Source organism: Pan paniscus, chromosome 10, assembly GCF_029289425.2.
Source record: "Pan paniscus chromosome 10, NHGRI_mPanPan1-v2.0_pri, whole genome shotgun sequence".
Classification (NCBI taxonomy): domain Eukaryota; kingdom Metazoa; phylum Chordata; class Mammalia; order Primates; family Hominidae; genus Pan; species Pan paniscus.
The window spans coordinates 112,822,295-113,083,032 of record NC_073259.2 but is presented as its reverse complement, the minus strand read 5'-3'; the positions used below and the strand labels follow the sequence as shown (position 1 = coordinate 113,083,032).

The window sequence follows — 260,738 nt, the reverse complement described above, 5'->3', positions numbered from 1 at the left end:
TGAGGCGATTGTGTCATGTGACTATCATAGTTTACTTACACAAACTTAGATGGTATAGCCTATGACATGCCTAGGCTGTATGATACAGCCTATTGCTCCCAGGCTACAAACCTGTACAGCATGTTACTCTACTGAATACTGTAGGCAACTGTAACACAACAGCAAATATTTGTATATCTAAAAATATCTAAATATAGAAAAGGTATGGTAAAAATATAGCATTATAATCTTATGGGACCACTGTTGTATATGTGGTACATCGTTGACCAAAACATCATTACACAGTGCATGACTGCACTTTCCTTCCCAAAAGTCTACAGACTTTCCGCATGCCTCACTGCTTAGGCTCACATCACGTGCCCATTCCTAAACCAGTAACTGGCAAGAGTTTTCCATGAACAGATGGTGAGGAGTCAAATACAAAGATTCCAACATTAAAACTTTTGGGAAAAGTCTACAAATCATACATATCCTGTATTTTTGCTTCAGGATTTTGACCCAGGATTGTGAACTGATGTTTAAGCTGAATTATTCTGTTGACATAAAGAGAAGGAAACAACAGTCAGTTTAATGAACATTTATTATATATTCCAACTGAGTGAAAGGCACTATGCTAGGCAGTGAGAGAAATACAAATGAAAATAAGACTCAACCTCTTTTCTTACATTTCTTTTTTTTTTTTTTTTTTTTTTTGAGACAGTCTGTCTCTCTGTCACCCAGGCTGGAGTGCAGTGGCATGATCTTGGCTCACTCCAACCTCCACCTCCTGGGTTCAAGCGATTCTCCTGCCTCAGCCTCCCAAGTAGCTGGGATTACAGATATGCACCACCGCATCTGGCTCATTTTTATATTTTTAATAGAGACAGGGTTTCTCCATGCTGGCCAGGCTTGTCTGGATTCCTGACCTCAGGTGATCCACCCACCTTGGCCTCCCAAAGTGCTGGGATTACAGGTGTGAGCCACCATGACTGGCCTTTTCTTACATTTCTTATCACGGTCATGGATACAGGCAGAGTAACACAAACTATCCTGCTAGGCAGTTTTTAAAAATAAGTACCATATTTGATACGCAATTAAAATGTTATTGGAACAGATGGGAGATTTATTCAGAATGAGATTTTTTGCTTCAAAAGCCATTACACCTAATTTTCGGATCTGTAACTGTCACAGAGCCATAGAAAGACGGTACGCCACAAGTTTGAAGAGAACATTTCATTCATTTTAGGAGTGCAACTGCTCTCCAAATGCCAAACTGCCATCAACTCACACCTAAGCATCAGGGTAAGCAAAGAGTTGGACAACCAAAGCACAACAGTGATGCACTTTCCACACACTGCAGGGCAAACTGCTTACAAACAAAACAACTTTTATATAAGGCCATAACATACTGATATGTTTTGGCTGTGTCCCCACCCAAATCTCATCTTGAATTGTAGCTCCCATAATTCTCACGTGTTGTAGGAGGGACCTGGTGGGAGGTAACTGAATCATCGGGGCGGGTCTTTCCTATGCTGTTCTCATGTGAATAAGTCTCACCAGGTCTGATGGTTTTATAAAGGGGAGCTCCCCTACACAAGCTCTCTTGCCTGCTGCCATGTAAGACATGACTTTCTACCCCTTTGCCCTCTACCACGATTGTGAGGTCTCCTCAGCCATGTGGAACTGTGAGTCCATTAAACCTCCTTTCCTTTATAAATTACCCAGTCTCGGGTATGTCTTTATTAGCAGTGTGAGAACAGACTAATATGCATACATACAATAAAGTCCTCAAAAGTTACATTTACAGCTCCATTAGCCTTTACATATGTATGAGTGGTGGTAACTCTTAAAGACTAGTAGCTAACACAGAAAGGGCTCAGTAAGTACCAGCTATTGTTGCATCTGCCAATTTGACAGGTGAAGAATGCAATCCTGATTTCATTTGCATTTCTCTGATAAATGGAGTTGACCCTTTTTCTGTGAATTACTTCTTTATTTCCTATAGTCTTTTCACTACTGAGATATCCGTCATTTTTTTCTAAAATGTAAAAGCCCATGATATATTAATGACACTCTGTCATGTTTCAGATATTTTCCCCAGTATTTCCCTTATCTTTTGAATTTATTTGCAACACACTAGTTTTTAATATTTATGGGGATGAATTTTCCACTCTTTTCCTTTGTAATTTTAGGCTTTGATGTTATGCTTTAAAAAAAAAAAAAAAAAAACCTTTCTTGACTATTTTACTAAATATAAACCTGCATTTTGGTATGGAACTCTTATAATTTCTTTTTTTACATTTAAATCCTTAATCCATATATAATTTATCTTCGCATATGATATGAGGCTAGAGAATCTAATCTTGTTTGAAATAGCTGGTTCTGACATTATTTATGAATAATTCATCCATTTTACCAGATTATACAAGTAGTCTTATCCATGGGGGATACATTCCAAGACCCCCCAGAGGATGCCTGAAACATTTGATAGAACAGAACCCTATACACACTGTTTTCAATCTGAGAATCCAGATGGCTACTAAGTGACTAAAGGGTGGGTAACGTATACAGCGTGAATAAGCAGGACAAAAGGACAATTCACATCCCAGGCGAGACGAAGTGGGACAGCCTAAGATTTCATCACATTATTCAGCAACTTAAAACTTATGTATTATTTCTGGAATGTTCCATTTAATATTTTTATATTGTGATTGACTATGGGTAGCTGAAACCGTGGAAAGCAAAACTGACAATAACAACTGTACCTGAAATTACATCTTCATATTCTCCTGCCTGGAACCGTCTATGATAGCTTAGTCTCCTGTATACCTTCATGCATCCATTTAATCCATTTATTATCATTATTCCATGCCTACTGTGCACCACACACTATGCTAAGTAGTGAAACAGACAAATGCAACTGTTCACACAAGGTAGCATAGCATCCAGTGGAAGAAAATCTTTAAATAAGTACCTATGCCAATAACTCATCACGGCTGTGTACAGTTCTGGTGTACTCTTTCCAGCTGAAAAAATCTTGTTTCAGATCTGCTCATTTCTTTACACATTTAGCGAGTGAGTCACAGTCAAGGAGAGCTGGTTCCAATTTCCAATAAGAAAGATCAGAAAGGACCTGGATAATTATCTTCACAGCAATCACAAGAAGACTCAGGCCAATGTGAAGAATTGGAAAGAACAGAATTCAAAGAAAACCCGAAAACATTAGCAGACAAAGTTCCATCAGCTCTGCACACTCACAGATAGTCCTTAAATTCTCAGGCCTCTTTTCTGAGCAAAAGTCAGGCTTATGGCAGATGAGATCCCAAATAAATTTAATAAAACCAAGAATAGGGCAGAAAGGCAACTCCAGCCTGAGGTCATTTTGACCTTTGGAAGGGTAAACCAGCTGTCGCCTTTCTTTGTACTATGCCCTCCAAATTTTGCTGTGATGTCCCTATTTTCTACATTTGATAGGTTTCAGGCTGTGGGCAACTGTGTGGAACAGTTTTAATAGCTGAGATAAGAAGTTTTGCTTTACAAAAAAAAAAAAATCAACTAAAAACTAATCTTTCCAACCAGTAAATTCTGCATGCATTGTATGACTGCACTGTCACCAACAGTGATTACACTACAAGCATCAGTTTTCCAACTCAAACTAGAAAGGAATTTTTAAAATAAAAATAGGTATGTTTGAGAATAGCTAAATACAGGTGACACTTGAACAACACAGATTTGAACTGTGTGGGTCCACTTATACATGGATTATTTTCAATAAATATATTTTTAACATTTTTGGAGATTTGTGACAATTTGAAAAAATTCACAGATGAACTGCATGGCTTAAAAAAAATTAAAAAGTTAGGTACGTCAAAAATGCATTAAATATATGTAGATACCAGTCTATCTCATCATTTCTACCATAAAAAATATATAAATCTATTATAAAAAGTTAGAATTTATCAGCACTTACCCACACAAACACTTATAGATGGTACCTAGTACCATTTGCAGTTGAAAGAAATAAAAACAAATGCAAAGACACAGTATTAAATCATAACTGCATAAAATTAACTCTAGTACTGTAATAACTTTGTGGTCACCTCCTGTTGCTATTGCGATGAGCTCGTGTTGCAAGTATCTACTCACGATACCATGTGACACTAATCATCTCTGTGTGAACAGTTCCTCTCTGCAGTAAATTGCCTATCACAGTAAAAAGTGATCTCTCGGTTGGCTGGCAAGATGGCCAAATAGGAACAACTCCCAGCACTTACCCACACAAACACTTATAGATGGTACCTAGTACCATTTGCAGTTGAAAGAAATAAAAACAAATGCAAAGACACAGTATTAAATCATAACTGCATAAAATTAACTCTAGTACTGTAATAACTTTGTGGTCACCTCCTGTTGCTATTGCGATGAGCTCGTGTTGCAAGTATCTACTCACGATACCATGTGACACTAATCATCTCTGTGTGAACAGTTCCTCTCTGCAGTAAATTGCCTATCACAGTAAAAAGTGATCTCTCGGCTGGCTGGCAAGATGGCCAAATAGGAACAACTCCGGTCTGCAGCTCCCAGCGAGATCAACGCAGAAGGCAAGCGATTTCTGCATTTCCAACTGAGGTACCCAACTCACCTCATTGGGACTGGTTAGACAGTGGGTACAGGCCATGGACGGGGAGCAGAAGCAGGGTGGGGTGTTGCCTCACCTGGGAAGCACAAAGCGTTAGGGAACTCCCTCCCCTAGCCCAGGGAAGCCAAGGGAAGCCGGGGAACTCCCTCCCCTAGCCAAGGGAAGCCATGAGGTACTGTGCCGTGAGGAACGGTGCACTCCGGCCCAGATACTATGCTTTTCCCACAGTCTTCACAACCCACAGACCAGGAGATTCCCTCGGGTGCCTACACCACCAGGGCCCTGGGTTTCAAGCTCAAAGCTGGGTGGCCGTTTGGGCAAACACCGAGCTAGCTGCAGGAGTTTTTCTTCATACCCCAGTGGTGCCTGGAACACCAGCGAGACAGAACCGTTCACTCCCCTGGAAAGGGGGCTGAAGATAGAAAGCCAAGTGGTCTAGCTTAGCAGATCCCACCCCCACAGAGCCCAGCAAGCTAAGATCCACTGGCTTGAAATTCTCACTGCCAGCACAGCAGTCTGAAGTCAACGTGGGACACTTGAGCTTGGTGGGAAAAGGGGTGTCCACCATGACTGAGGCTTGAGTAGGCGGTTTTCTCCTCACAGTGTAAACAAAGCCACAGGGAAATTCAAATTGGGCGGAGCCCACCACAGTGCGGCAAAGCAGCTGTGGCTAGACTGCCTCTCTAGATTCCTCTCTGGCAGGGCATCTCTGAAAGAAAGGCAGCAGTCCCAGTCAAGGGGATTATAGATAAAAGTCCTATCTCCCTGGGACAGAACACCTGGGGGATCGGGTGGCTGTGGGCGCAGCTTCAGCAGACTTAAACATTCCTGCCTGCCAGCTCTGAAGAGAGCAGTAGATCTCCCAGCACAGTGCTCAAGCTCTGCTAAGGGACAGACTGCCTCCTCAAGTGGGTCCTTGACCCCTATGCCTACTGACTGGGAGACACCTCCCAGCAGAGGTTGACAGAAACCTCACACAGGAGATCTCCAGCTGGCATCTAGCGGGTGCCCCTCTGGGAGGAAGCTTCCAGAGGAAGGAACAGGCAGCAATTTTTGCTGTTCTGCAGCCTCTGCTGGTGATACCCAGGTAAACAGGGTCTGGAGTGGACCTCCAGCAAACTCCAGCAGACCTGCAGCAGAGGGGCCTGTTAGAGAAGGAAACCTAACAGAAAGGAATAGCATCTACATCAACAAAAAGGACGTCCACACAGAAACCCCACCCAAAGGTCACCAACATAAAAGAGCAAAGGTAGGTAAATCCAGGAAGATGAGGAAAACCCAGCGCAAAAAGGCTGAAAATTCCAAAAACCAGAACACCTCTTCTCCTCCAAAGGATCACAACTCCTCACCAGCAAGGAAACAAAACTAGACGGAGAATAAGTTTGACGAATTGACAGAAGTAGGCTTCAGAAGGCAGATAATAACAAATTCCTCCGAGCTAAAGGAGCACGTTCTAACCCAATGCAAGGAAGCTAAGAACCTTGAAAAAAGATTAGAGAAATTGCTAACTAGAATAACCAGTTGAGAGAAGAACATAAATGACCTGATGGAGCTGAAAAACACAGCCTGAGAACTTCGTGAAGCATACACAAGTATCAATGGCCTAATCGATCAAGTGGGAGAAAGGATATCAGAGACTGAAGATCAACTTAATGAAATAAAGTGTGAAGACAGATTAGAGAAAACAGAATGAAAAGGAACAAAGCCTCCAAGAAATATGAGACTATGTGAAAAGACCTAGCCTACGTTTGATTGGTGTACCTGAAAGTGACAGGGAGAATGGAACCAAGTTGGAAAACACTCTTCAGGATATTATCCAGGAGAACTTCCCCAACCTAGCAAGACAGGCCAACATTCAAATTCAGGAAATATAGAGAACACCATGAAGATATTCCTCGAGAAGAGCAACCCCAAGACACATAATCATCAGATTCACCAAGGTTGAAATGAAGGAAAAAATGTTAAGGGCAGCCAGAGAGAAAAGTTGAATTACCCAAAAAGGGAAGCCCATCAGACTAACAGTGGATCTCTCTGAAGAAACCCTACAAGCCAGAAGAGAGGGGGGGCCAATATTCAACATCCTTAAAAAGAAGAATTTTCAACCCAGAATTTCATATCCAGCCAAACTAAGCTTCATAAGCAAACAAGAAATAAAATCCTTTACAGACAAGCAAATGCTGAGAGATTTTGTCACCACCAGGCCTGCCTTACAAGAGCTCCTGAAGGCAGCACTAAATATGGAAAGGAAAAACTGGCACTAGCCACTGCAAAAACATACCAAATTGTAAGGACCATCAACACTATGAAGAAACTGCATCAATTAATGGGAAAAATAACCATCATAATGACAGGATCAAATTCGCACATAACAATATTAACCTTAAATGTAAATGGACTAAATGCCCCAATTAAAAGATACAGGATAAAAAGTCAAGACCCATCAGTCAAACTGGATAAAGAGTCAAGACCCATCAGTGTGCTGTATTCAGGAGACCCATCTCATGTGCAAAGACACACATAGGCTCAAAATAAAGGGATGGAGGAATATTTACCAAGCAAATGGAAAGCAAAAAAAAAGCAGGGGTTGCAATCCTGGTCTCCGATAAAACAGACTTTAAACCAACAAAGATCAGAAAAGACAAAGAAGGGCATTACATAATGGTAAAGGGATCAACCCAACAAGAAGAACTAACTATCCTAAATATATATGCACCCAATACAGGAGCACACGGATTCACAAAGCAAGTTCTTAGAGACCTACAAAGAGACTTAGACTCCCACACAATAATAGTGGGAGACTTTAACACCCCACTGTCAGTATTAGATAGATCAACAAGACAGAAAATTAACAAGGCTATTCAGGACTTGAACTCAGCTCTGGACCAAGTGGGCCTAATAGACATCTACAGAACTCTCCACTCCAAATCAACAGAATATACATTCTTCTCAGCACCACTTATTCTAAAATTGACCACATAATTGAAGTAAAACACTCCTCAGCTAAATGCAAAAGAACGGAAATCATAACAAATGGTCTCTCAGACCACAGTGCAATCAAATTAAAACTCAGGATTAAGAAACTCACTAAAAAATGCACAACTATATGGAAACTGAACAACCTGCTCCTGAATGACTACTGGGTAAATAACGAAGTTTAGGCAGAAATAAATAAATTATTTGAAACCAATGAGTACAAAGACACAACATACCAGAATCTCTGGGACACAGCTAAAGCAGTGTTTAGAGGGAAATTTATAGCACTAAATGCCCACAGGAGAAAGCGGGAAAGATCTAAAATCGATACTCTAACATCACAATTAAAAGAACCAGAGAAGCAAGAGCAAGCAAATTCAAAAGCTAGCAGAAGACAAGAAATAACTAAGATCAGAGCAGAACTGAAGGAGATAGAGACACGAAAAACCCTTCAAAAAATCCATGAATCCAGGAGCTGGTTTTTTGAGAAGATTAACAAAATAGATAGACCACAAGCCCAATTAATAAAGAAGAAAAGAGAGAAGAATCAAACAGACACAATAAAAAACGATAAAGGGGATATCACCACTGATCCCACAGAAATACAAACCACCATCAGAGAATACTATAAACAACTCTATACAAATAACTATAAACACCTCTAGAAAATCTAGAAGAAATGGATAAATTCCTGGACACATACACTCTCCCAAGATTAAACCAGGAAAACATCGAATCCCTGAATAGACCAATAACAAGTTCTGAAATTGAGGCAGTAACTAATAGACTACTAACCAAAAAAAGCCCAGGACCTGAAGGATTCACAGCTGAATTCTACCAGAGATACAAAAAGGAGCTGGTACCATTCCTTGTGAAACTATTCCCAACAATAGAAAAAGAGGGACTCCTCCCTAATTCATTTTATGACACCAGCATCATCGTGATACCAAAACCTGGCAAAGACACAACAAAAAAAGAAAATGTCAAGCCAATATCCCTGATGAACATCAATGCAAAAATCCTCAATAAAATGCCGGCAAACTGAATCCAGCAGCACATCAAAAAGCTTATCCACCACAATCAAGTCAGCTTCATCCCTGGGATGCAAGGCTGGTTCAACATACACAAATCAATAAACATAATCCATCACATAAACAGAACCAATGACAAAAAGCACATGATTATTTCAATAGATGCAGAAAAGGCCTTTGATAAAATTCAACACCCCTTCATGCTAAAAACTCTCAATAAACTAGGTACTGATGGAACATATTTCAAAACAATAGGAGCTATTTATGACAAACCCACAGCCAATATCATACTGAACGGGCAAAAGCTGGAAGCATTCCCTTTGAAAACCAGCACAAAACAAGGATGCCCTCTCTCACCACTCCTATTCAACATAGTATTGGAAGTTCTGGTCAGGGCAAGCAGGCAAGAGAAAGAAATAAAGGGTATAAAAATAGGAAGAGAGGAAGTCAAATTGTCCCTGTTTGCAGATGACACGATATTTAGAAAACCCCATCATCTTAGCCCAAAAACTCCTTAAGCTGATAAGCAACTTCAGCAAAAGTCAAAGGATACAAAATCAATGTGCAAAAATCACAAGCATTCCTACATACCAATAACAGAGAGCCAAATCATGAGTGAACTACCATTCACAATTGCTACAAAGATAATAAAATACCTAGGAATCCAACTTACTAGGGATGTGAAGGACCTCTTCAAGGAGAACTTGCTCAAAGAAATCAGAGAGGACACAAACAAATGGAAAAACATTCCATGCTCATGGATAGGAAGAATCAATATTGTGAAAATGGCCATACTGCCTAAAGTAATTTATAGATTCAATGCTATCCCCATCAAGCTACCATTGACTTTCTTCACAGAATTAGAAAAAACTACTTTAAATTTCATATGAAACCCAAAAAGAGCCCATATAGCCAAGACAATCCTAAGCAAAAAGAACAAAACTGGAGGAATCACACTACCTGACTTCAAACTATACTACAAGGCTATAGTAACCAAAACAGCACAGTACTGGCACCAAAACAGATATACAGGCCAACAGAACAGAACAGAGGCCTCAGAAATAATACCACACATCTACAACCATCTGATCTTTGAAAAACTTGACAAAAACAAGCAATGGAGAAAAGATTCCCTATTTAATAAATGGTGTTGGGTAAACTGGCTAGCCATATGCAGAAAACTGAAACTGGACCCCTTTCTTACACCTTATACAAAAGTTAACTCACGATGGATTAAAGACTTAAATGTAAGATCTAAAACCATAAAAACCCTAGAAGAAAACCTAGGCAATACCATTTAGGACACAGACATTGGCAGAGACTTCATGACTAAACACCAAAAGCAATGTCAACAAAAGCTAAAATAGACAAATGGGATCTAATTAAACTAAAGAGCTTCTGCACAGCAAAAGAAACTATCATCAGAGTGAACCAGCAACCTATAGAATGGGAGAAAATTTTTGCAATGTATCCATCTGACAAAGAGCTAATATCCATAATCTACAAAGAACTTAAACAAATTTACGAGAAAAAAACAACCCCATCAAAAAGTGGGCGAAGGATACGAACAGACACTTCTCAAAAGAAGACATTTATGCGGCCAACAAACATGAAAAAAAGCTCAACATCACTGGTCATTAGAGAAATGCAAATCAAAACCACAATGAGTTACCAGTTAGAATGGCGATCATTAAAAAGTCAGGAAACAACAGATGCTGGAGGGGATGTGGAGAAACAGGAACACTTTTACACTGTTGGTGGGAGTGTAAATTAGTTCAACCATTGTGGAAGACAGTGTGGCGATTCCTCAAGGATCTAGAACTAGAAATACCATTTAACCCAGCAATCCCATTACTGGGTATATATCCAAAGGATTATAAATCATTCTACTATAAAAACACATGTATGTTTACTGCAGCACTGCTCACAATAGCAAAGACTTGGAACCAACCCAAATGCCCATCAGTGATAGACTAGATAAAGAAAATGTGGCATATGTACACCATGGAATACTATGTAGCCATAAAAAAGGATGAGTTCATGTCCTTTGCAGGGACAGGGATGAAGCAGGAAACCATCATTCTCAGCAAACTAACACAGGAACAGAAAACCAAACACCACATGTTCTCACTCCTAAGTGGGAGTTGAACAATGAGAACACATGGACACAGGGAGGGGAACATCACACACTGGGGCCTGTTGGGGGGTGGGGGCCTAGGGGAGGGATAGTATTAGGAGGAATACCTAATGTAGACGACAAGTTGATGGCAGCAGCAAACCGTCATGGAACGTGTATATCTACGTAACAAACCTGCAAGTGATCTCTTATGGTTATCACATGTTCTTCGTCTTTAGTGCAATATTGTAAACCTTGAATAACACCATAGGTAGGAACCATATAAAGTGCTACTAGTGATGTTGGAATTTCTTCCAAGAAGCAGAGAAAAGTTATGACATTACAAGAAAAATATGAATTGCTTGATGTGTACCATAGACTGAGGTCTGCATCTGTAGTTGCCCACCATTTCAAGATAAATGAATCCAGCATCAGGACCATTGTTAAAAAAGAAAAGGAAATTTGTGAAGCCATTGCTGCAGCTACACTAGCGGGCACAAAAATCTTTTTGTGAAATACATTTTTATTTCCTATTGAAAATGCAGCTTTTATGTGGGTACAGGATTGCTATCAAAAAGGCTACAGACTCTCATATGATTTGAAAAACAGGGAAGTTATTAAATGACAACATAGAGCAAAGGGAAAGTGAAGGGTCTAAAGCTGGATAATTCAATGCCAGCATAAGATGCTTTGATAATTTTAGAGGTTTGACTTAAAAAAAAAAAAAAAAGTCAAGATAATAGAAGAAACAGCTTCTGCTGACCAAGAGGCACCAGCCAAGTTCCCAGGTGCCAATAAAAAAATCATGGAGAAGAAAGGATATCTTCTCAAACAGGTTTTAAATACAAACAGAAGTACCCTCATCTGGAAAAAAAAAAATGCCACAAACGAAATAATCTGCACACCAAACCCCTATGACACACAAAATACCTATATAACAAACCTGCACACAAGTACCCTTGAACCTAAAAGTTAAAAAAAAAAAAAAGAGCCACAAAAGACATCAATTAGTAAGAGAAGTGAGCATGATTTAAGGCAGGAAGGGATAGGCAACTCTACTGTTTTGTGCAAATGCAATTAGATTTATGATCAGGACTGCCCTTATCTATAAGGCTGCTAACCCCTGAGCCTGGAAGGGAAAAGATAAATACCAGTTGCCAGTCTTCTGGTTTACAACAAAAAGGCTTGGACAAGACCCCTTTGTCTGGATTGGTTCCATCAATGCTTTGTCTCTAAGGTCAAGAAGTATCTTGCAAATAAGGAACTGTCTTTTATAGTTCTTTTGTTATTAGACAATGCCCAGGTCACCCAGAAACCCATGAGTTCAACATTGAAGGTATCAAAGTGGTCTGCTTTCCCCCAAACAGAAGGCTTCTAATTCAGCCTCTAGGGTCAAGGGATCATGAGGACCTTTAAGGCTCATTATACATGATACTCTATGGAAAAAATTTTCAAAGCTATGCAAGAGAACACTGATAGAACATCATGAAATTCTAGAATGATTACACCACTGAAGACAATATCATTGTTATAGAAAAAGCTGTGAAAGCCATCAAGCCTGAAACAATAAATTTGTGCTGAAAAAAACTGTGTCCAGATATCATGCATTAATTCATAAGATTTACAACAGAGCCAATCAAGGAAATCATGAAAGAGATTGTGAATGTGGCAGGTGGAGTGAAGGGTTTCAAGACAGGGATCTTGGAGAAATTCAAAAGCTAACAGACGTCACACCAGAGGAATTAACAGAAGACAGCTTGATGGAGATGAATGCTTCTGAGCCACAGTGCCAGACGATGAGGAAGATGGAGAAGCATCAGTATCAGAAAACACACTGACATTAGACAATCTGGCAGAAGGGTTCTGATCATTCAAGGTTGCTTTTGACTTCTTTTATAACATGGACCTTTCTATGATACACACACTAAAACTAAAGCAAATGGTAGAAGATTGGTACTGTATAGACACATTTTTAGAGAAACTGAGCCAGGAGAATAGGGTCTGGAGGCAGGGAACCTAAGGCCAATTCGCACTGACTTCCTAGACTGAATCAAAAGGAAAACCCCAACTTTCCACGCCCAAGTAACAAAAGGATCAGAGGCTCTCCCTTTGCAGCTCCTCTGCTTCTGTGTCACAGATGAAAAATGGCAAGTACTTCTGGTCCCCTCCTGCAACCAATCAGACTGGTCACAAGCCTAGTCTTTGCGCAGGGTTACAACTTTGTAACTTCACTTCACCTTCCACAACCAATCAGATGTTTGCATAGGGTGTAACTCTGTAACTTCACTTCAGCCTCTGATTGGTCACCCAGCAACTAATCAGACTGGCTGCAGACCCCTACCTCATTTAAATAGGGTGTAAACCAAGTAACCAATGGGAAACCTCTAGAAGGTATTTAAGCCCCAGAAAATTCTCTAACCAGCACTCTTGAGCCACTTGCTTGAGCCTGCTCCCACTCTGTGAAGTGTACTTTCATTTCAACAAATCTGTGCTTTTGTTGCTTCATTGATTTGCACGTTTTATCCAATTCTTTGTCAAACAACTCAGAGTCAAGACCCTCCACTGGTAACAAAATGAGTAAGTAAGAAAGTCAGACAGAAATTACAATGTATTTCCATAAAGTTACAATGAGTGTGCCTTCTTCTTCTCTACCTCTTCCACCTGTGCCAACCCCCTGCTTCCTCCTCCTCAACCTACTCAACCGGAAGACAATGAAGATGAAGTCCTTAATGATGATCCACTTCCATTTAAAGAACAGTAAGTATATATTTCTCTTCCTGATTTCCTTAGTGATATTTTCTTTTCCGTAGCTTACTTTATTGTAAAAATACAATATATAATACATATAACATATACAATATGTGTTAATCAACTATTTATGTTATCACTAAGGCTTCTAGTCACTAAGGCTGGCTCTGTCACCCAGCCTCCAGTGAGCTCAGCTCACTGCAACCTCCACCTCCTGGGTTCAAGTGATTCTTCTGTCTCAGCCTCCCAAGTAGCTGGAACTACAGGCACGTGCCACCACGCCCAGCTAATTTTTATATTTTTAGTAGAGACGGGGATTCACCATGTTGGCCAGGCAGGTCTCAAACTCCTGACCTTGTGATCTGCCCACCTTGGCCTCCCAAAGTGCTGGGATTACAGGTGTGAGCCACCACATCTGGCCTTTATTTTTACTTTAAAATAAAATTGATGTTTCTGAAATCCATGCTGAAGAAAAAAGATGCTAACAAATTCACTCATCACCATGCACAAAATTAAGCTTTCTAAACTCTACCTTAGAAGAGAATAAAGATCATTCTACCCTGGGAAGACATCCAAATGCTATATATCCCAACTCTTTAAAAACTAGCTCTGGTTTCTCTGAGAAACAAAATACATCCAATATTACATATGTGAAATTAAATAAGCAGGAGGCCATTAGCCTGAGACTCCCTTGGTACTTGTAGTTCCTATATAACAAACTGCAATCTACCTCAGTAATAAACAAACCAAAACCTAACTTAGCAGAATACTTTTGTAACGAATAGCTAGGTTTAAGCCAGACAGAAACAGCTGAGCTTCAGCCAATCATAGGCAGTCAAGTTATCAAACCATGCACAAATAGGGCAAATGCCTAGCTGTAACCAATCGAGTTATTTCTGTAGTTTACTTCCAAGTTCAATTTATACTTATAAAAGCATACTCTCTGTGCCACAGAGTGGAACACTCTGAACCTTTCAGTTTTGAGTGCTAATTCATAAAATTGTTCTTTGCTCAAACAAACTGTTAAATTTAATTTGTCTAGAGGTTTTAACAATTAAGTTTTTGGTGTCAGAAGTGGCGTCCAAAGGCGACTTCCAACAACCGCCCAGGAGCACCCTAGTGACCAAATGAATGTATTTGCTGGGTCTATTGTAACCATTCCTCTCTCACAGCAACTGGAGGTTGTGCGTGATTTCCCTTTCAGATTAAAGCTACACAGATTTGTGTTTTGAGCTCTCCAAATTTACTTGAACAATTCTTTTACCAAACAGGGTCCAGAGACTGCGTCCAGTAGAAGGCCTATGATAAGTCACAAGAAGACGGGGAATCATGAGTTCATCTGGATCCATGGAGTCTAGAACTTCTCCATCTGGAACTATAGCCAATTTCGTGTATAAGAACTACAGACTCAGGGCATGTTGCTTTTCTAGAAAAATGAAACTTACAAAAAAAAAAAAAATTTAGAATTCCAGTGGCCCACAGTGGGAAAGTTTTAACCTACATAAACTTGTTCACTTGCAAGGCACATTACAAAAGAAAGAATCCAAAATGCTTCATAAGCAATGAGATGCATTTTTTAAATTGGTACATACAGGTAGTAAAAGATTCCTTACAGAAGGCAAATGAAAAGCTTAAGTAGCTTAAGGATGATACAAAAAAAGACTGTATCTTGACTGATTCAAACCTGTTTTGTTCTTTCTCTTTACCCATCCTTACCTCAATACTCTGAGTCTAATAACCTTTTTGCTCAACTACTCTTTCATTCTAAAGATAATGAGAAAAGGCAAGTTAGACAAATGCCTTACAAAATGGGATTCTCTGATCAGCCAGGCCTGCCTGCCATAACCACCTTTACTCCATGGTCAAAAATTAAGCTTCCAGACACGGTAAAAGACTTCCCTAGCCCAGGGAAAACACTCAAAAATGTACTGAAGATTTTAGAATTTGCACAGGAGCTTACAAGCCAGGACTCTCTGACCAATTTATTCATATGATACTGGGACATGGCAAAGCTTGAAAATGTATGACAAGAGAATGGGAAAAACTTAATCAGGATATTAAAGACTCCCCCAAAACCTCATCAAGAGTAGGGCCAATGAGACCTAGAAAAATTGTTGAAAACCTTTAAAATTCAATTCCTAAGATTTTGCTACAAAAAATTGATTGGTCCATCATACAGTCTCATAGACAAAAAATAGAATGAACCAGTTTCAGATTACAGGGTCCATTCAGAAAGACTATTTGTAAAACATTCCAGGTTCCAATACACCAAGGGATACTTCTGGCAGTGCCTGAAACAGGATTAACTGCTCTATTTGTAAATGGAGCTCATCCTGAACTTAGTAACCTGAATAAAAAACACAAACCAGGATGGGAGGTTATAGATATGATTGAATTGGTGGCCCTAGCCCAACATTTTGAGAGAATAGAGTAAGTAAAAGACTAAAGGTTGAAAAGCTCATGTCTCTCTAATTACAATAACCACAAAGACCAAGACCAAAGGGACTTCCTCTCCCTTATTTTAAGCTAAAACCAAGAGATCTTAGACCAAGAAATTATTTGCCCTAAGGTGTCTCCCTTCACTGCAAACAACTAGGATGCTGGAAAAGAGATTTTGCACTCTTATTTCAGTATACCGGTAAGCCTCCTTCCTTGGGGCCATACTGTTTCCCCACTAGAATGAGTCCACAAGGTCTTAACTCTAGAGATAATAATCAACATTGATGAGCATCCAAGGAATTCTCCAGAAAACTGCTTCCCATAATACCTTTAAATAAACATGGATAAACAGCAACTCAAAGTACTATTAAAAAAAGAAAAGAAATAAACATGGAAAAACAAAAGTTAAAACAAATGAAAAATCTTATACAATTCTGGTGGATACTAGAGCCACTTTCATCTACTATAAACTCTACCTTAATAAGCTAATACATCCCTCAGAGTAAAAACGTTTACTCTGTGGAAACATTATTTCTGTGGTAGGGTTTCAAATCAAGTTGAAAAGGTTCCCATACTGGAAGCCATCCAACTGACACTGGTGTCATTTACAGAAAATCACACTTTTTAATTATGTGATACTGCCCCAGTAAATCTGCTGGGGCAAGACTTGCTCTCCAAGGCAAAAGGGCATATAAAATTCTCTTTCAGAGGGACAAATAATCTTAGAGTTTCCTGACTCTCCTGAACCAGAACTGTTATGCTCTCTAAAGGCAGAAATTGAAAAAATATTGGTGGGATGACTATTCTAAAATTGCTAAAATGGCTTATAACCAATGTTTGGTTTATCAAGCTCATAATCCTGGAAAGATAATCAAAATTTTAGGTGGTACATTTCTACTGCCTCCTGGACCATTTGAATGTTTACAGATGGATTTCATCAATTGCCACCCTTAATGGGATAACAATATGTTCTTATAAAAGTCTTTGTGTTCTCTAGTCGGATAGAAGCTTTATCATGTAGGAAGGCCAATGCTATGACAATAACTAAGTTATTAGAAAGTATGTTTCCTTCTGGGGCTTCCCTGGAGGAATTTCCAGCAATAGAAGAACCTGTTTCACTGGACAAGTTATAAAACAGCTAAAACAGTTAATCGAACACAATGGTATTACCATCATCCCTAACACCCTTAATCTTCTGGAAAGCTCAAAAGAACAAATGAAACTTTAAACTGAAATTGGTAAAGTTAACTGAATTGATTGAATTGCCTCGTCCAAAGGTATTACCATTGGCCTTATGGGCAATTAGATCCACCCCAACAGAAAATACAAAATAAATTAGTTTCTTATGAAATAGTTACTGAAAAACCTATGCCCCTAATAATTAAACCTCATATATCTCCTGCTCCTATAAACTGACATGACTAAATACTGCAAGGCCTTAATGTATTATGCCAAAGTATATTTTCACCAGGTTAAAAAAAAAAGCCTTTCACGATCTATCAATGGAGGACAACCAAGCATTTCACAATCTGGAACATGGAGATTGGGTCTTCTGAAAACAACATCAGTGATACACTGCCCTCAAACCCCTATGGAAGGGACCATACCAAATTCTTACCATCTGCACTGCAGCAAAAGTTCAGACCCTCAAGACTTTTGCTGCAGTATGGGTGGTAAGAATTTGATCATGGATCAAGAGTTCTCTTCTCTGTCATCATGATAACTATGTCCCTTTTCTTTTTCCCTTATTTCCTATTGTCTTAATCTTTCCTTTTCCTTACAGGAAAATCCATAGGACCATAATTTGCAATGGCTTTAGGTAAGGCTCATGCTCTAGCAGAAAAAACAGAGCAACTGTTTGGGTTTGTGGGCTAATGGGTAAAAACCAGGAAACAACTCCACTAATGCCAACACCTCTCTGAGTTCCCAAAGAGAATTACCCTGAAACCCCAAAGGAAGAGAAAGCAATCCTTGATGTTCTAAATGTCACTGCTATTTGCTTGCCTACACTCACTGAAAGGAATATCCCAACCTTTCCAATTAATAACCTAACCACTATCAAATATAGAACATCAAACCAAGTGATGCCTACAAAAGGTATATTATGCTTCCAGGTATCACATACTCAAGACTTGGGGACTATCTATGTGGGCACCAGTGATTATTTGTATAATGTCATTGGATTAAATATAGTAAGGTGCTTTTCCACTAAATGTGGTTATACACATTATGCTATAAAGGGAACAGGTTGGAGGCAAGATGATCAGCTAGATGCAGCCAGAAGGAACATCTGCCACCAAGAGACTGGGGTATCAGGAAGACTGGTGCACTCCTAGCAGATCTTCACAGGGAGGGCACTGAGAGTGGATGAAGGGAAGACACAGATGCTGGGCTGAAGAGGGAGGAAGCGGGGAACCCTGCAAGGGGCTACCACACACTAAGACTCGTTCCTGGCCCCCGACTCCTGGAAAAGGGGTGAGTTGAGCAGGCAAGCAGCAACTGACTCTCACCACAGGCCTCTGGAATCTGGCAGGAGACCCCAGGACCCCCACGGACCCTTGAGCTTGCAGGGAGAGCTGCCTAGAGAAGAGAAGTGGTAGGGGCAGAATTCTAGCTGGTGCAGAGCCCAGAGGCTTTGGTGCAGGAGCATCTGTAGTGGATCATGGCCAGCGATGCCCATCACCCATGACTCACCTTGCTCCCCTAAGAGACTTCAACCCTAGAGGAACTATCAGACTTGAAAAATGCAGGGCAGTCTTGCCTATGAGACCTGGCCGATCGGAACTAAGCACTCCTCAGTTTCCTGGCCTCTCCCTGGGCCTCAGTCTGGCTGTCCCTGCTTGCAGTGCAGCCATAGATGCCCAGGTGGGGTGCGTCCTGGGGGCCTACACTATAGCACCTGAGTTGGCAGATTGTGCCTGAATGGCAGAGAACTCCAGTACTACCCCCACCCACAACAGACCGTGCACCAGACCACCTGATCCCACTCTCTCCTCCCACTGCAGACTCCCCCATGGCACCTTGCCTGCAGGCGCTGGCATGCAGCCAACCCCCGAATCACTTTGCCAGCACCTGTGTACACAGACCTCGCCTCCAATTTCCTGCCAGTGTGTGGGTACATGTGCACCTGGCCATGCCACTACTGCTGGCTTGAGCACACTGCACCCGACCACCATGCTGCCACTGCCACTGGAGTATCTGCAGGTACGAAGACCACCAGTACCCCACTCCGACACCAACACTGCCACCAGCTGCAAAACTAGGCACAGTGACCAGTGGACCTGCCCTGCGCCCTGTGCAGCCACTGCAGCCAGCATAAACGTGCGCACATTTGGCCCAGTCCCGCAGCCACCAGTACCCTGCCCTGTGTCAACACTGCCAGTGGTGTGAAACTATGCATGGAGACCAGCAGCCCGCCCCCCTACCCTGAGTGGCCACTGCTACCCATGTAAGCACACGCGCAGAGGGCACACAAAATCTAGCAGCAGCCACAGCGCCCCACCCCCATGCTAACACCACAGCCACTACAAATGCCTGCACAAAAACAGCACCCTTGCAACTGCCAGCACCCCTCTGAAGCTGATGAGTGTGCACCGCACCCCACTGCTATTGCTGGCATGTGCATATGAGGACAGATCCCACTGCCACTGCCATACAAAGCACTTTGGCTGGCACCACCCATTGAAGTGTTCTGACCAGTGGTCCAGAAATATCTTGGCCTCTCTAGCACAGCAGGGTACCTAACCTCCAGTGGCCAGAGAACAAAGCCAGGGGCCTGATATCAGCCCCCCAGAATTACAGCATACAGTCCAGGAATCCTGAGTTGAGCCTTGGCCCCTGAAACCCTTCTAGAAATGAAGCCAGTTGACTAAACCCACTTTATACCACAATTAAACACAAAGTAGGATAAAAGAAAAAAAATCATCCAAAGGATAGCAACTTCAGCGACATGAGCCCACAAAGATAAAAAAGAATCAGTGCAAAAACTGACAAAAGCACTAGAGTATCTTCTTACCTCCAAAAAACTACACTAGTTCCCCAGCAATGGTTCTTAACCAGGCTGAAATGGCAGAAATAAAATTCAGAATATAGACAGGATGAAGATCATCAACATACAGGATAAAGTCAAACCCAATCCGTGGAATCTAAGGATTACAATAAAATGATACAGAAGCTGATAAACAAAACGGCCATTATAAGAGAGAACTTAACTGATCCGACAGAGCTGAAAAACACACTACAAGAATTGCATAATGCAATCACAAGTATTAACAGCAGAACTGACCAAGCTGAGGAAAGAATCTCAGAGCTTGAAGATGGCTCTCTGAAACATCTTTTTCTTTATTGGAGAAAAAAAACAATAAAGAAGAATGGACAAAACTTCCGAGAAATATGGGATTATGAAAAGAGACCCAATCTATGACTCATTGATGTGACTGAAAGGGAGAGAAACCAAGCAACTTTGAAAACATATTTCAGGATATCACTGATGAAAACTTCCCCAACCTTGCTAGAGAGGCCAACATTCAAATTCAGGAAATGCGGAAAACCTTTGTGAAATACTACACAAGCAGACCAACCTAAAACATACAGTCATCAGATCCTCCAAGGTGGAAATGAAAGAAAAAATGCTAAAAGCAGTGAGAGAGAAGGGGCAAGTCACCTACAAAGGGAACCCCATCAGGCTAACAGCAGAACTGTCAGCAGAAACTCTACAAGCCAGAAGAGATCGGGGGCCTATATTCAGCATTCTTTATTTATTTGTATTATTATACTTTAAGTTTTAGGGTACATGCGCACAATGTGCTGGTTAGTTACATATGTATACATGTGCCATGCTGGTGTGCTCACCCTCAGCATTCTTAAAGAAAATAATTTTCAACCAAGAATTCATATCTGACTAAACTAAGCTTCATAAGCAAAGGAGAAATAAGATCCTTTTCAGACAGGCAAATACTAAGGGAATTTGTTAACATCAGATCTGCCTTACAGGAGTTTTGGAAGGGAGTGCTAACTATATAAAGGAAAGACTGGGTTACCAGCCGCTACAAAGACACACTTAAGTAGGTAGATTAGTAACACTATAAAGCAACCACACAGACAAGTCTGCGTAGTAACCAGCTAACAATATGATGACAGGATCAAATGCACACATATCAATACTAACCTTGAATGTAAATGGGCCAAATGCCCCAATCAAAAGAAACAGTGTGGCAACTTGGATAAAGAAGCAAAATCCAATGGTATGCTATCTTCAAGAGACCCACCTCACATGCAGTGACACTCAGAAGCTCAAAGTAAAGGGATGGAGAAAACTCTACCAAGCAAACAGAAAGAAAAAGGCAGGGGTTGCTATTTTAATTTCAGACAAAACATACTTTTACAAAAATAAAAAAAGACAAAGAAGGGCATTACATAATGATAAAGGGCTTAATTCAATAAGACCTAACTATCCTAAACATACATGCACCCAACAGAGAAGCACCCAGATTCATAAAGCAAGCATTCAGAGACCTACAAAGAGAGTTAGATAATAGTGGGAGACTTCCCCACTGACAGTATTAGGCAGATCATCAAGGCAGAAAGCTAACACAGATGATCAGGACCTAAGCAACCAACACAGGAACAGAAAAATACCACATGTTCTCACTTATTAGTGGAAGCTAAACGTTGAATACACATGGATGCAAAGAAGGGAACCAGACATTAGGGCCCACTTGAGGATGGAGGGTGGGAGGAGGGTGCAGATTTAAAACTACCTATTGGGCACTATGCTTATCACCAGGTGATGAAATAATCTGTACACCAAACCCCCACAATACCCAATTTGTCTATATAACAAACCTCCACATGTACCTCTGAACCTAAAAGTTAAAAAAAAAAAAAGAAAATAATAAAATGTAACACATCTTTTTAAAAGGAGGGGAACTATAAAAAAGTAAGTTTCCTCCTGGACCTTGTTCAGGAGCTATGCAGATGTACCAGTGGATGAACTGAACTGACTGATGCTCAAATACCACTAGGTAGCCCTCTTTTCCAGCCTCAGAGGGTCTGCCTGTATTGGTCTACAGAAAATATGCTTACTCCATTTTGCTCCCCACTGGTTAGGATCTTGCTATTTGGCATGGTTCAATCCTGCCTTCCAAATAGCTTCCCCAAAAGTCCCCATAAATACCTCCTATTATCAGAGTCTAAAATGGTCAGCAATCGAAATTTGCACCAACCTTGGAATAGATGAAGAAAATAAAGATAAGCTAGTTTCCAGCTGGGCACGGTGGCTCATGCCTGTAATCCCAACACTTTGGCAGGTCAAGGAGGGTGGAACACGAGGTCAGGAGATTGAGACCATCCTGGCTAACACGGTGAAATCCCGTCTCTACTAAAAATACAAAAAAAAAAAAAAAAATTAGCCGGGCATGGTGGTGGGCGCCTGTACTCCCAGCTACTCAGGAGGCTGAGGCAGGAGAATGGCGTGAACCTGGGAGGCAGAGCTTGTAGTGAGCTGAGATCGCGCCACTGCACTCCAGCCTGAGCAACAGAGCAAGACTCCATCTCGAAAAAAAAAAAGATATGCTAGTTTCCACTGAGGAAAGATTACAGTGGGGCTCCTGGGGACTCACTCTTTGTAGTGGTTGGGTGCTAGTCATATGGAATTTAAAACTAATGCACAGATAGGGAAAAATCTTATTTTATGACCAACCAGACCTCCTGGGGTAGGAGCCACCCTCTGAAAGCATTTAACAAAAGCACTTAATGGGATATCATGCAGCCTTAGATCTCCTCTTTGCTCATGTTGGGGGTTATGTATGGTGCTAAACAAAACTGAATGTTGTACCTATTTTTCCAGATTTTGCTACTACAGAAAATTCAATACAATTTGTAGCTGACACTATTGTTTCTTTGGACACTGCCACCATATGCATGAAAGAAATGTCTCAAGGGAACAGAACACATGATGTTTGCAGGAGGAGCTAACGGTTAGTTTGCAGGCATCCCAAACAGTGGACGACATGCTGGGCTTAGGTCTCCTCTTTGCCTTATTTAGGCAAACACCTAGCTGTAACCCATCAAGTTATTCCTGTACTCTACACACCAAAACCTAACTCAGGAGTGTATTTTTATAACAAATAGCCAAGTCTGGCCAATCACAAACAGCCAAGCCTCAGCCCATCGGACAAGGCAGCCTTAGATCTCCTTAGATCAGACCATACCTATGGGACATTAGGCAGCCTTAGGTCTCCTCTTTGCCTTATTTAGGCAAACACCTAGCTGTAACCCATCAAGTTATTCCTGTACTCTACTTCTGTGTTCAGCTGATAAAAGCACACTTTCCTTGCTGTAGAGCGGAGGTCTCTGAACCCCTTTCAGTTTACAATGCTACCTAACTCATTAATCATTCTTTGCCCAAAGAAACTCTGTCAAATTTAACTTGTCTAAAGTTTTTAACATATAAAAGCACCATAGGTGCCTGAAAAGCAAAAGAACCCGTGAAACACATTCTTTTTCACAGAATTTGCAGACATATGTCACCTGTTTCTTTTCAGATAATTTATTTGACTATTTCTTTTTTTTACTTGCTGGACTGTCCAAAACTTCAATCTTGCCTTTTCCACCTTCAGAATTGGGAAGCTTAATGTTATCTATGGTGACTTCAGATGGGATGCTGTCATCTTCGTCTTCTGATTCTGAACTGTTCTCTGAACTGTCTTGTGAACTCTCTTCTGAACTGTCCACTTCTTTTGAATCCGACTGATTCATCTCAAACAAAGCCACATCCTGCAAAAAGTAGTGGACAGGAAATCTATTTCAGAGCAGTTCCTTAAAAAGTCGTAATAAAACAATATTGGGAATAACCAACATTCAGCAAACATTGAAACATAAAGGATAAGAATTTGGTTTTTTTTGGAGACAGAGTCTTGCTCTGCTGCCCAGACTGGAGTGCAGTGGTGTGATCTCAGCTCACTGCCACCTCCGCCTCCTGGGCTCAAGCAATTCTTGTGCCTCTCAGCCTCCTGAGTAGCTGGGACTACAGGTGTGCCCCATCACATCCAGCTAATTTTTGTATTTTCAGTAGAGATGGGGTTTCACCCTGTTGGCCAGGCTGGTCTTGAACTCCTGACCTCAAATGATCCACCCACCTTGCCCTCCCAAAGCGCTGCAATTACAGGCATGAGACAGCACACCAGGCCACAAGGATAAGAAATGTTTTTAAAACAACATGGCTCTTTTATATTTTTAGTTACCAGGGTCTGTCATAATGATGATTTAAATTTACTCTAAGTGTCTAAAATATCTGCTACAGCCCAATTCTATATACCCTAAACACATTCAACAACATTCTTTCAGCAAATACTAACATGAGTTAGGCACTACACTAGGTACTAGAGACTCAATAACAATAAAAAAATCAAAACAAACCCCTCGCTTTGGTGAAATTTACATTTTCAGGCAGAGACCAGTAAATTACAACCTGCAGGCCAAATCCTGCCCACCGCCTACTTTTGTTCAGCTCACAAAGTAGGAATGTTTTTTCTATTTTTAAGTGGTTGGGGGAAAAAAATTAAAATACTGCTATTCACGAAAGGTGAAAATTATATGAAATTCTCATTTCAGCACCCATACACAGTGACGCACTGCTCTAATTGAGCCAATAAGCGATCACTCGGGGCCTTCTGTTGGAACTGTTGAGAGAGAAATCTGAGTGAGTTGCTGACTCTAAGGCTGAAGCTGCTGATAAACCAGAAACCTACCACAGCTGGGGGAAGAGCATGCTCTAGATTAGGTCAACACTAGGAAAGCAGAACCAAGAGACAGAGCGGCTGACCACTGAGGACACTGAGCACCTGGATCCAGGTGCACCTGAAATCACCAATCCTGGAGTTTTTTTTCCCCAATAAAATGTTTTCCCCTTGCTTATTCATGTATGTATTGTCAGTGGCTGCTTTCACACTATGACAGCAGAGTTCACCAGTCACAACAGAGACAGTAAGGCCCACAGAACCTAATGTATTTACTATCTGGCCTCTTACAGAAACATTTGTTGACTCTTGTTCCAGAGGCGAAAGAAAGGCAATAAACAAATACATATAAAGCATAATGTAGGGTTGTGAAAATATGGAAAAATAAAGCAGGATAAAATAATAATACAGCTATCAGGGAAGGCCTCCTGAGCAGGTGATGACTGAAAAGAAACAGAGGGAGTAGAAATGGAGAAATCTAGGGAAAAGCATTCTACCTGAGAAAACCGCAGGGGAGAAGACCGGCTGCAGTGAGACTGGTGCTGGAGGGCAGTAAATGAGGACTGTGTAGGAGATAAGGTCAGACAGAGCAGCAGTGCCCAACCTCTTTGGTACCAGGGACCAGTTTTGTGGAAGAAAATTCTTCCACGGACCTTGGCAGGGATGTTTTGGGGATGAAACTGTTCCACCTCAGATCATCGGGCATTAGAATCTCATAAGGAGCGCACAACAACCTAGATCCCTTACATGCACAGTTCATAATAGGGTTCACGCTCCTGTTGGAATCTAATGCCACTGCTGATCTGACAGGAGGCAGAACTCAGGTGGTAATGCGCTCTCACCCACCGCTCACCTCCTGCTGTGCGACCTGCTTCCTAACAGGCCACAGACCAGTACCAGTCCACAGCCTGGGGGTTGGGAACCTCTGAGATAGAGAACTGCAGGCAGGATCATATGGACCCTTTGAAGGACTTAGTTTATTTGAAACGTGATGGGAAGCCCCCAGGTCCCAAACTGTGTGAACAACGGACCCCAGGGAAGGCACAGTGAACGCAGGAAAACCTGCTAAGAAATTGCTGCAATACTCCAAAGGAGAGGCCATAATTACCTGGGCCAACAAAGGTCCAAAGGAACTGCAGAGGTTGTACAAAGTGGTTGGATTTGGGATCTATTCTGGAGGGAGAGCTGAATAGAATGGCTAATGAATTAGATATTATTAACAATTGTCTCAGCTTGGTCCAGACACAGATATTATAAACGGAATTCCACTGCAGAAACAAGATATGAGTATAAACTGAGAGAACATTTTTGCACATAGCTTATGTAATCAATTGCTCTCTTCCACACATCATTTATTTTTGCATACTCAATAAATCAGGCTATGATTACCTCTTTTGGGGCTTGGACAGAAAAAAACCCAGTTAGGACATCGAGTAAATTAATGCTTCAGAATAACAAATGTAGCATTTGACTTAGAAAAAAAAACCTTCCTGTGACATCATATGACTAAAATGACTAAATCATAAAATGACTATGTACCTATACAACATTGGAAACATGAGCTAACACCAGGAAAATGAAAACTTGAAAATAAAATGGAAAAGTTCTCTTCTTCTTAGGTGACAGGCAGACCAGTAATTTCACCATATGAAAACAAAGCATAGTTACCATTTGTATAACTTTACTATGAGGCCCATCAATGTTTTCAATATTGAAACGACCAGGTGGTGCAGCTGCCATTTCTTTTCTTAGCTTTTCATTTGCCCGTGCCATCTGTGGGAGAAATGTCTGTACCTGGTCCAATACTGTGGAAAGTAAATATAGCATATCAACATTTATGCTAGTAAATTCTGAAACCCAGGATTTCCTATAAACACTTCTGAATTGAGTATTAATAATAACAACCATAATTACATATCTTTTAGTTCCCTTCATTTAAAAACCCTCCATCCTCTTCTGAATAAAACAGTAGGACTACACAATCCAGCAATTAATTGTTTCACAAATGTTTTATGTTTCTCATATATCCCCAGGACTGTAAACTCCTAGAAGGCTGGCATTCAACAAATAGTAACTAAATAGGGAGGCAGTGTGACTTAACAGTTAAGAGCACCAGGTTCTGAGGCTTTAGGGTACGAATGACTAGGTATGTACAGAATCCTAGTTCTACCTCTATCTGAATTACCTTGGGCCAGTTAATTAAGTAGTGGTTATTTCTGCCTACCCAACATATGTTCCCTTTCTTCTGATAATATAACCCTGGCTTTCCTTTTAAGCTTGTGTCACTCTTAGTCACTCTTGCCTCTCACCCCATACATGCCTACATCCTCCATATCCTTGGCCACTGTACCGTGCTTTAGTGGCATCACAGTGACACGCTGCTCTAGTCGGGCCAATAATAGATCACTCAGGACCTTTTGTTGGAACTGTTGAGAGAGAAATCTTTCTGAGTGAATGACTGAGTTGGCTGAATATAAGGCTGAAGCTGCTGATAAACTGGCAACTCTCCACACCTGGGGGAAGAGTACGCTCTAGATTAGGCCAATACCCAGGAAAGCAGAACTAAGAGACAGAGTGGCTGACCTCTGAGGACACTGAGCACCTGGATCCAGATGCACCTGAAATCTACTGTGCCTGGAGTATTTTTCCCCCAATAAAAAGAGCCAACATAATTTCTTCTTTTGCTTAAGGCAATCTGAGCTGGATTTTAGTCATTTGCAACCAAGAATCCTAATTAATACATTTAATTCTACCTCTTGAAACCTCAGTGTACTAATCCATAAAAGAGGAGTGATAACTGTCAGTCACTGTGCCAAATACAGAGCAGTCAACAAACAAGGATATTTATTTTCTCTCTCAAAAGAGGCCCAGCACATAACCATGCATATAACAGACTCTCAAAACTTATGTAACTGCTATGGCTACATAACAGATGACTAAAATGTCCAGCGTATGGAAGAAGAAAAGAAAATAGTGGCCAAGGTCAAGTAGACGACCTCTATTTGTAAAATAAGGTGCTGGAGGGACTCCCTAAGAGCATGCACACAAATAAAGCCCGACATAATAGTGAATGTTAGCTCTCATTCCCCTTCAGATTACAGAAAGAGAAATTACTAATACAAATAAAGGTATTTCTCTGTCCTCAGATTTAAATATATTGCTACAGACAGAAAATCTGGTACTGCTTTTGTTTCCAACTAATGAATCAAGTAGAGCAAAACAAGTACCAAAATGTGCGGCCTGAACCGTGATCCTCAGAAGCCAAATAATTCCGTGGTACTCTAGGAGAGTATATGCTGAACCCTGAGGCTAGTCCAGTCGTACTTCTTCTAAATTAAATAATACTCAACACACAACACCATAATATTCAAAATGTCCAACATCTAATAAAAAATTAGCAAACATGCAAATAAACAGGAAAACATAATCCATAAAGAGTAGGGAAAAAAAGATTCAGAAATGATGCAGACGACAGAATCAGCAATAAGAATGTTAAAACAGCTCTTATAAATATACTTTGTATGTTCAAGGAAGAAAAGAAAAGCACAAACACAAGGAAAGAAAAAAAGATGTAAACAGTCTCAAACTTCTAGAGATGGAAACTGTATCTACCTTGAAAAAATACATTTGATAGAATTAACAGATTAGACAATATAGAAGAATAGTGAACTCAACGAAATCAGCGATAGAAGCTATCCAAATTGAAACACACAAAACATAAGACCCAAACAAACAATCAATGAGCTGTGAGACAACCTCAACTGGCAAAATTAGGTGTCATTGGAGTCCCTTCAGGAGAGGCGAGACAGGAGCAAGCAACAACAACATCCCTAAAAATTTCCCAAATTTGATAAAAATTATAAACCCATAGATCCAGTAAGTTCAACAAACCCAAGCTCAAGACTCACAAAGAAAACTACAAAGGGCACATCACCATAAAATCGGTAAAAACCAGTAATGAAGGGAATCTTAAAGGCAGCCAGAGAAGAAAAGAAACACCATATTCATGACACAAAATGACAGTAGACACTGGCGTCAGAAACAATGCCACTGAAAAGAAAGTGTAGTGATGTCTTTAAAGTACTGGAGAAAACAGAAAAAGCAAAAAACCACACTGTCAACCTAGAATTCTAAATCCATTAAAGCATCTTCCAAAAACCGAAAGCAAAATACTTTCTCAGACACACAAAGGCTGGTAAGTCTATCTCCAGCAGAGCTGCACTATCAAGAATGATGTTTACAATAAGAAACCTGATTTTTTAAATGTGTTTAAGATTTGAATAGGCACTTCACCAAAGACATACAAATAGTGACACATGAAAAGATGCTCAACATTATTAGCCATTAGAAACAAATTAAGATCACAACGCGATACCACTATATCCACACTAGAACAGCTAAAATTAAAAAGGCCATACCACATTTTGGTTAGGATGTGCAGCAACTAAACTCTCATACCTTGCTGGTGGAAATGCAAAATGGCAATTTCTTCTTCGTTAAAAAAAAAAAAAAAAAATTACACCTTCTATATACCCGCAATTCCACTCCTAGGTATGTAATCCCTCAAAACAAAAACCTATGTCCACAAAAACTGGTTTTTGGATGGGCAGCCACCATATGGTCATTTCAGCTATTGTAGATTTACTGCTACAGTAATGATGCTACAGTTAAATTCTCCTTTCAGAGTACTCATGATTTCTTAGTTTATTGATGTGATACCTTCATTACCTTCATGCTTATTTACATTGTTTTTATTGAATTTTTGCCTTTTTTTAATATTAAGAGTGAATTACATAGAGGGCATTCGTGTAATAAAGTCTGAGTGTGGGACATACTTATGAATGTGCAGTACAGCAATACTACAGAATAATAAAGAGAACTGGCCATTATGCTGTATTCTAAGTAATATTTATCATTTAAATAATTGTGTCCAATTCAATGGGATGTGGTTGTGGTTTTCCATCCATATATATTAAGTTTGAGGCTCAGTAACCTCTAAATAAATTTGCCATGGAGATTAACAATTGTTTTTGACTTCCCAAAATTCATCCCACAAGCAATTTTTCACGAAAAAGTTACCCTCTTAAAGTAGAGAAATAATGTAAGAAGTTCCATTCTGTGTACTGACTTTATCATGTAAATCCCAAGTAGGACTTGTTCCACTGGACTATCTGTGGTTTGATACCTGACAATGAAGGCAGAGACCGTCCCACAGCTTAATCAGACAAAACTCCGCATTAGAGAGGGTGAGAGAGGGGAAGAGGTACTTACAGGGACTCCTCTCTATCCGAACTGTTTGAAGAGTGGAGGTCTTTCTGGACTTAGGTTGGGAGTTGATGAGCAACCTGTCCCATATACCTGAAAATACAGACACACAAACACCCTTAATTTACTACAGCATAAAAAAACAAAGGCCCATCAGTAAGCCTCTCACATGACCAGTCTTAAGACTTGACTGTCCACACTCCCCCCAAATTTTTTTTTTAAAGGAGAACTCCAAGCTCCATTACAACATTTTAATTCTTTATGTACAGCCAGCCACCTCTCCTTTCTTACGCCTGTCTCATTCACCTCTATCACCAATGGCAGGTAATAAATGCACACCAATCTGCACTTTTCTGGATCAGAAATTCATTAGCAGACAAACGTGGGTCTGCAATGACAGAACGGAGGAAACAGTACAGAGCATAACAATGGTTAAGTGAAGCCAGAAATGGTTACTAGTTGTGTAACACTGGGCAACTTACATGATCTTCAAGCACTTGTTTCTTCATTAGTAAAACATGCTTGCCTGGTATTTCCCCTTCCCTGAAGACGTTCAACCCAAGGAAAGCAGCCTTTTGGGGATTTTGTCACCCACTCTACCTTTCCAGCCTCATTTCTCACTACTCAAATCATCCCAACTCTCTATCCCATCAGAGTTCCAAGAGGGGAACATACAAAACTCAAGGCTTTGCACACCCTATTTCTAATACCCGGAAAATCCCTTAACTCTCTGGTTAAAAAACAAATCCTGTTCACCTGCAAAGCAGAGCCGCAACAAACATCCATTGAATGCCTACTACTTAAGGCCTACTGGATTCGTGATCAGAGCACAGAGTCTGGAGCCAGTCTACTTGAATTCAAGTCCCAGTTTTGCTACTTTCTAGCCACATGATCTCCAGAAGGTAAATTACCTGTATGATAAATCATGTCTCAGGTTCCTCAACTATAGAACAGAGATAACAGATTTTCTGCAAAGGGTTGTTGTGAGGATTAGATGAGTTAGTTCCTGGGGCATACATAGTAAGGACTACATAAGCTTTGGTTATCATTATTATACTTCCTTCGGAATCTCTGGGTTCTCACAAAACCTTTTCTTCAAGCTAGTATTTACTGACAACATGCCCAAGCCTTTTTACGCATTCTCCTCCTCACAAAAATTCTACAGGCATTACTACTATCACCATTTTCCAAATGCAAAAACTGAGGCTTAGGGAATCAAAATAACTCTAAGTCCCACCAGTTAATTACTAGTGGAGCTGGGATTCGAACTCATGCTTTTAAATTCTACCTATAGTGTCTGAAATGCTGTGTGGATTTCCTGGATGCATGTCTCCCTCTACAAGACAGAAGCACTAAGGGGTGGTCTGTGTGGGTGTGAAAGAGGTAGGGACTGTTAGCATAATATTACTCCGCTTCCCCCTATCAGCCAACTGCTCCGACCCAGGCAGCCAAACCAAAAGCCCTCCCTTCCCCAAAAGAATTCGAGAGCGTCCCAGCTTCCAGGGCAGGGCAGATGCCTGGCAGCGGCGCCTGGCAGGGTGGGCGCTCACTACCTTGCAGAATATAAGAACCACTAGCTGGGGAAACCATTCCGGGCCCGCAGCCGGGTGCCCGCCCCAAAGCCCCCACCCCTGCCGCGGGCAGGGCACGCCGGAGCCCCGCAGCAGTCCCCGGGGCTCCCCTCGAGGGTACGGAGCCCGGGCAGGGAGCCACCGGCCGGCTCCCAGACTGCACCGGCCGCGCCTCCTCTGCCGCACGTGTGCGGCCCATGCCGCCGTCACCCGTCCGTCACCTCCGCGGCCGTCGCTTCCCGCCGTCAGCAGCTCCTTGGACACTGGGACTCCTGAGGAATCCCGGGTGGGCGACGAACGACTCGGGCTAGCCTGGGGCTTGCCATGGACCTCCATGCTTCCCTCAAGCCTGCACTCTCAGGCCCGGATGCAGGAAAAAGGCTCGGGTAAGGGGGCGGGGAGAGGGCCGCGATTGGAGGAAACTGCGGTGGGCGGAGTAAGGAGCGGAGAGAGAGGCGGGGCGAGCGTGGTGCAGCCTGGAGGCTGCGCGGGAGCAGGGGCCATACCTACTCCTGGAAAAAAGAAAGGTTCAGACACTGTCATAGGAAAAAAGAGCGGGCAAGGCTCGATTTCGCCAAATTCGGGCATAAAGAGCATAACATTAGGCTTCCCTCCTCTTTATCCTTTTTTTATTAAATTTGTTTTTTTAATTGGTGAAAAAACACGTAACAAAATCTACCATCTTAACCATTTTTAATTGTACAATTCAGTGGTGGCAGACCTCTAGATCATTTTCATCTTGCAAAACTGAAACCTTATACCCATTTACCCCTACTCCAGTCCCTTGGTAACCACCATTCTACTTTCTTCTTTGTTTCTTTTTGAAACAGCCTTGCTCTGTCGCCCAGGCTGGTGCCTCAACCTCCCAAGTAGCTAAGATTACAGGTGCACACTACCACGCCCGGCTAATTTTTGTATTTTTGTATAGAGACGGGTTTTCACCATGTTGGCCGGGCTGATCTTGACTTCCTGACCTCGGGAGATCCACCCACCTTGGCCTCCCAAAGTGCTGGGATTACAGGCGTGAGCCATCATGCCCAGCTACCATCGTTCTACTTTCTGTTACTATGAGCTTGACTACTTCAGATACATTATGTAGGTGGAATCATACAGTACTTGCCTTTTTGTTACTAATTTCACTTAAAATAATACCCTCAAGGTTTAGACATGTTGTAGCACATAACAGGATTCTCTTCTTTTTTAAGCCTGAATAATATGCCATTGTATGTATATACCACATTTTCTTACCATTGATCTCTCAACAGGCGTGCTGGTTGCTTCCACCTCGTGGTCATTGTGAACGCTGCTGCAATGAACATGGTTGTACAAATATCTCTTAGAGACCCTGCTTTTCAATGCTTTGGGATACATACCCAGACGTGGGATTACTGGATAATAGGGTAATTCTACTTTTTAGCTTTTTGTGAAGCCTCCGTATAGTTTTTCATAGTGGCTGCACCATTTTACATTCCCACAGTGCACAAGAGTTCCAATTTCTCCACATCCTTGTCAATATTTCCTTTTTCTGTTTGGTTGCTTCTTTCTTTTTGACAGTGAGCGTCCCAGTGAGTGTGAAGTGATATCTTGAAGTTTTGGTTTGCATTTCTCTAATGATTTAGTGATGCTGAACATCTTTTCATGGGCTTGTTGGCCATTTATATATCTTCTTTGGAGAAATGACTATTCAACCCCTTTACCCATTTTTTAATCTGGTTATTTGTGTTTTTGTTGTTGAGTTGTAGGAGTTATTTATATATTCTGGATATTAACCCTTTATCGGATATATGATTTACAAATATTTTCTCCCATTCTGTAGGTTGCCTTTTCACTCTATTGCTTCCTTTCCTGTTTGTTCTTTTAACAGTCTTTATTGACCACCTGCAGTATGCCCAGACCGCTCTTATATAGGATTCAAAGCAGAAGCAGCAGAAACCTTGGACCAATCTTTTCTGCTTATTTCTGACAGTGCAGAGGCTCCAGAATCAGCCTGGAGTGGATTAAATCCAGTGTCATATTATTCATTTAGTAGCTGTGACTTTGGGCAGATCACTCCCTGAGCGTCTGTCCTTCTCTGCAGAATCAGGATAATAATACTTCATGGGGATGTTATAAGGAATAAAAGAGGAAAAGGAGTAAAATGTATGTAATGGCACTGGTGATACAGAATGATTGGGCTCCCAGCTAAACCCCACTCTAAAGCATGGAACTGTGGCCCTAAGTGACAATAGCTGACCCCATTTTTCGCCCAAATGTTGCCTTTTTAGCCTGCCATTCCCATATCCTGTGCCCATAAAAGGACCAGCTGACAGAGCAATATGAATGGCTAAGTGTTGGGGATACAAGAAGAGACTACAGATAGCTGCGGCCAACTTCAGATGGTGCGACTTCAGGGAAAGATCACCTTCTTCCCCCACCATCCCCTTTCCTATTCCCCATTCCACTGAGAGCCACATCCATTACCCAATAAAATCCTCCACATATACTACCCTTCAGTCTGTTCATGTGACCTGATTCTTTCTGGACAGCAGACAAGAACCCATGAGGGCAGGGGCTGGGACATTGCTCCAGAGCCCACACACAGCCTGCTCTCACCAGAGAGGAGTGACCGGTGAGTTCCAGCATTCGTATTTTCGCTCTGGGTCCTGCACTCACTTGCACGCTCCCTCTTGTGAGGAGTGGCAAGCAGCAGGCTAAGTGAAATGAGCCATTCCAGTTCCTGCCCATGAAGGGGGTCAAGGTCGAGGGAATAATACCATCTCACTGGTAGCAGCATTATTATGTTCATCATAATAAATTAACACTATATTATACGAAGTTACAAAAGCTAGGCCACAAAGAATTATGACAGAAATAACAGTAGGCACTGAGGAAGAAAACACTGATTAATGGGCCTGGTGCGGTGGCTCATTCCTGGAATCCCAGCACTTTGGGAGGCTGAGGTGGGCGGATCACGAGGTCAGGAGATCAAGACCATACTGGCTAACAGGGTGAAACCCCCTCTCTACTAAAAATACAAAAAATTAGCCGGGCGCGGTGGTGGGCGTCTGTAGTCCCAGCTACTCGGGAGGCTGAGGTAGGGGAATGGCATGAACCCAGGAGGTGGAGCTTGCAGTGAGCCGAGATCACACCACTGCAGTCCAGCCTGGGCAACAGAGCGAGACTCCATCTCAGAAAAAAAAAAAAAAAAACAGATTAATGCATTTTAAAAGTTATTTCACTATCTTCCTACTTCCAGTTAAAACCTATTAAATCTAGAGATCCTTTGCATTCCCAGCACTGAGCTTGTAATATGTACACAGTTAATGATTAATCTGCGTTTGATGAATGAAAGAACAAAAAGAAGATGAACAAATGTATAATTGTGAATTAACTGTTTGATTGATTGACCACCTCAACAAACCTGGATTCTAGACACTGGAAATTTCCTCAAATCACTTTTGTGAATGGTTGGTTGAGATCTGAAGTACCCCACAGGTGCAGCGCCATACAAAATGAGTGGGGCATTTGTATTAGCCTGTTTTTGCATTGCTATAAGGAAATAGCCAAGACTGGGAAATGTATAAATAAAAGTGGTTTAATTGGCTCACCATTCTGCAGATTGTACAGGAAACATGATGCTAGCATCTGCTAAGCTTCTTGGTGGGGGCTTCAGGAAACCAACAGTCATGGTAGAAGGCAAAGGGGGAGCAGGCACATCACATGGCCAGAGCAGGAGCAAGGAAGACTGAGCAAGGTGGCCAGGCGTGGTGGCTCACACCTGTAATCCCAGCACTTTGGGAGGCCAAGGTGGGTGGATCACCTGAGTTCAGGAGTTCGAGACCAGCCTGGCCAACATGGTGAAACCCCGTCTCTATGAAAAACACAAAAATTAGCCAGGCATGGTGGCAGGTGCCTGTAATCCCAGCTACTTGGGAGGCTGAAGCAGGAGGATCACTTGAGTCAGGGATGAAGAGGTTGCAGTGAGCCAAGATCATGCCACTGCACTCCAGGCTGGGCAACACAGTGAGACTTCATCTTAAAAAAAAAAAAAAAAAAAAGAGAGAGAGAGTGAGCAAGTTGCCACACTCAGTATCATGAGGACGGTACGAAACCATTCATGAGAAATCCACCCCCATAACTCAATCACCTCTTAGCAGGCCCCACCTCTAATACTGGGGATTACATTTCAACATAATATTTGGGCAGGGACACACATCCAAACTATGTCAACACTGCTAGTTTGTAAGAATAGCTTAGAAATGAAGACATTCAGATCTTTCCAAGATAGTGTAGAAAATGCACTGGCAGAATTTAGTCTCCCTTCCAGAAAATTATGTTGTTAACCAAAAGAGCAGTTTTGTAAAATATGAAGGTAAATATAAAACATAGTTTCTCTACTTCTAATCTCTTTAAAAGATAATTGAGTGTTTTAAGCAAAAAAATATGTATCGTGGGGTTTATAACAAATATAGAAGCAAAAAGTATGGCAAGAATAGCACAGAAAATGGAGGTGGTAAATGGAAATAAATGTTGTAAGGATCTTATATTTTATGTGAAGTGTTTTTAGTAGGGTTTGAAAATAGATGGTGATAAGTTAAAATTTTATATTGTAAATAGTAGAGCAACTACAAAAAAATTAAAAAGACAGATATCTAATCAGCCAATAGTGAAGATAAAATGGAGCCATAGGCCGGGCGCAGTGGCTCACGCCTGTATACTAGCACTTTGGGAGGCCGAGGTGGGCAGATTATCTGAGCTCAGGAATTCGAGACCAGCCTGGGCAACATGGTGAAACCCTGTTTCTACTAAAAACATAAAAAATTAGCTGGGCCTGGTGGCATGCACCTGTAGTCCCAGCTACTTGGGAGGCTGAGGCAGGAGAATTGCTTGAACCTGGGAGGTGGAGGTTGCAGTGAGCCGAGATCATGCCACTGTACTCCAGCCTGGGCAGCAGAGTGAGACTCCGTTTCCAAAAAAAAAAAATGGTGCCATAAAATACATTCAATTAATCCAAAAGAAAGCAACATAAAAAATAAAGAGGAACAAAGAACATTTGGGACAAATAGAAAACAACGTCATAGTACAGGTAAGCTATACTCATTTCAGTAATGACATTAGATGTAAATTGGTGTCTTCCTCCATTTGGGCTGCTATAACAAAATGCCATAAACTGGGTAGCTTATAAATAAAAGAAATGTATTTCTCACAGTTCTAGAGGCTGGAAAGTGCAAGACCAAAGTACTAGGAGATTTGGTTTCTGGTGAGGGCTCACACTCTGATTCATAGAGGGCCCCTTCTTGCTGCATTCTCACATGGTAGAAGGGACAAGGCAGCTTTATAAGGGCATCATCTCATTCATAAGGGTTCTACCTTCATGACCTAATCACCTCCTAAAGGTCCCACCTCTTACATCATCATCTTGGTGGTTAGGATTTTAACATATGAACTTTGAGAGGACACAAATATTCAGACCATAGCAATTGTTCTAAGACGTAAAGGCAAAAAAATTGACAGACTAGATAAAACAAAATCCAACTGTAGGCTCTCTGCAAGAAATTTGCTTTAACTGGAAAGATACGGTTAGGTTAAAAGTGAAGTGATTAAAAAAGATTAACTATGCAAATACTAAACAAAAATAAAGCTGAAGTAGCTATGTTGCTATCAGATAAAATAGATTTCAAAACAATATTACCAAGGATAAAAAGGGACTTTTCATAATCATAAAGAGATACATTTGTCATGATGATATAACAATAATTGTGTTTGCACCTAATAACAGAGCTTTATAAAATAAGAAGCAAAAACTAATAGAACTAAAAGGAGAAACAGACAAATATTATATTACTTTTGGAGATTTCAACACTCTCCTCTCAGAAATTGGTATAGAACAAGTAGACATAAAACCAATAAGTATAAAGAAGACTTACTATCAACCAACGTAACCTAATTGACATACAGGCCCTGCAACAGCAGAATATACATTGTTTGAACTGTTCACAGCAATCAATGACATAGATCATATGCAAGGCCATAAAACAAGTCAAAAAACATGAAAATAACTGAAATAATACAGAGTTAACTGATCTCAACTAAACTAAGCTAGAAATCAATAACAAAAAGATATTTTGACAACCTCCAAATATCTGGAAATTAAACAATTCAGTTCTAAAATACTCATGAGTCAAATAAAAAATACAAGGGAAGTTATAAAATATTTTGAGCAAAATTAAAACGAAAACACAAAATATCAAAGTTTGTGTGATAAAGCAAAAGCAGTGCAACGAGGAAAATTTATAACATTAAATGCTTATATTTAAAAAGAAAGTCTCAAAAATTTATCTAAGCTTCAGCATTCGCTAGAAAGGAGCAAATTAAATTCAAAGCAAGTAGAAGGAAGAGAATAATAAAGAGTAGAGTAAAATAAGAAATAAACACAATAGAAAAATGTATATAAAAAAACCTGACTATTTGGAAAAAATCTGTAAATTGATAAACTTGTATCCAGACTAATCAGGAAAAAAAAAGAGAGGGCACAAATTATCAGTAAAAAAAAAATGAAAGAGGGAATATTATTACAAATTTAGCACACATCAAAAGGATAAGAGAATATTCTGAAAAATTTTAGCAATAAGATTTTTAATTTAGATGACATGTATAAATTCTATGCAAGACACAAACTGCCACAACTCATTCAAGAAATATAGGTAACCTGAATAGCCCCATATCTTCTATTAAAAAGTTCATATTTGAAAATCTTCTCATAAAGAAAACATCAGCCACAACACTGATATGTTAAAGGAAACTTTTAGGAAAGAAATAATAGAGGTTCTACATAAACTCATCCAGAGAATAAAAGAAATGATTACACTTCTCAGCTCATTTTATGAGGTGAGCTTGATATTAAAATCAGACAAAGACATTACGGGAAAACTATAGACCAATATTCCTTATCATAGATGCAAAAATTCTTAACAAAATTGTAGTAAGTAAATTTCTTTATGTATAAAAAAGATAATATATTGTTACCAAGTATAATTATCCAAGAAATGGAAGGTTGTTTTAACTTTAGAAAATCTATCAGTATGATTTATCCTAATAGCAGACTGAGGCGAAAAAAACTATTTCACCATCTCAGTAGAAGCAAAAAAATCTTTTGACAAAATTCAATACCTATTCATGATAAAAAGCTCTCGGCAAACTAGTAGTAGAGGAGAATTTCCATAACCCAGTAAAGGACATCTATGAGAAATCAACAGTTAACATCATAAATATTTTTCCTCTAATTTTGAGAACAAGGCAAAGAGGTTCACTCTCACCACTTCTACTTAGCAATTAACTAGAGGTCTTTACTGCTGCGATAAGGCAAGAAAAAGAATAAAAGGCATAAAGATTGGAAAGAAGGGATTATAGCTGTTTTTATTCACAAATGAGATGATCATCTATATAGAAAATCCTAAGTTTTATCAGTTTTATTGATTTTTTCCAAAGATCCAGCTACAAAAAATATTAGAATTAATAGATAAATAAGGGAAGGTAGCATGATATGAAGTCAATATGCAAAATCAACCATTTTTCTATATGCTAACAACAAGCAATGGGAAATTAAAATAACTTTATTCACAATATAAACACAAAATATACAGGGATGGAATTATGAAAATATGTGAAAGATGATTACAGTGAAAACTATAAGAGCTTCGTTAAAGAAATTAAAGAACAGCTAAATAGAGAAGTATACCATGTTAATAGGTCAGAAAACTCATTACTGTTATGATGTCAATTCTCCTCAAATGAATACATAGGCCCAATGCAGTCTAGTCAAAATCTCAGCAAGCTGTTTTGTAAAAATTGAGAAACTGGATTTAAAATTTATATGAAAACGAAAAGAACTTTCATTTATATGAAAATGAAAAGGGAAAACATTTCTGAAAGAGAAGAATAAAGTTTTAGGACATAACACTGTCTGGTTTGAGAACATATTATAAAGATAACGAGTCAAAACAGAGTGGTATTGGTGTAAAGACAGACTATTAGATTAGTGGAACAGCATAGAAATCCAAGAAATAGGTCCACACATATATAGTTAATTGATTTTCGACATAGGTATCAAGGTAATATAATTGGGAAAAGGTACTCTTTTTAATAAATGGTCTTGGAATAATTGGATCCATATGCAAAATAATGAATCTTGATTCTTACCTCACACCACAAATGTAATTTGAATCTAAATGAATCAGAAAGGCAAACTTGACCTAAAAGTATAAAACTTCTAGAAAAAAAGAGAAAATACTTGTAACCTTCATTTAGGCAGAGCTTTCTTAGATAAAACATGCTATTATCCTTTCAAAATTCATAGGTTGAAATCCAAGGTGATGGTACTAAGAGATGGGGCCTTTAGAGGTGATTAGGTCATGAGGACAGAGCTCTCATGGATGAGATTATTGTCCTTATAAAAGAAGCCCCAGAGAGCAATCTTGCCCCTTCCACCAAGTGAGGATACAGCAAGAAGGGGCCATCTATGAACCTGAGAGCAAGCTCTTCCTCACCAGACACCAAATCTCCCAGTATCTTGATCTTGAACTTCCCAGCTTCCAGAAACGTTAAGAAACAAATTTCTATTTTTTGGTCATCGGCAAAGTCTGAGTCCTGTCCTCTCGCCTGCCTCCCCAGACACCATGAGCTTCACCACTCGCTCCACCTTCTCCACCAACTACCGGTCCCTGGGCTCTGTCCAGACGCCCAGCTATGGCGCCTGGCCGGTCAGCAGTGTGGCCAGCGTCTATGCAGGCAGCAGGGGCTCTCGTTCCCGGATCTCTGTGTCCTGCTTCACCAGCTTCCGGGTTGCATGGGGTCCGGGGACCTGGCCGGGGGATGGCTGGGGGTCTGGCAGGAATGGGAGGCATCCAGAACGAGAAGGAGACCATGCAAAGCCTGAACGACTGCCTGGCCTCCTACCTGGACAGAGTGAGGAGCCCGGAGACCAAGAACCAGAAGCTGGAGAGCAAAATCTGGGAGCACCTGGGGAAGAAGGGACCCCATGTCAGAGACTGGAGCCATTACTTCAAGATCATCGATGACCTGAGGGCTCAGATCTTTGCAAACACTGTGGACAATGCCTGCATCGTTCTGCAGATCGACAATGTCTGTCTTGCTGCTGATGACTTTAGGGTCAAGTATGAGACAGAGCTGGCCATGGCCCATGACATCCATGGGCTCCGCAAGGTCATTGTTGACACCAATGTCACTCGGCTGCAGCTGGAGACAGAGATTGAGGCTCTCAAGGAGGAGCTGCTCTTCATAAAGAAGAACCACAAAGAGGAAGTAAAAGGCCTACAAGCCCAGATTGCCAGCTCTGGGTTGACCATGGAGGTAGATGCCCTTAAATCTCAGTACCTCGCCAAGATCATGGCAGACATCTGGGCCCAATATGACGAGCTGGCTCGGAAGAACCAAGACGAGCTGGACAAATACTGGTCTCAGAAGAATGAGGAAATCGCCAAAGTGGTCACCACGCAGTCCGCCGAGGTTGGAGCTGCTGAGATGACGCTCACAGAGCTGAGATGTACAGTCCAGTCCTTGGAGGTTGACCTGGACTCCATGAGAAATCTGAAGGCCAGCTTGGAGGACCGCCTGAGGGAGGTGGAGGCCCGCCACGCCCTGCAGATGGAGCAGCTCAACGGGATCCTGTTGCACCTGGAGTCAGAGCTGGCACAGACCCTGGTAGAGGGACAGTGCCAGGCCCAGGAGTAGGAGGCCCTGCTGAACATCAAGGTCAAGTTGGAGGCTGAGATCGCCACCTACCGCCGCCTGCTGGAAGATGGCGAGGAGTTCAATCTTGGTGATGCCCTGGACAGCAGCAACTCCATGCAAACCATCCAAAAGACCACCACCGCCGGATAGTGGGTGGCAAAGTGCTGTCTGAGACAAAGGACACCAAAGTTCTGAGGCATTAATCCAGCAGAAGCAGGGTACCCTTTGGGGAGCAGGAGGAAAATAAAAAGTTCCGAGGTCAAAAAAAGATGAAATTTCTATTTTTTATAGTCCATCCAGTTTATGTAATTTGTTACAGCAGCCTGAATGGAATAAGACAAGACGTAAAAGTTATAATCATACAAGAAAAATGAATAAATTTTCTCCAACAAAATTAAAATCTTTTGCTCTTGAAAGATGCTACTCTAAGTGAAAAGGTAAGCCAAGACAGGGAGAATATATTTCCAAAACCTACATCTAATGAAATACAGGCATGCACTGCACAGTAACATTTCAGTCAACAGTGGACCATATATTCAAAGGTGTTTTCATATGATTATAACACCATTTTTTACTGTACCTTCTGTATGGTTAGATATGTTTAGATACACAAATACCATTGTGTTACAGTTGCCTGCAGTATTCAGTACAGTAACATGCTGCACATGCTCCTAGGTTTGTAGCCTAGGAGCAATAGGCTACACGGTATAGCCTAGGTGTGTAGTAGGCTATAGCATCTAGGTTTATGCAAGTATGCTCTACGATGTTCACATGATAAAATCAACTAATGGCACAGTTCTCAGAATGTATCCACATTGTTAAATGATGCATGACTGTACTTGTATCTGAAAAATATAAACACTATTACAATTCAATATTAAGAAGGCAAATGATCCAATAAAAGGGGGCAAAAAAGCTCAATAGATACTTCATCAAAGAAGGGATACAAATGTAAAACAAATAGAAAGAGGTGTAACATCATTGGTCATTATAAAAATGCAAATTAAAGCTACAGTGAAAAAACACTACTATTTCTATTAGAATGGCTAAAACTAAAAAGATTAGAAATACCTTGTTGGTTAGGATGTGGGGCAATTCAGTGGTTTTCAGCTGTGAGTCATTTTGCCCCAAAGGACATTTGATAATTCCTGGAGACATTGTTGAGCATCACAATCAGCAGGGAGCTACTGGCATCTAATGCATAGAGGTCAGGGAGCTATACATTCTACAAAGCAAAGGACAGCTTCCAGAACAAAGAATTATCTGGGTCAAAATGTCAATAGTGCAAAGGTTAAGAAACCTTGAATAAACATACGTGTGCACGTGTCTTTATAGCAGCATGATTTATAATCCTTTGGGTATATACCCAGTAATGGGATGGCTAGGTCAAATGGTATTTCTAGTTCTAGATTCCTGAGGAATCACCACACTGTCTTCCACAATGAAAACACTTGGACACAGGAAGGGGAACATCACACACCGGGGCCTGTTGTGGGGTGGGGGGAGGGGGGAGGGATAGCATTAGGGGATATACCTAATGTAAATGATGAGTTAATGGGTGCAGCACACCAACATGGCACATGTATACATATGTAACAAACCTGCACGTTGTGCACATGTACCCTAGAACTTAAAGTATTATATATATATATAAAGAAACCTTGAAACAACTGGGAACTCTCATACATTGTGGGAGGGAAAATGAAATAGTATAACCATGTGGGAAAATAGGTTAGCAGTTTCTTATAAATGTACGTGTACCCTATGACACAGAAATTCCATTGCTAGGTATTTGTCATATGGCAGACAGTCTCCAGCATAGCCTCCAGGGATCCCATCTCCTGGTATTTATGTCCTTATGTCATCTCCTCCTCTTGAGTATGGACTAAATATAGTGAATTGCTCCTAATGAATAAAATATAGTAAAAGTAATGGGGTGTTACATCTGAAATTAGACTACAAAGAGACTGTGACTTCTGTTTTTCTGCTTTCTGTCACTCTGAGAGAAGCCAACTGACGTGTTGTGAGTTACCCTGTATGAGTTCCACATGGCAAGGAACTGAGATTGGCCTCCAGTCAATACCCAAGGCGGAACTGAGACTTTCAGTTCAATGCCCACAAGGAACTGAATCCTGTCAGTTCCTTGTATGAGTTTCTTGCGTAAGAGAGCTTGGAGGCAGGTCCTTACCTGGCAAAGCCATTTTTCTTTTTCTTTTTTTTTTTTTCTCTTGAGACAGAGTCTCACTCTGTCATCCAGGCGGAGTGCAGTGGCATGATTTCGGCTCACTGCAACCTCCTGCCTCCCAGGCTCAAGCGATCCTCCCAGCTCAGCCTCCCCAGTAGTTGGGACTACAGGCACATGCCAACTATGCCTGGCTAATTTTTTAATTTTTTGTAGAAGTGGAGTCTCACATTGCTGCCCAGGCTGGTCTCAAACTCCTGGGCTCAAGCGATCCTCCTGCCTCTGCCTCCCAAAGTGCTGGGACTACAGGTGTGAGCCACCATGCCAAACCTGGTTGAGCCTTTTGATGAAACTACAGTTCTACCAACAGCTTAACTGCAACCTCTTGAAAGACCTTGAACCAGAGTCACCCAGTTACGGTGGTGAGCATTTTACAGCAGAACTGAGGCTAAACAATGGGAATAAGTTTGAAAGAATAGTGTTTAATTGGCCGGGCACGGTGGCTCATGCCTGTAATCCCAGCACTTTGGGAGGGCAAGGCGGGTGGATCACCTGAGGTCAGGAGTTCAAGACCAGCCTGGCCAAAATGGTGAAACCCCATCTCTACTAAAAATATAAAAACTAGCCAGGTGTGGTGGTGGGTGCCTGTAATTCCAGATACTTGGGAGGCTGAGGCAGGAGAATTGCTGGAACCCAGGAGACGGAGCTTGCAGTGAGCCGACACGGTGCCACTGCTCAGTGACAGAGTGAGACTCCATCTCAAAAAAAAAAAGTATTTAATTTTTGTAGGTATTGATACTGTAGATATAATATAAAAATCAAAAATGGGGAGAAGGCTGAAACTATCTGAGAAGAAAAAATATTGCTTTTAAAAAATGAAATAAAAAGTATGTTACATTAGGTGTTCGGGACAAGGGGAGACAGAAAAGAGGAGGTTACTAGCTAATTTTAATACCATTGATAGTAGGAAGATAAAGGACAATATCAAAATAAGAGTAGTCTGAATAGTATCATATAAAGTTATTAGAACAAAATACAAATCTTCCTAAATACTAAAATAAACAGAAGCAGAAAAAGGAGAGCAAATAAAACAGACTTCATAGGAAAGACTTCATATGATTTATAAAGACAAAACTGAGATGAAGCATATCGATTGTATTACTACATGCAAATAGGCTTAACTCATTTATAAGAGAAAAAGAATTTTCAGATTGGATAAGTAGTCGAAATTCAATTCTATGCTGGATAGAAATGACTTACCTAGGCTGGGCACGGTGACTCACACCTGTAATCCCAGCACTTTTGGAAGGCAAGGTGGGCGGATCACCTGAGGTCAGGAGCTCAAGACCAGCCTGGCCAACATGGTGAAACCCCATCTCTACTAAAAATACAAGAAAAAAAAATTGCTGGGCATGGTGGTGTGTGTCAATAATCCCCAGCTACCTAGGAGGCTGAGGCAGTAGAATTGCTTGAATCCGGGAGGCAGAAGTTTCAGTGAGCCCAGATCGCACCATTATACTCCAGTCTGGGCGACAAGAGCAAAACTCTCATCTAAAATAAAAGATAAAATAGTAAAAATAAGAGGATGATTACATATAAACCAGGCATATGCAAGTAAAAACAAAGTGGAGTACAATTTTGTTATTAGACAAGCAAAAATTCAAAAAGAGACAAAAAGACACATTATGACGCTAAATGACACGATCTAAACAAGAAAACCATCATTCATATTCGTGTGCCTAATAACACAGCAACAACCATTAAAAAGCGAAAGTAAAAGGAATAAAAAGAGACATAAGCAAAAACTCTAATAATTGGAAGTTTAATACCATTTCTCAGAAAAGAATAGACCCAGTTAGACAAAAAAATTAGTATGGATTTAGAGGAGCTAAATAAAATCATTGATAAAGTAGATCTAGTAAATATATATTGAACACTGAACCCTGATAATAGAGATTAAACTTTCTTCTGAAGTCACATGGAGTATTCACAAAATTGAAATATCATAGGCCACAAAGAAAATCTCAATGAATTCCAAAAATACAAATGATATAAGTTATATTCTGTGACCACAATTAAATATAATTTTAAAATAGTGACATTTTTAATAAAAGTCTCTTCTACCTAAAACTGTAAAAACATATTTCTAAGCAATCTTCGAATCGAAAAGAAATAGTAAAAAAAAACTGCAAAAAAAGCTAATTTTACTATTATTATTTTTGAGACAGGGTCTCATTCTGTCTCCAGGGCTGGGGTGCAGTGGCATGATCTTGGCACAATGCTAATAAGAATCTCATCGGGTATTTTTTCCCTTTGAGTGAGAAAATGGATTATAAAGTTTGTATAAAAAGATAAGACAATAGCCATAAGACAGGCTCTGAACAAGAAGAGCAATGCAGGGGGAAGGGAGCTGCTTCTGGTACAGGAAAATGATATGAAAAAAAGATAAACTGTTAAACATTTTAAGATTTTAAAAAGAATATAAATATAAGAAATTCGTTGGTTGATTTGCATGTATGTTACAGTCATTATTATGGGCAAGCTCTAATCATATGAAACTGAACCTGGACCTTATTGCTGATTGGCTGTTACAATGAATTGAATCATCTTAATTTTTAGTAGTATTATTGGTATGGTTATTTAAAAACTGCTATATAGATATTCTTAGATAAAGCGAATAAGTAATTATACTAATATTTGGATCTCAGATTTTGTTTTGGGTTTTGTTTGCTTTTTGAGATGGGGTCTCACTCTGTTGCCCAGGCTGAAGTGCAGTGGCACGATCTTAGCTCACTGCAACCTCCACTTCCCCAACTCAAGCAATCCTCCCAAGTAGCTGGGATTACAGGCGTGTGCCACCACTCCTAATATTTTTTGTATTTTTGGTAGAGACAGGGTTTCACCATGTTGCCCAGGCTGGTCTTGAACTCCTGAGCTCAAGCAATCCATTTGCCTAGGCCTCCCAAAGTGCTGGCATTACAGACATGAGCCACCGCTCCTTGCCAGATCTCAGATTTTTTGTACAAGAAAAAAAAAAATCAGTAACCGACCCACTCCTGTAATCTTAAATTTGAACTGGCAATATGTGTATAAATTCCTGAGTTTCGTTTCGAAAAAAAAATTGAAACTTTTTTCAGGAAATTGAGGGAAATGAGGTAAAATAAGATTGGCATTTAAAAGTTAAAATGTCAAAGTAACAAACTTGAGTCATAGGCCCAAACTAGCTGAGACAAGGGAAGTGGAATTTTCTGAATCAGGTCCCACTCCTGCAGCTGGCCGGAGGACGGAACCAATCCCACCCAGAAGGCAGAGCTGTAGCTTTAGGGGAGGATGCAAGGAAATCAGGGAGGCACCCACAGGTCTACTACAGACAATAATATTTGCAATGTGTAATTCTGGGGATAATTTTGAGGTTTTTCTAAAAGGTCATTTTTCATCTTTCAGCTTCAGTGGGGGACACAAAGATTCAGATTTATAGCAGGGGAGAACAATTTCCTACAATTCATTGTTTTTTGATTAACAGTATTTGTTCCATTTTAATCAATTTTGTTATTTTTATTCCCGTGTAGTTCTTCTCCAGGATCTTGTTCTAGCAAAACAAAGTATATCGGGCTAGGTCACTAGCATTTCCTCAAAACTATTTAGGAGACATAGGAATAATTAGGCCGATGTCTATGCATTCTGATGATTTGTTTTATGACAGGTGTACAATCTGATAGAAACTATCAGAAGAGAGACTACATAGAAGAATTAATAATGGGAGAGGACTGCAAGGAAACTTTCTTTTTTACATCAGTAAATTGTGTACAGTTTGTACTGTTCCTTTTTCCTCATCCTACACTACCTGTTTTTTATCTATTTCATGTTAAGAACATTTTGCAAGTTTACATATTCTGATTACAAACCGTTACAGGGCCCCTAGTTGCTCTCTGGGACAGAGAGGTCTCAATTATTTCAAAATGAATACTTTCATATAGTCACAACAGCTGTCTTTCCCTTTGAAGCTGCCCAAACACACCACCTACACACTGCCTATCAGTTCCTGATTTATTTAGCCAAGAATACGGGGAATATGGGAAAAAGGGGTGGCTACAGAGAACAGGAACAGAAAGGGCATATCTTTGTAGGGCTTTTACCTCTTCGCATTGGCTTTTACCTTTGTAGGGCTTTTACCTCTCTGCCCTGCCAAAGTAGCTTGCTATGTGCCTGTCCCACTTTTTTTTTTTTAATTTTTTTTTTTTAGAGATGGAGTCTTGCTCTGTTGCTCAGGCTGGTGCAGTGACACGATGATAGCTCACAGTAACCTCAAACTTCTCAGTAGCTGGCACTACAGGTACCCTATTTTGTACCTTTTTATTCTGATATAATTTCAAATTTACAAACAAGTTGCAACAGTAGTATAACTCCTGTATACCTTTTACATAGATTAAAACATGGGTACATTGTGCTCCATTTTTTTTTTTGCTTTATCACATCTCGTTCTTTCTATCTCTTTCTTCCTACTCCCAAACTTAAAAAAAAAAAAATTCAAGGGCAAGTTGTAGACTGTATGCCTATTTATCCCTAAATACTTCAGTGTATAAATTCTAAGTACAACAATATTCTCATATACCTAGAGAACAACGATCAAAAGCAGAACATTTAACATAGAGTACTACTATGGAATCTAGTGTGTGTTTCCAAATTTCAATTGTCTCAATAACGTCATGTACAGCTTCATTTTTTTTCCAAGTACAGGATCCAACATAAGATCGTGCATTGCACCCAGTCTTCTCTCATCAATCTGTGACAGTGCCTCAGTCATTTTTGTCTTTTGGGGCTTTGACATTTTTTAAGAGGATAGGCTACAGAATTTTTAGAATGTCCCTCAGTTTAGGTCTGTCTGCTGTTTCCTCAGGATTAGATTCAGATTATACTTTTTTGCCAAGAACACCACAGAAGTGATACTGGGTCTTTCTCACTGTATCATACCAGGAGGCCCATGATGTAGATTTGTCTCATTACTGGTGATGTTAACTTTAATCACATGGGTAGGGGTGATTACTATTAATCACCCCTGAACTTGAAGGGTGACCCTTACTGTTGATGTTAACTTTAATCACATGGGAAAGGGTGATTGTTACAAATCACCCTTGAAAATAGTAAGGAATGGCCGGGCGCGGTGGCTCACACCTGTAATCCCAGCACTTTCGGAGGCCGGGGTGGGTGGATCATGAGGTCAGGAGTTCGAGACCAGCCTGACCAACGTGGTGAAACCCCGCCTCTACTAAAAATACAAAAAAAAATTAGCTGGGTGTGGCGGCGCGCGCCTGTAATCCCAGGTACTCAGAAGGGCTGAGGCAGGAGAACTGCTTCAACCCGGGAGGTGGAGGTTGCAGTGAGCCGAGATCGCACCACTGCACTCCAGCCTGGGCGACAGAGCAAGACTCCATCTCAAAAAAAAAAAAAAAAAAAAAAAGAAAGAAAGTAGTAATACTTTCCTCTTTGTAATTAACAAGTATTTGTGGGGATATATGTCAACATCCTGTCCCTTACCAAACTTTCACTCCTGAATTTTTCTGTCTACTAATGATTTTCTAATGCTTTTATTTGTTCTTTATGTATTAGTTGATATTCTACTGTGAGGCAGAGCTTTCTGTTCTCCCATTTATTTATTTATTTATATCAGTTTTGACACATGTATCTTTAACGAGTTTTAGTCCATTACTATTACATTTGATATAACAGTAATTTTATTATACTTGATACTAAAATTGTCCAAGTAGAACTTGTTCACTATGCAAATATCTCCTTTTTATATATGTCCATCATTCTTTCTTTTTGTTTTTCTTTTTTGAGACGGAGTCTTGCTCTCTCACCCAGGCTGGAGTGCAGTGGCACAATCTTGGCTCACTGCAACCTCCGCCTCCCGGGTTCAAGTGATTCTCCTGACTCAGCCTCCTGGGTAGCTGGGATTACAGGCACACCACCACCTCGCCCAGCTAATTTTTGTATTTTTAGCAGAGCTGGGGTTTCTCTATGTTGGCCAGACTGGTCTTGAATTCCTGACCTCAAGTGATCCGCCCTCCTCGGCCTCCCAAAGTGCTGGGATTACAGGCCTGAGCCACTGCACCTGGCCAATGTCCATCATTCTTTAAGCACTTCCTTAATTTCTGGTGCAATCCATTATTTCAAGCTCCTTTTGTACTTTTATATTATACTCCAGCCCTGGAACTAGCCTTTTCCCCAAGAAACACTGGTTCCTTTTCAAGTGGAGAATGGTATGTAGAAAGATACATCTGGAAGCGAAATGTGCACCTGCTACCAATATGTCCTAGCTTTTAGGTCCTCTTATTGCAGAGGGCAAGGAGGCAGACAGATACACACATGCACACACACACACACTCATCTCCTCATAGATCTATATTTCTATATCTATTTATGCATATTTTAAAACTTAAATGATGAGAAACCTGCAGTGGTATGCCAGTTTGAATCAGCTCATAGGGCTGATTACTAAAGATTTGTAATTTTGTGAGCTGGTTTTGAAATCAGCTATGGGGCTATTTACAACATAGCAATTAGCAAATGCTACAAATCAAGGTGTGTGTATGTGTGTGTGTTCTTTTTTCCTTTTCCCCCAGAGAGCCAGTTTAGCAGCACGCCACTGGAAACCTTACTTTCATTCCACGTACTCAGAAACTAGTTTCAGACCTGCTCACACGTAGCACTATGAAAAGCAAATCTAGAGATCAAGATTTGTTTACAGTTCTCTTTTTTACAGGTATAATTTACATACAGTGAATTGCACAAATCTTACATGTAAAATTTGATGAGTTTTGATAAATCCATGTGCACATTTAACCCACATGCCTCTAAAGATACAGAAAATTTCCAATACCCAGAAAGTTCCCTCATGTGCCTTTCTAGTCAATTTCCTCCCACCTAAAGGCAATCACCTTTCTTTTTCTTCTCTTTCTCCTTCCCCTTGCCCCTCCCCACTCCCTTCTCCTGGTCTCTTTTTTCTCTTCTTCTTTCCTCTTTCTTCTTCTTCTTCTTTTTCTTTTTTTTAAACCACAGCTGAGTTTTGCTTTCTGTAAAAACTTAATGAAATCACACAGTGTGGTTGGCATAATAATGCTCCCTACAATCCCCAAATAAGTACCTGTCCTGATTCCTGGAACCTGTTAGGTTACAGGGCAAGAAGGAATTAAGGTTACAGATGAAATTAAGTTTGATAACGGCTTTAAAATAAAGATTCCTGTATTATCTGGGTGGGTCCAATATAATCACAAGGGCCCTTAAAAGTGGAAGAGGGAGGCAGGAAAAGAGAGGCAGAGAAAGATGTGAGGATGGAAGCAGGCTCAGAAATGCTACTAGGCTGGTGCAAAAGTAATTGCGGCTTTTGCCTTTGAAAGTAATGGCATAAACCGCCATTACTTTTGCACCAACCTAATACATTGCTGTCTTTGAAGAGGTATAAAAGGGGCCACAAGCCAAGGAATGTGAGTGGCCTCTAGAAGCTGGAATAAAGCTCTCCCTTAGAACCTCTACAAGGAATGCAGCCCTGCTGACACCTTGATTCTAGTGCAATGAGACATGTATTAGAACTTCTACCCTACCAAGCTGTAAGATAACAAATTCGTGTTCCTTTAAGCTACTAAGTTTGTGATAATTTGGTACAGAAGCCTAGTATTTTTTTTTCTACCAGGGCCTTCTCTCTTTCAGAATAATGTTAGTGAGATTCACAGTTTTGTTAAGCATATCCCTAATTTGTTTCATTTTATTACTGAGTAGTATTGCATTGGATGAATACACCCAAGTTAGTTTTTTCATTCTCCTGTTGATGAGCTTTTGAATTCTTTCCAGTTTTGTACTACTATGATAAAGCTGCTATCGGCAGTCTTATGCAAGTCTTCTTGTGGATAGATGAGCCTCCATTTAACGGAATGGTAACAGATAATTGAGTTTCCATAGTCCTTAAACCAAACAGTGTAGGGAAGGGCACACCCTCATCCCCCAGAAGAGCAGTCAATGCCTATATGTTCCTGAAAAATATCTTAGCCTTCAACATCCCAGTGTTGTGGAAATCCTGTCTCCTGGCAAAAACCTAACAAAATCAGATTAAGAAAGCCAAGATACTGTAATATACAATTAAGATTTTAAAATAAATTAATAATTCTGCTAGAACCAGAATAGAAAATCAAAATGCCAGTAGCAGCACCACTAATAGTAAAGAGAGATAAATTTAAATGTATCCATTCATTGATTGCAGGGGGAAAGTTATTGAGCATTCACTTAGGGCTAACAACATCATGCTAGCCGAGATATAAAGAAGCTGTTGATAACCTAGTAGAGAAATGGACAGATAAGCAAACCTTTATGATTTGGTATTTTTAAGAGCTGATCATATTATTCAATGGCTGTTATGGAAACAAAGAGGACTGAGACCCTTAAATCCACCTGGTGGGTGTGGATCCGGGAAGATTTCTGGGAGAATAGAATGTCCTAGTTAAAGAGAACAGCAAGTCTAAAGTCTGGAGGCAGGAACTCGTGGGCATGGTTGAGGAACAACAGGGACCCAGTGAGCATTCAAGGACAGTGGACTTCTGCCTTCTCAGAGATACATTGTAAAGACAGCAGAAATAGAAATCCCTTGAAGCACTGTTGACAGCTGTTTTGAAACCTCATTTCTTGTCTTCTTAGTTTAAAAGAATTTAAACAGGAGACACATGGCATAGAGTAATTTCTTGCAAAAGAAAAAGAATATTTTGAAAGTTACATGCAGAATAGACAGCACATCCCGAGAGAGAGAATTCAGGGTGGGCTGCTTGTAGGGGTGGGGCAGCGTTGATTATTGCTGGAGAAACTCCCAGTCTTACATGGCTATTCATAAGGAGGTTGGAAGAAGTGTTACTAGTAAGCATGTTCTGGGTGGTCTTCTGGGTGCACATGCACAGTAGCTGTTCATGCTTGTTCATATGTCGCATGTCTCATTAGCATCTTAAATCTCCACCCAGGGGTTTTTTACTATTATACTGAGCAAAGGGTCAGTTTGAGGACAGGTAAAATCAAAATGTGCATGCTCTTTAGAAGGCAAAGTCCCTACTGAAGATAGCTTTGCTTGAATGAACTCAATTCCAATGCGAATACTGAGGCTTACTGTGTTGGCTGTACGGTCACCATGGTTGCTGCGTTCTGAGAACATGGTCGTTTCCTTGACTACCTATCCTGCCTCAGCATTACCATGTACTTGTGGAGAAAAACTCTCAGCAGGGACCAATCAATAAGGTGCTCTGAGAGAGTACAAACATTGCACTGAAATCCTTTCAATTACTAAAAATTGCCCCTCTTTTTTTCTGTACAAGCAGTTCCCTCTTCCTGGAATACTCTTTCCTTCTTTTCTTATCCCTAGTCCTAAAATTTCTCTTAGCACGTGTCTTAGTTTGTTTTAAGTTGCTGTAACAGATTATCACAGACTGGGTAATTTATAACAAACAGAAATTTATTTGGCTCACAGTTCTGGAGGCTGGAAAGTCTGAGATTGAGGGGCTGTATCTGGCGATGGCCTTCCTGGTGCTTCATAAAATGGCAGAAGGCATCGCAAAGGGGTGTGTGTGTGTATGTGTGTGTGCGCGTGTGTGCGTGTGCACACATATGTGTGTGTGAAAGAGAGAGAGCAAGCATGCATGTAAGAGAAGGCGGAACTCAGTTTTATAACAAACCCACTCTCGTGATAATGAGCCCACTCCCAAGATAACAACATTAATCTTTTCAGGAGGGCAGAACTCTCATGACCTAATCATCTCTTAATCACCCACTTCTCAACACTGTCGTATCAGGAATTGATCTGCCAACACATGAGCTTTGGGGGACACATTCAAACCGCAGCAGCATGACTATTGATTCTTTAGCTTTTAGTCTAATATTACATCCTCTTAGAAGTCTTCCCTGATGTTTTTCTGCCCCTACCCCCAAACTTGGAAAGATGCTTCTGCTTTGTGTAACTATAGCCCCTCAGACTTTCCCTACCATAACTGTAGATTATTATATTGCTTATCTAATTGTCTGGCTTCCCCGATAGGCAATGCAACTGTAAACTCTGGAGTACTATTCTCATTTTACAGACGTGGAATCTGTGGCACATTGTAGGGTGAAGCCTCCATTCCGCATCTATAAAACAGGAATGAAAATAGTACCTATCTTAGAGAGTTGTCGTGAGTACTGAAGGAGTTCATAGAGACAAGGCAGTTAGAACAGTAAACCCCACTACGTGATCTCATACCTGCCTCAAGACTTTATTCTCACAGTCGTTTCCACTGCAGCAAATGGGAATTCCATTCTTCTAGCTGCTTGAGCCAAAAACCTTGGAGGCATCTTTAACTCCTCTCTTCCTCTTAAACTCTACATTTAATCCATTAGGCAATCCTGTATTTCAGCTCTACTCTCAAACAAATGTATCAGAGTCCAGTGCTTTTCCTCTGTGCCCACCTTGGGCTGGGCTACCATCCCTCTCATCCGGATTATCACAAAAGCCTCCTCAGGGGTCTTTCTGCTTCCGCCCTGGCTTCCGCACTTGGCTCTCCACAGTGATCCCACTGAAATCTAAGTCACAGGGGGCCACTTCCACTGAGATCCTTTCAGTGGCCCTCACCTTGCTCAGAGTCAAAGCCAATGGCCTGCAAGCCCTGCCCCTAGCCACTTCTCTGACTGCATCTGCAAATCTAATTTTTTCTTTTTTTTCCCCGGAGCCTCACTCTGTTGCCCAGGCTGGAGAGCAGTGGTGCAATCTTGGCTCACTGCAACTTCCACCTCCCGGGCTCAAGTGATTCTCATGCCTCCTGAGTAACTGGGACTACAGGCATGCACCACCAGGCTCGGCTAATTTTTGTATTTTTGGTAGAGACGGGGTTTCACCATGTTGGCCAGGCTGGTCTCGAATTCCTGACCTCAAGGGATCCGCCCACCTCAGCCTCCTAATGTGTTGGGATTACTGGCGTGAGCCACAGCACCTGGCCTGCAAATTTAATTTTGCTTCATCTCAACCACTTGATTACTTCACTACAGACACAGGAGACTCCTTGCTGTCTCCTGAACACAACATACACACTCCTGTCTTAGGACCTTTGTGCTTGCTGTACTTTCCCCAGGTATTATTACTGTTCCCTCACTCCTTTTTGTTCAAGCCATCAAAGTCTCCCTGGATTAGTTTATATAAAACAGTCCCCGCTCCTCTCCACACCTTCCCCACCCCGCCCCCAAACTCTCTAACTCTTTAACTCTATTTCTTTTCATAGTAGTTATCACCATATACCTAGATATATATATTTGCTTATTTGTTTATTAGTTGTTTATTTTCTTTCCCCATTTGAACATGAACTCTGTAAGGCAGGCATTCCTTTATGTTGTTCAATACTGTATTCCCAGAGCATAGGACAAAATGTGGCATTTAGCTAAGTGCTCAAAAAATATTTATAAATGAATGAATGATGATTTATATTTGGCACAAAAGAGGCCCACAATAGCTACCTGTTGAATGAATGAACAAATGAGTATTGCAGAGATTCCCAGGAAGGGCACTGATAATGGGGGTAGGGGCAGAAACTAGCACATGTGTCTGGAACATTGGCTGCATGGGCTGCATGTCCCCTGAATGATGGTTTTTCTCTAGTTCTTTTTCTTTGTGGGCATTTATATGGTTTGTGGGACCACTTTTAAGTAGGCCACATGGTGGTTCTTGAGCCTCAGTGATCACCAGAAATATCCATAGAGATTCTTATTTAATGGGTCTGAGGTAGGTCTTGGGAATTTGAGTAACTTTGAGCAAGGATTTAACCCTCAGTTTCCTCGTATGTAAAATGGGATTATAACATCATTTTATAGAGTGTCAACATTAAAGAAAATCATCTGTGCGAAGTGTCTCACACATAGTAAATATTAGATTCCCTTTGCTTCTGCTCAGGTTTTTGTTTTTGTTTTTGAGATGGAGTCTTGCTCTGATGCCCAGGCTGGAGTGCAGTGGCGCAATCTTGGCTCACTGCAACCTCCGCCTCCCAGGTTCAAGCGATTCTCATACCTCAGCCTCCTGAGTAGCCGAGACTACAGGTTCACGCCACCACACCTGGCTAATTTTTGTATTTTTAGTAGAGATAGGGTTTCACCATGTTGGCCAGGCTGATCTCCAACTCCTGACCTCGAGTGATCCACCTGACTCAGCTTCCCAAAGTGCTCGATTACAGGCATGAGCCACCACACCTGGCCTGCTCAGGTTTTCTCTGAAGTTTAGAGGTTAAATTCTTATGAACAGTTCATATTATGTGCTCTCCTAAAATTTAGTTTTGATTCCCCTCAATCCAGATCTCTACTTTGAGTTGCAGTTTTTCAAACATAGAGTCAGTATCTTCATTTGAATGTCTCATAGAGGTATCAAACTCAACATATCTAAAGCGACTCAAAATTGTCCCCTTCTGATCTCCTCCTCCACATTTCCCAAATCAGGAAATGGCATAAACTCAAATTAGAAACTTGGGAGTCGTTTTCTGACACTTTTTCGCCTTTACCTTCCATGCATTTGATCAAATCCTTACAGTTCTAACCCTGACCTATATCTTCAATCCACCATCATCTCCTAATCTCCATTGCCTGCAAACTGGTTGTCACACATCTTCTGTTGCACCCTTCTTATTAATTCTCCACTCTGCAGCCGGAATAATCTTTTTTTTTTTTTTAAGAGACAATGTCTCACACTCTGCTGCCCAAGCTGGAATGCAGAGGCACGATCATAGCTCACTGCAGCCTCGAGCTCCTGGGCTCAGTCAGGTGCGTGCCACCAAGCCTGGCTAATTTTATTTTATTTTTGTAGAGATGGGGGTCTTGCAATGTTGCCCAGGCTGGTCTCAAACTCCTGGCCTCTAGTGATCCTCCCACCTCAGCCTCCCAACGTGCTGGGATTACAGGTGTGAGCCACTGCATCCAGGATCATCTTTTACAAATGCAATTTTTCATGTCCAGATAGGACCTTTTCAACTCTTCATTGGCTTCTTTTGTCTTTAGGATTAAATCCAAAGTCCTTAACCTGACCCTCAAGGGCCCGCCCACCTCTCCCTCCCAGGTAGCTCTCTCAGTCTAAGCACAGTGGCCTTTTCCCAAAGCCTTCACAGACAGAGCCTCTTCCTACCAAAGGGCCTTCAAACCTGCAGTTTCCACAGCTAAATGCACTGCCCACCCCACCCCCTTCTCTATGTTGCCTGCCCTAACTCCTCCTTATTCTTCAAGGCTGAGATTAAATGTCACTTCCTCCAGGAGATCTTTCTTACCCCCTAGCACAGACACGCTCCTTTGTTATACACTCTCATAACTCTCAGGCTTTTTTCCAGCAATCACAACAGCATCACCACACAGCCTCAAGTCCAAGCCACTTGCTTCACATTTGAAGTTGCCAGCTGTCAGACGGGAGATGAAGTAGAAATGGGATTGTTGTTGTCTGCACCCATTAGGACCCAGTTTTTTACAAGGGGGCATTTCCTCGCCCGATTCCAGTGTGAGTTATTTTCAGGGCTGAAATTTGATTTAAATTTGGATTCCAACTTGAAGCTTAACATATCTCCAAAGTACACACTACTTTGCGGTACTGAATGAAGAATGTAAGTAGAAGGTTGCCTGCCACATGCCATGTAATGCTCTGAAGGACGGTAGAAACCACCAGCTCTCTCAGAAAAAAATGGTGGAAGAATTTTCAAAACCAAGAGAGGCTGGATTCTGTATATGCTTTGTGTAGAAATCTTGAAAGACTACACACTCAGGGGAGGAACACATATTGGGTGGAACTTCTGCCAAACTTTCAAGAGCAGCTACTTTCTAATGATCTGTAATTCAAAAAACAACCAGAACAAAAACCAGCTGGAAATGCAGTCAAAACACTGCTTTTCCATATTCCTTGCAATTATACTTTCATTTTTAGGTAGTGAGGAACACCAGGATGAGTCATTATAAAAAGCATGACTGCAGATGGCCAAGAGTGATACCGAAGCACCCTTCACCCTGAAGGTTAAGGTTAAAGCTCAAAGTCTGATCGCAAAGCATAAGGAAAAAAAAAAAAAAAAAAAAAAAAAAGAACCTGGATAAATGTATGCTGGTGTCCTTCAGCACCAGAAAAGCTGCTACTAAATCACTGGTGTGGCTTGGAATTGGTAGAAGCTTTGATTTGAGGAAAAGAGTATCATTAGCTGTGTAATTTTGAGTTGTTGTTTTAGAGACAAGGTCTCATTTTGTGGCCCAGACTGGGGTGCAGTGATGCGATCATAGCCCGCTGCAGCCTTGAACTCCTGGGCTCAGGCGATCCTCCCACCTCAGTCTCCTAGCTACTCCAGGTCTCGCTGTTTTTGCCCAGGCTGGTCTCAAATTCCTGGCCTCAAGCGATCCTCTCGCCTGGTCCTCCCGAAGTGTTGAGGTTACAGGCATGAGCCACCAATCCTGGCATTATGGCATTAGCTGTGTAATTTTTAAAATAACTGTCTTCGGACCAACACCTTTCTTTTGTTCACTGGAGTATCCCTGGGGTGTGTCTCATTCCCTGAATCATACACAGTAGATGCTCAATAGTTTTGTAGATAAAATAAATGAGCTCTCGGATTTACATGCAGACTTTGGATCAGTTTGATCTAGATTTAAAAGCAAGTGTGGGGAAACTTGAAAAGCCTGGCACCCCAGCCAACTCTTCAGCGCCCCATGCGCTTGGCGCCTACACCTGCCTGGCACGGGGAGGGTGCTATGGGGCTGCCCTAAACCTCACCCCCTCCGGCGGTGGTTCCTGCCCGTCTCGGCTCCTGCACCGCCCACACTATGCGCTGCTGGGCCGAAAGACACGTGGTTCGGTTTTAACTCCAGTCTGCAAGAAACATGACCTCAGCCAAAAAGAGGCCGCTGGTCTGAGAAGATAAATCATGAGTCATGGATTCGGGGGTTCGGACCTTGGAGCAGGCGGTGAAGTGGGCGTGCGTGGGCTGGTGGGGAAGAGGGATGCCGAAGGAGGCCACAGCCCTTCTCTCCTGGGCAGGCTCCCCAGAAAACTGCCCCTTTGCCGTCGTCCAGCGCCCCCGTTCCCGACAGCTGTCTGCCAGGGCGCGGCCGGGGTCCGGGCGGGGCGGTGCTGTCGCTCCGGGTCGCCGCCCCGCGGGCCACATCACCAACGCCCGGGCTTCCCCAGCGGCGGCGCGGCTGCGCTTGCGCGGGGCTGCCGCGCGGGGGTGGGGCGGCGGCGAGTCAGGGGGCCGCGGGCGCCGACGGCCGGGCTGTCAGCTCGGGGCCGCCGCCGCGCGAGGAGGCGCGGGAGCAGGAAGGAGCTGTGGGCTGGGAGCCGCTGTCCTCCCCGCCACCGCCGGTGCCGGGCACCAGGTGAATGCCCCTTCCATCCCCCGCCCCGGGTGTCTCGGTCTGGTCTGAGGAGACGGGGACCCTTCTCACACCGGCCGCTGCCGCCGCCGCGCTCCGGAACAGGTGACCATGGAGGGGAAGTCTCGGCTTCGGCCGCGGCGCCGCGTTCGGGCGCATCAGGTGCGGGAGGGAGGTGGGGCCGAGAGGCCTGGGCTCGGGACCCGGCGGCGGGGGCGCGGGGAGCAGTGGGAGCGGTCCCGCCCGAGCAGCCGTGCCCCCTGCGGACGCCTCTCCGGGCCGCCGGGCAGCGCCCGAGCCCAGGCCCCCGCGCCTGCCCCACCTCGGGCTGAGGGAAGCTGTTCCGCGGCCACCGCGGACAAGCGGTCCCGGGCGCCCAAGGCAGGGACAGGCGGCGGGTGGTGGATGAGTGATGGCTGAAGGTGAGCTGGGATGGAGATGCTGCGAGGCTGGCTCGGGCACACCCCAGATGCCTTGTTCAGGGCTCCGCGAGTGCCCCGTCACCCTTTTCTTTCATTCTTCTCTTTATATACACGGAGCATATCTCAAATTTAAAAGTCCAAATGCTCATTTATAGAGAGAGATGACACATACCTATGTGTTACCGATATACATTGATGTGTATATTACGTATATATGTCATCTTTTTTTGTAGTGACAATTTTTAAATTGAGATATACATCACATGCCATAAAACTCATTCTTCTAAAGTGTGGCTTTTAATATATTCACAGAGTTTTCCAAATATGACCACTATCCAGATCATCATCCCCAAAAGAAACCCCGTCTCTCTTAGTAATCACTCCTCATTTCCCCTTGACCCCACCCCACTAGCCACCACTAATCTACTTTCTGTTTATATGGGTTTGCCTGTTGTGGAAATCTCATATAAATGGAAGCGTACAATATGTGGCTTTTTGTGTCTGGCGTCTTTCACATACCGTAATGTTTTCAAGTTTCACTCATGTAGTACGTATCAGTACTTTACTTTTTATAGCATATTAATATTGTTGTATCAGTGTACCACATTTGTTTTTTCATCAGTTGATGTACATTTGGGTTGTTTCCAGTTTTTGGCCATTGTGTGTAATGCTGCTATGCACATTTGTTTACACGTTTTTGTGGACATGTGTTTTCAGTGCTCTTGGGTATATACCTAGGAGGGCAATTGCTCCGTGTTTCACTTTTTGAGGAACTGCCAAGCAAAGCAGCTGTACCATTTTACTTTCCCACTAAGCAGTGTATGAGGGTTCCGATTTCTTCACATCTTCCCCAAGGCTTGTTACTTTTTTACTGGTTATTTTTTATGATAGCCATCGTAGTGAGTGTGGGATGGTATCTCTTTGTGGTTTTGATTTGCATTTCTCTAATGATTGGGGATGCTGAGCATCTTTTCATGTGCTTATTGGCCATTCATATATTTTCTTTGGAGAAAATGTTCATATCTTTTACCCATATTTTAATTGGGTTGCTTGGCTTTTTATTTTTATTTATTTATTTATTTATTTATTTGGAGACTGACTCTCAGTCTGTCACCCAGGCTGGAGTGCAGTGGCACAATCTTGGCTCACTGCAACCTCCACCTCTGGGGTTCAAGCGATTCTCCTGCCTCAGCCTCCCAAGTAGCTGGGACTACAGGCACACACCACTATGCCCGGCTAATTTTTGTATTTTTAGTAGAGACGTGGTTTCACCATGTTGGCCAGGTTGGTCTCCAACTCCTGAATTCAAGTGATCTGCCCACCTCGGCTTCCCAAAGTGCTGGGATTACAGGCATAAGCCACCATGGCCAGTCTGGGTTGCTTAGCTTTTTATTGAGTTTTATTGTTCATTTATGGAAAAAAATTTCTGTTAATAGGTTTGGATACTGGCACTGACTTGAAAAAATCCAACCAATCTGATACCGAAAAACTTAATGCTTATTCTCGGGTAAAGGTTGAATAAGTGCCACTTCATTCTTTAAGAATACCCTACCTGTTCATTCTGGACATCTTACTGACCTCTTTACATTTACTGCCCTGGTATTTTGAGCAAAGCTACAGAAGGCATATTCCTGACTGGAGTCAAGAGAGACCACCCTTAATTGGTATTTTCATATATTCTATGCTCAATTTGAAAATCCCAGTTATCGCTTTAATTACAAATAATTTATATTAGTGGCCAGCTGAACAAACTAACAATAAATGGCAAGCACAAATCACTCAAAAATTTATGTTTAACTTCTCAGTAAAGTGGAGAATCTTGTTTTCTTAAGTTTGTGCAGTGTAGTTTTTATTACAATTATGTTCATGTGTGGGTGGTAAATAAATATTTTTGATGGCACTAAAGTTAAGAGCCACTTACAGCTAAATGAATGCTGCTGTGCTTATTTCATGGTTAATTTCTGAGCACACACAAATTCAGCATCAGGTCTTTCATGGCCAAAAAAAAAAAAACACCTAAAAAGACCTGATGTTACCTCCCAGGAATTCAAACTCAATTTTCCACTGATCTAATATGATTGTTGTTAGAGAAAAAGATTATTCGATGATACTTGTTAAAGTGTGGTAAAAAAAAGTCTATTCAGGACCACTGTGATAGGTAAAGGGACCATGGAATGGGATTTTGCAGTTTGGGAGGAAGACTAGGCTCAATTCTGAATACGGCGTGGGCAAATGGGAATTTATAGCCAAGGAGCAGTGTCATGGTCAGTGGACAGAAAAGTACTGAGAGGAAACACCGGGGGTAGTGGATATTCAGACCAAACCAACCTAACAGGATTCTTGCTGAAGACAGGCCAGAGTGATCAGACACCACCTGGGGGACAGTGGAAGCTGAGGAACCTAATCAGGTTATGAGGGTAATCAGGTAGCGAGGGTAATCAGAAAGCGAGGGCCAGCTGGGTGCAGTGGTTCATGCTTGTAATCCCAGCACTTTGGGAGGCTGAGGCGGGCAGATCACCTGAGGTTGGGAGTTCGAGACCAGACTGGCCAACATGGTGAAACCCTGTCTCTCCTAAAAATACAAAAATTAGCCTGGTGTGGTGGCGGGCACCTGTAATCCCAGCTTCTCAGAAGGCTGAGGCAGGAGAATTGCTTGAACCCAGGAGGTGGTGGAAGTTGCAGTGAACCGAGATCACGCCACTGCACAGAGCAAAACTTCGTCTTAACTCAAAAAAAAAAAAAAAAAAAAAAAAAAAGCAAGGGCCAAGAGTCAGGGGCTGTTGCTAAACTGACTTGGAGAGGTTCTTTGATAAAACTGCATTTTACAAGGAAGTGCACAAATGGGCCTAGAAGGTTCAGGGGCCTGAGTAAAATTTCGTCAAGAAAAGAATCTTTCTCATTGTTTGAAAGTACACTTCCCAATTTCCAAAACTTTATAGAAAATACAAGTAAAGGTTTCCAAATGGAAATAATAGATAAGCAACTGATAAAAAGCATGTGAAGCATAGCCTAACTCTGCTCTTCAACCTATACATTACAAAATGATGGATATATGAATTAACCCTTTTATGCCACTGCCTTTATTTAGAAGAATGAGGCTGGTAATTTCGGGTTTATAACCCAAAATGTGTTTTTACTTTGTTTTAACTAATGAAATTATTATGAAACGTATTGAAAATATAAACTATCCAACCTAATATTGATTGTTACCAACTTACCCAATGGATATACAAATATCCTGCAGCTACAGATGTTTTCTCTGCCCGCTGGAGTTTTTAGTGGCGCTTATTGGGAAGGACTGAAAGTAGAGGGCAGTGACAATTGGGAATCGCTATGGAGATATCCCTGAGAAGTGATGGTCACAGCTGACCTGTCTCCTTTATGGTAGATGAGGGTAGGGACACTTTTTCTTCTCTCTGAACGTACTGTAGTTAGATTTATTTAGCTTAAAAATAACAAATGCAGAAATATTTAGATGGAAATGACTAGAACTGTCAGTTATTCTATTTTAATGTGAATGGATTTAATCAGATTGCTTTCTTCTTGGTTAGCTACACTAAGGAAGTGGGAGTTTTGACTTGAGGAGGGATAGTAGATGTAAGTATTATGAGATCGTGGAACATTTTGGAATATTGGGCAAAGTTTGCCCTACTTCTAAAAGTGAGGATGTTAAAAAATGGAAAGCTTTAGATAGCATGAGGGAACTGAAAGATGAGAAAAGAAAAGCAAGAATGAAACAATTTGGAAGGAAAGGTTGTAGGATATAAACACAGATTCGACTTATTTAGACATTTTTGCCCAAGAAAAATGTCTAAATAGGAAAAGTGGAAACCTTTTCCTTCATTTGATCCCTCTTTCCTTTTGCCCCACCTTGCTGCTCCATGCTAACTGTTCTCCTAGGACCCAGAAATCAGACTGGGATTACTGTTGTTCATGTTGAAGCTTTCAAGTGTGCTAGTTACACCCCTTCTCTCTCCATATTCTAGTCAAATTGAGATCAGACTCAAGCCAGATAAGGATTTAAATACTATTAAAATAATAGTGTAATTTTCATTTCTGGTAAAGCTGGATTGGAGAACTGAGCTTAGACCCATGCTTACTGTTCTTTCTTAATTTACCTACCCAGATGAAACTGTTGCACCAGGAAATGGAAGGGAAAGTCCTGTCCTAAGGAGCTTATCTTATAGCAGTTAGAATGGAAAGGAAAACTTTCTCTCCTTGAGGGCACAGCAAGTCCAAGAAAGCCAGTGAGAGCTCACGGGTGGAGCCTGTCTGAACAGTTGACCTTTATACCTATCCTAGCAATTAGATAAGTCACTTTCCTGTGGGAGGAATTAGTGATGGGGGTGGAGAGAAAGAAAAGTGTTCCTTTAATCTTGTTTTCTCCTACTTAGAGGAGTGAAAGTTCTGTTGTCATTGCAGAGAGAAGTAAACAGCCATCCTCTCATAGTTAAGTATGTTATGGGAAATAAATAGTGTTTTGTAGGCTAGCCTAGGAACGAATTCACCATTTATAAAAATGAACTGACTGTATATTTTCCTTGGAGATAACTAAATCTCTTAGACACTTTTGAGTGATTATTTTATTGTGTAGTTAAATATATAGATTATTCAAGTCTATTTCCTTGTTTTACCAGTACTGGTTAAATATTTATGGAATGTCTAATACGTGACAGGCACTGGGCTAGGCTTTGGGATTCAGTGGTGAACAAGAATGGGTCCTTGCTCTAAGAGTTACAACCTAGAAAAACAATTAGTACAAGTACCATTACGATAAAGCGTAATAAGCATTGGTTAAGTGTAGAGTGCTTTGGAACCACAGAAGAAGGGGAACTTATCTATGAGGGCCAGGGACATGATGTTTAAGAGCTGAGATCTTAAGCTGAATAGGAAGTAGCTAGGTAAAAGGGAAGAGTGAGGTTGAGCAAAAGTGTGCAAAAAGAACATGTGGAAAGGCCAAGAGGTGTGAGAATGTGGTACACTAAAGTGACATTTTTTTTCTGTAACTGCAGGCACCTACTAGTAGATTGTGAAAGCAAATTAGTGAGTTGTAATCCACATGTTTTTTAAAAGGAATACAATAGAAAATAAGGGTGTGCCACTCATAGATACTTACTGGATTGTAGGGGTAAGTAGGGGTGTTTATGCAGGATTTAGTTAACCTTATTAAAGAAGTTGGATTTATCTTAGAGGAAATGACAAATCATTGAAAAGTTCTAATCGGGGCCTGATTAGAGGTCTTTAGAAAAAGGTCTCTTTGGGTACCTGGTCTTTCTTAACTCGGATGTAAACTTCAAATTCATTGGCCCAGCATTACAGGTATTCCAAAACCTGGTTCCAATCTATTTCTTGTAAAAAATCTTCCCACTATTTTTGTTATTGGAATTTCCCAGTTCATAAAGATTCATTCGCCTAAGTACCTTTGCACCAAGACCAAAAGGTCTGTGAGAACAGATTTCACTTCTGTCCTTTAACATTGAGTCTCTGGCAACTAGTATAGTGCCTGGCTCACAATAGAGACTAAGCAAACCTTCGTTGATAGAGTCTAAATACCTTTAATATTAGGAACATTATGCAGTAGTAGACATGACGTTGCTGTTTCTAGTAATGTCTGCTTTGGGACAAAGAAAAAGTTTTCATTCAAATTTTTTTTCTCAGTTGAAATCATGTTAATGATAGAACTGCATACATTTATTAAAAAGATAATTTAACAGAGGGCATTCTTACATTGAAACAGTAGTAGAGATAATAAAAAGAACAATAAACATTGTGGTTTTGATGTTTTCCCAGGGAGTACAGGGCAGTGACACAGATTGCTCACAGGAGCAGCCAATCCAGAAATCATTTCTGTTTTGTTTGAACTTAGAGGCATTCTCTGAGCATTCACCCAAAGGCAGTGTTAGAAAAATGGCTAAGGACAAAAGGAATAAATTATTAGGTTGGTGCAAAAGTAAGTGCAGTTTTTGCAATTAAAAGTAATGACAAAAACTGCAATTACTTTTGCACCAACCTAAATGGATGAAAATATATCAATCATATGAGCTTAATGAAGAATCAACAGAAAATAGATTTTGTTCTTACAAATGAAAATAGAACATCCATATACCCTAAAGAATTTACAAATAAGAATTTAATGATGTCAGTTTGTTGCCAGAGCATGATTCTACTGTCACAGTATTATGACTTCACAGAATTAAATTGTGAAACCCAACCATAAAGGAAAAATTCTTTCAGTGTTTGGTTCTGATCAGTGGTAAAAGAAGTTACGAACAGTTCATAAAAGGTAAGGAGATTTCAGTTCTGATTCAAATTTATCTTACTAAATTTTTGATTTGTGAAAAATTTTGCTCGTTAGTTTTTAAGTTAGGGTTTATGTATCTTAAACTGGAATGCCAAAATCAAATTTTGCTAATATGAGATGGCTTTTAAAAAGCACTCAGAGAATTTTATCTTTTTATATTCCACAGAGTCTTAATTTAAGTAGTACATTGTAGAACTAAATGGAAACTGTTAATTTGTATAAGTTTATCCTAAGGAAATAACTCTAAATATGGGAAAGTATTAGGCACAGAGATATTCATTTTCATTGCAATGTAATTTAGCCAAATAATGTCCTGCTATAGGGAAATTATTTACTAAAATATGGGAATCCATTTGAAAAAGTTTAACCATTAAAAATACTTTTTTAGAGCAATAGTTTCTTCCTGTTAATTACTTTTTAAATTAAAAAGTAAAAAGTACTCAAACAAAAGTTCAAATAATATAAAAATATGTAGAATCAAAAAAAGTGAAAATGATATTTCAACCTTGCTTTCTATTACTGCTTACCCCTCCCCCAGCCACCTCAATCTAGGCATACCCAGTTCCTTAGAGGTAAATGCTTTGAGCACTTTGGTATTAGCCTTGCAGATCTTTTTCTAATCCAGTGGTTTTTAAACTGTGAGGAGGAGTTTCAGGGTCTTCTCAAGTTGGGTAATATGGGGACCCAGTGGGTGGAAACCAGGGTGCTTCAATGGGTACTGCTTTGCTTTTACAAAACTGTTTTATATATTGGGATTTCACATAGGGTTTAATTTAAATAAAGGGTTCCTCTGCATTAAAAATAAAGGCTTAGCCAGCCACAGTTCCTGTAGTCCCAGCTATCTCAGGAGAATGAGGTGGGAGGGTGGCTTGAGTTCAGGAGTTCGTGACCAGCCTGGGAAAAGTAGTGAGACTGTGTTAGTCCGTTCTCACAGTGCTATAAAGAAATACCCAAGACTGGCTGATTTATAAAGGAAAGAGGTTTAATTGACTCACAGTTCCACATGAGGAGGCCTCAGGAAACTTACAGTCATGGCGGAAGGCGAAGGGGAAGCAAAGACCTTCTTCACATGGCAACAGGAGAGAGAGAAGTGTGAGGAGTGAAGGCAGAACAGTCCCTTATAAAACCATCAGATCTCATGAGAACTCACTCAAAATCATGAGAACAGCGTGGGGGAATCCAACCCCATGATCCAACCACCTCCCACCAGCTCTCTTCCTAGACACGTGGAGATTATGGGGATTACAATTCAAGATCAGATTTGGGTGGGGACACAACCAGAGCATATCAGAGACCCTGTCTCAAAATTAAAATAAATGAATAAATGGAAGTTATTTATTCTTCCTCATTTAGAACTGTCCTCATTTAGAAAACAAAGTCCTAAGCCCCATAGTCAGGCATTCGATGTCTTCCCCAAGTTTCTCATTTTGCTGCTTGGTCATATTGAATAGTCTACTCATACCTTCCCATTTTCCCATCAGTTTTCTGCCTGATTACCATTCACCTTGTTGAAAGGCACTTTTCCTTCTCTCCCCTCCCCACCTCCCCTCAATTTCTCTAAATCTTACCTGTTCTTAAAGGTTCAGTGCACTGGCCAGGCACAGTAGCTCACACCTGTAATCCCAGTACTTTGGGAGGCTGAGGCAGGCGGATCACCTGAGGTCGGGAGTTTGAGGCCAGCCTGACCAACATGGAGAAACCTCATCCTTACTAAAAATACAATATTAGCCGGGCGTGGTGGCACATGCCTGTAATCCCAGCTACTCAGGAGGCTGAGGCAGGAGAATTGCTTGAACCCAGGAGGCAGAGGTTGTGGTGAGCTGAGATCGTGCCATTGCACTCCAGCCTGGGCAACAAGAGCGAAAGTCCATCTAAAAAAAGAAAAAGTTTAGCTCACCATCATTTTGTTCATTCCTCCTTTCAACTTGTAGTTGGTGAACACTTACATTTTGTCTAATACTGTGTGGATAATTTGCAGAATTTGGTAGCAAAAGCTACAAAATTAAAGGATGATCTTTATGTAAATCTGTATGTAAATCTTTGTGTAAAGGATGATCTTAATGTAAATAAGTGAAATAATGTGTTATAAAGTAAGAGCATTCTGGGAGCAGGTACTAAAGTTATAAGTGTTCCCTTATTTCTTCCACACTGTTTTTTATATTGGTACTTATAAACAAGGCAATTTATGATATGATTACTTTTCTGGATCTTCAGAAAATATTTGTTCATTTATTTTACTTATTTATTTATTTATTTGAGACGGAGTTTCGCTTTTGTTACCCAGGCTGGAGTGCAATGGTGTGATCTCGGCTCACCGCAACCTCTGCCTCCTGGGTTCAAGCGATTCTCCTGCCTCAGCCTCCCAAGTAGCTGGGATTACAGGCATGCACCACCACCATGCCCCACTAATTTTGTATTTTTAGTAGAGATGGGGTTTTTCCATGTTGACCAGGCTGGTCTCGAACTCCTGACCTCAGGTGATCCACCTACCTCGGCCTCCCAAAGTGCTGATTACAGGCATGAGCCACCACGCCCAGCCATATTTGTTCATTTATTGATTGAGTAACAGAAGATAGTGCAGAGATAGTTCACCTATGGATCAGAGGTGAAACCTGTGAAGGAGCTGTTTCCATTCTTGAGCAATAAACTGTGTTCAAAAAAAACTTGAATCCAGTTTACTGGGTTCTAGTGTTTGGCATGAAAGGAGCTGAGAGGGAACACTGATGATACACCTTGGTTCTATCATCCTTGTGCCCATGGCTGTGTACACTGGCGCCAGAGGATTATAACACAGAGAAATGTCTACAGGGGCTTCCTTATCATTAACTGGTTAGTCAGAAAGTCATGAACTCAAGTCCTGTGTCTTTATCTTACTAACGTTGTAACTTTGGGCATATTATTTAACCTCTCTGAGATGCAGTTTTCTAAACTGTAAAGGATGAACATACTTATCTTCTAGGTTTTTTTTACAAAAGATAAAATGAGGTCAGTATATATAAGAGAAAGCAATTCTTTTTGCTTTAAATAGTATTGTTGTAGATAGAATGGGTGATCTCCTTTCCTTTAGGTTTAAGTTTTTATATATTTTTTAGGACTTACTGATTAGAGTTTAGTTCTTTGGAGCAGTGCTTTTTAAGTCTGAGAGTGGCATTTTTATAAGCTATTCATATTCCTGGTAAGTATAAATGATGTAGGAAGCAAATTAGGCCAAAGGACAACTTCCTGGGGAAATAAACATTTTTTTCATCATTATCCAGTGTATCTACTGGGACTTAGTGAAAGGCTACTGTTATAAATATGACAAAGAAAGCAAAATTTTTAGGGATCCCTAGCTCCGAAAAGCTCAGCTGCTACATTATATCTACTACATTCGCCTGTTAGGGTTAGATAAGAAACAATAAAGAATTTCCATAATAACAATTTTAATTATTTCCGAGAAAAGTCAGCAAACTCTTTTGTCACATTTCTAGATTAGTGGAGTTTCAAAATGACCCCAGGCAAACTCATGGTGGATTCTAATGCTTTCATGAGTTCTGGTTGAGTAGACTTAGTTCATTAGCCCAGGATAACCCTTATTGTATGATTTAAGATAATCTGGTTTATTTGTAAATTATAAAAATGTTATTTAGATGTCCTTTGTAAATTAAAATATATATGAGATATGATATTTAAATTAAAAAACAGTATTAGGGCTAGTTCCTTATCCAACTTTCATTGTCTTTTTTTCCTTTTAAAACATTGTGGTTCCCTGAAGACTTGTACTTTTTGGTATATATATGTACCGTTTAGTATGTATTTATACTGGTCAGTGCATACATATATATATGTAAAATATGTATGTAATTTAAAAAATATACTGGCAATTTAATTTAATGAAAAATAGGATAAGTTATATAAAATATGAATATTAAAATCCAGTTGATTTTTTAAATAGAAAATTAGAACAAAATAGTGCATCTGAAAATTAAAAGCCAATGGCCAGGCATGGTGGCTCACGCCTGGAATCCCAGCACTTTGGGAGGCTGAGGTGGGTGGACCTGAGGTCAGGAGATCCAGACCAGCCTGGCCAACATGGTGAAACTTCGTCTCTACTAAAAATACAAAAATTAGCCGAGCATGGTGGTGCGCACCTGTAGTCCCAGCTACTCAGGAGGCTGAGGCAGAAGAATTGCTTGAACCCAGGAGGTGGAGGTTGCAGTGAACCGAGATAGCACCACCGCACTCCAGCCTCGGTGACAGAATGAAACTCTGTCTCAAAAAAAAAAAAAAAGACAAAAATAAAAGCCAGAAATTCAGTACAGCAACGTACAACATTTTTGTGATTGTATGACATAGTATATTTCATTGGTAAGAGGAGAAAGAGGTGGGAAGTTAGATTTTGAGCCTTTTTAAAAAATGTGTAATAATAGTGATGAATAATGATAATATTAGCTAACATTTATTGAAGTTTGTTCTAAGCACTTTATATGTATTAAGTCATTTAATCCTCACCATAAACCAGTGAAGGAGATGTATTTACATGAGAAAACTGAGGTATAGAGGCATAGGTCCCACAGTTAGTGAAAGTCAGGATGTAAGCCAGTTTGACTCTGAAGCCCTAGCTCTTAACTGCTCTCATTATCATTAGTGTGTTGACACTTCTTGACAGTTAATTTTTGGAAGCAGATTATCTCTCTTAATTGAAGTATGAAGATTTGACAAATAAGTCACTTGAAATTCCCCCGTAAAAATCACTCAATACAAGTCATCTTTCATTGAATGAAAGCATTGCAAACATCTCAGTAAAATTTGTACAGTTTCAAACATAGCATAAAGTACTTGCCGTAAAGATTCCATGTGAATAATACAACTTTAAATAAGCAGTTAGTATTCTCCTTTTAAAATGTGCCTGGGCCAGATGTGGTGGCCCATACCTGTAAACTCAACACTTTGGGAGCCCAAGGTGGGAAGATAGCTTGTGGCCAGGAATTCAAGACCAGTCTGAGCAATGTAGTGAGACTGTCTCCACAAAAAATTTTTAAAAATTAGTTTGGTATGGTGGCATGCACCTGTAGTTCCAGCTACTAGGGAGGCTGAGGTGGGAAGATTGCTTGAGCCCAGGAGTTCAAGGAAAAAGTGAGCCAGGATCACACCCTGCACTCCATCCTGTTCCTCCTGGGCAATAGAGTGAGACAATGTCTCTACAAAAAAAAAAAAAAAAAGAAAGAAAAAGAAAGTGCCTGATTGAAATTTGTAAACCCAGTTATGGGATTTTGATTGTGTATGGATTTTATAACTTGAATTTAAAACTCCTATGCTACTTCTTAGAATAAAAAATCTATTCCTTTCTCAATCCCTGGGAACAATGCTTAATATGCAGTCGAAGCATGTTTGAGCACTAGAAAGGGTCGCCAAAAAAGATAAAAAAATTTTAATGTTTTATCATTTTTTAAAAACAATGAAGTAGAATTCATGGGGGAAAATCATACCTTTTTTGACTCTTATACTTGTTTTGTTTGGCATTATTTTCATTTTGAATTATATGTGATGGATTGAAGGGGAGATACACCATGGACTTGGTGTATCACCTTGCTTCACCTTGGAGGTTGATGGTTCATTTGTAGTTATTTATTCACAAGTATGTAACCCATATAAGATATAAGTGAATTATGGCTATGAAAAAATGGAGTACAGCAGAATTCTGAATTGTCTTAAAGTATTTAGGATGTATTAATAGAATGAAGGCTGTTGCCTTTTACTTAAAGATAACTGTAGAATATTGATTGAGACAATTTTTTGGATATGTTATGAAATGGAAAAAGCAGGATGCAAAGCAGTATGTCCAATATGAGCCTATTTTTGTCTTAAACATATATTTGGAAAAAATATAGTAAATTTATATATACCAATATGTCATCAATGACTATCTCTGGATGGTGGATTTTCAGGATAAACAGTTTTTGTGTATCTTTTGTGGTTTCTTTTTCTTTTCTTTTTTTTGAGGCGGAGTCTCGCTCTGTCACCCATGCTAGAGTGCAGTGGTGCGATCTTGGCTCACTGCAAGCTCCACCTCCTGCTTTCACGCCATTCTCCTGACTCAGCCTCCTGAGTAGCTGGGACTACAGGCGCCCGCCACCACGCCCGGCTAATTTTTTGTATTTTTAGTAGAGACGGGGTTTCACCGCGTTAGCCAGGATGGTCTCAATCTCCTGACCTTGTGATCTCCCCCCCTTGGCCTCCCAAAGTGCTGGGATTACAGGTGTGAGCTACCATGCCCGGCCTTCTTTTCTTTTCTTACTTTTTATTTTTATTATTTTTTGTGTGTGTGATGGAGTCTTGCTCTGTTGCCCAGGCTGGAGTGCAGTGGTGTGATCTCGGCTCACTGCAACCTCGCCTCCTGGGTTCAAACGATTCTCCTGCCTCAGCCTCCCGAGTAGCTGGGATTACAGGTGTGCGCCACCACGCCTGCCTAATTTTTGTATTTTTATTAGAGACAGGGTTTCACCATGTTGGCCAGGCTGGTCTCGAACTCCTGACCTCACGTGATATGCCCACTTTGGCCTCCCAAAGTGCTAGGATAATAGGCATCAGCCACTGTGATGCCTGACCTTTTTTTTTTTTTTTTTTTTACATTGAATACATATTACTCTTATGAAAAAAAATTAAAACAATAGAAGAGAACTCTATGCCAGTGGATATTAGAAACACACTTTTAACTAATCTGGGAAAGAAGGGTAGTTGGGAATTTTTATGAGCAAAGATCACTATATGACAGCTAAATTGGCTTTTGGGGTGGTTTTGAGAATAGTTTTAGCCTAAATTTCAAGCTGGGCTTAGAACCCTCCAGAAAAAAGTTCTTCTGAAAACAGACAAACTCACAAACTGGTATTTGAATAAAATAGTGCTCAGCCCTGACCAAAGGGTAGAAGAGAAACTTGATTGCAGGAGTAAAGAACTCAGAGTTAGGTCATTGTTTCAACTTGATGCCAAGATAATTGAGTAACATGATACTGTGTACCTGTGATTTACGTAATCTCAATGTAGTTTCTTGTGATTAGTTGGTGCACTTGAACTGATTTACGGAAAGTGCAGTTTGAAGAAGGTAGAAGCTTGGCCTCATCCCTTGGGTGGTGCCATTATGAAGGTGTCCCAGTAAGGGAAGGTGATGTTAGGCCACCACCTGAGGAAGACCTTGGTGTGGAGGCTGTCCTGCATTGCCCACTTCATAATCTAATGGGAGGTAATGTGCTTCAGTGCCACCAGTTCATGGCAGAATGCTACTTCTCTCTGGGGATAGGGGAAAGAGAAGGGCTTGTGGATGAGTCCTCCAAATAAGTATTTAAGATGTGATAGCCATGAAAATTATGAGATATTCGTGGTCTAAAATTGTAGAATAAAAATGATAACCTTACAGATGGCAAGTAATTTTTTTCCTTTTCCTTTTTTTCCTTTTTTTTTGTAGTTGCAAGATTTAATAGAGCGAAAACAGAGCTCCCATACAAAGGGAGGGGACCCAAAAAGGGTAGCCGTTGCCGCCTCGAATGCCTGGGTTTATATCCCGATCATTGTCCCTCTTGCTGTGCTCTCAGGCGATAGATGATTGGCTATTTCTTTGCCTACTATTTTTGCCTAATTAGCATTTTAGTGAGCTCTCTTTACTACCTGATTGTTTGGGTGCGAGCTAAGTTGCAAGCCCCGTGTTTAAAGGTGGATGCGGTCACCTTCCCAGCTAGGCTTAGGGATTCTTAGTTGGCCTAGGAAATCCAGCTAGTCCTGTCTCTCAGTCCCCCCTCTCAGCAGGAAAATCCAAGTGCTGTTGGAGAGGTTGGCCGATGACCGCTCTAACTGCTTCCTACTGAATTGGGGCGTAATAGGGGTTGTGCAGTTGGGATTTCCTCAGGAGAGGTGCCTTTGATGTCATTAACATCGGAGCATGGGCTAGCAGGCCGGTCCAGGGGTCCGCGGTAGATCTTAGTCATGGACTGCATCTGGAGCTCCATTTGAAGAACCATTTGTAGCTTTACAGCTTCGATTCTGGAGGAAACAAACTTAACAAGGAGGTTAAAGATACATGGTCGAAAGAGGAGGAGCAATATTATAGCTGCTAGAGGTCCTAAGAAGGGGAGACTCCAGGGCATCCATTGGCTGAGGAGGCCCCAGGGTCCGGTGTTTTGAAGCTCCTCTGCTCTACGTTGTATTTGATCTTGAATTTCTTTAACTTTCTCGGTGATGATTCCAGATTGTTTAGTTTTCTTAAAAAGATAATTTTGTTTTTCTTCTAAGTGTTGATACATTGGCTCCCTTTCTTCCTTTCTCTTCTCTTAAAAAGAAGGTTTTTGCTTTTTTTCCTTTTAAACTTTAACCCATTGGCATCTTTTCTGCACCTTAAAATTCTGGAAGCTTTTAACTTTCAGTTTAATTATACAAAGTCAAGTGTGTATTTTAATTTGGTCCTTGAGTGGGTTTTGCATTTTAAAAATTGAACTGTGAGAGTATAAAAATGTGTTAAGGATAAAGTATGGAAGTATACTTTTGTATGAATCCTGAATAACAATTTCTACTCATTTGAAATGCTAATGAACTGCAGTTACTTAGTTTCTAAATTTAGCTATTTCAGATTTATAAGTGCCAGGGAACTCACTATTTCGTGTAGGTATTTTTTATAAGCTGACTCTGTGTAACAAGATAGAGTACGTAAGAATAAAACATAAATAATACAACTTACAGAGTACCAGAGAAAATAAAACTAGGAGTATAACATTAGATGAGTAAATCAATTACAAAATTTGAGTTTCAGACGTAGCTGTAAGTTTCCTCACTGCTAAAGTAAAAAAAGCTGGCTCAATTTTTATTGAAGAAAAGCAAAAATACTATTTTTAGGTAGCAAGACCTTCTATAGCTGTAATTTCTAAATAAACGTTCCTGTGACTGTATAGGGGAGGAGGTGCTGAGTGATGAGGAGGTAAAGTTCTCTGAAATCATTTGCAGGAAATTAATGAATTTAACATGGTTTTTTTTTTTTTTTTTGGACAAGATCTCACTCTATGGCCCAGGCTGGAGTGCAGTGATATGATCATGGCTTACTACAGCTTCGACTTCTCAGGCTCAGGTGATCCTCCCACCTCAGTCTCCAGAGTAGCTGAGAATACAGGCATGAGATACCATGCCTGGCTAATTTTTGTATTTTTGTAGAGTCGGGTTTCTGCCATGTTGCTGAGGCTGGTCTCAAACTCCCTGGCTCAAGCGATCCACCTGCCTCGGCCTCCCAAAGTTCTAGGATTATAGGTGTGAGTCACTGTGCCCAGCCACATGTCAATTGTAAGAGAGAGTCATTAAGTGTTTGGTGGTTTTTTTAAAATAAGATACATGTAAGAAATGTTTAAGACAGAGTAGGGGGAATAAATATACCTCTATTTTTTTGTTGTTTAAAAGCACTTTCTCAACTTCAAAATAGAGTTCTCTAATTCACCTTGTTTGCCATCCATCTACTGGTTGACTTGTCTCAAACAGCAACACTAATACTTTTGGTAATTGTTTGAATGAACAAAAACTGTTTATTCATTGCTGTCAGTTTAATCATAATTCCAAACTAAATGACTGAATTATTTTTCACTTTTTAAAATTTAATTTTACTTTAAGTTCTGGGAGACATGTGCAGAATGTGCAAGTTTGTTACATAGGTATACGTGTGCCATTGTGATTTGCTGCACCCATCAACCCATCATCTAGGTTTTAAGCCCCACATGCATTAGCTATTTGATATTTTTCACTTTTCAGTTGCCTGGTTTGATAGGAGCTAGATATAATCTAACTGATAGAATGAACTGTACTCTGTTTATGCAATCCACTTAGTTCTTTGGACACATAGCATATTTATTCTGTCAACATTTTCTCAGTTAAGAGTTGGTTTAACTGGATTGTGTTTGAGTTGATTCATTGGCTTGCTTTTGATATATCCTTCTTCCAAATAAAAATTCCTTTAAAAAATTTATATTAATTTTTTTTGGGAGGTGAGAGTTGAGGGTTGTGATTCTGAGAACAAAATCCGTGGCTCTGGGTCTGGTTTTATTTGAAAAATTATTTGCGATGTATTGAGGATTTATTATATAGAGGATTTATTCAATGGATCCATTATTACTTCTGTAGGCTTAAACAAATGCTTTACAAATGTTTAGTCATGTAGAAACTTTAGGATTGATAAATGTTATGACATTATTCTTTTCTGTCAGTGGGCAACCCTAGAAATGAGCAGTTGTTTTATGGAATCAGCTAGCTCTGGGGTATCAGTAGCAAAATTGTGTCTGTGATGTCTCAAGCTCTCAAGCTTTTGTGTTTGTGCAGATAATTCAGGAATACCCATTTTATAGCAATTTGGTGTTACCGACATGACAGTTGATTGTCCTTTCACCTCTCTTCCATGTTCCCCAACTTGTTAAGAAAGTTTGATTTCACTCTCTGTTCCCTAAATGAAACCTATGTGAGTTCTTGAATTCAGTTTCAGTGGAAAGTTTCTAGGTTAAGCCAAAAAGTCAAGATTTTTCTTCGGAGCTAACTTTTTTTTTTTTTTTTTTTGAGACAGAGTCTTGCTCTGTCACTCAGAGGCAGGTGGATCACCTGAGGTCGGGATCACCATGATCTCGGCTCACTGCAACCTCTGCCTCCCGGTTTCAAGTAATTCTCCTGCCTCAGCCTCCTGAGTAGGTGGGACTACAGGCGTCTGCCACCACACCCAGCTAATTTTTTGTATTTTTAGTAGAGATGGGGTTTCACCCTATTGGCCAGGCTGGTCTCAAACTCCTGACCTCAGGTGATCCACCTGCCTTGGCCCTCCAAAGTGCTGGGATTATAGGTGTGAACTACCATGCCCAGCCAGGAGCTAACTTTATGTATTTTAGCCAAAAAAAAAAAAAAAAAAAAAAAAAGGAGATAAAAGGGAGATACTTTCAGATACTTTCATTCCATTTTAGAGGTGAGCCTTTTTTTTTTTAGCTTATATTTTATTTTTTATATTTTTATTTTTGTTTTTTATTATACTTTAAGTTTTAGGGTACATGTGCACAACGTGCAGGTTAGTTCCATATGTATACATGTGCCATGTTGGTGTGCTGCACCCATTAACTCGTCATTTAACAGTAGGTATATCTCCTAATGCTATCCCTCCCCCCTCCCCCCAGGTGAGCCTTTTTAAAAAAATAAAAATAAAAATAATAAGGCTGGGCTCGGTGGCTCACTTCTGTAATCCTAGCACTTTGGGAAGCTGAGGCAGGTGGATCACCTGGGGTCGGGAGTTCAAGACCAGCCTAACCCACATGGAGAAACCCCATCTCTACTAAAAATACAAAATTAGCCAGGGTGGTGGTGCATGCTTGTAATCCCAGCTACTCGGGAGGCTGAGGCAGGAGAATCGCTTGAACCTGGGAGGCAGAGGTTGCGGTGAGCCGAGATCACGCCGTTGCACTCCAGCCTGGGCAAAAAGAGTGAAACTCCGTCTCAAAAAATAATAATAATAATAATAGGAAACAGAAACGTAGAGGAGGTATACTTAAAGAAAAAATTAAAAGAACAATGTACCCTTGCAGAGTGGCAAAAGTAAGAATATATAATAACCATGAAATAAGTCTATTTCTAGGTGTGTCTGTATGTGTGTATGTGTGTCTGATAGTACTGTGGATCTTAGTATGTTTATATAAATATACATACCTGCTCAACAAGTTCTGGGATATTCAACTAAATGAAATAATTACTGGTAATAGATTGCATTAAAACTTTTTCTTTTATTGTTGTGGGAAGAAAACAAAATGTTAAACTCTGATTTAATACCATCCTTAGTAATTAGGAATGATCTGTGTCTCCTGACTTTCAGCTCTACTGGATTTCCTAAGCATTGTTATTTAACTTTTGCAATGGAACAGAATGCCTCTTTCAGTACGATAGGCAGAGTTTCTCCAATATTCTGGTTTGGTAAATCCACATACATACAATATACTTTGTTTTCTTTATTTTAAAAAATAAGCAATTTTATGGTTGGGCATGGTGGCTCGTGCCTGTAATACCAGCACTTTGGGAGGCATAGGCAGGAGGAAGTGATCACTTGAGGCCAGGAGTTTGAGACCAGCCTGGGGAACATAGCAAGACCCTGTCTGTACAAACTATTTAAAAATTAGCTGGGTGTGGTGTCCTGCACCTATAGTCCTAGCTATTCCGGAGGCTAAGGTGCAAGGATCACTTGAGTCCAGGAGTTTGAGGCTTTGGTGAGCTATGATTGCAACACTGCACTCTAGCCTGAGTGACAGAACAAGACCCTTTTTTATTTTTGTAAGTAAAGTTGAATTCATAAGGAGTGTCTGGTCTTATTTTCCTTTAAGTCAATGATTCCCTGACATGACTCCATAAACCAGTGGTAAACTATGACAAAGGTCTCACAGGAAACATGAAATGAACTTTTCCATAAATCTAAATGTGTTCAGTGAAAAGGACTGCCCTTTAGTCTGAGATTTTGTCCTTTCTACATTTTTGGTGTTAAAATGTATACTTATTTTTTAGGAAAAGATTGTTTTTAACTTTGTAAAATTTTGGGAGGAAATTTTGGTTTTTGAGATTCAAATGTTTGGAAGCCAGTGTTTTAAAACTCCTTGTCCATAGACTGCAATCTTTAAGTGCTCAGTATATCAGAGAGACTCTCCTAAACTAAAATGGATAGGAATCTGTGGGTCAGATTACTTTTTAAAACATATACTTTTTAAGTTAGCTTTTGTTAGGTCATGCTGTGATAATAAACAATTCCAAACTCTCAGTGGCTTTCTGGGACAAAGCTTTATTTCTTTCTCCTGTTATGTGTACCCTGTTGATTGCTGTGGGGTGGCTGTGGTTGCTGTATCTCTCCATCTGTCGTTGTCTTGGGACCCAGTCTGAAGAAGCAGCAACTGCCTAGGACATGCCATTCTCATGACAGAGGGAGCAAAGAGACATAGCCGAATTGTTTTTGTTTGTAAGTGTTGCTGCTGCTCTTATTCTGATGTCCAAAGGGAGTCCCATGGCCAAACCTGATGCTAATGGAGATGAGGAAGTAGAATTCTCCTACAGTCCTTGCAAATAACATGGCAACAGGTAGAGACAAGAATCCTCCTGTAGGAGGGGACCAATAACGGGGAGTAATAATAACATCCATCACAGTATTAATCACATCGAAGCAGTCTTGTATATGCACAATTTGAAGAACAATAATAAACACTAGGTATCCACCACCAAGCTTAAAAAATATAACCAATACCTTTGGAACCTCCTGGGTGCTTTTGTATCACTTCACCAAATGTAAGCACTCTTGAAATGTGTGTTTGTCATATCCTTATTCTTATATTCCATTGTATAGATATGCCACAATTTATCCTTTCTCATGGATTAATTCCATTTTTTTTTTTTTTTGCTAGTATGGATAATGCTACCAAGAACATTCTTTCATGTGTCTTCCGGTGTACAGTGTGAATTTCTTTAGGGCAGGGATTTAAGGATGGAAATGCTGGACTGTGGGGCACATGCCTCTCAGTTTTGGTAGATAATGCCAAATTGTTTTCCAAAGTGCTTTTGGCAGTTTATACTTGCACAAGTAGGGCTGTATGCATTACCACTGCTTACATCCTTGTTCACACTTGAAAGCCTGGTAATATCAAATGATTCCTTTTTGAATGTATTGGGAGGTGCTTCTCAAAGTAACGCAAATCCTTTGGGATACCATTTAAAGTACGGATTTTGATTCAGGAGGTTGAGTTGGGATGGGAGCTGACTGAGGTCCTGCATTTCTTAGTCTCCCAGTTGATGCCATGCCACTGGACCCAAGACCACACTTTGATAACAAGAATCTAAGGCACTAAATACAGTCATGCATCACTTAACGAAGGGCTTAATGATGGGGATAAATTCTGAGAAATGTGTTGTTAGATGCATTTCATCATTGCGTATCATAGAGTATGCTAACACAAACCTAGATGGTAGAGCCTACCACACGCCAAGGCTGTGTGGTATGGCCTATTGCTCCTAGGCTACAGTACAGTAACGTATTATACAGGTTTGTATAGCACATTACTCTACTGAATATTATAGGCAGTTGTTACACAATGGTAAGTATTTGTGTATCTAAAAATAGAAAACGTATAGTAAAAACACAGTATAAAAAATAAAAAATGATACACCTGTATAGGGCATTTACCATGAATGGAGTTTTCAGTACTGGAAGTTGCTCTGGGTAAGTCAGTAAGTGAGTGGTGAGTGAATGTGAAGGGCTAGGACATTACTGTGCACTACTGTAGACTTTATAAACACACTTAGGCTACACAAAATGTACAAAAATATTTTTCTTTGTTAAACTATAGCTTACTGCAACTTTTAATTTTTCATTGTTTCAATTTTAATTTAAAAAATTGTTTAGAGGCAGGGTCTTGCTCTGTCATCCACTGGGGTGCAGTGCACAATCATAGCTTACTGTAATCTTGAGCTCCTGGACTCAAGGAAAACTCCTGCCTTGGCCTCCCAAAGTGTTGGGATTACAGGCATAAGCCACTGCACCCAGCCTGTAACATTTTTACTTTATAAACTTTAAATATTAAAAATATTGACTTTTGTAATAATACTTAGCTTAAAACACACACATTGTACAGCTGCACAAAATATTTTCCTTCTTTGTTTCCTTATTCTATATATTTTTTCAATTTTTGTTTTTTTCTTTTACTTTTAAAAACCTTTTTATTAAAATCTAAGACACACACTGATATAGTTTGGCTCTGTGTCCCTACCCAAATCTCATCTTGTCGCTCCCGTAATTCCCACATGTTGTGGGAGGAACCCAGTGGGAGGTGACTGAATTATGGGGGCAGGTGTTTCTTGTGCTGTTCTCATGATAGTGAATGGGTCTCATGAGATCTGATGGTTTTAAAAAATGGGAGTTGCCTTGCACAAGCTCTCTCTTTGCTTGCCACCATCTACGTAAGATGTGACTTCCTCCTCCTTGCCTTCTGCCATGATTGTGAGGCCTCCCCAGCCACATGAGTCCAACTAAACCTCTTTCTTTTGTAGATTGCCCAGTCTTGGGTATGTCTTTATCAGTAACATGAAAATGGACTAATACACACACACATTAGCATAGGCCTCCATAGGGTCAAGATCATCACTATCACTGTCTTCCACCTTCACATCTTGCCCCACTGCAAGGTTTTCTGGGCCAGTAGCACATAAAGGAGCAGGTATACATGCTAAAATAATATAAAAAGTATAGTATAGTAAATTCATAAACCAGTAACAAAATCATTATTTATTATCATTGGCAAATATTATGTACTACATATATGTAACTGTATGTGTTATACTTTTATGTGACTGGCAGCACAGTAGGTGTATTTATACCAGCATCACCACAAACATGTGGCTAATGCCTCATGCTATGACATTTTTACAGCTATGATGTCACTAGGCAACAGGAATTTTTTTTTTTTTTTTAAGACAGTCTCGCTCTGTTGCCCAGGCTGGAGTGCAGTGGTGTAACCTTGGCTCACTGCAACCTCTGCCTCCTGGGTTCAACCAATTCTCGTGGTTCAGCCTCCCGAGTAGCTGAGATTACAGGTGTGTGCCTTCATGCCCAGCTAATTTTTGTATTTTTACTAGAGACAGGGTTTCGCCGTGTTGGCCAGGCTGGTCTCAAACTCCTGGCCTCAAGTGATCCACCTAGCACGGCCTCGTAAAGTGCTGGAATTACAGGCGTGAGCTCTCTGCACCTGGGCTGGCAATAGGAATTTTTGAGCTCCATTGTAATCTTATGGGACCACCATCATATATGTGGTCCATCCTTGACCACAATGTTGTTAGGCAGTACGTGACTGTAGTCAGAGTGGCCTTTGTGTTGTTTGCCTGTAGCACCTAAAGAGTCTTTGGAACAAAACCAGTAAATAACAACATTTGTTACATCCAATTTAATCCAGGATTTTTGAGTCATGCTTGATATTTTTATTGACAGTACATGAACAATTTCAATAATTCTTAAATTTTATTTATTTTTAATAAATAATAGCTATATATGATATGTAATGTGATATTTTGATCTATGTATACATTATAGAAAATATTCAATCAAGATAACTAACATATACATCACCTCACTGACTTTTTTTTTGTGGTGAGAATATTGAAAATCTATTTTTTTTTTGGCATTTTGAAACATAGAATACATTATTAACTGTGGTCAACATACAGTGCAATAGATCACCAAAACTTACTCTTCCAGGCCGGGCGTGGTGGCTCATGCCTATGATCCCAGCACTTTGGGAGGCTGAGGAGGGCAGATCACCTGAGGTCAGGAGTTTGAGACCAGCCTGGCTAACATGGTGAAACCCCATTTCTACTAAAAATACAAAAAATTAGCCGGGCGTGGTGGCATGCCCCTCTAATCCCAGCTACTTGGGAAGCTGAGGCAGGAGAATTGCTTGAACCTGGGAGGCGGAGGTTGCAGTGGGCCAAGATCGTACCATTGCACTGCAGCTTGGGCAACAAGAACGAAACTCTATCTCAAAACAAACAAACAAACAAACAAAAACTTTCTTTCCCAGTCTAACTGAAACTTTATACCTTTTGAGCAACAACTTTCCTTTCCCCATTCCTCTTCCTCCCCACCGCCCATTGTAACCACCTGTCTACTCTCTGTTTCTAAGAGATCAACTTTTTCAGATTCCACATAAGTACAATATTTTTCTTTCTGTGCCTAGCTTATTTCAATTAGCGTAATGTCATCCGGTTCCGTCCATGTTGTCAAGAATTACAGAATTTTCTTACTTTTTAAAGCGGAATAGTATTCCATTGTAGTTTATAAACCACATTGTATTTATCGATTCATCTGTTGATGAACACCTAGATTACTTCCATATCTTGGATATTGTGAACAATACTGAAATGAACATGGGAGTGCAGATAGAATCCCAAGCTGTGATTTTAACCACTCTACTTTCTGTACCTGTTGTAGATGCTCTTTTTTTTTTTCTCTAAACCTCTGTCTTGTACAAATATTGGCCATTAAGGAATAAAGTAGTGGATCTTTTCTTCTAAGCATTTTGTTGCTTTATAGTTTACAAAGAGAGTCCAGAATTTAAACCTAAGCCATCTAAGCTTCTGAATAGCTTATACTGAAGTAAGAATCCTAGGAGTTTTAAAGACACTGGTTCTTCCCAGCTATGCTACTATTAGATTAGTATAACTTATTAAAGTAGCTAGAGATAAATATCCCAATGGCACTCTTTAAGCACAGTAAAGCCAGTGGAAACTGCCCAATTTTATTTCTTATTTTTTTAATTTACTTGTTTTTCCATTCATTGATGGATTGATGGATAACAAATATAGAACAAATGATTTAAATTTTGTGGTATATATGCACAATGCCCATTTTAAATCGACCATAAAACTTAAACAATTTTTTTTTTAGTAGCTTTATGAGTACAAGTAGTTTTGGCCTACATGGATGAATTGTATAGTGGTGAAGTCTGGGATAGCGCACCCATCACCCAAGTAGTGTGCATTGTACCTAATAGGTGGTTTTTGTCCTTTACCCTCCTCCCACCCTCCCCCTTTCTGAGTCTCCAGTGTCCATTATACCACTCTGTATGCCTTTGCATACCCATAGCTTAGCTCCCACTTAAAACTAAGAACATGCAGTAGTTGGTTTTCCATTCCTGAGTTACGTCACTTAGAATAATGGCCTCTAGCTCCATCCAAGTTGCTGCAAAAGACATTATTTTGTTCTTTTTTATGGCTGAGCAGTATTTCATGGTGTATATATATGGGGGTGTGTGTGTGTGTGTGTGTGTGTATTTATTTTCTTTATCCTCTAATTCATTGATGGGCACTTAGTTTGGTTCCATATCTTTGCAATTGTGAGTTGTGCTGTAATAAACAGATAAACATACCCGTGCGGGTGTCTTTTTGATGTGATTACTTCTTTTCCTTTGGGTAGATACTCAGTAGTGGGATTGCTGAATCGAATGGTAGATCCACTTTTAGTTCTTTAAGAAATCTCCATACTATTTTCCATAGAGGCTGTACAAATTTACATTCCCACCAGCAGTATATAAACATTCTCTTTTCACCACATCCATGATAACATCTATTGTTTATTGACATTTTAATAATGGGAGTTTTGGCTGGGGTTAGGTGGTATTTCATTGTGGTTTTAATTTGCATTTCCCTGATGATTAGTGATTTTGAGCACTTTTTAATATGTTTGCTGGCCATTTGTATGTCTTCTTTTGAGAAGTGTCTATTCATGTCATTTGCCTACTTTCTGATGGGATCATTTGTTTTTTTCTTGCTGATTTGACTTCCTTGTAGAACCTGGATATTAGTCCTTTGTGGGCTGCATAATTTGCAAATGTTTTCTCCCATTCTGTAGGTTATGTTTACTCTGATGATTGTTTTTTTGGCTCTGCAGAAGCTTTTTCATTCAATTATGTCTCATTTATTTATTTATTTTTATTGCATTTGCTTTTAGGGGTCTTGGCCATAAATTCTTTGCCTACACCAATGTCCAGAAGAGTTTTTTTCCTAGGTTTTCTTCTAGAATTTTTATGGCTTTAGGTATTAGATTTAAGTCTTTAATCCATTTGGAGTTAATTTGTGTATAGGGTGAGAGATAGGGATCCAGTTTCATTCTTCTACATGTGGCTGTCTAATTTTCTCAGCGCTGTTTATTGAATAGAATGTCCTTTTCCCAATTTATGTTTTTATGTGCTTCTTGAATATCAGTTGGTTGTATTTGGCTTTATTTTTGGGTTCTTTATTCTCTTCCTTTGGTCTATATATCTACTTTTATACCAGTATCATGCTGTTTTGGTTACTATATCTTTTTTTTTTTTTTTTTTTTGAGACAAAGTCTCACTGCGTCACCCAGGCTGGAGTGCAGTGAGGCAAACACAAATCACTGCAGCCTTGACCTCCCAGGCTCCAGTGCTTCTCCCACCTCAGCCTCCCGAGTAGCTGGGACTACAGGTGCACGCCATCATGCCCAGCTAATTTTTGCATTTTTTGTAGAGACAAGGTTTCGCCATGTTGCCCAAGCTGGTTCCAACTCCTGGGCTCAAGTAGTTCTCCTGACTCGGCCTCCCAAAATGCTGTGATTGCAGGCATGAGCCACTGCACCCTGCCTACTATATCCTTATAGTATAGTTTGAAGATAGGTAATGTGATGCCTCCAGATTTGTTCTTTTTGCTTAGGATTGCTCACAAAGCTATTTTGATTGTAATTCATTATTCAGCGAGAAGAGTTTATAATAGGTGATTTATTTAGTTAAAGGAAGAAAGTTTAAGGAATCATTAAGGAGATAATAGACCTTGTCAATAAGCAAGCATTGAAATAACTGATAATTATTCATTAACCAGATAAAAAGAAGGATAAAATTTTAAAAAGCCCACATTTTCCTCAATGCATGATGGTGATATGTGGTCTGTGGCATATACTTGTATCAAGGTCATTCCTGGCACTTTCAAACTATATTATTTAAAAACACACACACACAAAAACAAAAACAGCTGTTAGGACAGAAACACCACTCAGAGTAGCTTAAGCAATGAAGAAGATTTATTGGCCTATAGTTGGGAAGAACAGGAATGGAGTGGGTTTTAACTAAATGGTATAGAGATTCTAATTATGTTGTCAGGACTCTCTTACCGCCTAGCTCTGATTCCCTCTTTCTGTAGATCCTCTTCTCATGTAGATGGCTTTCTTCCAAGTGGTGGTGATGATGGTGGTGGTAGAAGGAGCTTTGTAAGGAGGAAGACATAGTGACAGAAAGTTTCAGAATTAAGTCATTCCAAAGGAAAGTGAGAACTTTCTTCCCCCAAAGGCCTTCCCCTCTGAAATAGCCCTGTAAGTCATTTATTCTTTGTTTAATCAACTGTTTCCTCCATAGCCTTTATCACAAATTATCTCTTTTATTTATGTGCTTACCTGATTATTGTTTTTCCTTCCAATTACAAGGTAAAATCCATCAGAGCAGTAACTGTGCCTATTTGTTTCATTACTGTAGCCCCAGCATCTTGTAGGCACTCAGGAAATAGTAAGCAGCAAATATATAAAATTCCAGGAAGGGACTCAGATCCTCCTTGAGCCATTTGTCATTATTGTGGTCTGCAGGGTAGGGTACTGTGATTGATGTACCTACTAGAATCTCATGGAATAGGGAAATGGATTTACCATAGGTAATGGAGATACCATTAGCTAAAGGAATTGGGAAAAGATGCTGAGCAAACAACAACAAAAAATATCTGTCTAGCATATATGTTTTTTGTCCTTTAAGCACAGTTTCATATTTTACCCAACTGCCTAGTCTGATGTGTAAGGTTATGCAGATTCTGCACTGCATGAAGGTGCTTGCTGAGGGGACAGAGCGTGGGCTAAAATCCAGCCCAGAGCTCCATTTACAGGGCTTCCTTTTTCCAGGAGGCACTCTGTTTTTAATTTTGTACACATTTGGATGGTCTCTGTGTATGGTATCCCTGGTTGAGTATCCATCTCTGCATCTAAACTTCTGGATAGCTTATACCGAAGTAAGAATACTAGGAGCAAAAGTATGACCTGGATGTGTCTGTGCATCTGGATCCCACTGGCCAGTTCAGTGTTGACTATGTGCTTAGCCACGTTCTGCACATATTCTGCGAGATGACTGATCTTGGGAAATTCTGAGATGACTGGTCTTGGGAAATTCCCCCTTGTTTTCTTTCTCTCCTCTCTATTTTTCTACCTAGTTTTGCTATTTGGTCAGGTTTTCAAAGCACAGATTTTGAGCTTTCTGAACTTTAGAATGGCTGAATGGTGACACTGTCATCTCTCTTTCTTGTTTACCTACATTTCTCTGCATTTCCATTTTGATCATCCTGGTAATTCTGCATCAGGAAGGAAGTTTCCTGTCACTGGTCCTCCTATGGAATAGACCTGTCTTATAGCTCAATCTCTTTGGGGTTTGTTTTGCATTTTATTTGATTAAAGATCTATTGGGGCAGTGAAATACTCACTACTTTTTAAAAAGGTAGATGAGTTGAAGGAACAGACACTCACTCAATCTAACTCATGTGAGGCTGAAGGGAATCTCCTAAGTTCCAGATGTATAGCTCAGCCTTTCATTACCTGGAAGGCTCTTTGCCCTTTTCTCTCTTTCTGGGACTACATCGTTTTATCTCTGCTTCACTCTGGCCATTGGTTTCATTAATCTGATTTTCTTTAAACACCAACTTTCTGTCTATACTGGCCAGCCTATAAGTGGCAAAAATGGGAACTAGTGCTTAATCTACTCATTGGAGTCTCAGTGCAAGTCCACAGGAAGTCTGCACCATAATCATCACATGGAAAAGTTAAAAATAAAAAAGATTTATGGGCCTCAAACACAGACATTCTGAGTCAGTAGGTCTGGTGTCCTGGAATCTGTATTTTAAAAATGTTCCTCAGAAGGAATTCCCAGATCCCAGACCCCTCTGTAATCACAAGAGAGAGGAAAGGAAAGTGAGTGAGTGATGGAATTGATGAACCAGGCCCTAACACCCACTTACGTCCTACATAGCCCCTTCTCTTTCTCCCTTTGCCATTCCTTGCTATTGATCTTCCTATCCAGAGAGGAGATGGATATTCTAAGACATTGGAAACAAATACTGAGGAATATAGTAGTTTTCATTAAAAGCAGCAATAGTAGCAGCAACAATTCTCAGTCTAGCTTGGCAGGAACGCAGTCCAGTTAGGTTTTGGGGCCACCCATCCCTTATCAAATCAGTGCCATTTTTTTGGTCTTAGATGCTCTTGGAAGTATAAGACAGGCCTAGGTGTTTCTGAGAAACACCTGATAGCTTGGAAAGCCTTGCCAGCTATGGCAGCAATTGTCAGGTTTTCTTCCTGGTCAGGTGGTGGGTGACCTTGCAGCTTCAGTGCCCATCACTCTTTGATGTGCCACAGTTATGTGTTTGAGTCTCTTAGTTCAAAGTCTTCAAAGAGACTCTAGTCACTGAGTGGCCAGCCAGTCAGGGGTCTACCCTGGGATTATGGGCCAGAGCAGACTGAGAACTATGAATGGACAGAGCAGGGCATAAATAAGTGCGTTACAAGCTTTCTTCTGGCTGGTTTGCAAATGGAGGTTTAAGTGAATATTTGTAATTTCTTTTTAGTTTTGTTATTCCTAAATGAAAGAAGGTTTATATTCCTAAATCAATTATAATGAGTTTTTATATCTCAGAACTACAAATATGACTCCAGCCTCATTTTATCTGTGAAATAAATGCCCTATATAGTATTCAGGATACCTACCAAGTGTTTTTATAGTAAACATCATCCTTGTCTCTTCATATCTTAATAATAAAATGTATATTATATTAAGTTGTAAATAAAGTAATATGGTTTATTATTTAATGTTTAAAGTATAATGCCATATATCTTTTGTTGTGTACTGACAGATGCAAAGGGTATAGCAATTTGATTCTGAGTCCTTGCAATAGTAATAAAAGCCATTACTTTATTTAAAACATTTGTCCACTGTGGGATTTCAGAGGCAGTTGAAGACCTTACGTGGATATTGATCACATAAAGTATGGAAAGATAAGAAATACTTTTAACCAAGATTGAGCACAAAAATAGCTCTGTATTATATTTCTGTACACAAAGCAGTTGTGTGGCACAAAACAGTTATGTTTTAAGCCCACAAAGTATAGTATCAGTACCGTAGGGTTGGTTTAAGAACATGTGTTTTTAATACCTTTATAAGAATTGAAGTATCTATCTTGATACTGAAACTATCTTGTTTCTCTGATTTTTAAAAATTATTTTATTTTTCCAGATCCAGTCCTTCTGTGGAACTTCTGAACATCTTTTATTAGTGGAAATATTTTCTACACAATGAAGTCAACAACTTAATTTAAACCAGTGTTTGTGCGGTTCTGATTCATCTGCTGTGGCTCCCGAAGCTTGAGATCTAAGGAGTACAGGGTCTTTTGTGATGACAATATGACTAATAGTAAAGGAAGATCTATTACCGATAAAACAAGTGGTGGTCCAAGTAGTGGAGGAGGTTTTGTAGATTGGACTTTACGTTTAAACACAATTCAATCCGACAAGTTTTTAAATTTACTCTTGAGTATGGTTCCAGTGATTTACCAGAAAAACCAAGAAGACAGGCACAAAAAAGCAAACGGCATTTGGCAAGATGGATTATCAACTGCAGTACAGACTTTTAGTAATAGATCTGAGCAACACATGGAGTATCACAGTTTCTCAGAGCAGTCTTTTCATGCCAATAATGGGCACGCATCATCAAGCTGCAGCCAAAAGTATGATGACTATGCCAATTATAATTACTGTGATGGAAGGGAGACTTCAGAAACCACTGCCATGTTACAAGATGAAGATATATCTAGTGATGGTGATGAAGATGCTATTGTAGAAGTGACCCCAAAATTACCAAAGGAATCCAGTGGCATCATGGCATTGCAAATACTTGTGCCCTTTTTGCTAGCTGGTTTTGGAACAGTTTCAGCTGGCATGGTACTGGATATAGTACAGGTGGGTTTTCATCTTTGTTTAACTTTACTGTCTTTTTTTGTTATTCCATTTCTGTTTAAAATGCTTTATGTAGGTTACTACTCTCAAACATTCACTTTAGATTTAATTTATCCCTTGGTAAAATGAACAGATGCTGACTCTGGGAGAGAATCTATTTCTAGGTGGGAGTTTTTCTTTTTTCCCCTTTAGAAATTCTGAAAGAATAGTTATTCTGACTGTAAAGTAACTCTTCTCTACAGACCTCGGAAGAGCTTGGTTAAAAGAAAATCTTCCCAAAATGTTATATTTAAATACTTTCTTACTTTTAAAATAAAAATTAATATATACTCATTAAAATGACTTCAAACATTAGAGGGTATTAAATAAAACATGAAGTTTCTCCTATTCCTTATCTCCGAATCAAAACTCTCCTCCTCTCCAGAGATTACCATTGTGAAGTGTTCGTTGTATACACTTGCAGCCTTTTTTCTCTGCTTACACATATACATATGAGAGTTTTTCCAAAAATAAAAATAAAATGTTGCATATATTTTTCTGCAACTTATTTTCATTGCTTAATAATACATCTCTCCAAATTGGTATACAAAGATTTTCTGCATTTTAAACTGAGTGCATGATATTCCATTGTATGTATATACCAAAATTTACTTACTCATTCTTCCTTATTGGTGCTGTAATAACTATCCTTATAAGAATATATATTCATATAGTAATGTTTTCATAGGATAGATTTAAAAACAGCATTGTTGGATATTAGGGTATGAATTAATATCTATGTTTAAAATTTTGTAGATACTGTCAAGTCGCATTCCAAAAAATTTGTATCAATTTATACTCCTACTGTCAAAATAGAAGTACTTTTATTTTTTCATGTCCCTATCAACATTGGGTATTTATTTTATTTTATTTTTTTTTGAGACAGGGTCTCGCTCTGTGGCCTAGCTCACTACACCCTCAACCTCCTGGGCTCAAGTAACCCTCCCACCTCAGCCTCTTGAGTAGCTGGTACTACAGGCCCACTACACCTCACTAATTAAAAAAAATTTTTTTTTAGAGACGTGGTCTTGCTGTGTTGCCCAGGCAGGTCTCAAACTCCTGGGCTCAAGCAATCCTCCCACCTTGGCCTTTCCAAAGTGCTAGGGATTACAGGTGTGTACCACTGTGCCCAGCCAACATTGGGTCTTCTTGATCTTTTTCATATTTGCCAAATGGCAGGAAAATGTTATCATGTTTTAATTAACATTATTATTAATGTTTAGCATATTGTCATGTGTTTATTGGCCATTCTTTTTCTGTGAATTATTTTTTGTATCTTTTATTTATTTTTAAAATTTATGTGCTACTTATTGATTTGTAGGTATTCTCTTTTTTTTTTTATTTTTTTTAAGGCGTAGTCTAGCTTTGTCACCCAGGCTGGAGTGCAGTGGCGTGATCTTGGCTCACTGCAACCTCCACCTCCCAAGTTCAAGTGATTCTCCTGCCTCAGCCTCCTGAGTAGCTGGGACCACAGGCTCACGCTACCATGCCTGGCTAATTTTTGTATTTTTAGTAGAGATGTTGGTTAGGCTGGTCTCGATCTCCTGACCTCAAGTGATCCGCCTGCCTCTGCCTCCCAAAGTGCTGGGATTACAGGCATGACCCACCATGTCTAGCCGATTTGTAGGTGTTCTTAATGCCTTGTGGTTACCAAATACCTATTATATAATTATCTTTCTAAAGTAATAAGTTGCCAAAATGTGACATTTTGTTCTGTCAGTTTTTGTTTATCAGTCATAGAAAGGTTGCCTCTGGGAAAGTATTAGATATATTATCCTATAATGTGCTCTTATCTTTCATTGTTTGTTCCCTAAAGGAACCTCAGGTTATTTGTGACTCTAAGATGCTATTCAAGAGGTAACATTTTTATCTAAATGGAAAATGTACATAAATAGAAACATTTTTCCACCATCAGTTGGAGAAAGGATATGAGAGGAACTATATTGCAGTACATTAAAGTTTTAAATAGATAATAATACCAAAGAGAGAGCAAACCTACATCCACTTGAAATATAATTGTTTTAGGTTCTTATAGTAGTATCACAGCTGCGACAATAAATAGGCTGGTTTTGGTTGGGATTTTTTCTTGAGATACCAATTATTCTGAAGAAACACTCAGTATTTAACTATAGAATGGTAACATCTATAGGACTAAGGTGTTAGAGTACAGCTTAGCAGAATGTTTATATAGCTCATTATGTATCTGGAGTAATGTTGACTTACTTCCTGATACTGAGAGAACGGCACACATATAATTGGAAAAAGTTCCTTTTATGATTTTATGAACTTTTACAGTGCTAGCCCTAAGGACTTTATAATGTTAAACTTTAGTGTTAAACATTGTAGAAACGTAATATAAAATTTTTTTTTCTTTTTTTGAGATGGAGTCTTGCTCTTTCACCCAGGCCGGACTGCAGTGGCGCTATCTCGGCTCACTGCAAACTCCGCCTCCCGGGTTCATGCCGTTCTCCTGCCTCAGCCTCCCAAGTAGCTGGGACTACAGGCGCCCGCCACCGCGCCCGGCTAATTTTTTGTATTTTTAGTAGAGATGGGGTTTCACCATGTTAGCCAGGATGGTCTCGATTTCCTGACCTCGTGATCCGCCTGTCTCGGCCTCCCAAAGTGCTGGGATTATAGGCGTGAGCCACCGCGCCTGGCCGATATAAATATTTTTAAAGACTTTATTTGAATGTGCTCTTTTAAACTTTTTAATTGAAATGTAATACATCTAGAGTATACAAAATAAAAAACAGAGACTCTGGATTTTCGTAATATAAACAACCATGTAACTATCAACCAGCTCAAGAAATATAATTTTGCCAGTACTGCTTCTTTAGTCCTCCTTGTGCCTTCTTCCAATTGCTGCCCTTTTTGTCCCCATCACCAAAGGTAATCACTAATCTGATTTTCTGGTAAGCACCTCTTTGCTTGTCTTTATAAGTGTGTATCCCTAAACAACATAGTTTGGTTTTACTTGACTCTTTTTAAACTATATAATGGAAGTATAGAACATGGTTTTTTTTGTGCGTGTGTGGCTTTTTTTCCCTCAACATTATATAAATTTCATGAAACTGTAGTTTATTTCCATTGCTGGATAGTAATCCATTATATGAATATACTGTACCACAATTTATCTATTCTGCTATGAATGGACATTGGGAGGAATGGTGCTTCCAGACTCTTTTTTTTTTGAGACAGTTTCACTCTTGTTGCCCTGGCTGGAGTGCAATGATGCAGTCTCACCTCACTGCAACCTCCAACTCCCAGGTTCAAGCGATTCTCCTGCCTCAGCCTCCCGAGTAGCTGGGATTACAGGCATGTGCCACCACACCTGGCTAATTTTGTATTTTTAGTAGAGATGGGGTTTCTCCATGTGGGTCAGGCTGGTCTTGAACTCCCGACCTCAGGTGATCCGCCTGGCTCAGCCTCCCAAAGTGCTGGGATTACAGGCGTGAGCCACCACACCAGGCTGCTTCCAGACTTTTGATGCACATATGCATGAATTTCTTTTGGGTATATATGTAGAGATGGAATTTCCAGGTCTTAGGATATGGAGATACTCAAATTTAGTAGATGTCATATGATTTTCCACATTGGTTGCACCAATTTACAGTCTAATTAGCAGAGTACAAGAGATCTCAATACTCTATATTCTTATTTCTACTTGGAATCAGTAGTCTTTTTATTTTTAGAAATTCTGGCACATGTGGAGTGGTACCTCATTGTCGTTTTAATGGAGATTTCTGTGATAACTAATGATGTATATTTGGATATTACTGGTAAAGCTTTCGTTGTCCATCTTTCTATTTGTTTTTCTTATAGATTTATGGGAGCTGTTATTTGTTTTTCTTATAGATTTATAGGAGTTATATTTTGGATATGAGCCATTTAGTGCTACATATTTAAAACATCTTTTCTCTCCTCTGTGGCAGAAGTTCTTAATTTTGAAATAGTTCTTTTCCTCCTGCTTTTTCATAGTTTGTGCTTTATGTCTCTCGTCTAAGAAATCTTTCCATACCCTGTGGTAATTAAGATATTCTATTACATTACTTTGTTGAAGCTTTGCTGTTTTGCTCTTACATTTAGATCATTCCCTCCCTGGAATGGATTTTTGTGTAGAGTACGAAATGGGGCTTATGTTTGGTTACTGGTTTCTTGAGGTTTTCTATTTCTTCATGGTTCAATAGTTGTATGTGTCCAGAATTTATCCTTGTTGCATGTTTTCCAATTTGTTCGTGCATAGTTGTTCATAATAGTCTTTGATGATTCTTTGTATTTTTGTGGTCTCAGTTGTTATGAATCCTTTTTCATTTCTAATTTTACTTATTTGGGACTTCTCTCTTTTTTTCATAGTCTAGCTAAAAGTTTGTTGATTTTATCTTTTCAAAAAATAACTTTTTGTTTCATTGATCTGTATTTTTTTAGTCTGAATTTCATTATTTCTGCTCTGATCTTTATTTAATTTCTTTTCTTCTACTAATTTGGGGTTTGAATTGTTCTTGCTTTTCTAGTTCTTTGGGGTGCATAGTTAAGTTGTTTATTTGAAGTCTTTCTATTTTTTTTTTTTTTTTGAGATGGAGTCTCACTCTGTTGCCCAGGCTGGAGTGCAGTGGCACGATCACGGCTCACTTCAAGCTCCGCCTCCTGGATTCACACCATTCTCCTGCCTCAGCCTCCTGAGTAGCTGGGACTACAGGCGCCCGCCACCCCGCCTGGCTAATTTTTTGTGCTTTTAGTAGAGACGAAGTTTCACCGTGTTAGCCAGGATGGTCTCGACCTCCTGACCTCGTGATCCGCACGCCTCGGCCTCCCAAAGTGCTGGGATTACAGGCATGAGCCACCACGCCCGGCCTCTATTTTTTGACATAGTATTTATTGTTATAAACTTTCCTCTTAATACTGCTATTGCTGTATTCCATAGATTTTGACATGTTGTATTTTCATTTTCATTTGTTTCAAGAAAATTTTAAATTTTAAATTTCCTTCTTAATTTCTTCATTTCATTGGTCACTCAGGAGCATGTGGTTTAATTTCTATGTGTTTGTGTAGTTTCTGAGGTTCATCTTCTTATTGATTCTAGTCTTATTCCATTGTGCTCTGCAGAGAGACTTGATCTGATATCTACTTTTTTGAATTTGTGGATAATATTTTGTGGCTTAAGATATAATCTATTCTGGTAGAATGTTCTGCGTGCTGATGAAAAGAATGTATCTTCTGTAGCAGTTGGGTGAAATGTTCTCTAAATATCAGTTAGGTCTGTTTGGTCTAATGTGTGGTTTAACTCCAGTGTTTCTTTGTTGATTTTCTGTCTGACTGATCTGTTCATTATTGAGAGTGGAGTGTTGAAGTCCCCTACTATTACTGTATTGTAGTCTATCTCTCTCTCTTTAGATTTATAAATGTTTGCTTTATATACTTAGAAGCTCTGGTGTTGGGTGGATATATATATATATATATATAATTGTTATGTCTTCTTGCTGAATTGACCCCTTTATCATTATATAGTGGTCTCTTTTTCTCTTTTACTGTCTTTGATTTGTAGTCTATTCTATCTAGCATAAATATAGCTATTCTTTGCTCTTTTCTTGGTTTCTAGTTGCATGGAATATATTTTTCTACTGCTTCACCTCCAGTCTAGGTGTGTCTTTATAGATGCAGTGGGTTTCTTGTAGGCAGAAACCTGGGTCTTGTTTCTTTACCCATGTAGCCACTCTATGCCTTTTCATTGGAGAATTGAGTAATTTACATTCAGTATTATTATTGATAAGTAAGGACTTACAATTGACATTTTGTTGCTTATTTTCTGCCTATTTTGTAACTCTTCTTTTCTTACTGTCTTCCTCTGTGATTCGTTTGTGATTTTTCTCTAGTTGCATGTTTCAATTTGCTGCTTTTTATTTTTAGTGAATAAGTTATAGATTTTTACACTGTGGTTACCATAAGGCTTAACAAAAAAATCTTATAATGTTATTTTAAAGAGATGACAACTTATCTTAGATCACAAAGAAAATAATAGAAACAAAGAAAAAACTAAGAAACTCTACACTTTAACTCCACCCCCTCCATTTTTGACCTTTGGTTATTCCAATTTTCACATTTTTATATTGCCTATCTCTTAATGGGTTGCTGTAGCTATTATTGTTTTTGATAGATTTGTGTTTTAGGCTTCATACTAGAGTTATGAGCGGATTGCACACCCTAATTACAGTATTAGAGTATTCTTGGTTTTGCTGTGCACTTAGTTTTACCAGTGGATTTTTTATCTTCAACTGTTTTCTTTTTGCACATTAGTGTGTTTTTCTTTCAGGTCAAAGAACTCCCTTTAGTATTTCTTATAAGACAAAACTAGAGGTGCTGAATTCTCCCAGCTTTTGTTTGTCTGGGATAGCTTTGCTGGTTATAGTATTCTTGGATGGTAGCTTTTTTTTTTTCTTCTTTTCAAATTTCTTTCAGCATTTTGAAAATGTTATTTCACCCCCTTCTGGCCTGTATGGTTTCTGCTGAAAAGTCTGTTGCCAGATGACCTGGAGCTCCTTTACATGTTATTTCTTCTTTTTCTCTTGCTGCTTTTAGGATTCTCTCTCTTTGACTTTTGAGATTTTATTATTATATGCCTTGGGGTAGTCTTATTTGGGTCAGATCTGGTGTTCTCTGACCTTATTGTATCTGGATATTTATAGCTTTCTCAAGTTTTGGAAAGTTTTCAGTTTTTATTTCTTTGAATAAGCTTTCTATCCCTTGCTCTTGCTCAACTCCCTCTTGAATATGAATAATTATTAGATTTCGTCTTTCAAGGTAGTTTTTTATAGCTTGTAGACAATCTTTGTTCCTTTTTTTCCTTCTTGTTTTTTTAAGAGACAGGGTTTCTTTCTCCCAGACTGGAGCCCAGCTTCAAATTCCTGGGCTGAAGTGATCCTCCCACCTCAGTTCCTAAGTAGTTGGGACCACAGGCATGTGACACCATACCCAGCTAATTTATTATTATTATTATTATTTTATTTTATTTTATTTTTTGAGACAGAGTCTCGCTCTGTCACCCAGGCTGGAGTGCAGTGGCATGATCTCAGCTCACTGCAAGCTCTGCTTCCCGGGTTCGTGCCATTCTCCTACCTCAGCCTCCCTAGTAGCTGGGACTACAAGTGCCCGCCACCACACCCAGCTAATTTTTTGTATTTTTAGTAGAGATGGGGTTTCACTGTGTTAGCCAGGATGGTCTCAATCTCCTGACCTTGTGATCCGCCTGCCTCGGCCTCCCAAAGTGCTGGGATTACAGGTGTGAGCCACCGTACCCAGCCCATATCCAGCTAATTTAAAAAAAATTTTGTCGAGACGGGGTCTTGCTTTGTTGCGCAGGCTGTTTTTCTTTTTCTTTTTTTCTTCTCTGTGTATTTTCAAATAGCTCACCGACTCTTTCTTCTGCTTGATCCATTCTGTTGAGAGCTTTCAATGAATTTATCAGTTCAGCAAATGTATTTCTCAGTTTTACGATTTGTTTTCTTTTATTTTTATTATTTCAATCTCTTTGTTAAATTTCTCTGATAAATTTCTGCATTACTTTTCTTTGTCATCTTGAATGTTTAACAGAATTCCCTTTTAAATTCCAGGAAGACTTTTTGTAGATAGAAATAAGATTATTCTAAAATTCATATCCAAACGGAAAGAAAATAGGATAGCTGTAACAATTTTGAGACAGGAAAAATTTCAAGAATTATTATATGGTTTAATAATCCAGACTGCATGATATTAGAGGATGGATAGACACAGAGATCAATGCCACAGAATGGACAACCTGGAGAGAGAGACCCACACAAATACATCCAACTAATTTTTGACAGAGGTGCCAAAGCAATTCAGTGGAGGAAAAAATAGCCTTCTCAGCAAATGGTGTTGGAGCAATTCAACATCCATAGGCAAACAAATAAATTTGACCCGAGTCTCGTGCTTTATAGAAAAATTAACTCAATATGGACCACACACTTAAATATGAAATGTAAATGATAAAACCTTTAGGGAAAAAACAGGAGAAAATCTCAGGATTTCAGACTAAGCAGAGTTCTTACACTTGACACCAAAAACATGATCCATAAAAAGAAAAATTAATAAATTGGATTTCATAAAAGAAACAGTTTACTCTGAACAATGCTAAAAGGATGAAAAGACAAGCTACAGAGTGGGAAAAAATATTTTCAAACCACCTATCTGACAAAGGATTAGTATATATAAGAACTCTTAAATCTCAACAGTTAAAAAAAAATTAGAAAATTGGCAGAAGACCCAGAGCAGTTCACTGAAGAACATATACAGATGGCAGATAAACACATGAAAAGAAGTTCAACATCATTAGCCATTAGAGAAATGCAAATGAAAACCACAATGAACTATCACTGCACACCTATCAGAATGGCTAAAATAAAACATAGTGACAACACTGGATGGAGTTAGCATGTAGAGAAAGGATATCATGCATTGCTGTTGGGAATATAAAATGGTACAGCTGCTGTGGAAACACTTTTGCAGTTCTGTAAAAAAACAAACCCTAAATATTAACTACCATGTGACATAGCAGCTGCATTCCTGGGCATTTATCCCCAGAGAATGCAGACTTATGTTCATACAAATCCTCTACAAGAATGGTTATGGTAGCATTATCCATGGTGGCTAAGAACTGGATACAACCGAAGTGTCCTTCAACAGTTGAGTTAAACTTTGGTAAATTCATATGATGGAATACTACTACCCAGCAACAAAAAGAAATAAACTATTGACACATGCAACAACCTAGATGAATCTCCAGAGAATTATGCTGAGTGAAAAGCTAATCTTAAAATATTATAGATTGTATTACTTCATTCATACAAAATTCTCTGATTGATAAAATTATAGAAGTGGAGAACAGATTAGTGGTTGCCAGTGGTTAAGGAGGTATTAGTAGTGGAGAGAAATGGCTCTAAAAGAGAATTAGGAGAGCTCCTTGTGGTGATGGAAATGTTCTATATCTTGACTGTATCAATGCCAATATCTTGGTTGTGATATTGTACTGTAGTTTTTGCAAGATACCATTGGGGAAAAATGGGGTAAGGGTTACATGAGATCTCTCTGTATTAGTTTTTTATAACTGCATGTGAATCTACAATTACTTCAAAATAAAAAGTTTAATTTAAAAAAAGTAATATGTGTACCTGGTTAAGCATATTTAAGCAGTATGAAAGAATAAGTGATGGAGAAAAAAGTCTGTCCTCTGCTGTATGCACCCTTAGCCCGGGCCCTTCCTTAGAAATGACTGTTTTTAGTTTTTTTTTTTTTTTTTGTATCTCCTTCAACAGACATGAAATGAATGTATTTGCATTAATATATATATTTTCTAAAAAACAAAAACTAAGTAACACTCTATAATGTTGCTCTTCACTTTGATCTTCTTAATGTGTCTTAGAGCTCTTTCACTGTAGGTACACACAGATTTACCAAATTCTTCTCAGACAGATAATGCACTAATATAAGGATGTATCATAATTAATCTGCCGAGTTACCTTATGAAGGGGATTTTAATTGCCTCAAATCTTTGGCTGTTATGAACAATGATGAAGAGTCATTATATGGGTGTGTTTTTGAACTCATATGCAAGTTTGTTTATAGGTCAGATTCCTAGAAGTAGAATTCTGAGTCAAAATTTTGGTCGTTTTACATTTGATAGGTATTACCAGATTCCACCAAAGAAGTTAAACCTTTACGTTTTCACAAGCAGTGCAAAAGAGTGCCTATGTCCTTATACTCTTAGCAAAAGTGTATTTTCCAACTTTTTGATCTTTACCAATCTCATCAGTGAAAACTTTTCACCTTTTCATTTGTATTTCTATAATTATGATTGAAGTTGGTCATTTTGTCATATGTTTAAAAGTGAATAGGTTTATTTTCTTTTTATATATGTATATTTTATATATATATATTTTATTTTATTTTATTATTATACTTTAAGTTTTAGGGTACATGTACACAATGTGCAGGTTAGTTACATATGTATACATGTGCCATGCTGGTGTGCTGCACCCATTAACTCGTCATTTAGCATTAGGTATATCTCCTAATGCTACCCCTCCCCCCTCCCCCCACCCCACAACAGTCCCCAGAGTGTGATGTTCCCCTTCCTGTGTCCATGTGTTCTCATTGTTCAATTCCCACCTATGAGTGAGAACATGCAGTGTTTGGTTTTTTGTCCTTGTGATATTTACTAAGAATGATTTCCAATTTCATCCATGTCCCTACAAAGGACATGAACTCATCATTTTTTATGGCTGCATAGTATTCCATGGTGTATATGTGCCACATTTTCTTAATCCAGTCTATCATTGTTGAATATTTGGGTTGGTTCCAAGTCTTTGCTATTGTGAATAGTGCCGCAATAAACATACATGTGCATTTGTCTTTATAGCAGCATGATTTATAATCCTTTGGGTATATACCCAGTAATGGGATGGCTGGGTCAAATGGTATTTCTAGTTCTAGATCCCTGAGGAATCGCCACACTGTCTTCCACAATGGTTGAACTAGTTTACAGTCCCACCAACAGTGTAAAAGTGTTCCTATTTCTCCACATCCTCTCCAGCACCTGTTGTTTCCTGACTTTTTAATGATTGCCATTCTAACTGGTGTGAGATGGTATCTCATTGTGGTTTTGATTTGCATTTCTCTGATGGCCAGTGATGGTGAGCATTTTTTCATGTGTTTTTTGACTGCATAAATGTCTTCTTTTGAGAAGTGTCTGTTCATATCCTTCGCCCACTTGTTGATGGGGTTGTTTGTTTTTTTCTTGTAAATTTGTTTGAGTTCATTGTAGATTCTGGATATTAGCCCTTTGTCAGATGAGTAGGTTGTGAAAATTTTCTCCCATTTTGTAGGTTGCCTGTTCACTCTGATGGTCGTTTCTTTTGCTGTGCAGAAGCTCTTTAGTTTAATTAGATCCCATTTGTCAATTTTGGCTTTTGTTGCCATTGCTTTTGGTGTTTTAGACATGAAGTCCTTGCCCATGCCTATGTCCTGAATGGTAATGCCTAGATTTTCTTCTAGGGTTTTTATGGTTTTAGGTCTAACATTTAAGTCTTTAATCCATCTTGAATTAATTTTTGTATAAGGTGTAAGGAAGGGATCCAGTTTTAGCTTTCTACATATGGCTAGCCAGTTTTCCCAGCACCATTTATTAAATAGGGAATTCTTTCCCCATTGCTTGTTTTTCTCAGGTTTGTCAAAGATCAGATAGTTGTAGATATGCGGCGTTATTTCTGAGGGCTCTGTTCTGTTCCATTGATCTATATCTCTGTTTTGGTACCAGTACCATGCTGTTTTGGTTACTGTAGCCTTGTAGTATAGTTTGAAGTCAGGTAGCGTGATGCCTCCAACTTTGTTCTTTTGGCTTAGGATTGACTTGGCAATGCAGGCTCTTTTTTGGTTCCATATGAACTTTAAAGTAGTTTTTTCCAATTCTGTGAAGAAAGTCATTGGTAGCTTGATGGGGATGGCATTGAATCTATAAATTACCTTGGCTAAAATGGATTCACAGCCAAATTCTACCAGAGGTACAAGGAGGAGCTGGTACCATTCCTTCTGAAACTATTCCAATCAATAGAAAAAGAGGGAATCCTCCCTAACTCATTTTCTGAGGCCAGCATCATCCTGATACCAAAGCCTGGCAGAGACACAACCAAAAAAGAGAATTTTAGACCAATATCTTTGATGAACATTGATGCAAAAATCCTCAATAAAATACTGGCAAACCGAATCCAGCAGCACATCAAAAAGCTTACCCACCATGATCAAGTGGGCTTCATCCCTGGGATGCAAGGCTGATTCAATATACGCAAATCAATAAATGTAATCCAGCATATAAACAGAACCAAAGACAAAAACCACATGATTATCTCAATAGATGCAGAAAAGGCCTTTGACAAAATTCAACAACCCCTTATGCTAAAAACTCTCAATAAGTTAGGTATTGATGGGACATATCTCAAAATAATAAGAGCTATCTATGACAAACCCACAGCCAATATCATACTGAATGGGCAAAAATTGGAAGCATTCCCTTTGAAAAGTGTCACAAGACAGGGATGCCCTCTCTCACCACTCCTATTCAACATAGTGTTGGAAGTTCTGGCCAGGGCAATCAGGCAGGAGAAGGAAATAGAGGGTATTCAATTAGGAAAAGAGGAAGTCAAATTGTCCCTGTTTGCAGATGACATGATTGTATATCTAGAAAACCCCATTATATCAGCCCAAAATCTCCTTAAGCTGATAAGCAACTTCAGCAAAGTCCCAGGATACAAAATCAATGTACAAAAATCACAAGCATTCTTATACACCAATAACAGACAAACAGAGAGCCAAATCATGAGTGAACTCCCATTCACAATTGCTTCAAAGAGAATAAAATACCTAGGAATCTAACTTATAAGGGATGTGAAGGACCTCTTCAAGGAGAACTACAAACCACTGCTCAATGAAATAAAAAGAGGATACAAACAAATGGAAGAACATTCATTCCATGCTCATGGGTAGGAAGAATCAATATCATGAAAATGGCCATACTGCCCAAGGTTTATTTTCAAACTAAGTTTAAATGACAATAAAAATTTTTTCCATATATAAGGATTTGGAGTATGTGTTTTTTTAACTGCATAACCTTCTTTTACCAATTAAAAAATGTTCTCTGTCATTTTAAAGTTAGGAGTCTTTAGATGTGTTCTTCAACTTATTATTTTGAATTTTCATTTTTGTTTATTCTTGTGGATTTAAACAGATTTTTAGGTTTTGAGTGTATTATTTATGTAAGTAATCTGACATTATGTTTGACTTGTAGATGTATACCTCAGTTTCTGCACTGATGCATGTGCAAAGTTAGGTATGACAAGAAGTCATACTTTACGGCAGGTTCATAGCTCCAGAGCACATACTGGATCATGGTAAAATTTGTAAGTAAGTGAACATTATTTTTGGCACTAGCTGCTTCAGCATTCCCTCTCTGGACATATTCTGCATTATGTCCTCTTGACAGGAAAATTAACTGATAATGCATCCTGGTCTTACAGCTAATAAACACTCAGTTAATTACTACGTGGAGGCACAGTCCTGAGCAGAATCTTCTGAGGTGGTACAAGTATGTCCATATTTTAGATGCAGAAAGTAAAGCATAATTTTGCCCAAATCACACAGTAAGTAGTAGAGTCAGAATTTCAGTGAAGGTGATCTGACTCTAGAGCCCTTGCTGTTGACCCCTGTGCATACTACTTCATACTCTTCTCATAGTTCCCAGTTGTGTGTCAAGACACTCCAGGGTTACTGTGGGATATTTTAAGTTTTTGAGGGAAACACAATGATGTCTCCTGGATGCACTGTAGACTACTAGCTCAAGGTGGCTTAACATTTCAACATTAGATCACACTCCATTTCTTTGGATGGTATGTCTTTTGCAGAACTGGGTTTTCAGTAGTGCTGTGATAAAAAGCAAGAGTCACACAAAAATCAATATAAAACAGGAAATGAAGGTGATAGTTTACAATTCCAACATTTGAGAAGTTATGCAGTGCCAAACAGGTACTTATACCCCATTAGTAAATAATTATGGTTGTAAAAAATGACATTAAATACTATTTTTTCTTTCAATTTACCTGTATAAGTTCTTCAAATGGTTACTAAAGTGTTAGGAAATAAATACTTACTAGGTTGTTTGGACCTAACTACTTAATACATAGGATTGTTAGGTATTCTTTTTGTCCTAAGGATGCTATGAAAATATTTCTCAGATACTAAGCGTGCCATGAACTGAGAAAGTTTGGGAACTTCTGCAAGCACATCAGGTTGTGTTAACTTTTTTTTTTCTTTTTTTTGAGATAGAGTCTCGCCCTGTCACCCAGGCTGGAGTGCAATGGCGCAATCTCAGCTCACTGCAACTTCTGCCTCCTGGGTTCAGGCGATTCTCCTGCCTCGGCCTCCTAAGGAGCTGGGACTACAGGCACTTGCCACTATGCCAGCTAATTTTTGCAGAGATGGGGTTTCACCATGTTGGCCAGGCTGGTCTCGAGCTCCTGACCTCAAGTGATCCATCTGCCTCGGCCTTCCAGAGTGCTGGGATTACAGGCGTGAGCTGCTGCCCAACCTGGTGTTAACTTTTGAATGATGAGGTACATAAATTTGGAAAGGAGAGCTTTATATTTCATACAGGGTTGCAGCCTGCAAGGTGGCCATTCTGACAGTCTGGGAAGCATCGCCTCTAGCCAGAAGCCAGAAACAGACACTTCAAAGGTGGGGAAAAAGGAAATAGGAATTTATGCTGGGTGGGGTGTCCAAATGTACGTATTTAATATGCTATAAGAGGAGTCATGAGTATTTGTGAAAAGAGAAACGTGCATGTGCAGTGGAACTTCATATCCCTTCATGAGTCCCATGTAGACTGGCCAGAACCACTCTGTGATCCCTGGTCTCTTATCAGGAAGGAATCCTGGTCAGTTGTTTTGCTGAAACTACAGAAGAGGGTGGGAGCAGTCAAGATCAGCAGTGGAGTCTTTTGAAAAGGTTGATTTCTGTTTAGCCCTTAGGGAAGAAAGCCTAATGGCAGTTAACAAGGGAAAAGGGGTATAATGGGGTGTGGTTGATCTCCCATGCTGTCCTGGCCGAGAACTCAGTTTTCAAGGTCACGCTGTCCTCTTGGCCGTAAGAGTGTTCTTTCAGTTGGTTTTGGGGCATTTGGATTTTTATTTCTCACTAGTATGGAAAAAATAATGTAGAATTTTTTGGCACAAGATAGGAGATCAATAATTCATAGCTCTTATTGTTGTCACACCAATGCTGAGGTGTTAAGTATTTCATAGTAATTCTCCCATAAGTATTTCATTTGAGTTGAATGTGGAAAGAATAACCAAAGGGAGTAACCTATAGGCGTGCATTCCAACAGGTCTAAAGCATGATGGCATGTGATGCTTTCATGTTGCAACAACCAACACAGAAGACTTCTGTGACCAAATGTGTGGGGGTTTTACCCTACACACCAAGCAAGCAGTCAGTTCTGCAGCAGACACTGGCTGATGCAGAATTAGTGTTCTCCAATTCAATTCTGACATTATCCAGAGGTAGCATCAGATCCCACAGGTTGAGGGCTCAGTCCAAAAGACTGTCCTCCGCTTGAGATACCAGATGCAAGTCCTGGCCTCCAGAATTTCTGACCAACTGGCTTTAAGCTGGGGTTCCCGTGATCTCCTCTTTGGGCTTGATTGGTCTGCTGAAGCTGCTCACAGAACTCAGGCAAACACTTAACTCTACCTGTTTCTCATTAAGGTTATTACAAAGAATACAGATGAAGAAATATGTAGGGCGAGGTATGGGGGCAGAGAGGCACGGAGCTTTCACGCCCTCCCTGTGTGCTCCCTCATCCAGGAACTTCCAAATGTTCAGCTGTGTGGAAACTCTCCAAACCAAGTCCTTTTGGACTTTTATGAAGCTTCATTATGTAGGCATGATTATTAAACCCCTGGTCATCGGTGGTCAACTTAACCTTCAGTCCCTCCATCCTCCCCAAAGGTGTTTGTGTGGGTGGGGGTAGTTTGAAAGTCCCAGTCCTCTAATAATGCCTTGGTCTTTCTGGTGACCAGCCCCTATCCTGAAGCTACCTGGGGCTGCCAGCTGTCATCAATCAGCATACACAAAGACATCACTTTGTGTATCACTAAATTCTAACGATTTTAGATGTATGCCAGGAAACAGGGTTGAAGACCAAATATATGCTTCGCAGTATCACAGCAAGTGTCATAAAATGATGACCTAGGTAAAAGGTATTCTGAAGTATATCCGGGATCTGATGAAAATCATACCTATCTCTTAGGTTTGTTGTGAAGATTAAGTGAGTGAGTCTAAAGAACAGTGCCTGGAACATAACGATCAGTGAATGTTAGATATTATTAATATTTGTTATTATTATTATCTGTTATTCATCATTATCATCATTGCTACCAATGTCTTTGAAAGACACATATTTCATTAGCACATCAGAATTGTTAGCCCATCATAAAACATGGACAAAATTGTTTGCTGGTTAGTTTTTAAGACTAATAATCTGGGGTGCCATTGAACCCCCCCACCCAGTGCTTTCTTAGGCCCATCCTTAATTGGCTTGAACCCAAGTAGAGGGATTTCCCTTGTGAACACTTTGAACCAGGATTTTACAGAAGACTGATCTGATAAATATTTTCTGAGGTCTCTTTAGGCCCCCCAGTTCTACATCTGTTTGGAACAGCCTAGGGAAAGTTTGGGAACAAATCAAAATTTTCCTTCATTTATCTGATAGATATAAGTTTTACTTTTCTCATCTGTCTTGGTATTCATGACAACATGTATATTTTTGATACTTTTTGATATAAAGTTAATATGCCTAGCTCATAAAATATCTTACTGGGATAATCACCTCTTAATAGCACTTGTAAAATGTCACTTTGTGTTATTAAGATATTTGTATCTTTAATATATTTATATATATCTTTAATATCTGTTATTTTAATATCTGTTATTTTCATTATCATGTGTAAACCAAAATCATCCAAGACAGGCCTCAATTTAGAAGTTTATTTTGCCAAAGTTACGGATCATGACCTGTGATACAGCCTCAGGAGGTATGGAGAACATGTGCCCAATATGGTTGGGTTGTAGCTTGATTTTGTACATTTTTTAGGGGACAGAAGTTACAGGCAGACATCGATCAATACATGTAAGTTATACATTGGTTTGGTTCAGAAATGTGGGACAACTTAAAGTGGGGGCTTCCAAGTCATAGGTGGATTCAAAGATTTTCTGATTGGCAATTGGTTTAAAGAATTAAATTATTTGAAGACCTGGAATCAATAGAAAGGAATATGTGGGTTAAGATAAGGGGTGTGGAGACCAAGGTTCTTACTATGCAGATGAAGCCTCCAGGTAGCAGGCTTCAGAGAGAATAGATGGTAAATGTTTCTTATCAGACTTAAAAAGTTGCCAGACTCTTAGTTAATCTCTCCTGGATCAGGAAAAGACCTGGAAAGGGAAAAGGTTTTGCTACAGAATGTAGATTTTCTCCACAAGAGACAGCTTTGCAGGGCCATTAAAAAATATGTCAAAGAAATATATTTTGGGGTAAAATACTTCAGTTTCATTCAGGGTCTGCTGTCATGTGATGCTATACTAAAGACTGTTTGGAATTTGGTATCTCATTGCTACAAAGAGTCTATTTTGTCAGTCTTAAGATCTCTGTTTTAATGTTAATGTTGGTCAGTTATGCCTGAATTTTAAAGGGAAGAGGGTATAATGAGGCATGTCTGACCCGCCCCCTTCCCATTATGGCCTAAGCTAGATTTTTGGTTTACTTTGGAATGCCCTTGGCTGAGAAGGGGGTCTATTCCATTGGTTGGGGACATTAGAAGTTTATTTTTCATTTATACATGGTATTTCTCCAAAGACTAGATAGGGTGGATATTATTTTCATTTAATGGATGAAGAAATTGAGATCAGAAAGATACATGACTCATCCAGGATCATGAAGCCAAGTTATGACAGATCCATGGCTAGAAGCGCAAACCTTATTTCCAGTTTAGTGCTGTTTTTATGAACCTCTCTGCCTCACACCTTAAAATGGGGATTAAAATATGGGATTACTTAGAACTCCTGGGGTCGACTCTAGGTCCCATCTTTTGATCTTGGGGAAATAATTTAATCTCTCTGAGTCTTTATTCCTTCATTTGTGAAATTAGGTAGTAATAGCACTAATTTTCCAGTGGGTTTGTTTTAATTAGTATTGGAAGCAAGATTCAAATCAATTGTCTGATTCCAGAATCTGTGCTCTTAACCACTAGCCAGTCTAACGATTGTCATCATAAAGGGATAAAGTAAAACCTTTAGGAATATAAGGGTTGTGTAACAAGTAGATGTAGAATGGGTTGTAGCAACATATCAGCTGACCCCCAGCTCTAACAGCATCTTTTAAAGTGACTCAGAGCTTCAGAGCTCAGGAGAATGGAGTTAAGCTAAGTGCTCGCTGATTACATGAACTGTGTGGTTATTCAAAATGTAGATGCCAAGTTGGGAAAAAGGCTGAGATTTTTAGAAATGTCTTTGTTCTAAAGTATTTTTTAAAGAGTGCCAGAACATTTTATTTTATTTTTTTCTTACAGCACTGGGAGGTGTTCAGAAAAGTTACAGAAGTTTTCATTTTAGTCCCTGCACTTCTTGGTCTCAAAGGGAACTTGGAAATGACATTGGCATCCAGATTATCCACTGCAGTAAGTTTTTTCCTACCTCAAATTATGTGTATTACCTATCCTGTTTCTCTCTGTTAAGGGGAACTTGTATCAGGAAAATATTTCTTTCTCTGATATGCTTCTGCACTTCAGGGCTGTGCCAAGTAGTTATGCCTGATATCATATTCTGAAATATTGTCTCATCTGATAATTATAGGCCCTCTTTTATCCCAGGAAGTATTTACTTGCCTCCTTTGATGCCAGGACATTCTGGCATTTATCATCAATGCTTAAGGCATGGGGTAAATCAGATATTGAGATTCTTTGTGGTTCGATGGTTGGTTGATTGGTATTTAAACTTTCTGTAATTGTAGAAGTAATACATTCTTATTATAAAAACTACAGAAAAGGGAACAATATAAAAAAGAAAATCTAAAGCTACCCCTAATTATCCACTTAGATATAACCTCTACTAATATTTTGGTACAGATCCTTCTATACCTGCATATCTATACTTATATATAGTTAGGTATATCATAATGTAAATGCATACTGTGTATTCTAAAAAAGAACTAGAATTCTATATATTCTCATTTATAATCTGTGATCTCCATTTAAAAATACATCATGATCATCTTTCCATATCAGTAAATGTAGATCTGTGTCGTTATTGAATATGTACTTTTCTGTTGTATAGCTCTACTACAGTTTACTTCATCATCTATTATTGGATGTTTAAACTCCTTCTAACATTCTTCTATTATGAACAATGTTGTGATGAATATTCTTGTACATACATTTTTCCATTCTTATTTTTTTAGGGCCTGTTCTAGGATTGTAATTACTATTCAGAAAAAAGAAATCTGTACTTTTAAGTCTTTAGCTACATATTGCAAAATTGTCATTCGAAAAGCATAAACATTTTAAAAAATACTGCCAGTAGCAGAGTTCTGAGTTATTTTCAGAAGCTCAAAAGGATATTGTTATCTTATTATAATATGATTTTGGGGTTTGCCATTGTGGAACCAAGTTATGGTTAAAACCATGTAGCTAGTGAGGTTCACTTCAATGAGCTATCTGCCTATGAAATGCTAGCCAAAACTTAACTAAGTCACCAGATGATATTACTAACTGAAATTCCTTTAGTATATAAAGTTTTTTTCCTTTAAAGAAGATAGAGCAAGATAGAGTTGATCCATCTATCAATTAGGAAAAAATTTATGTATCTAAAGGTAATCAAGAAATGGGAACTGAACAACTGTGCTGTTGATGGGAGGACTCTCCACCCTCTGTCCCACTTCTCCTCTCCCCCTTTTCCACCCAGGCAACTGCCAGTTTCCTAAAGTTTCTTGAGTAAAGCAGATGCTTGGAAAGAAAATGCATAAAATAATGTTTTATTAACATTACTAGTTTGCTTAATTTTTTATTTTTTTTGAGACGGAATCTTGTTATTGCCCAGACTGGAGTACAGTGGCGTGATCTCAGCTCACTGCAGCCTCTGCCTCCTGGGTTCAAGCAATTCTCCTGCCTCAGCCTCCCAAGTAGCTGGGATCACAGTCATGCACCACCATGCCCAGTTAATTTTTGTAGTTTTAGTAGAGACGGGGTTTCACCATGTTGGCCAGGCTGGTCTCGAACTCCTGACCTCAGGTGATCCGCCTGCCTCTGCCACCCAAAGTGCTGGGATTACAGGCGTGAGCCACTGTGCCTGGCCTGGTTTGCTTAATTAAGGGAAAATGGCTCATGTACCCTACAGAGCTTTGTAAGTTCCTTCCTTATATAGTATATAAAAGGTCATATAGCTATATCTGCAGAGGACAATAATGAAATATCTGGTATTAGTGAGCTCTTATTATATGCCAGGTCCTTTGCTAACTGCTTTCCAGTGATATCTTATACCAACCCTATGGAATAAGCACTATTATCCTGCTTTGCAGAGTAGGAATTGAGGCTTAGAGCAGTTGAGTAACTTTCCTGAGGACACACAGCTCTACATATAGTGGAATAAGTCACATTCCAGAATGTTCCTTTTACCTGCACAGGGTAACTCTGTCAGAATTTATAAAACCAATAAATAACAGCAGTAACAAAAACCTAATAGCTTCCCCATGTACTTTGTAAGAATGATCTGCTAAGGTCTTGGTCTTAGCACCAATACTTTTGGTACTTAATATTTAAAATATTTAAATGTTATTTCAAACATTATTATTTACAGATATAATGCTTTTCCATGTAGTTAGTTGGTAAACTATAGATGATGTTTGGGGGTATCAGTCAGCCACTTAGGTAGAGCCAAACTCATAGAGTAGAATTACTTTAGTAAATTCACTTTAGTCTATAGTATGTAGCCATTGTAATTATTGAACATTAAAAGGACTGAAAAAATAATAGGAGCTCCTTGGGCTGAAGCAGAAAAGTATACAATGAATCTCGAATATCTTGTGGTGCCAGAAAGTAAAGAAGTGCTAAAAATGAAAAAAAAAAAAAAAAAAAGATGGGGACATGACAAAAGGATAACGAGTGATATACTGGCCAGATCTTGGAAAATTGGAGCGATACAATAGATAATGACAGTTACAGATTATATATAACCCATGGAAAAAAATAAGAATCCATTAGTCTATACATGAATAACAAGGCAGGCAAGGTCTCTGCTGTGATGGAATTTGCATAAATTTGGATATCAGTAAGGGAAGTAAAGAAAATCAAACAGGATAATGTGATGATGGATGATTCCTGAGGGCTATTTTATACAACGTGGTCAGGAAAGACTTCTCTGAGGAGGTATATGTAAGCTGGAACCTGAGTAGTAAAGGTGAGTCAGCCATATCGGAATCTGAGGAAAAATCAATCCAGGTTACTATTGTATTTAATAAATGTAACAATGTCAAATATTTATAAGCATTCTAGCCAGCTGGGCTTTTAACATGCTTTTTAAGCATGTTAAATGCGTTCATCGTTAAAAGCATTTTAAATGCTTTTTAAGCATTTAACAGCTAGGCTTGGGGTAGCAATACAAATGGAGACCTATATAACATATGTCTACATAGTTTAAAATTATACAACAAACTTACACACTTAAATATTTTCTCTTTCTGTGTACCTTGACAAATATATCCTTAGGAATACCTGGAAGTCCAAGATCAGATTTAGAATTTTTGGACTTCTTGGGTTCTGTTTTGGAACATGGTGTAGAGAGAGCCACTGAGCCACCCCCTGGTCTGAGGCCTGCCCCAATTCCCTTCCCACCTTTGGCAATAGGTACTGCATTTTGAAAGACCTCACACATACACCAGGCCCCATGTCCAAGCTCCATCTACACCTCCAACAAACACCCACCCCTTGGCGCTCCTGGGGTTCATTGGCACCTAATGGTGGCATGGTCTGCCTTCAGGAACACTAACTTGAGATACCTTGGTCTCAGGTATCTGGAGCATATAGTCTAAGATTTATATTTGTTCCTGTATCCCAGTATTTCCTTATATAATGGTGACATTTGGTGTCAGCTGAATGTTGATTTCAACACTTGACCATTTGGCATACAGCTGCAATGTGTGTCAAGTATATCTCTAGCTTTTATCTTTAAGAAGAAAAAACAAAAAAACTTTTATGTAGTCTTGAGAGGTGACAGCGTGCTGGCAGTCCTCAGAGCCCTCGTTTGCTCTCGGCACCTCCCCTGCCTGGGCTCCCAGTTTGGTGGCATTTGAGGATCCCTTCAGTCCCCCCACTGCACTGTGGGAGCCCCTTTCTGGGCTGGCCAAGGCCGGAGCCCACTCCCTCAGCTTGCAGGGAGGTGTGGAGGGAGAGGCAGGAGCGGGAACTGGGGCTGTGTGCGGCGCTTGCGGGCCAGCTGGAGTTCCGGGTGGGCGTGGGCTTGGTGGGCCCCGCACTCGGAGCAGCCAGCTAGCCCTGCTGGCCCCGGGCAATGGGGGACTTAGCACCCGGGCCAGTGGCTGCGGAGGGTGTACTGAGTCCCCCAGCAATGCTGGCCCACTGGCGCTGCGCTCGATTTCTCGCCGGGCCTTAGCTGCCTTCCCACGGGGCAGGGCTCAGGACCTGCAGCCTGCCATGCCTGAGCCTCCCACCCACTCCATGGGCTCCTGTGCGGCCCGAGCCTCCCCGATGAGCGCCACCCCCTGCTCCACAGCGCCCAGTCCCACCGACCATCCAAGGGCTGAGGAATGCGAGCACAGGGTGCAGGACTGGCAGGCAGCTCCACCTGCAGCCCCGGTGCGGGATCCACTAGGTGAAGCCAGCTGGGCTCCTGAGTCTGGTGGGGACGTGGAGAGTCTTTATATCTAGCTCAGGGATTGTAAATACACCAATCAGCACCCTGTGTTTAGCTCAAGGTTTGTGAGTGCACCAATCGACACTCCGTATCTAGCTGCTCTGGTGAGGACGTGGAGAACCTTTATGTCTAGCTGAAGGATTGTAAATACACCAATTGGCACTCTGTATCTAGCTCAAGGTTTGTAAACACACCAATCAGCACCCTGTGTTTAGCTCAAGGTTTGTGAGTGCACCAATCGACACTCTGTATCTAGCTGCTCTGGTGGGGCCTTGGAGAACCTGTGTGTGGAAACTCTGTATCTAACTAATCTGATGGGGACGTGGAGAACCTTTGTTTCTAGCTCAGGGATTGTAAACGCACCAATCAGCGCCCTGACAAAACAGGCCACTCGGCTCTACCAATCAGCAGGTTGTGGGTGGGGCCAGATAAGAGAATAAAAGCAGGCTGCCCGAGCCAGCATTGGCAACCCGCTTGGGTCCCCTTCCACAGTGTGGAAGCTTTGTTCTTTTGCTCTTTGCAATAAATCTTGCTACTGCTCACTCTTTGGGTCCACGCTGCTTTTATGAGCTGTAACTCACCGCAAAGATCTGCAGCTTCACTCCTGAGCCCAGCGAGCCCACGAGCCCACCAGGAGGAACGAACAACTCCAGACGCGCTGCCTTAAGAGCTGTTAACACTCATCGCGAAGGTCTGCAGCTTCACTCCTGAGCCAGCGAGACCACGAACCCACCAGAAGGAAGAAACTCCGAACACATCTGAACATCAGAAGGGACAGACTCCAGACGCGCCACTTTAAGAGCTGTAACACTCACCGCGAGGGTCCGCGGCTTCATTCTTGAAGTCGGTGAGACCAAGAACCCACCAATTCCGGACACAGTCTTACTGAGATTTTGAGAATTAGTGAAATTATATGCATGTGTTTCATCTTTTCCTACTTGTATTATGTTATAAGAACTGGTGAATTACCTAGGTAGATAGAACTCAATCCGAGAGGCTTTTTGGCGGGAGAAGAGAATGAAGAGGCCTTGAGAAACAAAAGTGGCAACATTTGAAGAAGAAAGTTATTTGAATGGGAGTTAAAAGGTGGCTTTAGTTTCATTTGTTGGAAAATGAACTTTGCTCTGATAAACATAGTTAAGCATACAAGAATTTAAGCAACTTGATAACTTTGGCAGGAAAAGTGAAGTTTTGGTTAGCTTACCTCAAAGAAAATATTTCAAAAGTATTGTTCTTGAGCATTATCCAGAATAATAATAGATTTAAAACACCAGTCTGTTTTGAAATAGGCCATGCTGTAGGGAATCTTGTTAAAAAACAAAATGCTGCAAATGATATTTGCTGTTTAATTTGATCACATACTACCATTAAACCTGAATGAAGGTGAATTTAATCTTTTTTTAACCTTCGTTAATTTGTTGTGGTGTCTATATTTTACACTAGGTATTTTTCTCAAATGTCTGGTTATATGTATGTGTCCATATTTAAGAGAAGGAGTCTCAAGAGCTGATTAGAAGCTCAGCACAGGGGAGAAGCTTACCATCTGTGGTCTCTACTCTGCTGCAGGGTGATCTAACTTAGTCTTTCTTTAGAGAGGTAGGGGTAGAGCTGCCAGCTTCCATTGGTTGAGAGCTGTGCTACTGATAAGAAGATAGTTCAGTCAAGGAAATAAGAAAACATTATAAGGAAATAAGAAAACGTAAATAAGAAGTGTTGAGGCCATTTGTGATAGGAATGCCCCAGGCAATGCAAAGGGCCAGAGGCAGGACTGTTGTTGGTATGTTAGATCAGTAGTTCTCAAAGTGTGCTCTTCTGATCAGCAGCATCAGCAACTTGTTAGAAATACAAATTCTCAGCCCCACTCCAAAACTACTAAATTAGAAACTCCAGTGGTGTGGCTCAGCAATCTAAATTTTAACACACTCTCCAGATGATTCTGATACACATTGAAGTTTGAAAACCACTGTGTTAGATAAAGAGCATGGAGGCCAATAGGGCTGGGACCAAGTGAGTGAGGGGGGACAATTTTAGGGGATGAGCCAGAGGCCAGATTATATACGGATTTGCCTAGTTTGTGAGATAAGAAACCAATGGAAGGTTTTAAACAGAGGAGTTAATGTGATCTGATAGATATTTTTTAACAGATTATTTTGACTACTGCATTGAGATATGGGTATAGGGGGCTAAGGATTGAAGCAGGGAGTCTGTTGCAATAATAGCTTAGAGATGATATTCAAGATGGTAACAGGGAATGTAGTGAGAGGTGGTTGGAGTCCAGAATTAATTTTCAGAGAGAATCAACAGAATTGATTGATGGATTAACTGAAATTAAACACTAGGAGCCATCACTAAAAATTCTTTCTGGATCTGAGAGGAGTAAAAGCAAACAAATTAGTAGATGGGAAAGTAGCAACTTGTAGTGCCAAGTTATGATAACATGGTATATTCTTCTAGTTTACGGCATTTTTATTGCTTAGAGAACTAGATCTCAAGTTTGCTGGGTAGAAAACTATAGTTCTTACAGAATGCTAGAGAAGTTTTGGGTTTATTTCAGTTCTGATACTCTACGGGCTGTTAAGAAACTCTAAGTTAATGACTTCTTGATGGCAAAATCTGAAAGCCTCATCTTCTCTGGACTCTTCACTGATTATTTTCTAGTTGAAAACTTTATAGCCCTTGGCTTTGAGACCCCACTGTCTTCTCATTCTCCCATGTCTTTCACTGCTGCTTGTTAGTCTATGTCTTTTGTTTTTCTTTGCTCATCCTCTAAATTTGAGGTTTTCTTGAAATTTTAGTACCTTGTTCAACATGTTCTTCCTCAGTAATTTCGTGTAGTCCAGCACTGCTTGCACATTGCTGTTCTCAGATCTGTACCTCCAGACTCTTTCCTGACTTTGAGAGCTGAATTTTCAATTGCCTTTTGGATACCACTCAATACATTCTAAACTAAACTCATTAGTTTCTCTTATTTCCAGCTATACTCTTTTTTCTGTATTTCCTATCAGTTTATTAACATTACCAATCACCTTGTCCCTCTTCACTCTCTATCCAGTTACTGTCCAGTCTATCAGTTCTGCCTATGAAATTCCTCTTTCTTTTTCCTTATGCCCCACCTGTCACCACCTTGATTTATTTGCCTGTTGTTTATAATTGGGACTACTGAAGCAGATTTCTAACTGTACTCAATGGTTCCAGGGAGAAGGGTGAATTAGTATGGTTTTCTTTTTAACTTAAAGCAGTCACTATTTGAAAGCTGTTTTTTTTCATTTATGTGCAAAAACAATAATGCTTTTAAACATTTTACATTTTTTATGTAGTATTTGTTTTCACTTGTAAAATTAGGAGAAAAATAATTATAGCTATAGAAGGCCAATCAATGGTTACTTTAATCTTTTTGCTCCATTCAAGGGTCCTTTCTCATTTTTATGATTATCTGAGGGAGAATCAGGATAAATGAGCATATAAGATTATAAGGAAGACCTTTGATAAGTATAAAGATAAAGAACTTAAAACATAAGGTATCATAAGATACAGTCTACTCATTCAATCTGTGGAAGGTCATTTGTTTTTAAAGCTTGTTATTCTATAAACCTAAAGACCAAACGTTCACGGATAAAAAGATATTTCAATAAAATAGGTTTCCAGACTGGGGAATGTGGTGAAATCTCATCCCTACAAAAAATAAAAAAATTAGCTGGGCTTCGTGGCACACACCTGCGGTCTTAGCTACTTGGGAGGCTGAGGCAGGAGGATTGCTTGAGCCTGGGAGGAGGCGGTTGCAGTGAACTGAGATGGGGCCACTGCACTCCAGCCTGGGCAACAGAGTGAGACTGACCCTGTCTTTAAATAAATAAATAAATAAATAAATAAATAAATAAATAAATAAAAATAGGTTTCCTATTTTTACAAGGGAATTAAAAAATGATGTATCCAAATCAACTTTATCTTGTCATCTTACTTGAGTCAAAACTTGTTTCTAAAGGTATGATGATTAACTTGAATAATTTTTTTCCTGGATTTTAATCTTTTCAATAGTATATATGAAATTATAGTAGATATTATAGATATGTAATAGTAGTGTATAATTGGAAAATGAATCAAGTACAGTGATTCTATAAATTGTTGAGTTTTTCTATTGTTTGAGGTCTAAAATTTTCTGCTTTTTAATGTTAGGTATAAAGGAGTCAAAAATTATGTTCACTGCCCTAAAAACAGTATTCGAAAAAAAAAAAGTTTGTAAGACTATTTCCCAGGAGCAAATCACCTAGCATGATTTGATTAGTACTTTTCTACTGTAGGCAAAACTGATTTCTATTGCCTCAAACCTCTTCTCAGAGAACACTTGATTGACTATCTAAATTATTTAGCAACACTCTACCTTTCTCATTCATTAATTGCAAAAATATTTTTGAGCCCTTACTCTATGCCAAGCACTGCTGTGTGTGCCAGAAGATCAGTAACGAACAAAACAGAAAATGTTTCTGCCTTTGCTGAGCTTACATTTCAGTGGAGGGATGTGAAGAAGTTGGCAAAATGTCTTCCCCTAGTAACTTTAAGTTAGATTTCCAATTCAGATTCTAAAAGTTCTAAAATAAAGTCAAATTAAAACCTAGATAATGATATTAATAACTATGGCACAATTTAGATATAATTACAATCTCAGTATTATTTCCTAAATTTGGCATAATTCTCCATGTTCTTGTTATACACCTGATTGCTAGATACAAATGGAACTGCATATTCCTGTTAGTTCCTCACTTTAAAGTGTCTTTCTTAAGTTATAAACATCAGTCCTTAGCCATAGCTTTGTGGAGTAGAACTACTTATGTATAATCGAAAACTGTTATAGTCAACTAGGTTTTTAATCAATTAGGCAATTAGGTTTTCCTCCCCATTTCTGCAGCTTTATTGACATACAACAAACTGCAATTTCAAAGTCTACAATTTGCTGAGTTTAGATATATAATATATACCTGTAAAAACTACCATCATAATCAAGAAAACGAACATATATATCATCTCTGTACATTCAGACAGCTATTTGTGTGTGTGTTTTTGTGTACAATGTTTTGTTATAAAATATTTCAAGCACATGAAAATATGTGACAGTGTTTCTAATTCTAATTAATGGCAGAATGAAATGGTTGGATGAAGCCTCCAGAGATTAACAATTATAAAATCTGGAAAACTATTTGAAGGCAATGAATAGTGATCAGAAGCAGGTAGAAAGTAGGGTTTACCTTTAAAAGACCATACTACAATGAGTAAGAATTGCAAAGTTTGTGATGTTTTCGCCTGAGGGAATTCCCCTATCCCTGGATCTCATGTGGCAGAAAACTGATAGTCTTATTAGCTCAAAGCAGAGTTCAGAGCTGGCAGAGTGGCTGAGAATTAAGGGAGGAGATTCTAGAAGTACAGAAAAGGGGAGATCCAAAATCTAAGTATAAGATCTGGTGAAATCTGTGACCAAGTACTAAAGTGCATTTACATAGGAATAACCTAAATGAGTCTGGTAACAACAACAACAGCCACAACAACAACAACAAAAACAACAAAAAAGTAGGCAGAAATGTGAGAGGGGCCTACACTTGAAAAGCAAATACACTGGTTAAGATTTCTGTGTTTGTTGACTGAGTGTCTTCTGTGACCTATGCATAGCTATAGTGGCAGAAAGTTGAAGTTTTAGTGGCTTGGATTATCAGATGACAGAGTTGGGAGCTGATAGAGCATATGGAAACTTATAAAGAAATCTCATACGCAAGAGAATTGCACAGAGAGTGAGCCCTGAAATCTGAGCATAAATTGTGCTCAAATCTTTGGTTGTGTAGTTTGTTTAAACTGCACAGGTACAGAAGAGACCTTCAAAGGGCTATACTAAAAGGCATTTGTTGGTAGCTGCAAGAACCAAGCAGAGAGATGAGGTGCTTCACTCTATGGGAGAGACAAAAGCCTAGTTTGAGTCTAGTCAAGTTAACTGCCTATTAGAATGAAAGCTCAGTTATCATCACAAGAGCATAACAGTATCCAGAGTCACTACAACATGTTATCTACACTGTCTGGTTTTTAACCCAAAATCACTAGATGTGGAAAGAAACTGAAAAGTGTGATTGATATTCAAGAAATGTATGATTAATATTCAGTTAATAAAAAATGATTCTAATTGGGCCCAGATATTAGATTGAATAAAGTCTTTAAAGCCACTAGTATGAATATGTTCAAAGAACTAAAGGAAAACATGTTCAAATAAAGACAAATATGTTTTAATGAGTGATCAGATAGGGAGCCTTAAAAGAGAACTAGTAACTATAAAAAAAAGAATTAAATGGAAGTTCTCGAGTGAAGAGTACCATTTTGCATTCCCACCATCAGGTCAACTAATCTAGTAACAGTAGGCCTAGCAAAGGCCTTTACACCAGCAATGAATGAGAGTTCCTGTTGCTCTACATTGTTACCAGCATTTGGTATTGTCAGTGTTCTGGCTTTTGGCTATTTTAATAGGTGTGTAGTGCTATCTTGTCTTAATTTGCATTTCTCTGATATATGATGTGGAGCATCTTTTCAAATGCTTATTTGCCATTTGTATGTCTTCTTTGGTGAGGTGTCTGTTAACGTCTTTGACCCACTTTTTAAGTTGGATTGTTTGTTATTGTTGAGTTTTAAGAGTTCTTTGAGTATTTTGGATAGCAGCCCTTTATTAGATATTTCTTTTGCAAATATCTGTTTTTAGATAAAATGATTATACTGGCACTACATGTTCAGTGGTAAAAATTTGAAAAAAATCACTAAAGGACAAAGTAAAAATGAAAAATTATCCATACACCTAACACTTGGAAGTAACAATGGCAACTTTCTGGTTTTTAAAAAAATGTACATATAGTTTTTTTTTTTTTTTTGCACATATAGTTAATACATGTTTTTTAAAATAATGCATCAATGGAGACTTTCAGTACCTTTGTTTCAAGTATTTATTCATTAAACTTTTTTTCTAGTATTAATTGTAGTGGCTATATTTATAAATCTATAATTTCAAGGTCATCCAAGACCACTTTTATATTTAGCTCCAATAAATCCTAAGTCTTGCTTATAACTAATATGTCTCAGTGTCAGATAAGTAACGTCTGTTTATGCAGAAGAAGGCTTTTGGGATTATAAAAACTAGAGATGGCAGATTCCACCTAAAGGCATTCAGATTCAAAAATTTTAAAACCACTGTGTTGGCCAAACATAACACATCTTCAGGCTCTGGCCACCTCAGCTCTACTCTTTCCTAAAAAATTAGTTGATGTCTCTGCAAAAATATTGGCCTATTTTTCTAATACTTTAAGATATACATAATTTAAATAAAACTGGGTTACACAGAAGTCTTTACTAGATCATGCCCTATTATATTTTATCACCTTCTAAGCTCTTGGTTTGTCTAGCTGGGCACCATCAGGTCAGCTAATCTAATAAAAGTAGGTCTAGCAAAGGCCTTTACACAGAACACTCATACTTCTCCCTCTCCACTTTAGAAAAAACTTAGATGGCTCATATTAACCCTAAACCACTGGACAGTAGGATGGGTCAGCACAACTGTTGATGTAGTTTTTACAAGATGGAGGCAACAAAACCAATTTTCTGTGTCCTGCCATACCTCTATCCACATGCCAATGCAAGCCTATACTATACATATTTTCCCTAACAAGGTAAATTTGGAGCAACATTTCTCTTTAGTTTACTTTTTAAAAAAATTCTTACTCCTGAAAATCTTTGCTTTATAAAAAAAGTTATTGTTTATAAATATAGTCTACATTTTATTTTTTATTTTATGTCATACATTGTTTTAATTTATTTATTGTTTTATCTTAGACTAAGAAGAGTAAAGATTCAGAGACTTCTAGATTAGGAAGGGTCTCAGAGAAAGTGATCTTCATCATTTATAAAACAAATTAATTGATTAGTACCACCCTAGAGATCATGAAAATAAAAAGAAACTGATTAATTGAAAAGTGACACTGGGTGTGGTGGCTCACTCCTATAATCCCAGCACTTTGGGAGGCCAAGACAGGCAAATCACTTGGGGCCAGGAGTTCAAGACCAGCCTGGCCAACATGGGGAAACCCTGTTTCTACTAAAATACACAGATTAGCTGGGCCTGGTGGTGGGCACTTGTAATCACAGCTACTTGGGAGGCTGAGGCAGGAGAATTGCTTGAACCTGGGAGGTGGAGGTTGCAGTGAGCCAAGATCATGCCACTGTACTCCAGCCTGGGTGACGGAGTAAGACTCTGTCTCAAAAAGAAAAAAAAAAAGAAAAAAAAAAGAAAAGTGTCACTCTGGGTTTGGTCAGGAAAAGAGAGCCATGGTATGTATTGAATCAATAGGGAATTTAATAGAGAAGTTTGGGGTTACATGACTGTAGGAGAAGTTGGAGAAATGACGATCTGCGGTAGGAAACTCAGTGAAGCCGCCTGAAGCCCTGGAGCAGGAAAGAAAGCCATGCATGCATTACAGCGAGGAAGTCTGGACACCTGCGTGTCTGATCACCTTCCAAAAATAAGTCTTTGCTTCACTGGTGACTTCCAAATCTTATGCAAGTTCTTCTCACTGGTAGACTGTCACCTGAAGCTATAGGGGAGGGGATTTTGGGGAATGTAGCTCCAAGCCTTAGAAGGGACTGGTGGTGATAGTGCCAAATTAACGTGGCACAGTTGCAAATCCAATTCATAGCACTCACTCATTCTGTAACTCCTACCTTTCTTGATCTTTTCCTAGACCCGAATGTATGTATGTTTCCATTTGTTATTAAGCAACCCTGGAGTCTTGATGTCTTATACTTTTTCATTGAATCATTTTAGATTGCTTCCTACAGATATAGACATCTTTCTAAGAGTTATTAAAAAATAACACTAATTTCACTCATTCCTATTTCTTGAACTCTAAACCTGAGGTAGGTTCACTCTGTAAACATTGCTTGTACCTTATTACTCACTTGAGCAAAGCCCCAGGTTATTAGAACTACAAACATGAATTTCACCAATGATTTAGATTCCCAGGCTTAGTAAAGAAATATGTAAATAAAGACTGCATTAATAATTATTCTGAAATACTGAGAAATCTCAATATTTGCATTTGCTGGATGCTTTGAGACTAAAGTCCACAGTGAGATTACAGAATAGAATCTGTTTTCCAGATTGATAGAGGAAATGTTTATATAGCACTTAACCTGCTTGTCTAAAGCCAGTGACCTAAATTCTAGACTGTACCTGGTTAAAACTACCCATGAATAACAACCCTTACTTACCTTCCTCTTTATCAACTTATCTATAGATCATTTGAAAGAAAGTCTTTCATGGCAAAGCAGATGATGAGTAATTGAAATGCAACTCAGTATTTTTACTAAATGATTGTTCGTTGCTTTCCAAACAACTACGTTAGAAAAACTTGGCAGATTTGGAAATACACTTTTTGAATTCTAAGTGGTTGAGAGATATGAATTAGCTCACAGAACAATTGAGTATGTGGGTGATAATATTATTTTGGAGAGTGTTCTTCCATTTAGCAGAAAGATGTGTAAAATTTAATAGTTGCATTACATAATCAAAATTCATTTGTAAACAATGAATTTTATTGCTAACAGTTTTAGTCGTGACTCAAATATAAATTGTATACATGTGAATGATTATATCTTGTTTTTGGGTCAATAATTCTTTAAGTTACATTAGTTTTATAATGTGAAATTAACTGCTAGTGGATCAAAGTTATGTAATTATTTACCTTGGACCTCAATACACAAAATTTGGCATGCTAAGATAATATCTGATGATGCTAGTTGTAAGATAACGTCAGTGACTAAGTGGGTAATACTAATGGGTCCACTAGTTCTTGGAAGACAGTTAAGTAAAAAAAAAATTTTTTCTCTAAACATGTTAGTCAAGCCTTGCATTAGCTGAAAGACTGGTAGTGAATTCAGAATTATTTTCAAAGTACAATGTGAGCTCATTGGATTTACTGAAGAATTATTTTGGGCTTTAAGATTTCATGTGCTGTTTGAACACAGCAGAGAACATGTAGATTTTCTTCAGTGATACATGAAAATATCCACTTTAACAGGTAAATATTGGGAAGATGGATTCACCCATTGAAAAGTGGAACCTAATAATTGGCAACTTGGCTTTAAAGCAGGTAAGTGGTACACATATTTGTTTACAGATCTTGGGTGTACAAATTTTGACTGTTATCTATAAGATTGGTGTAAATTTTAGTACTATGAGTCTACCCTTTAATTGTTTTCAGAAACACCAAAACAATAATTTAGTACCTTGAAAAAGTGATGGAATAAATGGATACCTATGAGCTCTGAAACTATTCTTTGTTTAGAAACTAGTTTTTACAAATATGAAAAATATATACAAAATGTGGAAAAATATACAAAATATTTTCTATCATAAGTGTGTGATAGACCCAGAATTTGCATTAATATATCTGTTTAGTAAATATTTAGCACTTCATTAAGTGCTATTTTTTACTTTGATATTTAAAGATAAACTGAGCTCTTTTCTATATATTATGATCAGATATTTGTTTGTTCTCCTTAATTTGTTAGTTACTAGTAGTAATATAAACAATACAGTAGTTTACCAATTACACGTACACTGAATTGTGAACTGTAGATCGTGTATAATCTACAGCTTTTTCTAATCTTAGATGAGTTTCTCTTTTTCTTCTCCCTTCACCCGCTCCTACCCCTAAGACTGAAGACTGCGACTACCCCTAGTAATTCTCTAGCTAGTGTGAGCTTAGGGAATGCACACTAATTTTGGTATTAGTTCACCTAGGACATAATGTTGAGAACCTGGTTGCAGGAACAGAATTTCATGTAATGTAATTCAAGGACAAAGAAATAAAGCACATTTTTTGAGTATGTGTGCAAGTGCTTGTAAGATCACAGATGTGGAAATGAGAAAATCTGAGATCTGACCTCAGCTTTAACATTAAACAGTTTATAACCTTTGTTAATCTATTTAACTTTTCTGGGCTTCACTTTTCTCTTTTATTTATTTTTTTCTTTGAAATAAATTTTTCCTTTATTTATTTTTTTTTTGAGGCAGGGTCTTGCTCTGTTGCCCAGGCTGGAGTGCAGTAGTGCAATCATGGCTCACTGCAGCCTTGACCTCCTGGGCTCAAGTGATTCTCCCACCTGAGTGCCCGAGTAGCTGGGACTACAGGTACATGCCACCACACCTGGTTAATTTTTGTACTTTTTGTAGAGATGGGGTTTTGCCATGTAGTCCATGCTGGTCTTTTCTTTCAATTTTTAATTTTTGTGGATACATAGTAGGTGTATATATTCATGAGATGTTTTGATACAGGCTGCAATGCATAACAATCACATCATCTAAAATGGTATATCCATCCCCCCAGCATTTATCCTCTGTGTTACAACAATCCAATTATACTCTTGTAGTTATTTTTTAATGTACAATTACATTATTGACTGAAGTCACCCTGTTATGCTATCAAATACTAGGTCCCATTCATTCTATTTTTTTGTACTCATTAACCATCCCTACCTCCCCCATACCCTCCTACTACCCTTCCCAGCCTCTAGCAACCATCCTTCTACTTTCTGTCTCCATGAGTTCAATTGTTTTGATTTTTACATCCCATAAATAAGTGAGAACATCCAATGTTTGTTTTTCTGCTCAACTTATTTCAGTTAGCATAATGACCTCCAGTTCCATCTATGTTGTTACAAATGACAGATATCATTCTTTTTTATGGCTGAATAGTGCTCCATTTTGTATAAGTACCACATTTTCTTTATCCATTCATCTGTTGATGGTCACTTAGTTTGCTTCCAAATCTTGGCCATTGTGAATAGTGCTGCAACAAACATAGAAGTGCAGATATCTCTTCAACATACTGATTTCCTTTATTTGGGATTATATACTCAGCAGTAGGATTGTTGGATCATATGGTAGCTGTATTTTTAGTTTTTTGAGGAACCTCCGAACTGTTCCTCATAGTGCTTGTGCTAATTTACATTCCCACCAACAGTGTACGAGGCTTCCCTTTTCTCCACATCCTCACCAGCATTTGTTATTGCCTGTCCTTTGGATAAAAGCCATTTTAACTGGGGTGAGATGATATCTCATTGTAGTTTTGATTTGCATTTCTCTGATGATCAGTAATGTTGAGCACCTTTTCATATGACTGACTACCATTTGTATGTCTTCTTTTGAGAAATGCCTATTCAGATCTTTTGCCTGTTTTAAAATCAGATTATTGGATTTTTTTTCCTATAGATTTGTTTAAGCTCCTTATATATTCTGGTTATGAATCCTTTGCCAGATGGGTAGTTTGCAAATATTTTCTCCAATTCTGTGGGTTGTCTCTTTACTTTGTTGATTGTTTCCTTTGCTGCGCAGAAAGTTTTAAACTTGATATTATCCCATTTGTTCATTTTTGTTTTGGTTGCATGTGCCTGTGGGATATTACTCAATAAATTTTTGCCCATACCAATGTCCTGGAGAGTGCCCCTGATGTTTTTGTGCAGTAGTTTTATAGTTTGAGGTCTTAGATTCAAGTCTTTAATCCATTTTGATTTGATTTTTGTAGATGGTGAGAGATAGGGGTCTCATTTCTTCTGCATGTAGATGTCCAATTTTCTTAGCACCAATTGTTAAAAAGACTGTCTTTTCCTCAGTGTATATTCTTGGCACTTTTGGCAAAAATGAGTTCACTGTAGATATATGGATTTGTTTCTGGTTTCTCTATTCTCTTCCATTGGTTTGTGTCTGTTTTTATGCCAGTACTGTCTTTTGGTTACTATAGCTCTGTAGTATAATTTGAAGTCAGGTAATGTGATTCCTCCAGTTTTGTTCTTTTTGCTTAGGATAGTTTTGACTATTCTGAGTCTTTTTGTGATCCCACATAAATGTTAAGATTTTTTTTTTCTATTTCTGTGAAGAATGTCATTGGCATTTTGATAGGGATTACATTGAATCTGTAGATTGCTTTGGGTTATATGGACATTTTAACAATATTGATTCTTCTAATCCATGAACATAGAATATCTTTACACTTTTTGGTGTCCTCTTCAATTTCTTGCATCAATATTTTATAGTTTTTTTTTTTTTTTTTTTGAGATGAGGTCTTGTTCTGTTGCCCAGGCTACCAGGCTAGAGTGCAATGGCGTGATCTCGGCTCACTACAGCCTCCGCCTCCTGAGTTCAAGCAATTCTCCCACCTCAGCTGGGATTACTGGGGCGCGCCACCATGCCCAGCTAATTTTTGCATTTTTAGTAGAGATGGGGTTTCACCATGTTAGCCAGGCTGGTCTCGAACTCCTGACCTCAGGTGATCCACCTGCCTCAGCCTCCCAAAGTGCTGGGATTACAGGTGTGAGCCACCGCTCCCGGCCTGTTTTATAGTTTTTATTATAGAGATCTTTCATGTCTTTGGTAATTTCTAGGTCTATCTTATTTTACTTGTAGCTATTGTAAATGGGATTACTTTCTTGATTTCTTTTTCAGATTATTCACTGTTGGCATATAGAAATGCTACTGCTTCTTGTGTGTTGATTTTGTATCCTACAATTTTACTGAATTTATCAGTTCTGATAGTTTTTTGGTGGAGTCTTTAGGTTTTTCCAAATATAAGATTATGTCATCTGCAAATAAGGATAATTTGACTTCTTTCTTTCCAATTTAGATGCCCTTCATTTCTTTCTCTTATCTGATTGCTTTAGCTAGGACTTCTAGTATTATGTTAAAAAAACAGTGGTGAAAGTCTCTTTCCTCTTTTAAATATCATTATTGTATTAGAGATGTCTAAGATCTTTTTCAGCTTGAAATTGTAGAAATCTATGCAGGAGTAATAATCAAAACATTTAACAACCAGTAGAGTTGTTAAATATATATATAAATAATATATAAAAATAATATAAATAATATATAAAATTTGAAAATATATTCCATTTATTTTTAAATACCCTGAACTCTTACAAAGTAATATGAGTTGTAGTATAAATTATTCGTCAAATTATCCTAATAATTTCCGTCTCAGCTTTTCATTTTTCCTCCCATTGTTAGTCTTCACTTTTCCTTTATCATCCTCTCTCCCTGCAACTGTCAGTCAAGATGGGAGTCAGACATGGCTAGGGATTCACTGATTCTAGTTGCCATAGCCCAAAGCCTGTGTCTTTATGTGCCTTACTCCACCAAGAATGTGTGAAGAACAGGGAACCCCAACCAGGCCCCTCAGGACACACCTGGTACCAGCCAGTGAGGCAGCAATTAGTTGAAGCCCAGTCACAAGTAGACAAAAGTGAGAAGAAAAGAAGATGGAGCGGTGGGGGTAATGGTTGGGGGAGAGGGTTTTTTCTTCCTGAGGCTTCTTCTGCCAACACTTGTGAAAGAGTAGATGATGAGTGTGGGGAGGGGAGTAGGATGGGCTGGCACAAGCCTCCTCTGCCTGGAGACTGGCCATAGAGGGTAGAAAGAGAGAAGGGTAGAAAGCACAGACGAGGCCCACACTCCCACTTGCTCAGGGGTGTGCTCTTCTCACTGTTAAATGGAGCCCCAGGCAGATCGCCTGTCACAGATTTCTTCACGATTGTACAGAATGGCCTTCTGGACCAAATACATACATAAGTAGTCAGATAAAGCAAAGTCTCCAGTCCCACATGAGGAACTGTTGCCTCACCAGGAGGGACGTGTCCTGTACCAAACATCTCTTCAGGCCTATGGCCCCTGTTAACCTTCACATCTACTACTTGAACCCAGACTTTGCTTTCTCTTGGGTACAATTAGTCATTTTTCAGTTAGTCATTATTTTGCATATTTCCAGAATAGGACTTCCTCATCTCAGCTGTGTGCTTTTATTTTCTCAGAAATTGACAGATTTATATATACATATATACCCACCATGATGTCTGCAGTAGGCTCTCTAGCTCTGTGTTCCAATGTCAAGCCAGACAGGACTTGGAATCATAGTGTTAGAATTTATATTATAAATTAATTTTACTGCTTTAAAGTGTAATTACATTACTTACTAACCAGAATGAAAATCCTGAAATATTTTAACTGCTACACTCATCATGGTGCTTATTGGTTTGAATCTCAGCTCTGTATCTGTGGATGACATCCACAGAAGCTGTAATATTAATACAAGATCATGGGGCTGGAGTCCAGGATATATGGTCTCTTTAGTCCTGGCTCTTCTGTTGATTTACTATGACTACTTCAGGAATTTTTTACTTGGAGCCCTCGATTCCAGCACATGGATTGGCTTCAGAGAGTCCATGAACATCAAGAAATTCTACTCAAAATACTGAGTGCCTCTGTGTTTGCCTAGAGAAAGAGAACTCTATTCTATAGAGTTTTTACCAGATTGTCAAAGGAGTCCATGACACAAACTCAGCTAAGAGTGAGTGCAATAGATGATTCTTGTAGGGTTTCTTTTAGTTCTGACATCCTATTAATCTGAGGCTGAGTTAGCGGTGAGTGTTATTTCTTAGTGGCAGGTTTTTTTTATTGTTGCTTTGTGTCAGCACTGTGGAAAGCAGTTTATATATTTATATAATTAATTTAAATCATAAAGTTTGAGGTTATTGTGGTCTTACTGATTAGGAACTGAAATTTTCATAGCACTAATCACAATTGTGCTTATTTGTGAGGTTATTTTCAAATGTTTGTCTCTCCCACTGACCGAGAGCTCTGTGAGGGCAGGGAATAATCTACGTTGACCACTGCTGTAGCCCAACACAAAACATAGCACATTATACATACTAGAATCTAAATAAATACTCCTTGAATGAATGAGTTTAAATAATTTGCTACAAGATTAAGTGCTAGAACCAGGAGTCAAACTCCTATCTTTCTACTATAAAATCCAATCTCTTGCCAGCACTACCTCTAGAGTCAGACTTCAGATGTGTGGATTGGGTACTTCTCAGTCTGAAGGTGGCATTTTCTTAGGTGATCTATTAATTATACCATCAGCATCACTTGGGGTGCTTGTTAAAAACAGATTCCTGGACTCCATTCCATACTTGTTGTCACCAGATCATCAGAGCAGTTTGAGAACCCACCATCTTAGGGAATATTAAAACCAAAATATAGTAACTACTCTAAAAGGTAATGTAGCTCAATTATTACATGCAATACTTTTTTTTACTTTTTGTAGTAATATTTACATAATCAAAATGTTTAAATGTGTTTTTAAAGTGAATAATTCAGTTGGATTTATGAAAAAAATTTTAGGTTCAGGCAACAGTAGTGGGTTTTCTAGCAGCTGTGGCAGCAATTATATTGGGCTGGATTCCAGAAGGAAAATATTACCTTGATCATTCCATACTTCTGTGCTCTAGCAGTGTGGCAACTGCCTTCATTGCATCTCTTCTGCAGGGTAAGTGAATTTATAAATGTCTACTCTATAGCCTTTTACATTTAAATGGTTTATTTCTTAAGATGACTATTTTTATTTAAATGATACCTGTTATGAAAACAACAGAAAAAAACATATCTACAAACTTAAAAAATGCCTTATTTATTCCAGATATATTTACATTTCATTATTTATAAAACTTAGTGTAGAACAGGCTTTTCTGAGGTTGTCTCCTGGCCTTGGATACTCCGTTATAGTTCCTCAAAAAGATCAGGAAAATCGCCTAGACATTCATTTGTTTCTGTAAGTTAAATAAATTGGGAAACTCCTTTCTGGACATCATGCAGGGGATTTACTAGCTTGTCACTTGAGTAACAAGTGTTCCAGGAATTCTGCGTTTCAAAAGTCATCCTCTGTTGAAATTTTTTTGTTTCAGATTTCAAGAAAAATTTCTTCCCTGTTTCTGTGGCAATACAAATATAACCTTATACTTAAGACAGCATATTGTTGGCTATAGAATTTTAAAGAGCCAGAAGGTTTTAAAAATTAACTACTTTAGAACTTTTATTTGGGTTATTTTTCTTTATATTTATTCGTATGAACTTTACACTAGAGAATTAGCTTATTGTGGAATCACAATCATAAAGACTTTGTTCTTTTTATTTTATAATTGCCATTTTCTTGCCCTTATATCACCAGCAAAGTTTAAAGTGGATTATTGTCATGTTAGGTGATCATACAATGCAGCTAACTTTTTTGGCTAGGTTCTGGGAATTTAGGGAATCTTATTAAAATTATGACTCGACTTCCAAAATATTTTCAAGCATTTTGTTTTAGTAGTTTAATTGTATCGGGGTAGTTTCTTGTCTTCACAAAGAATTACTATAGTTGAATGGAGTTAACATTGACCAAAGCAGAGTGAAGTTAAGCTATTGGAAAATTAAATTGTTGGTACAAAAAAAATTATGCCATCAGCATGCTATTTTTTTAGGCTCATTTGCTTCTTTTTTCTTTCTGATTTTATTTCATTTAGAAAGTGTTATTTAAAATTTTTTAGTCTAACAAGTATTTGAAAGCTTTTCAAAACTACCCAAAATTCAGAATTTTAAAAAGTATTTGTTTAAAGCTTCTTACTTTGAATAATGTGTGTTCTAATTTTATGATAACTTGACCTTTATAAGCACTTTAGTATATGTAAAGTAGAAACTCGTAGCCATATTTGTAGGTGAGAAAACTTAGGTAAGGTGACTTGTCCAATCTCATCAACATGTTACCAGCTGAATCAGAACTAAAACACGTTTCCTAAGTCTTAGCTCTTTCCACTGGACTATGATACATACAAAATATTTGTTTTCAGTTGAAAAGATATAGATGGTACTATGTATAGGAGAACTTCCCATATACATCTTCAAATGTGCTGATTTTGGGAAAAGATTCTAAGCAATTACATCTTGCTTGATTATTGCATAATGTATTTTTTTTAAAAGTTTTCTGCTATAGCTTTTTTTCTTTTTCAATGATATTATGGGAAAGGTAAGTCTAGTAATTTAAAAAGCCTCCAGGATACTAAAATGTAAGGCACTGTTTGATGCAAGACAAAAATTCTGCTTATTAAAATTTTGGCTTTAATAGGTAGAGTAAAAAACACTGGGCTAGAGTCACAAGCTATGTGACTTTAGGCGAGAATTTAAGCCCTACTCTACAGGACCTCAGTTTTATTATCTATAAGGTGAGTATGCTGGAACAAAAACATTTAGAGTCATTTTAACTCTAAAAGTGCTGTGAGATTCTGTTACTGTTTTTCTCCATAGCCATATTTAGGCTTTCATATTGATTTGTGGTTAGCACATTTAAAGTTTTCTCTTTACTACATCCTCTTAATGAGTATCTTGGTGTGACAAAATCTACACAATTTAGAGTGGATATAAATGTTAATAGTTTTATCCCATTTGTATAATTTAAGAAAATTAGGATGTAAAAGTACAAGTACACAGTTAAATTTTCATCTTCTATTCTCTCGTAGGTTTATAGACAGAAACTTCAGGTTTAAAGAATATCTTTTACAAAGACTGTTTCTTGTATTCTGGCCTTCAGTGTTTTAAAATTTAATTATGTCCTGCTGCTTAATACTTCAACGTCTTTAAATAATAAAATGAAATAAGCATTTCTAGCTGCCATATGTGAACAAATCTGGTTTTGTTGGCCTTCTTCCCAGTTGTTGTACATATAGATATGACTCACCTTTTTTTTTGATGTTTTCATACTTTATTTGAGGGTTAAAATTAAAACCTTTGGATTCAATACACACAAATACATTATATCTAAGATATACATGTCACTAAATCTGAAATTTTAGCTTTAACATAATTTTAGTAGCTTTCAGGCCTCTAAATACAACGCTGAACTTCTTAAATTTTCTATGATCCCCACTTGGAGTTTGTTGAAAGGCATTTTGCCAAAGCGTTAGAGTAAATGTTTTGTTTGCTTTAGTCAGCTTATCTAAGCAGTCTAACTGGAATTGATATGCTGTTTTTCTATCCTACACATTTTGGTATTTGGGGGATTGATTTTCTTTAAATCATAGCCTAAAAAGTAATGAACATTCTTTCTTCTAGGAATAATAATGGTTGGGGTTATCGTTGGTTCAAAGAAGACTGGTATAAATCCTGATAATGTTGCTACACCCATTGCTGCTAGTTTTGGCGACCTTATAACTCTTGCCATATTGGCTTGGATAAGTCAGGGCTTATACTCCTGTCTTGGTAAGTTGATTTAAAACTAAATATTGTGTGTTGTCTCAAGTCTCTTTAAATAAATATTGTTGCAGCAATGCCATGAATCCATGGTAGCCTTCATTTGCATTAGAACTGCTGTTGAGGCTGATTAGGATAACTGTCATTTGTTTTATACCTACTATGTGTTATGGTTCCCACTTTCTTTTTTCTCGTAGAGTTTAAAACTCTGTAAAATAAGGATTATCATCTCTAATTTTAGATGAGAAAAGCAAGGATCACAGAAGTTATGTATGTTACCCAAGTTTATACAACTACTAGTAAAAAAGTTGAACACAGGCTTATCATATTTTGTGATTTCTGTCCTTTCCTCTAAGTGTACAGCAGCTAGGAGTCAACCTGCAGTGTTCTCTGTATAGAACCATCTCAGAATATAAGCTTATAAGTGGTACTTAAAATTTACCAATGGAATGTTTTTCCCCATCAGAAACCCACACCAATAAGTAGCTTCATGGCAGTTAACAAAAGGGAAAAAAAAATCACCACAAAAATTAGACTGAATGCTGTATAAAGTTGGAGCCATATATGTAATTCCTGATAAATAGTGATAGAGTATTTATGGAATCTAATGAGTAGTTTTAATGCAAATTTGTGTTCTGGAAATGGTAAATAAATATGATTTGTGAGCGTTGATGACATGCTAAAAGTTCATTGTGGTTTTATTATTTTTAGATGCCAAATTAAGGAAAACAGAAACTTACAGTAATACAAGAAAAAAACATGAGTATATAAGCCAAGCCAGAGGCAAACATTTATTCACAAATCCTCACATATGTTCATGGATTCTATACAGATTTATGGTGTACTTTAAAATAAATCTAAAGCATGTTTCGTTTGAAGAAGTAAGGGTCTCAGATATATGTTCTTGAAATAAAGAAAGGGCTTTAACCAACCAAAGGCAATAATTTTCTGTGACTTTTGGAGACATCAAGGAAGCTTCACTTAGCATATAAAATTGCCTGAAGTTATTTAGTGAGTGGCATAAAAACAATATTTAATAAGACTTGGTGTGTATGTTCAAGGAATATTTCTCTCATTTAGAAGATAAGGTTGCATACACTTTAAGTGAGGTATAAGACAAGAAATGATCAATGGCCTAAATGTAAGCTCTTGTTCCCAAAGGTCTTGGCTTTTTTATGTTGTTGTGCAATTTGCAAAGAATGATACATGTTTAAATATATTAAGGACAACACTTAATTCCCTTCCCTCCCACTCAAAAAAAAAGCACAGGAAGTGAGTTATGTTATTAAAGGGATAATCTTAAATTTGCTCTAATTTGTATTGTTTGGATGATAAATTGATAATACTTTAATTTAGAAATAGATGCTGAAGTCAGGGATTAAAATATTAGCTTATGGCTAGCATTAGAAAATGTGGCTTAATATTCTTCTCCTACTCTACTAAACTCACCCACACACTCTCAGCCAGACAGTTGGACAACTTGTAGTCCTGACCCCATAGAATAAGCTGTTAACTGTATTGGTGAAGAGAGACTGTCACTAATAGGCTGTATCTCAAAAGAGAAAGCCAGTAACAGCATGAGTTAGGCATGAGTTAGTGCCCCTTTCCCTAGTATTACTAATTAGATAAGTCTCTCCCAATTGGAGGAGGAGGAAAGAGAGAAGAAAAGAGGAGTAGAAGAGGATAAAGGGTTATGTCTCAATATCATTAAAAGGACAGAAATTCTATGGGTTTGCCCAGGAACATAGAGGGTGGGGGTAGGGATGGAGGGCTGGTAGTGGTTCTGGGACAGGTTACCCTATATACATAAAAAATACAGGTATACAGTTCCAAGATGGCCGAATATGAATAGCTCCAGTCTACAGCTCTCAGTGAGTGACGCAGAAGATGGGTGATTTCTGCATTTCCAACTGAGGTACTGGGTTCGTCTCATTGGGACTGGTTGGACTGTGGGTGCAGCCCACAGTGTGTGAGCCGAAGCAGGGTGGGGCACTGCCTCACCAGGGAAGCGCAACGGGTCAGGGAATTACCTTTCCTAGCCAAGGGAAGCTGTGACAGATGGTACCTAGAAAATTGGGACACTCCCGCCCTAATACTGCACTTTTCCAAGAGTCTTAGCAAACAGCACACCAGGAGATTATATCCTGCACATGGCTTGGCGGGTCCCACACCCATGGAGCCTTGCTCACTGCTAGCACAGCAGTCTGAGATGGAACTGCGAGGTGGCAGCGAGGCTGGGGGAGGGGTGACCGCCATTGCTGAGGCTTGACTAGGTAAACAAAGCGGCTGGGAAGCTCAAACTGGGTGGAGCCCACCACAGCTCAATGAGGCCTGCCTGCTTCTGTAGACTCCACCTCTGGAAGCAGGACATAGCTGAATAAAAGGCAGCAGAAACTTCTGCGGACTTAAACGTCCCTGTCTGACAGCTTTGAAGAGAGTAGTGGTTCTCCCAGCACAGAGTTTGAGATCTGAGAATGGACAGACTGCCTCCTCAAGTGGGTCCCTGACCCCCAAGTAGCCTAACTGGGAGACATCTCCCAGTAGGGGCCAACTGACACCTCATACAGCCGGGTGTCCCTCTGAGATGAAACTTCCAGAGGAAGGATCAGGCAGCAACATTTGCTGTTGTGCGATATTTGCTGCTCTGCAGCCTCCGCTGGTGATACCCAGGAAAACAGGGTCTGGAGTGGACCTCCAGCAAACTCCAACAGACCAGCAGCTGAGGGTCCTGACTGTTAGAAGGAAAACTAACAAACAGAAATGAATAGCATCAACAGCAACAAAAAGGACATCCACATCAAAACCCCATCTGTAGGTCACCATCATCAAACACCAAAGGTAGATAAAACCACAAAGCTGGGGAGAAACCAGAGCAGAAAAGCTGAAAATTCTAAAAACCAGAGCGCCTCTTCTCCTCCAAAGGATCACAGCTCCTCAGCAATGGAACAAAGCTGGATGGAGAATGACTTTGATGAGTTGACTGAAGTAGGCTTCAGAAGATTGGTAATAACAGACTTCTCCAAAGTACAGGAGGATGTTCAAACCCATTGCAAGGAAGCTAAAAACCTTGAAAAAAGACTAGATGAATGGCTAACTAGAATAAACAGTGTAGAGAAGACCTTAAATGACCCAAAGGAGCTGAAAACCATGGCATGAGAACTACATGATGCATGCACAAGCTTCAGTAGCCGATTTGATCAAGTGGAAGAAAGGGTATCAGTGATTGAAGATCAAATGAAGATTGAATGAAATGAAGCAAGAAGAGAAGTTTAGAGAAAAAAGAGTAAAAAGAAATGAACAAAGCCTCCAAGAAATATGGGACTATGTGAAAAGACCAAATCTACATTTGATTGGTATACCTGAAAGTGATGAGGAGAATGGAACCAAGTTGGAAAACCTCTTCAGGATATTATCCAGGAGAACTTCCCCAACCTAGCAAGGCAGGCCGACATTCAAATTCAGGAAATACAAAGAACATCACAAAGATACTCCTTGAGAAGAGCAACCCCAAGACACATAATTGTCAGATTCACCAAGGTTGAAATGAAGGAAAAAATGTTAAGGGCAGCCAGAGAGAAAGGTTGGGTTACCCACAAAGGGAAGCCCATCAGACTAACAGTGGATATCTCAGCAGAAACTCTACAAGCCAGAAGAGAGTGGGGGCCAATATTCAACATTCTTAAAGAAAAGAATTTTCAACCCAGAATTTCATATCCAGCCAAACTAAGCTTCATAAGTGAAGGAGAAATAAAATACTTTACAGACAAGCAAATGCTGAGAGATTTTATCACCACCAGGCCTGCCCTAAAAGAGCTCCTGAAGGAAGCACTAAACATGGAAAGGAAAACCCAGTACCAGCCACTGCAAAAACATGCCAAATTGTAAATACCATCGATGCTATGAAGAAACTGCATCAATTAATGGGCAAAAAACCCAGCGAACATCGTGATGACAGGATCAAATTCACACATAACAATATTAATGTTAAATGTAAATGGGCTAAATGCCCCAATTAAAAGACACAGACTGGCAAATTGGATAAAGAGTCAAGACCCATCAGTGTGCTGTATTCAGGAGACCCATCTCATATGCAGAGACACGCATAGGCTCAAAATAAAGGGATGGAGGAAGATCTATCAAGCAAATGGAAAACAAAAAAAAAGTAGGGGTTGCAATCCTAGTCTCTGATAAAACAGACTTTAAACCAACAAAAATCAAAAGAGACAAAGCCATTACATAATGGTAAAGGGATCAATTCAACAAGAAGAGCTTACTGTCCTAAATATATATGCACCCAATACAGGAGCACCCAGATTCATAAAGCAAGTCCTGAGAGACCTACAAAGAGACTTAGACTCCCACATAATAATAGTGGGAGATTTTAACACCCTACTGTCAACATTAGACAGATCAACGAGACAGAAAGTTAGCAAGGATATCCAGGACTTGAACTCAGCTCTGCACCAAGTGGACCTAATAGACATCTACAGACCTCTCCACCCCAAATCAACAGAATATACATTCTTCTCAGCACCACATTGCACTTATTCCAAAATTGACCACATAGTTGGAAGTAAAGCATTCCTCAGCAAATGTAAAAGAACAGAAATCATAACAAACTATCTCTCAGACCACAGTGCAATCATTAGAACTCAGGATTAAGAAACTCAAAACCGCACAACTACATGGAAACTGAACAACCTGTTCCTGAATGACTACTGGGTAAATAACAAAATGAGGGCAGAAATAAAGATGTTCTTTGAAACCAGTGAGACCAAAGACATAACATACCAGAATCTCTGGGACACATTTAAAGCAGTGGGTAGAGGGAAATTTATAGTACTAAATGCCCACAGGAGAAAGCAGGAAAGATCTAAAATTGACATCCTAACATCACAATTAAAAGAACTAGAGAAGCAAGAGCAAACACATTCAAAAGCTAGTGGAAGGCAAGATATAACTAAGATCAGAGCAGAACTGAAGGAGATAGAGACACAAAAAAACCCTTCAAAAAATCAATGAATCCAGGAGCTGGTTTTTTGAAAAGATCAACAAAATTGATAGACCGCTAGCAAGACTAATAAAGAAGAAAAGACAGATGAATCAAATAGATGTAATAAAAAATTATAAAGGGGATATCACCACCAATCCCACAGAAATACAAACTACCATCAGAGAATACTATAAACACCTCTACGCAAATAAACTAGAAAATCTAGAAGAAATGGATAAATTCCTGGACACATACACCCTCCCAAGACTAAACCAGGAAGAAGTTGAATCCCTGAATAGACCAATAACAGGCTCTGAAATTGAGGCAATAATCAATAGCTTACCAACCAAAAAAAGTCCAGGACCAGATGGTCCTCATACCAAAGCCTGGCAGAGACACAACAAAAAAAGAGAGTTTTAGACCAATATCCCTGATAAACTTCGACACAAAAATCCTCAATAAAATAGTGGCAAAACGAATCCAGCAGCATGTCAAAAAGCTTGTCCACCATAATCAAGTTGGCTTCATCCTTGGGATGCAAGGCTGGTTCAACATATGCAAATCAATAAACTTAATGCATCATATTAACAGAACCAATGACAAAAACCACATGATTATCTCAATAGATGCAGAAAAGGCCTTTGACAAAATTCAACAGCCCTTCATGCTAAAAACTCTCAATAAACTAGGTATTGATGGGACATATCTCAAAATAGTAAGAGCTATTTATGACAAAGCCACAGCCAATATCATACTGAATGGGCAAAAACTGGAAGCATTCCCTTTGAAAAGTGTCACAAGACAGGGATGCCCTCTCTCACCACTCCTATTCAACATAGTGTTGGAAGTTCTGGCCAGGGCAATCAGGCAGGAGAAAGAAATAAAGGGTATTCAGTTAGGAAAAGAGGAAGTCAAATTGTCCCTGTTTGCAGATGACATGATTGTGCATTTAGAAAACCCCATTATATCAGCTCCAAATCTCCTTAAGCTGATAAGCAACTTCAGCAAAGTCTCAGGATACAAAATCAATGTGCAAAAATCACAAGCATCCCTATACACCAATAACAGACAAACAGAGAGCCAAGTCATGAGTGAACTCCCATTCAATCTCTTTGCATCAAAGAGAATAAAATACCTAGGAATCAATCTCAATTGCTTCAAAGAGAATAAAATACCTAGGAATCCAACTTATAAGGAATGTGAAGGACATCTTCAAGGAGAACTACAAACCACTGCTCAACGAAATAAAAGAGGACACAAAGAAATGGAAGAACATTCCATGCTCATGGATAGGAAGAATCAATATCATGAAAATTTATGGGGATGCCATTCCCATCAAGCTACCAATGACTTTCTTCACAGAATTGGAAAAAACTACCTTAAAGTTCATATGGAACCGAAAAAGAGCCCACATTGCCAAGATAATCCTAAGCCAAAAGAACAAAGCTGGAGGCATCACGCTACCTGACTTCAAACTATACTACAAGGCTAAAGTAACCAAAACAGCATAGTACTTGTACCAAAACAGAGATATAAACCAATGGAACAGAATAGGGCCCTCGGAAATAATACCACACATCTACAAGCATCTGATCTTTAACAAACCTGACAAAAACAAGAAAGGGGAAAAGGATTCCCTATTCAATAAATGATGCTGGGGAAACTGGCTAGCCATATGTAGAAAGCTTAAACTGGATCCCTTCCTTACACCTTATAAAAAAATTAATTCAAGATGGATTAAAGACTCAAACCATAAAAACCCTAGAAGAAAACCTAGGCAATACCATTCAGGACATAGGCATGGGCAAGGACTTCATGACTAAAACACCAAAAGCAATGGCAACAAAAGCCAAAATAGACAAATGGGATCTAATTAAACTAAAGAGCTTCTGCACAGCAAAAGAAACTACCATCAGAGTGATCAGGTAACCTATAGAATGGGAGAAAATTTTTGCAATCTACCCATCTGACAAAGGGCTAATATCCAGAATCTACAAAAAACTTAAATTTACAAGAAAAAAATCAAACAACCCCATCAACAAGTGGGCGAAGGATATGAACAGACACTTTTCAAAAGAAGACATTTATGCAGCCAACAGACACATGAAAAATGCTCATCATCACTGGCCATCAGAGAAATGCAAATCAAAACCACAATGAGATACCATCTCACACCAGTTAGAATGGCGATCATTAAAAAGTCAGGAAACAACAGGTCCTGGAGAGGATGTGGAGAAATAGGAACACTTTTACACTGTTGGTGGGAGTGTAAACTAGTTCAACCATTGTGGAAGACAGTGTGGCGATTCCTCAGGGATCTAGAACTAGAAATACCATTTGACCCAGTGATCCCATTACTGGGTATATACCCAAATGATTATAAATCATGCTGCTATAAAGACACATGCACACGTATGTTTATTGCAGCGCTATTCACAATAGCAAAGACTTGGAACCAAGCCAAATGTCCAACAATGATAGACTGGATTAAGAAAATGTGGCACATATACACCATGGAATACTATGCAGCCATAAAAAAGCATGAGCCCACATCCTTTGTAGGGACATTGATGAAGCTGGAAACCATCATTCTGAGCAAACTGTTGCATGGACAGAAAACCAAACACTGCATGTTCTCACTCATAGGTGGGAGTTGAACAAAGAGAATAGTTGGAGACAGGGTGGAGAACATCACACACCGGGGCCTGTGGTGGGGTGGGGGGACGGGGGAGGGATAGCGTTGGGAGAAATACCTAATGTTAATGATGAGTTAATGGGTGCAGCACAGCAACATGGCACATGTATATGTATGTAACAAACCTGCACATTGTGCACAAGTACCCTAGAACTTAAAAAAAAAATATATATATATATATATATATAAAATACAGGTATATTATTTGCAGATTTGGATATTTAAATTACTATTAAGTCATTTATAACACATTTTTCAGCTGCTTGCAAATACCAGATATCTCCTCAGTTAAAGACAGTGGTAAGAAAGTAAGAAAGAGAATGCCGTTGAAGAATGTTATCATGATAAACATGGCAATTGTTATAATGTTACAGAATTAAGTACTATGAGATTCCAGAAGATAAACAACTATTGAGGAAAATAATGCACACTGACCTTTACAATTTTATTTAATTAATTAATTAATTAATTTTTTGAGACAGAGTCTTGCTCTGTCACCCAGGCTGGAGTGCAGTGGTATGATCTTGGCTCACTGAGACGTCTGCCTCCGGGGTTCAAGTGATGGTCGTGCCTCAGCCTCCTGAGTAGCTGGGACTACAGCTACTACAAGCACACGCTACCATGCCCGGCTAATTTTTTGTATTTTTAGTAGAGACGGGGTTTCACTGTGTTGCCCAGACTGGTCTCAAACTCCTGAGCTCAGGCAATCTGCCCACCTCGGCCTCCCAAAGTGCTAGGATTACAGGCATGAGCCACCACGCCCCATCTAAAATTTTATTTTTTTAAATTATGCAAGGGATAAACTCTCCTTATAAAAGACTTAATCATAATGTGTTGCCATCTAAAGCTTTCGGTATTTCGAATGTTATATGGTGATGCATACATAATTTGACTGGATCAAGAAATAAAAAAAGTAAAATGGAATGTTACTATCACAGATCATGATTTTGAAAAATATTATTAAATATTGCTTAGGATTTTCTAATCTTTGTCTTCTGAAAGTTGGCTCAAAGTAATTCAAGATGAATTAACTAAAATAGTCTTTTACATTTTTTCTGTATCGTTGATTCTCCTAAAAAGATATTTTTTGTGTTACAGATCAATCCCATAGTTAATTTGTTAAAGGTATTTCTAAGTGTCTGTGTTCAGATTGCTAAAGTGTCTGCTCTGTGAGCACTAGGGGGCCTCCTAAGATCAGCAGTTGGATGCCTAATATTTTTATTCTGAATGCAAAGATTAGGAACAGGCACATTTAAATTCCAAGACTCCATTCATCCTGCTGAGAAGCTTCAGGTTTATTTCCTGATAAACTTATAGTTCAAGTTTATTTCCTGAACTATATTGAAAACACTTAGTAGTCTTTAGAGATAAAAAGAGGATTTTATAATAGCAGTAGGCTTTAGTTATAGAGGCCATGTATTATATAGTGCTCAAAGAACTGGACATTAAGAAAAGTCTTATGATCTCAATTCATCAAGAAGATATAACAATTGTAAATATATATGCACATAATATCAGAGCACCTAAATATATATATGATCAATTGTTAACAGATATGAAGGGGGAAATAGACAGTAAGACAATAGTAGTAGAGGACTTCAGTACCCCACTTTCAACACTGGAGAGATCATCCAGACAGAAAATCAGTTAGGAAGCATTGGACTTGAACTACACTTTAGACCAAATGAATCTAGCAGACATGTACAAAACATTCCATCCAACAGCAGCGGAATACACATTCTTTTCAAGTGCACATGGAACATTATCCAGGATAGATCATATATTAGGCCACAAAACAAGTCTTAACAAAGAAGACTTTGAGAAGATTGAAATTTAAGAGACTGAAATCATATCAAGTATCTTTGATGATCACAGTGGTATGAAACTAGGAATCAATAATAGGAAAAAAACTGGAAAATTCAAAAACATGTGGAAATTAAACATCATGCTCCTGAACAACCAAGAGGTCAAAGAAGAAATTCAAAAGGAAATTAAAAAAATATATTGAGACAAATGAAAATGGAAACACAACATACCAAAACCTAAGGGACACAGCAAAAGCAGTTCTAAGAGGGAAGTTTATAGCGATAAACACCTGCATTTAGAAAGAAGAAAGATCTCCAATAAACGACCTAATGTTACACCTCAAGGAACTAGAAAAAAAAGAATAAAGTAAACCCAAAGTTAGCAGAAGGAAGGAGTTAATAAAGACCAGAGCAGAAATAAATCAAATAGAGAATAGAAAAATACATTAACAAAACTTAGTTGGCTCTTCTAACAGATAAGAGTGACAAAGCCTTAGCTAGACTAAGAGAAAAAAAGAGAAAACTGAAATTAAAAAATCAGAAATAAAAGTGGAGACCTCAGAAATAAAAAAGATCACTAGAGACAATTGAACAATTTTAAGCCAACAAATTAGATAACCTAGAGGAAATGGATAAATTCTTAGAAACATATACCTGCCAGAATTGAATGAGGAAGAAATAGAAAGCCTGAAAAGACCAATAACAAATAGTTATTAAAGTAGTAATTAAAATCCTCCCAACAAAGAAAAGTCCAGAACCAGATGGCTTCATGGCTGAATTCTACCAAACATTCAAATAGTACCAATCCTTATCTTCCAAAAACATAGAACTAGAGGAAATACTTCCAAACTCATTTATTTTTATTTTTAGTTTTATTTTCAGAGATGGGGGTCTTGCTCTGTTACCCAGCTGGAGTGCAGTGGCATGATTATAGCTCACTGCAGCCTTGAACTCCTTGGCTCAAGCAGTCCTCCCACCTCAGCCTCCCAAGTATCAGGAACTACAAGTGCATACAACCATGCCTGGCTAATTTTTAAATATTTTCTTGAAGACAGGGTCTCACTATGTTGTCTAGTCTGGTGTCAAACTCATAGTCTCAAACAGTCCTTCTGCCTCAGCCTCCTGAGTTACTGGGATTACAGGTGTGAGCCACTGCACCCAGCCCAGACTCATTTTATAAGGTCACCATCACCTGATACCAATTTTCCAGACAAAGACACCACAAGAAAACAAAACTAGTGAGGTGTGGTGGCATATACCAGTAGTTCCAGCTACTCTGGAGGCTGAGGTGAGAGGATCACCTGAGCCTGGGAGTTGGAGTCCTGCCTGGGCAACATAGTGAGACCCCATCTCTAAAACAAAAGCAAAGACAAAAACGACCTAAACAACAATGACAACAAAAGAAATGAAAACTATAGGCTAATATTTCTGATGAACACAGCTGCAAAAATCTTCAATAAAATACTAGCAAACTGAATTCAACAATACATAAAGAATATTATACATCATGACCAAGTGGGATTCATCCCAGGGATGCAAGTATGGTTTAACATACACAGATCAATCAGTGTAATATAGCACACTGTGTTAAATAAAATATCTAGAAATAACTTTAACAAAGGAGGTGAAATATCTCTACAATAAAAATGATTAAACATTAATGAAATAAATTGAAGAAGACACAAATAAATGGAAAGGTATTCCATGTTTATGGATTGGAAGAATTAGTATCATCCATACTACCCAAAGCAATATACAGGTTCAGTGCAATTCCTATCAAAATTTCAATGGCATTCTTCACAGAAATAGAAAAAAGAATTCTAAAATTCATATGAAACCGCAAAAGACCCTGAATAGCCAAAGCAATTTTAGGAAAAACAAAGTTGGAGGCATCACACTTCCTGATTTCAAATTATGTCACAAAGCTATAGTAATCAAAGCAGTATAGTACTGGCATGGGAACAGACAGTGGAACAGGATAGAGAGCCCAGAAGTAAACCCAAGTATATACAGTCAAATAATTTTTAACAAGGGCACCAAGAAGACACAATTGGGAAAGAATAGTCTCTTCAATAAATGGTGTTGGGAGAATGGATATCCACATGCAAAAGAATGAAACTAGACCTTTATCTTACACATACACAAAGATAGTTATCTTACACAACTAAAAATAGATTAAAGACCTAAACATAAGGCCTGAAGCCATGTAACTCCTAGTAGAAAACATAGGAGAAAAGCTCCTTGACATTGACTTTGGCAATGATTTTTTGGATATCACATCAAAAACTCGGGCAGCAGTTGGCTGGGTGTGGTGGCTCATGCCTGTAATCACAGGACTTTGGGAGGCCGAGGCGGGTGGATCACAAGGTCAGGAGATGGAGACCATCCTGGCTAACACGGTGAAAACCCATCTTTACTAAAAATACAAAAAAATTACCCGGGCAGGGTGGCAGGCACCTGTAGTCCCAGCTACTCGGGAGGCTGAGGCAGGAGAATGGTGTGAACCCGGGAGGCAGAGCTTGCAGTGAGCCAAGATTGCGCCACTGCACTCTAGCCTGGGCAACAGAGCAAGACTCTGTCTCAAAAAAACAAAAAACAAAAAACAAAAAAACTCAGGCAACAAAAGTAAAAATAAGTGAGACTACGCGAAATTTAAAAGTTTCTACACAGCAAAAGAAACAATCCACAAAGTGAAAAGGAAAAGGCATCCCATGGATTGGGAGAAGATATTTGTGAACCATATATTTGATAAGGAGTCAATATCCAAAATATATAAGGAGCTCACATAACTCAATAAAAAACACATAACTCAATAAAAAACATAACCCAATTTAAAACTGGGCAAAGAACCTGAGTAGACATTTCCCCCAAGAGCACATAAAAATGATGAACAAGTATATGAAAAGGTACTCAATGTCACTAATCATCAGAGAAAAGCAAACCAAAACTGAAATGAGATATCATTTCACATCTGTTATAATGTCTATTACCAATAAGATGAAAGATAACAAGTGTTGGCAAGGATGTGGAGAAAGGGGAATCCTTTTACACTCTTGGTAGAAATGTAAATTGGTGCAGTTTTATGGAAAACAGTATGGAGGTTCCTCAAAAAATTAAAAATAGAATGACTGCATGACTCAGCAATCTCCCTTTTGGGTATGTATCCAAAGGAAATGAAATCAGCCCTTCACAGAGATATTTGCACTCCCATGTTCATTGCAGCATTATTTACGGTTGCCCAGATATGGAAACAACCTAAATGTTCCTGATGGATGAGTAAATAATAAAATTGTAGTATATATACAATGGAATATTGTTCGGTCTTAAAAAAGGAGAATCCGCCATTTGCAACAACATGAATGAACCTGGAAGACATTATATGTCAAGTGAAATAAGCCAGACACCGAAGTAAAAATACTGCATGATCTCACTTTATATAGAGAATCTTTAAAAATATGTCAGATACATAGGAACGAAGAGTAGAATGGTAGTTACGGGGGATGGGGGTTAGGGGTGGAGGTGAGGCAGGAAATGGGGAGATGTAGATCAAAGACTACAAAGTTGAAGTTATGTAGGATGAAAAAATCTAGAGATCCAATGAATGTACAACATGAGGACTATAGTTATATTATAACTAGAAGTTTGCCAAGACAGTAGACTTTAGATGTAATTACCACAAAAAAGTGGAAAGAGGTTAAATATCTGAGATGATGGATGTTAAATCACTGGACTGTAGTAAACACTTAACTATATATCTAACCATGTAACTGTAATATGTCTATGAAACATCAATTTGTACACCTTAAGTATGTATCAAAAAAAGAAAAAAGTCTTATTCAACTAGTTAGAATTCTGAGTATTCTGAAATGACTGAATACCCCCTCATGTCCTGTTAGCTTTCATACATGTACTAAGGGTCTCTGCATCCATGGAATTCAATGTGTGCTACTTTTCTTTTTTTTCTTTTGGAGACAGAGTCTTGCTCGACTGTCGCCCAGGCTGGAGTGCAGTGGTGTGATCTCGGCTCACTGCAACCTCCGCCTCCCAGGCTCAAGCAGTTCTCCTGCCTCAGCCTCCCAAGTATCTGGGATTACAGGCACCTACCACCACACCTGGCTAATTTTTGTATTTTAGTAGAGACGGGATTTTGCCATGTTGGCCAGGCTGGTCTTGAACTCCTGATCTCAAGTGATCCACCCGTGTCGGCCTCCCAAATTGCTGGGATTACAGGTGTGAGCCACCACACCCAGCTAAAGTGTGCTACCTTTCTTTTGCTTCTGCTGAAATTTGCTGATTTCTGCTATCTGAAGTAAATACGCAATTTTCCCCCTTTTCCTCTCCACTCCTCCAAAAAAGAGTGAAACAAACAAGCCTAAAGCTTTGTTTACTCCAATTGACTTTATTTTTTGTAGTCATCCTGAGTAACTCTTTATTGCTTAATGGACAAAGTTAAAGTTTTTAGCCTGGTATTTAGGCCTCGCGGAGTCAGTTGGAAACTTACCTTCTTAAGCTTCTGCCTGCTTCTCCTGTTCTATACCTTTTACTCCAGCCAAACTCAGCTGTTTACTGATCTCATATACCATCTGTTTTTTTTTTCCTTCTTATTCCCCTCCCTCAATTCATTCCTCATTCCCCTCCCCTAGTTCATCCTCTTCTTCCCATCAAGGCCAATCCAAATCCTTCTCATTTTTAAAGGCTACATTTATAGATTTTCCTAGTCTTAAGTGATCTTTTTTCTCCTCTGAATTCCTATAACACTTAATTGACACTTCTCTTATGACATGTTTAATGTGTGGCTGGTCATTATAGCTTTTTCTATAAATGTTATACCTTCTCTTATGAGGATATAAGCTTCTTAAGGTCAAAACTGCCTTCTTATTTTATTTCTTTGTAGCATCCTATAGTGCCATGTCCAAAACAGATGTTTAATAAACAGTACTTCACCAAATGCTTTATTCCTTTTGAAAGCACTCCAATTAACGTGATTAGAAGTTATTCAGAATGATTTTGGCACAGTAACTGTCCAATAACATAATAGATTGTAACAAAAAATCATTTTGATGAGGATATAGTATTGGGGAAACATTGGAAGGATATCTTGCCTTAGCAGAAAGTATCTGGGAATTAGTACCACTATAGAAAAATAAAAATGGCAACACATGGCTAGAAAAGATCTATTTCAAATGGAAATAGAAAGTTCAGAGAGTAATCTAAGCTCTGGATTCTGATATACTTTTGTGTGGCTTGCAGGGACAATATAAAGGCATTTATACATTCGTATAGTAATCTTTAAACATACAGTAATCTTTAAAAGCTATTAACAAGATTCAACATTGGGCCAGTAACTGGAATATATATATGTTCACATGATTGTTGCTCCTTTCTTTCTGTTTGCATAAGTTCCAAGAAGATTTAAAAAATTCTTTTTTACATATTTATAACTGCATGGCTATCTAATTCTTGTGTGTACATGATATTTATTGATTTGAAAAAATTATTAGATATTCTCTTTGTAGGCGAGATCTGAGAGGCAAAATGTTGATTGATTTTTCATTTTTCAAGATTAACTTTAAACAGATGGCTTAGCTGAAGCTGTAAGAGCAGTAGCAATTAGCCTCAGGTTACTGCATTCCTATGGAGACTAACAAGGATGCCACCTGGTTATTTACAGACCATTCTAGAATATCTCTGCCTTAATGTGGTGGTGTGAGTAGAATCTAAATTTATCTTGAATGTCTCTATGCTTGAGGGATTTTTAGCACAGTACCATCTTAGGTTAGAGTGATTTCTAGAGTATCAGTTCCCTCAGAAAATTTAGATTGATTATTAAGGGGCATTTAGAAAAAAATCACAACTTACAGTGCCCATTGCTTTGTTGTTTACATAGAAACAGCTAATACATAAAAATTGTCAATCATAACAGCTACATGTTTCAGAAGAATTTGGGGTGAGAATGATGAACACTATTAATGAAACGATATAACAGCAGTTGGGAAATGCCGTCAACAATATAAAATGTGAAAACTGGATCACAAAAGATGCTAGTTATGTTTGCCAGTTAGGAGGCATCAGAGCGATTTGAACCACTTTAGCTGTGTTAATCTTTACTTTTCTGTAGTTTGTCTATATCACAGAGTCAGTATTAATGTATATGGACATTTATTAGGCTTAAAATTCCAAGAAGTTTTAAATATGCATGTATTAGTTATCTATTGCCGTTGTAACAAATTAGCACAAACCTTGTGGCTTAAGACAATAGAAATGTTTTTTGGGTTTTTTTGTTTGTTTTGTTTTTACAGTTCTGGAAACCAGAACAATTACAATTAAGTATAAATTCAAAATGAGTTATATAGGAATAAAATCAAGGTGTCATCAGGATTGGATCCTTCTAGTCTTGGGGAGAATCTGTTCCTTGCCTCTTCCATCTTCTGGCGGCTGCCTGCCGGTGTTCTCGGCTGGTAGCTGTATGACTCCAATCTCTGTTTCTGTGGTCACATTGCCTTCTTCTCTTCTGCACCCAAATCTGCTCCTGCCTCCCTCCTATACCTGCAATTATATTTAGGGATCACACAAATAATCCAGGATAATATTCCCATCCCAAACTTCTTGACTTAATCATTTCTACAAAGCCCCTTTTGCCGTATAAGGTAGCATTCACAGGTCCTGTGAATTATTACTAGATTTTATTCAGCCTACCCTAATACCCATTATGATATACCCAGATTTTAATACAAAATATTATTTTAACCAGGATCTTTTAAATGTGTTTCATTTAGAAGGAAGATGATTTTACATTTTAATATTAATGTGGACGTTCATAGTTGGCCTTTAATTGACTATTTGCTCTTGTTGATTGTGTCATTGGTGGTTTTCTAAAAGTAATTCTTTAATTTTATGACATCTATAAAACACCAGTATATCCAAAAAAGAGAAATGTTTGTAGCATCTCTTTTTATATATTTGTAATTTTCCCTACCTATCAAAATTGGATTAGAAGTTAGCCAGGAATAAGTTAGGAGGGTCCTATAGAATTATCCATATGGTCTAATTTGGTGGGAATGGGCATGTTGGATTTGGCAGGTAATTGAAGTAGAATACATTTACAGTAAATCATTTGGAAATTTGGGTTTTATCATGGTTTTCCCACCTTTTTAACATTTAAAAAACTTTTATTTGAAGATAATTATATATTTATAGAATAGTTGCAAAAATCAAAACAGTACAAAAAAAACCCCTGCATACTCTTTATCTGGATTCACCTAAGGTTAACATTTTACCCCATTTGCTTTATCTTTTGTTCTCTCTCTGTCTATGTACATGTGTATATCCTTTGTCTTTAATGACTGACATTTTTGAAGAATGTAGTCCTCCTTCCTGTTTTCCCCTCTGTGAGGATTTTTAAAAATTGGATGTAATTCACATGCCATGTAATTCACTTTTTTAAAGTATACAATTCAGTGGTTTTTGGCATATTCATAAGGTTGTACAAGGATCACCGTGATCTAATTCCAGAACATTTTCATCACCTCAAACAGAAACGCTGGGCCTGACATGGTGGCTCATGCCTGTAATCCCAGCACTTTGGGAGGCTGAGATGGGAGGATCACTTGAGCCCAGGGATTTGAGGCTGCACTGAGCCAAGATTATGCCACTGCACGCCATCCTTGGTGACAAAGTGAGACCCTATCTGTAAACAAAACAGAATACTTTAGCAGTTATTCCTCATCCCACCCCTCCTCTAACAATCACCAATCTACTTTCTCTTCGGATTTGCCTGTTCTGGGCTTGTATGTAAAAGTAATCATTTGATATGTGACCTTTTGAGTCTGGCATCTTTCACTTAGCATAATGTTTTCAAGGTTCATCACGTTGTCACATGCATCAGTTTTGAATCATATGAAATGCAGAGTAACATCCAATTGTATGGATTAATGAAATGGCCAAGTAATAGTCCATTTATGGATATACTAAGTTTTGTTTATTCACCATTTGATGAACATTTAGGTTGCTTCTACTTTTTGGCCATTATGCATAGTGCTGCTATGAACATTCAAGTTTTTATGTAATGTACAAGTTTTTATGTAAATATGTTTTCCATTCTGTTGGGTGTACATGAAGGAGTAGAATTGCTGGGTCAAGTTAAACTCTGTTTAACTTTTTAAGGAACTGCCTGCTCATTATTTTTAGTTTCTTTCCTAAGGTATTTTTTCTCCTCTTTGAAAATTCAGGGCAGTGATTCTGGGGTGGGTGTGGCGGGTGCGTTTTTCAGCTTCAGATGTCCTTCCAGAGATTTAATGTTGAGGATAACTTCTTTAAAGTCTAGCAGGGTGCTCCTCTCTTGACCTGAGAATAAAATACTAAGATGATCTGACCTAGCAGAATAGTTCTTTTCATTTGTGTTTAGTGGTTTTCAATGCATTTTGTTTTCTATTTAGTTCTATTAAAGAAGTTATTGGCAACCTTAGTTGTTTTAGTAGATTGAAATGCTTCCTAACTGGGATGTTATTTATCCTTATCTATTGGCTTACAAGGAGAACTGGGAATTCATTCAACAAATAAAAGGTTTTTTTCATCTTTTAAAAAATCATGGAGAAAATGACACAATGTAGCATTAGTCATATTCCTTTAAATAGAAGAAAATATAAAAATTAATTTTCTTAGTATAATTATTTTAAAGATGTGATGGCAAATCCATACAAAAGCTTAGGAGTAAAATTTGTTTAGCTATATTTTAATATCTATAATAATTGCTTATTCCTACATGATATGGAAGAAATAAAAATTTGGGGTTTGTATGTAGTTCAAGCATCTTTAGTCATAGGTGAGAAGATCTTTAAATATCTTAAGAAGCAAAAGAAAGAAAATTCAGTCAAAGATAAGAGTTGGGGTAAGGGTTGTAGCATTCTGTAACATCAAAAAATTAAGTAACATTTGACTTAGATTAAGTAATCTAAGGCTGTAGGCTACAGGACTGTGAGAAGATGTGATGGCAAATCCATACAAAAGCTTAGGAGTAAACTTTGTTTAGCTTTATTTTAATATCTATAATAATTGTTTATTCCTACATGATATGGAAAAAATAAAAATTTTGGGTTTGTATGTAGTTCAAGCATCTTTAGTCATAGGTGAGAAGATCTTTACCCCTAAGAAGCAAGAGAAATAGAAAATTCAGTCAAAGATAAGAGTTGGGGTAAGGGTTGCAGCATTCTGTAAGATCAAAATATTAAGTAACATTTGACTTAGATTAAGTAATCTAAGGCTGTAGGCTATAGGATTGCGAGGTAAACTCTGCCTTTAAGTTAAAAAGTACTTACTCTGCATAATAAATTAATTAGAGTTATGGAGAAGAAGCCAGGGATATCTCTGATAATAATGAAACTTTGATCAGCTAAAATGATATTATCCAAAAAATGCCTTGAGATGATAAGACTTTAAATAAGGGATATGCAACTTTTATCCCTAGGGAGATTTACAATTAAATATGAATTGAGAATCAAACCTAGTTTTTCTATTTCATTTTGGAGCTTGGATATCTATTATCAGTAGGCAGCCAATATTTTATGGAATGCCTGTACTATAGGATCCCTATGGACAAAAATAATATCCTATTTACCTTTAGAGTTAAGAGCACTAACTTTGGTGTCAGATACATATTTTCTTCCGGCTCTCCCTATTTCCTCACTGTATTCTTAAGTTTCTAAGCCTCAGTTTCTTCATAAAATGGAAATGACAGTATCTATTTTATATTGGTGGGGACAATGAAATGAGATGACGAATGTAAAGCATTTAGCATAGTACTTGGTATATAGTAGGAGCCCAATAAATGTTAGCTTTTTTACTGTTACTGTTCTTGTTGTTATTGTTATTATGCTATTTCCATGTAGGTTATGTAACTATTTTAGTAAATGTTTGTTGAATTAATGTGTTACTTTTCAGTTACATTGTTTAATATTTTTACCTTATTTACAGTTATAAATTTGTTTGAAGTTTACAGAAAATGTATAGCATGTTAATATGTTTGATAGTGTCATACCTTCTAGTAAACTTTGATAATTTAGATCTGCTACATAGAAGAGAGATTTAAATGTTGTCTCTCTTTTTTTTTTTTTTTTTAATTTTAGAGACCTATTACTACATTTCTCCATTAGTTGGTGTATTTTTCTTGGCCCTAACTCCTATTTGGATTATAATAGCTGCCAAACATCCAGCCACAAGAACAGTTCTCCACTCAGGCTGGGAGCCTGTCATAACAGCTATGGTTATAAGTAGGTTAGTATTAAAATATGTGTGTGTGTGTATGTGTGTGTGTGTGTGTGTGTGTACGTCTGTCTGTGTGTGTCTTCTATAAGCATATATGTACATGCATATTAAAATAAATGAATTGCCTGTTTTTATTTCTTAGGTTAATTATTTTATATAGCCAATTCATTATTCTCCCGGGTATTATAACAAGGGATCTAAATGACAGGCATTATTAATGAAATCAGTAGACGTAAAGAACCTCATTTGGCTACCAATTTCAAACTTCTCTCCAAAGCCTTACCAGATTGAGTAAAATTTAGTGGTGTTTGTCTTTCTGTGTGTATGTGTATGTTAATCTGACAAGGACATTACTTACTCTGAGTATTAAGTTGCTCAGATGAGTATCATAAAGCCTTAGAAATGTATATTCCATTGGCTACTTCCATATCTAGGACTCTGATGACCTTAAAGGTGTAATTAAGGACATATGTAAAAGATTTAGCTGCAAGCATCCTCATCACCCCAGAGTTTTTAATAACAAAAATAAATAGAACAACATAAAGGTCTTGCAATACGGTATTGATCAGATAAATTATTATATAGTCACAAAATGGAGTATCAGCCATTAAAATAACATTGTAGCATTTCTGTTGCTATGGAAAGAGTTTATTATACATCTGATGAAAAGAACAACTAGAAAAGAGTATGAATTTCCTATTAAACATGGTAGATTAAGAAACGTTTCTTTTCCTTCCTGAAATTACTAAAAGGACAGTAAAAGAATAAAAATGCTATAAAACCACAAAGACAGAGGGGGAGCAAAGAGGGCAGCAGGTGAGAGACAACATTAGAAAGATAAGAATCAGATGAAGAGTTGTTAACTGAATGAGCAGAATGAAAAAAGCTGACACCTAACTGCCTATCAGAAGCAAGTCTCAGAAACCCAGAAAGAGGAATTAAAGGCATCAAGTACATCTGAAAGCTGCAATGAGGAAGATTGGTTGAAAGTTTAGGTAAGGAGCAATTAGATCCCCACAATCTTTCTCCAGCTTTAGCACCCATGTGACTGCCCCCTCACACCCTAGCAGAAGACAAGAATAACCTCTCGAGAGGCTAAATCGGAGAGGTTCTAGATTCAGAAACATCTGTACATGTGAGGATGTGGCTCAAGCACTGTGTGACAAATAGCAAGACTAAGTAAAAGTCTACTGAACAATGAGAACCCTCTCCCACTTCCTTTTCTTTGTATAATGCTGAGAGACAGCCTTTTACCCCCAGGCAAAAAATTAGATAATTCCTTTGTGGGGGAACTTACCAGCACAAAAGATCAGATCTGCAGATACTAACCCCTGCGAGTCCTTTAATGAAAGAGCTACAAGCCCACCTGATTGTCTTCCATGAGTCCTACTTGCTGACAAACTCTGCCCATGTACACAGGGAGTTCCAAGTATGCCTTGCAGTGCCCCTTAAACAGGGCAGCCAGTAAAGGATTGCTAGACATTTCATGAAGGCCTCTAACATAAAAGACAGACGGAAAAAAAAATAGTACTCAAGGAAAGTACCATCAGTACTTTCAGAAAACTCTTATCAGTATCCTCAGATAAATAAGAGAAACTATTGCATAATAGCTATTGCATAATATTCATAATATAGGAACAGAATGCAAAAGAAGATTTGAAAAACACAAAGAGCTCTTGGGAATTAAAAAAAATACATAAATGGCAGAAATAAATTATGTTGAAGAGTTGGAATATAAAGTAGAGGAACCCTCCTGAAAAGCAAACCATGAAGCAAAGAGATAGACAATAGGAGGTGAATGATAAGGAGAGAAAATTATCAAATAAATAATACAAGAAAATTCCCAGAACTGAAAAACACGAGCTTCCTGATGGAAAGCGTCCGCTAAGTACCCAGTGCAATAAATTAAAGTAGGTGGGACCCAAATCAAAGCATATTATCATGAATCCCAAATGTTTCCAGAGAAAAAATAAGTTACATATAAAGCACTGGGTACCAGAATGATGTCCAGTAGCAACACTAAAATGATTCCTTTGAAATTCTGAGAGAAAATTATTTTGAACATAAAATACAGTCACAATATCAACCACGTGTAAGAGAAGACTAAAGAAATTTTCAGACAGGCAGGATCTCATGGAATTTACTGCCCCTCTACCCCTTTGTATAAAGCTGAAAGGAGGTGTGGTCTATCAAAATTAAGAAACAAATTAAGAAAGAAGATGATACAGGAAAGAAGAAATCTATTCTGTGACAGCATGTGGTTCATTTTTCTGTAATGTAGATTGCTTTTTTCCTGGAGGATTCAGGCAACAGAATCCCATGAAATACTGGGATTTTGTTATAGTACATAGACCAGGATCCAAGGGGGTATTGGAGGGAAGGTACAGGATGACAGCTGTACATCAGGCCTAGACAGGCAACCATCCAGATTGGCAGGAGGACAGGGGACTTAAGGAGGGAGGTCTCTAAGAAAAAAAAAAAAAGTGGAATTGATGAGTTTGACTGTATTGAAAGGTACTTCATAAACTTAGTTACACATGTGAGGTTGAATTAGTAATAGGTACCTAAAAAGTGAAGAAAAATATGAGGCAAAGCAAAAAGCATAAGTGAGGATATCTAATAATACACTCTGTGGCTCAGCTATGAATAATGAAATTTCTGTTGTTATAATAAAGTCAACCCTAAGTATTTCACCAGAAATTATAACCAGATTAGCAGGATGGGAGGAGGAAGGGATTTGGGAAGGGATCAAAGTGGGGAGGGAAGTGTAAGAGAGGTCAAATCCTCATCTGCCATAGTAGGAAGTCATTTGCTAAATATCTAAAATTTAATATGAAGAAATAGCAGTATAAGCATGTTATTTAGAAAAACTAAATGCCAGAAGAAACTACTAAAGAAGATAAAAAGAATTTCTAGTAGAGAGAAGGACCTGGAGGTGGGGCTAGGGACCATTATTTTTTTATGAACTTTATGGTACTTTTATATACCTCTTTTTTTTCTTTTTAGAGATTGTGTCTCGCCGTGTTTCCCCGGCTGAAGCACAGTGGCTTGATTGTAGTTCACTGCAGCCTCAAACTCCTAGGCTCAAACAACCCTCCTGCCTCAGTTTCTTGAACAGCCGGGACTACAGGCATGCACCCACCCAGATAATATTTTTACTCTTTTGTAGAGACAGGGTCTCGCTATGTTGACCTGGCTGGTCTTAAACTGCTAGTCTCAAGCAATCCTCTCACTTCGGCCTCCCAGAGTGCTGGGATTACAGGCATGAGCCACCATGCTGGCTGTACTTTTACTTTTTTAATGACACACATCTATATGATAAAAATAAAATTTAATAAAAGCAAATAAAACTACTTTTATCATTTAATTTTTATTTTTAAAAATGTATATAGTAAAAAAGCTGGGTTGCGGAGATGTCGGTCAGTGGATTAAAAATTTTGGTTAGACTACAGGAACATATTCAAGAGATTTATTGTACAACATGGTGATGATAGTTTATAACAGTGTATTGTATTCATCAAAATTGCCAAGAGATTTTAGGTGTTCTCACCACAAAAGATAAGTATGTGAAGTAATGCATAAGTTAATTAGCTCAATTTAGTCATTCCACAATATATACATATTTCAAAACATGTTGTATAGGATAAATATGTGCAATTTTTATTGTCAATTTAAATAAGTAACAAAATAAGTAAAAAAAAGTCTAGAAGCCTATGTAACAGCATACTAACAGTGTAACTCAATGGTGTAACTAGGGTTGGTTTTTACTTTCTTCATTTTGTCTTTTCTAATTTTTTCTATAGTAACTTTTATCACTGGGCTTAACAGGAATCTAAAAAATGTATTTTTAGCAATTGTTATGTTATATCCACAACATGATCTATATATTTTGTCAGGGAGGTTTATTTTTTGACTCAGAACTAGTTTGTTCTTGAAATATGTACTTTATTCTTTTAATTAGGGCTTAAAATGTTAAAATATTTCTAAAGAGGACTATTTTGGGACTCTACAGTGTACCTCTTTAATGAGAACGCCCACAGTTTAGGCCTATTAAGGCATAATTCCTTTATTTTACTAAAGAATTAAAATAATAAAGATTTGATAATTTTCTAATGTTAACTATCAGGTAAGAACATTTGATCTGATATTTTGACAATCAATCCCATTCTGTGACAGCATGTAGTTCATTTTGTTATAATGTGGATGGCATTTTCCTGGAAGATTTGGGCACAGGATCCCATGGAATATTAGGACTGGCAATGTTTTATACTACGCAGACCCAGAAACTGATGTTAACCAGTTGATAATGGCCTTGGAAACTTAGAAAAATCTCCAAGTTCCACTGACACATTGAGAGTGTATGGCTTGCTACCATATAACGATATGTTAGTTTTCCAGATTTCTGTTCTCAAGATCAGCTCTTTCTGTGGCTATAACTCATTATTTTAATTTGCCAGTAATAAGACACATCCTAACAATATCTAGTTTTAATACAATAAAAATAACCTCTTTTATGCTTTGTTTATTTCAAATATGAAAACATACTCTTTTTAAAATTATTTTTTAAATTATAAGAGTGATCAATGGCATGGTTTTAAAAAATTAATAAGCACAGAAGGATATAAAATGACCGTCAGTCCCCTGTCACCCTCACCCCCAGAAATAGACATCGTTAATAATTTCTTGTATACTGTTCAAGACATTTTAATGCATTTAAAGCGTATGCTTTTTCTTTTCACAAGTAGCATATCTTAGACATCAGAATTCTGAAATTTGGGGCTAGAGCTTATGCCGTGTTTTATTTTCAACATTTTACTGTTGACATTGATTTTTACTTTGAATATTTTTATTTTTGCTCTATTTTAAAAATGTGTGAATATTTTATTTTAAAAAGGAGGGGTGTCTGTATGTACAGAATAACTTCAAGTATGTTCTCTTCCCTCTTCTCTAAATTATATAATTTTATCTCTTTCAGCATTGGGGGCCTTATTCTGGACACAACTGTATCAGACCCAAACTTGGTTGGGATTGTTGTTTACACGCCAGTTATTAATGGTAAGAATTAGATATACTGTTTCATGATAATATCAAATCTTCGTATCCTCTTAGTCTTAGGTACTATTAGAAGTCTTAGGGCTCAGATTCAAGAGGTCTGTCCTCCCATCCCAACCATTCTGCCTCCAACCCGAAGTTGTTGCTCGCAGTGAAAATTACATTCCCGGGTCTCAACAGGCAGAATACATTTCTGAAAAGTAATCTTTCTTAATCTTATCATGAACTACTAGTTTGAGAGTCAGGTATACCTGACTTAAGATTAATGTGGCAAAATATATTTCAGATTTTGTTTATTATTTACATTGGGATTATCAGCTATTGTATATTGTTTTGTTGTTCCTTTTGTCAATTTTTGTGGATAAATTAGAGACAGCTGGGTTTCAACATTGCTTATCCATTCAGTTCATTAAAATCTGGGGTGGGCACAGTGGCTCATGACTGCAATCCCAGTGCTTTGGGAGGCCTAGGTAGGAGGGTCGCTTGAGGTTAGGAGTTTGAGGCCAGGGCAACATAGTGAGACCCCCATCTCTATAAAAAATTCAAAAATTAGCCAGATGTGGTGGCACACACCTGTAGTCCCAGGTATGTCCTCAGGAGGCTGAGGCAGGAGGATTGCTTGAGCCCAGGAGTTAGAGGCTACAATAAGCCACTGCATGCTAGCCTGGGAAACAGAGTGAGACCCTGTCTTAAAAAAAAATAAAAGAGAAAAATCTATTGGTCCTCAGCTGATCCCTTTAAAAATCTGTCGTATATTTTTTTGTTATCTATGAAATGGGAATTATAATACTTAAATTCACAGACATTTATATATGAATTACATTTAATAAGATCATTTTAATCCAGTCTACCAGCTTCTGGGGTGACTGTCATTAAAGTGGATTTTTTTTTTTTTTTTTTTTTTTTTTTTTACTTTAAGTTCTGGGATACATGTGCAGAACGTGCAGGTTTGTTACATAGGTATACATTTGCCATGGTGGTTTGCTGCACCTATCAACCCATCATCTAGTTTTTAAGCCCCGCATGCATGAGTTATTTGTCCTAATGCTCTCCCTCCCCTTGCCCCCCACCTGACAGGCCCTGGTGTGTGATGTTCTCCCTGTGTCCATGTGTTCTCATTGTTCAACACTAAAGTAGATTTTAAGTACAGCCTAGACCAATATAATTTAAAAAGTAATTCTACTTGGGGAAAAACATGTCCCAGGATATACTACATATTTAATGTAATTTACTTTGCATATCTGTGTAAAAAGAAAATATGTCAGTTGGGCACGGTGGCTCATCCCTGTAATCCCAGCACTTTGCAAGGCCAAGGCAAGTGGATCGCTCAAGCTCATGAGTTTGAGACCAGCCTGGGCAGTATGACCAAACCCTGCCTGCACAAAAAATATAAAATTATATTTTTACAGGCATGGTGGTACACGCCTGTAGTCCCAGCTACTTGGGAGGCTGAAGCAAGAGGACCTTCTGAGCCTGGGAGGGAGGCAGAGGTTGCAGTGAGCCAAGATCGTGCTACTGCACTCCAGCCTGGGCAACAGAGCAAGACCTTGTCTCAAAAAAAAATGTATATATGTATATATGTAAAAAATATATATGACATATAAAGGCAAGTTCTTCAAAATCTAATTTCATATCTAAAATTTCTACTGAATATTTTAATTTTTATATCACTTTAGAATATCAATGAACAAATTTTCCCTATAGGTCTCTCTCTTCATGCCACCATTCTCCCCATCACCCACACATAAAATTGTGGGACCATCTATTTCAACCTGGTCCTTCATCCTCTTTGACTGAAAAATGACCAAGCCATTGTCTACTTGCCCTTTAACACAGTTCACTTGCTCAATCATTTATTTATATAACAAGCATGTCTTACTCTTGTAGCCTAATGTCTCAATATAGCCATCATTCAAGTAATAAAGTAGGCTTCCTGACTCACTCTCTATTTGAGGCAAATTAAGTGTCACTAATAGCCTAGTCATTCTTAAACATTGTTTTTATTACATGGGTCCTAAGATGATGAATTTAACAGTGGTTTTTTTCCCTGACTATCAAATCAAATTTGAATTCTTCTGCCTAGCTTTCAAGGCCCTCTGTACATGGTTGGACTCATTGTTTCCCAAAGACATGCGCAATTTTTTCATTATCATTCTAACTAGGTTTTTATATTGTCCCTACAAAGATTCATCTAATTTTCACTGCCTGGAATAACTACTGCTTTCCTCCCACCTCTTCAGATCCTCTTCTGTGAATATTAATGGATGAGTTCATTAGCATAAACATTACTCATAATGACTGTTAGAGCTATATTAAACATTTCAGTAAGAAATTTAACTTAAATTACAATAACGCTTTTATTATAAGGCTTTAATGCATATTTCAGTTGTTTTACCTTACATAAGAAACAATTCTAGAGCTTCACTGAAATGCTCTCCTTGGATGTCTGTGCCATGGCATTGTGTGATATTCATAGTAATATATTTTTAGTATCTCAGTAAGTAAACCTCTTAGTTGGCTATCAGCACTTTGGGAGGCCAAGGCAGGTGGATCACTTGAGCTCATAAGTTTGAGACCAGCCTGGGCAACACGACCAAACCCTGTCTGCACAAAAAATATAAAAATTAGCCGGGCATGGTGGTACACTATGAGCTTATAAATTCCACTCTTTAAAAAACATTAATAGAGATGGTTTACTCTATGTTCCTCAAATAAGATGGAACTTTTGAGAATTGAATTTCATTTAAAATGTGTTGGGGAATGTACTATTTAAAGGAAAGGACTCTTGTTTATCTTCATCATTATCATCATTATCTGCTATTTAGTGAGTACCTACCACTATGTACCAGGTAACTTACAGGTTTTTTTTATACATGTTGTGTCGTATAATCCTCACAATAAGATCAGTAGATTGTCTAAGGTCTCTTATCTTGTAAGTGGTGAGTCACGATTGAAAACCAGATCGGGTCTATTCTAAAGCCTGTGATTTTTTTTTTCTCAAAATATGCAGCTACTAATTTATGTTTTATTAGCTACAAGAATGTATACATTGTTTAAGGCATATCTGTGTTCATATTGTGACTAGGATATTTTTTAATATTTATTAATGTCTTTCAGAACTAGTGGCATTTTCCAAAATATATTTCATGGTAACACTAGTTCTGTGAGATGTTAATAAGTATAACTTGAAAAGTGAGTTCTGTGGTCAATCAAATTTGGTAAACATTAAGTTAAACAAACTTGCTTACTACGGGATTTCTTTATTGTTGTTGGTGTTAATTCTTCTTTATTTTTTTATTTTCTTTTTATTATACTTTAAGTTCTAGGGTACATGTGCACAACGTGCAGGTTTGTTACATATGTATACATGCGCCATATTGGTGTGCTGCACCCATTAACTCGTCATTTACATTAGGTATATTTTCTAATGCTATCCCTCCCCCCTCCCCCCACCCCACAACAGGCCTTGGTGTGTGATGTTCCCCTTCCTGTGTCCAAGTGTTCTCATTGTTCAATTCCTATGAGTGAGAACATGCGGTGTTTGGTTTTCTGTCCTTGGGATAGTTTGCTGAGAATGATGGTTTCCAGCTTCATCCATGTCCCTACAAGGGACATGAACTCATCCTTTTTATGGCTGCATAGTATTCCATGGTGTATATGTGCCACATTTTCTTAATTCAGTCTATCATTGATGGACAAATTTGGGTTGGTTCCAAGTCTTTGCTATTGTGAATAGTGCCTCAATAAACATACATGTGCATGTGTCTTTATAGCAGCATGATTTATAATCCTTTGGGTGTATACCCAGTAATGGGATGGCTGTGTCAAATGGTATTTCTAGTTCTAGATCCTTGAGGAATTGCCACACTGTCTTCCACAATGGTTGAACTAGTTTACAGTCCCACCAGCAGTGTAAACGTGTTCCTATTTCTCCACATCCTACTACGGGATTTCTTAAAGCCTTTATCATGCTAACATAAACGTGAGTCTCTCTTTCTGGTACTTCTGTTAGCTAGGTGTTGGGATTTCTAGATCTAACCTTCCTCAGACCCCCTAGACCACACTTTGAGAACCATTGATTTAGAGCTTATATCTTTTTTATCACAGTCTACTTTCAAACAATAGTAAACCACTTTACATATAGGATAAGAAGCTTATGTCACTATACTTGAAATACCACTCCTCTTTCTTATGTACTCTTTTTTGAAATACGTTTTACTTATGTACTCTTTTTTGAAATACGTTTTACTTTTTTGAAATAGTAAATCCTATAATACATTGTTATTATTTTTTGCTTCAGTTATGTTTAAAAAGAGACTAAAAATGAAAAAATATATCTTTTATATTTTATCATATAAAGTTATGTTTCCAGCACTCTTTCCTTTGTGTAGATCCAGGTTTTTATCTGGTATTATTTTCCTTCTGCCTGGAGAAATTCCTTTAATGTTTGTTGTAGGGCAGGCTTACAGAGAAAATAGAGTCTTTAGGCATGTCTCTCCCAGCGTGCTCTTTCCTTTCCCTTCACCTCTGTTCGTATCTCTAACAATGTCTATTTTTAACTTCTTTCACCCCTATCTCAGAAGAGCTGATTCTTTTGCCCAGGACTGACTAGTTGACCTGTGCCCTGGATACTATTCCATTACAATTCCAATGGGAGCCTTACTCCATCAATTATTTTAACTTTTCCGGTATCTCCCATTTCTTCCTCTCTTACATCTTTTCCCTTTAGCTTACAAATGTGCACAAGTCTTTTATCCCAAGTCACCTTTCCCATAGTGCTCTGCCTTCTCAAGCTTCTGTTCTGTCTCTTCTACTCTCTACAATCAAACTTTCCCAAGTGTAGTCTGTATTTTTTCAACTCATTATAGTATTTTTCTTCCTTCTCACTCTATAAAACTGCTTTTACTAAGCTCTCCAGTGACCTCCTAATTACTTTATCCAATAACTTATTTTCAGTCTTCATTCTATTCAGTTGTTTAATACTATTTACTATACCCTTTTTGCAATTCTACCATTCTCATCGCTTCTCTGAAAATTCTTTTTCATTTTCCTTCACTGGTTCCTTCTTTCTACCTGTCTCTTTATATTCTTCAAGACCCTGCTCTTGAGCTTCTATTCTTAGTTTTCACCTTCTTTATGGGCAATATTGTCTCATCCAGAGATTTTCGAAGTGTGGTCCCCAGACCAGCAATATCACTTGGGATCTTATTAGAAATGCAGATTCTTAAGCCTGAATCAGCAGCTCGGAGGTAGAACTCATCAATTGATTTTGATATATGGAAAAGTTTGAGAACAACTTGTCCTTGTCATACGGCTTCATTTCATGGCTTTATCCCTAGTCTTGACACATCTGTTCCTTTCTAGATCCATACTTTAAATTGGATATTTCCACATGGAACCTCTGAAGCTTCTAACTGAACTCATCCTCTTCCCCGCAAACCTGCCCTTCGGTGTTTCCTGTGTCAGTTAGCAGTGTTAGCTACCCAGTGTCCCAAACAAGACATCCCCAATCGCATACTTCCTCTCCCTTATCGTCTCTATTTTTATCTGCTCTTGAAATAGCTTCTGAATTCAAGATGCATTGGTTAGAAGGAGGATGAAAGCTATGTTATTGTAGCCAAGAAGGATTCAAGACGGACTGTTTATTCAGTGATCAGGAAGTCATTTGAGAGTTCAGTTTTGTTGAGTAGCAGACTAGATAAATGAAAGTACAGTCTTACAATAGAATGTTATTAACAATAAAAATGGATTAATTACATGTCCCAGAAGAGCAAGGATGAATCTCAGAAACTTATGTGATAAATTATTCCATTTATATAACGTTCAAGGGTATGTAAAACCAAATTATATAGTATTTAGGAATATACATGTATGTAGTAATAACACAGAGAAAAGCACGAGAATAAAAAACACAAACATAGTCACTCTGATAGCGAAGGAAGGATATGGGATTAAGGAAGAGCACAGAGGGCACTACAAATCTAAAGATAATGAATTCCTTTTCTTAAACTGAGTGGTGGGTACATGGGTGTTTTTTTGTAGTATAAGTCTTTGTAACTTACATGTATTTTATAAATATTATTTTTGCATTTATTAAATAGTATAAAACAATAAACATCTTAGAAGTAGCACTTTTAGACTTCATATTAATTAATTGACAATGAAAAGAAAAGAATTAGAATGACACTTAGAAGTCCAGATGAGGAACTTTTTCCAAGAGAAGAGACATGTGGGTACGTTTGTTGGCAAGGAGGCAAAGGAGTAATAGAGAAGGAAAGATCAAGGATGCATGAGAGATGGTGAATAATGAGGGAGCAAGGCCCATGAAACGGTGGGCCACAGAGTAGCCTTGGAAAGAAAGGATAACCCCTTATCTCAATGTGGTAAGAAAAGGAGTCTTGAAGAAAGACAGGTGAAAATACACAGATATGGGCTAGGGGATAGAGACTAAGATGAAGGGCCTTACAACTGACAGCCTCAGTTGTCCCAGGAAAGTAGAGAGATTCATTTCTCTAGGGCAGTGTTTTCTAATCTTTCTCATGTCATGGCACACATAAAAATTAATAATATTTGGATGGCACTCTAGGGTGAAGAAGACAGCCATTTGTAACCAGAGGTACCTGATTTGGCACTGCAGCCATGCCAAGAGCTTGGAGGATAGTATCTTCACACAGCTGTAACCCATGTGAGGTACACTGGTTGGGAATTTCTGATCTAAGGCGGTGTTTTTTTTTTTTTGTATTTTTGAGACGGAGTCTGGCTCTTTCGCCCAGGCTGGACTGCAGTGGCGCGATCTCGGCTCACTGCAAGCTCCGCCTCCCAGGTTCACGCCATTCTCCTGCCTCAGCCTCCCGAGTAGCTGGGGCTACAGTCGCCCGCCGCCACGCCCGGCTAATTTTTTGTATTTTTAGTAGAGACGGGGTTTCACCGTGTTAGCCAGGATGGTCTTGATCTCCTGACCTCGTGATCCGCCCACCTCGGCCTCCCAAAGTGCTGGGATTACAGGCGTGAGCCACCGCGCCCAGCCGGCGGTGTTTTTCAATCTTTTATTTTCATCATCACCTTTTGAAGGAGCCGTTTGAATCAATTTTTTTTCTAAATATACCTACCCATGAAATTTTTATTTTGCACATCTACTGTTTATCCATTTATGTGCTGTATGTGTAAATGGGCTTTATAAATAAAATGAGTGATATTTTTTCTCCCCTCAAGAACCAGTTTTCACCTCTGTTAAGAATGTATAATCTAGGCTGAGCACGCTGGCTCACTTCTATAACCCCAGCACTTTGGGAGGCCAAGGAGGTGGGATTGTGTGAGCTCAGGAGTTTGAGACCAGCCAAGGCAACATAGTGAGACCTCATTTCTACTAAAAAAAAAAAAAAAATCAGCCAGGCATGGTGACATGCACCCGTAGTCGTATCTACTTGGGAGGCTGAGGTGGGAGGATCACTTGAGTCCAGGAGATCAAGGATGCGGTGAGCTGTGATTGCACCACTGCATTCCAACCTAGGCAACAGAGCAGGACCCTGTCTCTAAATACATACATACATACATAATACATTTATTTAAAAAATAATGCATGATCTATGGTAAAGGAGGTAGAAAATTTAGAGAGTTCGTCAGCCATTTACCACCTTGTCTACAAGTGGGAGGGAAATGGTAAAGGTAATGGATTAGGGACTAGGGAGGTAAATACGCCTACCCTTGTTTAAATAAAAAGCTCTTCACTAAAAGGGTGTTCCAATGCATTTCTTCTTAAAAATATGAAAAAATGGAAGGTATTTCTCCTCCATCTTTTTGCATTTGTTGAAACTCAAAGAGTAATTTCTGCATGTGAGTTCTGGTAAGTCTTGAGAGGAGGACAGGTGAAAATGCAGAGGTACATAGAGATGGAGAAAACAGGTAGGGATATAGGAAGGGGCCAGACTTATTATGCTGTTGATTATAAAGATTTATTTCTTAAGAAAATGAACTTTTGCTTTGGGTTCCCTTCAGAATGTGCAAAGGAATTCTTGACAGAATTTGAAATATATTCCATGACGTTAGTGCTAAACATTTACTGGAAACATATATTTCTAAATTTAACAAAACATAAATTTGGATTTTTAAAACAGTCCCTAGATGAACCTGCTGATAATTTCTTCCTACTCTCAAACTTTATTTCATCAACTGAGCTTATTCAAGCATTAGGCACTTAAAATTCTGTCTTGTGGATACTGAGGAATCTCGCGTATTATTTAGTATATTGACAAGTTGTTTTTACTAATGTTTTTAATTTGTGTGAGACTATCTTTAGCTGCTCTCCACTGGCTTTAATAGTGCAATTAGTCCCTGAAGAATTTAAATAATTTAAAAGAAATGTTGACAGATTAGCTTTTAGTAGAAACATAGTGTATGTCATTATAGCAAGAAAGGATTTTTTGACATTAAAGAAAACTATTCTAAGGTAATAATTTTGTTATAGTTTAAAAATATAACCAATGATCATGATGAAACCATGAGAGGTTAAAACTTTAATTAGCCCCTTCAATAATTATGTTGTTTACTTAAAAATTTTATTCACCTTATCTGGAAAAATGATATCAGTGTCTTTCTGAAGTCTCTCATTCATTTTCTTTTTAGTTTGGTACAATTATAACATCAGTTATGTCTGTGTTTCCTGGACTACAGTGTGATAAGGTGATAAACTATTTATTTATAAGACTGTTTATATTTATTATCATTATTTTAGTCTGTTATATGGTAACAAAGAAATGATAAAAGTAGTTTTATAAAGTTTTACCAACAAATTTGTGGGTTTTAGAAGAGAGCTACAATTAATCATTAGTAGCTTTTTGTTTCAAACTCAAGAGAAGTTGCAGTTGTAGAGTAGATATACTTTGGCTTAATAGCAGATGCTTTCTGTGTTTGCATTGAAGCATTCCATATCCAATAAAATACTACATAGAACATTACCCCCAAGAGAATCCCCAGAGTAACTGAAGAGGAATGCAATTTATGCATTCCTATGGAAAATATCCATCATTGAAAAACGTATCTGAATGTAATCTTCTGCTTTGCATTAAGTATAATTTTTGATATTAGATTCTTTTCCTTTTGAGTGACTATAAAGAGAAAGATTACAAAGCTGTTTTTGCTAGTTTACCCCTTATTGGTTTACCCAGTAACTTTTTGTGAAAATGCTTGCATTATGTAGTTAAATACTCTGCCGCTTTCAATTTCTGAGACATTTTCATTTACCTTCACTTAGAGGTATAAGCTACTGGCCTTGTTTATATGCTATTATCAGATGAGTACCGATACATGCTAATTATTCAATGTTCTGTCTAATTGTTTGTTTATTTTTTTATTTTTTAACGTCAGTGAGTTTAGCAGTGGATAGTCGTATACCAACTTTAGCAACACTAATGTGAGTAAGTTCTGATAAACCACTACCATTGGACCAGCCTCTATTCTTTTCTTTAGAAAGTGAGTTCAGATTTAGAAAATCCAGACTTTAAAAAGATAGTCACCTCTAACTGTTAGTGGAAAATTCATTGAGTAAACAGAAGGCAGTTTAATTGATTGTTTAAAATATGGGTGCTAGCCAAGCTTGGTGGCTCATGCCTGAATCCCAGTGTTTTGGGAGGCCTAGGCAGGAGGATCGCTTGACTCCAGGAGTTCAAGACCAGCCTGGGCAACACAGTGAGACCCCATCTCTAAAAAAAATTTTTTTTTAAATTAGCTAGGCATGGTGATGCATACCTGTAGTCCCAGCTACGCAAGGGGCTAAGGCAGGAGGATCACTTGAGCTCAGGAGTTCGACGTTGCAGTGAGCCATAATGACGCAACTGCACTCCAGCCTGTGAGACAGAACAAGACCCTGTCTCTAAAAATAAAAATAAATGAATAAATAGATAAATAGAATGGGCACCAAATGATTTATTCTCTTTCATATATATATTTTAAAACAAAATAGTCTGTGAATTGAAAATCTGTACAGTTTCTGGACATCCTCTGACCAATGAATTCTCCAGAAAATGTCAGGATCTATAATTAAGAAAATGCCAAGTCAGAATCACATTATATACATAAATTTATTATTGATAATAACAATAATATTTGACATTTTTTAAGCCTTTACCATGTCCAGAAACTGTGCTAAGCATCTTTCATGTATGCATTATTTTATTTAATTCTCTCAGCATCCTTATGAGATAGATATTATCCTTATTTTCAGATTAGAAAATGGAAGCTCTAAGAAGTTAAATATCAGTGATGTCGTAGCAAGTGACTGAGGCGGTTTTCAGAAAAACCCACATAGTTTGAGCCACAGTCAGAATGTTACAGAGAACACAGCTCTGCATTTATGTGCCTTAATTATTCTATCTAGTCCATGTGACTTTTAAACACATTTTTAAAGAAATTTATTTTCCTTTAGAAATTTTTTCAGAACTCCCTGGGATACATATTTTAAACATTTTTATGATGAACTGCATTTTAAATTATCTTAAGCATTTGCTTTAATGAATTTTGTATTTACTAAATGAGATGTGATGAGGAAATCATGAAGCTACATTTAGTTTAAGATCAAGACATTATAATTTCAGCCTTAAAACAATAGTGTTTAAATTGCTTCATTTTTGGTGCATTGGCACAAAAAGTGATCAACCTCTCAGCTTAGAAGGGGGGAAGCTCATGCTTTTCTTGTTTCTGTACTTACATTTTTTCTGCAATTAAAAAATGCTAAATTCTTATTCCACATAACAAATGAACATTATTAGAATGCAGTGAATGCCAAAACTTCACTAGGTATCCGGCAATATATAGGTGATATATAGGTAATATTGACCTAAATATCTTTGAACAAAATTACTCAATCTTTATTTCTGAGTATAATATTTATGTATGCCCAAGATTAAACTGCGTAGATTTGGAGGCTGCTAGGGCTGGGTTTTTTCTTAATAAGAAACTGGATCCTAAACATCACATCCTAAACTATTAAGCAAAGAATTAATAATCTAGCACAAGCCAGATAATCCTATTATAAAAACAAAACAAAAACAATGTAGTTTCATCACACTTTTTTTGGAGGGAAATCTATTTTGCTTCCAGGTAACTTGGATCAACAGTGGGTAGTAGACCTGGCCAGAGGATTGCTGCCTTCTGATTCTGTCTGATATCATCAAAGCTTTCAACTTTTAGCACCTGGTTCAGACATCCTGTTGCAATTGTTCTCTAATTCTTCTTCTTCAAAAATCTCCTGCACCAGTGTATTCGGTATGATTTAAATGGAGTCCTTCATAAATTTAAGATGTCAAGTTCTCTTGATTTCATACTTCTTTCAGAGCTCATTCTTCCAACTGTTGTATATATGTAGGCATTTATTTGAGTATTTGTCTAAGAGTGGAATTGCTAGATTGTAGGGTATACATATCAACAACTTTATTTATTTACTTACTTACTTACTAAAGATAGGGTCTTATTCTGTCACCCAGACTGGAGTGCAGTGGCATGACCACGGCTCACTGCAGCCTCAATCTCTTGGGCTGAAGCCATCCTTCTGCCTCAGTCTTCTGAGTAGCTGCAACTACAGGTGTGCACCACCACACCCAGCTAATTTTTTTATTTTCAGTAGAGACAAAGTCTCACTATATTACCCAGGCTGGTTTCAAACTCCTAGGCTCAAGTGATTCTCCTGCCTTGGCTTCCCAAAGGGCTGAGATTACAGGTGTGAGCCACTGCACTTGGCCTCAACAACTTTATTACACAATGCCAAAATGTTTTCAAAAGGGATTATAACAGTTGACACTCTTGCTAGCTTTGTGTAAGAGTTCTCATTGCTGCACGTCGTTATAAATAGTTGATGTTTTTAGGCTAAAAGGTTTGCCAACCTGATGAGTATGAAATGATATTTATTGTGCTTTTATTCACATTTCTGCAATTACTGATTCTCTCTACATGTAGGAGTTCTTCATATATTCTGGATAGTAGTCCTTTGACAATTATATGTGTTGAAAAAAAATTCTTCCACTCTGTAGCTAGTCTTTCCCCTTTCTCCATGGTGTCTTTTGATGAACAGAAGGTTTTAATTACACTGTAGTCAGATTTGTCAACTTTTTCCTTTATGGTGTGTAATTTATCTATTTTGTTAAAAAATCCTTTTCATCTATTCGTTATCATCTTGCAAAACTTAATATGTTTTTCTTTTGCACGAGGTCCTTAATCATGTGGAATTTATTTTTGTGCATGATATGAGTGGGGATCAAATTGCATAGGTTTTTGGCATATTAATAATTATCTTAGGACTACTTATTAAAAGTCGATAGCACTATTTATTGATTTGCAGTTCCTCCTTTGTCATATGTCAGATTTGGTGTGTGTGTGTGTGTGTGTGTGTGTGTGGTTATCAAGTTAAAGAAGTCCTACTTGATTCCTGGTTTGCTAAGAGTTTTTAATGATAATATAAAATTTTATAAATTATTCTGCATTTATTCATCCAATTATATTATTTTTTCCTCCATTCATTTGTTAATGTGCTGAGTTGTTTTACTTTCTTTCCAACTATTAAATCAGTCTTGCATTCCTAGGATAAATCAAATTTGATTATGATATACATTAAATGTTTTGCTGGATTTGATTTGCTAATTGTTTAGTATTTTTAAAGTTTATGATATTCCTATATTATCCTTTTAATGCATGCACTGTAGTGATGACTTCTCTTTCATTCTTGATATTGGAATTTGTGTCTTCTACCTCTTTTTTATCTATTCAAAGAAGCAGCTTTTTGTTTCATTTATTTTTCTCTGCTGTTTTTATTTTCTATTTCATTGATTTCTGTTCTTATTTTATTCCCTCCTTATGCTTTCTTTTGGTTTAATTTTTTTTCTTGGTTCTTAAGATGTGAGCCTTAGATCATTGATATGAAAGCTTTCTTCTTTCCTAATATAAGTAATGCTATGAATTGCTAAGTACTGCTTTATGTGCCTCCCACATATCTCAATATTTTATGTTTTCATTTGTAGTAAATTCAAAATACTTTCCAAATTTCCTTGTGTTTTCTTCTTTGAACTATGGGTTATTTAGAAATGTATTGTTTACTTTACAGATATTTGGGGGAATCCTCAGATATCTTACTTTTCTGTTATGGAAAGAGAGCATACTTTGCATGTTCCAATCATTTCTAATTTATTGAGACTTGTCTTATGGCCTGTAATATGGTCTGTCTTCATTAATGTTCCATGAGTGCATGTGTGAAATGTATTCTGCTGTTGTTGGCTAGTATGTTCTACAAATGTAATTTAGATTAAACTGGCTGATAGTATTATTAAAGCCTTCTATATCACTGTTGATTTTTAAAATATAGTAAGTCCTCCCTAAACATCATTAATAGGTTCTTAAAACTGTGACTTTAGGTGAAACAATACATAACAAAACCAACTTTTTTCTCATCAATGTTATAATACAACGACATTGAATGATGCTATTCTAGGACTTGCTGTATGTCATTTCGCTTACAGTCTGTTTCCAAGAATCTATCAATGACATTAAGTGAGGACTTACTATATGTGTACTCAATGAATGAGATACAGTGTTTTCTGTGTATAAAAACAGACTTGTCTATTTTTCCTCTTGGATTTATGAGTTTTTGCTTCTTGATGTATTTTGAGGACTTGACTTTTTTTTTTTTTTTTTTTGAGACAGAGTCTCACTCTGTCGTCAGGCTGGAGTGCAGTGGTGTGATCTCAGCTCACTGCAACCTCCAACTCCAGGGTTCAAGTGATTCGCCTGCCTCAGCCTCCGGGGTAGCTGGGATTACAGGCACGCGCCACCACACCAAGCTAGTTTTTGTATTTTTTTTAGTAGAGACGGGGTTTCAGCATGTTGGCCAGCATGGTCTTGATTTCCTGACCTCGTGATCCACCCACCTTGGCCCCGCAAAGTGCTGGGATTACAGGCGGGAGCCACTGCTCCTGGCCGTCTTGACCTTCTTAAACTTTATTCGACGTTCGTCTTTATCCTTGGTAATATTCCCTGTTAGAATGCCATTTTTTTCCCCTTTGATATTGATATAGTCACTCTTACTTTCTTTTCCTTAGTGTTTGCATGATATATCTTTTCCCATATTTTTACTTTTAATTTATGTCTGTCTTTTAATATATTTGTATATCTTTTCCACTAGATCCTTTAACATATTAATTATAATTATTTTAAATTCCTTGTTGGATGGTTTCAACACCTGATTCATCTCTGGGTCTGGCTCTGATGACTTCTTAACTCCTTCAATGGTTTATATTCTTTATTGCTTTTTCCTGTCTTTTAATTTTTTAATTGAATGATGGACATTATACATACAAGACCATTGGAGACTGAGATAAATATTATTTATGCCTAGAAATGGGAGTTCTTTTCTTCTGCTAGATCATTAGGATGGAGGATTGAGTCAATCTAGTCAGCAGTTGAACTGGGTTTGTTTTTTATGGTTATTATCATTACCTTCAGCTCACCACTAACCTCAACTTTCTTTATGGGCATGCTCCGGCTACCCTGTGCTAAGTGTGAAGCGTGGAGGGCTGTATGCCTGCAGCCTGGAAGGCTTAACTATCTGTGCTCTTGCTCTTCCCCCAACAGTCAGTTGCTGATGTTTCTTAGTGAAAGGCATGGGATGGAGTTTGAGATTCTCTTGCTCTTTCCTCAATCTTAGGCAGTCCTACACTCATCAGTTAAGAATTTGAATTTTTCAGTTTTCTTCTTACTCACTTTTATGGCTTAACTTCTTTCTCCTGCACTCTGCAAAAGGAGAAACAATTTAAGTATCATATCTTACCTTGGAGGGGCTTACCACTCTTTGGAATTCATTTCACATCCTGGCATCAACTCTTCTGCCTCAGAGTATGTGAGAGGGTAATGAATATTTTTTCCAGTGGCTCTGTACCAATTTCTTTAGTAAGCTGAGAAGAAAAGTTTCTAGCTTTATCTATTTGAGTAAGTCCAGCTTATCTTCCCTGTCATTAAGGTGATAAACATGAAGGATCTTGGTACCTAATTTTATTTCTTGGTTTTGATAATGACTTTTAAAAATTACCTGCTCTGGTCTGCTTGCATACCAGTCAAGTTTGAAAAAATAATGAATTAATCTTATCTAACAATGATTTTATGCCTTTGGAATATCTACTTCAACATTAAATAGATCAACATTTCAGAAGAACTCTTTATTTTGTTTTATTGGCCCAGAATGTTACACGAAGAGGCTTGCGTTGAATTTCTGCAAATTGTTTAAAATATGAGGATTGCTACTTTGTTTTTCCTTGTGTTTCAGGTATTGGTGGTAATTTGGTGGCCATTCAGGCTAGCAGGATTTCTACCTACCTCCATTTACATAGCATTCCAGGAGAATTGCCTGATGAACCCAAAGGTTGTTACTACCCATTTAGAACTTTCTTTGGTCCAGGTATGTGCTTATGGATTTTTGCATATTTTAGATCAAGGGCTATTGCTCTCTAAGATTATAGGCAGGCAACATTTATTGAATATGTGTTTTGTGAAAGTTGCTCAACTTTCCGATTTCTGAGAGCTAATCCCAGTGAATGAAAAGGCATGTGTATCAAGTCTGCAGTTGCTGAGGATCTTTGTATAATGTTTCTCTTTGATGCCTCTTTCTGGGGTATCTTGCTTATTAGTTGTGAAAGAGAAACCTTATTTTGTGAAAGACAAAAAAAATAATTGCCAGGTGATTTCGGGAGGCAGATGTACTATCTTATCTATATTATTATTTTGGCCTTTCTAAATGTAGGCATTTGATCTCAAACAAACCAGTTGAGAAGGGATAACCTCGATTTCAAGGAACAGTGCATTATTTATGTGGCTATGAAAAAACAAAGGCACATGATTACCAAAAAACTAAGACCACAATTTTAAACTTCACAATTCTTGTCATTTTTTTTTCCCTGATGAAAATAAGTGTGATTATTGACTTTTGTTTTAGAAAATTTTTTGTTGCTGTTGAGACAGGGCTTTGCTCTGTTGCACAGGCTGGAGAATAGTGGTACCATCACAGCTCACTGCACCTCAAACTCCTGGGCTCAGGTAATCCTCCCACATCAGCCTTCTGAGTAGCTGGGACTACAGGCACGAGCCACTTTGCTTGGCTAATTTTTTTTTTATCTTTATTTTTTGTAGAGATGAGGTCTCACTGTGTTGCCCAGGCTGGTCTTGAACTCCTGGCCTCAAGCAGTCCTCCCACCTTGGCCTCCTAAAGCTCTGGGATTACAGGTGTGAGCCACTGTGCGTGGCCATTATTGACCTTTGAATGAAGATCAGAAATGGCTACCCTTTTAATACCAGTGATAGAAGTCTAAAGAAATTAAATTAAAACATTCTTGTACTTTAAGAACTTTATATTTTCTCTGTTTTTATGATAGATATTAAAGTGTGACCGATGTTCTTCATAGCAAGTTTTTAGCAACCACCTTTCATTTAATTAACATATATAGTGGAAATTTCAGAGAATGAAATGAATTGTAACTACTTGAAATTTATTTTTGGCAATCAAATTTCATGTGATAGTATGAAGTATAGTAACTAGAAAGTAATCCTCAAATTTTAATAACTATGACCTATTATTAACCAAAATATAATTTTGTTTTAATTACTTTTACATTTTATATTACAGGAGTAAATAATAAGTCTGCTCAAGTTCTGCTGCTTTTAGTGATTCCTGGACATTTAATTTTCCTCTACACTATTCATTTGATGAAAAGTGGTCATACTTCTTTAACTATAATCTTCATAGTAGTGTATTTATTTGCCGCTGTGTTACAGGTAAGAGTTAAAACTTCTTGAAATCTCTTTTATGCTGAGACTGCTGTAAAAGTACAACTGTGGAAATATAAAAACACATGACACATTTTACCATTTCAAAAATCAACTGAACATCTTCATATTGATTTGATCTTCTTACAACCAATAAACAATTTTGTGTTAGTCATCAATATTTATATTATTAGGTTCATGTAAACATTGTTTATTATAGAGTCAGATAATTTCACTATGGCTATATTTACTTTTCTTATATTTTCTTTCCCATGGAGCTAATAATCATATCTCTTTGCATTTGCATCATTTTCCATAAACCCATCTTTAATTTTTACCAATGGTTCTAGTTTTATTTTGGCTTCCTGGGCATGGCTTCTTGCTAAACTTTGTAGATTTGGTACCTTCTTCAGTGCGATAAGTCCTAATCCCTTAAGAGATGGATTCAAATAGTTCTTTGAAGAGATAACATTTATCATTTGGCTTTCAAGGAGTTTGGTGTGTAGGAAGGAGGCTAGAAGGTAGGTATGTAGACATTATTACACTCAAAAGAAACTACATTGATGATAATGAGGGTAATGAAATTAGTTGGCATGTATAGTGTTTCCTATATGCTCAGAAGCATTATAAGTGCTTTATATGTATTGATTCATTTAATTCTCACAAAATGCTATGAGATTTGTTCTTTTGATATAAATCAGCGATTTTCAAAGTGGGATACATACAAAGCAATGCATCGTGTGGAGGAAGAAAAGATTAAAACTTCATTTGTTTAAAATATCTGTTTTCTTCTATTTTTGTGTTTGCTTAGTAATAAATATATTTTAGCACAATGTTAAATAAGTATACCAAATATTTTATACTGAGAGAGTTGCATAATCTAAAACTTTTTGGAGATTACTGAGTTAAAACATAGAGGTGAGAAAGCACAGGGCTTGTGCAAGATAAAATAATTCATATATAGGATCTAACAGACAAGATAAGGTTAAGAAGGTTGATTAGGGCTGGTATAGAAAAGGCCTTAAATGCAAGGGAAATTAGAATCTATCCTTAAAATAACAAAACCCTTACAACTTGACATTTTTAACTTGTCTATTATGCTTTATAGTGCCTTAGATTTTACTAAAAGTCACCTATCGAATAATTAATTAATTTATTCATCCAGTAAACCTTCATGCTACTAGGTGGAGGGATGGCTTTTAAATCCCAGGAGGAATAAGTTCAGACTCTGTGCTCAAGGTCTTGTAGTCTAGAGGGAAGGCCACTATACGAACAAATAATTATAATGTACTATAATGTAAGTACTGAGTTTAGCTATATATGAAGTGCTTTCAGAGTTTGAAAGGAAAAGGAAGTACCTCTACCTGGGGAGTAATATTTTTCTATAGTTCAGTAGGGACAAAACTTATAGCAAATTGCTACTTTTATTGCTGTATATTATATGGTCATTTATTGTCATATATGTTTGATGCTGTTCTCTGTGTAACTATTGTGAAAAAGATGCATTCTTCAATCCCAGGGGAAATATTCAGAGACTAGTGTTTGGTTTGCTGATAAACAAGCCATTGCTGGAGCATATTCCTATTTGCAACTCTACCTCTTAGCCTCATGGATTATTTGACATTTATGTTTATGGTTCTGTGCCATTATACTATCATGCAGCATTTCACTTAAGTCAATGAAGGATATAAGTAATTTTTCTAGTTTATTAAAAATAGATTTCAACATATATCCACTGTGTACCTACATGCCTTTTAAACCTCTGATCTAAAGTCTCACCAGTGAAAGTTGAATAACTAGAATGGAGAAAAGAGTAATTATTAGTCTCTCTGTGTCTCAGTTACCCCCTCTGTAAAATGGGAGAGGTTGTACTATCTACCAGACAGGCTGCTTTGAGGATTAAATGAATTATTTATATAAAGTGTGTTTATAGCAGATGCTATATAAGTGTTAGCTGACGCTATTGTTGTTGTTATTAAAGATAGTATTATAAATGGTGTGTCATTGATTTCAGAAGGACAGCTGGAAACTATACTGTTGATTGAATTTTCTTATGTGTCTTTTATAACTTTAATTTTTATGGGCTTTGCTTTTCATTTTTCCCCCAAGAATCAGATATCTGCCAGAGTAGACCTTTGCGTTTGCAGCCTGACATTGTGCATTATTCTAATGGAATAGCTTAGGATAGGTTGTAAATTCTTAGATCAAATCTTCATGTTCTGACACTAGCATACACATAAGCACATGCACACACATACCTCTTTAAGGTTTAGGTAAAAGATCTTGACCTTCCCCACCTGGCTTCAGTCAATCCAAAGATGAACAGAATGAAGAAATAACTCCTTAAAGACAAAGAATCTTTGACCACTTAAAACTTACCTTTTAATATTCTTTACTAGATTGTCTTCCTTTTTTGATCTAGGTTAAATTTATATTCAAAACCTTGGTCCAAGCTCTTATTCAAATATTTTAGTTCATGCCACTCTTCTCATCCCTAAACTCTCTAATTTGATTGGATATTCTATAGTGCAGTTTTCCAATGCATGCTGAATTTCTCCCCATCTACATTCCTACCTTCTTGAGGGTTGAGACCATGCCTTTCCCTTTGGTATTCCCCACAGGACATGATATAGTGGCTGGTTTTATAAATTATTGTTGTTTTACACACTTCACAGACTAATACTCTTTGAGGAGCTTCCCTGCTAATTCCCCAACCCACTAAATGAAGGAAATCTATTTGAAGGAACCTTCATATTGCACTTATTATAATGACATAGTAACAATCATTTGCAGCACTTTTCCGTTTACTCAGATATCATCTCTTCCTGGAAGCCTTTCTTGAATATCTGATTTCCTCTGAATTGCCTTATTCTCTATTTCCCAAAGTACCCTGTGAATACCATTATCTTAGCATTTTCCATATTATATCGACATTATCTATAATATTTATTGTGTCTGTCTCACCCATTCTAGAAATAGGATCTTTGTTTACTCATTTTTGTATCTCCAGCACCCAGCCCTGTCCCTAGTGCTCAATTAATGCTTGTTAAAAACTGAATGACTATATCTTGCCAGCTCCATCTCCTTCAGTGGAAGGAGGAGAAAATTTTATAACTGTATTTACGTACAAGAAATCACAGAAGAACTAAAAAAAAAAACCTAGATTTTTTATTCTCCTTGTCTTCAATAAACACCAGTTTCCTCACTGACATAGGTATCCAAAATAAAAACAATTAAAAATGAAACACAGAACCCCACAACTTCTAACAGTGATCAGTTAAAATTGTAAGGTTTTACTGAAATGTTTAGAGATGAAATAACTTGATTTCTGGGGAAGTGGAAGTGGAGGGGTAAAACTGGTCATGAGTTGATAATAGATGAAACTGAGTGATGGTTCCTGAGAGTGATGGGGTTAATTTATACTATTCTACTTTTGTATATGTTTGAAGTTTTCCTTAATAAGGAGTTTTTAAAATAAAACTTTCAGATTTTAGATGTTAGTATAAGATTTTTTTTTCAGAGTATATCGTCTCTCAATTTTGGTCTTGTAGCTGAATGGGTATTTCTTACTTCAAATGAAAAGTAAAAGCCAACTTAAATTTGAAATTCTTTGGCACTGGAATGGCTGAGTTAGTTTCTTATTTTGCCCTTAGCCATTTTTTGAAATTATTTTTTAAATTTAAGAAAAACTACTTACATGTGACAAATTACATTGTTTGGTGATATTTGTTATGTGTCTTGCAATTAGAAGGAAGCTATCAAATGTGGTTTTGTTATGTGATGTTTAGGCCACTGAACCACAGTCAGAAGATGTGATGGATTATACTCTATTCATGTTCTTGCCCAGTCCCCAAGAGCAATCAGAGTAGCTAGACCATATCAAGACCAGAGTAATGTGCTAAGAGACATTCCTATTTGACATACCACCAATCACATTGCTTTTTGAGTTTATTTTTCTTCAACAGTAAGGATGAGTTGGTATCTAGCTAACCATCTTGATCCATTATACCTTTTATACCATCAGTCAGCATTTATGAGACTACCAGGTGTGCTTAAGGCACAATTGTTTGTTTTAGAATATAATTTTTTATTTATGTTAAACTAGCACATTGAACCCACAGCTTTGATTTCATAGAAGCAGAGTATACTTTCCTCTACAAACTTAGACATGTTTCTTGGGTTCTTTCTCTCTAAGCAGTGATTCTCCCAGCCTTCACATCTACTTACTCGGATGCTCCATTGACTGCTCAAAGCCTGTTAACTTATGAACTCAAAAGCATAATATGGCATTCCAAGTTAGGATGGGCATTGCTGGCCTTCCTTTTAAGATGTAACGAAGGGAATCTTACTGTCATCTTCAGGGTTTTCTGTTTGTTTGCCTTACGCCCTACGGTATTCTTCAAAGACTAGTCCCTTGACAGCATAATAAACCTGAGAAGGTACAAAGAAAACTATCAGTTAAATAAGCATACTGATAATCTCTTGAGCAAAGAAGGAACAGCAGTACATCTTTGTTTGTTTCCCTATTTAATTTAAGGCTTCTACTAGTTGTTCCCCTTTGTATTAGAAATCCTAAATATATATCCTCTATGAAAAAACAAAAACATAAACATGTCATCTGTTGGATGACACATCCTATAAGAGGCAAAAAGATTGCCCCTAGAAAAACTGAAAGCAGAGGCCGGGCGCAGTGGCTTACGCCTGTAACCCCAGCACTTTGGGAGGCTGAGGCGGGTGGATCACGAGGTCAGGAGTTCAAGACCAGCCTGACCAACATGGTGAAACACCATCTCTACTAAAAATACAAAAAATTAGCAGGGTGTGGTGGTGCACGCCTGTAATCCCAGCTACTCAGGAGGCTGAGGCAGGAGAATCTCTTGAACCTGGAAGGCAGAGCTTGCAGTGAGCCGAGATCACACCACTGCACTCCAGCCTGGGTGACAGAGCGAGACTCCATCTCAAAAAAAAAAAGAAAAAAAAAAAAGAAAAACTGAAAGAGGAGAAAAAAAGACTATAATTAGATGGGTGATCACAAATGTAAATAAGTCTATTACTATTCAAATCTCATTATTCTTATCCACTATTTTACTCATTTGATTAAAAACAACAATAACCCCTTTTGTTTTACTATTAACAGTTTTCTGTTTTATTATGATGATTATGTATATATGGAGTATATAAATATTTTTTCTGCTATAAAGTATCCCAGTGGAAAAAGAAAAATGAGACTTCTCTAGCCCTTAAATTCAATAGCCCTATTCTATTGAATTCCAACAAGGTATTTGTTAATATTATTAGTAACAATGAATTTAAACTATTTCTAAATGAAATGTTGAATTTTCTATTTTAGGCAATTATTGTTTCTTACAGAAAATTAGATTATTAAGAACTCTACTAAAATTCTAACAGCACCAAATTCCATGGGAAATTTATTTTGAAAGCTTAGTTGTAGAAAAACTTTGCCTTTGGCTATGTCTGTTTTCACATGGGAGAAACAAAATGTTTCCTTTAAAGGGTAGAATGGCAACAAATTCTCAATACATAAAGTTGAGAATTGTAAATATCAGGATTTTATCAAGTATATAGTACATATAGTGTGCCAACTACTGTGGTAGTCACTGTACAAAAGAAATAAAAGGTATTGTCCCTGCCCTTAAGAATCTTCTCTTAGCTGTAGATTAGATTGAAATGCATGAAACAGCTAGAGAAGAACCCAAGACTTACTTCCTTATAACAATACAGTCTTTTTCCTCTGTAACTTCAGAATAAATTAAATTTTGTGCCTATGCCTAACTTTCACTCTTTGAAAGTGCTTTAATAGATTCTTTTTTTTTTTTTTTTTTTTTTTTGAGACGGAGTCTCACTCTGTGGCCCAGGCGGGAGTGCAGTGGCGCAATCTCGGCTCACTGCAAGCTCCGCCTCCCGGGTTCATGCCATTCTCCTGCCTCAGCCTCCCAAGTAGCTGGGACTACAGGCGCCCGCCATCACGCCCGGCTAATTTTTTTGTATTTTTAGTAGAGACGGGGTTTCACCGTGTTAGCCAGGATGGTCTCGATCTCCTGACCTCGTGATCCGCCCGCCTCGGCCTCCCAAAGTGCTGGGATTACAGGCGTGAGCCACCGCGCCCGGCCAATAGATTCTTTTTGGAGGAAGGAGATCAGACAATATAAGTTTTAACCACTGAGAAATTCAGTATCAACAAATATGAAACTGCTCTTAGCAAAATAGTAATGTTTATACTTCTTATTAATATAATTTTAAAAACAAAAGTCTAGTTAGTTTTTGCTATTACTTTCACTAGGCAATACTTGTTTTTGAATTTTATGCATACATGCAAATTGCACCATCTCATATTTTCCAACAGATTCATATCCTCAAGAAAAAAACTTGTTCTCAGCAAAGCCCAAGCCCAGATAAATGCCCCTCATGACAAAACTTATAACCAGTATATTAACTAATAAACTTCCTAATAAGTATTTCTGTTTTATAAATAACCAGAGCTCCTGGTTGTTGAACATGTGTTTGTAATGTGAATATACCTATGACACTAACAGTGCAGACTAAGAGCAAAAATGTTCCATTTCTCATCCAGTAGAACATGCTTGGAGCAGAAATACAGCCAGTGACCTCTACATACTTACCAAAAGGAGCATTGACAGTATCTTCATTCTGAAGTCATGTTCACATGATTCAGTGTTATTATCTTAACTACAATGACATAAAAATAAATTTTTCCACAAAAGAAAAATACAAGCCAGACTGTCTGTCATCCAGACATCACATACGAAGGGCAAAAGATAGGCCCCCAGTAAGCAGAGCATTGTAGAAATATCAGTCTTCGGAGTCACTCTTGAGTCTGAATTTCTTCTTTGCTACTTATTTTGTATCCATAGTCAGGTTTATTAACCTCTTGTAACCTTATTTTTCCCCTACATCAGAGGTTAGAAATGAGGGCTAAGAAAATATATATAAAGTACTTGCTAGAGTGCCTAGAACATAGTGAGTTTCCAATAATGGTAGTAGCTGCAGTTTATCATGCTTATTGTCATGGGCCTCATTTTTTTCTTTCCCTCAGTGTTAGAGCTGGTTATTCAATACCCTGAGCCCCTTTTCATCTCCTTACCACTCACCTTCCTTTTGGCCCCTGTTCTTTACTGCAGAACTCTTCTTATTTATTCTCTGATGACTGCCCTAAGCTTCACATACCACGCTTTCATTGCTTACTTCCAGACTGATATCTCCAGTCTGGACTCCTGTTCTACATCTCCAGTTAAATGTTGAATAGACATCTCACACTCAACACATCCCAAAATAAATTCCTTATATCCCCCATAACCTTTCCCATTCCAGGGAGGTGTTGAGCAAGAACCCACAAGTAGGGACAGTGAGAAGGGAAATAGGCCAGCCTTAGATATACAAGCAAGGATCCCCTGAATCCCTCAGCCTTTGACCCCAGAAAGTCCCTCTGGGATAAGAAGAGCTTTACTCCCATAGACTCTGTATTTCATGTGTACGGGTGCCCCAAATCCTGACCGTCATGGTCATCACCATTGTCTTAATACTGGTGAGTCCATGCAGTCTAATAGGAAGACTCCTGGACTAGGAATAAGTATTTATGGGTTCTAATTCTAGCCCCTTCTTAACTTTATGACTTTTGCTAAGTCACAACACTCTCTGTGACTTAATTTCCTCTGTGATTTAATTAACAGGGGGAGCTGTTAATAATTAAGGTGGCAAGCATAAACCATTACTAAGCTAGGCAAACTAGGAAGTATAGTGACCCTAGCTATCACTCAGATCCCATTCAGCATTCATGATGTATGATTTTACGAGTTGCCATTCCTACAGTACAGATGATGTGTTACAAAACCATTGTCGTACATAACTAGTAAAATATATGTTAATACTAAAACAATCTGGTAATTAAAATAGTCTATTAATATTAAAATCATCTGTTGTTACTACTAGAGTAATATTAAGTTAAACTGGCTTATATGGATTAGCCAGAAAACCCAGGCAATACAGAAAACCTTGTTTTCCTGAAAACAATTGTATTCCAAGTCTAAATAGCTAATTTTAAATTCATCTGTTAGACACTATCAATTTTTAAATTTGTTTGACCTAAAACAATCTCCTTCAGGTTTCCAGATGGACTCCTTGGTTCTACTGTCTCTGTACTTTACCTAGAAAGTGTATATTCACCTATTTCTGCCATCATTTGATTTATTATTTTATAGTGTTCAGTTATATCTTCTCTTGATCTGTAACTTTTCAGAGGAAAATGGTACTGCTTCATTTATATATAAGCCATTTTATATGCTTCACCTAAATTGTTTCTTCTGAAAGTTTTTGATCTCTAACAGTTCCCCTCTTGGAACTGGAGCCACTTTTCCAATCTACATATGAGTTTCAAAAATAATAATGGCAAATATTTGTATAGTATTTGTCATGAGCCATACAATGTTCTAGGCACTTTATGTATATGAACTGATTGAGTCCTCACAACAGCCCAGTAAGGAAAGTTCTGTTATCATTTCCTAGTCACAGATGAGGCAGTTGGCATAGAAGTTAAGTGATTTGTCCAAGTCCACACAGCAAGATGGAGACTGGCTCCAGTCTACATTCCTAACCACTGTGTTTTATAAGAATAAGTTTGGGGCTGGGTGTGGGGCTCACACCTCTAATCCCAGCATTTTGGGAGGCCAAGGCGGATGGATCACCTGAGTTCAGGAGTTTGAGACCAGCCTGGCCAACATGGTGAAACCCCATCTCTACTAAAAATACAAAATTAGCTGGGCATGGTGGCTTGTGCCTGTAATCTCAGCTACTGTGGAGGCTGAAGCAGGAGAATCACTTAGAACCCAGGAGGCGGAGGTTGCAGTGAGCTGAGATCATGCCACTGCACTCCAGCCTGGGCAACAGAGCAAGACTCTGTCTCAAAAAAAAAAAATGATGCTTTGTTTTGCTCTTAGTGAGGATCATAGTTTTTAGGATGGCAACTTCTAAAGATTTACAGCTGCCTCTTCTCTGTGGTTTCATTAGATCTTCACCTTCTTCCAGCCAGGCATATTGCCCCAGAAGGATATTCATTCCACAGCATCCATACCGAATCAATGCCTACTGAAGTCAAGTAGGAATCCATTCCAAGCACATAGATATCTCCTGAATGTTCTGAGAGAAGGACAAACTGCTATGGAAGTTCAATAGTGGGAGAGGTTTTTCTATGTGGGGAGGAAGTTTTATAGTGGATAACAATTTGCTTTGTTGGAATCCATAGAAAATGCCGTTTCAGCTAAAAGGAGTAGCATTAGGCAAATGAGAAAAACTCAGAGTATTTATGGAAAACAGCAAGAAATTTCCTGGAGTTAAAAGGAGTGATGAAAAATAAGGTTAGAAATTATAGGTTGTAGCAAGATCATCAAGGAGCTTAAAGAACAGATGATAAAGAGTTTAGTTTATTCTATAGAATGGTGATTTTCAACTATTTTCCACTCCCAACAAACTTGAGAGATCTGACACATTCCTCTGATGCAGTGTGAGATAATTTATAGGGCTTGGGCTCTGGCTTCCACCATCAAATACCTGCATCAGCTAGGCAGTCACTGCTCAGCTGTTTCCCACCTGTATAAAGGGGCTAAGACTAGACCAACCTTGTGGGTTGTTATAAGGATGAAATGATGCATTTAAGGTGCTATTATTTTCATCATTATTGTCTTATTTTTTAATATCAACATCATCATCATCAATAGCTATGGATTACTGGGACAGTGACTCTCTTAGGGTGGCAGTGGAGCAATCAGAACCTATGAAACCAGCATTAAGAGGCTCTACCTTGATTCTGATACCTTACTCCATTCCTTGGAGTCACTTTTCTAGATAAGGAAGAATGTAGCCATATGGTAACAACATGACTATAATTGGAATCCCAGGATAACCACCCAGTAGCTGAGCAAGTTAATTAGCTTGGCCTCAGGCAAGTTACTTTATTCCTTGGAGTCTTATTTTCTTTGCATATAAAATGATAAGGCTTCCTTTTTGCACAGCAGTTATAATATTTAAATACTTGACACATAGTAGGCCCTCATTAAATGATGTAGTTATGTCTTTTTTTTTTTTTTTAAATCATGATGCTAACTCAAACCCTGTTCCCAGATGGCATCTCAAAGGAAAAACCTAAGCAACCAGGAGATTTAAACAGGTTACTTAATCTTCATATTTCTTCTCACTCCTCAGGATTTAATTCTACCAGATTCTAACTGAAAGTAGGAGCTCTTTATTTTGTCTATGTGACTGTTCTGCCTCTGTCTCCTAATTGGTTTCTCTGTCTGTCAGCTTGGGTTGAAGGAAAAGTATAAAGAGAATGATAAAGGAGATATGAAGGGAGGGCCTATAGTTCCTAGAATTTTTTTTCTAGCTGTAAAAACAGCTACTTTAACTTTTGGAGTTGATCAATATGCTTACCTTAAGATAGGAAGTTAAAGCAGGTGAATTTTTGAGATTATTTTTTAACAGCCTCGTGATTGCATTTTTGTTATGTTGTCGTGTGATTATGCTATTATAGCTTAGGTTGTAAGGTCTCAAATTGAGACACCTTTCTAAATCCATATTTATGGTTAATTCTTTAGATAGGTATGCTTGGGCTCCAGGCCAGTGATGCACAGAAGATGAAATGACTGTCTGCTTTATTGGAGGCACAGCATGCTTGATTCCTGTGAGGTGAGGCATTGGGAAAGAGCTCTTTTCGGTCTTGTAAAGCCTGATAAAGGTGAAGGTAGAACCAGGGAAGCTCAACCATCTTTTCTCAAGTATTCTGCTTAGGACATTGCTTCCTGTGCTCTGAATCCTGCTGACATTGCAGATATGATTTAGAGGAATTTTCACATCATCTACAAAAAAAATCTTGTAACTGAGTGAAACCACTTAATTGAAAAGCGTAAAAATAATTACTCAGGAAATTTGCCAGAATAAAATCTAGGTTGATTTGTGACCCTAGAATATTCACCCCCCCCCCACAAAAAAAACAACAAAACACTGACCTGAATTATTCTATAATTGAAAATGTTTAGCTATTTTTAAGAATAGATATTAGCACAATACCACTTTTTAATTTGAAAGCTAAACATCTGTATTAGTTCAGTGTAACAAAGGTAATTAAATTATATTTTTGTCCTATCTAGGGAAATGTATTAAAGCAAAAAGTTTCCAAAGATTTTTGCATTTATTAAAAGGGAAGCTTAAAGGGTATCAAAGGATGGTGAGACCGTCACTCAGTAACTGAAATAAAAAGACAAAGCTGAATTTTTACTTACTATTGTAATGGAGTTATACTGGGATCAGGCACAAGCAGAGCCAACTATTGATCTTCTGTAGGGTTTTAGAGAAGCATGGCTTCAGGAACTGGCAAATGTTCAAAAGCATGTTTGGACTAATGTCATCTGTAGAAGTATGATTACTTGGGTATGACCATTGTTTGGTTGGCCCCTAGGGATACATTTAATGGAATTGATTAGTTCCTAATTGGCTACTTCAGGAACAAGGACTATCATTGATTGGCTAGCTTCTAAAGCATGTTCAATGAGGCAAGTTTATTGATTGAATGAATTTAAAACCAGTTGTGGTGGCTACTCGTTACTGTGGCTAAAGAACAATCAGTCTTTTCCAAGGAGTGTAGAAACTTATTTATTCTTAGTTCTCACTTTTGCTCTTCACTCAGGAGAAATAATTAAGAATTATCCAGACATTCAACTCTGTTGTTGATTCTCCCTAAAGATGAGATTTCAGTGTAGAGAACTCTTTTCAGTTTAAGTGTCAATCAGCATGATTTCATATTCTTTTTATCTTTGAATCATTTGTTGAACCATCTGCTGGGACAATAGCTGTGCAAAAGCATTTGAGACCGGACAATAAGCATTAAGTGACTCTAAGACAAACAAGAATAACAAGAAATATTTTAAGAAGGGACAAGAAGGCACTTCAGTACCAAGACATAAGATTTTTGAGGCCTGACCAAGAAAACAAGTCTGTATGTTTCTCTAGGTAGCTTGACTGCCTTTTTTTTTTCTTTTTAGCTTAGATATAAGTTGCTTCATTTCATCTGTAATGTTAGTTCAGGTATAGCGTGAAGTGTTAGCAATGGTTTAGGTTGGCCAAGAGAAAATACAACACCATTGTATTATCTATAGCTATAACAGTTAACTATAACTATTTGAGTTAAGGAAATTAAATTGTTCCCCCAGGGCTTGGACTGTGTTATTTACTGTATCAGCCAAAGTGAGAGGTAAATCTTCATGGACAATTTTGAATTGTCAATTCAAATTGTCCAATTGACTGTCCTGTTGATGGGGTTGATATTTTTAGGCATTTGTTCCACTAGTTATTGTTTTCCCAGAAAGGACTCTAATGAGACATAATCCATCCAAGGGTACTGGGGAGTCATATCCTTGAATTGGCTTAATAACTCTGCAGAACAATTAATCTTTTCCTGGATTGGCATTAAAGAAACTAATTCCTACGTAGGAAGAAAGAGCCAGGAATTGTACAAGAGAGATAATCCGTAAAGACAGGAATGGAAAGGAGAGTGTGACATAGAAAAAGTTTGTTCTAATGGTCATGGGTGGAATCTGTCTGCTTTGTGTAGTCAACTCTTTGTTCTGAGAATCTTGGGTTAATAGTCAATTCCCATGGATCATCTGCTTCTGAAGGTATGCTGAAGAACCTCAGTTTATGTTCTCTGATGAGTTGTTACTTTTTAGCTCTGCCAAAGTCTCTTTCATTTTTCCAGAGGATAGCAGAGGATGTGGCCAGTTCAGGCTCATGCAGGGATTCTGTTTTATTCATCACTGAAGTTTCAGCACCCAACCCTCTGCCTGGCACAGTAAATATTCATAAAATGAATATTGTTTTTTATTATTTGTGAATTATTTTAGGCATTTCAGTTATGTTTCTTCATTTCGATTCTGATATCCCATTGAAAGCAATAACTATGTCTTATTCTTTGAATGCTTCAGGAATCTCATCACACTGTTTTCTATGTTAGATATAAATAAGTATTCATTAAATTAGATATATTGAGTGTATTTTGTATGGGTAATAGGGAAGCATCTGACAAGGTTCTCTATCTGAAAGAGGTAACATATCAGTTGGAGAGATTAAACATACACCCATAAACAATTTGAAGGTATATTTTTTAAATGTAAAATTACATTCTCAACAAGTGTAATAAAATATTCTATGAACAACTACAGTGATATGTTGCTTAACAATGGGGATACAATATCTAAACTTAGAAACAGTGCAGTAAAAATATGGTATTATAATCTTACAGAACCACCATCATCTGTGTGGTCCATTGTTAACAGAAATGTCATTATTTGGAGCATGACTGTAGGTATTTTAACATCATGGCCAGTTTAGAATGTTAAACTTTACATTTGGCAGGTCATGGTGGCTCATGCCTGTAATCCCAACATTTTTGGAGACTAAGGTGGGAGAATCGCCTGAGGCTTGGAGTTTAAGACATTTTATTTTTAAGACATGGGGAGACCCAGTCTCTACAGAGAGAGAGAGAGAGAAAGAGATTTTAATTTTATGATCAAAAGTAAATAGGCTGAGTGTGGTGGCTCATGCCTGTAATCTCAGCATTTTAGGAGGCTGAGGCAGACAGATCGCTTGAGTTCAGGAGTTCAAGACCACCCTGGGCAACATAGTGATACCCCATCTCTTAAAAATGAAAATGAAAATTTAAGAAAAGAAAGTAAAGCTTCATAGTGAAGTACTATTATACTATATACATCAGGGATAATAAATGATCTACAACTCTATACAACAATATAGTAAATCTCATGAACATAAGGTTAATCAAAAGAAGCCAGACACAAACTACATATTGTATGATTATGTAAGTACAAAGATAGGCATAAAAGGTTTTTTAAAAGTAAATGAAGTTTGATAACTAACTTCTGCCAGCATAAGAACTAATATAATGTAGGAAATAGCTTGTGCCTTCTAATTTGAAAACTAATGGGTAGGTGATCAGGCTGATTTTTTCCCCCATTTGACAAGCCCTTGTTTTTAAATACTTTATTTAGAAGGAGAATATGAAGAAATATTAAGTGTTTATTAACTGCTAGACAATATGTATTTTATTTGCATTATCTCATTAATCCTTTCGGCAGTCCTCTGAGATGTATATCATCTCCCCTACTTTCCAAGTGAAAAATCTGAGAAAACTGAAAACTTAAAAAATTTGCCCAAAGTAATATACAGCCAGCCCTCCACATCCATGAGTTCCACATACATGTATTCAACTAACCTTGGATCAAAAATATTCAGGAAAAAAATTCCACAGAGTTCCAAAACCAAAACTTGAATTTGCTTCACACTACATTGAATCCTCATGAGTGAAGTGATGTGTTGGCATTATATTAGGTATTATATAAGTAATCTAAAGATGTTTTAAAGTATTCAGGAGGACATGTGTAGGTTATATGCAAATACTGTGCCATTTTATATAAGGGACTTCAGTATCCGCAGATTTTTATATCCATGGATTTTGCTATCTGCAGGAGGTCCTGAAATCAATCTCCATGGATATAGAGGGACAACTGTAGTAGTTAAGTGATAAATAAGATTTGAGCTTAGCCTTATATTACTCCAAAGCTTATGATCCAACTCCCCCGTCACAGGAGATAAGTAAAAGGATTGAGAACAATCTGGTTAATTCCATTATTTGGTAATGGGAAGTGACAGGAAGAATTCCTGTACTGTAGGGTAGAGGCCACAAACTTTTTCTGTAAAGGGCCAGACAGTAAATATTTTAGGCCTTTAGGCCATATAGTCTTTGTCGCAAGTACTCAACTCTGCCATAATAGTGCAAAAGTAGTCATAGATGATATGTAAACACATAAGCATGGCTATGTCCCAATAAAACTTTGTTTATGGATACTGAAATTTGAAATTTATATAATGTTCATATGTCACAAAGTAATATTCTTCCTTTGATTTTTTAAATGTTAAAAACTAAAATTATTCCCATCTTGTGGGCCATATAGGGCTAGATTTGCCCTGCAGGCTATCATTAGGTGACCCTGGCTAAAGGCTGTTGCTTGGAGGGCTGCACACTGCTATTCAATATACAGAGATGAAATCTGCAATCTACAAAGACAATTAAAAAGATCGACATTAAGGCATACTTGATATACAGTAAAGTATACCCATGTTGACATATGTGTACACCCATGTAATGACTACCATAATCAACATACAGAATATTACCTTCACCTCCAAAAGGTTTCCTCATGCTCCTTTACAGTCAGTTCCCCTCCATGCCAGGCACTAGGCAACCACTGGTTTCTTCTCTGTCACTATAAATTATATTTCCCTCTTCTAGAATTTTATATAATGAATCTAAGTATGTCCTCTTTGTTTCCTCCTTTTACTCAACATAATATTTTGAAACTTATCCATATGGTTACATGTATTAGTAGTTTAATAATTTTTATTGCTGAGTAGTGTCCATTGTATGAATAAATCACAACTGGTTTATCCATTCACCTGTGAATGAACATTTGATTTGTTTCCAGTAGGGGCTGTTATGCATGAAGCTGCTATGAATATGCATGTATACATTTTTGTGCAGATATATTTTCATTTCTCTTGGGTAAATACCTATAGTAGAATTTCTGGGTCTTATGGAAGTAAATGTTTAACTTTATAAGAAACTGCCAAGATGTTTTCCAAAATGATTATACCATTCTGCATTCCCACTAGTATGAGAGTTCTAGTTGCTCCACATCCTTGCTATCACCTAGTATTGTCAGGCTTTCTATTAATACCTTTAGCCATTGTAGTGGCTGTAAAGGTAGTATCATGGTGATCATAATTTGCATTTACCTGATGACTGATGATAGTGACTATATTTTTATGGGTTTATTAACCATTCATGTTTTCTTATGCCCATTTTTTTTTAAATTGGGTTGACTTATGGAGTTATAAGAGTTCTTTGTATATTATGGATACTACTTTTTTTGTTAGATATATGTATTGGAAATATTTTCTCACAGTCTATCAATTGTCTTTTTATTTTCATTATTAAAAATATTGTGTATTTTTGAGGTTTACAATATGATGTTGAAACGGGAAACGTTCCTTGTCCCCCTCACAGGGCATGTGATGGGGGTATGGCTCGCTTCTTCCGTACACCACCGCTCAAACCTCTAGGGGAGCATACAGATGGGCAGGCTGTGGGGCTCCAAACCCACGGCAGTGTCTAGGGGTGATTGTTTACAGCTGAAGCACCAGTGGGCGTGTGTTACAGGGTGCTCTTTTAGTTTAGCTATCCGTAGATGGTTTATGTTAGCTCAGTTAGACTCCTGCCTTATCGCAAGGACAGACGGCTTTCTGTATACTGGGGTTCTTGCCTTGGTGTACCAGAAGAATCAGATTACATGTGGGCTTAGAGAATGAGTGCAAGGTTTTATTGAGTGGAAGTAGCTCTCAGCAGAGGGGGGAGCCAGAAGGGAGATGGTTTTCCACTGGAGCCGGCCACTCAGCAGCCTGGGCTCTCCTCCAAGTGCCCCAGCCAAACTCCACATCATTCTGCCAGTCGATGGCCTGCCGGCATGCCGGTGCCTGTGGGTGTGTTCCTCCTGACGTTCAGCCGCCCATATGTTCCTCTGCTGATGTGCTCCTTTTGACGTCCAGTTGCTTGTGTGTCTGCTTGCTAGGGTCTCAGGGTTTTTATAGGCACAGGATGGGGCTTGGCAGGCAAGGGTGGTCTTGGGAAATGCAACATTTGGGCAGGAAAGCAAAAATGCCTGTCTTCACCTAGGTCCATGGGCACAGGCCTGGGGGTGGAGCCCTAGCCAGGGACTATGCCCTCCTCTACACAGCACTTCTTCTCCAATTCCGTCTTATTTAAAGGAACCATGCCCTTCCCAGCACTTCTGTATCATTATCCCCCTCTGAAGAGGTATATCTTACTGCCGTTAGAATATGGACGATGACTGGCCTTAGCTGTTTCCTGTCGACAGGGGGCACTGTTTTGGGCAAAACAGCAGTCAGATTTCTCCCAGTCTATCTAAGGGTTCCTAGCAAAGGGGAGCCATCGTCCAAGGCTTCGGTTGCCTGACCGTTTGGAGTTTGATGGCTTCTAGGCATGAGAGAAAAAAAACAAGTTTTATAAGGTTAAGTATATACGGGTTATACGTGTGTTATACAAGGAAAGAATTTAGTGCCAGAGATTACAGAGATAAGTGAAATATACGAACAACAATATTGTACCTTGAATTGTATCACCCTGGTGAAAGAAATTAAACCTTATATGGGAGCGGATAAACTTTTAGAATGAGAGAAAACTGTTCTTGCCATATCTTTAGCAGTTAACAGGTGCACTCTGGGAATTCTAGGGTTTGTAGGCTTGCCTGGGGGCCATTAAAGCTTCTTTCTCTTTCCTGCATTTCTCTCCCTTTGCTGGGCCTCCCTGTCTCTATTATAAAAGACCGAGGTGACTACTTTAAGGAGGTTCTCTAAAGTGCTATCTGGTCCCAGGACCTGTTTTTATAGCTTCCTCCTGATATCAGGGGCTACCTGAATAATAAATTTATCCTTTGGGATTAGCTGTCCCTCAACTGAATCAAGAGATAAGAGAGGTGTGCTTTACGAAGGCCTCTCTTAGCCGCTCCAGGAAGGCAGTGGGATTCTCATCAAATCCCTGATCGATCATGGACAACTTAGTATAATTGCCGTCTCAGAGAAGGCTTGGTCTTAGTTCTACATATGCCCTCTATTATGCACACCTAAGGATGTCTCCTCTTCCAGTCTTCCACCTTGTCACTGGGATCCCATTTAGGGTCATACACTGGTACTGCTTCTCTTCCAATTGGATAATATTTACCCTCTTCCCTGACACTATACATGATACAAAGCTCATCCCCAAATCTCTCTGCTACTTGCAGAACAGCCTGCTTCTCAGCGTCCATCAGGTTCTAATTCAAAAGTGACATAATGTCTCTCCAGGAGAGTTCAAATATTTGGGTGAAATTCTGGAAAGCCTCTATATATCTATCAGGGTCATCTGAAAACTTGCCAAGATCCCCCATTTGCTTTAAGTTCTATAGGGAGAAGGGGACCTGGACCTTACTGGGCCCAAATTCACTGGGCATCTGTTGGAAAGGCAAGAGTGAGACTGGGGCTTGTTTAAAGTGAGGATTTCTAGGAGGGGGTAAGGGAGAGGCTGAAGTTGGATAGAAAGGTTGGGGTGGACCCAGAGGAGCAGGGCTTGAGGGTGCTGGCTTCTCTGCTGGGGGTGCCTCTGGGACTCATGTCTTTAATTTCCTGGCCTTGCCCCTTGCAGCCTTCCCTGAGACAGCAAACACGGGGGCTAGGTCAATCCTACATTGTCGGCAAAGGTCGGGATTGCCTTGCAAGGTATAGAAAGCCTGCACATATGGGACCTCAGACCATCTGTCCTCGCATCTACAGAAAAGTTCCAATTGCCATATGGTATTGAAATGAATGGTCCTTTCCTGAGGCCAAGCCAGTCCTTCCTGTAAATCATAATTTGGCCAAACCTTTGTGCAGAGAGCTATGAGGTGCTTTTCCTCCAGATTCTGAGGGTCAAAGCAGTCCCAATGGTTCAGGATACACTCCAGAGGAGTATAAGCTGGGGGTGGTGAAGAGAACTGTTTGCCCATTCTGAAAGACAGGGAATAGAGGCTTCCCTCATTTCCCTTCCCTCTTTCAGCGAAAACTCAGGATGTGATGGAGGGAGAAAGCGAGCATCTTCCCTTCACTCTCTACCTCTTATCCCTGAGCCCTGGTGACCTTGGCAGGTGCTGGCCATAGGTGCAATTGCAGTATGTACCCATGAAGCAGAGAAAACCTGGAGAATAGGAATTAACCGCTGTCACCTATGCCTCCCTTTCTCCCTGTTGTTGGCAATCTTTGAGGTCCCAGGGACTGTTCATGCCATAAAGCATGGCCTCCTTCTGTGGGGTGGGTTTCAGTTGGCAGGAATTGGTCCTTCCCATTTACATTGTGCCTATTGCCTGGCTTTGAATCCCTCGCACCTGGTTTTTCTTTCTAGGGCTTCAGCCTGAAGCTTGGAATCGAGTTTGGGACTGAAAAGATATTTCAGAAGCTGTTTGTATCTGTTTAGAGTGTCTCAAATGAGCCCTGCTGAATTTGCAGTTCTCAGCCAGCAGGGGTCATTCCTCCCTTAACTTCCATATCAGAAACAGAGTTGGGAGGGGGAGCCCTCTCACACGGAAAAGGAAAAAACAGAAAAACAGTTTAAGGGGCAAAAAGGGGGAGATTCTGGGGGAAGAACCCCTTGCTTAGTGCAACTGGGTTCCTCTAATTCTTATATCTTTTTCCTGGTTCAGACTGGGTTGAATTCCTTGGCCAAAGGAGAAATGTTCCATTGACACAGCAGGCGAGAAGCACCCTATCTGTTGACCCCGTGAGGTCCTGGCTACCACTGGTTTTCTCCTACCCACCTTGTGACTGTTGGGTTTGGCTTTTGCCTGCTGCAGGCATGCCCAGGTGCCTGAGCTGGGAGGGGTAAGAATAAGGAGAGGTGCCCTGAGCCACGCATGCCTGTGACTGTCGAGGTGGAGGCATACATGCACCTCTAGGAAAAAATTGGTCTGATTTGCACCTTTGGTGGCTGAGCCAAATGCTCATTTTACTTAGTAACATTGCCGCAGCCTGTAGCAAAACTCTTAATATTATAAAGAAAGAGATAAGAGCCATTTTAAACCATGTGAGAGAGAGAGGAAAAAGAGACAAAGTCTGGGGGTTTTGACTGGCCCAGTTAGGGCGGTTTAAAACTCCGTGAAGGGAAACAGAGCCTCTTACCCGCAGGAAAGAGAGAAAGGTGGTGGAGTTTCGGAAGAGAGGCAGACCCGACAGTTTCACATTCACTCACACCTTCCACAATCCTGGATGAGCCCCCAGTTGAAAAGGTAAAATTTCCCTTTTCCTCCTCTCAGGGCACGTGATGGGAGTGTGGTTTACTTCTTCAGTGCCCAGCTGCTCAAACCTCTAGGGGAGCATACAGACAGGCAGGCTGTGGGGCTCTGACCCCACGGCATTGTCTAGGGGTGAATGTTTGCAACTGAAGCCTCAGTGGGCATGTGTTACAGAGTGCTCTTTTAGTTTAGCCATCTGTAGGCAGCTTGTGCTAGCTCAATTAGACTCCTGCCTTATCGCAAGGACAGAGGGCTTTCTGTATCCTGGGTTCTTGTCTTGGTGTACTTGAAGAATCAGATTACACATGGGCTTAGAGAATGAGTGCAAGGTTTTATTGAGTGAAAGTAGCTCTCAGCAGATGGGGGAGCCAGAAGGGAGATGGTTTTCCCCTGGAGTCGGGCCGCTTGGAGGCCTGGGCTCTCCTCCAACTGCCCCAGCCAGACTCCACATCATTCTGCTGGTGGATGGCCTGCTTGCATGCTGGTGCCTGTTGGTGTGTTCCTCCTGATGTTCAGCCACCCATATGTTCCTCCACTGATGTGCTCCTCTCGATGTCCAGCTGCCTGTGTGTCTGCCTGCTGGGGTCTGGGGGGGGTGGGGGGGGGTGGTTTATAGGCACAGGATGGGGGCGTGGCAGGCCAGGGTGTTCTTGGGAAATGCAACATTTGGGCAGGGAAACAAAAATGCCTGTCTTCACGTAGGTCCATGGGCACAGGCCCGGGGGTGGAGCCCTAGCCAAGGACCACACCCTCCTCCACACAGCACTTCCCTTCCCTTCAGCACTTCCCTTCACCTCTTCCGTATCATTTGAAGGGACCATGCTCCTCCTGGCACTTCCGTATCAATGTTATGAAATACATATAGATAGTAAAATGGTTACTATAGTGAGGTAGATTAAAATATCTGTCATCTCATGTAGTTATTTTTTTGTGTGTGACAAAAACAGCTAAAATCTACTTATTTAACAAAAATCCCTAATACAATATAATTTTATTAACTTTAGTCCTTATGTTGTATATTAGATCTTTAAATTTTGCCTTTTTATTTTCTTGACCATGTATTTTAAGAGCAGAAGTTCTAATTTGAATGAAGTTCAGTTTATCAGTTTTTGCAAATGATTAGTGCTTTTCATATCCTAAGAAATCTTTGCCTATCCCTCAGTTGTGAGGGCTTTCTGTTTTAGAGATTTTCTAGTTTTAGCTTTTATTTGAGTCTCTGACCATTTTGAATTAATTTTTGTGTATGGTATATGATAAGGCTTGAGGTTCATATTTTTCAGTATGAACATCCGGTTGTTACAGCACCATTTATTGGGAAGACTATCATTCTCCCTTGAATTATCTTAGCATCTTTGTCAAAAATCAATTTACTATATATATATATATGCAGGTCTATTTCTAGACTTTCTTCTGTTCCACTGATTTATATGTCTATTCTTAAGCAACTGTTGTTTTCTTTTGAGCCTTAACTTGTTGTCGATTTTAGTTTTAAAAAGAAATCATTTACCTTTTTTTAAAATTGCAAACTCTTCTGTAGGTAGCTCTCATACATATATTTTTATGTTGACAGGTATAGATATACTAAATAACCAAATGTAATGTAGATGCTTTTGCCACTGTGATTTCTGCCAAAATCAACATCCTTTTATTCTCTACTCTCAACATAGAGTTTTGGCATTTCAACAGCAGTAGTAATTATATCTACAAATCCTTATGTGATGCTCTATCTCAAACCTTCTGGAAGTCCAAGTTGATTATGTCTGGGTTTTCACACTTGTCACTTCTCATAGCTGCTTTTTCCAATATGTTAATTAATTAGGCATTTTTTCCTTTTGTACATCAAACTCTATGCTGTTCTCTATGTTCTTTCTCTAAGCAATGACTTTAGACTCTCCCATGTCAAAACAAAATTCTTTTTATAGTTTTCAAATTTCTCAGTTATTTCTTTGCCCCTTTCTTTAATTCCCTCTCAATATAGCGAGTTTTCTTCTTATCACAGCTTTTGTTTTGTTTTCTTAACCTTTTTTATGTCAAAGGAGTTCAGAGCTATACTTCTGATTTTTTTTTACCTGCAATTAAAATTTTTTCAGGTAGTTTCACTTTCTAGAGATATCTATTACTCAATTCCTACAGATTTCAAAATTATCTTTCTAAATCTGTTTTCTGAGACCATATGTCCCCTACTTAAGAAATAGGTCTCTATACTGAGCTTAGTCAAGAGAGGGATGTTAGGTCATTGTCTCATGGGGCTATTTTTTGTTTTTTTCAGTTTATTGAGTTTTGTTTCTTCTCATAAAACAGCATATATTCCTTATTATCAAAATTGCTCACAATCCCCACACTCAAAGGCCATCATCACAAATAATTTTGGTGTGTATGCTATTTTTTAAAACTTTTTTAAAAATAATTTTTCAAATTTGAGTAGCGCTTTGGAAAGACACTCAATAAACAGTTTTAAATAAGCGAATATGCCTTTTTCCAGTGAAATGTTTTGCTGGGCAACCTGCAGAAGGCCTATTTGAAGTGGGCATGGTAGTAGACTCAGGACCATTTTGGCTATGGGCAAAAAGGGAGCACATAAGTTGTACAGGGCCTAGCCTCTGCTGATTGCACCTTTCCTTAATATTCTATGGATATCAAGAGTATTGTACTAATTATACTTAGCATATAGTAGAAAATCAATGTGTTCATTTATTTTAGTTATTTATATATGCTTCATTCACACTTTTTTTCTTTTTCCTTATTCTTGTTAGAAACCAAGAAACAACTTTAGTTTGAATATTTCCTTGATTTTTAGGCTATCATTTCTTAATATCAAGTGACATTAGCTGTCTCTAGTTCTTTGCATTATTCCATCAGAATGACATGGTCAGATGAGGGAGTGTCCATGGCAGGTGTAACTAGGCAATAGTTAATGAACACCCAGCCAAGAATGATGATATCTTTTAAAATTCTAAATTGTACATTAACTGTTGAATAAAGAACAAATATGTATAAGGTATAAAGAATAATAACATAGTGAATGCTAGTGCACTTAACCTGACAGCTCAAAAATACAACACTACAATTGCCCTAGTACCTACAGGTTTAGAAGACACCTATGTGCCCCATTCTCTTCTCCAGAGGAAACTTTTCATCCTGATAGCTTTCATGGCTATGTTTTCCCTTGTTATTTTACTGTATGTATTTGGACACCTAAATATTGTTTTATTTCAACATGTTTTTAAGTTTTAGAAAATTGAATCATACTGAATATATGCTTAAGCGACTTTTTTTGCTCAGCATTGTATTTGAGATTCATTCATATATGTAAGTATTATTCATCTACTATATTTAGCTGGACTACCATTCAGCTATTTTACTGTTACATAGTATTCTGTTGTGTGAATATTCCACAATTTATTCAACCATTTTTCTTTTAATGGACTTTTTAGATTGTTTTTAGTTTTTTGCTATTAAAAATCAAGGTTATGAATGTTATCATGTAGGTCTCCTGGAACGTATTATAAGAGTTTATTTTGTAAAGAAGATCTTAACCATTTTATGTCATGGACTCCTTGGGAATTTTTTTTAATATTATGGGATTCTTCTCAAATTAAGGTTTTTAAATGCATGCAATAAAATACATAGGTTTATAAAGGAAACCAACTCTCTCTCTATATATGTAATGTAAAATACATATCTACATATTTTTAAAGCCCTGATTTTTAAATTATTAGATTCAACAGATATAAAATTACATTTCAAGAAATATAGTCAGAAGAAACATAGAGGAAAAGAAAAGAATCACAGAAACTGTACACATTGTTCACTGAAAGTTCTTGTATAACAATATAGAAGATTGTTATTATACTCACGACTTTTTGTCTTTTCACATTAGAACTAAATAAAAAGTCAAGAGTGATATAGAAATTCCCTGCATTAGGCGGGGCGCGGTGGCTCATGCCTGTAATCCCAGCACTTTGGGAGGCTGAGGTGAGTGGATCACCTGAGGTCAGGAGTTCAAGACCAGCCTGGCCAACATGATGAAACCCCGTCTCAACTAAAAATACGAAAAAATTAGCTGGGCATGGTGGCGGGCACCTGTAATCCTACCTACTTCGGAAGGCTGAGGCAGGAGAATCACTTGAACCCAGGAGGGGGAGGTTGCAGTGGGCCGAGATCGCACCATTGCACTCCAGCCTGGGCGACAAGAGCGAAACTCTGTCTGGAAAAAAAAAAAAAAAAATTCCCTACATTAAATAACTATGTGCATATTTTCATTAAATGTCAAGTACGTAAATATTTAAAACGTTAAATATGACAAATGACCTTGTTTCTTGTTAACTTATCTACTCTGCTGTAACACTATTGACAAGGATAATGTATACGTAAATTGTTTCTAGGTTTTGTTTTGTTTTGTTATTAAAAGAGATGGGTCTCACTGTGTTGCCCAGGCTGCAGTGCAGTAGCATGATTATAGCTCACTGTAACCTTGAACTCCTCGGCTTAAGGTGATCCTCTTGCCTCAGCCTCCTGAGTAGCTAGAACTACAGGTGTGCACTGCCATGCCTGGCTTTTTTATTTTTAAGTAGAGACAGGGTCTCATCATGTTGCCAAGGCTGGTCTCAAACTACTGGTTTCAAGCAATTCTCTCGCCGTGGCCTCCCAAAGCACTACGATTACAGGGATGACCCACCATGCCTGGCCTAGATTTGGTTTACTGATGCTCATACCAGTCTCATAGAGGTGTGTTGATAGGAATGGAGGAAGGTATTTGAAAGCATTATTAGACCTTGGCAGGGTGGGAGGACAGAAAGCCAGTGTGGAGGGAAGGGAGCTGACACTGGCTTTAGGTTTGCTGTAGCAGATTTGGTCCAGAGAGTCAGGATGCCTGGTATTACGGAGACGTTAGGAAACTTAACACAACTACTACAGCATCACAGCTATTCCCAGACCTTGAGGCTGTTAACTGGCTGAAGAATGCAGAATCCAGTCAGCTCTTGTGAAAACTCATACCTACTAAAGACTCCACAGCATTGCATCCTTACAGGAGGAAAAAAAGGGTTGGGGAAGGGGGATTCTACTGAATTCATACCGCCAAAGTCTTACATGAGTGCAACATGGTGTAACCTAATCTCTAGCTGGAACCCTACTGGTAAGGGAGTCTGAGAATTATAGCTCTAGGTGTTTCTCTCTCTGTAAGAAAGACTGTAAAAGGAGTGAGAATGGATGCTGAGTGCCAATAGTCAATATCTAGCACAGTACTCATACTCATTCTTCGTAGTTTATTTGTATCTTCTCTTTTTATCTTAAGATTATCTAACATTTATTAGTCTTATTTGCCTTTTCAGAGGATCAACTTTGACTTTGTCTTCACTATCATGTTTGTTTTCTATTAATGTTTGTACGTACCTTTAATATTTTTTCATTCTACCTTAGGTTTATTGTTCTTTTTCTAACTTCTAGATATGAATACATAGCTCATTTATTTTCAGTCTTTCTTTTCTAACATAACCATTTAGGTGCTGCATTTCCAGCATTCTACAATTTTGATACATAAGATTTAATTATTGATTAGCTCTACATTTAATAATTTGCATTATGATTTCCCTTTGACACATGATTTAATTTGAAGTATATTTTAAAATGTCCAAAAATATGGGGTTTTTTTGGTATCTGTTACTGATTTCTACCTGTACTGCAATTAGGGAGTGTGGCCTTTGTGACAGTAATCCTTTGGGATTTTATTGAGAATATTCTTATTGCCTAGTATGTGGACAGTTTTTATGAATATTACCTATGTGTTTGAAAAAAAAGTATATTTTCTAAATGTTGGCTACAGTATTCTGTATACATCCATTAGATCAAATTTGTTGATTGTATATTTGAAATGATCTGTGTTTTTTCAGATTTTATACAGTTGATTTATTAATTTCTCAGAGAAATGGGTTATAACATCTCCCACTAAGATGGTGACTTTCTCTTTAAATTTTATTTATTTATTTATTTATTTTGAGATGGAGTCTTGCCCTGTCGCCCAGGCTGGAGTGCAATGGCACAATCTTGGCTTACTGCAGCCTCTGCCCCCTGGGTTCAAACAATTCTCCTGCCTCAACCTCCCGAGTAGCTGGGATTACAGGTGCTTGCCACCACGCCCAGCTAATTTTTGTATTTTTAGTAGAGATGGGGTTTCACCATGTTGGCCAGGCAGGTCTCGAACTCCTGACCTCGTGATCTGCCCACCTCAGCCTCCCAAAGTGTTGGGCTTACAGGTGTGAGCCACCGCACCCGGCTGTCCTGTTTTCTCTTTTCTTTCCTTCTGGATCTCCAAATAGATGTGCTTGAGAATTACTATCCTACATATTTATGCTATCCTCCATATTTATGGCATCTATTTTCATATTTCCCAACTCTTTATATCTTTGTGCTACTTTCCATTCCTCTAGATTCATCTTTCATTACTTATATATTCAAGCGTGTCTAATGTGCTATTAATCTCACCTATTTATTGAGTTAAATTTCAGAGGATGAAATTTTTATTTCTAAAAGTTCTAGTTGGTTTTCTAACTAATTTGTTCATTTCTTCTTTTTCTTTAAAAATATGATACTTATATTCTGTGCCAGATTTTTCCAGTGTCTAAAATCTTTCAGGTTCTGATTCTGCTTTCTATTATTTTTGCTATTAGTATCTTGTTTCATTTCATGTCTATGTCATATGACTATTTATACCGAGCTCTTGCTCTTTTTAAGCATTGATGCTTTTTATTTTTAAATTGACAAATAAGGATTGTATATATTTATAGTATACAACATGCTGTTTTGATATATGTATTCATTGTGGAGTGGCTAAATCAAGCTAATTAACATATCCATTCCTCACAAAATTATCATTTTTTTGTGATGAGAACATTTAAAATCTACTCTTTTAACAATTTTCAAGTGTAGTCATGTGCTGTGTATCAAGGTTTTGGTCAACAACAGACCACATATATGATTGCATCCTATGATTATAATGGAGCTGAAAAATTCCTGTCACCTAGTGATGTCGTGGCTGTACCGTCCTAGTGTGTTACTAGTTATGCTGTACCTAGTGTGTACGCTAGTTATCTAGTGTGTCCCAGTTACACTGGTATAAACAAACCTGCTGCATTGCCAATCATATAGAAGTCTAGCACATTTCATTATGTATAGTACATAATACTTGATAATGATAGTAAACAACTGTTACTGGTTTGTGTACTTACTACTATATTCAAAAAAGTTTAAAAGTAAAAACTCAAAAATAGAAAAAAAAGAGAGAGGAGAGGCAAAGAAAAAATAAAAATAGGAAAAAGCCTATAGGATAACGATATAAAGAAGGAAAATATTTTTGTACAGCTGTACAATGATTTTGTGTTTTGTCATTACAAAAGTGTTTAAAAAGTAAAAAACAATTTAAAAATTTATAAAGTAAAGTTACTGTCAGCTAAGTTAAATGATTAGCAAAAAGATTTTTATGTTTAGTGTAGCCTAAGTGTACAGTATTTTTAATGTCTACATTAGTGTATAGTAATGTCCCAGGCCTTCACATTCACTTACTACTCATTCACTGACTCACCCAAAGCAACTTCCAGTCCTGCAATCTTCATTCATGGTAAGTGCCCTACATGGTAAGTGTACCATTTTTTATCTTTTATACTGTATATTTACTGCAACTTTTCTGTGTTTAGGTATACAAATACTTCTGGTTCTGTTACAGTTGCCTGCAGTATTCAGTACAGTCACATACATGCTATATAGTTTGTAGACTAGGAACAACAGGCTGTACCATATAGCCCAGGTGTGTGGTAGACCATACCATCTAGGTTTGTGTACATACACTCTCTGATGTTTGCATGGTGATGAAATTGCCTAACGATGCATTTCTCAGAATGTATCCCTGTTATTAAGCAAAGCATAATTGTATATGGGAAGATATGCATACGTTATATACAAATACTACACCATTTTATGTAAAGGACTTGAGTATCCTTGGATTTTGGTATCCTTGCGGGAGGGGGGTCCTGCGACCAATCCTCCCCTATGGATACAGACGGACAACTGTCCTCAATTTGGGATTGTTAGACCACGTAGGTAGTTGGATCCTGCGCAAATCCATGTAAGGGTCACATTGTGGTTGTAAATTTTTAGGGGAGACTTTTTTCCCACCGTGTTAGTACCATAGTCAGATAAGTTTCTTTCCTGCTCCTTCTGTGGGGGCTGGTTTATTTCTTATTCAGAGGTGCAGCTTTTTATTTTATGTGAAAATCTTCTTTTATTAGACTCTCTACCTGAGACAGGCCTTGCTTTTGTCTCCTGTCTGCTGTGCCCTGTGCCACCATCAAAACCAGCGGAGGATGCCTCCATGTCCCCTGGAGAGGCAGAGGGCACAAGTGGCCCAGGGCAGCCGCCTGCTCAGGATTCTCAGAGTCTTACCCTGGCATGCTGTTTCCCTTTGTTTTGGGCCTCCAAGGATTCCTTTCCTTCATGCCAGCTCAGTGATGCACTTTAAAAGATAGTTTTTGTATTTTATTGAACATTTTACATCGTTTTCTGTTGGTAGGTCATTTGGGGTATTTTGTTTATAATGCTGCTAAAAATGGAAGTTTCATCTTGGTCTTTTTTTGTGTTCTTGTTTTTTGGGTTGTGTTTCTATTTTTGTTTTTTCGTATCTACAAGTAGAAACACTTCGTTCTCCTTTCTGGCTGCCCCCAGTCAGTGCCCAGCAGGTGTAATGTGGTATGGGAGAAGCAGTGTGGGCTTTGGAATCAAACAGACCTGGGTTTGACTCTACCACTTGCTAGCTGTGTTACCCGGCAACCACTTCACCTTTCTGCATCTAAATTTTCTCTTCTGAAAATAGAGATAGATAATAATAATACCCACCATAGTACCCAGGAGGAAAAAAGGTAATCAAACATTAGTTTTCTTTTCAGCGACACCATTTATTTCCCACCTTCCCCCACCTGCCACCCAACAAAATAGTTCAAGCCAAAGAAAAGATGCTTATATCTGAATATAAGAAGTAGACTGAATTCCTGTTGATTGATAATGCTAAATTATTCTTAGCAGACATTTAAATATTTATTAGATTTATATTAGATTTTAATGAGTAGGGTTTCCAGCCTGGAAACCTGGATTAGGAAAGCATATTTTTGTAGGGGACATGAATTCAACCTTTGTAAAGCTAGGGGTTAGGAAGAACTGTATTAATTTGCTACTTCTTGGGTTTATTTGTATCATATTTCTAAGCATTCCTCTCCCAAAGAAATCATCTTTCTTCACACTATATACAAGGTGTTTATTGGCAGTTGAGGCATTAAGGGGATGCTAACACAAGGGAATGTTGATTCTAGCTCAAAGAAGGAGCTGGCTGAAGGAATCAATATCATCCAAAGCAAATATATATATTTTGTACTTTATATATTTATTTAAATTCCAAGAAATAAATATACTTAGAACATGCATAATTAGCTGAGGTTACAAAGTTGCCTTTTCAAAAGGCATATTTACCATATTTACCTAGACAGGTTATGCATATTTCATAAAGAACAAACAGATGATATAAAAACACAGTCTACCCTTGGTGTGTTCAATGTGCTTTCCCAAGGAAAAGCCTGCATTCCTTAAATTATCATTTAGCTTTAAAACAAAAAATGTTGCATTTAAGAAGTGTCTGCTACTTATTGTCATTTTAATAATTACACACAGAGTTCCAAGGAAACAGATATCTTTTGTTGACTTGCAAAAAAATGAATAAATTTAAACCTGCTTGAACTATGTCATCACAATACCTTTAAAAATAAATTGCACGGGAAGATAACTTTATTCATATTGTATAAGTAAATCCAATAAATGGAATGAGAATGTGCAAAGGCAGAGAGGGAATATCACAAAGGTGAATAGAGCAATTTCTGCATAGTTGACAATGAAATTTCTTAGGTCTATAATTTAGAGCCAGAACAGACTATGAAGACATAAATTTATTCGTTTTAAAGACTGAGGGATCAGAGAAGTGACAAACATAACTGGTTAGTGTTAGAAACCAGACTTCTATTCCAACAATCTTTTAAATAAAGTCCATAAATTCTGAGACAGTGTAATAATTGATGTATTAGTGATGATGGCACCAATATTTACTTAGTAATTACTATAAACCAAGCATTTGCTTAGCCCTTTACCTATGTTATCTTGTTTAATTTTGGCAATCAGTCCATCAGGTAGGTAATGATAACCTCATTGTACAGATGAGGAAACTAAGACTTGGAGAGGTTTTTTTTTTCACTTGTTGACAGTAACAGTTATTCAGTGATAGAGCTTCTTCAATAGCAAACATTTGTTTCATTTGTCATGTATAAGTATTTTGCTAGAAACCAAGGGATCAAACAGAAAGAAGACATGATTTTCTTCTTTCGGGGATTGACACATTAGATCCCTACAACCTAACATGTAAGATGTATCTGTAAGATGAGTAGTGTTTTTTTGTTTGTTTGTTTGTTTGTTGTGAGACACAATCTTGCTCTTTCACCCAGGCTGGAGTGCGGTGGTGAGATCTCAGCTCACTGCAAGCTCTGCCTCCTGGACTCAAGGGATCCTCCCACCTCAACCTGAGTAGTTGGGTCTACAGGGGGCTAATTTTTATAATTTTTGTAGAGACAGGGTCCCACTTTGTTGCCCAAGCTGGTCTCAAACTCCTGGGCTCAAGTGATCCACCTGCCTTGGCCTCCCAATGTGCTAGGATTACAGGTGTGAGCCACCATGCCTGACTGAGTAGCTTTCATATGTTTTGACCACAGCACTTGTAAGAAATATGTTTATTCTGAAACATATACATACATAAATATGTGTAAATTCATAGCTAAAACAAAAGTTTTATGAAATACCCTTACAGTGTGTTACACATGCTACTTTCTATTTTAGTCCATTCTATTCTATTTCAATTTTTTAATAGCCAGTTGTGACTGGGTGCAGAGGCTGAAGCCTGTAATCCCAGCACTTTGGGAGGCCAAGGTGGGCAGATCACCTGAGGTCAGGAGTTCGAGACCAGCCTGGCCAACATGGTGAAACCCCATGTCTATGAAAAATACAAAAATTAGCCAGGTGTGGTGGTGCACACCTGTAGTCCTAGCTACTCAGGAGGCTGAGGCAGGAGAATCACTTGAACCTGGGAAACAGAGGTTGCAGTGAGTTGAGATTATGCCACGGTACTCTAGCCTGGACACCAGAACGAGACTCTATCTATCTCAAACAAAACAAAACAAAAAACCCATTTGTATTTATATGGATATATACATATATATTTAAATTCTGTGTGTGTGTTTGTGTAAAACTCTTTAACTACTAAATAGTCCTCCAGAGCTCCTTTAGCTATTTATTTTGTTATTTATCCCTATATTTTGTTTGGATTGCTAATTTTGCTTTATTAACTTGAGAAATTATCTATTGACTTCTAGTTGTCATAGACGAGGATTTTGCTACCTTGCCCTGTGCCTTATTTCCCCACCTTCCATCCTCCTAGTGTAGTAATGCTCAATCTTTTTTTAATAAATTGTTTTATTACTATGACTTATAAATGTCATTTCTCACAGAGCCATGTAGTGTATTCTATTTTCTTTCCCTTTATCTCTTTTTAATTTTCTTCTGGAGATCATTACCATATTTTTCCACTTGCATAGTTTTCTACATTTCTGAATTTTTTATTTTATTTTTTTTTCTTTTTTGAGACAGAGTCTTGCTCTGTCACCCAGGCTGGAGTGCAGTGGCACAATCTCAGCTCACTGCCACCTCCACCTCTTGGGTTCAAGCGATTCTCCTGCCTCAGCCTCCCAAGTAGCTGGGATTACAGGCGTGCACCACCACATCTGGCTAATTTTTGTATTTTTAGTACAGATGGGGTTTCACCATGTTGGCCAGGCTGGTCTCAAACTCCTGACCTCAGGTGATCCACCTCCTTGGCCTCCCAAAGTGCTGGGGATTACAGGCGTGAGCCACCATGCCTGGCCTGAATTTTTAAATTTCTTAATTTTTTTTTGCAAGTGCTCCATCAACAGCTATCACATACCTAAATTAGTGTTTTGCCCCTCAAAAGTTTACTATATCAGATAATTTGCCCACTTGCCTTTATCATGGAGACCTGGTATCCAGAGCATTCCACCTTCCTGGTCTGGCTTTGGTGCCCCGGGCCACTGCAAAAGCTGTCATCCTGGAACCTTCTCTCACTGCTCTGTTATGTTGCCTCTTCCATTTTCTGAATCCCATTTTTCTCTTGGTTCAAGCCCTCATTTTGCTTCAACACATTTTCTAGATAGTTCCAAAGAAAGAGAACATGGGAGAAATATTTTCTGAGTGCATGCATTACTTAAAAGGCCTTTCATTTACTCTCAACACTTGATTGATAAATTGGGCACAGATGTATAGATTGGAAATATTTCACTCTCAGGATTTTGAAGATGTTACTCCTTGTCTCCCAGTATTGCTGTTGAAAAAAATCAGATTCTTATTTCTTCATAAATAACCTGTTTTTAAAAATCATAGCAAATTTTTTAAGTTCTTCCAATGTGCCAAACACTGTTCTAACCATTCTGCATTATTTAACATTCACATCACATCTCTGTCTTGAACGGGGAGGAGACTGAGACATGGAGAGGTTAAGTAACATGGAAGTAGGGGTGGGCTGTTGACTGGATGCTTTACTATTAAAGGACACGGGGACTGACCATTTAACTGGGGGCCTCCAAATGTGAGCATCTGCTCTCCTCTCTGGAGGTCATCCTCCTGCCTGCCACTGTTCTCAGAACAAAATACAAGTCTGGAGGAATCCTCTGGTTAGGTATGCAGACTCTCAATTATCCCTGATTCTCAGCTAGTACCTCATAGTTTCTAGTGTCCTTGAGTCCTGCATCTCTACCACTCAGTTTCTCCAGAAAACATCCTTCTATTTTCCTACATGGAGAGGACAGTTTGCAGAAATGGTGAATGTGGAGCTAGCTCTACACACAGACACGTAAGTAATCTTTTGGCCTTAGCCTTGCTTTCAGCCTCAGCACCATCTAATACTTCCAAGTCCAAACCTTTCGTGGATTCTACAGGACATACTGACTTCTTTTCTCATGTGTCCCTCTCAGTAGATATTCTAAGTTGTAGCTCATGCGGCCCTGGTCAGTGAGTTACCATTAACACAATGGTTTACATTTTTTAAAATTATGAAATATAAACATACAGGAAGTAATAGGAAATAAGATAACAATGTATTTGCCACTCAGCTTTATCAATGATCTGAAGCAAATATTTCAAAATAAATAAAAATGCATCATATATATGGTTGGTAACTCCTGTTTATCCCTTCTTGTGCTCATTTCATCCCTCCCTAACAGTTATCAGCATTCTAAATTGGCATCTATTCTTGCCATTATACTAAACTATTTATTATACTATTGCTAGAAATGTATATATCTATAAATAACATAGTTTTATACTTATACACTTTATTAAAATGATATGCATAGTCTTGTGCTTTTGAGATATATTCATGTTGATTTATATAGTTCATTTTCATTTATTTTTGCTTCTATATAGTGTTCAATTGTGTGACTTAACAGTGAATTTAGCCATTCTGTGTCAATAGATACAATTTTTTGCTCTTACAACAGACGTGGTGAATATTCTTGCACATCTCTCAGTATGCTTGTATAAGAATTTCTCTGTATGGTTTCCATAAGTACACCAAGATACTGATCTTCTCAGTCCTTAGGGTAGCAACAGGAAGACCTAGATTCAGCAGAGCCCCTGAGCTAGTATCCTTTGGCCATGAACAATTTTATTTTTCCCCAGTGGCACAGGAAAAAAAAATCATTATTTCTATGTAGGATTGCTGAACTAAGGAGATACACATTTTCACATTTAATAGATATTACCAAATTGTTCTCCAAAGTAGTTGTACCAGTTTACGCTCTCATCAATGTAAAGTTCTATTTTTACTAAAACAAGGTACTGTAGTGATGGTTGAGAACATGGGCTTTAGTGTTGGACTCTGTGAGTTTGAGCCTGACTCCACCTGCAAGCTGTGTGATCGTGGGCAGGTTTCTTGGACTTTGCCTTAGCTTTTTTTATATGTCAGAGGATTAGTGGACCATATGCTTTCTGTGACAACTACATAGCCACTTAACCTCTCCGACTCAATTTCTCCAAATGAACATTAGGAATAGTAAACCTACCTACTTCCTGAGAATGTGGCAAGGAATAATCGACCAAATAGGCAATAAGTAAACAATGGGTTGAGTTGCGTTCCAATAAAACGTTATTTACAAAAATAGGTGGCAGACTGAATTTGGCCCATGGGCTGTAGTTTGCCAACCTTACTCTAGAAAAATCATTCAGGGCAGATATTATACAAGAAATTACTAAATGGTGTATGTATCATATAATATATAAATTTGTGTATGTAAGTATGTATTTAACACATTGTTAATATGTAAACATGTAATAATATGTAATGTAAATTTATTCATTTATTTTTCTTGCTAATCCCAGAGAAATTAGCTACCCTCATTCTTTTAAAAGCTATTGTTTCCTCCTGTATACATTACTTATTCAATCAGCAAATTTACCTCCATACAGAAGGTAAATTTACCTCCATACAGAAGGTAAATTTACCTCCATATACTTCAGTAATTTTGAGTTTACTGCATAACTTGTTCTATTTATAGATAGCCAAATTTTTTTTAAGTTCTGCTTTTGGTCTTTTCTTCCTTAACCTAACACTCTACTCTCTGAAGCAACATATTATATACCTAGCGTCTGCTGACATGATAACCTTTGTCTTAAGTTCACATCTCCTACCCTCCTTGCCCAGGACAAACAATTCTTATTCTCATAGGAATCTCCTATATGACACTGTCTCAAGCTGATTTGCATTCCATCAATCAGATGTTGTCTACTTTTTAAGTCAGTCACTTTGCTAGGTACTGAAGACACAGATGTGAACCAGTTTCTCTGAAAATAGGGCATCCAAAACAGAGCCTAGATGTGGCCTGGCTCACTGGGGGGGTCCCATGGGATGACTGTCTTTCTCTCAGTCTGTGCACTATGCTTTTAGTGATAGAACTTGACATCATGCTGCCTTTTTGCCTTTCCTTTCATCCCCCAAACCAAGGCTCTTATTATTTCAAAGTAAGTTTGGCAGATATTAGGCCCCATATTTTCTTCAAATGAGAATACTAGGCTCAGAGTGGTAAGAAACTTACCCAAAGGCAGAACTGAAAATCAAATCCAGATTTTACAACTTCCAACTCCAGGATTCTTTCTAATATTTTATGCTTCCTCCATACCCAAAACACATTGTCCTAGCAAAACTTTATATGATTCCAAGACAGTCTCTACCAGTGAAACACTAACGAAGAATTGACCACATGGAAAAGACAATAGGGCTTAAAGTACAACCTCTCTCTGACAGATGTCCAAAGGCATGTAAAATTCATGCCTTTGGAATAGGTACATGTCTTCCTATGTTTGGACAAGCCACTCTCCTTCCTGGTAAAGGTGTTAGAGCTAAAATGATAGCACACACCAGTTTGGGTCCCAAGGCAAATGCCTCACACCCACGGCCTACTTGCCAGGTTAGTGAAAGGTCTCTTGGCCTAGACCCTAGACCTGGAGTGGGCTTCCTCCTGCACATACCAGGGGCCACAAATAGTAATAAGAATAATCCTGTTAAAATAGACTAATAACAGACATTTATTCAAAGTTTATTGTGTGCCAGGCACTGAATTATTTAGTATATTATTTAATCCTCAGAACATTCTTACAAGGTAAGTACCATTTTAATGTTCATTTGGATAAATAGAGTCAGAAAGGTTGAGTAACTTGCCTTCAGTCAGCTAGTAGACAATAGAGAAGGGCTGTAAAGAAGTGCTTTTAACCACTGTGCTATACTTGCCAACTTGTCCAAAACCGTGAACATTATCCTTTCTAGTCCCAAATTTATTTTACTGCTTCAGGGGTTTGAAAATTTACAAAATCCCACAGAAATACAAACTACCATCAGAGAATACTATAAACACCTCTACGCAAATAAACTAGAAAATCTAGAAGAAATGGATAAATTCCTCGACACATACACCCTCCCAAGACTAAACCAGGAAGAAGTTGAATCTCTGAATAGACCAATAACAGGCTCTGAAATTGAGGCAATAATCAATAGCTTACCAACCAAAAAAAGTCCAGGACCAGATGGATTCACAGCCGAATTCTACCAGAGGTACAAGGAGGAGCTGGTACCATTCCTTCTGAAACTATTCCAATCAATAGAAAAAGAGGGAATCCTCCCTAACTCATTTTATGAGGCCAGCATCATCCTGATACCAAAGCCTGGCAGAGACACAACAAAAAAAGAGAATTTTACACCAATATCCCTAATGAACATCGATGCAAAAATCCTCAGTAAAATACTGGCAAACCGAATCCAGCAGCACATCAAAAAGCTTATCCACCATGATCAAGTGGGCTTCATCCCTGGGATGCAAGGCTGGTTCAACATACACAAATCAATAAACATAATCCAGCATATAAACAGAACCAACGACAAAAACCACATGATTATCTCAATAGATGCAGAAAAGGCCTTTGACAAAATTCAACAATGCTTCATGCTAAAAACTCTCAATAAATTAGGTATTGATGGGACGTATCTCAAAATAATAAGAGCTGTCTATGACAAACCCACAGCCAATATCATACTGAATGGGCAAAAACTGGAAGCATTCCCTTTGAAAACTGGCACACAAAACAGGGATGCCTTCTCTCACCACTCCTATTCAACATAGTGTTGGAAGTTCTGGCCAGGGCAGTCAGGCAGGAGAAGGAAATAAAGGGTATTTAATTAAGGAAAAGAGGAAGTCAAATTGTCCCTGTTTGCAGATGACATGATTGTATATCTAGAAAACCCCATCGTCTCAGCCCAAAATCTCCTTAAGCTGATAAGCAACTTCAGAAAAGTCTCAGGATACAAAATCAATGTGCAAAAATCACAAGCATTCTTATACACCAATAACAGACAAACAGAGAGCCAAATCATGAGTGAACTCCCATTCACAATTGCTTCAAAGAGAATAAAATACCTAGGAATCCAACTTATAAGGGATGTGAAGGACCTCTTCAAGGAGAACTACAAACCACTGCTCAATGAAATAAAAGAGGATACAAACAAATAGAAGAACATTCCATGCTCACGGGCAGGAAGAATCAATATCGTGAAAATGGCCATACTGCCCAAGGTAATTTATAGATTCAGTGCCATCCCCATCAAGCTGCCAATGACTTTCTTCACAGAATTGGAAAAAACTACTTTAAAGTTCATATGGAACCAAAAAAGAGCCAGCATTGCCAAGTCAATCCTAAACCAAAAGAATAAAGCTGGAGGCATCACGCTACCTGACTTCAAACTATACTACAAGGCTACAGTAACCAAAACAGCATGGTACTGGTACCAAAACAGAGATATAGACCAATGGAACAGAACAGAGCCCTCAGAAATAATGCCACATATCTACAACTATCTGATCTTTGACAAACCTGACAAAAACAAGAAATGGGGAAAGGATTCCCTATTTAATAAATGATGCTGGGAAAACTGGCTAGCCATATGTAGAAAGCTAAAACTGGATCCCTTCCTTACACCTTATACAAAAATTAATTCGAGATGGATTAAAGACTTAAATGTTAGACCTAAAACCATAAAAACCCTAGAAGAAAACCTAGGCAATACCATTCAGGACATTGGCGTGGGCAAGGACTTCATGTCTAAAACACCAAAAGCAATGACAACAAAAGCCAAAATTGACAAATGGGATCTAATTAAACTAAAGAGCTTCTGCACAGCAAAAGAAACTACCATCAGAGTGAACAAGCAACCTACAGAATGGGAGAAAATTTTTGCAATCTACTCATCTGACAAAGGGCTAATAACCAGAATTTACAATGAACTCAAACAAGTTTACAAGAAAAAAACAAACAACCCCATCAACAAGTGGGCGAAGGATATGAACAGACACTTCTCAAAAGAAGACATTTATGCAGCCAAAAGACACATGAAAAAATGCTCATCATCACTGGCCATCAGAGAAATGCAAATCAAAACCACAATGAGATACCATCTCACACCAGTTAGAATGGCAATCATTAAAAAGTCAGGAAACAACAGGTCCTGGAGAGGATGTGGAGAAATAGGAATACTTTTACACTGTTGGTGGGACTGTAAACTAGTTCAACCATTGTGGAAGTCAGTGTGGCGATTCCTCAGGGATCTAGAACTAGAAATACCATTTGACCCAGCCATCCCATTACTGGGTATATACCCAAAGGATTATAAATCATGCTGCTGTAAAGACACATGCAAATGTATGTTTATTGCAGCACTAGTCACAATAACAAAGACTTGGAACCAACCCAAATGTCCAACAATGATAGACTGGATTAAGAAAATGTGGCACATATACACCATGGAATACTATGCAGCCATAAAAAAGGATGAGTTCATGTCCTTTGTAGGGACATGGATGAAGCTGGAAACCATCATTCTCAGCAAACTATCACAAGGACAAAAAACCAAACACTGCATGTTCTCACTCATAGGTGGGAATTGAACAGTGAGAACACATGGACACAGGAAGGGGAACATCACACACCGGGGCCTGTTGTGGGGTTGGGGGGAGCGGGGAGGGATAGCATTAGGAGATATACCTAATGCTAAATGACGAGTTAATGGGTGCAGCACACCAACATGGCACATGTATACATATGTAACAAACCTGCACGTTGTGCACATGTACCCTAAAACTTAAAGTATAGTAAAAAATAAAATAAAAATAAATAAATAAAGAAAATCCCCCTACTCTAGGTGGATCAAAGAAAAAAACATTTATCTGGTCCCAAAATTCAAAGCTTCACAAAAGTCTTTATATTCCTGATATTCTAGAAAATATTTATATACAGCATCTTCATGTTTGAATAATCTTTTAAAATATTTCCATTTTATGTATATATCTATCTATAACTACATAGATGAGCCATTTCTAAATGCATTTACCTTCTAGTTATTGGTCTTACTACTGCACTGAAATTTTCCTTGACAAGTCACAAATGGCCTTATAATTAGTAAATGAATGGACAGTTTTCCATCTTTATTTGATATACCTGCAGCAGGAGACTGTTAAATAATTCCTTATTTAAATTTTTATTTCCTTCTCCATAATGTCTTCCTTTTTCACAGGTTTATCACATAGAAAAACAGTCTTTTGGAAACTGTACAGTGCTATTAAAATATCCAAATTATTATGGCTATTGGGAGGCTAGAATGAGATCTATATGAAAAGTTGAAGAAAAATTTTAGTACCTGTAAACATACATGCTGTTTTTTTTCTTGTGAAATGAAAATATTCTTGTCAACTAAGTATTTCTTATTTTCAAGCATGGTTCTTAACTTAGACACATGCGGTCCCTTCCAGAAGCCAGTGGTTTAGGCTTGTGGCCATGTTTCATGGGCTAGGAATGTCCAGGCAGCCGGAGTAATCTCTGTTGTTCTCTTCTAGGTATTTACCTTGCTGTGGATTGCTGACTGGATGGTCCATCACTTCTGGAGGAAAGGAAAGGACCCGGATAGTTTCTCCATCCCCTACCTAACAGCATTGGGTGATCTGCTCGGGACAGCTCTGTTAGCCTTAAGTTTTCATTTTCTTTGGCTTATTGGAGATCGAGATGGAGATGTTGGAGACTAATAAATTCTACAAACTGCTCTCAAGTTACCAAGGAAGAAAATACACAACCACTTATGGCTCTTTTTCAGTAGTTTGACTTTTGCCAGGGTAATCTTCAGTTGGCCCTGATTCAATTAAATGGCCTTAATTTTTTTTTAAGGAATTTGTGTCAAAACCAGAATGAAGAGTATTCATGCTGCTTTTCATAGAATAAATGATAATTTGACATAGACATAGATATAAGTTCCAGCTCTGAAATTAATTAGGAAAGAATATAGGATGTTTACAGTGAATAATTTTAAAACCACAAACATAGCAGAAATGTACTTTATTATTAAATTTGTAATGCAGGATTAGAAGAAGCAGAGCTCTAGTTTAGCCTTTCTTGTCTCACACATGTGCTGTATCCCAGGCATACTATAAAACGAAGAGTGCCCAACCAAGCTTTGAATCATATTAACAATGCCCACCTCTATGCTAGCTGAGGATAAATTTACCAATTGCTCATATTTAAACTGACCTAAATATGTTTTGCTGAGCATAAGATAAACTCACTTTTACCTCCATCTAAAATTATCCTGTTCTGATGCCAATTCAATTTCAGCTCTGCAAGTTCTTGTCAGGCTAACCTTTAAACATTGAGTGATCTTGAGAGATTGTTAATGAAAGCAGTGAGTCATTTTTTGATGATTGATTTGTTGGAAAAATGTTGATGTGTTTTAAAAAATGTAATCTTCAAAAACAGAAGATAACCTGAGATGCATTTGTAGAGACAAGACAGTACAAGAATGTATGTGTGTGTGTGTGTGTGTGTGTGTGTGTGTGTGTGTGTGTGTGTGTGTGTGAGAGAGAGAGACTTTTGATGAAGAACTAAATCTTGGATTGCTGATAGCAAAGATCATAGTGCTGTTGGAATATCAGCAATATAGAGTTATTCTTAAACACATTTTATTGACATGTTTTTGTCATTGGGTCCAAAAATTTTGCTGCTGACCAGAATTTACTATTTGTTACCTATATTCTTTTTTTTTTTTTTTTTTTTTTTTTTTTGAGACAGAGTCTTGCTCTGTCGCCCAGGCTGGAATGCAGTGGTGTGATCTCGGCTCACTGCTACCTCCGCCTCCTGGATTCAAGTGATTCTCCTGCCTCAGCCTCCCGAGTAGCTGGGATTACAGGAATGCGCTACCACGCCCAGCTAATTTGTTACCTACACTCTAATTAATAATTTCTTATTTTAAAAAGTAGTACTATTTAATATAATCAAGATAGGAGATTTAAAATGAGCAAGTGATTCATTTGCTCTTTTAAAGAAGCCCGTTGACTTACGCTTTTAAAAAAGAAGTTGGTGGGTTACCTCAATTATTGTTCATGCTTAAACATATCCATTTGTACAGGCTTATTTCTACATGGGACCCAATCATATATACTATATTTCTCAAATAATTTTTCTAAAACTCTGGCCTATATTCTAAACACTTGACCAACACCTTAGTTATTGAATAGGTAACCGTTTTTAAAGCACATGTGGTTCATTTTTTAAAATTCAATCTCTCAAGACCATTAGAAAATTAATAATTTAAGCTGATAAGGGTATCAAAATGCACATTAACTTTGATCATCATGATTTAAGTTGTAACTTTGTGTTATTATATAAATATTAGGTTGTTTATAAATATATTGCAGAAAGTATTCTTGTTAAGCTCTTTTAAATGATGGGACTGTGGTTTAGAGTTATATATTTTTCCTTATTTTTAAACTTCAATTATTCCATTCTTCTGCCTTATAATAAAACTTTTAAGGCAGAGAACTGAACTAATTATAGAATTTCTCCTTTGGAGAGTTATAATGTTACATAGTGAACATTCTTATAAAAGAAAGAATAAGTTTAAGTTGATGAATATTTAGCTGCAAAGATTTTTTACTTAAAAAAATCCATGAATAATATCTTTGATTTTATTATAAAGCATTTGTAAATTATTTGCATTTGAGCTGTAAGATTCATAAACATTTACATTTCCCAATGATTTCTATTTTGATTTTTAAAAAATATACAGGGCAAGCTACATTTTTAAAGCATTAATCAACAACTTTATTATATTACACATTCCAGTGCACAAACACACAATATCATTTAATACTCACAGTAGTACCTGTGAAATATATCAGATGGATATTCCTATCTCTATTTTACAGCAGAGGAAACCGAAATTCAGAGAACTTACATTTCTAAGGTTGTACAGCTGCAAAATGACCAAATTGTGAAGTCCCTAACATCCAGGTTTTCATAATGCCAGTACTCTTTCTATGACATGTTTATGACCCTCCAAATGTACCAAAACTACCTAACTAATTCACCGAGAGGAAGCCAACTGCAAAAGTAGGATTTTTAAAAGTACAATAGAGTATTACTACACTTTATCGATTTCAGACAAAGAAACCTCCGTTTATTATATCCTGATGGTGAGTGTTGCCAGCTCTAAATTATTCATATTTCTAAGACCAAGGAAAATATAGGTAAATGAAAATTTTGAAATAAAGAACAATGCCTTAATTTGTAAAATCTATCATTGCTACCACCCTGCCCAGGTCTGGCCATTTGCCATAAATGCTGGTAAATAAATACAATAACTGATAGAGTTCTGTCTCCTTTCTCTTTTGCTACCCAACCTTGGTTAGAGCAACCAAATGTCTAAAAGGCATGTAATAGGAGGAAAAAAATAAAAACATCAGTCACCAATTTGCCGATTATAAAAGGGATGTAGATTCCTTTAAATTATTACTGACCTTTTGAAAGCCTTCCCATAAGTATGCAACAGATAAAATGACTCATTTACCCACAACAATCATCTATTATCAGTCTTAAGTAATGTTAATTCACTGTATTTCTTTTTATACAACATAAAAACTTCTGCTTTCCAAACTTCTTCATTTTCACTAATTTATGAGCCACTTTATTTATACACAGATAACACTTTTAGAAACATTTTTCTTTCTTGTCCATTTTTTTCTTTCAAAAATAAAGTTTCTTAGAACCTGATAAAATGGAAACATATGGTAATATATCTTCTGGTAGATGTCCAAAAATTCCACACCATAGACTATCAATGATGTAGCCAAATAAAGGTCATTCAAAAAAATCAGTAATTGGAATTCCTTGCCTTATATCTATGGTATAGTGTACCCATTTATAATGGGGTTCTGCCATCTTCGAATTGTTTTAAACTCAAAGAATAAAATTTAAGAAATAATTATCCAGTCTTGTTATGCTTACTTCTTGATGAACTAGAGAACATCAAGCCAGTGTGGAAATCTCCCAGAAGAGACTGGGGTAATTTATGTATACATATGATATTTATGAATTATAATAAATTGGGCTTTGACCATATCTAGACCTCCAATGCATTGCTTTACTACTTTTTGACTGTCAAATACTCTCCTCATTTGTTCACTCCTCTCATTATCCAGCTTACATTGCTTGGTTCATCAGTCCATACATCTGCAACTGCCTCTCTCATGCTGGCAGGACAGAACACAAACTCTGGATAAAGACAGATCTCTCTGTTTTGCCTGTACCTGAGTGCTCAATATGGCTCATGAAAAACACACAACTCCTCTGACAGATCTTTAAATTTATAACCTCAGACATCAAGTTAACCCCCAACTGCCCAGCAACCTACTCTGTTTCTCTAATGACTTTACTTTCTGAGAGACAGGTCTTTGTCCCCAGCACTTTACTGAAAGCAAACTTGTTGTCAACCTAAATAGTAAACAGAGAGAAGGTTTCTAAAAGAAAATGATATTCAGGAATAGGCATTGCAATGGGAATACACGTGCCACAGTGTTCCCACTGCATATGAACTACCTGCATATTCAGGGAGGTAAAGGAAGGAGGAGGTTTTTAAAGAAGGATTACGAATTATTTTGAGATAATTATCCTTGGCTACAAGGATCGATAGCAAGCATGACGCCAGTCTGAGGTTGAACAGGTGTTTGCTGGGCAGATATTCTCACAGTATTTTTTGTGTGTAAGGTTGCAATGGCCATCGTACAAGGTTGTGGTTTTTGCAGAGTCTTTTGTGATGGTTTTTGTTACTGGGCATTTATGCATGAGAAACCTTTCTTCATGGCCTTCTCTGGCTCTATTTGTCAGAGTTTTATTAACACAAGTGACTCCATTATGTTTCTGACAAGTTTCACATTTCCCCCTTTTGATCAAGATATTTCTCCAAAAGCATCACTGACCAATCATCCTGTATTCAGGTGTTGATAGCTCCTGATGCCAGGATGGGCCCGTCCTGGGTTGCTGATCTGGTCCTATGTTAGAGAAAGTGAATGGTGGCTAGGAGTCCGTGTCAAAACCCTATTATCCACGTTTGAGCAACAAGGGAGGTTTGAAGGGAGTGGATCTCAGGCTAAGTCTACCTGGAGTCCATTATTAAGTTCAATTTTTTCTGTTCCATAGTCGTTTGCTGTTATCTCAAAGTGCTGGGCCAGCATTGTTCTGTTAGGAGTTCTACTTCTGCAAAAATTTAACAAGTAATAGTGCAAACTTTAAAAAGGAAATAATAGTAATATGAAAATCCCTGTTTGCATAATGGTTTTGAGCTGTGAATCTAGGCTTAAAGACAACTAATTGAATGAAACAAATGACCATAGGGAATTAGGTAAGACCTGTTGTAACCATGTGGCTATGTTTTTATTTTGCTTATATGGGTTTCAACTTTCCCAGAGGGATTTATCCGGGTACAGCATGCAATATTTGCAATAGCACAGAAATTTTCTTATTTAGCCAGTAAATAATATAGAGCTATTTATCATCTAGTATCCCATGACTGGGTTGAATTAAAGCAAAAGGTGAGCACCAATTGTATTAAGGATGTTGCCAAAGTCACCCAATAAGTGGGCTAAGGAATCTTTTAGATTAGTTTCTGTCTAGTTACTGGCAGAAGCTACTGATTAAGAAATTTACACCATTATCCTGCCAAGTGAAAAAGGTAGCAGTAAGGGAGGTCAGGGTCTTGTTATGATATAGAGTCTTGTGCCAATATCTTGGGAAAAGCTGTCTACAGCATGAAAATGTCAATTTCTTACCCTGTTTGCAGTTTGAATGTCTCTGGTTATGGCATTAGGCAGTTTGGTGAACTCTTTGTGTGGCTCATACATCAGGCACAAGACTTGTTCCTTAAAATTTATCATTTCAGCTTATAGAGATTTAGGAACAGAGCAGTTCCTGTTTTTAGTAATTCCATGGAAGAAAGTTGGATTAAAGGAATATAAAAGAATTCAGGATCTAGTCTACTCTATAGGTAAATAAGAACCTGAAAACAATGCACAGAGCTATAATCTAATAGCAGATGTATTATAGCTTTTTCTTTATAAATATAACTATTTCTGCCTATGTTGATCACACAGGAATCTCAGATTTAAAAACCTCTTGAGGCTAGGAAACCAAACTAAGGAAGACTTTAGATGTTACCTACAGTCCTAAGGCTCCTGAGCCTGCCAGGAAGTGAGTTTTTATTCACCGTAAGGCTGAGAACCCTTGAAGTCAGGTATTCTATGCATATTCTCCAATCTATTTCACTCAAAGCCTTGGTAATATAACCAGTATTTTCATTGTATCCAGTTATAGAAAGCAGATTTTTACTGAATTTATGCAAATAACCATGAATAGTTCCCACATTTTGGAGGCATCAAGTAGGTAGAAAAGCAATTGCTTCCATCTTTGTTCACACGAGTACACTTTACCAAATTTCTGTAAACTATGGATAACTAAGAAAAAAAAAGTTCCTTCAATCTGGAAAATAAAACATTTAAGAACCAATAATGTTTCAAATAAACATAAAAACATCTTCATCAGTTACTTAATCTCATGTAATTAATTTTTGTTTTGCTTGATCTTATCTGTTTTATGAACCCATCAGTTTCTTCATTAAATTTTTGAAAATTTTTTATGTAGTCCATTGATCTTACAGTTATTAGAAACCTGTATTTAAGAGTACTTGTTAGAGTATTTTTCATGAAACTAATTGCAAATGCTTTTGGAGAAAAATCAAAACAATAATTGTGAATGACAGAGACTTAAAATAGCCATGGTTAAGAATCTGACTTTGATTCATTACAATCAGCAATTGACAAGGAAATTTGGTTATTTTATGGCATACAATATAATAACCAGAATTATGGCCAATAAGATATTAGATTTCTAAGAGTTTTGTACAGTTGGGGACATTCATATCAATAACATACCCATAAATGTAACTGAAAGAAAACCTAGCATCACTTATCATTTGACAATACTTCCCATACAAACAAGCCTAGTCACTTAATATCTCTACAAGATGAAAGATACATCCTTTGAGGCTCTCCAGTGGCCCACATGGAAAATCCTGAAGTTAATTCTAGGTCAAAAAGATTTAATTTAGAATGTTGATCCTGGAGAAGCCTGCCAAAGATGCCAAAAAGTTCAAAATGCTTGATCAAAACAGGATCGCAGGTCACTGTGAAATAATAGCCATTCATTTAACCAGAGTGATAATCCAAAGACTTCAAAAGCAATAAAGTTTCATAAATGTAAAAAAAAAAAAAGCAACTTTTTCAAAGCTCAATTTTTCTACATAATAATAAAAATAAAGATAACAACAGGAAATTATCTTGGTAAATATAAAATATTTGCTTTTTAGGCCAGTTACCAAAAATAAAAACCTCCTCCAGTGTAACTGCTTCTCCTTATGGGAAGCCTATTTAGATAATCTGGAAGTCAAACCTCATGAAAGGGTACTTGAACTTAATCAGACACAGGAAGAGTGTGCCCAAGGTTATGAATGTATACCATATTATAGAGAAATATAAACAAGAAAACTAGTACCTTGAGCAGGGGAATATATGTCTCTTACTAACATCATCAGAAGTTTCCTGGTTACATGGAACAATTCAGACACATTAAGAAAAGCCAACAGAATTAAGTTATACTAGAAGAAAACACTGATTTTCCAGGCCTTCAAGATAAGCATTTTACTGTCAGGTTATAACGACAGAGTTGGAGCTGGAGAAAAAAGTTAAGGAATGACAAAAAAGTTGAAGGAGAGAGAGATCATCTCAGTCCTTCTCAAGTAGAGAAAGAAGAACAGGAGGCAAGATGTTATGACCTGCAAATCACATGTCGCAAGATAGAGCCAAAGTCGAACTTCTGAGAAATAGATCTGAGAAGTTTCAACAGGAAAACTCTACCTTGTTAAATGAAATTACCAACCTGAAGGAAGACAGCATTTTCAGCCTGAAACTAGGGACATTAAATGAATGTCAGGAAGAAATGTGGCAGAAATAGAAACTGTACAGTTTAGAAAATGCCTGCTAAAGAAACAGATTTTAGAATTAAAAATAAAAATGTCTTGTAATTTTTGCTAAGAGCAGATCAAAAATTTGAGAAAACCTGGCTATTCTAGCATAGGGGACCAAAAATTTAATTTTGTATTAGTGTATTTTTAATATCAAAGCTCAATCTTTAGAAAAACTTACAAATAATTCCCTTCTAATTGTAACCAACATGATCACACAAAAATTGCTTTTATAAATTCATTCTTCACAAACCTTATCATGATTTACTTAGACACTCGATATGCTTAGCTTTTTTGCTTTGTCCTCTACTTCGTCTTTCTTAAATAACCAGTCATTTGATGTTAGGACAAAAATATGCCACTCAAGATTCTTTCTTATACAAAATTATTCTCTTCCTCTTAAACTTCCTTACCAAAAACATATCTTCACTGTCAAAGTCACCAATAGCCTCCACATTGCCAAATCCAATGATCAATGTCTAATAAGAATTCTTACCTTATTTAATCTCTAAAGTCATTTAACAGAATCTCCTTCCATCTTGAAATATTTTCTTTACTTTGCTTCCAAAAGTCTGCCCTTCGCTTTCTTTCCTTACCCTACTAAAAGCCCCTCCTCAGTTTGTTTTGCTGGTCGCTTCTCTTGTTCTCAATCTCTAAATGTTGGAATGCTCTAGGGCTCAGTTTTATCATCTCTTCTCTATCTACTTTCTTTCCCGATGTGATCTTACCCATCTTATTGTTATAAATATCATCTGTACTGATTATTCCAAAACTGTCTAGTCCCAACCTCTCAATTGAGTTTTAAATCTGTATTTCCAAATACCTGCCAGACAACTCTACTTGAATGACTACTAGGTATCTCAAGCATTTGAACACTCTCATCCACCTTGACCTAATTGACATCTATAGAACACTTTATCCAACAAATGCAGAATACATATTGAAGGTTAATCTCCTTAGCAAACAAAGAACTTTTATAAATCAAGGGAAAAAATACCAGCAACCCAATAGTAAAATAACCAGAGGAGAGATGGTTCACAGAAAAAAAAATTTAATACCACTCAAAAAAATGCTAATTAAAATCACACTGAGATACTACTTACCTATCAGATTGGCAAAAATTCAAAACTGGATAAAACATTCTCTTGGCAAGGCTGTAGGGAGACAAAATTGCTGGTGGTAGAGCAGAATAAAAGCTCTATAGTGGGGAATCTAGCCATATATAACAAAATTACAAATGCACTTGTCATCCTATCTTGTAATTTCACCATTACTAGGCAAGTAAAGGCTGGGCCCTTTGCTGCATGATTTATAGCAAAGTTTGGCAAATTTCAGCCAGTGGGCCAAATCCAGTTTGCTGCCTGGATAAATAAAGCTTATTAGAATTCAGCCATGTCCATTCATTTCCATATGGCCTATGGCTGCTCTCCCTCTATACAGTAGAATTGAGTAGCCTTAAAAAAGACCATAGAGCCTGAAAGCCTAAAATCTTTACTATCTGGCCCTGCACATGCACATACACATACACACACACACACACACACACACACACACACACACACACGTTCACCTACCCCTTCTTTAGAGTGAATTCCTAATTTCTAAATCTTCTTTCTAAGTCTCCCCACTGATACCGAGACTAGCTGGAGTCAGCAGTGCCATCTGGGCAGGGTGCCCCAACTTGGAACTGATCCTGTATGGTCTCCAGTTGGCAGAAGCTCCTACCTTACAGTTTTGTAAGTTGCCATCCAAAGCCTGAGACTGGCCAGTGGGCTGGCAGTTGACCCAGTTTCTGTTTTTCCCCTTGTTTGAGGTCCACCAGAGACCAGAGACTCATGCCTATGGGGTAGTTCCAGGATTCTATGGCCAGCCCTAGTTCCAGAAAGGCAATTTGATGAGTTGATTGCTCTTACTGACCAAAATGACATGTTGATTTTGTGTGACTTTCATGTCAGACACAGGGGAAGTTGAGAGCTCTGGGCCACTAACTGTCCATAGTTAACCCTTGGACTCAAGCCGTAGCTGTCTTATATCAGCATTCTGGCTGCAGCGTTGCCTCCCGTCTAGAGCATTAAAGTATGACACGGTGGTAGCAGTCACCCTTTACCCTGTGCATACTTCATCACTTGCACTCAGGGAGGTTTCCCAACCCCCTTTGCTGGCTCTAGAGTACATGTCAGGCAGTTCTCTAGGGATGGCTGTCCCTTTCTCTCCCAAAGGTATTCAAGACCACTGCTCCACAGCCGGCCCTTTCAATTGGTGTCCTTCTTGCCTACTGTCAATGTGGTGATGTCGATGTGGTACCATTTCAATACAAATAGGTTCTGAAGAGCCCTGGCATTGCAACTAGTAACAATATTGTTAACTTTTCCTTGCAGTGGGAGATATGAAATTAGCCAGGAATAACATATTTGACAATAAAGAAAAAACACAAAAAGATGGTACCTGGACACTATGAAGAATCTTCATCTGTACTTACTGGACAGTAGCCAAATGTGTAAGTACCTCTTTTCTATCCATTACACTAAATCTTCATTGATAAATCACTAAGCTTCAAATGGGTTCAAGGATTTTGCAACAACAGTTTAAAGCCAAATGGCGTAAGAGGGCAGTGGCCCTGCAAAGAATATTTGCCTGGAGCTCCACACATCCTAGGAGCCGCCTGATCCAACTTTTTGAAATCGATTCTACAGATATTCGCAGACATATATGTAATGACGTACTTCAAGATTATTATAGCTTTGTTTGTAATAGTAAAAGATAAGACAACAACTCAGGGCTCCTAGTGGAATAAATTATGGTGCATCCATACAATGGAACATTATGCAACTGAGAGACAAAAGGAATAGGAAATATCTTTACAGATTTATATGGTAAGATCTCCAGGATACATAGTAAGGTGAAAAAAGCAAGGCATGGAACAGTGTATAAAATATCCTTCCTTTTTGTAAGGTTGTGAGAAACAGGATATTTCTCTCATTGGGAAATAAACATTTGGGCAAGAAACACTGGAAGAAAAATCAGGAAACTGAGAAAAACGGTTACCTATAGAGGACAAGGCATAATAAGCTGAAAGGGAATAGGGATGAGGACAAGACTGGTCAGTGTATACTTTATAGATCATTTTCATTTTTGAATGATGTATGTGTATCTCAAAAAATCATTTAGAACTTTTATTTTTAAAGAAAATTTATTTTTAAGGAAAAATATATTCTTTGCCCTATTGACATACCATTGTAGAAATCGGTCCTAAGGTAATAATCACAATATACATTGCAGCAATTTTCAGCTTTACATTTTTCATTTGAAAACAGACTTAAGCTGGGACTGGTGGCCCATGCCTGTAATCCCAACACTTTGGGAGGCCAAGTGAGAGGATCTCTTGAGTCCAGGCATTCAAGACCAGCCTGGGCAACACAGTGAGATCCCATCTCTAAAAAAAAAAATTTAGCCATGCATGGTGGCATGCACCTGTAGTCCCTGCTACTTGGGAGGCTGAGGCAGGAAGATCACTTGAGCCTAGGAATTTGATGTTATAATCAGATATGATTGCACCACTGCACTCCATCCAGCCTGCGCAACAGAGCAAGATCCTGTCTCAAAAAACAAACAAACAAAATAGACATAAACTTAAAAAAAAATGGTACTATATATTATAGTCAGCAAATTTATATTTTAAAGCTCATTTGATGAGTTAGGAAAATATTTATAAAATAATGTGTGAAAAATACTGAGTACAAAACTTTATCTGGAATGACACTAATTTTTTAAGACACCAAAATATTTTAAATGTTTTGCTCTGGATGATGTGATTATGGATTTTGTTTCTTTTTAAAACTCTTTTGTGCTGAACAAATTTTCAAAAATGAACCTGTTACTTTTATATTTATTTTTTGAATTACTTAATAATTATTACTTTTCTAGACAATAGATCCCCAGCTCAAATAGTAGTTAACTATTGTTTTGGGTCTTAAAAAATAAGATTGATTTTTGTCCTGTTTAGTAATGAGTACCTAATGTTTTAAAAAAATGAACATCCTTTTTATTCTTACAGATGAGAGAAAACATTCTGTAGAAATGGAACATTTTAGTACTTAAAGACACTGGGGTATTATTAGTAAGAAGAAATAGTGAATAAATATGGACCTAGTAACATTTTTCTCCCTATCATCTGTTCTTTAGGCAAGTGATAATGTTATGCTAACATAGGCTTCTGACTTCTGGTAATTCCCACAGACAGTCTTCTCTGGTCCTTCTCCCAGATCATACACCAAATTCCGCGGGTTTGGCACAAAACCATTCATGTCTGGCTTACTACAAATCCATGCTGTCCAGCTGCACGAACTTGCCCAGAGGGCAGTTTCAGAGCTTCTCTCTTCCCACTCTTTCTCCTCCACTGCCCTCAGCAGGTGGTTCTGACTCCAGGGAGAAGGCTGAGGCCTCTGGATAAGCTTCCTCAGTAACTCCTTGTCCCTGCCTTGACATGCCCATATTGTTTCAAGCTCACCCTTCAACCCATCCATTTCTACCACATTTCCTCTCTTTAGCACCAGTGGCCCACTTCTCTGCTCCATCATATGCACAAGACTTCCTTGGAAGGGAAAGCCTCCATCTGACCTTACCAACACCATTCTACTCTTCTCCTCTTTAATTGTCAACTCTTGCACAAGAAGAGACTCCTGCCTCTTCTTCCTGGCCATTGCCTCTCTGCTTAGCACCCGACAGCCATGGCACAACTTAACTGCAAGGGAAGCTCAGAAATGTGGTCTTCCTGTGTGCCCAGGAAGAGGAAGAAGAAATGAAATTGAGTTTAACACATAGCATTTGTCTCCACTGCAGGACTTAAGACATTTTATTTGGATATTCAAGGAAGACATCACCCAAGAGGCTGAAGGGCTTGAGGCTATTTGAGAAACAGAAAAAAGAGAAACCCATGCAGCTAACAGACTCAGCCACTAAGTCACAATTCCAACTCCTCCTGGCAGAAAATCTAATGACTCATCTTGGCTCTGGCTTCTGATCTGCTGTGGCCAAGTTAAGGAGCAGATATCACATGGTGATTGGACTGCCTCTTCCAGTGCTGTGAGTCCTCTCACAGAGAGGAGTAAGCGGAGAAAGAATGATTGGCACCTCTGGAGTACACACCAAGCCAATCTGCAGATCACAGGGAAGGTGACCTGAAGGTTATTTTATGAACTGCTCAAGATAGAACAGAAACAACTTTGCCTTACACTTTACACATTACTTATCCAGGCACTTTCAGGAAGGTAAAAGTTGCAAAGTAAAGTTATATAACATAGAGTAAAATCCTAAAAGGTAGTCTACACACACACACACCACACACACACACACACACACACACACACACACACACACAGAATGAATGCATGGAAAATATGTGGAAAGTGTTTCCTCAATGAATGACTTTTAAACTAATACCTCTCTTCTAGATTAAGACATGAGATACTCTTAGGTTGAATCCCTTTTCACCCTCAGATCAAAATGTCAGTGTCAATAGGCCAAAACCAGAGACTAGACTCAGCTCTAGACGTTTTGTGGGAATAAGAAGTAATGGATTCACCTGAATCTTGGTGAAGTCAACCTGTATTCCATGAGTAACTCTGGGCCCAGGGTTGGGCAGATAGTAAAGTCCCATTTTAGGTTCAGCCTGCTTCAGGGCAGTGGTAAAACTAAAGTCTTTAAAAGCTGATTTCCAAAAGATCTTTTGCCTAAAGGCAGTAGTCAGGTAGTTTTGGGACGTAGTCTCTTTTGCCTTGACTTTCTATTTCTCTTAGTGAATTAACAGTTGATGTTTATATCATTCATTGGCATATTACTGTCATCCATGTAATTGTATGTGTCTGTGTCATGAAATTTGGACTTTATGCACACAATGATGTGCATCATATAAATCACCAGGAAGGTAAGTTAAGCTAAGTACTGCCTGGGATTTGTTACATAGTTCCTTTTGAAAGGACACCATCTGAATATGAGATTCTGTTGCTGCAGCTATAAATTAATATGTATGATGCAGGCATTGCAAAGTGTTTTTTAAGAAATTATTACTTGTGTTTTCATTGTTTGCCTTAATAGATTCTGCTTATAGCATTTCAGAAGTTGAATGTAGCAGAAACATGAAATGCCTGTTTATAGAGTGGATAGGTCGTGATAGATGCTAATTGGATTTGGCATACTCTTGTGATTTCATATGGCTTAATATTAAAGAGACAGGTTTTATAGGGTGCCATTGCAAGTTGATCTAGACCATGAGTGAAGTTAACAAGCGTTAATTAAGTGCCACATGTGAAACCACTTCTGTTCTTAACACCGAGAGGACTCCAAAAGGATAAAATACGGTACTCTCAATGTTCATGGTAAATGATATGTGAGAGGGCCAAAGATTTATATATGAGAAAATTTATATCAGTTGTTGATAAGAGTGAAAATCATAAACAAACTAAATGTCCGGCAACAGAGAAATGGTTAAAAAACTATGGTACATAAAATTTGCAAAATAGGTATCATCATGGACAATCATCTTTTCCAAAAACATTTAATGACATGGGGGAAATGTTCCCAATATAATGGAAGTGAAAAAAGGCATGGCATATGCAGAGAGAGAGAGAATGCATAGAATATATGTGGAAAGTGTTTGCTCAAACAATGAGTGATTTTTAAACTAATACATCTCTTCCAGATTGTTTAGGAAATGAAATACTCTTAGATTGAATCCCCTTTTCACCCTCAGATCAAAAGGGCAGTGTCTATAGGCCAAAACCAGAGACTAGATACAGCTCCAGACCTTTGGTGGGAATGAGAAGTAATGGATTCACTTGAGTTTGCTGTGGACTGTCCTCCACCATCTCCCACTCAGGTATTTGAGAGAAGCAAAGAAAGTCACATAGGTTTATCAATTTTCCTAAGTCAAAACAGAGAAACTGTGATACAACTCAGGGAGGAATAAATGAATCCTCACAAAGCTCAGGTATATACTTTCAGACCCTATTTTGGAGAAAACAGCATCAGAACTCACCCTTATCCAGACCCTTTCCAGCTCAACTCCCCGCCGCAAGCTAGAGGCCTCCTTCACTGAGACCGTGCTCGCTGCTGCTCCTGATGGCGTCAACAGAAACTGCGAGGCCAGTGGCCACGGAGAATCCACAGGTCGTGGAATTGAGGAGCACGTCGTCGTGAGCTATTTCTGCAGGAGCGAGTGGTAGTGTGCCCAAGGGAAAGGAAAAGGTTGGGGACACTAAGGGGAGAAGGCAGAAGTGGGAATAAGTAGGGTATAAGCGAGGGCCGCCTAGCACAGCGCTGAGGACTTAGCCAGTGTTTCACACTCGTACATTAGAGTCACCTGAATCCCTAAAAGAAACACAGATGGCCCCACCCCACTTCAGATTAATTGAGTCAGCTGTGGGGCCTGGGCACCTCAGGGCCATAGTACAGAAGGAGAGAGCAGTGCGGTACAAGTTCAGTAAGTCAGGGACACGGCTGATCAGCTCCTGCCGCCTCCCCGATTCAGCTTCCTGACAGCCCCTGGGGGATTGATTAAAGGACTTTCCATCCTCTTTGGGGGCGCCGTGTATGCCTGCTTCAGCAAAAGGGCCGGTGGGGAGGCTGGCCTCCCGTCCTACATTCACTGAACGACAGCAGCCCCTCACCTGAACACGGAGGGACATCGAGGACCAGTGGAAGTCCCAACTTTCCTCTTCCCCTAAGGTGGCTTGAGACATGCTCTGGGGACAGAAATAAGAAGGGACTCCCAAAGGGCCCACACTGACTTTGAAGTGGAAGATTCGGGATGGGGCTCAGAAGAATGAAATATGCATTTAAAAATATATATATATAGTGATATATACAATAAAATATATCTTGTATACATTTTATTGTCTGTATATCGTGATGTTTTGACTTCTTAAAAACCCATAAGAATGATACAATGGACTGTGGGGACTCCGGGGGAAAGGGTGGGAAGGGGGTGAGGGATAAAAGGCTACAAATTGGGTATAATGTATACTGCTTGAGTGATGAGTGCACCAAAATCTCACAAATCATCACTTAAGAATTTACTCAGCTGGGCGAGGTGGCTCACGCTTGTAATCCCAGCACTTTGGGGGGCCGAGGCGGATGGATCACGTGAGGTCAGGAGTTCGAGACCAGCCTGGCCAACATGGGGAAACCCCGTCTCTAATAAAAATACAAAAATAAGCCGGGCGTGGTGACATGTGCCTGTAATCCCAGCTGCTTGGGAGGCTGAGGCAGGAGAATCGCTCAAACCCAGAAGGCGGAGGTTGCAGTGAGCCGAGATTGCGCCACTGCACTCCAGCCTGGGTGACAGAGTGAGACTCTGTCTCAAAAAACAAAACAAAACAAGTAACCAAATACCACCGGTTCCCCAAAAACCTATGGAATTTTTTAAAAAAAGAAAAGAGGAAGGAATGCTGTCCAGTTGCTTTATTTGGCAAAAATAAATGAATAAATAAAATAAACAAGTTCTTGTCCTATTAAAAAAAAACAACAGAGGAGATTCAAACAAAAAATTCTTCTGGGCTGGAGACAGGCTACTCTCTGGGGCTAGCCAATTCTTAGGGAAAGCAAAGGACTCAGCTGGGAGCATGTCTTTGATATGCAAACTAGCCACTCTAGAGCCACACCTCCTTAATCTGGCCCATACTTCCCAGGAGACAGTATTCCTTGGCTTTAGTCACCCCAGGGCCAGGTACTGGGCAACCAGGGACCACTCCTATAGTTTAGAGCCCACCAAAATTATTCAAACTAGCCAAGTCTAAACAGTTCAGCCTGCCCTGCCCTGCCCTGCCCTTCCCAGGAAACCCCTGTAACCTCTGGCCTAGACTTTCCCCTTGCCCCCGCTTTCTGCCCCTTGATCATCCCATGTGGCTTCCCCATGTGACCCTGCAGGAGTGCCACACTTCCTGTTTCCAGAATCTGTGAATACAATAAACTGTTTTTTTCCTGAGCCTCTCCTGTGTCCTCTTGTGGCCACATCTGACTGACCATCACATAAAAGAACACAGAACAAAATATACATGTAATATGTAACTGCGTTTTTAAGAGATTGGAAGGAAATGTTCATTATCTTACAGTGAGATTTTAGATTTTCTCTTTATGCTTCTCTTTCTCAAATTGTCTGCAATGAACATGTATTATTTTTGTATTATTATTATTATTTTGAGATGGATTCCTGCTCTGTCCCCCAGGCTGGAGTTCAATGGCGTTATCTCGGCTCACTGTAACCTCTGTCTCCTGGGTTCAAGCGATTCTCCAGCCTCAGCCTCCTGAGTAGCTGGAATTACAGGCACGCACCACCACACCCAGGTAATTTTTGTATTTTTTTAATGGAGACATGGTTTCACCTTGTTGGCCAGGCTGGTCTTGAATTCCTGACCTCAGGTGATCCACCTGCCTTGGTCTCCCAAAGTGTTAGGATTACAGGCATGAACCACTGTGCTCAGCCTATTTTTGTATTTTTTAAAAAGCTATGTGTCCTAGAAGAGAAAGAAACCTGCCAAAAGTGTGTGTTCTAAATGAGATTTTCAAATGAAGTTGGCTGTAGCGTTTACGACAGGGGATGTCAGGTTTACTTGTGGCACCCTCATTGCCCAGGCTACTGTCTGTCACTATCATTAGTGATAAAACCATGTTGATTGATATCATCACAGGATAGTGATTTAAGGATTTCTTGCATCCTTTTAAGGTGATTTTGGTGAGCAAGTGATCCTCTGTATGACACTGCCAGGAGCGTACAGGACGAGAGTTCTTCATTGCATTTCCCAGGCTTCCAAAACGTCTGCAGACATATATTGGGCAAATTATATTCTAACTTGTTCTATCAACTGTTACCCAGCTTGGTATCTCCCTAAGACCTAGTGTGCAACAAAATATAGTAAATACAACTTCAATTGTGATGTTATGTCTGGCTACTGATCAGATTATTGGACTATACTATTTTTGGACCCAAACAAATCAACCACAACCTTTGAAATGCACCATAAGAAGTGAGATAGTGCCCTTGAGAATATTAACAGTAGGTGCCCCTAAAAGTAAAGGGCCAAATATAGGGACATTTCAAGCCCAGTTGACCAGGTATATGGGGGTGACTTGTTCAGCTGAGGAAGACCTTGGCTCCTGGAACTACTAAATTCCAATGATAAATATCTTTCTTTAAGGGCATTTGAAGGATACAAGCCTATGTATTTTTATTTAGTATATCTTTCTGCCAACTTTTTTTAAAAAAGTATTATTTTAGAGACAGGATCTCTCTCTGTTGCCCAGGCTGGTCTCCAACTCCTGGCCTCATGTGAGCCTCCTGCCTCAGCCTCCCAAAGCCCTGGAATTACAGGTGTGAGCCACTGTGTCTGGCCCCCTCTTTCAGTCAATTTTTTGTTGGGTAAACTGAATGCTTAATTCACTATACCCAACAAAATTTATGTTTATGTTTATACAATTATGTATTAATTTTTTGTTGCCTTGGCATCCATTTTAAATACATTAGACTTTCTCATACCAGAAGCAGGGCTCAGTCATTCCTGACACTATTTCCAGTCCAACTCCCTGCCGAGTTCCTCAATGTGCCCCATCCAGATATCTGCCTTATACAATTGCTCCCTAGTGACCACTTCCCCATGGGACAGCTAGATGCAGCCTGCTTGACTGGCCCCACTCACTCTTACACCCCACAGAGACTGTGCAGATCTGCCATAGTGACCATGTATCAGTTATTGTGTGACCTGGAACTTGTGCCTGCTTGGTTTAAACCCAATTAAAACTCCGTGCAGGAAACCTGTTTGGATAATGCCCAATACCCAATAAAGGCATTGGCCCATGGGTCTCTTTTTTCTCTCCCTGCCTGTGCTGTCTGACCTCCCTGTGTGGCCTCTAGGCATGCCATGTCCCGCCCAAGGACCTGTAAGTAATACAGTCTTTATTTCCATCTTGCAGTTCTCCTAATCATTGAAGGATGCTCTCATCTTAAAGATCCTAAATCAAAGAAATGGGGAAACACCAATAGGGTTAATTTTGAGTTTCAATTCAAGCATATTATGAAGTATTCCACATAAGGAAGAATTTTAGACTTCTTGGTCATTTATCCAGAGGCTAAATTCAGATTAAGAAGCTTTATTAAGCCCCAATTATGAATGTGGCCAAAGGAAAAATGTGGTTAGTGGCCTCAGAGGAATCAGCACATTAACCATCTTGCAGAAATTTAAAACAATTCTGTCTGGGTTAATGGATACAATTAACACCAATAGACACCGTATGTAAGTAACTGAGGCTATTTAACGCAGTTATTGACTATACAAATCTCTGCACTGTGGATTAAGCAGTCTCACAATTCGTTAGAGAACGTAATTAGCAAGACTTTATTAAATGTCATTATTGGCTCCAGGCAGATTTGTATGAGAAACACCTAGGTAGGTAGTTTTCTGAGAAGAATGCCTAAATGACCATCATTTCAATGCTTGGTTTTAAGTGGGTAAATATGTATCTTCAAATACAAATTGTTTACTAAATTCAACTTAAATTTCAGCGTATCCTTTCTCCCCACTTCTCTCCAATCTTCACTGGCCTTCATTTCTCCCACCACATTAAATGGACTTTTCTGCCCAGCCAACAAGGTCCTTCATAATCTCCCTACTACCCTCATTTCACTTTGACGTGTGTTTTTGCCAGCGTTAGGGCTGGCCTCCTCGTTATCTATTTTATCCAGTGAGCTCATTTCCTCCTTATCTCCCAGCTCCTCAATGGCTGACTCCTGTCAATCATCGCCAAAGAATCATTTATTGAGAAAAAGGGAGTCAGAAGTAAGTAAGCCTATGGTAGAAAGAAGAAAGGATGCATATTTGAATCTGTAATGAGGCTGCCATGGCATGAGTGTGTCCCCTAAAGTTCATGTGCTGGAAACTTAATCCCTAATGCAACCATGTTGGGAGGTGGGGCCTAATGAAAGGTGATGAGGTCATGAGGGCTCTGGTCTCGTAAGTAGATTAATGTTGTTATTGTGGGAATGGGCTAGTTCTTGAGTGGGTTGTCACAAAAGCGAGTTTGGCTCCCGCTCGTTCTCATCTCTTTCCTCTTTTGCCCCTCCACCTTCCACCATGGGATGACACAGCATGAAGGCCCTTGCCAGATGCCAGTGCCATGCTCCCAGACTCCAGAACTGTAAACCCAGCTCTCCAGGTGATTCTGAGAGTTACAGGAGCCAGACATTTATCATTGGAGTTTAGTAGTTCCAGGAATTTAGCAGTTCCAGGCCAGGTCAATAACCACTCCTTAAGAGTGGTTATTAACTTCTCAAACTTTGATGTGCATGTAAGTCACTGGGGGATTTTGTTACAGATTCTGGTTCAGTGGGCCTGGGGTGAGGCCTGACATTCTCAAACTTTTTCATTTCAAAAAAGTTCTCAGGTGATGCTTATGTTGCTGGTCTGTGGACCACAGAATGAATAGCAAGGCTGGAATGGGAAAGGTAGAAAAGGACACATAGACTGAAATCATTTTGCATCCAAAAAGAAGTTCAGATAAAGCACAATTGCTATTATACTGAGTTTGTGCAGAATAGGATGTTAATGATGATGATAATGACAATGCTAGGCTGGATAAATATAATTCAGGTTTCCCCAGACCTCACCAACCTGAGTACAAATAAGGTCTTATGTTCACAATATGTTTACAGTAAGTACTCAGATTTATCCTGCTCATTAGTCTATTTGCATATCACAGAAACATTAGCTCCCTCTCTTTAAGCCTCACCCAATTATTTCTAGGAGTCCCTGGGGGTCTCTCACTTCACTTTGGCAAGAGTTGTCCTCTCAGGGTCTTCAGCTCAGGATCCCCTTTGTTCATGCTCAAAGCTCAAGACACTGTTTGGGTAGGGGCTTTACTCCTGTTGGTGCCATTCCTGCCCTGACAGCCCTGGTGTCTACTCCTAAGGCACTGTCTCCCAGGATCCCAAAGCTGCAGAAACTTGAGAGGCCAGAGCAGGGCTTTATCCTTGAATTGAAGCCATGGAATGTTGCACATAGCAGAGGGCAATAGCTTTTCAGCAGCATTTTATGCTGAAGCAGCCCCACTTGCTCCCTGCTGTGTCTGCCTGAGTTCCCTGGGAAACGACATCAGATTCTACCTGCAGCCTGTGTCCAGGCCATACCTATAGGCTGGCAAATGAACAGATATCATATCTGTCTCAGTACAAGAGGAAGCATACAGATAGACTCCAAACTGAAAAATCTGTCTCCCGGAATTGAGTTTCTTACCAAAGAAGTGTAAAAATAGGGGCAAGATGGCCAGTGCTTATGCCCATTTGCATAGAAGTTATCTGGGATTACTTTTTGTTGCACTCTTTAATTGGTTCACTGTTCTTGGAGGTCATGCCATTGTTTGTCTTCAAGTTATTTTTCCTTTTGCTGCAGTAAATCCTTAATTTACTTTTTCAGAAAGTGTATATACTTACCTATATATATGTGTGTATCTATATATAACCTATATGCAAACATGCATATATAACCTATATATGCATGTTATAACATGTTATATAACCTGTATATGCATGTTATATATAACCTATAAACATGCATAACTTATATAACAAACTTGCTTGCACACACATGCATGTTTGAAGATAGGTTTTTGTATATCTAAGTTTTTACATGTGTGAAATGTATTATATCCCTCTAATACTTGATTAATATTTTGGGTAATTTTCCATTTAAAATTATGTTTCTTCAGAACTTTGAAGGCATTTCTTTACTGCTTTCTAGAATTCACTGTCACTAATGAAATAAAATAGTGGTTAAGAGTACTAAGCCAGACTGCTGGGTTTGAGTCTCAGTTCTGCCACTCACAAGGTATGTATCCATGGGTAAGTTCCTTGATATTTTCATCTGAAAAATGGTAATAATAAGAGTAGCTAACTTGTAGGACTATAGTGAGGTTGAAATTAACCAATATAGGTCAAGTGCTGAAAACAGCTGATCGCACATAGTAAGCCTATTAAAATGTTAGCTTATTAACATTTATTATTAAAATGTTAGATCATTTTCCTCCTTTGCTCAAAGCAAAGTGGCTCCCTTCTCTTTCATCTTTATATTTATCCTCCATGTTCCAAAACATCATGGTACTATAGCTATGTGGGTCATTTTGCACTCATTGAGCTTGGAACTTAGGAAACTTTTTTGAATATCTTCCTTTAGTTCTGGAATTAAAAAAAAAAAGTTTCATGCTTTTTATTCTCTTTTCCTTTCTAGGATGTCTTAGTTAAATTTGGACCCTCTTGGATTGATCTTATGTATTTCTTATTTTTTTCCCCTCAGATTTTCCATTTCTTTGGGGTGTTTTTGTTGTTGTTGTTCTATATTCTGGGAGATGTTTTCATCTATTTATTTCACCCAATGTATTACATTCTTCATTTATGCATTTATATCTTTAATTTTTCACAACCTACTTGTTTTTTGCTTCTTATTGTTAGTACTTTGAATGGATGGATATCATATCGATCCATATCTTTGTGGCTCTTAATTAGATTTGTTTTATGATCTTCATTTTCTCCTAAGTTATCTCAGTTCCTCCCAGAATGTGATGAACAAAAGTCACTTATAGATGCTTGAAATCTTTGAGCACTCTCCCCATATTTTGATACCTTTTCATAATATTAATTTCATCTTCTCATAGACATTACAAATATTACATTTTCCATCTCCTTGTAATTAGAATATAGACTTTGATTCAGCCAACCAGCATAGGCTCTTTTGAGAGCTTTGATTCTAAAGTTAGTTGCAAGAAGAACGTGCTAGGACACCTGGCGCCTATTTTGCTGGCACTGGGGGAAGGCAGAGGTGCAACATTTTTGGAGTCCATAGCAGCAGTGGCCGCAGCAGATCTCTTCTCAGACCAGTCCTGGAGTATGGTTCAGGGAGATGTTCCTGGAGACTCAGCCTGAGATGATTCCTCCAGTCCTTTCAAAGATTATCCAATAATAAATACATTCCCCATGATGGCTTTCCAGCCTGGACTTATCCCTCAGATTCCAGATTTTTTCCAACTGCCTATATGACCTTGCCACATGGATATGCAGTGAACCACACCACCTGGCATTTGTGCCCATGTGTAATCCTCTTTCCTTGAGTGTGGGCTCGCTGGGCATGTTAACTCACTCCTAATTAATATAATAGGGTAGATGTGATGGATGTCACTCCAAGATTACGTTATAAAAGGACTGTGCCTTTCATCTTGGGCACTCACTCTCTCTAGCCCTTTCTTGGATGACTCAACCTGAGAAAAGCCAACTCTCATATTATAAGGTAGCCCTGCAGAGCGGCCTCTGTGGTGAGGGACCAATGCCTCCCAAAAACCATGTGAGTTAGAGGGGAAGCAGATCCCTCACTCTCAGTCAAACTTTCCAATGAGACCACAGCCCAAGCCCCAGTGACTCCAAGAGAGACTTTGGGCCACAGATACTCAGCTAAACTGCACTCAAGATCAAACTCACAGAAGCTGTGAGATAATAAATGTTTGGGGTTTTTCAGCCACTGAGTGTTATTTTGCAGCAACAGATAATGAATATAGGTGTCATAAATTTAACTTGTCTAGAACCGAACTCCTGATCTTCAAGTCTGCCCTCAACACGCTCCTCTCATAGTCTTTCCTAAAAAAAAAGAAAATAGTGGTTAAGAGTACTAAGCCAAGCTACTGAGTTTGAGTCTCAGTTCTGCCACTCACTAGGTGTATATCCATGGGTAAGTTCCTTGATATTTTAATCTGAAAAATGCTAATAAGACTAGCTAACTTATAGGACTATTGTGAGGTTGAAATTAATGAATATATGTTGAGTGCTTAAAACAGTTGATCACGCATAGTAAGTACTATAAAAGTTTTAGCTATTTTTCTTAGTTTCATCATTATCTTTATATTTATCTTACTCTATCCTTCTAGTTGCTGAGGCCAAAAACTTGGAAGCCATCCTTTACCTTTCTTCCTCTCTCATAACTGATGCCAAACCACCAGCAAATCCAATTATATCTTTAAAATGTCTCTAAAATTTGATCATTTTTCATCACCTCTACTACTACTACCCTGTACCAAATCACTGTCACTTCTGGTATGGATTATTGCAATAGCCACCTCACTGGTCTCCTGTCTTCCATTTTGACCCTCTAGAGCCTTTTCCGCACACAGCCAAAGTGATCTGTGTAAAATCAGATCATTTTACTCCTTTGCTCAAAGCTCTCCAGTGGCTCCCCTCTCTTTCATAGTAAAGACAGTCTCTTGAAGGGCTTTATGTGGCCTTACCTTACCTCCTACTATGCTTCCCTGTGCTATCTTCCCAAGTTACACTGCTACCCTGCTGCTCCTCAAATACACAAAGCCTGCTGTCATCTCAGGGCCTCTGCACCGGCCATTCTTCACCCAGAAGGCCCGAATGCACTTGACTGAAAGGAAGGGGTCATGTCCAATCTATTCGTTGCTGTACCACCAACACCTGAAAAAGTACCTTGTTCATTGTAGGCCTTTAAATATTTGTTGAATAAATGTATAAACCCAGGTAGAGTAGATACTTCACTCTGCAGCTAAAAACCCAGATTGATATGTAGCATTCATTGTTTTCTTTGTTCCCCTAAATTTTTCTCCTTTGTGAAGTAGCTTTTCCTTGAATGTCTTATGGTATTAGTGATAGTGAAAGGAAGCAGACAGATTTCTCAGCAGACAGGGATAGGTCCCTGGTGAAACTCAACTTTAAAGCCAAAAATAGCTTAAAGTCTAAAAACTGAGCTGCCAGTTCCAGGTAGAGTCCACAACTGGAGTGAGAACTTCCTCAATGCCTTTTAGCCAATCAAATGGTGCTTTTTCCAGGCCTGCCCATGGACTATCAGCACACACTCTCCCATTCTGAGCCCATAAAAACCCCGGACTCAGCCACACATTGGGCTACCTGCTTTTGGGCCCCCTGTCGTTGTCAAGAGCTTTTCTGTCACTCAGTAAAATTCTTCCCTGCCTTGCTCACTCTCTGGTGTCCACATAGCCTCATTCTTCTTGGTCATAGGACAAGAACCTGGAATCTGCTGAATGTTGGGCAAAAAGAGCTGTAACACTGTAATTCTCCCTCCTGCTTACCAAGCAACTGGAGAGTAAAAGACACTGGGCACCACACACGCCCATTCACCACACTGCAGGCAGCAGGAACGAATGAGCTGTAACACAAATGAACTATAACACATCCCCCATTTGCCGCACACTGCAGGAGGCGGGGACAAGAGAGAGCTGTAACACTTCTTGGGGGCTCAAACCTTGAGACTCCCCAGGTGAGAGCCATAATGCCCTTTGGGGCTCAGTGGTTACCGGCATCTCTGAGTTTTTGGGTGCCACCACATTCCCCTCATCCAGATGCTGGTGCCCAAGGCAGAAGCAGGTCACGGCACAACTGGCTCAGCTGCAGGCTGAGCACAGATCCTGAGGTGGGTGCAGGATCCAGGACAGGGCACAAGCCAAGCATAGCCTGTCAAGCCAAGTGGGCAGAGTGAGCCCAGTGTCAAACCAAGGGCCAAGGAAAGCCTGGGCAGGGGCACCAATGGCCATGGAAATTTCTGGCTGGCAAAGCAGCACTGAAAGGATCCTGTGTCAGTAGGTTCATTCACTTAGGTCATTGGCATGATTTTCTCTGTCTTTACTGGCCTCTCTTTTTGCCTGATATGGTTGACTATATAATGTGGGTGTTTTTCTGTGTGTGGTGTGTGTGTGTGTTTGTGTTTAGGGGTGTAGGGCATATCCAATGGTGGGCATCACTAAAAGCTTTCATGAAAACATGTCCAGGTTAGGAACAAGCAGACATACTTTCTCTTCCAAATGTTCAATGGGGATGGCTTTCTCTACTTTGAGAACTCAACCACTACTAGAGGAACCCTAAATTCTAGTTCAACTTTTTAGAGGATGTTTATCTGGTTTAAGCCTGGGGGCAAATGCCACCATCACTCATAGGGGTAAGGGAAGCAGGTACTTGATGTTTTTCTGCAATTTCTATCAACGTCTGCTCTTTGTCTGAAATTCGCCCATTGTACCTGCTGACTCTGAGGGCACCTGGAGGAAAGAGCTCTCTACAGTATGTCTGGGGATGGGGGCTCATTCCCTGCAATTTCGTGTTACCCCATCCACTTTCCATCCATTGGTAGCCACAATCTAAGAATGCAGATGCCCACTCTCTTTTCTATTCTCAGCAATTTTATGACTTGATTCTATTTCAATCCTGATGCGTTGCTAGGACTAAGAGGTGGTAAACTCAATTGCTCAGTATATCATCTTCAACCTAAAGACACCTCATTATATTGTAATTTTTATGACTTGCCTTCCCCATTATATGGTAGTTTTATTTATCTATTTGTCTTTATTTTCTTTTACCAGAAGGATTTGTTCCTGGCGTTATGAAACTTTGTGATAAGCCTCTTGGTGTGGGCATTTGTTTATTCACTGTGCTGAGCACACAGAGTCCCTCCTTTACTTCTGGGAAAACTTCCACTACTTTTTGATAATTTCCTATTCACTGTTTTATCTTCCTGGAATTCTTATTAGATGGAAATTGTACCTCCTGGGTAGATAAACCACCTCTTCCATCTCTCGTTTTCTATCTGTGTATTTTAAAACATTTTTTCTATGAGATTTCTTCAACTTTATCTCCCTATCCTTCAATTAAATTTATTTTGGCTGTGCTATATTTAATTTCCAAGAGCTCTTTTTATTCTCTATTCTCTATTGCTTATTCTCCTTGTTTCTGGCATTTCTTGTTTTATGTATATAATATCCTGTCTTTACTTGTTTTTTTTTTTTGTCTGTTTTAATCTTCTGTATTTCCTCTAGATTTATTTTTTGCCTTCGCCTTGTGCTCTTCCTCTTGCGTTGGTTGGCTTTCCCAAATATTTGGAGATTCCTGGCTGTATGCTTATGTATCGTAAGAGTAAGACCATGCATGGGCTTCATTTGTTGACAAATGGGTTTCACTGTAGAATAATTAGGACAATTGAGCATTTCTATGGTGGTTATTTCTCAGGAGCCTGACTGAAATTTATATTGAAAGAGGCTTATTTCCACATTAAGAAGCAAGGAATCATAGTCAATCACAGAGCAGCAAATATCAGTGATAAAGTAGCAATGTCTAAGCAGGATTGTCCCCCAAGATGGTGAGCTATGCCCTTACCATATATGGCTTTATTATCATCTATTTTGTGACCAAATTGAGGGCAAGTATTTTGACTCATTTTGATATTCCTCAGTGTCTCAATAAATGCATGTGGAATGAATGAATTGATAAGCCAAGCCTGGTAGGAATTTACTGTCTGCCCTCCATATTGTGGGTTTGGCACTGGCTGATTCAACCAAGCACAGATCAAAAGTATTTGGGAGAGAAACCCAATATAACAATAATAAAAATTTTAAATACAGTATAACAACTATTTATATAACATGTACATCAATTAAACTAGAGATAATTTAAAGTATACAGGAGGATGGGTATAGGTTATATGCAAGTACTATAGTATTTTATATAATGTACTTGAGTATCTCTGGATTTTGGCATCTGTAGGGGTCCTGGAATCAATCCCTCATGAATACCAAGCAACAACTCTACTTAGACCCTTGCCCAGCACCTCAAATTACATAAACTGAATAATGTTGGCCAACAAACTGCTGATTGTGGCAGAGGCCCCGGCCTAGGCCCTGAGAGATCAGCTCCAGGTGAGGCAGCTCAGACCTCATGTGACTGAGGGAAGGTACACATGTGCCCAGTAGGAAAAGAGTCATGCCTGCCATGTTGTGTTGCTGCTCATTCTTACTAGTGGGGCTGAGCTCATTGTTGGGTCCCTATCGCCAAAACAAGCCATGGAAATAATGGCTCCCAACTACACAGTGATCCCAAACCACTCTTGTGTCTATGTGGTTTAGATGTGTTCCCCTTTTGTATTTTCCACATTAAAGCACTACTGGTCCTATGTCATCCCAGACATTTTGCCATTTAACTATCCTGAAGAGCCACTTGTCATCTGAAAATGTGCCCTCTTGAGATCAATAGTGAACATCGTGTCCTTTTCCATCTGGGAGAGAAACATTATCCACACTCTCTTTCCCTCTCTAAGTCACTTTATGTCAGATTTTTTCTAATGCCAAGAAAATTAAAATTTTTAATTGGCTTTCTTAGGACTTTCTGGAAGTAAAAATAGATGATGCCCTTCCCATTTAAGTATGTATTATTCACCTGCATCATACTAAGTACAATAATGGATAAAGAGAAAAATGCTTCCTTCAGGGCCTTACAATTTAATGGAGGAAAACCACACAAACCTAACTATTATAAGTCTGGTAAGTCCTATATTAGTATTTGCACCTCAAAAACAGTATTTAGGGATAGAGTAAAAGCCAGTGGCTTCTCTGTGACCCTAGCTGGGTATGCACAGAGCTTCTAAATGACCCTCAAATTTATAAGTAAAATTTAAAATCAGGAAAATTACCTTGTGCTTTGTTTTTGTTGCTTCCAATTCGGATTTGTAAATTAACAAATGGAAATTCTAAGTGACAGGCAGGTGTGAAAGAGAACTCAAAGAAACAGCTGCTTTAAGGAATAATATTGAAAACATATAAAAGCTGTTAATAAATAAAAAGATGCCCATATGTGTATTTTAGAAATCCAAAACACTTATTTCCTGGCTTCTTCACAATCCCTAAGTGTAAATAGATTTTTAAAAAATTAACCAAATCTGCCTAGATTTCTAAAGACCCTCGAGGAAGCATGAGGGATAAGACATAGGTTAATGTAAAATATTAAGTAAGAAATGATAGTATTAAAAAGGAAAGTTAAGCAAACATGACAGACAGAACTCAGGCTTATAAATGTGTCTAGGACGTAAAACAAAGGTGGGAAAGCAGACCTGATGCAAGTGCAGCTTGAGTAAAACTACTTGGAATCCTTGGGTTCTCAGAATTATCTTGGGGACTTATGGCGATGGGGGATGGAGAAGTTGGAAGGGCTCCATACCCTCTCAATCCTCTTCCCTCACCACCACCAATGACCAAAGCAGCACTGGGTATGCCTTTTTTTCAGATTGGACTTCTGCATAAGATTTCATTTGAACCAAGTGTTTGGAAAAGTTTACACAGATGCTATTGCATCAGCCCAAAAAGCTAGTCAATAAGGTGGGAGATGCACCTGCACAGCAACCTAAATCAATACCAAATCGCAGACACAGAGACTAGAATGCAGGAAAAATGGACAGATCTTGGGAGTCCTGGGAAGAACTCATTAAATAGAATAGGACAAGCAGATCCCAACAGTGTCTAAGGCTTCAAGGGATACACTAGGGCCAAGAAAATCATTAAAGATCCGTATTCTATCCTGAATGGCAATCTTGATTCAGTCACTGGGAGAGAATGACAGAAATCCACATTCAAAAAATTAAAGAATAACATTAATTTAAAAACTAAAGAGTAACATTCTAAGAAAGACAGTTTCTGGTCAATGTTTAGACATCAGAATTAAAGACAGCCTCTTTTAAGGATTTAAAAAGAAAGGAAGCATTGAGAGATGTAAGAAGAAAACAAATTTGGAGTTTACCCCTTAAACTATAGAGAACAGAAAAGGAAGGCTTCGGGGAAAACATACAAAACTGAGAGAAATGGAGTTGTCAGTATCCTTGCAGGGCTGGTCAGGTTGACCTTTCAAGGTCTGATTGGCCTTTTGCTTGACCTTTAACCTAGGCCAGGTTGACCTTTTATGAGCTAATATGAGATATGTCAGAGGTACTGAAATAATTTGTCAACCCCACATCCCACAGCTGCAAGAACTTCCATCAGGGGCAAGGCAGATTTGAATTACATGAAAACGCTTCTGAAAGAGAAATTGTCTAGGACATTCCCAGAGGGCACAGTTAACAAAGAAACATTAATAACTATAAAACAGACAATAAAATATGAGAAGCACAAGATAAAACTAGATTCCTGAAAAGAGCTGATTACTGGGGTTAAGCCACATATACCTGGTCTCCATAGCATTCACGGCAGGGTCTCAGTAATTATTTTTAAATGAATACATCAATGTGCCAGATACTGTGCTAGATACTGAGAATATGGCAGTTACAACACAGACATGGTTTCACAACACAGACATGGAATTTAGAGTCCAGTAGATTGGGAGTGCAGAATGAAGGGAAATCAAGATGCTAAAATTTACTACAGTGGCAATGCAAATAAAAAGAGAAAGCAGGCCATAGCAGCCCTTAAAAATAGACTTAGGAAGTAGTAAAAAGCATAAATATATCAACTTATATTTAAGCCAAAAAGATAAAATCCTCTGGATAAAGAAGAACCAGGCCAGTAGCGGTGGCTCACGCCTGTAATCCCAGCACTTTGGGAGGCCAAGATGGGTGGATCATTTGAGCTCAGGAGTTCAAGACCAGACTGGGCAACATGGTAAAATGCCATCTCTACCAAAAATTAAGAAATTAGCCAGGTGTGGTGGCACATGCCTGTAGTCCCAGCTACTCTGGAGGATTGCCTGAGCTAGGGAGGCTGAAGCCGCAGTGAGCCATGATTGTCCCAGTCTAGGCAATAGAGCAAGACTCTGTCTCAAAAAAAAAAAAAAAAAAAAAAAAGAAGAAGAAGAAGAAGAGATGAGAAGAAGAGGAGGAGGCGGAGGAGGAAGAGGAACCAGTAACGGAATTAAGAACAAAACCTAACAATCTGTTGCTTAAAGAAGACTGAAAAATGAAAGTCACTTGTAAACTAAAAGAGGGGATTAAGCTATGTGAAAAACACAACAGATAATAGCGTACAATTCTACCAAATGTAATGAGGTCCTATAATATAAATACCATAATTCCACTTGCTATATCATCAAGATTGATGAACAGATAGTTTATATACAAGAAAAATCAGACATTTAATTATCTATTGAGAAAATGCACTCCTAGCACTATGAGAAAAAATAACAAATTGAACCATCTTCTAGGCACCATTACTCATGGGTTCAACTAATGAAAATAAATTAGAGTGATAAAGTCCAATGCTAGCAATCAGGAGAAATATGCATTCATACTCCTAGAGGCACTGTAAATGAGTCTTATCTTTCTGGAGACAATCAGGAAATACTGCAATGAGAACTATAAAATTGTTCCTATCCTTTGTTTTGGTAACTCTAAATCTTAAGAAAATATCCTCTAAAGGAAAAAAATCATTTTTAATAATAATGTTCTCATTGGCACTAGGTATAATGTTTTACATAGAAATAATTAGAAAAAGCATTATGAAACATAATATTTAAAACTAGAGAAATAACACTAAACTCTTAGTGTTAAGGGATTAACTAAATAACCATAAGATGTTGGCTTAACTATAGGTATTAAAACAGGCATTTTTCTGCATCCACCTATGACAGGATAAGACAGTCCAGAATTAACTTCCCACAATAAAATACTAGAAAAATGGACAAAATATAGACAATAACAATTTTCAGACACTGAACAACAGGCAGAAATGAACTATGATTCCTTAGAAAAGGGAACAAAGGAGGTAAGGTCCACATTGCCAAGACTTTCTGTCTGAGTGTGGTTCACAGAAGGAAATTCCATACAGTCTCTCTGAGTCGAGGAGTTAGACTGAAATTCTGAAATGCCTAGGTGGCTAGAATTAGGTGCAGAGCAGGGTACGCAAGTGAAGAGAGCTACACTAAGAAAGAGCATCAGAAATTTGGATAGAGGTCCTTTTGTGTCTTTGAATGAATGCCAGTAAGTGCATGCATAGAGTAAAATCCTACAAGGCCAGAAGAGAACAACTTACAAGGAAAGGACAATTGCTGAGGTGCTATATGAAAAATATTTCCCAGAGGTTACACAATGCCGGGAGTTATTTGAATTGCTTCTAGCAAGTGTAAAAGACCTCATTAAATATTCATGGAATTAAGTGGAACCCTCAGAAAGACCACACCTTACAAATGGGGTTAAATCAGCTCTAGAATAAAGGCTACTCCAGACCCACTTTAACTGAGTTTAAAAACAAACCTGAAGAGGATCAGTCTAATCCATAAGTAATGTAATTGCCTGCCAGAAAATGTCCAACACCCCTTAAAAGAGTATAGTAAAACCCAGCCTGAAAAATGTAAAATTAAATATCCACCATCAAATTAAAAGTTGCTAGACATACAAAAAGGCAAGAAAATTGGAACAGTAATCAGGAGAAAAATTAGTCAATATAAGCAGACCTAAAAATGATAGTGATGATGGATTAGCAGATAATGACTTTAAAAGATTACACACACACACACACACACACACACACACACACTTCCACATTCTCAAGGATATAAAGGACATATGATCATTATAAGGAAAGAAATGTAACACTTTTAAAGATCCAAATGGAACTTATAGAAATAAAAAATACAACATCTGAAATGAAAATTTCCCTGGGATGGCATTAACAGCAGGATTAAGAATCAGTAAACTTGAAGAAAGAGCAATTAGAAAATATTCAAAATGAAGCACACCAAGAAAACAAAAACTTTAAAAAATGAACAAAGCATTCATGATCAATGGAGCAACATCAAGTGGTCTAACATATAAGTGGAGTCCTAGAAAGAGTGTAGGGCCAGGAAAGAATATTTAGAGAAGTAAAGGCCAAGTAATGGCCACACATTTTCAAATTTGATCAAGAATTTTTAGTTAAACAAAAGATGAGATAATTTGCTGCCAGCAGACCTATAATACAAGGAATAAGGAAATTTTTCAGGTTGAAAGAAAATGAGACCAGATGTGTGGAGTTATGCAAAAGAGCAAAGGCCAGAAATGATAAATGTGAGGGTAGATATTAAATTGTCTTTCTCACTTTTTGCATATTTAAAGGATAATTGACAGATAAAGCAAAAATGATAACATTTTATAGTTTGTAACATGTAGAACAAAATATATGACAACAAGGGCAAAAAGAAGAGGAATGGAAGTAATCTGTTGTGGGGTTCTCATGTTAAATGTGTATATAGCATAAATTTTTAAAGACAGACTGTAATAAGTTTAAATACACATATTATAAATCCAAAGGCAACCACTAAACACAAACCAACAAAGAAATAGCTAATTAGCCAAAAGTAAATGGAAAACTAGAATAATAAAAATACCCAATATAAGCAAAGTAAAGGAAAAAAAGGGAAAAAGGAAGAAAGATAAGAAATAGAAAACAACAAGATAGTAGGTTTAAACCTAACTATATCAGTAATTACATTAAATGTAAATAGTCTAAATATTCCAACTAAAAGGAAGAGGTTGTCATATTAGATTTTTTTTTAAAAAAATACCTGGCCAAGTGTGGTGGCTCATGCCTGTAATCTGAGCACTTTGGGAGGCCAAGGTGGGAGGATTGCTTGGAGCCAGGAGTTCAAGACCAGCCTGGATGACATTGCAAGATCCCACCTCTACAAAAAGTAAAAAATTACTTGGGAAAAGGGTGTGCACCTGTAGTCTGGCTACTTGGGAGGCTGAGGCAGGATGATCTCTTGAGCCCAGGAGTTAGAGGCTGCAGTTAGCTATGATCACACCATGCATTCCAGCCTGGGAGACAGAGTGAGACCCTGTCTCTAAAAATTTTTTTAATTAAATTTAATTTGATTTTAAAAGACCCAAATATAGGTTGTTAACAAAGAAAGCTACTTTAAACATAAATACACAGATAGGTTAAAAGTAAAAGAGAGAAAATGATATATAATGCAAACACTGAAAAAAGAAAGCTGGCTTAGTATAGTAGTATCAAAGTGGACTTCAGAACAAGGAATACAGCTGGGGAAAAAGAGGGACATTTCATAATAATAAAGGAGTTAATTCATCAAGAAAACATAACTTTAAATGTGTATGCAACTAATTTTTAAAGTTTTAAAATTAAGCAAAAATCGAGAAGAGAAATAGATTAATCCACAATTATAATAGGACATTTTAATACTCCCCTTTTCCAATAATTGATAAATAAATGTTCAGAAAATGAATAAGATATGGAAGACTTGTAGAACATTATCCACCAACTTGATCCAGTTGACAGTTATAAAACCTTCCATCCAACAATAGCAGAATAAACATAGTTTTAAAGTCCACAGGGAACATATACCAAGATAGATCCTATTCTGGGCCTTAAAACAAGTCTCTATGAAGTTAAAAGGACAAAAATCATACAAAATATGTTATCTGACGACAATGGAATTTAAGTAGAAATAAAATGAAGATATCAAAAAAATTCCCAGCACACTTAATAATCTATGAATTAAATAAATAACTATAAAGAAAACTAGAAAATACTTTAAACTGAATAAAAATGGAAACACAATTTGCCAAAATTTATGGGATGCAGCTAAAGTAGTACTTAGAAGGACAATTTTAGCCTTAAGTGCTTATATTAGTAAAGAAGAAAGGACTCAAATTAATAATCTAAAGTTCTGGCATAAACTAGAAAAAGAAGAACAAATTATTCACAAGGCAAACAGAAGGAAGTAAATAATAAAAATGGGAGCACAAATCAATGAAACCAAAAACAAACAAAAAAAGGCAGAGAAAATCAACAAAACCGAAAGATTGTTCTTAGAAAGAATCAATAAAACTGATAAATTTCCAGCCAGACAATGGAAAAAAGAGAGAAGACATCAACTACCAATATCAGGAATGAAAAACGGAATATAATTACTTATCCAACAGGCATTAAATGTTAATAAGAGAAACTTATAAACAACATTATGCCAATAAATTCAGCAACTTAGATGAAACAGATATATTCCTTCAAATGTATTTTACCAAAGCTCATGCAAGAAAAATTAGATTACTTAAGTAGCTTACTTAAAATTAATAATTTTATTTATCTATTAAATATTTATCTATTAAATAAAAATAATTTTTAATTAAAAACCTTCCCACAGTGAAAATTCCAGGAGCAGATAGCTTTGCAAGTGAGTTCTACCAGATATTTGAGGAAAAAAACGATACAATTTCTACACAAATTCCTCCAGAAAATAGAAGAGGAAGGAATATTTCCCAAGTTGTATTATGAGGCCGGCATTACCCTCCCATCAAAACCAGACAAAAGCATCACAAGAAAAATATAGGGTGATATTTTCTAGGAACATAGGTGAAAAAATTTAAATAAAATATTAGCAAATTGACCACTTTAATCTGATAAAGGGCATCCACAAAAAACCTACAGCTAGAATCATACTTCATAGTAAAAAACTGAAGCTTTCCTCTTAACCACTTTTATTAAACCTGGTATTGGAAGTCATAGCCAGTGCAATAAAGAAAAACATAAAAGCATACTTGGGAAATTATAATACCTGACTTCAAGGCCTCCTATAAAGCTATAATAATTAAGGCAGTGTGATATTGGCATAGGAACAGGCATATAGATCGACAGAACAGCAGAGAGAGTCCAGAAAGCAGCTCGCATATATGTGATCACTTGATTTTTGACAAAGGCACCAATGTAAAAATAGTACAGCTCTTTCAACAAATGGTAATGGAACAACTGGATATTTATAAGGTCTGAACTATGACCCTTACTTCATATATACAATACTAACTAAATGGTCATAAATGTAAATGTAAAAGCAAAAATTATGACACTTCTAAAAGAAACCATTGGATAAAATCCTGGAGACTTTAGGTTGGGTAAAGATTTCTTACACAGGACACAAAAAACCCAGCTGTAAAATAAAAATTGATAAATTGGACTTCATCAAAATTTAAAATGTTTGCTCTTTGAAAGACATTAAGAAAATGAAAAGGGCAAACCACAGACTGAGAGAAAATATTTGTAAAACATATTTCTGATAAAGGATTTATGATTTGAATAAACATTTCTCCAAAGAATATATAGGAATGTGTATATAGAATAATCTAAAGTGATACATACATATAAATATGTAATTCATGTATAAACGATGGAAAGAATCAGAAATGGATCACAAAAATGATTTTGAGTTCAATATTCAGTGGAATATATTTAAATAAAGGGTCTTTTTTACATACAAATATTTTAAGGAAAGCTTAAATTCATTTAAATGAATAATGAATAATCCTTGATTTTGGTGCCAAGATACCAAATTTCCAATATTCACCTCATGGCAACACCCCAAGATGTAAGCTCAAAAGGGAAGAATATAGACGTGGGTATATCACATGAATATAATTTTAGAGTTTGCAACATCTCAAAGAGGAAGGTACATTGACTCTCATCTGGCTAATAATTTATAGCTATAGGTTTATTTCTGGAAGAAGAATAAAGCCTATTCTTTCCTGATGGAGCAGGGAAACGGGAGCAACTCTTGGTTCTGAAGCAATGACAGGCATTGTTCTCCAAAGCACGCAAATGTCTTTTAAAGAAGGAATTGGCATTTGGATCCTGCTGCCGCTGATGGAGACTTGTGTCTCTGGTGAATAAGAATAGTACAACAGAAGATCATCCTGCTGTTTTGCTGTAGTTCGCCTCATCTCAATCACAGATCTAACAAGAGAATTCGCCTGCTTTCATTCTTTTATAATATAGCTGGGATTCTCTATGTCTGCCAGTGAGGCTGAAGTTGATGGATGCTTGCAGCACAGGGGTGCCTGGCTTTGGGCTGAATGCTGTCAGAACACGCAGAGGCTTGTTTGGAAAAATACAGCTCAGGTGTCAGAGTTAGCATTCTGCTATGGCAGACCCACACAAAAAGCAGATTATTTTATTTTATGCTCCTTGTGCCCCTGTGTTTCTGTCTGAAAATCCACATGGCTTGTAAAAAAAAAAAAAAAAAGGCCTGGACTGTTAATTGAGCAGTGTCTAGCTCATTAATAATCCTCTTGGAGCAAGTGTCATGCCAAAGGAGCATGGGGTCTGAATGAACCCTAGCTCTCTCATATACTAGTTTTGCAGTGACTTAACCTCTCTGAGCCTCAGTTGATCCATTTGTAAAATTGGGGTAGTACAAATTCACAATTCTTATCTGAAACCCTTGGATCAGATGTGTTTAAGAATTAATAATTCCCCCCACCCCAAATACTGTGCAAATATCATGTATTTCTTAATACCCCAGTAGAATATGGGGCTGAACTCCCATAATAAAACACATGAATATTTCTGCAGGAAAATGCATGAATATTCACAGTAAGTGGGATAAATAAAGACTATAATTAGTCTCATGCTAGCTAAGGTCAGGTTTCTCTGCCAAGTGAGCTTGCTGCAAATCTATGAAAAAACATTTCGTTTTCAGAGTTTTGTGGATTTCAGAACTGCAGATAAAGGGATGTGAAATCATTATATTTGGGCCACTGCTAAGTCACAGAGCTTTTGTGCAAATTTGACAATTCATTTTCTGGGTGGGTACAGCTTTTGGGCCCATAACTTGGCAAGTGGGGTAAGAAAAAGGCATCCAGTCCTTCAGAGTGAATGACAAATGTCAACCCCATCTTGGGCCTACCTTTGTGCAGTGCACAGCCTGCACAACCAGACACAGTGGACCTGATCATACACATCTCAGGGTTGCTGGAAGAGTAAACAGTAATGAAACATGACCCCATCTCCCAAAGCCACAGCTTCTCCTCAGGCTCTCTCTTGTGCTTAGACAGGGGCTTCTCAAATGTGAAGCATGTGAATCACCTGGGGAGATTGCTAAAATGCAGGAAGGCTGGTGTGGGCCTGAAACACTGGGTTTCTAGCAAGCTCCCAAGTAATTTCCATGTTGCTGGTCTACAAATCACACTTTGAGTAGTAAGGCTCTAGAACCACTCCAACTTCTGGATGTTTTACCTGAACCTTAATTCAGCGTGTCTCATAGTTAACTGAGAGCCTTCCCCAAAACCTGTTTCTGCTCCTAATTAACTGACCTCCAATAATGGCCCCACTATCCAGCTATGGTTGCTCAAACTCAATTCGTGGCAATCCTCCTTCCCTTCTTATTTCCCTCTTCCTCACCTACATTTCCATTCAGTTACTAAAAGCCATAGGTTCTATCCCAAATTAATATTTCTCCAATGTGGGGCTTTCCAGTCTCAGCATTACTGACATTGTGAACTGAGCAAGTTTTTGTTGTGGGGATCTATCCATAGGAAGGCAAAATCATTCCTGGTTGGGAGCCACTGTTCCAAACCCTCAACTTTTCTCCATCTCTCTAGCTACTGACTTGCATCACTTCTTTCCCAAGGGGAATTTGGTGTTTTGTCTTCATGCATGTGTCAACTATCCCATAACTACCCGTTAACATTTCTATGTTGTCCACTTATGAATCTTAAGAATTCGCATATTCTTGGCATCTTGCACAGGGGCTGACATAGGCAGATGCTTAATATATGTTTGCACGGATGAAGGAATGAATGTATCTCTTGACAGCTGCAGGTCCCTGGGGCTGAGATGGAGGAGGGGAAGTTGGGGAAGCTCAGAGCTCTCAGCTTACAGAGTAAGGCCTAGGGCTGTCTGCAGGGTGCTACCACGCAGAGGGAACTCTGTAGGAGACATCCAAAGGTGCCCTAAGACACTCCCACCTGCCATGGAGTCTCTTTCTCTTACCCTATTTTTGTCTGCCTTTCTGTTCTGCTTGGAAATGTCCTTCATTTGGGCCAAATGACTCCAGTCCCACTGCTGCTTGCCCAAGTGCATTGCATGGCAGTGTTGCTGTGTGTGCAGCTGCTTGAACACAACCTTTACCCTGAATGGCTGCCCTTGGAACTTGATTTGGGGCTATGTTGGAACCTTAGGCTGGCTTGTTCTGTTAGAGCATCAGAATACTTATGGCTTGTTCTTTCCATTCAGCAGTCTCACAGCTCCCTCTGAGACCCTGATTTGAATTTCACTTTGCCATCCATTGGCTTTTATTGGAAGTCCAAGCTTTCTAAACAGTTTGTCCAAATTTGATGTTCATCAGTCCAGTAGGTTTTCCAAGCTTTTGCCAACTGGGCTAAAGTTTTCATCTCTATCCATGTCTCTTTGTAGCACCATTGGCTTCCAGGTTTAGACTTCTGGCCTCCTCCACTCTTGGTCTACCAATAACGCCCAATTTTAGCGGGCTGGAGAGTCAACCAGACCTGGATCTGAATTCTGGGTAACTTGAGGCAAGTTATTTATTCTAATTTTCTGCATCTTTATGTGTATATTAGTCCATTCTCATGCTGCTAATAAAGACATACCCAAGACTGGGTAATTTATAAAGGAAAGAGGTTTGATGGACTCAGTTCTACATGGCTGGGGAGGCCTCACAATCATGGGCAAAGGGACATCTTACATGGTGGCAGGCAAGAGAGAATGAGAGCCATGTGAAAGGGGAAACTTCCTAAAAACCATCAGATCTCGTGAGACTTATTCACTAACATGAGAACGGTATGTGGGAAACTGCCCCCGTGATTCAGTGATCTCCCACCAGGTCCCTCCCACAACATGTGGGAATTATGGGAGCTACAATTCAAGATGATATTTGGGTGGGGACACAGCCAAACCATATCAATCTGTAAAAAGGGTCCCAGTATCTACCTTGTTTGTTGTTTGTGAGGATTAAATTGAAAGCATGTAACACACTGTGTGGCATATAATAAACTAATAGTTAATAAAAGTTAGCTACCTTTATGGTCAGCTTTCCCTATGAAAAGATAGAATTTGGAAAAGAGCACATTAAAAGCAAACATTTCCAAGGCACCCACAGTTGAGTTTGTGTTCACTGTGCAAAGAAGCTCAGCATAAAGGTATAATTTCTATAGTCAGAGTTCCTTCTTCCTTCATCTCTTCTTTAGGCATTTTTTTTCTCTATCCTTTTGCCAGTTTGGTTCCAGGCACAAAGTTGTTTCTGGCTTGATCTATCAGATAAAGCCCAAGGCTGGTCCTAGCCACAAAATAATCTTCTCTAGCTGCTGCTGGCTTGTCCAAACCAATGTGAAATCCAAAGCCCTTACTCTTCTCCCATAATGAGATGCTCTATTATTTTTAAAAACAAACTTGGAGCCGGGTGTGGTGGCTCATGCCTATAATGCCAGCACTTTGGGAGGCCAAGGCGGGAGGATCACGAGGTCAGGAGATCGAGACTATCCTGGCTAACATGGTGAAACCCCGTCTCTACTAAAAAAAAAAAAAAAAAAAAAAAAAAAAAAAAATTAGCCAGGCATGGTGGCAGGCACCTGTAGTCCCAGCTACTTGGGAGGCTGAGGCAGGAGAATGGCGGGAACCTGAGAGGTGGAGCTTGCAGTGAGCCAAGATTGCGCCACTGCACTCCAGCCTGGGTGATAGAGTGAGACTCCATCTCAAAAAAAGCAAAACGAAACAAAAAAGAAAAACAAAACAAAACCATGGAAAAATAAAAAGCAGATTAATACAGAGACTGTTTTTCATTCCAGTCTCTTGTATTTCAAATTAATAGGGTTTTGTAGAAAGGTGGAGCCTGTGTTTCCATGGTAGAGCATTTGGAAAGAGGAGTGTAAATTTCGGTTCCCATCTTGAATCTAGCTATGAGCTATTTCTTTGCTGCATCAGCTTTTACGTTTTTTTTTTTTTAAATAATTTCTATTGTTGCATCTTAATCTCCGTCTAACGCCATCCCCTTAACTCCCTTCTCAAAGCAGTTTTTACCTGCGTGGTACCATCTAACTGGTCAATCTCTTAGGCATAAAGCAGCAGAAGCCACAGAGGAGGATTCAGGTAGATCATTAGAGAAGTCAAACAGGAAAGGCTCAGAGGTCACGTAACTTACTGCTTCTCAAACTGTTTTCCTTAGAACCCTATGGCCCATGATGGTTTACAGGGACTTTATGGGAAAAAGGCAGAGCTGGGCCTCAAACCATTCAATCACAGCATCTCTGCCTCGTCTGTTTTACATATGAGTGTTCAGAATGCAAAAATTTTTAAGAGGCTCATTTTTAAAAACCGCATTGAAAACCACAGATATAGCTCAATTCTTTTGTTCCGCAGATGAGGAAATGTAAGTCCCCTCCCTGCATAGGAAGTAATTACCTGTAGGTTGCAGACAGCTCCTTGGTGGATGAACTGCAGCTAGGAAAGGGTTTTCAGTCGTGGCACAATCCAGATATTATTGTTTTCCCTATTTCAAAGAGGAAGTGACTACGGGAGTTTGTTTGGGAATGGTTCTCAGCCAGCAACACATTTGGAACCAGCAGGCTGCCTCCACTCACATCCTCTGGCTGTTTTCTCCACCTGTGGGTTCTTACAATTTGGGGAAGAGGCGGGTGCTGGTGAAGATTGTGAAATAGGGAAAAGGTGGTTGTTTTTCTCATATCAGCCTTGCTAGAATGTTCCTTTTTCCTATTACACCAGACATGTTCATCACCCCAGACCCAAGATGTCTGATAAACTTTATCTACAGTGAATGTAGCTAGCCCAGTGTTCAGCTTCTTGTAAGTCACCCCAGAACCTGGAGGCCATAGCCACTGGCCACATTGTGGTGTCCAGCTGTGGGGCACTCAGGACTGTGCTTCAGAAGGGATTTCCACAGAGTTCTGTCCACCAAGCCCTGAGGTTTCTCTCCCATCACTTCCTGCCTCAGATGTATTCTTGACCAATGGTTCCTGGTCTTTTTGGATATCATGACTTTTTCAGAAAATGTTTAAGATGACATTGGGGGCTGACCCTAAGTTACCAATATTTTATGTCCTAGCATCAATTAACATCTATTATTGTAAAAGAGGCTGGGCGTGGTTGCTCACACCTGTAATCCCAGCACTTTGGGAGGCCGAGGCAGGTGGATCACAAGGTCAAGAGATCGAGACCATCCTGGCCAACATGGTGAAACCCTGTCTCTACTAAAAATACAAAAATTAGCTGGGTATGGTGGCGGGTGCCTGTAGTCCCAGCTACTTGGGAGGCTGAGGCAGGAGGATCGCTTGAACCTGGGAGGTGGAGGTTGCAGTGAGCCAAGATCACGCCACTGCACTCCAGCCTGATGACAGGACGACAGAGCGGGACTCCGTTTCAAAAAAAAAAAAAAAACCCAAACAAACAAAAAAAAGGAAACAAAAAAAGATATTCTAATACCAAAAATGTAGGAAAGACGTAACTTGAGAAAAGGGAGCTCTTCCCGAGAAAGAGTACTTTACATCTTACACTAATGATTCTGCCTCATCCTATTTTTGTCCACTTGGGGGATCAATAATTACCTTACCCTGACCTGGCCCAGGCAATGTTCTGGGCCACAGGCTCCTCAGGTTCTGCAGCTTCTGCAGGTCAGACAGAGGGCACCTGGGGCACCATCAGAAACACCTCCCGATTAGCTGGCAAGAAAGCATGTCAGTGTCACTCCAAGGGGAGCAAACAGGCTAGAGATGACCTCGTCTAGCTTTGCTTCCCACTGACATTTACAATGTTCCAAATGAGACAGAGACAGGCTATCGCAAAGTCACATCCATTCACTGATGAAAAAGGATGTATGTTTTCTATGAATCTAAGATGACTAAACTCTGTGGTCTGGGCATTTCCCAACCAGATGGGACCACAGCAAGGACAGTGATGACACTAGCAATGTATTCTTGGCCAAATGTATTCTTAGCCAATGGTTCCTGGTCTTTTTGGATATCATGCCCATGGGTGGGCACCAGCTACCAGTGGGGAAAGCCAGCTGGTGATTAGAAACCATATCTAGCATGGTTGAAAACGGGATCTATTTTCTCACCCAATATTGTAATGTTAAAAATGTTTAGATGTTATGTTTAAAGAAATTGGTTAGCCGGGCATAGTGGCACACGCCTATAATCCTTGGGTATTTTGGAGGCTGTGCCGGGAGATCGCTTGCACCCAGGTCAAGGCTGCAGTGAGTTACGATCGTGCCACTGCACTCCAGCCTGGGTGACAGAGTGAGACCTTGTCTCTTAAAAGAAAATTAAATTAGAATACAATGAAAAACAGAAACAACATTGAGTATAATTTCTTCTTTGGAAAAATATACAGAAATCATTTTTACCAATAAAGCTAAAAGATGCAGCCAGGCACGGTGGCTCATGCCTGTAATCCCAGCACTTTGGGAGGCTGGGGCGGGTGGATAACAAGGTCAAGGGATCGAGACCATCCTGGCCAACATGGTGAAACCCCATCTTTACTAAAAATACAAAAATTAGCTGGGCGTGGTGGTGCACACCTGTAGTCCCAGCTACTCTGGGGCTGAGGGAGGAGAATCACTTGAACCCAGGAGGTGGAGGTTGCAGTGAGCCGAGATCTCACCACTGCACTCCTGCCTGGCAACAGAGTGTGACTCCGTTTCCAAAAAAAAAAAAAAAAGCTAAAAGATGCTCATCCATAGAGCCGAAATAAGCTATGTGGGGAATCAGAACAGGATTGGATTTGGAATTGAAAAACTGGGACTTGAAGTGCAGGCTTGCAACTTCCTAGCAGTGGCACCATGGATGGCCATTTAGAGAGGCATGTCATTCAGTGCCAAAAACATGGAGTTCTGAAGGCACATCAACCTGGGCTTGAATACTGGCTCTGCCACCAAAGCCATTTACTGACAGCCTTCATGCCTTTTCACATGAGTGGTGGAACTGTGTGATCACAGTGCACCTTCTAATGCATTAGTCTACAAAGACTTTATAGAAAAAATGGAAAGAAGAAAAGCTTCCATTCACCCGATGAACAGAAAGAATTTGGATCTATGGCGGTTTTTACCAGGGCTGAGTCTGCCAACGAAGCCTGCATCTCCATCCTTTGATACACATGAGCAGGGCCCCCCGCATGCTAAGGTCCACGGCCCACCCCACCCCTACAGTCTTTTGTTAATGAGCCATGAACAAACCATACACGGAAAGCAGCTTCTTTTTTCTTCAATTTAATTGAAGTTACTTAGAAAAATAATCAGGCTTGGATGGCTTTTCCTGGAGGAAGGTTCATGAACATTTTCACGCTTTTGTTGGCAATGTGGAATTCAGCTTTCTTTAACAGTACAGCAAGATACAGGGAGCGTTTTCTACAACAGGCCCTCTACTGCATACAAATATATAAAAAAAGAAAATCACACTCCACAAAGATGTGACATTACATGTCCATATGCCATACTGAGCATGCTCATAAGAAAGTAGTATGGGCAGCTCCTTCTGGACCTAACAAAGTGTAGTAGACTGAAATTTGCCTGTTATCAGCCAAGGGTTAAGCGGATTCTAGAAGGCCTTGTTGCCTGTAGGGTTCTAACTGGTTGTGATGGAAAAAGGTTGGAGGAAATGCTGGTGGTGGGAACTCGGGGGAGTGATGTGGTCAGTCCTGCTGACATAGAGGTGGGCAAGGAAGGGATTTGGTCACTGGGATTGCACAGAATGGTGCAGCTGAGATTGTGTGTGTGTGTGTGTGTGTGTGTGTGTGTGTGTGTGTGTGTAGGGGAGGACTGGCTAGGAAAGCAAGCAGAGTGCCTCTGCTTCTTCTGCCAACTCTATCTCAGCACTGATCCAGACCCCACCAGCCAAGCATTTGTGGGACCCGCACACTTTGCTCTGGAGCTTTCTAGTAGCCTGGATTAATCGACCCCTGTGCTTCATGCCTTTGCCACCAGGAGAACCAGTGCAACTGAAGTTTCCACTGCCTGCTGCTCTCCTGTGGCATCCACATCCTGAATAGGCAGGAGGGTGCAGCTCACCTGGTGCACAGGGAGGAGGAGGAACGTCCCCTCTGAGATACCACAGGTCAGCAGACCACCTCTTCCCAGACCAGCTGGGGAGGGCAGGGAGGCGGGGTCTGGAGGAGCTGCGGGAATCATCTAGAGCTTTCCAACCAAAGGGATAAAGTAAGCAGGAATGTCCTTGCAAATACTGCCCTGGCTGTACCTGGTCTTTAAAACACAGCAGCACCTTTGAGAAGTGGCTGGGAGATGGGACGCCTGCCTGTACTTTTCTCCAGCTAAGCATGCATAGAAAGCAGTTTCAAATATTCCTCTTTAAAAAACACAAACTTTCATTTTCCAGGCACACTTCACCAGTGGATTTCTTTAACCAAGGACACAGAATACTTTCTACATTCTGCAAAAACAGTTGAATCCATTTTTTTTAAAGTTTCAATGCCATTAGAAAAGAAAATGTGAACACAAAGCAAAACACGGGGAGAAAGAGTCCCTCATTCCAGAAACCTATTGATGTCATGTCCCCTGAAGGACAATCTTTCTCACTTAAGAGAGAGAAGCCAGATGAAAGGCCATCTTCACATGACAGTGAGCAGGCTTGCACAACTGATCAAAGACGGACACAGAAATGCAAAGCAACGTGAATTTCCATTGAAAACCCCCCAAAAAGCACACAGTGAACGATTCCAAACTATGAAACTGAAGAAGCACTCATCAAGAGATCATCTGTTCCCACTGAGCATCCTTTTGAGCCTGAGGAGTAGGGAGCCACCCTGGGCCCTATACCCCACTCACCCTCTCCTCTTTTCCTTCTGTCCACACCACCCAAGACTTCCTCCACTCCCTCCGGGAGGGATAGAATTGTAGTCCATGGCAGTATCCAGGATTAGAACCATTGCTTCATTAAATAAAGTACCTCTGTTGCTATAAACCAGATGGAGACTGTGGTGCTATTTTGTATTTTTTTTTTAATGGAAGGGTGTTGGGGTGGCAGTTTTTATCCTTGAAGACCTCAGATATGCTAAATCAACCTAAGCAAAGTATACTCGGTGGAACCCTAGCTCTGTGGGGTGATCTGCAAAATAGAGTATCCTGGTCATGTAAGTTCAGGAAATGCTACAGACTCAAGGATTATTTTTGGGGATTCACCATGCACAGCACACATTGAAGGCTGAAAAGTCCTTGCAGAAAGGAAACTGACTTAACTTTGTTTCTTAAGGATATTTGACCACAAAACCCTTAGTTTGCATCACACCAACCTGATGCCTCCTGGAACCTGTGTTCTGTAGAATACGTATTAGAAAATGTTGGACAACCTGTTTCATTATCAGAAGTCCCATTTCTGAGGACAGTGTTCTCTGCCTGGAAATAAGGTCCAGATTCTCAATTCCAGGGACAGCCAAGGTCTGTCACTCTACCCAGTAAAACACATTGCATAAATCTCCATCCATCAAGGGTATAGTTGCTGCGCCCTTCACAAAGGGGAGAGAGCTCGGAAGAAGGTACACAACGTTTTATAAATAGCTTCAGTTACCTTCTCCGGCCCACATCTCACTCACGTTAAATAAAATAATTTCCCCGGTGAGATGTTGCAGCTGCTGCCCACTGAGCTTGCTGTGAGCTTTACAATACAATCTTAATAGTTTCTGTGAATAAATTATTCAATTTTTGTTTGTTTAGAATATCCTCACCCCTTCACTATATACTGCATCAAAAACAAAAGGCAAAACTTACCCACACCCCATCCCACCCTCCCCTATTATTAAAACTATTATTATTATTATATACAGTATCTGCTACCAACTCATTCACTAGCTGTAAGAGGGATGTGGCTCAAACTTCAACTGAGAAGCATCAGCAATGGCTGGAAATGAGAAGCATGTTTAGATGTTAATTAGCAAGGAACAGGAAATGAAACGTTTCCAGGCTTCCAGAGGAAATGGGGCATGGATTATGGAAGGCTGTCCTTGCTGCTCATGCATGGCAGTTACCAAGATGCTGATGGTCTTTCAGCCTCTGGAGGACGTGAGAGGGTGTGCATGTGTGTATGTGTACAAATAGTCCACCTCTGACCTTCATGAGGGGTAAAAACCACTGCAAATCCCCAAGTGTACGAGTCTCACCTTGGCATTTCACACTTGTACGTGGCAAGCAGTAGAAGACAACACTTCTACATGGGGATGTGGTGCTAGGCTGAATGGAGATGACAGTAGGAGGCACTTGAGGAGTGTTCCCCTTTCCTCACCCAAGGCAGACATTGCTAATCCACCACAGCACTCTTCCACACTGTGCCTGGAGAATCTATTCTGGGGCTTAAAGGCAGACATGACCCATCAGTTGGAGCAGGCACATGATAGGAAACATTTTTTTAGCATCTTTTCTGTTGGTCAGTGAGCTTGGGATCACTCACGAATATAAAGTGGCCTGCTCCGAATGTGAGGTTTTCAAATATGGGCCATAGAAAAATGTAAATTTGTAGGGGTCATGGACCTTCTGCTGTTGCTCATGAATAGTCCAAACCTCATGTCAAGTCCATGAATAATATCAGGGGTTTGCTAATTGTCGAGCTGGATGCTCTATGTCACATAAAGCTTTTTGAGGGCCAAGACTATTGGGTTTGTTCAACGCTCTATCTTCAGGGCCTAGTATATTAGTAGATGCTCAATAAATATTTGTCGAATATAAAGCAATAGCCACTTCACCTTCACTGCAACTGGCACCGCCAGTTTAAAATTCCTGTTAAAAAAGCCTATTCTATCAGATTGCTAATTCTGGTGAAAAATTGTTACAACCAACTTTCTCCTTGGGTTAAAAAAAAATCACATTTCTTTAGTGCAAGGGACTTTCAGGTCGATTGGAATTGGTTTGGAATGAGTCCCTTGCAAAGATGACTCTAAGTGCAATAGCAACCTACTTATTTCTAGCAGAAATTCAAGAATGGTGGCATCCATACACACGACAATGGCTGTTATCACATGACTCCATGAGAGGTCAGTAAGGAGAACATTCATGCCCCCAAATGAGCTGTAGCAAGCAAAGCAGGAAACATAGATTTCTTCTGGAAAGATATTAGAATTTTGCTGCCACAAAAAGAAATAATGAGACCATGTTTAAATAACTATAAATAATATTAATTAGAATTTATGGAATGCACAATTCATGGAATTCACCAGAACACAAGAAACCTTTGAGACAGTGTTGCAGTATTCACTTCTACAGACAAGGACGACCCATCCTATTTCCCCTGCAAAGACAGCTGTCCTTCCCTACGAAGGATTTTAAATAATTCTCACTATGCTGCTCGCAGCATCATCCCCAAAGAAATATTAATTTACAAAATAACCCAATATCCATATAATTCTTTTGACAAATAAAAATCTTAAATTAAAAAGCATGATTCTCTCCCTCTCCCCACCCCCTTTATTCCAATTTCAGGTAGCTTGGCACTGAGTAATTGAACATTAAAAAATCGAGTTTGTAGACTTCGTACAGCTGCGTTTGGTGCTCTGAGCTGATGTTCTGGAAGAATTCTGTGGTCATTTCATCAGTAGTTCTCGTAGACTTTGCATAGGTGGGGAACTTCAGGTAGCTGCCCACTCCTGCCAGCTGCAGGACGTAATTAGAATCCTCTTCCAGTGTCTCGTACTTGCCCACGAGGTCATAGTGGATGTGGCAGGGATGGCAGAGTGAGTAGACGGTTTGCCAGTGTTCGTTGAAAGGCTCCTCCCGCTGGGTGTGTGGGTCGATGAGATAGGCCACAAACTCCTCGAATTTGACATCGTCCCCTTTGCGCAGGGCCTCCTGGGTGGCGTTCTTCCGCTGGCGTTTGATGATCTTGGTGCCGTACCGCTTGTGGAAGGAGATGTTGTACTTCTGGGTGAACTTGTTGCGGTAGGCGGACACTAGCCTCTCGAAGGGCTCCCGGACAAACAGGAACTTCATGTAGCTTTTCAAGCGGTGGTTGATTTCTGGGATGCTGTACTGGTTCAGGGTCTTCAGGTTGGCGGAGACGTGTGCCTCGTTGGCCGGGATCTCCATGGGGTCGCTGTACTTCCCCCGCCCGGTCAGGACCATCATAAGCCGCTTCCAGTTGGTGCAGGCCACCTTGGGCACGTAGCAGTAGATGAGCTCGTGGTCCTCATCCACCACCAAGTGCTTCAGGTCGTTGGGGGTCAGCACCCTCCGCTTACGGCTTGTGGCGCTGTTGGCTCGGCACGTGTCTGTCACCTGGTCCCGCCGCATCTGGTGCAGGACAGCAGTGTTTGAGAGCTCCAGCTGCAGAGGAGACACAAGACGAATAAGAACTCAGTACTTGCCTGAAACATTTCCACTTGGCTACAAGTAGATCATAAATCCACCCGTTCAAACACATGTCTAAGCTGGGTGCAGTGGCTCATGCCTTTAATCCCAGCACTCTGGGAAGCTGAGGCAGGAGGATCGCTTGAGGCCACAAGTTCAAGACCAGCCTTGGCAACATAGTGAGACCTCATCTCTAAAAAAACTAAGAAATTAGGAAGGCATGGTGGCGCACACCTGACATCCCAGCTACTTGGGAGGCTGAAGCAGGAGAATCACTTAAGCCCCAGAGTTCAAGGTTACCTTGAGGTATGACTGTGCCACTGTGCTCTAGCTTGGGTGACAGAGCAAGACCCTGTCTCTAAACACACACACACACACACACACACACACACACACACACACACACCCCCCACATGGATCCAGACCTCATGATGTATAAAGTGCTCTGCTCAGCACTGCAAAGAGACATAACCTAAATCAC

The 260,738-nt window shown here is 38.7% G+C and overlaps 4 protein-coding genes, 1 long non-coding RNA gene and 1 pseudogene across 8 annotated transcripts in view; 3 read left to right on the top strand and 3 right to left on the bottom strand.

Annotated features, from left to right (window-relative positions):
- Positions 1-23,458: 23,458 nt before the first annotated feature.
- On the bottom strand, positions 23,459-31,887 carry NOPCHAP1 (NOP protein chaperone 1). The gene is made up of 4 exons (XM_003832556.5): positions 31,721-31,887; positions 29,935-30,021; positions 26,332-26,468; positions 23,459-23,701 (listed from the first exon to the last, which is right to left on the bottom strand). The coding sequence occupies exons 1-4, from the start codon at positions 31,833-31,835 to the stop codon at positions 23,483-23,485; spliced, it is 558 nt and encodes a 185-aa protein (XP_003832604.1). The 5' UTR covers positions 31,836-31,887; the 3' UTR covers positions 23,459-23,482.
- LOC129393544 (uncharacterized) lies at positions 31,758-35,921 on the top strand. Its single transcript, XR_008620477.2, has 3 exons — positions 31,758-31,885; positions 32,765-32,899; positions 33,764-35,921. It is a non-coding gene; the product is annotated as an uncharacterized LOC129393544 (long non-coding RNA).
- A 4,302-nt stretch (positions 35,922-40,223) lies between these two features.
- Positions 40,224-41,431, top strand: LOC100975320 (keratin, type I cytoskeletal 18-like; annotated as a pseudogene).
- A 17,196-nt stretch (positions 41,432-58,627) lies between these two features.
- On the top strand, positions 58,628-215,429 carry SLC41A2 (solute carrier family 41 member 2). 3 transcript variants are annotated; one of them, XM_034934374.3, is made up of 11 exons: positions 58,628-58,884; positions 88,320-89,041; positions 107,254-107,361; positions 121,699-121,770; positions 127,854-127,998; positions 130,593-130,739; positions 150,345-150,492; positions 155,459-155,538; positions 170,834-170,965; positions 172,187-172,335; positions 211,880-215,429. In XM_034934374.3, exons 2-11 carry the CDS (start codon positions 88,487-88,489, stop codon positions 212,063-212,065), a joined length of 1,722 nt encoding a protein of 573 aa, XP_034790265.1. In that variant the 5' UTR covers positions 58,628-58,884; positions 88,320-88,486; the 3' UTR covers positions 212,066-215,429. The 3 variants fall into 3 exon arrangements, with proteins under 3 accessions (XP_034790265.1, XP_034790266.1, XP_054952045.1); XM_034934375.3 differs by having other exon boundaries at positions 58,644-58,782; XM_055096070.2 differs by lacking the exon at positions 58,628-58,884 and adding an exon at positions 65,415-65,484.
- Positions 73,196-73,879, bottom strand: LOC129393543 (syncytin-1-like). Its single transcript, XM_055096071.1, has one exon. The coding sequence runs from the start codon at positions 73,773-73,775 to the stop codon at positions 73,323-73,325; it is 453 nt and encodes a 150-aa protein (XP_054952046.1). The 5' UTR covers positions 73,776-73,879; the 3' UTR covers positions 73,196-73,322.
- A 39,736-nt stretch (positions 215,430-255,165) lies between the features above and the next one.
- Positions 255,166-260,738, bottom strand: part of CHST11 (carbohydrate sulfotransferase 11) — a 305,162-nt gene continuing 299,589 nt past the window's right edge. For both annotated transcript variants that reach the window (XM_055096069.2, XM_055096068.2), the window contains exon 3: positions 255,166-260,233. In XM_055096069.2, the coding sequence (XP_054952044.1) occupies positions 259,379-260,233 (855 nt within the window). In that variant the 3' untranslated portion in view covers positions 255,166-259,378. The remainder of the gene's footprint in view (positions 260,234-260,738) is intronic.

Excerpts from the sequence above, each read along its gene's own strand:
- SLC41A2 (XM_034934374.3), top strand. The coding sequence starts at position 88,487 with ATGACTAATAGTAAAGGAAGATCTATTACCGATAAAACAAGTGGTGGT. Across the intron at positions 121,771-127,853 it reads GCAACTTGGCTTTAAAGCAG|GTTCAGGCAACAGTAGTGGG; the intron begins GTAAGTGGTACA and ends AAAAAATTTTAG. Across the intron at positions 130,740-150,344 it reads GGGCTTATACTCCTGTCTTG|AGACCTATTACTACATTTCT; the intron begins GTAAGTTGATTT and ends TTTTAATTTTAG.
- LOC129393543 (XM_055096071.1), bottom strand. The coding sequence starts at position 73,775 with ATGTATCAACACTTAGAAGAAAAACAAAATTATCTTTTTAAGAAAACT.
- NOPCHAP1 (XM_003832556.5), bottom strand. The coding sequence starts at position 31,835 with ATGGAGGTCCATGGCAAGCCCCAGGCTAGCCCGAGTCGTTCGTCGCCC. Across the intron at positions 26,469-29,934 it reads TCGGATAGAGAGGAGTCCCT|TATTGGACCAGGTACAGACA; the intron begins GTAAGTACCTCT and ends TACTTTCCACAG. Across the intron at positions 23,702-26,331 it reads ATAGTAAAGTTATACAAATG|GATGTGGCTTTGTTTGAGAT; the intron begins GTAACTATGCTT and ends TACTTTTTGCAG.